The 285,145-nt window shown below is 50.1% G+C and overlaps 4 protein-coding genes across 9 annotated transcripts in view; 1 reads left to right on the top strand and 3 right to left on the bottom strand.

Annotated features, from left to right (window-relative positions):
• WDR87 (WD repeat domain 87) overlaps nucleotides 1-4,170 on the bottom strand; it is an 11,108-nt gene extending 6,938 nt beyond the window's left edge. The window contains exons 1-3 of the mRNA XM_065898330.1: nucleotides 4,096-4,170; nucleotides 2,906-3,076; nucleotides 1-2,535 (exon numbers count right to left, since the gene is read on the bottom strand). The exon at nucleotides 1-2,535 is cut by the window's left edge and continues 338 nt beyond it. Of these exons, the coding sequence (XP_065754402.1) occupies nucleotides 1-2,535; nucleotides 2,906-3,076; nucleotides 4,096-4,170 (2,781 nt within the window). The remainder of the gene's footprint in view (nucleotides 2,536-2,905; nucleotides 3,077-4,095) is intronic.
• Nucleotides 4,171-147,857: 143,687 nt separating this feature from the next.
• Nucleotides 147,858-242,720, top strand: SIPA1L3 (signal induced proliferation associated 1 like 3). Its single transcript, XM_065898587.1, has 20 exons — nucleotides 147,858-149,379; nucleotides 153,238-153,368; nucleotides 161,437-161,625; nucleotides 162,856-163,030; nucleotides 165,096-165,199; nucleotides 167,971-168,128; nucleotides 173,965-174,541; nucleotides 181,124-181,398; nucleotides 188,625-188,876; nucleotides 189,699-189,836; nucleotides 198,342-198,469; nucleotides 203,698-203,816; nucleotides 205,788-206,215; nucleotides 218,514-218,735; nucleotides 230,011-230,176; nucleotides 231,041-231,284; nucleotides 236,209-236,352; nucleotides 239,343-239,478; nucleotides 241,212-241,293; nucleotides 242,577-242,720. The coding sequence occupies exons 1-20, from the start codon at nucleotides 147,858-147,860 to the stop codon at nucleotides 242,718-242,720; spliced, it is 5,334 nt and encodes a 1,777-aa protein (XP_065754659.1).
• A 5,240-nt stretch (nucleotides 242,721-247,960) lies between these two features.
• On the bottom strand, nucleotides 247,961-260,200 carry DPF1 (double PHD fingers 1). Of its 5 annotated transcripts, none has more exons than XM_065898434.1 (12): nucleotides 260,068-260,200; nucleotides 254,363-254,523; nucleotides 254,181-254,288; nucleotides 252,519-252,646; nucleotides 252,148-252,237; nucleotides 251,675-251,753; nucleotides 251,348-251,479; nucleotides 250,396-250,446; nucleotides 250,184-250,303; nucleotides 249,168-249,280; nucleotides 248,535-248,616; nucleotides 247,961-248,399 (listed from the first exon to the last, which is right to left on the bottom strand). In XM_065898434.1, exons 1-12 carry the CDS (start codon nucleotides 260,097-260,099, stop codon nucleotides 248,329-248,331), a joined length of 1,167 nt encoding a protein of 388 aa, XP_065754506.1. In that variant the 5' UTR covers nucleotides 260,100-260,200; the 3' UTR covers nucleotides 247,961-248,328. The 5 variants fall into 5 exon arrangements, with proteins under 5 accessions (XP_065754506.1, XP_065754507.1, XP_065754509.1 ...); XM_065898435.1 differs by lacking the exon at nucleotides 260,068-260,200 and adding an exon at nucleotides 255,955-256,035; XM_065898437.1 differs by having other exon boundaries at nucleotides 248,329-248,399; nucleotides 254,363-254,518; nucleotides 260,068-260,176.
• Nucleotides 260,201-271,961: 11,761 nt separating this feature from the next.
• On the bottom strand, nucleotides 271,962-276,092 carry PPP1R14A (protein phosphatase 1 regulatory inhibitor subunit 14A). Of its 2 annotated transcripts, XM_065899267.1 has the most exons (4): nucleotides 275,697-276,092; nucleotides 273,749-273,829; nucleotides 273,094-273,126; nucleotides 271,962-272,203 (listed from the first exon to the last, which is right to left on the bottom strand). In XM_065899267.1, exons 1-4 carry the CDS (start codon nucleotides 275,895-275,897, stop codon nucleotides 272,075-272,077), a joined length of 444 nt encoding a protein of 147 aa, XP_065755339.1. In that variant the 5' UTR covers nucleotides 275,898-276,092; the 3' UTR covers nucleotides 271,962-272,074. The 2 variants fall into 2 exon arrangements, with proteins under 2 accessions (XP_065755339.1, XP_065755340.1); XM_065899268.1 differs by lacking the exon at nucleotides 273,749-273,829 and having other exon boundaries at nucleotides 272,075-272,203; nucleotides 275,697-275,897.
• Between the last annotated feature and the right edge of the window lie 9,053 nt (nucleotides 276,093-285,145).

Genomic DNA, 285,145 nt, shown 5'->3' with positions numbered 1-285,145 from the left:
CATAATATTGAGAATTGTCTCTATCAGGCTATTGATAGCTATTTCACTCATCTTTCTTCCCAGCCAACTGCCGTTTGCTGAGTCTGTAAGGACACTGTAAGTTATATCCTTTGACGCTCTTATTTCAAGGAAGTCTTCATCCTCCTTTTCACGTGCATATTCTCCTACATCACTTATAGCTCTTGCCCTACCGTGCCAGAAGAATTGTTGAGACTTGTCCCATTCTAGTTCCCGCATGGGTGAGTGCAGGTTGCACTGTAGGTATACTGGGCTGCCCTGTGGCCAAAGACGGGCACGAATCACTGAGTTAGGAATGTAGCAATCAGGAGCCAAGAGCCATTTCTGCCCATGGCCAAAGTAGTATTGCAGTATCTGATAAGGGTTGAGTCCATCCCAGGTAGTCAGCTGTAGCTGGGGAGGAAGAACATAATGGGAATGCGGAGGTTTTTTCACCTGCGTCCAATCAGCTTCCTTATACAAGGAATCATGTCTGAAGGAAGACACTAACACAGGGCTCCCTTGCTCATCTTCTATGACGTGTGGCACATTATGATCAAAGGCGATGGCCCGATTATTGACAAGGTTCTCCAGACCCACTAATTGCTGCTGCCCTTGTCCAAAGTAGATATACTTGGGCACAAACATGGTCTCAAAGGAGAAGAAGAAGCTTGGTATGAAAGGCTTAGGAACTTCTAGTACTTCATCTGTCATACCTATAAGGGAAAGGCGAGCCAGCAGGGCTGGGGGAAGCAGTTTTAAACAGGACACCAGATAAAGACTCTGGTTGAAAGTGACAAGCAGGTCACCCCGGTCATTTGCAAAGCAGAGTGGGCCAAAGTGCAATGATGAGTCCAGCATGGCTATGAGTCTACCATGGAAGTTCCAGATCCAGACAGAGCCATCACTGCCACCCGTGACAAAAAGACTCAAGGATAGGCAGACATCAAAAGATGTGACGGTACACTGGTGTAGTGGCAATGTGTCTATGAACGCTGAGCCTTCCTGTGACCCAGAGGACAGAAAGTCATGGAACTTCCAGAGACACAGGCAGTTAGTCTCCGTGATGGCACTCACAGACTTGGGCAAGAGTATCAAGTGTGTTAGCTGACAGCTGCTGAGAATGCTGGCAAGGGGCTGCAGCTGCACTCGCCCCGCTTCAAGCACAGCTTCTGACAGGTGCACATAGTCATCCATTCCATAGGAACAGAGCAAAGAGTTTTCTCGGCAACCAGAAAGCCCTCCAGGCAGCGTGGAGAGTGCTAATACAGCCCTGAAGTGCATGAGTTTCTCTATCTGGGCACAGCTGTGCTGGGAAAGCACTCTGATCACACCACTCTGGTGTCCAGAGAACATTAGTCCTTCTAGACCCCGACCCAGGTGGAAATGCCCATAAGCCAGGCATCGTACCAAGTCCTGAGAATCTGGTGAGGTGCATATAAGATACTTGGCTGGGCAAGGGCAGCGGGTTGTGTCAAATACCAGCACATCTGAGCTGCCTGTTGCTACAAAGAGCTCCTCTTTATCTGGGTCATAGGCCCAATCCACAGCCTGGTCCAGGATTGAGAAGGGCCAGGTGATAACCAGAAGATTCCCTGTTAGTGGGGACACAAAGCGCAACAAGCCATCCTCAGTAGTGCACAGGATCCGGAACCAGTTATTGCCACAGCGGACCCGACGTATCTGCTGGGGAGCAGAGCCACAGACATTGAAGAGGTTATAGAAGCACGGCAGACTGCGCAAGGAGAAAGAATGGGTAGTCTGGCAGAAGAAAGTAGTGCTATCAATAAACTGGAGTTGATACAGTTCCTCGCCAAGTTCTAGCTGCCGCAGCAGACTCCCTGAAGTCAGGCTCCACTCCTTGATTAAGCCTTCTTGGCCGGCTGTTAGCAGGGTGTGGGCTTCTGGCCGGCTGCGGATACATATCACCGATGACAAATGGGCCTTGAAACTGTGGAGTGCGTGCCCCTGATTGAGGCTCCACACTTGGATTTCCCCAGTCCTGTTTCCAGCATAGAGAAAGCCCTGCTCAAAACAGGTGAAGCAGCAGGTGATTGAGGAGCCACTGGTGGTGGAAGGGAACCTCTTCACCTCTGCCAGCCGGCCGTGGCCCTGGTGCTCAAGGACCCTCACCACAGTCTCACATAGGGCTACAAGGGAGCCATTGGGGCCATTCAACATGATGTTGTGAACAAGCTCATCACCAGGCATGGAAACCATGTGGGCTATTTGGAGACCCTTGCCACTCTGCTCCATGATCCAGGTGACCACTGCCCCCAGGATTCCTGACAGAAGCATCTTCATTTCTGGGTCATAGCAGAGGCAGCTGATGTTAAAGCGGCAGGGCACTATACCTAGGGGTTTGAATGACTGAAAGTGGTCCCCAAAGAGCCGCAGGAGCAGGTCACCACAGTAGACCACGAGGATATGAAAGGAACCTGTGTGAACCATGGACTGGATGGGCGGCAGTCGTTCGGTCATGGAGAATGTTCTCTTCTGCACCATGTCCTCAGTTTTGCTCTTCATCCATACCACAGCCTAGAAGAGAAAAAGATGGGAACTGCCTAGAAAAGATAGTAGAAGAAGAAAGGGCAGAATATTCAGCTATTTTTCTCTTGCTAAGGAGAAACTGGAAGACTCTAGAGTGATTTTACCCCCTGGTTTTGGGAGTTGGAAATATTGTAGAAGCAGGAAACCTAGGACTCTTTCCCTAACCTTGGCCTACTTTAGGAGAACCATAAAATCTGTTCAACACAGAGACTGTAATTGGAGAAAGGATGAACGGGGAATCCTGGATCCAGGTCACTTTCATTCAAGGGGTATATCTTCCTGGGTTAATCTAGGGTCAGAACTTACATGGGCATGGCCCCTGTAGAATGGGCTAAGAAGAAAGGCTGGGTAGTTTTACCTGTATTTCTTTTGTGCTTGTTGTCACCCACGAGAGGGAAGCAAAGAAGTGGGCATCACTGAAGTAATAGCATATAAGTGGCATATTTTGAGGATGGCGAGACTCTTTGAACAGGATCTGGGACCGGTCACTCAACACAACTACATCAGTCTTTGGGTCATCTAAAGTTTTCTGGGGAGAGGCATGGCATAAACTAAGAGACCAGGACACATATGCACTAAATATATTCTCATGCAAGTCATAATTAAAGCAGTTCTCAAAGTTACGCCTCAGCCCCAAGGATCACTCCTGTGGCTCCCACACGTGAACAATTTATCACCTGTGGGACACTGTGCTTCACAAGCATGTGACAAAACCCCCAACACAAAAGCGAACCAAACTGCTATAGGGCCTATATGGGCAAATTTCATGGTGTGAGCACAGGAGAAAACTGATGTTCTTCCCAACATGTCCTCTAACATTCTCCCTCCTGTCTAAAAGGTACATATGTCATAAAAGACACATTTAACAGATTACAAAGGCAAGTGCACTGCCATATGCCCACATGTAAAGTAACACAGTATCCCAAGAGTCAGCACAGCTTTATTAAAGCCTAAAACTGCACTAAGTAAGACTTTTAGGACACCCTATCTGGCCTTGAAGTTTGACAGAGGAAGATTTTTTATGTGTGTGTATATATATATATATATATATATATATATATATATATATATACACACACACACACACACATACACAAACACAAACACATATACATATACACACAATATATAGACACGCACACACTATATGTGTGTGTGTGTGTGTGTGTATTATCCCACTGTGATAGAACATGTGCTATGAAACATGCACCTGGGATCCTTTTACACAGAGCCAGCCATAGCAAAACTGAGGTTGGCAGATGTTCTCTCTGGTGCCTTCTCCATTCTCTTTTAGAAAAATCTCTCTTCCCAGAGGGTTGGTTCTTCTGAAATGCTTCAAAGTGTTAACCTCTCACCATCAAAATGTTCTTGCAAGAGGTCTCTAGACTCATTTGGAAGTTGATGGCCCACTTTCTACTAAGGGGACAGTTGTCTTTATCATCTACCCTGCCTGCTTCCTGCATAGTGGATCTATGCTCCTCTGAAGTGCTCATAACTCTTAAGATAGATAGAGGCCAGTAACATGTTTATGTTCTACATATACATTACCTTGCTTTTATGGATCACATCATTTATAAGGTATTTAAAATCCTTCCACACGGGAATGAGTCTGGGGGAAGTCATCACCTTGATTATCCCCTGGTCCTCCTCAGGACCACTGTTTAAAAACCTGTAGGAATACAAAAGAGGCCAGCTTAGCCACTGGTACTTTTTGAGGAGCTAGAAATCAGAAGTCAAGATCCATGAACTCATGTTTATTGGACACTTTTTGAATGTCAGGAACTATGCATAAGATACCCTCTCATTTAATCCTCACTGCAGCCCAGTGAGGTAGGTATTACCTCATTTGAGAAAACTGAGGCTTGGAGAGGGTAAATAAAGGAGTTGGAAGTTGAATCTTAGCACTGGCTATCATCCAACAGGATATCATGGGGGAGGGAAGCAGAGAAATCTAAGAGGGGCTGGAAAGGAATACTGTCACAGGCAAATAATTGTTCCTTGCTGGTGATGGGCTGTCAAGGGATCTTTTTGCAAGAACTAGTAGTTCCCAAAGTGTGGACCCTGGACCTCCTGTACTGGGATTCCTGGGGGAGAGGTGCATCTTAAAATGCAGATCCTTAGGTACTGAAGCAGAACCATGGTGGTGGGCCCCTGAGCGCTTCACTTGTAACAAGCTCCCTAGGTGATTCTGTGGACCTTGAAGTCTGACTACTGAAACAGGAAATCGAGATAAAGGCTGCCCAGGACAAAGAGTCAGCTCCGTGTAGCCCAGCTGGAGAAAGGATCCAGCCATTGGGCCTTGCAGGCTTTCCCAGGCTTGTGGAATCAAGTAGCTCTCTTGCACGTGATACATCTGCTATTCATCCTCCTCCTCCCCATTCCCTTCTCTTTGGCCTTCATGAGGACAAACCTCTACTTTTCTTAGTTGGATGGTGAATAAATCCTACTTTTAACAAGTTCCCTCTGTCAGGGGGTCTGTCATTACTGATCTGACGATGCGCTTGTTTTCCTCATTTGTAAAATGAAAATGCCAGATCCTTGCAACTTCACAGGATTGTTGCAAGGATCGACTAAGATAATTCCTGTGAATACTTTTTAAAGTATACTCTAAAGCAACAAACAATTATGACTGCTGTTTTTAGGCTGGTTTGGTTCTCAGAGAAGTACTAGTTTTTTCCTTCCAACCTATACTTTGTACTTTTCAGTTGCTCTGGAAACATTACAGCGAAATTTAATAGTCTGGCCAGCAGAGGGCAGTGGAAGCCATCCTTGCGCCTGCCAGATGAAGGAAAACTGATGGACTTTCAGTTTAACGTGGTCCCCAAACTGCGATCCTCAGGACAGCAGCATCAGCATCACCTGGGAACTTGTTAGAAACGCAAATTATCAGGCCCCACCCTAGACCTACTAAATCGGAAACTCCGAGAGTAGGGCCCAAAAATCTGAGTTTTAACAAGCTCTCCAGCTGGTCTTAAAGTCTGAGAAACACTGGTTTGGAGAGCTGTTGGAGTTCCAGATCATTTGGCCTGGGCCTCCTGAGGCGAGGTCAGCAGAACCCACCCTCTGGCACAGCTAAGCCTAGGCCCTGTGTTGCCACAGAGACTTGATGGCTGGATCTGCGGGGGGAAGCAACAGGCAAAACTTATCATCATCTCATGTGTAGGGTGGTTTAGTGCCCACAAAAAAAAGCTTTCACAGGGACTTCCCTGGCGGTCCAGTGGTTAAGACTCTGCGCTTCCACTGTAGGGGGCGCGGGTTGGATCTGTGGTCAGGGGAGTAAGATCCCTCATGTCTCACGGTGCGGCCAAAAAAAAAAAAAAAGCTTTCACATCAATCACTTCATTAGTTCTTGAAAGAATTCTGAGAGGCAGATACCATCGTCTCCATTGTACATATAAGGAATGTGAATTCAGAGAGGAAGAGGGATGTGTTCAAAGCTACACAGGGCAGCTTCAAGACTAAGATCCAACTCACAGTTCAAGATTCTTCTATCATTTGAGAGAAGTAAAAGGTTCTCCCAGCTAATGCTAAGTGAGCTCTCTTTCCCACAAACCCACTAATGGGAACTGGGGACTGGCTTTCAGACATTAGCATCCCCTATGTCTTTCCACTCTCCCCAAGGCTGCATGCTGCCCTCCTGCCATATCTTTTTCCATTCTCTTCTCCTGTAACCCTGCACTTGCTGCTCTTTTGGACCACCTTTCAGGAGCCACTGTGATCAGCTGAAATGGATCGGTGGATGGCCCCACAGCTCAGATTTACCCAACCAGCTCCTTCTTGGGGGCCCAGAGCTGCTGAGAGAGTAGTCATTTGTAGTCAACAAATTTGCAGTCATTGACATCAGTTTCCATTTTTCCTAATTATCTCCTCTGGGTCCAACTTCTCTTGACCAGCCTATAAAAAGCAAGCGGTTGGAACCCTTTGGGGGCATATTCTTTGGAGGTTAAGTGAGAAGGAAGGCCTTCAACCCCCCTACCTATGTTTGTTGTTGTTGTTGCCACTCTCTCCCATCCCATATACCAGTTTCCTTAGAGGAAACCTCTCCTAAAATGCCCCACATTTGATTCCCTAATCCCATTACCTGTCCTTAAAAGCAAGTCCAGAGAGAGCGCCAGATGCCTTAATCCCAATGGTCTTGACTTTTTAATATCTTGATAACCCAAAGATGATCTAAAGGGAGAATTCAAGTCCTGCAGCCAACTTAGAGGAGTCAGAATTGGGGGGCTGAGATATGGTATCTGACTGTAGCTGACTATAGAGACAAACCAGGTCTATGATTGGCTATTGATGCTGGCACCACGTCCTTTTTCTTAGTTGCAGTCCATTCCAAGGTACTGTGTTGGTGGCGGTGGGATGGAAAGCCAGCATCCCATGAGCCCTGCCTTTGTAATACAGAGAATTGGCTCTAGGGGGTACTGCACTCCATGACACTATTGGGCCCCTGTTGAAGGAAAAGAACAAAGTATTGTGAGTACATATAACAAGGAGACCTGACCACTCAAAAGAAGAGTGATGTGTGCTCCACACTTTGAGGTAAAGCCCAGCATGGATCCTACAGCCTTGCAGGTGGCTCTCACGTTTGGGGACAAGGATGCAGAAAGCCCAGCTGGTATCAGTTGACTGTAAAGTCAGAGGGACTGTAAAGCCCGAGGGCAATCTTGGCTTACTCTGTTTTTTTGAATTACTGTTAAGGAGCCCAAGTCTGTCCCCAGGCCTGGGACTGCTACTCTGGCCTTATAAGTGAGTTCACAGCTAGGGCTGGGACTGGAATGCACTTAACTTTACAGAAAGAAACAATTTTCCAGGACACACATATATTACCAGGGTGGGCTAGTTTCTATTGAGTGAAGAATTATCCAGCATGGGAGTAGTGATAGCATCCAGAACTGATTAAGGTTGTAAAGTGGCTGCCAGGCATTTTACATACATTGTTTCATTTAATTCTTATACAATGATTCTATGACTTAGCTATCATCCTCCATTAATGAAACAACTTTTTAAAATGGACATGGTAAAAATACTCAAACATACCAAGGAACATATACTGAAGAGAAAGTCACCTGTCCTGTTCCCCTTCAGAAAGGTAACCCCTGGTTGTGTCTTTCTACAGGTGTTCTGTACACACACAAGCATGTATGTAAAAAATATTATTTTTCTTACACAAATGGTAGTATGCTATATACACTTTTCTCACTTAATAATCTTAAAGATTAACTCATATTAAAACATACAGCTCTGTCTCATTTTTCAACAGCTGTCAGCTGCAGTGTATTCTACTGCGTGGCTGAACTACCATTTATTTATTTAAACTTCTATTAATGGAAATTGGGCCGTTTCCAACCTTTTGCTATAACCCATGCCACAAATGAATCTTTGTTAATGCTTCAGAGTTTTAATTAACTTAAATTTTAAAATTGAAGCAATGTAAATCTTTTCTTCATTAAGCATAACTTATTTTAGGTATACTGGCTTAAATAAATTATTAAAATTAATTTCACCTGTTTCTTTTTAATGTAAATTGCATATTTGGCTTGCATTATATTTCTATTAGATAGTACTGCTTTAAATTATCACCGTCTGGTGGTGGTATGGACTTCACTCCTTGAGAGTAGGAACCCAATTTATCTTGATTTCTCCCGTGTCCTCATTATCACCCAACCTGGCATGAAGTAGGTGCTTAATACATTTTTGTTGAATGAATGAGCAAATGAATGACCCTCTGCCCTCTCTCAGGAAGAAGAAATATATGCTTCCCAGCTCAAGTCTTACTGAGCATCTTCTTGGAAGGAAGATGAGGTGCGAAGGGTATTGACTGGGTTTTCTTGACCAGAGAACCTTGCAATTCTAGCCAGTTCCCTCGGTAACCCCTAGTGGAGTAGCAGTGGCAACATCCATTTTTTGAAAAAAAGAGTCGGATCCTTGATTATGCCAGCAGGTGGACTAAATTTGAACAAAATTTTCCAGGCCGTAAGTACTCAACAAACACTGGTTACCCTAAGAATGTGCTATAAACGAATGAATGGTAGGTAACCGGGCCTCCAGGGCAACCCCCTGGGTGATTGATGGTCATGAGACTCCCGTCGAAGGCAGAGCTCCGGAGCCGCCTAGTACGGGGAGAGGCGACCAGACACGAATCCCAACACATTCGGTCGTCCCAGCTCTCCGCGCCGGAGGGAAGAAGGGCGTGTCCGCCTCTTCAAGACCGGGGCCGCGCCTGTTACCTGCGACGACTGCATTCCCGACTAGGGACGGGCACGGCGTGTGTGGCGGCACTCAGAAGCTACGTGAAGGATCAGACCTAGAATAGGAGGGCCTGACGAGCGACCTTAGGGATGTTGCGAGAACACTCTGCCAACAGGACGGTTAGCTCCCCAGCCCCGCGCCCGGTGGACTGACCGAGGCGAGGGGAGTGAGCGCGCGTGCGCACTGGCGCGCGCCCGACAGGAAAAAGCCCAGCGCGAGGCCCCGCGCGCGCGCGCGTGCGTTTGAAAGGAAAAAAAAAAGTCCTCCCCGTGGGGGCCCGCGGCAATTTAGGCCGGAGTTGGCCGGCGAGCGCGCGTGCGCGAGCGCACATAGACGCCCTTCTCCACGGCTCCCCTCGGTTGGGGGTCTACCGCGCCGCTCCGCTATTCCCGCCTCTCCCGAGGCTCGCGCCCTCGGGGTAAGTATCTCGCGCTTTGCGGAGAGGGAGGAAGAGGGTCCACTGAAGGAAAGGAGGAGGCGGACAGGGCTTGGAAAAAGGGAAAAACCGCCCTCGCCGAGCGAGGAGCGCGGTCAACGGGCTGGAGTCTGCAGAAGACACGCCTCTATCCCTCACGCCCCTCGGGGCTGCGGAAGTACTCTGGAGACTCCAGAGGCACTGAGGCGACAGGTGGACTACAATTCCCAGAAGGCAGCGCGGCCCCGCGCCTACAGCTCCCGGCAGCACCTGGGCACCAGGCCTTTTTCAGCTTGCTGCCGCCCAGGGCGAAACTACAGTTCCCAGGAGGCGTCGCGCGAAGCGGCTTGGAAGTGGGCAGCCTGGAAGTCACTCGGGCCACAGGAGCTGGCGGCGTCTCCAGCAAGCGGCGCGGATCTGGATACCGTGGTCGTGGGGCCCGCTGGGCGGGCAGCTGGGACGCCCAGGTATGTGGCTCCGGGTGCAGGGTCGGCCTCGCGCAAGGGTGGTGGGGAATCGGTGTCCCCTCGGACCCCGAGGGTCAGCGCGGGCGGGCGACTGGGCGGACGGCCGGGTGTGGGGACCGGTTGTTGGGGGCGGCGGCGGCGGCGGCGGGACTCTAGCCCTCCGGACCTGGCCGGTCTCTTGCCCGCATGCTTCAACTTTCCAGACGAGCTACCTGGCGCTGTTGCCGAAGAGCGTGGCATGGGAGTCGGGTAGCAGTGAGTTCGGGTCCTGGCTCTGCCACTCTGGAGGTGCGATATAGGGAAACCGCGCCGAACCTCAGTTTCCCCTTTCAGTCTAACCGGGGAAGAATAGTGTCTGTCTTTTGTTGGGAATTCTGTTGAAATGTTGAGATCTGGTGAATAAAGCATTTGGCACATAGAAGGCACTTATTACGTGTTTGCATTATTGTTAGCTCTCGAGAAATGGTGTGAAGGTATTATCCACCGAATGTGGTAAGTTGAGGGTGAGCCGAGTCCATAGTTAGCCTTCAATGCAGGGTGACTGCTGTTAACTGAAATTATTTTGTTAAGAGCTTTGGTTTGGGAGGCAGAGCCAAGTTCAACCATTAGGTTCTAACATTTACTAGCTGTGTGACCTTGAGCTACAGACTTCACTGCTCTGTGCCTTCGTTTCTCTGTCTATAAAATGGGATTTTAATAGCAGCCACCTCGTAGAGTCGTTTTGAGGATGCAGTGAGAATACCATTTGTGAAGTGCTTAGAGCAGCAGCTGGCACATAGTCAGCATTTAATAAATGGTACCATTTATTCAGCGTTTTCCCAGTTTCTCAGAGACCCCCTGAGGGTGGGACTCTGGCTGTAGTGTTAGTCTTCCAGTGGGCCAGACTCAAAACTGGTCTGGTTGACTTCTCCTGCAGCCTCAGGTTGCATCTATGTAAAATGGGGTAACAATATCAGCCTCAGAGGGTTGTAAGGATTTGCTGAGATTGTATTCCTAGTCCAGAGCCATCTCTCACTAAGTAGCAGCTCTTATATATTATAATTGTTCTTCTTCAGTGTTCTCCATCTGGCCCAGAGACTGCCTGACTATGGTGGGATGTGACATGACAGCTCTGAGCTACCCCACATGTTCACTCCCAGCCTCAGTGTCCCATCTGTGAAATGGTAGTGATAGGACATTTGTGCTAGGGTTGTTTTGATGATCCTAGGAGATAATTCATATTTAGTGTTCAGCACAGGGCCAGGTGCATAGTAAGCACTTAATAAACATGTCTTGTTTTTCTTGATAGGCCTTTGCTGCTTATGTTTATATTTACAGGGCAGAGCAGGGACAAGGTTAATGTCTCTCCCCCCACCGCCCCAATTTTTATTCACCAGAGGTTAAATTGTGGAACATACTGCAGTATAAGGGCCTGAGAAGAAATGGTACCGACTTGCTATCAGCAGCCCCCTGCTCAGCTCTCACACACTCCTCCCCGCAAGCCAACACATTCACTCTAGTGCTTTATGTACTGTACCACTGCTGCCAGCACTAGACTCTGTCTCAAAGCCCTGTTAGCACCCTCAGCTCCAGTTCCAGATGTGGAGCCTGTGCTCCTTGATGTCCTCTGGTGACTGTCCCCTTGGGTACCATGAACTCAAAATGTTCAACCTGAGCTCCTTTTCCTCTCAGACCCAGTAGTCACCATCTTGGCAAATGGGCCAAGCCAGAAACTTGGGAGTTGCTCTTCTCCCCCAGGCTTCCCGGGTCTAATTGATTGTTAAGAAGGATGGAGCTGTCTTATTTCATAGCAACCATTTCATTGGCCCTTCTTGATCTCCCATCTTGTGGGCACTGAAATTCTCCCTTGGCCACTGAATATGGAGTTTTCCAACAAGGTTGAGTTGTTTCTTTCAAATCACCAAGGATTGATGTATGTGAAACCTTGTATTCATCGGGTGCCGAGAAGGCAGTATGGACTTGGCCAGATTGCAATGTCCACAAGTTGGGAGTAAAGCCCTGGCTTTCAGGGTGCCCATTTCTACAGTTTTAGCCTGGCAAAGCTCGGCTGAGTCGCTAAATTTCTTTCTGAAAAGTTACACCGTGTCAGCGGCTTAGAATATCCTCTGTGGGAAGGGCCACCCTGAGCATTTTGGGAGGTAGCATACATACCAGTGAAGAGGCTGGGCAGGGAAATTCATTAGCTCTCCATTTAGGGTGAGTCTGTTGTCAGATCTTTCATTGTAATTTCACTTGGAGATGGGAACCGGTGGTCTCAAATTTGTGCTGACCACTAAATTTGCCTAAGTGCTTTTTATTATTTATTTATTTATTAAGTTAATTAATTAATCATTTATGGCCGCACCACAGGGCTTGCCAGGATCATAGTTCCCCGACCAGGGATCGAACCAGGGCCTGGGCAGTGAAAGCGCCGAGTCCTAACCTGGACTGCCAGGGAATTCCCCCTAAGTGCTTTTTTAAATCTGAGAAAATAAAGCAATGGCTTAAAAAAATCTTGGTCTTAATTGTTAGTGACAACAGCATGTGGGTTTTTTAGTAGTCTGTGTGGAATGGTCAGAGTTAAACATGAGCCTGTTTTTCAGACATTGCAGTTGTTAGGCGGTAAATCAAAAATGGAATTTAGAACGTGCAGTGATTGGTGCCTTTTTTTCCCTGTAAAAAGTATTTTGTGGTTATGTTTCAAACTTCGGTGTAAAAAAATGACACAGGTTATGATAACAGCTTAACCTTGTTATGTGTTTAATTCCCCAAATCTAAATTAAATGTCTGTATGTTTTAATAAAAGAATTGAACAGTCAATTTCCTCTAAAGTAAAGGGTTTGTTTTTAGCCGTTAGGATCAGATGCTATTGGACCAGTTTGTGCATTTGTGCTTTCTTTAAGACTGACACTGCTGTTTCTTAGAACTGCTCTGGTAATGGCTTTAATTTGTGTGTGTGTGTGTGTGTGAATTGGTTGAATTTGGCTTTTAAAAAGTTATGCGGAGATATACATGCTCATAGTAACATGTCAATACAGAGATACGTAAGGAAAACAATAGGTTCCACCCTCCACTCCAAAATCCCATCCCCCGAAGACAACCATTTATTCAGACAATGAGTATTTACTGAGTATCCAGTGTCAGGTTTTGGAGATGTCTGAGAGAACAAAGTAGATTCTCTGCCCTTGGAAATTCGGGTAGATGCTCTCACTTACCTCTTTCTATACTTATATGGATATATGTATGCAAATATTGACTGTTTTCTTCCTTCTCCCTCACCACTCCCCAAAAAAGGAGGGATCAAGACACACATATTTGTAACTTGATTTTTTAAATATTTGATAGGGCCTATCTCTTCAAGTCATTACATACAGATCTGAATCATTCTTTTTTTTTTTTAATATTATTTATTTATTTGGCTGCACCGGGTCTTAGTTGCAGCATGCGGGATCTTTAGTTGCGGCGTGCGGAATCTTTTAGTTGCGACATGAGAACTCTTAGTTGCAGCATGTGGGATCTAGTTCCCCAACCAGGGATTGAACCCGGGCCCCCTGCATTGGGAGTGCAGCGTCTAAGCCACTGGACCGCCAGGGAAGTCCCTGACTCATTCTTTTTAACAGCTAAACACGCATTCTTCAGTGTGGACAGACCACGCTCCACACCACCATCTCTCTATTGCTGGACATTTAAGTTGTTTCTGGGATTTCTCTTACATTCACAAACACACATCCAGTAAGCATTCTGGTACATAGCCAGTATAGTGTAGTGGCTAAAAGCATAAACTCTGGATAGTGAACAAGACAGACAAGATCCTTGCTCTCCTAGGGTTTACATTCTAGCTGAGGGGACACACAGTAAACAAGGAAACTTTAGGTGGTTTTAATTTCAGATGGAGGAAATAACAGGGTCGGGGGTATGGAGAGAGGGGTTGGGGCAGACTGGCGGTGGGGAAGGGATTTTTTTTTTTTTAATGAAGTATGCTTTCCTCTTCAGATTTTTTTAATGTTTATATCTTATTTACTTATTTTTATGGCTGCATCCGGTCTTCGTTGCAGCGCGCGGGCTCTTCGTTGCGGCACACAGACTCCCTAGTTGAGGCACGTGAGCTCAGTAGTTGCAGTGCGCGGGCTTAGTTGCCCCACAGCATGTGGGATCTTAGTTCCCTGACCAGGGATCGAACCCGAGACCCCTGCATTGGAAGGCAGATTCTTTACCATTGGACCACCAGGGAAGTCCCAGGGACGGTTACTTTAGCTTGTGTGGCCCGGGAAGGCCTCCCAGGCCTTTCTGAAGGGGAGTCACGTGAGAAGAGGCACCAGCTGTGCCAGGAGCTGGGTGGAAAGACCATTTCCAGGCGGAGGGAACAGCAAGTGCAAAGGCTCAGATGTGAGAATGAGTTTGCTACAAAAACAGTATCGTGGCTGGAGAAGAGTGAATTCCCATTGTTTGAGTTCACACTACTTTAATTTTTGTAAAATAATAATAATGATGATAATAGCAGCTAACATTTCCTAGTACTTTACTCTGTACTTGGTGTTCTTCTAAGCATTTCACACTTTTCCTCAGTTAATCCTCACAAGAGTCCGGGATAGATAACTCACTTTACAGACGAGGAAGCTGACTCCAGGGTCCAGGCTCTTCCCCATATGCCAAACTCCTCTTCCCAGGCCCTCTTTAGCAGGCTGAGGCAAGTTTAAGAAGTGGATGCAGCATTTCCCTTCCATGTCGTTTGACATGCAAAGCACTGTGGACTATATTTAGTACCTCATTCATGTGGCAGCAGGAGTGGTCTGGGGATGTGGCATCGTTTCCACTGACAGTGAGACACAATGGGGTCAGTTTCTGTTGGGATGTTTAATTGGTTGTTTCAAAACTGAAGGCCCTTGAGCAGAGCCTGTCCTCAAATAAAACAAGGTTGACTGCGTGGCTGCCACACCAGACGCAAGTTAGCAAGAAATGAGGTGTGGTGTCGAAGGAGCATGAACAAGGCGGTGTCCCATTTGGGTGAGCTTTGCAAGAGGACTTGGGCCAGCCAGGGAAAGAGTGTTTCTAAGCACCAGACCAGCTTTATGGACTGTTAAAGTATTAAAATACAGTCCAGTAATTAAGGTGGTGATGCCTGGCCCTGCAGAGGCTCCGGGACCCTGTTCCAGCCACAATGACTATGTCCAGTTTGATTTGGTGTAGCTTTGACCTTAAGGGTTGTGCAGTATTTTGAATGAAGGGCAGGCCTGGTTAGATGTGAGGATGGCAGTGGTTGCTTTTAAGACCAGGAAAAGTATGGAGAGCATCTTTCATCCAGCCATCTGTGAAACATTTTTTTCTACCCAGCCTATGTGCCGGGCACCATGCTAGACACTTGACAGTATGAAGTCAAATAAGAAGACTCTGGTTCTCAAGGGTCTGCACCAGTACTGTCCCTTAGAAATATAATGCGAGCCACCAATGTGAGCCATATACATAATTTAAGGTTTTATGGGGAATCACATTTAAAAGAGTAAAAAGAAACAGGAAATTGATTTTAATAATATATTTTATTTAATCCAAAATAGTATCATTTTGGACTTCCCTGGTGGTCCAGTGGTTAAGACTGTGCTTCCAGTGCAGAGGTCATGGGTTCGATACCTGGTCAGGGAACTAAGATCCGTGTGGCGTGGCCAAAAAAAACAAAAAACCCCATCATTGCAACACGTAGTCAGTATAAAAATTATTGAGATACTTTACATTCTTTTTTTTTCACATTAAGTCTTCAAAATACAATGTGTATTTTATACCTTCAGCATCTCCATTTGTACCGGCCACATTTCAAGTGCTCAGTAACCACAGGTATTGGACAGTGTGGACCTAGGGTATGAGACTCATACCCTAGGTGATAGGCCAAAGATGCCATCCCTGTTTTATCTTGGTGAATAAGGGCAGATGAATGATGAAAAGCATATTTATCATAGGCAGGGGTAGCTAAACTCACAGCTGTCATCATCAAAGGCACCTTCTGGGCCTGGCAGTGTGCTTGGCGTGTGTGACCTGTGTTGTGAGGTGGCAGGGACTCTAATCATCCCCGCTCTACAGATGAAGAAGCTGAGGTCTGGCAACAAGAGGCCACTTGCTCACGGTTAGGAAGTGATGGAGGCAGAATTTGAACTCAGGTGCGTACTCTTAAATCTCTTCAGTCTCTGTTGTATATGTTGTGTTCGTGTTTGTTTGAGGGTTTGAGGGATGGGGTCTGAGCTTTGAGCCACAAAAACCATAGGAAGGACTCATCACACAAAATGCATTCCCAGAGCTTGTCAGCATCGATCCTCGACTTTTATATTGGTGCTGGAGTGCTGGTTTAGACCTGAGTGACTGGCTGATCCCCTCCTTACGATGAGCTCGAGGTTTCCTGGGAATAGGTCTTTGCTTCCCAGGAAGGAGAAGGGTCTTTGGGCACTGAGGACGGTGGGCAGGGTGAGTGAAGGAAACGAGAAAAGGACGCAGCCTACTGAAAGCCCATTCTAAGCAAGCAGCTTGTTTGGGTGTGAAGCCTCTCTTCTCTTTTGTCTGCCTCCTGTGGGAGCTGTGTGGCCTTTTCCTGTGAGCTCAGCGATAGCAGAGTTTACCCAGTGTGTGAATCTTGCCCTTGCTGTGATCCAGAGGCATTGCTGGGTTGGGGGATAGCGGGAAGGGGACTCTTTCATCTATGGGAGTCATTGTTCTAGACCTTTAATTACTCTCTTGGTTCAGGACTCCCCATCTCAGGAGCAAGGAGTGCTTGTTTCTCCTACTCAGACAAGGCAGGTGCTGGAGATTCTGAGTCTGTTCATGTCCTCGGGTGGTTGACCTGGTGCCAGCCCCTGTTTCCAGGTGGTAATTCATGAGAGCTTTAACCTCGTAACCACCCTTATCTCCTACTGCTGGACAGTGCCTGGCATGTAAAAGATGCTCACTAAGTGTCTGTTGGCTGAATTATTAATACGACCCAGCATTCATTGAGCTCTTACTGTGTACAAGGCACTGCTCCGAGTGCTTTTCATGGAATAGCTCACTTAATCCTCAAAACTACTCCATGGTGTAGGTACTCTTATTATTCACATTTCCTACGTAAAGAAACTCAGATCTTGAGAAGTGCAAATCACAAAGCTGGTGAGTGTCAAAGTCAGGATTCAAATCCAAGCCAAGTCCAGGCTCTTAAACGCTCATTCTGCGGTCTCTCCGTGGACGACAGACAACCGAATGGGGTGGTCAAGCAAGACCACACTGACTAGTTGCAGCCTCTCTATTCCACGTGTGGTCTCTGATCTCCTGGTCCTGGTAGCCCCGCAGCAAGTCTCAGGCCCCTTTGGGCCTGGAGACTTGACCATCACTCTGGGTGTGGGGTTTTTCTGTGATTTTGGAACCTGCCCTTCCCCTTTCTTTATTTTTAATTTTTTTTTGGCTGTGTTGCATGACATGTGGGGTCTTAGTTCCCTGACCAGGGATTGAACCTGCACCCCGCTGCCTTGGAAGCACAGAGTCTTAACCCCTGGACTACCAGGGAAGTCACCCTTTTAAATAACAAAAACGCACTGGATATTTGACATTATTAAGGAATTCTTGTTAATTTTTTAGGTGTGATAATGATACTGTGGTTCTGCTTAAGAAAAAGTCCTTATCTTTAAGACTTATATTCTTTTTTTTATAAGTTTATTTATTTTATTTTTGGCTGCGTTGCGTCTTTGTTGTGGTGCACGGGCTTCTCATTGCGGTGGCTTCTCTTGTTGTGGAGCACGAGCTCTAGGTGCACGGGCTTCGGTAGTTGTGGCACACAGGCTCAGTAGTTGTGGCTCGTGGGCTCTAGAGTGCAGGCTCAGTAGTTGTGGTGCACAGGCTTAGTTGCTCTGCAGCATGTGGGATCTTCCCAGACCAGGGCTCGAGCCCGTGTCCCCTGCATTGGCAGGCGGATTCTTAACCACTGCGCCACCAGGGAAGCCAAGACTTACATTCTGAAATACCTATGAACTGTTAAAGACATCTGAGATTTGCTTCAAAATAATATGGATGGGCAGGGAGTGGAGGGGGCCAAGTGTATGGATGAGTAAAGAGATAAAGAAAGATTGGCCATGAGGTGATTCTGTTGAAGCTGGATGGAGGAGGTTTATTATACTCTTCTTTTCACCTTTGTGTGCTTGAAACATCTCACCATGAAAAGTTAGAAGCAAGTATAACAAATTTCACTCAGCATTTGTGTGTTTCAAGCTCGAGTGTAGTGTGGAGGAATTCCCTGCCTCTGCCCAGTTCACTTATATAATAAAAAGGAATTTCGTTTTTTCTTTTCATCATACGAGTCAATACTTGGCTCAAAGCTTTGGAAACCCCTTTGGTAAAGCAGCATCCGGCCACAGCGAGGGCATCAGCGAGCCTGCAGAGGCCACACGCTTCCCCAGCTGCTCTGAGCACTGACCACGAGGGTGCTGGTTCTCTGAGTCAGTTTGCAGAAGTCCCTCTTCCCTGAGATCTGGTTCCCTCCAGCACCTGACCGTGGGGCGCCTCCCACATTTTTTCCAAAGACGTGTTCCAGCAGGAGGCCTCAGATCCTCCTCCCATCCTCCCCTCAGGACAGCCGTGCACAGATCCTTCCTCTGATGTGTCTTTGTCAGGGCCCCACATGGAACCAGAATCCAGCATTTGGTTTGCCTCCAGCCCTGCAGCGGGAGGCAGGGAAAGTGCCCCCTTTCAGTTCTGACTTTTGACTTTTGACAAAGCTGCAAGATGCAGCATGTGCCCGTGCTGCGGACCTGATGATATTTCTCATCAAGACAGCAGATAAAACTCCTTGACAACAAACGTTCACTCCGCCCCGCTTCACATCAAGCAGAGACTCCTGTTGCATTTGTTCTTTTGGGGTCTCTAACTGAACAGCAAGTCAGCGCGGGGCAGAAATCCTTGTGTGAAAGTGGCAGGAAAAGAGGGCACCCTCATTTGGGGGTTCCTGCTCGAGGTTTGCTTGCTAGATGGGGAGCAATGGTTGATGTGAACAGGAGCTCGTCACTGATCCTGCCCGAGGCTGGCGGCATTTGTTCTGATGGTTAGCTCTTTATACCACGCGGGGAGGAAGGCAGGCGGAGTCCTGCAGCCCCTCCGGCTCCCTCAAGCATCTGCCTCCAGCACCTTCATGAGTTCTGCCTTTACTTTTCCTTCACAGGCTCTGAGGTGCGTCCAGCATGGAGAGAACATTAGTATCACTGTCACCAGTTTAGGCAGCTTGCTTTTTCCGGGTTTCCCAGGATAGACCTGGCACATGTTGTATCTGAGGGTGGCAAACCCCAAACACTGACACCGATTCTGAGTTTTTATTTATTTATTTTTATGTTATTTTGGCTGCGTTGGGTCTTTGTCGCGGTGTGCAGGCTCTTCGCTGCGGTGCGTGGGCTCTAGAGCGCCAGGCTCAGTAGTTGCGGCATGTGGGCTTAGTTGCCCCGTGGCATGTAGGATCTTAGTTCCCCGACTAGGGATCGAACCCGTGTCCCCTGCATTGGAAAGCGGATTCTTAACCACTGGACCAGCAGGGAAGTCCCTGACTTTTAAACTTACTCATTCAACAGGTATTCACCCAGCTGAATGCTCTCCTAGGCAGGCAGACATGGCTTCTCCCCTTCCGGGGCGCTCATTCAAGTGGGGAATTCAGACAGTAGACAGATAAACAAGATGTATACTGTGTTAGATGGTAATAAATGCTAAGCAGAAAAAATTAAGAAAGGGGATGTGAGGTATTAGGGTGGAGGGTGTTTAAATTTTAGACAGGGTGGCCAGGGATGGCCTCCCTGGGAGGTGGCTTGAGTTCACGCTTTAAGGAGGTGAGGCAGTGTGAGCAGTGGAGGTTTCTGGGCAGAGGGAGCAGCCAGTGCAAAGGCCCTGAGACAGTGGCTAAGAGCAGAGTGGAGAAGGATAGAGTGGGAGGGCATGAGAGCAGAGAGGTGTCGGGTTTGCATCTAGTGCAGCCTTGTCTTTTCTCTGAGATGGGCCATATTGCAGGGTTGATTGAGTTATCGAGAAAGTTGTGTCAGTTGGTATGCCTTTGGCTGCAAACGATAGTTAACAGTAACATAGTAACAACAGCAGCAGCAAATAGGTCATTTATACAATGTCTGCTGTATGCTAAGCACTGTGCTAGGCGCTCCCCACAAAGTGACTCATTTAAGCCTCCCAACAACGCTGTAAGTTGTTTATTATTCCCCTTTTGCAGATGAGGCAACTAAGTTTAAATAACCTGCCCAACAGCTAGACAGTGGTGGTGACGGGATTTGGATCCCGGGAACCTGAGCTCAAACCTGAGCAGGCTCCGGAGTCCCCTGGAGGGCTTGTTAAAACACATTGCCGGGCCCCACCCAGTGTCTCTGATTCAGTAGGTCTGGCTTGAGAATTTGCATTTCTAACAAGTCCCCCGGGATACTGGTGCTCCTGGGCCTGGGAGCACATTTTGAGAACTGCTGATCTACTATAATTAGGAAGCCCAAGTGAAACTGGCCTGAAATCAGGAGTTTACGATCTGTAACAAGCCCATAGATAGGCAGCACCAGGGTAGAATAATTAAGCAGTTCCACAATGCCTGTAAGAAGCCCAGCCCTCTCTACCATCCTTGGTGTGTCTTCTGTGTCCTCGTGGCCACAGGATGACTGTCACAGCTCCGGTCATCACACCCTGACAAGGCTATATCCAGCAGCAGAAAGAGGGCATCTCTCACTGTGTCTCTCTTAGGAGCATGGAAACCTTTCAAAGACGCCCCGCCTCCCAGATTCCCCTCATATCTCATTGGCGAGCATTGTGACACATGACCATGCTTGGGCAAATCACAGGCGAGGTCCAATCAGGATTTACTGTCCCCGCTGGGGCTAAAACCATCCTCACCTGAAGCACAGGACTGCCGGGAAGAGTGCTGCTACAGGAATAAAACTGGAGTACTATTTAGGAAAAGACTGGGAGAGGGGTATGGATATTGGGTAGGCAAACAATTGGATCTGCTACAGAAGTTAGGGAAACAAAGTGGAAGCATAGTACCTATATGTTTTTGTGTCATTGTCCTTACCAACTTCATTTTGTAATTACCTGATTCAGGACATAGCTTTTTGTTCTCTAATCATTTCTACTTTCAAGAATGTGTATATAGGGCTTCCCTGGTGGCGCAGTGGTTGAGAGTCCACCTGTCGATGCAGGGAACACGGGTTCGTGCCCGGGTCTGGGAGGATCCCACATGCCGCAGAGCGGCTGGGCCCGTGAGCCATGGCCTCTTAGCCTGTGCGTCCGGAGCCTGTGCTCCCCAACAGGAGAGGCCACGACAGTGAGAGGTCTGCGTACCGCAAAAAAAAAAAGAATGTGGCTCCTCTGGGCATATACCCAGAGAAAACCATAATTCAGAAAGACACATCTACCTCAATGTTCATTGCAGCACTGTTTACAATAGCCAGGTCATGGAAGCAACCTAAATGCCCATTGACAGACAAATGGATAAAGATGTGGTAGATATATACAATAGAATATTAGTCAGCCATAAAAAGGAACGAAATTGGGTCATTTGTAGAGACATGGATGAGCCTAGAGACTCTCATACAGAGTGAAGTAAGTCAGAAAGAGAAAAACAGATATTGTATATTAACGCATATATGTGGAATCTAGAAAAATGGTACAGATGAACCAGTTTGCAAGGCAGAAATAGAGACAGATATAGAGAACAAACGTATGGATACTAAGGGGGAAAAGTGGCAGGGGTGGTGGTGGTGATGGGATGAATTGGGAGATTGGGATTGACATATATACACTAATATGTATAAAATAGATAGCTAATAAGAACCTGCTGTATAAAAAGGTAAAATAAAAATTTTTTAAATGGCAAAAAAATTTTTTTTCTTGGAATTAAAAAAAAAGAATGTGGCCCCTGCTATTAACATATTAAATGTGACATTAATTGAACAGTTATAATTTAATAATCCCACCCTCTCCTCCCAACAACACGTGAAAGTGACCGTTCATTTCGCAGACTGACATTTCCTGTGGGTGCCTGTTGCTACTGCGTATGGACCCAGTGTAAAGCCGTTGCCCTGCAGGACTGCCGAGGGACTGAGGAATGAAGCGCAGGTCGTGGAGCCAGACTGCTTGGGCATAAGTCCTGGTTCCATCTCAGGCTCCCATGTGACCTTGGGCAAGCCACTAGCCTTGCAGTGCCTCAGTTTCCATATCTTTAAGGTGGTAATGGTACTGTCCTCCTAGGTTGTTGAGAGAGTTCAGTGCATTCAGGCACGTAAAGCATTTAGAGCACTGCAGCGCCGGGCCCACAGTGACCACTCAGTACACGTGCTGTATCTCTTGTTCTTTCAGTATTTTGTGCCAGTTTACTCACAGGGAACTATTAGCTCCTTGAGGGCAGGGTTTATGTGGTTTTTGTTTATCACTGTGTCCTAGTGCAGGACTCAGAGTAGATGTTTTGTATATTTTTTCTGTGGATGAAAGGAAGGGCAGGAAGGGTTGGTTTTGTTTTTTTTTTCATTCCCTTCAGCTGCCCAGAATTTAAACTCCGTGACTATAATTACCCCGTTTTGAAGATAAAAGCTGAACCTGATTGAATCTGAGGGCAGCATGTGATAACTGCAGCTGGTGTTTATTGAGCATTTTTGTGCGTTAGGGCTAAGCGCTCACTCTAAGCTCTCACTGATACCCCATGCTCACCCCATTTTACAGATGAGGAAACTGAGGTCCAGTTGGGGGGACCTGTCTTTCCTCTTGAGAGGAGATGTAGTGCAGCAGTTAACAACTGGAAACCCAGAGTTGCTCTGCTTGGCTTAACCCTCTGCCCCACCACTTCCTTGCTGGGTGACCTTTAGCCTGTGACTTCTCTGTTCTTGAACTTTCTCTTATGTAAAATAGGAATGCTAATAGTGCTGACTTAGAGGGTGGCTGTGAGGGTTGGGGGAGGTAATTCACGTGAGATGCTCAGAACAGTGTTTGTGCAGAGTGAGCATGGGTGGCAGGGTGCGGGGAGGGGGTTGGGGTTCTGGGGGCTGTTATTGTTAGGCAGAACCGTTCCGTTGTGCTTCCCAAGCTGGCTGGAGGAGTCCAACAGCAGTGCTTAATCCTTAATCGACACTGCCCCTGCGAGCTAGCTCCCCCATCTGCACGGGGAAAGGAGCCCACCTTTGGTTTGTGCGGCTGTGAATGAAGCGGGCAAGCCCTTGGCAGGGGATGCTGTGGGCGCCGATCCAGCCCCGGCTCTGTCAGCGAACAGGTGGCCCGTTCCTGGATCCAAGGTAACCGACCAGCCGCCTTTGTTACCTTGAGCTTTCACTTAAGCCCATTCAGGCTCCTCAGACCACGTGTCTGATGAGTAAGGAGTCCTTTTATTTCCCGCACGCACAGGGACCCTTGGCAAAACAGCCCTCTTTGGGAACTCGCCTGTTCGCAGAGACCAGCCATCTCTCGGGGAACTCCGGTGGCTGGCGTGTTGTCCTTGCGGCTGTTGAGTAAGTCGCTGTTAGAAGCTGGCACGGCAGGTTCCCGCTTCCGCATTCCAGACACCCAGAGCGGGCTTGGGGGAGGCACCACCCACCCAACGAGGAGGCGAGGGCGGGGTGGCCTGCTGAGCGCAGGCAGGTGGCCTTGGCCTGGGTGGGACTGGAGCCGAGAGCCTGGAGCTCCCCTCATAGTCACCTGCCTACTTTGTGATCCAGGCTGTGCTCGGGACATCTTTCAGGTGAGTGGTGGTTGTTAAGTTTGGTAGCGACTTGTAGAGGAGAGGAAGTTAATAGTGTGTTTTCTCCTTTCTGGAATTAGACCCGTGGTTTTTTTGTTTTCTTTTTCCCTCCTCTCCCATGAAATGTTTACCTGTCTGCTGCTAACTGTGAAGAAAGGGTGGGCGGAGCGTTGAGGGAGTGAGAAGGAAATGGGGGACATTTCTCCCTGGAGAAGGCATCGTGAATGTTGAGCTCCTAGGGGATGCAAACTTACATACCAGTGGGGCATCCCAGCCTGGTACAGATGAGCTGTGTGGTCTCAGGAGAGTTCCTTTCCCTCTCAGTTTCCTCATCCGATGAAGTGAGAAGTAGCAGTACCCACTCACCTTTCCAATGGATCACCTATGTAAAGTGCTCACAGCCTGGGCAAAGAGTGGTGCACGGTGTCAGCTATTCCCGCCCCCAGCCCCCCAAATTCCCTGTCTGACCTTGTCTCTGACTCCTCAACTGCTGCTGGCTGTACTCCAGCTACACTGGCCTCCTGCTGTTCCTGCCTCAGGGCCTTTGACCTGGCTGTTCCCTCTGCCTGGAACACTTCCTTGGTATCCCCAAAGCTCCCACCCGCTTCGGATCTCTGCTCAAATGTCACCTACTCAGTGAGGCCTCTCTTCTCGTTAAACAGCACCTTCTCCATCACACTCTGGCCCTTTACTCTGCTTTAGTTTTCTTCATGGCACGACCACTTGACATGTTTATTATCCCCTCCTCCCCCACTGTAGGCTCCAGGAAAGCACAGGTACTTCTGTCTCTCCTTGTAGAACAGTTCCTGGCATGTGGTAGGTGTGGGATAAACTGTTTTATGAGTGAATTTATGATGGTGTCCGAGGAAAGGTGGCTGTTCCTATCTGGGTTTTGAGGAGAATGTCAACATATCCTCAGATCTGCAACCGAGGCTGGGGCGGTGGCGTGCACACACACTCCCCCTTGGTCACCCAGTGGTCCTCTGGCCTCCCTGCGGTGTCCGGCCCTCTGACTTCCCATCTCTCAGCCCTTCCCGTCTGTGCAGCCTGGGCCCTGGCAGTGGCATGGGTGCATGTGGCATGGAACAGACGGCCTTGGCCCTAGTGAGTGCAGAGGATGTGCGCAGGTTAGTTCAGGTGAGGAAGGCTTTACCAAAGACACCACACACACACACACACACCCCCGTGTATATGGAAAGCCGACTTTATTATCAGGCCCTCTTGAGTGTTCCTGCAGTAGTGGGGGTCAGGGAATGCCTTGGAAATAAGAATTAACTGTCCAGGCAGAGTTTATCGGTCTCCCCTGCTTTAAAAGGCAATAATTCTTGCTCTGGGGCTGAACAGGTTTTAACTAAATGGTGAACCTCCAAGAGTCTGTGTAATAGCTGACACCTCCTCATCTGTTTCCTCCTGGTGTCAGCAATCGATTCTGTAAAAATATCTTGGGCAGGGCTTCCCAAAGCTCCACAGAGCGAGCTCAGCAGCCCTCTCGGGTTTCTCCCAACAGCATGAGGGACTGAGGGACTGAGGTGTGTGCTGCCTTCACGCACATCAGCACACCTCAGTGCCTGCTGCTGCTAGAAGAATGTGCAGAGTATGAGGAGCAGCGCCTACAACATCTGACTGTGTCCTTTGAGCTCCAAGTGCAGTGGTTTTGGAGTTGTGTCGGGGACCCTCTTGCACATAATGTTCAAGTCCCAGCACTGCCCGAGCTCTAGGCATAGCACTTATCTTCACTAAACCTCTGTTTCCTTATCTGGAAAATGGGAATACTTAATAGTACCCGCCTTAAATGAGAAGTTAAAAGTGAGATGGGGTGACCTAGTTAGCAGTGCGTCCAGTGCATTGAGCACTCACTAAATGCGGATAATAATTATTTTTATGAATTGGTTTCAAGCCCTTTAAAATTTTTTCCAGTCCCTTTTTTGTGGGCTCCTCTCTACCCCACCCCCATGTCAAGCATCCTCCCACAGTCCTTCACCCATGGGAACAATCAAGTACTGTATGTGTCTTTCCACATAATTTTCCATGGTTATATAATCCTATGGGGGAAATATTATCCTATAAGGGATAATATTGCTGTCAATTTCCCACATTTTGCTTTTCTTACATGGCAGTACTGTGTGGAAATGCCTCCAGGTTCTCAGGGTAATGCTCGAATTTGCTCTTTTTAAGGGCTGTGTAACACATGGAGGTGTGGGTGTACCATAATATATTTGACCTGGCTGTTACTAATGTGTATTCCCTTTGTTTCTAGTTGTTTTTTTCCCTCCAAATTATTATTTTTATTGAAAGCTTTTAAAAATTAGATTGCAGACATCCAGCCTGCTTAGCCACTTTGTTAAGCTCTAAGCCTTTGAGAATGAATAGGAAGTAGCATTAGTATAATGAGGCCTCTTGCCCAGATAGGAGATGTATTTTCTGAGGGTTCTCACCAGGTCCAGCACAATGTTGAACCACATACTTTATTTTTTTATTTTATTTATTTGGTTGCATGGGGTCTTATTTGTGGCAGGCGGGTTCCTTAGTTGCGGCTCACCAGCTCCTTAGTTGTAGCACGTGGGCTACTTAGTTGCAGCTCCAGGGCTCCTTAGTTGTGGCTTGCCAGCTCCTTATTTGCAGCACGTGGGCTCCTTAGTTGCGGCATGCGGGCTCCTTAGTTGTGGCACGTGAACTCTTAGTCGCGGCATGCATGTGGGATCTAGTTCCCTGACCAGGGATCGAACCCGGACCCCCTGCGTTGGGAGTGCGGAGTCTTATCCACTGCGCCACCCGGGAAGTCCCTGAACCATCAACTTTAAATGCTTTTTAATTACAAAAGCGATTAATGTAGATTATGCTCATGCTTAATATAAATTAGTTGTGCTTAATGAGTACTTATTGCCAAATAAGAGAGAGAAAACTTCAAGTTTTTTCCTATTAACAATCTTTGTTGGAAATCGAAACACACGAGAGGAGTTTGTGATCTATTGGCAAGTTTCTTTTTTAGGTGGTACTTTAGTTAAGAAATATATTTGGCTTCCTGGAACTTGTGCAGTGGCATACCCACTTAGAGGTCTGTTTCAGTTCTCTGCTGCTGTATAACAAGCGACCCCAAACTTAATGCCTTAAAATGACAGCAGTTTATTATTTCTCATGAATCTCTGATTGACTGAGGCTCGATGGCTTTTCTGCTGGGGTTTTTTTTTTTTTTTCAGTGTTTATTTATTTATTTGGCTGCCCCAGGTCTTAGTTGCGGCATGTGGGATCTTTAGTTGAGGCGTGCAGGCTTTTCACTTGCGGCATGCGGACTCTCCTAGTTGCGGCATGCATGCGGGATCTAATTCCCCGACCAGGTGATCGAACCTGGACCCCCTGCATTGGGAGTGCGGAGTCTTAGCCACTGGACCACTGGGGAAGTCCCTCTTCTGCTGGTTTTGATTGGGGTCTCTCGTGTGGCTGGAGTCAGAAGATGGATGGGCTGGAATATGCTCAAGATGGTTTTACTCACATGGCACCTTGGAGATGGCTGGACACCCCTCTCTCTAGTCTCAGAACCTCTCCTTCCACATCGTCTCGCCAGCCAGTAGCTGGATTTAGAACATGGCAGCCCAGGGCCTCCTATGCCTTCTTATGGTGTAGGTCCAGAACTGACCCAGCATCAGCCCAGATTCAGTGTGGGAAGGAAAACGCAAGACTTGAATTCTGGAAGGTGGGGCCTATTGGGTCCCCTCTTTGGAGACCACCACAGCCTTTGTTTTCTCACATAAGGAGAAGAGCAGAGGTCATCAGGACCAGGTGGTGCTGCAGTTTAGCATCTCCAGTGCCCCAGGCTCCTGTTTATCTGTGTTGCTGCCCTTAGCCTAGTAGTGATAAGAAGGCGCGCCCATCTCCAGCCCCACATCCTATTACGGGTAGAAAGAAGCAAAGTTCTGAGGAAAAGAAATAGCACCTCTGTCAGGAAACCAAAGCCTTCCCTGAAGTCCTTAGCAGACTTCTGCTTCCGTCTCTTTGGCTAGAACTTTGTGACAAGACCATCCCTTGCCAAAAGGAAGTCTCGGAAATGCAAGTTTTAAGCTGTGCTTATTACCACCCCTGACAGAGGGTCAGTTAAGGAAGCAGCCGGGAGAAAGGACAGGCTGGGTAGGCATCTAGGAGTGGTGTGTTCAGACAGCCAAAGACATGATGGGTAAACGGAGGCAGCGTGCATTCATTTATCAACCGTTTAGTAGGTACCTGGAATGGGCGAGGCACTGGGCTTCTTACAGAGGCTACAAGGATCAGAGAAGTGGACACATTTGGGGCTAAAACTGACCAGGATCATTTGCTGGTCTGGACCAGATACTTGCTTAGCTCTTGTCTCCCATGTAGATGTTTGGAGTTGACTAAATATCATAACAGTAGCCAATCTCATTAAGGGTTTAATTTGTGAAGAGGATCTATGAACCAACTCATTTAATCTAATGGCCCAGTGAAGTAGGCACTGTTATCATCACCCCCTTTTCAGAAGCAGAAACAGGTACAGAGAAATTAAATAACCTGCCATACGGCTAAGGAGTAGTAGAGTCGACATGCAGTCTCTGGTGGTCAGGCTCAAGAGTGTGTACTGAACCACTGCGCTCTACTGCTTTCGTTTGTTTATTACGAGAAACGATTCTTCTTGAAAGAATATGTAAGTGACAGCAGAACAAAACATGAGATAGAAACCATTTACTACTCCATCCCTCACTCCTGCTTCCTGCCTCATTGGTCTTATCTGTCAGTAACCTGGTGTATGTTCTTCTCACCTCTTTGTAAATGCATTCCGTTTTTTAAAGACGGCCTTTGGACACACAGAATCAGATTAATCATAATCCTTGGTGCATGGTACAATGGTGTTTTTAGTCTGTACAAAAATGTCTATTACAATGAATAGCCTTTAACCTACTACCTGCCCAAGAACTAGAACATTACCTACCAATAACTTATATGAAACTGTGTTATTTCCCATTTAATCCCCAGTCTGCTCTCCCAGGGGTGACCACCATCTTGAATTTTTTATCATTCTTTGTCTTAAAATAATTATTTTTGAACTTCTACAAATGATATTGTAGTCTTCTGGGACTTGCATTTTTCAGTTAATACTGTGATTGATCCAGACCATTTGGTATAGCGGTATTTCATTTTTTTACTGCTATGTAATATTCCAGTGGCTGAATATACCACATCTTTGTTTAAGTCATTTCCATGACAGTGCATATTTCAATAGTTTCCAGATTTTTTTGCTATTCATGGGCTACTGTGAATGTTGTTACACACATTCCTGATGTGCACGGACAAGAATTTCTTTGAGGTATGTACTAGGCACAGGATTGGTGGGTGTAGGATATGAACATCTTTAACTTTGCCAAATATCATCAAACTGTTCTCTAAACATTCCCTCCAAGGATGTATAAGAGTTCCTGTTGTTCTGTATCCTGTTTCACTTGGTTTGTAAAAGCTTTTTTTATTTTTGTCAGTCTGATGGATATGAAATGAAATCTCATTGTGGTTTTAATTTGTATTCTTCTGAAGACTAGTAAGGCAGTCTTTTCATTTATGTTTCTTCTTTTGGATGTAGGCTGTTCGTGCTTTTTGCTTCTTTTTCTTTTTCTTATTGGTTTGTAAGTGTTCTTTATATAGTCTGGTTACTCATCCTGGGGCTGCAGCCTATTTAACCTAATGAAAGTTTTATGATTCTCATGTCCCCGTTTCCTTGGTTGTCTCTGCTTGTTCTCTCTCTCCCCAACTCCATGATACCTCTTTGTGTACTCCAGCTCACAGTGATTCTCTCTGGAACAGTTCTCAAATTATGGGCATTTTTATACATTTGTATAGATATATGACTATACTTGTTCCACCCACTGTAACATAGCTTTGTAATTCCAGGTGAATCAGGATTAGGTTCAACTGTATATAATAGAATTATTCATTTATTTCTCTCTCACATAAAGGAGCCCAGTGATAAGGAGGCCAGGGCTGCACTCTAATCAGGGACTCAGGTTCCTTCTCCCTTTTTGCTCTACCGTCCTTGTGGTGTCACCTCATGGTTCAAGATGGCTGCTGAAGCTCCAGCCATTACATCTCAGCAAGCAAGAAAGAAGGGATGAAGATGGGCACCCCTACTTAATGGAAGTTGCACACAACAATTCTGCTTACAGACTCTTGCCCAGAACTTAGTCACAGTACCATATATAGTTATAAAGGAATCTGGGAAATGTGTTTCACATGGCCTTGTTCTTAGTTAAAAATCAGACAATATTACTAACTTAAAAGGGGAGACTAGGGCTTCCCTGGTGGCGCAGTGGTTGAGAGTCCGCCTGCCGATGCAGGGGACACGGGTTCGTGCCCCAGTCCGGGAAGATCCCACATGCCTCGGAGCGGCTGGGCCCGTGAGCCACGGCTGCTGAGCCTGCGCATCCGGAGCCTGTGCTCTGCAACGGGAGAGGCCACAACAGTGAGAGGCCCGCGTACCGCAAAAAAAATAAAAAAGGGGGAGACTAAATACTGGATTAGGCAAACAACACCTTTACTAGTTCTGAAATGTTCCCTAAAAATGGCTCTTAAAGGAGTTGCCAGACACCAGGATAGTACCTCTAGATGATGCACCCACCTTTTTTTTTTAATTTATTATTTTTGGCTGCGTTGGGTCTTCGTTGCTGTGTGCAGGCTTTTTATAGTTGGGGCGAGCAGGGCTACTGTTTGTTGTGTGCGGGATTCTCATCGTGGTGGCTTCTCTTGTTGTGGAGCACGGGCTCTGGGTGCATGGGCTTCAGTAGTTGCAGCACGCGGCTTCAGTAGTTGTGGTGCGTGAGCTCAGTAGTTGTGGTGTCCGGGCTCAGTAGTTGTGGCTCACGGGCTCTGGAGCACAGGCTCAGTAGTTGTGGTGCACGGGCTTAGTTGCTCCACGGCACATGGGATCTTCCCGGGCCAGGGATAGAACCCGTGTCCCCTGCATTGGCAGGTAGATTCATAACCACTGCACCACCAGGGAAGTCCCATAAATATCTTTTTAGAATTGATTTGTTCCAACCAAGACCCAACAAGTTTCACTGTTAGATTTGGTTCACATGCCTATTATGTGTTGTTTAGTCTACAGGTTCCCCCTCCCTCCCTTTTTTTTTTTTCTTTTATAGTTTATTTGTTGAGAGAAGCCATGTCATTTGTCTTGTAGATTTTGTACATCTGTGTCTGGCTGATTGTATACCTGTGGTGGTATTTTAACGAATTCTTCCGTCCCTGTGTTTCCTAGGAATGGGTAGTGGATTCCGAGACCAGATCAGATTCATATTTGAGATGTACACACACACACGTGTGTGTGTTGCTGGTGTGTGTCTATCCATTAGGGTATGTAAAGCCTGTTTTCTCTTTCTGTGCTGTTCTGTAGAGTTAACTGTAAATGACCATTGCCTAGACCCATGCTTTCACTTGGGGTTTGCAAAAATTGCAAACCTCCTCTTCATTTATTAGCTGGAATCTTCCTCTAGAAAGAAACCTCCCTCATCTATTATTCAGTTATCCTGAGGGTACTGACCCTTTTGACTTTTGTTTACATTAGAAATGAGTAGTTAACAATTGGGCTGGTGGTTTCTAATCGGCTGATTTTTCCTTCAGTGATTCCAGTCTTCTGTCTTTGTTTTTGTGTTCATTCATTTGTGATATTTACTGGTTTCTGCTACTGCCCGTGTCCGTCATGGATTTGGGAACAAACAGATGAGCCATGGTCACAGTCATCTCATTGTGTAGGCATGGCTGCCTCAGGCCTTACCTTTGACCAGGTGGAGCCCTATGTGCTTGTCAATGTAACCAGGGAGAGTCGGCTCTAGACTGTTGACATTTTCATTTTTTTCCCCCCTCTCTTTCCTGGCCATGTATTTTCAAACCTACAGCCTCTGGGGAGTTCCTGCTCTGTGCCAGGGGTTTAAACCTTTATGCTTGGGGCAAGAGGTGTTCGAGCGTTTGAATTTATTCTGGTCTGAAACTCCATTCCTAGACAAAAGAACAGTAAAGGGCTGTGCTCCATTGGAAAGGCCAGTCCTTCTAGTAGCCTGGCCAGGGCGAGCTCTGACTCCAGCCACTGTTGTCTGGGTCATAAATTCTTAAGAGCGCAACACGCTTGAAATCATTTGGGTGCCTTGGGATCAGTTACACACTATATACCTGAGGATTTTCTTTCCTTCTGGAGATTACAACACATTTATTCCCTCTGGGTGGGGAGAGAAGATTTGATGTGGAATGATGCAGAATTCCTTCATTCATTCAGTCAGTGACTTGTTCATTTGGCAAATATTTATTGAGTTTCACGTGTTCCAAGTGCTGGGGTCAGAGCCCACGAAGGTCCATACTCTTGGAGTTTATGTTCACGTTGAAGGACACAGATGATAAAGTAGTAAACAAATTGATCCGATATTGTACTTTTGGGTGGGGACGAATAGTGCTCTGAAGTCACTGAAGCAGAATGTGAGAGGACACACCTGGTGGAAGATGGAGGGGGGCTGTGGGAGGCTGGATAGCTGGGGTGCTTGGGGGAGAGCTTTGCCGGGGTAGTGGTATGTCAGCTGAGTCTGGGATGGTACAAAGGTGGCAGCCTTGTGAACGACCTGGGGGAAGAGCCTTCCTGACAGAAGGAGCAGCGAATGAAGAGGTGGGAGTGAGTTTGGCGCGGCAGGGAACAGCAGAGGACACAACATGGCTGGAGCGCAGGAGGATGGGGTTGGGGGATGGACAGGGATGACAGCCTGGTGGAGAATTTGGGTTTGATTCTGAGTGTCATGTCTCTCATTCCCTCTGGCTGCTGTGAGGAGCATAGATGGCAGAGGTGGGGGTGGAAGTGAGGTGATGAGGGTGGTGGAGTGAGCAGAGGGGTGTGGTGCCAGACCTGAATGGTCTCATTGGTGCTGGAGAGAAGCTCACAGCTGGACAGAACTTGCCAGGGGATTGGTCAGAGTGGGCGGTGAGTGGGGTGAAAGCTTTTCCAGGGGCTTTGGGCTTTGGTCTGCAGGTTTGGGTGGCAGTCATAACAGTCCCAGGCCCCCTTTAACGTGGGCTGAGGGTCCTACTCACACATGTCTCGTTTAACCATCATTGCAGTAGACTCTTATTCCCCATTTCACAGATGGGGACACTGAGGCCCAGGGAAGGGAAGCCCTTGATCCTTGTCACCCAGCTGCTTGGGGCTGGGCTTGGGACCTGGCTAGCCCGACCCACAGTCTGACCTTGCTCCCCTTTTCTCTCACTGCATCCACAGCTGTTAATTCATCATGTTGACACAGTCTGTGCCCAGGAGGAGCTGAATGTCAGTGTCCTACATTTATGAAATTGGGGTGGAAGGGATCAAGTCCACATCGGTGGCCCTTCCACCTTCCTGCTAACCTGGACGCTGACACGCCTTTTATTACAGTATTTATTACAGGGCAGAAAACAGGGACTTTCTGGTTGCTGACACAGATGTAACTTGATGTTTGTAACTTGACACTTGGGCCAGATAAGGTGTATATAGGCCCCGGACTTTGAGCTCCCGAGCCTGCTTCACTGATGGGGCAGAAAGTCTCCCCAACCATGAGATCCTTTTTATCTTCTCCTCCAGAGCTCCACGTGTCAAGGGAGCTCACTCCCCGCGAGGTGTGTCCTGTGTGATGCCTCAGCCAGACACATGGCTTTGCTTAGTGTCCTCTAGGGGAGAGGTGTGACCCCCACCTCCCTCTGTGTCGTGGCTCCTGGGAAAGGTGGCGGGGAGTCTGGTCCCGCTCACCACCTACCCTTTAACAGCACTGATAGCTGCTGATCAGCTGCTCCCACCTGCATTTAGGGCAGGTGGCAAAATTTTATATTGATCGGTTTTTAAAAATTCTACTTAAAAAACTCTTTGTTGATTTAAAACTTACAGAAGCCACACACTGGTTGTAAAACAGTTCACAGAGTAGAGCAGCATGTAAAGCGTGGAAGTTCCGCATTCCCATCGTGGCCCCGGCACCTGGCCTTCTCCTCGCCTCCCTCACCTGCCCAGAGGGACGTGAAGTGCACCCTTCCTTGCTGTGTGTACTGTGGATTGTGTGTGCTAAGAGCCCGGGCTCTGGAGCCACAGTGCTTGGGTTCAAATCCCAGTTTTGCCGTGTGCTGACTTGGGCCTTGACTTAATCGCTCTGTGCCTCAGTTTCCCCATCTGTAAAATGGTGGTGATGGTTCTTGGCTAGTAAGGATTCATTGCCTTGAGTATGTAACAGAGTGGCACCTTGCAAGTGACATGCACTTACACGTTAACTATTTTTACTACACACATATATGCATATATTGTTTTACACACATATTTCTTCTGAGTATATTGTTCTGCAGGTTGCACTTTCCTTTAATAGTCTATCTTGGAGAGCCTCCTGGGTCAAGGTCAGCCACATTCTTCCCCCCCTCCCCCGCTTTTAAAATTTATTTTATCTATTTAAATTTATTTATTTATTATTTATTTTTGGCTGCGTTGGGTCTTTGTTGCTACGCACAGGTTTTCTCTAGTTGTGGCGAGCGGGGGCTACTCTTGGTTGCAGTGCACGGGCTTCTCATTGCGGTGGCTTCTCTTGTTGCGGAACACAGGCTCTAGGCACGCAGGCTTCAGTAGTTGTGGCCCGCGGGCTCAGTAGTTGTGGCTTGCGGGCCCTAGAGCTCAGGCTCAGTAGTTGTGGTGCACGGGCTTAGCTGCTCCGCGGCATGTGGGATCTTCCTGGACCAGGGCTCGAACCCCTGTCCCCTGCATTGGTAGGTGGATTCTTAACCACTAAGCCAACCAGGGAAGCCCTGCCATGTTCTTTTTAATAACTTCACAGTGTTCCATCCTGTCAATGCCCTGTTATCAAACACAGTTTGTTTCCAACCTTTATTGTTATAACTCTGAACATCTCACACACAAAAACCTTTGTTTGCTTCTTAGATTTTTCTTAGAACAAAGTCCTGGGGTTGCAATTACTGCAACAAAGTGAATAAATATAGACTTGTGATATTTATTGCCAACTTGTTTTCTGGGATCTGTTTATTAACCATATGTATTCCTTGTTCCTATTTTTCTAGGGTTTTTTTTTTTTCTTACAGATTTGTAGGGGATCTTTACATTGTTGAAGGTATGAATCATTTGTTATATGTTGCAAATTTAATTTTTTTTAATTAAAAAAATTTTTTGGCCATGCCACGCGGCTTACAGGGTCTTAGCTCCCCAGCCAGGGATTGAACCCAGGCCCGGCAGTGAAAGTGCTGAATCCTAACCACTGGACCACCAGGGGATTCCTTATGCTGCAAGTTTATATTCCTACTTAGTTTACTTTTAAATTTTTTTATGTTATTAAACATACTGAGACTTTTTTTTTAAAGCTTTGGCCTTTAATTTAAGATAAATATATTCCTAGTTATTTTATGGCTTCATTTTTTACATCCAATATCTGTAATTTTTTTTTGGCGTTAGGTGTGGGATAAAGATCTTAAACCCACTCTTCCCCCCGCCCCAACCAATAGTTAAGCAGTTATCCCCATCATATGGTCTGAATAATCCATCCTTTCCCACTAACTTGAAAATCTTATTAGCCAGGCCCCAGTCTAAGTGTTTGAACATTTACCTTTCTGTCCCCTGCCATAACTCGGTGAAGCAGGTTGGTAATATCTCCATTCTCAGGGAGGAAACTGAAGCACAAAGAGGTGACCTTGCTTGCTTAATGTCTCACAGCATGGATGAGGCAGAGTCTGGCTTGCAATATTGTGGATTTATTCAGTATTGAGCTTCCTTATTTCTAATATATTTTCAGCAGCTTTTCCTGCAGTTTCTTGGCAGACCTTCCTTTTGTCCACTAGTAAAAGGCATTTCGATTGCTCCTGGGCTCTTCTCTGCCTCGTTGCCCTGGCCAGGACTTTCGTGACAGTGTTAAACACCAATGGGGGTTGCAGACAGGCATGGGTACCTCAAGATGTTTTATCCTGCAGGTCCCCCCTCCATGGGGGCCTAGTTAGGCAGGGACCAGAAAAGTGGCAATGTCAGTACAATGAAGGACTCATCTGTCCCCATGGCTGGGCCAAACCAGGGAAGAAGCTGGCATCAAGGGTCATAACTTGAGTACAAGCGGCAGTGGACAACATTCTGGGGCCTTGATTAATACGAACGGGGGAAAAAAAAAAGGGTCCAGCAGCGAGGATGTGTGGAGCCCAGCAAGGAGCTAGCACAGTGAACCCAAACGTGGAGAGGGCAGCCTCAGAGTTGGCTGCTGGCTCTGTGGAACTGGTTGCCCACCTGGATCTCATGAGGCCTGACATCAGACTACCAGCTTCACACTGCACCCTTGCCTCTTCCAGGCGGGTGGCCTTGGACAAGCATCTTACCGTCTCTGTGCCTCAGCTTCACCTTCTGTAAAATGGAATAATTGGAGCTTTTACCTTAGGTTTTTGTGAGAATTAAATGATCCATGTAAAGTGCTTGGAACTGTGGCTGGCACATAGTAAACACTCAAATAAATGTTAGTCATTATTTCTTCTCTGCTAAGAAGAAAATAGATCAGGGCAAAGGCTGGAGAGTGTCTGAGGCTCCTATTTCAGCAGAGGTGATCAAGGCAGACCTCTGAGTGTTTGGTCAAGACCTCAGAGATAGGGAGCCAGCTATGGAGACATCTGGGAAAGAGCATTCCAGACAGCACGGCAAGTGCAAAGGCCCTGAGGCTGGAGCTTGCAGAGCATGTTCTTAGAAGTACAAAGAGGCCACTGTGGCCAGAGGGCAGTGAGGGAAGGGAAGATAAAGGAGATGAGGTCAGAGAGGATGCCAGCTGGGAAGTTCTTAGCCTAGGTTCTTTTGGTTGAAAATAACAGAAACCCAGGTCAGATCCACTGAAGCCTAAAAGAGTTCTGAAATGCCTCTTGAAACCTGGACTGGTATCATCATCGGCTGGTGTCATGATCAGTAAATAGGCCCAGGGCCCACAGAGTTTTCTCTCGTCCCTTCCCACCTTTGCCTCTTCTTTCTCTTTGCTTCCTTCCCTCTCTGGGTTTCTCCAGGCGTTTGGCTGTTCCGTAGCTCCTTCCTTATATGGTCTCCAGTTCCCAGCCACCAGCAAAGACTCGACTGGCTATCTCCATCCCAGGAAGGGGGCCTGATTGGCCCAGCTTTGGTCAGATGGCTCCCTCTCATCCAGCGAGCTGTGGTGAGGCAATAAGCATGGCACACACACTTCTCATAAAATGAGGGCTTTCGGAAGCCCAGCAGACCCACTCCTTTGCTCTCTTGGCCTAGGGCATCATTGCTCTTCTTACATATGAAACATCATCATGCTGTTAAATATGGACCAGATGGCCTGGATTCAAAGCTCAACCAGTTGCTAGTTCTGTGACCCTGTGTCTATCACTTCACCTCTCAGGGCCTAAGACTCCTTACCTGTAAAATATGGATGATAAAGACTTCTACCTAAAGGGGTGACTAAGAGTATTAAATACACTTATGGAAAGTATTTATCAATAGTTTAAGCCTGATGCACTCTGAGCACTCAGGAAGTGCTCCGGAAGTATTAGTTATCATCACCATCATTATCCTTATTTTTTCTTCCCAAGACTGGATAGTGTGCTATTGTTCAGGCTGGGACTTGGGGATAAAGAATCAGGAATGGATCTCAGCTCCACCACCAACTAGCTCTGTGACCTCGGCCAAGTGAGTAACTTCTGAAGGAGCTTTGGGTTCTTCATCTGCAAAGTAGGGAGAATAACAAGCGGACAGGGCTCATTCCCTGGATGTATGTGTGTTGTTTGAGGTTTGGGGTGACTGTGGAAATTCAGGAGATCCCAGGTGTTTGGGCTCAGTGCAGCCCAGGCTCCTGATCATACACCCCACGAATGTGAGCTGATGGCGAGGGTGGTGTTAGGACCTGCCTCTCCTCCTTCACAGAGGTTTGTGCAGGGCTTTTCTGCACATGGCGTGGCACCATACCTGTTCCCTGGAAGCCCATCTGCTGCCCCTGGACTGTGAGAGGAGCACCACGTCTGAACCAGCCGTTCCCAGTCCCCTGGCATCAGTGCTGAGCGGGAATGCAGGACGCTCATCCTCTTCAGGCTTCTTCTCTGGTGAAAGACAGATCTGGAAAACAGAGTCTCAGGAAATGCTGTGTTTGTGTCTGTTCATACCCATTCCCCAGACAGTGGTGCTTCTGAAACTTGGCTGGGAATTCGCCTCACCTGGGGAATCTTATGAACAGTTGGGCTTATCTGGCTTCACTCCTGGAGCTCCTGTTTGGGCAGGCGTAGAAGATGACCGTCTGCTGGTTTGGCCGCCTGGCAACCATTCACCGTTCTTTTGAGGTTTTCCTCTGGGGAACTGCTTCCTCCATCATCCGATCCATTCATTTACTGAGCCCTACTGTATGTACGATGCCACGTTACTCTAGCACCGGGGCTGGGGCAGTGAATCAGACACTGAAAGCCCTGCCCTTGAAAATGGAATGAGATGACAGTATCTTGTAAGTTATAAATTATCTTATAAGTTAAATATTAAGTAATGATACATTAGATAACAGTCATTTTCTGATTTCATATCACTGTCACTTTCTGATTTCAGTAATTGTACCATGATTGGGCATTTTCTTTGGAAACAACCACTGACTTCTGTAGGGGATAAAGAGAACAAATTCTTAGAAAAAGGAAGGCAAACCAGTATTAGCTGAACGATCATAAATTGACTAAAAATATTTATCTTTTTTCAGTTTGTGGGTATTGTCATGAACACTCAGCCATAACAAAATGCTTTGTTGTACATAATACGTTTCTATTGAAGAAATCAGTGCTCATATGCACAGTTTTGAGTTTAAAGGTTCTAAAAACATTAGTTGGTAGGAAGTTTATAGATTCTTTTCTTTCTTTATACGTCTATGTATTTTTCACATTTTCTAGAAGGAACTTCCGGAAATAGGAGTAAAAAACAGCTTTTAAAAAAAAAAGCCCCTCCCGCTTCGTGGACCAATCTGGTTCTTGTGGTTTGGCTGTGGAACCGCCTCAGGAGCAGGCATGGGCCCTTCCCATCGGTGCGCGCCTCCCATCGGTCCCCACCACAGTGATTGGCTCCCCGCCACAGTTATTGGCTCAGGAAAGGGCTCCCATTAGACCACTCAGAATTAACACGTCTTCTGCTGGAAAGCACCAGGAAAGAGGTGCTTTCTTTCTGCTCGAGTCCTAAGTTGTGGGGCAGAAAACTAATGCCGCTGAGGACCATTTTTCCCAAAGGGTCAGATAGAAGGGACACAGAAATGATTGGTTCCTGATAAATTCTCTGGGTAACTGGGGACTTCCATGATGGCGCAGTGGTTAAGAATCCGCCTGCCAATGCAGGGGGCGTGGGTGCGAGCCCTGGTCCAGGAAGATCCCACATGCCACAGAGCAACTAAACCCGTGCACCACAACTACTGAGCCTGTGCTCTAGAGCCCACGAGCCCCTACTGCTGAGCCCACGTGCTGCAACTACTGAAGCCCGCGCCCTCTAGAGCCCGTGCTCTGCAACAAAGGAAGCTACCACAATGAGAAGCCTGCGCACCGCAAGGAAGAGTGACAAAGTGAGAGTGGCATGGACATATATACACTACCAAACGTAGAATAGATAACTAGTGGGAAGCAGCCGCATAGCACTGGGAGCTCGGTGCTTTGTGACCACCTAGAGGGGTGGGATAGGGAGGGTGAGAGGGAGGGAGACGCAAGAGGGAAGAGATATGGGAACATGTGTATATGTATAGCTGACTCACTTGTTATAAAGCAGAAACTAACACACCATTGTAAAGCAATTATACTCCAATAAAGATGTGAAAAAAAAAAAATGAGTGGCCCCTGCTTGCGGCAACTAGAGAAAGCCCACATGCAACGACAAAGACCCAAAGCAGCCAAAAAATAAAAATAAATAAATTTTAAAAAACCCAAAAAACTCTGTGGGTAACTGCAAGTTGGAATAACCTCTGCACTTGTCAGTATGGTGAGCCAGAAAGTTGCTTTTTTTTTCCCTCGAGCCAGTTTGAGTTGGGTCTTGGCCACTTGCAACCAAAAAAGCCCTGTAAGTAACACAATAATCTTAGTGGGCCCTAGAATCTGTAGCTTAAAAATTTTCCACAAATGATTTGTATGAAGTTTGAGAACCTCTTTGCTAGAGTTTTCTGAGTGGTGGTTCTCAGACTTAAGTGAGCAGCAGACTTGCCTAGGGGGTGGTCTCGTTAAAAATACAGAGCCTCTACTCCAAACTGCTGGAGATTCTGATCTGGAGCCTGGGGCCAAGGGATCTGAGTTTTGAGCAGCATCCTGGGTGATGGGATGCACATCAGAGTTTGAGAACCACTCTGATAAAGGGCGGGGATCACGCCCAGTCTAAGCCTTTACCCGTAGAGGGAGCCCAGGGTCTTTATCAAATGAATGAAAGTAGAATTTGAGTTTAGATCTTCTTTGGAAAATCATTCCTTTCCTGCCTGTTACCCAGCCTTGCACGCTACGTCATGTTTTAAAAAATCTAACCAAAGGAACTATGGTTAGATACGTGAGCTTTATTAATATAATGGTTTAACCAGCGTGGAACCCCTCAAGTAACTTGGAAACAGGTATTGTGTCTGCTGAAATTGTTGCTTCAGTTTCAGAACAAAGTCTGCTCTTGAGGAAAGATTTTGGTAGTAGTGGAAAATGTTAAAGAGGGTAATTACCTACTTAGTCCGAGGTAATTTACGGTGAATGCTTCCCTCATGTGTATGTGTGTGCGCGTGTGCGCGCGCACGCACGCGTGTGTGTACATGTGTACCCATACTTGGAGGTGAAGGAAGGGCCACAGCCCTTTTACTTGGGTGAAAGGGAATCTTTTGAGTTGACCCATTAGGCCAGAAAATCCCTTTTCAAATACTGTCTTGTAGCAGCTTTGCTTTTGAGACCCCTGAGAGCTGGGGGAAAGGGGGTGTGGAGCCTGAATGACATGCCCTGTTGGCCCTAACCCCAGGCACGTGTGACTTTGCCATTGTCTGAAGTATTTTTTCCCCCCAGGCCTTGTACCCCATGCTGAGTTCCTGTAGCTCAGCCATCAGGAATTAGGGTGTGGGTTGGCCAGGATTATGCAAATTTAAACTGATCATCTTCAAATATTTTTGTTTGTGTTCCCTCAAGAGAATTTTATAGTGTACCCCTCCGTGTACATTATAAAGCTAACATCTAAAATAATTTTATGGGAACTTAAGATTTGTGGGAGGAAGAAAAGAGCGCATATTTTGTAAGGCGAGGTAAGATGAAGATTGTAATTGAAATCAGTATTCTAGGATATGATTAGATAAAGTAGGTTTTCACTACCTTATTAAATAACGCACACAGAATCTGAAAGAAATCAGTTTTTTCCCTGGGAATTTTTTCTGGTGGATTTCAAAAAGTTTGGTGGTCCTGCAAAACATTCCATTTAAATGAATTCCAAGGCCACTAACCTATACCGCTTTGACTGTTCTGAATTTAGGAGATCCCAGCATAGGCCAAAATATTATGTTTTTAAAGCCAAGTTTCATATTTAACAGAAATATGTATAAGTCGGGGAAAGACAGGCAAGTCTAGGAGCTTAAGGAGCTTTATTATTCATTAAAGACTACTTCCCTGAAACCAGTATTTTGATGCTTTCTGTTGTTTGGAGTCCTAGAGATTTTATACACCCACCCTGGGCAGCTTTTTGGGAAGAGGTGGGCGGTTGTGCAGTGGGGGATGGACAGCTGAGAAGGCTGATTGCTTCACAGATCAGTTTCAGGAAAGGAAGCTTGTGACAATGGAGGATCTCTTCCCTGAGAGACAGTTGTCCTCTCGGATCCATTGAAAGTCTCTGTAAACCTCTGGGGATAAGCACTTCCAAGCCTGAAGACTCAGCTGAAAGAATCTCACTGTTTCTTATCTCATAGAACAGGAAGTCCAGAGGTAGCTAGGTTACAGAGATGGTTGACTGGTTCACCACCACCACTACCATCATCCTTGCGGATCCAGTTGATCTCATCTCCTGGCCCTACAGACTTCCTCCTCCTGTGTGCCGCCGCAGCGTGGTCCAGGGAGTACTTGCTTGGACAACCTGGCCAGATAGGATAATGTGTAAAGGAGAAGGAAGCCGGCATCTGTCTCCAGAAACCCCAGCCAGTCTCTTCTTGCTTCTCCTTGGCCCCACTGGCTTAGGCCAGCCCATCTCCTACAGATAAGTAACAGACTATCATGTTAGTATGTAAAAGTTCAAAACATCACTTCTTGATCAGTAATCCATATGGTGGCTAAAAAACAGCTGTCACATGCCTTCACACCATTATTCCCCTCCAGTCAACAATGTCTAAATTTGCATCACCTATGTTTGTCTTGATCACCTGTTTCGTGTCCACATACGGTTCTGACCTTCTGATTGTCTTTAAAATGTAACCCCTTGAGTCTTTTTCCGCTCATCATTTTGTTAAAAATGTTGTAATGAGGGACTTCCCTGGTGGCACAGTGGTTAAGAATCCACCTGCCAATGCAGGGGACACGGGTTCGATCCCTGGTCTGGGAAGATCCCACACACCGTGGAGCAACTAAGCCTGTGAGCCACAACTACTGAGCCTGCACTCTAGAACCCGTGAGCCACAACTACTGAGCCCATGTGCCACAGCTATTGGAGCCTGTGCGTACCTAGAGCCTGTACTCCGCAATTAGAGAAGCCACTGCAATGAGAAGCCCGCGCACCGCAAGGAAGAGTAGCCCCCACTCACCGCAACTAGAGAAAGCCCACACGTAGTAATGAAGACCCAATGCAGCCAAAAATAAATAAGTAAATTAATTTTTTAAAAAAGTTATAATGAGTTTTGAGAGCATAAATTTTTCCTACATAAAAATTAGGTGAGAACACATCAAGAACTGTTTACACTCCGTGAAGTTCAAGTATTAAAAACCAAAGAGGCATTTTACTGGGAAAAAAACGTTAACCTGGAAGACACTCTTTGCAGTGGTACCTGCAGTGGTACCTGGCTCATAATAAGCCCTCAATAAATGTTAGTTGTTATTTTTACTGGGAGGGTGTTTGTTAAAATCTGTAATACCCTTCTTCCCCTAAACTAACAGTGTCTAATAAAGTAGCCATTCAGAAAATATTTGTTGAGTGAATTAGGGGGAAGCACAGGGTAGTGATTGAATTGACAGCACTGGAATTAGACCTAAATTCGAATCCCACCTCTGCCATCTTTTAACTGTGTTTTTGAACAGATCATTTAACTTATCTGAGCCTTGGTTAATTTTCTAGTGAGAACAGGATTAACTCAAAGGGTACTGAATCAATAAGGATAGGCTAGTTTATGCTGCTAACAAATAACGCTAGTATCTCAGTGACTTAAAAGACAGGGATCGAGTTCTCATTACTACCCCATGTTCCTCATGGATTGGTAACGTTTCCCCGTTCTGCATCATCCTCATTCAGGCCCCCAGGTTTCACCATCTGGAACAGGTTCACTCATGGAAGAAGGGGAGGATAGGGGATTGTACATTAGCTCTCAGAGGATCCCATGCGGAACCAGCCCACATTGTTTCTACTCATATTTCACTGGCCAGTTCAAGTCTTCAGGGTGGTGGGGAATTGTAGTCCTACTCTGTGCCTGAAAGGTGAATCAGAACTAATACAGTTGCTAATGATGTTTAAGTAAGGTAAAATTGTGAAGCATCATTTTTTTAAAAAATAAATTTATTTAGTTTTGGCTGCGTTGGGTGTCCGTTGCTGTGCGCGGGCTTTTCTCTAGTTGCGGCGAGCGGGGGCTACTCTTCGTTGCGGTGTGCAGACTTCTCACTGCAGTGGCTTCTCATGTTGCAGAGCACGGGCTCTAGGCACGTGGGCTTCAGTAGTTGTGGCATGAAGGCTTCAGTAGTTGTGGCTTGCGGGCTCTAGAGCACAGGCTCAGTAGTTGTGGTGCACAGGCTTAGTTGCTCCGCGGCATGTGGGATCTTCCCAGACCGGGACTCGAACCCATGTCCCCTGCATTGACAGGCAGATTCTTAACCACTGCGCCACCAGGGAAGCCCGAAGCATCATATTTTAAGTAGGAAATGTAAGTGCTATTTTGTTATGGTTGACAATGATGATAGGAGAATAAGTGGTTTTTACATTAATCCTGCAAATTGCAGTGAGGTCTGGTGGGTGAGCTTGGTGACTAAGGTGTTGGCTTGGGTTCCAAAGTCAATTCCCCTACTTGCTAATAACCCTGTCATTGAAGAGTGGTTATAGTAGTGAACTCCTGGGGACGTGGGGATTTGATGTTCATGCATGGAAGGGATCAGTCCAGAGCCTGCGTTAGACACAACCAAAAGTAGATTGTTACTGTTGTTGTCACCTCTTAGCTGGCCCTGAATTATCCTACATAGAGTAAATTTAAAATTACTTACCTTTTCTCTTCTGCTTCTTTCCCCCTATACCGCATTCGCTCCACCCATATCCTACAGGTTTTTATATGTCATTTCTCATGAATCATTCATTTCTACATGATTAGCAATTTTTAATTACCTTTATTGAGGTACAACTTTTTATACCTGGCTTCTGTCACTTAGCAATATGTTTTTTAGGCTCTCCATGTTATAACATGTATCAGTTCACTCCCTTTGTTGCTGAATAGTATCCTATTGTATGGGTATACCACAGTTTGTTTATCCATTCACCAGTTGATAGATATTTGGATTGTTTCCAGTGTCGGGCTGGTATGAGTAATGCTGTTATGAACATTCACGTAGGAGTCTCTGTGTGGACATATGTTTTCACTTCCACCTAGGAGTGGAATTGCCGGGTCATTTGGTAACTTTGTGTTTAACTTCTTAAGAAACTGCCAGATTGTTTTCCAAAGTGACCACACCATTTTAGAGTCCCACCAGCAATGTATTGAGGATTCCAGTTTTTCCGTCTTCTCACCAATACTTGTTATTATAGCCATCCTAGTGGATGTGCAGTGGTATCTCATTGTGGTTTTGATTCATTTCCCTAATGTCTAAGGATGCTGAGCACCTTTTTATGTGCTTCTTGGCCATGTTTATCTCTTCTTCAGTGAAATGTCTCTTCGAGTCTTTTACTCATTCTTATTGGGTTGTGAGACTTCTTTTATGTTGTGGATAACAGTCACTCATCAGATATATAATTTGCGAATAATTTCCCCCAGGCTGGGATTTGTCTTTTCATTTTCTTAATGATGTCTTTTGAAGTGCAGAAGTTTTAAATTTTGGTAAATCAAGTTTATCAACTTGTTCTTTTATGGAACCTGCTTTTGTGTCATGCCTAAGAACTCTGCCTGATCCAGTGTCACAAAGATTTTTTTTCTCATGTTTTCTCCTTGAAGTTTCAGACTTTTAGTGTAATCTTACCTAAAGCTCTGTAAATCCATTTTGACATTGTTTTTGTGCATTATTTGAGGTAAGAGTCTAAATTTATCTTTTTGCATGTGACTATCCAGTTGTCTCAGCACCATTTGTTGAAAAAAGACCATATTACCCCCACTGAATTGTGTTGTGGGCACTTTTGTTGAAAATAAGTTGACTATTCATATAAAGTTATGTTTCTGGACTCTCAGTTTTTCTGTTGTTGTTGCTTTTTTTTTCTGGTTGTGCCTCACGGCTTGTGGGATCTTATTTCCCTGACCAGGAATTGAACCTGGGCCACCACCACAGTGAAAGTGCCGAGTTCTAACCACTGGACTGCCAGGGAATTCCCTGGACTCTCAGTTCTGATCCATTGATCTAAATTTGTGTTTACAGATGTTAAATCAACTTTGCATTCCTGGGATAAATCCCTCTTGGTCATGTTGCTGGATTCAGTTGCTAATATTTGTTGAGGATTTTGGTGTGTATATTCATGAATCATATTGGTATGTAGTTGGTTTGTTTTTTTATGATTTTATCTGACTTTGGTAGCAGGGTAACACTGGTTCCACAGCATGAATTGGAAGTATCCCCTCCTCCTATATAGTTTTTAGAAATTTGTGAAGGATTGGTATTATATCTTCTGTACTCCTTTCATAGAATTAGCCAGTGAAGGCATCTGGGCTGAGCTTTTCTTTGTGGGAAGATTTTAAGTTACTAACTCATTTTCTTGTTAGGTCTACTCAGATTCTTTTCTTTTTTTCTTTTTTTTTTTAATGTAAGTTTTGGTAATTTGCGTCCTTCTAGGAATTTGTCCACTTCATCTAAGTTGACTAATTTCTTGGCATAAAAGTTGTTCTTCATAGTATTCCCTTACATTCCTTTTAATTTCTGTAAGGTTGGGATATTTTTTCATTCATAGAAAAGATATTTTCTATCTTTTCTCTCTCTCTCTCTTTTTTCTTTTTGGTTAGTGTAGCTAAAGATTTGTTCATTTTGTTGATCTTTTCAGCAAGAACCAACTTTTAGTTTAATTGACTTTTCTGTTTTGTCTGTTTTTAATTTTATTGATTTTTTTATTGAAGTATATTGACATATAACATTATATTAGTTTCAGGTTTCAAATCATTACAATATAATATTTTGATATTTGTATGTATTGTGAAGTGAGGACCACAGTAAGTCTAGTTACATCCATTATCATACATAGTTACAAAAATTTTTTCTCGTGATAAGAACTTTTAAGATTTACTCTTAGCAACTTTCAAATATGCAATATAGTATTATTAACTATATTCACCATACTGTATGTTACATCCCCATGACTTATTTATTTTATAAGTGGAAGTTTGTACCTTTTGACCAACTTCATCCATTCTGCCATCCCCACTCCCCACCTCTGGCAGCCCCCAGTTTGTTTTCTGTATCTGTGAAGTTGTTTTCTGTTTGTTTAGGTTCCATGTGTAAGTGAGATCATATGGTATTTGTCTTTTTCTGACTTATTTCACTTAGCATAATGCCTTCAAGGACCATCTGTGTTGTCACCAATGGCAAGATTTTGTTCTTTATAGGGCTGAAAAGTATTCCATTGTATATATTCCACATTTTCTTTATGCATTCATCCATTGAAGGAAAGTTATATTTCCATATCTTGGCTATTGTAAATAATGTCTGCAGTGAACACGAGGGTGCATATATCTTTTTGAATTAGTATTTTTGTTTTCTTTGGATAAACACTGAGAAGTGAAATTGCTGGATCATATGGTAGTTCTATTTTTAATTTTTTGAGGAACTGCCATACTGTCAATTTCATTGATCTCTGCTCTGTCATTTAATATTTTCTTCTTTCTGCTTGCTTTGAGTTTAGTTTGCTTATCTATTTCTAGTTTCTTCAGATGAAAGCTTAAATTATTATTTTTAAAAATTTTATTTATTTATTTTTGCCTTCATTGGGTCTTCGTTGCTGCGTGCAGGCTTTCTCTAGTTGTGACGAGCAGGGGCTCCTCTTTGCTGCGGTGCTCAGGCTTTTCATTGTGGTGGCTTCTCGTTGCAGAGCATGGGCTCTAGGCACGCAGGCTTCAGTAGTTGGGGCACGTGGGCTCAGTAGTTGGGGCTTGCAGGCTCTAGAGCGCAGACTCAGTAGTTGTGGCACACAGGCTTAGTTGCTCCACGGCGTGTGGGATCTTCCCAGAGCACGGATCAAACCCGTGTCCCCTGCAGTGGCGGGAGGACTCTTAACCACTGCACCACCAGGGAAGTCCGAAAGCTTAAATTATTGATTTGAACTCTTTCTTCTTTTCTAATATAGGTATTTAAAGCTATAAATTTCCTTCCAAATACTGCTTTAACTTATATTCCATAAATGTTGATGTGTCGTGTTTTTATTTTATTCAGTTTAAAATATGTTCTAATTTCCCTTGTGATTTCTTCTTTGACTCCTGAGTTATTTAAAAGTATCTTGTTTAATCCAAATATTTGGAGGTTTATCAAATTTCTTTCTGTTGTTGATTTTCAATTTAATTCCATTGTGATGGAATACCATTCTTTGTATCACTTCAGTCCTTTTAAAAAATTATTTTACCTAAAAAAATTTTTAAGTCTCACAAGGAAATATAAAAATACCACAGGTGGAACAAATGGTTATCTACATGCCAAAGAATGAAGTTAGATCCTTACCTCACTCCATATACAAAATTACCTCAAAATAGATCATAGACCTAAATGTAAGAACTAAAACTATAAAGCTCCTAGAAGAAAACATAGGCGTATATCTTCATGACCTTGGGATAGGTAGTGGTTTCTTGGTTATTTATTTATTTATTTATTAAAAATTTTTTTAATTTATATATGTATTTATTTTGGCTGCTCCGGGTCTTAGTTGCGGCATGTGAGGTCTTTGTTGTGACATGCTAGCTCCTTAGTTGTGGCATATGAACTCTTAGTTGTGGCATGCATGCAGGATCTAGTTTCCTGACCAGGGATCAAACCCAGGCCCCCTGCATTGGGAGCTCAGAGTCTTACCCATTGACCCACCAAGGAAGTCCCAGGTAGTGGTTTCTTAGATATGACACTAAAGGTACAAGCAACAAAAGAAAAAAAATAGATATATTGGACTTCATCAAAATAAAAATTTTTTATGTGATTCAAAGGACACATCAAGAATGTAAAAACACAAACCATAGAATGGGAGAAGATATTTGCAAATCATATGTCTCATAAGGGATTTGTGTCCAGAATTTACAAAGAACTCTTGCAACTTGACAATATAAAAACAAATAACCCAATTTAAAAATGGACAAAGGATTTGAATGGATATTTCTCCCCTAAAGATATATAAATGGCCTATAAGCACATGAAAAGATGCTCAATACCATTAGACATTAGGGTAATTCTAATCAAAACCACAATGAGATTCCACTTCACTAGAATGGCTGTAACAAAAAAGATGGACGATAATAAGTGTTGCCAAGGAGGTGGGGAAACTGGAATCCTTATATATGGCCGGTGGGATTGTAAAATGGTGTAGTCACTTTGGAAAATAGTTTGACAGTTCCTTAAAAAGTTACACCAAATTACCATATGACCCAATAATTCCACTCCTAGGTATATACCCAAGAGAAATACAAACATATGTACACATAAAAACCTATACACAAATGTTCATAGCAGCATTATTCATAATAGCCCAGAAGTAGAAACAACCCAAATGTTCATTAACTGGTGATAGGATAAACAAAATACGGCATATACACACAACAATATATTATTCTACCATAGAAAGGAATGAAGTACTGATATATACCACAACGTGGATGAACCTTGAAAACATTATGGCAGATGAAGGAAACCAGACACAAAAGACCACATATTATATGATTCCATTTATATGAAATGTTCAGAGTAAGCAAATCCATAGATAGAAAGTAGATTAGTGTTTGACTAAGCTGGGAATGAATGGTGTGAGGGGTGAATGAGAAGTGATTGCTTTTATCAGTTTATTTTTGGGGTGATGAAAATGTTCTAAGCTTAGGTTATGGTGATGGTTACACAACTTTGAATATACTAAAAACCGGTGAATGAGTGAATTTCATTCATTCACATTTGATGTAATTATGGATATATTTGGATTAACATGTCTTTTTGCTATTTGTTTTCTGTATGTCTCATGTCTTTCTTTTTCCCTCTGTTCCTCCTTTATGGCCTTCTTTCCAATAAGTACATATTTCCTAGTGTTTTAGTTTAATTCCTTTGGGTTTTTAAAAACTCTTTTTCTTATTATTTCCTTAGTGGGTCTCTAGGGATTACAATATGCATCGTAATTTATCACAGTCTACTTCAGATTAATATTAAAACTTAGAGTTAGGGCTTCCCTGGTGGCACAGTGGTTGAGAATCCACCTGCCAACTGTGGACACAGGTTCAAGCCCTGGTCCAGGAAGATCCCACAGGCTGCGGAGCAGCTAAGCCCGTGTACCACAACTACTGAGCCTGCTCTCTAGAACCCACAAGCCACAACTACTGAGCTCATGTGCCACAACTACTGAAGCCCGTGCGCCTAGAGCCTGTGCTCCTCAACAAGAGAAGCCACCGCAATGAGAAGCCCATGCACCGCAACAAAGAGTAGCCTCCGCTCACCACAACTAGAGATAGCCCACATGCAGCAATGAAGACCCAAAGCAGCCAAAAATAAATAAATAAATTTATAAGGAAAAAAACCAACTTAGAGTTAAATATAGAAACTTTGCTCTGATATAGCACCATTTCCTCTTCCCTCTTTTGTGTTATTATTGTCATGTATATTTTTATATGTTATAAGCTTCACAGTAGAGTTTTATAACTGTTTTATGAAATATTACATCTTTTAAATCAGTCAAGAAAGGAAAAGAAAAAATACGCATGCAATCCTTTCTATTTACTACCTATTTACCCTTTCTGGTATTCTTTATTTCTTCTTGTCAGTTTGGAGTTACCATATGGTGTCTTTTTCTTTCACCCTAAAGGACTTCCAGTAGTATTTCTTGCAAATCAAATCTGGTAGCAGTGAATTCTTTGTCTTGGTTTCGTAGTGCCTTGATTTTTGAAGGATAGTTTTGCTGGATATAGAATTTTTGTTCGATAGGATTTTCTTTTTTTCAGCATTTTGAATATGTTATCCTGATGCGTTTTGGCCTTTATTATTTTTGGTGGGAAACGAGCTGTTGATTGCACTGATGCTCCCTGTGCATGATAACCTGTTTCTCTCTTCCTACTTTAAAGATTTTCTCCTTTGTCTTTCAACAACTTATGTGTGGCTAGATGTGGCTGTCTTTTTAGTTATCCTATGTGGAGTTTGTTGGACTTCCTGGACATGTAGACTAATGTTTTTCATTAAATCTGAGATGTTTTGGCCATTAGTTATTCAGATTTTTTTCCTGCCCTTTTCTCTTTCCTCCTCTTCTGGGGCTTCCATTATGCCTATGTTAATGTCCTTGATAGTATCCCATATGTCTCTGAGATTCTATTTATTTTGATTCATTTTTCCCCCTTTTTTGTTGCTGTTTCAGATTTGATAAGTTTTGTTGATCCATCTTTAAGCTCACTGGTTATTTCTTCTGCCATTTGAAATCTGCTGTTGAGCCCCTCAAGTGAATTTTTCATTGCAGTTATTATAATATTCAACTTTAGAAGTTCCTTTTCTTAAAAGTTTCTATTTCTTCATTTCTCTACTTTTAATTCTTTTTTGTTTTTTTAATATTTAGTTAGTTAGCTAGTTAGTTAGTTAGTTATTGGCTGTGTTGGGTCTTTGTTGCTACGCACGGGCTTTCTCTAGTTACAGAGAGCAGGGGCTACTCTTTTTTTTTTTTTTTTTTTTTTGCGGTACGCGGGCCTCTCACTGCTGTGGCCCCTCCCGCTGCAGAGCACAAGCTCTGGACGCGCAGGCTCAGTGGCCATGGCTCATGGGCCCAGCCGCTTCGCGGCATGTGGGGATCCTCCCGGACCAGGGCACGAGCCCATGTCACCTGCATCAGCAGGCGGACTCTCAACCACTGCACCACCAGGGAAGCCCGGGGGGCTACTCTTCATTGCAGTGCATGGGCTTCTCATTGCTGTGGCTTCACTTGTTGTGGAGCACGGACTCTAGGTGCACAGGCTTCAGTAGTTGTGGCACATGGGCCCAGAGTGCGTCGGCTTCAGTAGTTGTGGCACACAGGCTCTAGGGCGTGTGGGCTTCAGTAGTTGTGGTGCGCAGGCTCAGTAGTTGTGGCTCATGGGCTCTAGAGCACAGGCTCAGTAGTTGTGGTGCACGGGCTTAGATGTTCCATGGCGTGTGGGATCTTCCTGGCCCAGGAATCGAACCCATGTCCCCTGCATGGGCAGTTGGATTCTTAACCACTGTGCCACCAAGGAAGTCCTCTACTTTTAATTCTTTAAACATGATTTCCTTTAGTTTGCTTACATATTTGTAGTAGATATTTGAACTCTTTGTTTGCCAAGTCTAACTTCTGAAGCCTCTCAAAGACAGTTTCTATTACCTGCTGCTTTTCCTGAGTATGGGTCACACCTTACTGTTTCTATGTGTCTGTCACAATTTTTTTTGTTGTTGAGAACATTTCAGATCATATATTGTAGCAATTCTGGATTCTGATCCCTCCTTCCACAGGCCATTGTTATTGTTATTTTTTTAAGTTGTTTTGTTCTTTTTGTTCATTTAATGACTTTCATGGCTAATTCTTGGTGTCTCTTTCTCTCTTTCGTGGTAACGAGACTGATAGCTATGCTCTTAAAAGGAAAAAAAAAAAGTCTTACCTTAATTTTAATCTTTAGTTACTAGGGGTTGCCCTTGGTTCAGTATGATTTAGTGGTCAGCTAATGCTTGATCATAGGTTGTGCTGAAAAACCTTGAGCCAGTGGATCTCTGTGTGAGTTGGGGAATATTTTCAAAGTTCAAGCAGTCTATGAATTTGCCCCAGTTACTGCTTTATGCCTGGCCATCTGGTGTCTTCTTTGCACACTCTGAAGGGCTCACGTTCAGCCACGCATATATGGATAGCTAAGGGCCTCTCTAGTCTCTTTGGAGATTGCATACAGCCTTGTATATATGTACATTCTTCCAGACCAGTAGGGATACACAGGAGCTTACCAAGGCCCAGTATGGCTGTCTCATTCTCTGGATCTTCCTGTGAAACTTCTGGTTAGTCTGCAGGTCTGTTGCTTGCTCCAACCAGATTGTAACCACAGTCCAGCTGTGATGGTAGTGTTTCCCATCAGTTTGCCACTGAGACTGCTGCTGTTTCAACAATGCCCAGGGGTGTGGGGTTTTGCCTTGCCCCGCTCCCAATTCAGTCAGCCTCTCCAGCAGTGAAGTTTTCATAGCTTGCTCTGCTTTGGTTAAACTATAGCACAGATGGAGCATGTGATGGAAGTAACCTAAGTTAAATATCACATACTCCCACTGTTCTTACTCAGAGTTCAGCAGTTTTTCTTTAATAAATGCTTCTCAGGTTGTTGTAATGCCTATGGGTGATTTCTAGTTTCCTCAAATATTGTATTTAATAGTTTTATCCATTTTTTCATTGGTTTTTGGGAAAAAGAATTTTCTGAGCTCCTCATTTCACCACTCCAGAAGTTTGGTTGGCTCTTTTGACTTTTGATTTCCTCTTTAAGACGTACCCACAAGTATTTACAAATTTACAGATTTCAATTACGTAACCCTGGCTATACATTTTGATCCATTGGAGAACTTTTAAAATAATTGTTTTTGGTTTTTTACATTTTACTTTCTATTATGAACAATTGCAAACATGTAGAAGTACAGCACATGTAATCTAATCATGACCGATCCTATTAATGTTCTGATTTCGCCTGCCCCCCCGCCATTATTTTGAAACAAGTGTTATACATCATATCCAAACCACAAATATTTCAGTATGTAGTTCTACAAAGAGAAGGGTCACTTTTTAAAAAACATAACCACAATACCATTATTACAACTAAAACAATTAATAGCAATTGCTTAATATCATCAAATAGATTTGGGGAACTTTGAAAAATAAGGTGCCCAGTCCAATGAAATCAGACCCTCTGTGGATGAGCATCAGGATATAGTATTAAGCTCCCCAGGTAATTGTGACATGTCACTGAGGTTGAGAACCATTAAGTTCGATTTCTCTTTATCCTTTTCCAAAATTGTGTTCATTTCTAGTTTAAATGCATTAGGGTCAGTGTATTGTGATAGGAAAATTTCTCTTTGGGGGGAATTTGAGAATTTTCTTAACATAGGATCAGTTTTTATGAATATTCAGTGGGTATTTTATAAAGAATGAATCTCATCTGCTTTCTGGTAGAGTTTTATATCAGCCTTTGAAACCAAGTTGCTACCAACAAGGACCTACTGTGTAGCACAGGGAACTCTGCTCAATATTCTGCAGTGACCTAAATGGGAAAAGAATTTGAAAAAGAATAGATACATGTGTATGTATAACTGAATCACTTTGCTGTACACCTGAAACTAACACAACATTGTTAATCAACTATAATCCAATAGAAAAAAAAAAACATGTTGCTGATTTGTGTTATTCAAATTCTCTCTAGCCTTATTTTTGGTCGATGTATCTGTTGTCACTCTCCTGAAGCATGTGTGTATTTCCCACAGTGATCATGATTCTGTCAGTTCTTATATTTCTAATGGCTTCCGTTTTAAACAGTTAGATTCATATTTCCCTCATAACTTTTTGCCACGAAAAGTTGAGGCAAACAACAGCAGACTGTCTCCTACCCAGCCCCCAGTTCCTTCATTTCCAAATCCTTAATTGTAGTTGGAATGTTCTCTGATGTTGGTGTCATCAAATGTGTTGGGTGACATCAAATGCCATTTCAGTCCTTTTGTAATAGGCCCTGTCAATCCAAGGTTCATCTTAGGGTCCCGGCCTTTGTGCCTCAGTATGTCTGGACATTGCTACCTCCTGCCCACCTCAAAAACACCTGCCGCATTTCTGATCTTCGTGCGTGGTGGGCGCTTTGGGGAAATGTGCACGTTAGAAGCAGCAAGCTGTGATTTAACACCTGATTTTGCGTGGCTCGGGTGTGTGCTGGGCTAGCTCCCCACCCCCTCTGTTGTTACCATTTGGTCCAGACACAGAGTCGTAGGCCCCCCACCCCACTCCCCTGCTGTGTGATCCACAGCTCACTGTTTTTCCCGAAATAAGTGCTAATTGGTTTTCAATTCCACTTGGAGTTTAAAAACTGCCCACTTCAGCCTTGTCCAGAAACACTGATCTGTTTGAAGACATGCTCCTCAGGAGAAGGAATCAGCATTGCGGGGAGCTGGCAGCCTCTGCTCTTCCCAGCTTGCCGCGGTGGCCATGGGCCTCTGCCAGTCACATGTGCCACCTGCTTAGGCTCAGCAAGGGATGTTTTGCAGAGACTTGCTCACAATGGCGAGGACAGGTTTGGACAGAGCTCCTTTTCCTCCATGTGTGGAGAGTGACAGGGCCTTGGTTGGTAGGCGCTGGAGGAATGTCATTCGACCAGCTTGAGATGGTGGGTCGTGGACTCCTGATCTGGGATCCAGGAGCATTCCTGTGTCTTCTGGACGGCTCCTGCAAGAGGCTCACCTCCCTCCGCGTCCCCCATCTGGGGCTGGCTCCGTTCTCCGGTCTGCCGCGGAAGAGGCTGGATCGTGCCGTGCCAGCCATCTGCAGTGGGGAGGTCATTTTGATCTGCCTCCACCCTCCTCTCTAGTGTTTACTTCTGTGCAGAATACTGTCCAGGATTGCCCTGCTTCTGTGCTGTCTCCAGAGGCCTGCACCTCTGCAGCTGTTCTTTCATTCTTCTCATTCATCCGGGCTTTGCGGGGGCGGGGAGGCAGATGTCAGTCGTGCAGATGGAGAACCGGAGTGCCTGGGGCTTTTCTAGACCCCAGGGTGGGGGATGGAGCAGTTCCCACAGGCCAGAGGAGCAGTGCAGTGGTTGGAAACATAGCCTCCCAAGGTAGAAGACCTAGCACCTCCACCGCTGGCTGGGGAATTTGGTGCAGGTGACCATACCCCTCTGGGCCTCAGATTCCTCTTTACAGTATTAGTTTGCTCAAGCTGCCATAACCAAGTACCATGAACTGGGTGGCTTAAACAACTAAAATGTATCATCTCACAGTTCTAGAGGCTAGAAGTCCAAGATTGAGGTGTTGGCAGGGTTAATTGTTTCTGAGGAGCATGAGGAAGAATCTGTGCCACGCCTCACTCCTAGCTCCTGGTGCTTTGCTGGCAGTATTTGGTGTTCCCTGGCTTCTGGTGCATCACTTTGATCTGTCTTCATCTTCTCATGATGTTCTCCCTGAATGTATGTGTGTGTCCAAATTTCTCCTTCTTCTAAGGTCACCAGTCATACTGGATTAGGGGCCCACCCTATTCCAGTATAACTTTATTCTAACTTAACCAGTTGTATCTACAACAACTCTATCTCCAAATAAGGTCACATTCTGAGATACTGTAGATTAGGACTTCACCACATGAATTTTGGAGGGACACAGTTCAAACCATACCAGAAAAAAGCAGCATTAATAATACTACTCATGCACTAGGGTTGTTAGGTTATAAATTAAAGCACTTACTTCCTATTACATAGTAAGTGCTCAGTAAATGTTAGTCTTATTAATGGGCTCTGGTGACCTCATCTCTCAGTGAGACTATTAAAGTAGCCTCCTAATTGGATCACTGCTTCTATTCTTGCTTCCTTGATTCATTCTCCAAATATAGAAATAAAGTCATGTTATACCCCATATGTAAACCTTTCAGTGGTTTCCCATTTCTAGTAGTCAGGAAATCAAGGTCGCAAGTGACAGAAAACCCAATCCAAACTGGCTTAGGGAAATTTAGAAATAATTGGCATGACATAATTGAAGTCCAAGGGGAATCTGCTTTAGGTGCAACTTGATCCAGAGCTCAAATCATGCTATTACCAATACTGAGTTTTTCTCCTTGATCTCTCAGTTGGTTCCTCTGAGCTGTTTTTACTCATAACAGTTCTGACATGAAATGTGTGGGTGTTTCCCTCATACCAACCAATTCTCCAACTCTCTGGACACTAACTGGGTGTCCAACAATTCAGTCGAGTTCTGAAAATAGCTTCCCTGGGGTTGGTGCAGACCCCACAGGTGAAGGGCTCAGTTCCACATCGCTGCCTTCACTTCAGATGCCAGGTGCAAGTCCCAGGTTGCCACCTGTCCTGCTGACCAACCGGCTATAAATTGGGGCTTCCAGTGACCCTTTCCTCAGGTTTGATAATTTTCTAGAACAGCTCACAGAAGTCAGGAAAACACTGTGCTTATATTTACCCGTTTATTATAAAGAATACAACACAGGAAGAGCCAAATGGAAGGGACGCACGGGCCAGCACACGGGAGGAGGGGCGCAGAGCTTCCATGGTTTCTTGGCATCACACTCCCAGCGCCTCCACCTGTTCACCAGCCTGGAAGCTCTCCAGACCCGTTGTTTAGGGTTTTATGGAGAGCTTAGCATGTAGGTACGGTTGATTAAATCATTGGCCTTTGGTGATTATCTCAACCTCCAGCCCCTCTCCCTTCCTGTAGGTCAAGGGGTGAGGCTGACAGTTCCAACCCTTTGATCGTGCCTTGGCCTTTCTAATGACTGACCCCCGTCCTGAAACTCTCCAGGGGCCTCTCTCTCAGTCAAGAGTCACTTTATTAGTGTCAACTCACGTATAGTTACACATAGCACAAGTTGTGTTCCTATCACCCCTGTCATTCAGGAGATTCCAAGGGTTTTAGAAGCTCTGTGTCAGCAACTGGGGACAAAGACCAAATATATATTTATCACAGTTCCAGTCTTAAATTGGTTGTTCTCTGATAGTTATGATTACAACAACTCTAGCCTCAAATTATGAGGCTCAAGTCCAGCGGTAAAAGAGCTTTCTTGAGCCTTTTTTTTTTTTTTTGGTATGTGGGAATTTCTACAAAAGTTCTGAAGCTCACTATGAGCCAGCGTAGGTCATGTGAGCAAGTATTACCATCACCATGACCAGGGGAAGTTGGGACACCTTGATGGGCTTAGTCCTGGGTCAGGGCTAGAGCCCCACTGACATCTTATAGCCTGAAAGTGGGGGCCATCTGGGCTCCAAGTGCAAATAAGGTGCTTTGTGGGAAAAGAGACAGTGGCTTCCAGTGGGGAACAAAGAACAGTTACCTACTAATTTACTTCTGTACTTAAAATAACTTTCAGAAATCCTTATTGTGGCCAGGACTTACCTGGCAGTCCAATGGTTAAGACTCAGCGCTTCCACTGCAGGGGCATGAGTTCAGTCCCTGGTCGGGGAACTAGGATCCTGCATGCCACGTGGTGCGGCAAAAAAGAAAAAAAATTCCTCATCGTGGCCTACAAGGTGCCCCACGATGCAGCCCCTGCTGGCCTCACGGCATACCAGCCAGTCTTTCATTTAGTTTCTCAAACAAGCCAAGCTTTTCTGACCTCAGAGCCTTCGTATGTGCTCTTCCTAGTCCTTGAAATGCTTTTCCTGATGGCTTTTCTCCTAGCCTTCTTTTTCATCTCTTAGACTGCAGCTTAAATGGCAAGGCTTCTAAGAGGCCCTCCTTAGACCATCCTGAACCTAAACCAGGTCCCCTGTTATCCTCGCCTGGCAAACCTTCAGAGCAGTTATCATAATATTTAATTATATGTTATGTTTGCCTTCACATGTTTAATGTCTGTCTTCTCCACTGGGCTGTAAGTCCCAGCAGGTCAAGCCCAGGCCCGTTTTTATTTCTGCCCATTGCATCCCCAGTACATACTAGATGCTTCAAAACAAATCTTTATTAAATGGATATGGTTGAAGTGGAAAGGTTTACTCATTTAAAATTAGGATTAACCTGTTATTGAACTGAGTTCAGTAACAATGAACTGACAGGAACAGGAAAAAATGACTGACCAAAAGTTTTTAAAAGCCTGGCAGTGAAATTTCAAAGTGAAAGTTTTACTAGTAGATTAAATGAAATGCCTGCTTCAGCCATGTTTTTTATAGGCTTCTTGGTATTAATGATGCCCAAAGTGACCTTCCTTTTGGGGTCCTGGGGCCAGCTGAGGTGATATATCTCCTAACAATAAAAGCTTCACCGCCGTTAACTAGGGAAGGATGATTAACACACATTTTTAATTAGCCTGTTAGTCATCTTGTATCTGAGGAGGTCAGGGAGTGGGAAGCTAAGGTCAGGCCTCTTAACACTTGGTTATTCAAATACCTTTAAGGAACTGTCCCATGCTGCTGGCACTGACACCATCCTGAATCTCTGCAGGCCATCAGGGCTCCTGCAGTCAGAAGCCTTTTTCCAGGTGGGTCTGTTCTCTCCTAAAGCCACAGCCAGCCTCTCAGTGCAGAGTGGAGAGGTCACCAAACTGGCATGACAGCCAAGGTGGCTGAACCCTTCTTTTCTGCAGGAGGCAGGGGGTGGGGACACTTGATGTTGGGGGTGTGCATCTCATGGAAGAGTTAGTTTTGGCTAAGAGAGTTAGTCATCGAGTAAAAGCAAAAGTGCTGTAGAGTCAGATCACCTTGGACTTTCTCTTAAGATATCGGGTATTATTGGACAAAACTATAATTCAAAAAGATATATGCCACCCCCATGTTCATAGCAGCACTGTTCACAATAGCCAAAACATGGAAACAATCTAAATGTCCCTCACAGATGAATGGATAAAGAAGATGTACATACATACAATGGAATTCTACTCAGCCATGAAAAAGAACAAAGTAATGCCATTTGCAGCAACATGGATGCAACTAGAGATTATCATACTAAGTGAAATAAGTCAGAAAGAGAACGACAAATACCATATGATATCACTTATGTGTGGGATCTAAAATATGGCGCAAATGAACCTGTCTACAAAACAGAAACAGACTCACAGACATAGAGAACAGACTTGTGGTTGCCAAGGGGGGAAGGGGGAGAGGGATGGACTGGGAGTTTGGGGTTGGTAGATGCAAACTATTACATTTAGAATGGATAAACAACAAGGTCCTAATGTATAGCACAAGGAACTATATTCAATATCCTGTGATAAACCATAATGGAAAAGAAAATTTAAAAAAGAATGTATGTATGTGTATCACTGAGTCACTTTGCTGTACAGCAGAGATTGGTACAACATGGTAAATCAACTCTACTTCAATTAAAAAAAAAAAAAAAAGGTATCGGGTATTAGTTGAATGTAGGTTTGGCTGCTGTAACAGACCCAGAATAGCAGTGGCATCAACGAGAGAGCAATTGATTTCTCTCTCCTGAAACGTTTGACAGTGAGCAGCCCAGGGCCAACAAGGCAGCTCCATAGTCTTGGGGACCCAGGCTCTTGCCATCTTCTTGCTCCCCATTCCTGGAATTTTGCCCTCATCTCCGCGGTCCAGAATGACTCTCCACCATCACCACGTGTACCTTGCAGCCCATGAGAAGGGAAGATGTAAGAGAAGAGGGTGCCTCCCCTTCTTCTTAAAGCAGGAGTTACTTCTGTTTTGAGAGAGAATTCATGTACCGTAAAAGTTACCCTTTTAAAATGTACTGGTTTTTAGTGTATTCACAAGGTTGTGCAGTTATATAATCTGGTTGCACAACGTTTTCATCACCCCCCAAAGAGAAACTCTGACCCCATTTCCCCCTCCTCTCAGCCCCTGGCAACCACTAATCTACTTTGTGTGTCTGTGGATTTACCTTTTCTGAACATTTCATGTAAACTTAATAACGAAGTATATGGCCTTCTGTGTCTTCTCTAACTTAGCATAATGTTTTCAAGTTTCATCCCTGTCGTAGCATGTATCAATACTTCATTCCTTTCTATGCCTGAATAGTATTCCATTGTACAGCTACACCATGTTCTGTTTATCCATTCATCAGTTAATGGACATTTGGGTTGTTTTCACGTTTTGGCTTTTACGAATAAGTAATGCTGCTGTGAATGTTTGTGTGCGAGTTTTTGCGTGAGCGTATTTTTCAGTTTTCTTGGATATATACCTAAAAGTGGAATTGCTGGGTCATGTAGTAACTATGTTTAACTTTTTGAAGAACAGAGCAGAGTTTCTTAACATTTGTGTGCCATGGACTCTGTGACATCGACTTCTCACCATCATGTTTCCAAATTCATAAAATACGTGGGATTACACAGTAAACCAGTTGTGTTGAAATATAATTTTCGAAATAGGAAGATAACAAATTTGTGTTGCAGTATGGCAAAACCCAGTGACAGGCCTAGTAACTACATGATTTCAAAGTACTAAAGGGCATCGATACTATTTTGAGATGGTTGTAAGTACTCTAGTGTGATTTAAAAGAAAACCCTGTATTTCTATTGTTGGTGACAAATTCACAGGTGTGAAAACTACTGTGGTTTGCCTATGTTAATAATGGAAGGAAATGCTGAATTTCAGTTAGAAGCTAGTGAAAAGAAAGAGGTAATTTCACCCCTCTAAATTAATGGAGCTCCTGAATTCTATCACACTTCCAAGGGTTGATCCAGAAGTCGAATATACCTCTTCCACTCTGTCCTGTTGGGCTGAACTTAGTCACATGACCACACCTAGCTGCAAGGGAGGCAGGGAAATGCAGTCTTCATTCACATCAGCCATGTCTGGCTAAAATGTAGGAGTTCAGTTATTAAAGAAAAGAAGGAGAACGTGTATTGAGGGACAACAAAAAATATTACACTACACTCCCTACAGCCAATTTCTTGCCCCGGTTCAGAACATGCATTCTTCTTTCTGATGAGCACCTGCCACAGGAGTTGGTTTGCCTTTAGAGGACATGTTGTATGAAAAGTGTGCATCTTGAAACACCGGAATGCTGCTCAGAGTGGTGAGCTGCTCCATAAGGAAGAGCTGAGCCTGCCTGAGGGAATAGCATATGCTTGACTCCCATCTCACATTCACACCAGAGCAAATGCTCATGCAGTGGAAGGCTGGACATCTGTTCCATCTTAATGATTTGTCCTTTGAAGGGGAGGAGGGGTCACTTGCATCATTAAGTATGTGTGAGGTAAATAAACATCTGATGCAACAACCTCTTGGTACCTCTTGACTGTGCCATAAGATGTGCAGTTGGCTTCTGAAATGGCTGGAAGTTGATTTTATATTGGAACACTTGATTTTAGGTGTCAGAACTCATCTTAGATCACCCAGGGCAGAAGAGGGACTAATTTGTTGGCTCTGAATCCAAGGTCAGCAACAGAGAGTGCGGACAGCTTAGGCATCAAAGGTAGGCGATCACAGGACACGTGCGGCCCATTGGCAAGGTGACCTCCCATTGTCTCGGTCGTAGGGGTAAAGGGCAGTGATGCTGATCATGATAATGGTAACAGGTAGTCTTTACTGAGCGCTTACTGTGTGCCTAGCAGTGTTCATGGGTGAACTAATTTTACAACAACCTTATGAGCTGGATCCTGCTGGATCCCCATTTTCCTGATGCACGGGGGTTAATTGGCCCGTGCAAGATCACATAGTTATTTATTCATGGCAGAGATGGGATTTGAACATAGAAGGTGTGGTTCTGGCCTGTGCTCTTAATTAACCCTGTTGTCGTGAGGACAGAAGGTGAAATGCAGGAGTAGAAAGCTTGAAATTCTGGATGGAGGAGCATGTTTGCTTTCATGCTTTTGTTTCCCCAGTATTTATTTTTATTCTGACTTTTGAGTTTCCATGATGGTGCCATCACAGACTCCCTTCCCTCTGTTCCAGCACCCAGTGGTGCATCCCCACTTCCTCAGCTCCACCACTGAAATGCTCAAGTGACTCTGTTGATCTCTGTCTCCCTCAGTTCTAGGCCAGCCCTTCACCCTGGTTTCAGTTTTAAGAGTCAGTGTTTTGCTGTCCTAGTTTTAAATGTGAATTTTTAAAAAGTGGTTGATTTGTTACTCAGCTTGTATTTCCAGGGGCCAGATCTGGGCCACCAGACACAGGTACATCATTAAGCAAGTCCCTGCCTTCATAGAATTGACAGTCTAGAGGGGAGGCAAAAGACTCAGGCACCCAACAGATTACTTCACCAGCACTGATTGCCGCTGTGACAAATGCCATTAAGGAAAAATACAGGGAGCTCGGAGGGCATATGAACCTGTGGAACGCAGGTCCTGGGTCGGGGGAGGGCGGTAGGAGGGCTTCCTGAGGAGGCGCACGTCTGTCTGTGCCAAGGCCTAAAGCTGATCGGTGGTGAGTGGGCAGCATCCAGGCAGAGGAGAAGCAGACCACCTGCTGGGCGAACTGGAAAGCCCTGGACACTGGTCATAATCCTGGTCCCACTGGACTCTGAGGAGACTGCCTCCAAGCGAGGCCCCCCCACGTACGAGCAAGTCCTGCAGCCTGTCCAGGCCCAGTTTCCTCATCTGTAAGATGTCAGTGACCTTGGTCATGGTGCCCACTTCATTGGTGGCTGTGAGGGTTAAATGAGTTGCTAGATGTAGGACGTTTAGAACAGCTCCTGGCATGTAGCAGGGGCTCTCTCCTTGTTAACAAGTAATGAAAACTTGTGTGTTGTGGGGACTTAAAACAGCTAATAGAAAATCAGAGAACCCAGCCTAAGGCCAGAATCCAAGTTAGGAAAGAGCTGGACAGGGGCTACCAGACCGGTTACTTGGTGTGGGGCTCAGGGCTGCAGCCATTGGAAACCATTCCCAGGAGGCATTCAGCAGTGTGTGGGGTGGTTTTGGTCTCACAGTGAAGTGGCAGCGACACCACAGGAGTTTAGGACCTGGGACCAAGGATGCTAAGTGTCCTACAATGCGGAGGATTGGTCTAGTAAAAAAGGATTGTTCCACCCCAAATGCCAGCAGCAGTCCCTTGGGGAGAGCTCTCCCCTAATGTATCTCCTTGATTCTCCCCTTGCTCTGTTTCCTGTTGGATTCTCCCCCTCCCTTCCCCTCCTTTCTCCCCGCTGTGGAAAGAGGCTGCTCTTGCAGCTGCAGGCTGCCCCCAAATGCCCTGACCACCAACCTCACCTCCTAAAATGTTTATAAGCTGCCCCTGCCCTGAAACACTTGGAAGCATTTTCTGCCCATCTGGCAGAAAGTGTGAAACCAATTCCTGGTTTATCAATCAGGGTTCTTGGGTTGCAAGCAACAGAAACCAGCTTGGGCCACCTGCAGTAAAAGAGAAACCGGGGTCAAGCAGCCCTGGGCCACCTCGAGGTGGGTGTTCAGGGCCAGCCCAGAGGTAGAAGAGCCAGTGGAGGGTAGCAGTGAAAAGCTCTGACTCTGTAGCTGGCCTCCTGGGCATGAGTCCCAACCTCACTACTAATTCATAAGTTCCCCAACCTTTCTGTGCCTCAGTTTGTAAGCTGGGGATAAGAATAGAAGGGTCGGGCTTCCCTGGTGGTGCAGTGGTTAAGAATCCGACTGCCAATGCAGGGGACACGGGTTTGATCCCTGGTCTGGGAAGATCCCACATGCCGCGGAGCAGCTAAGCCCGTGTGCCACAACTACTGAGCCTGCGTTCTAGAGGCCTCATGCCACAACTACTGAAGCCCATGCGCCTAGAGCGTGTGCTCCACAACAAGAGAAGCCGCCGCAATGAGAAGCCCGTGCACCACATCAAAGAGTAGCCCCGCTCGCTGCAACTAGAGAAAGCCCACACGCAGCAACAAAGACCCAACACAACCGAAAATAAATTAAAAAAATAAAATAAAATTTCCATCCTGTTGGGAAGAAGTCTCTTGATTTTCCCCTCAGCTTTAAAAAAAAAAAAAAGCAGCTGATTGGCCTAAGCTTGTATTGTGTGGGTGGGCAGGGTCCCATGATTGACATCCCTCTCCTCCCCAAGCTAGGAGGAACTGTTGTCCTAGGAAAAGTGGGCTGCTGTCACCTGAAGTTGGGGCACAGATAACAGGTAGGCCCAGACCCCAGGTGTCCTCCATGCTCAGTAATTTGACCCAATAAATGTTGTTATTTGCATGCTTTGTACCATGGCCTGTGCTAAGTACAGAGGACAGAGAAGGAACAATGATGTGCAAGCTCTTTTCCTGACAGGTCTCAAAGTTCAGAGGGAAACAGCTGAAAAATGAGGGTCCTGGTTAGGACCAAGAGCTTAGAACAACGCCTGGCTCTTAGGAGGTCAGTATATATTTGTTGAATGAATAAACACACAGAGAAATGCAAGAGGTTTGCAGGAGCACACAACCAATGAGTCTACCCTCCCTCTGGTCTCATCAGTTGTTTTAAAAGAAGCCCATGTTTGCACCTGCAGCCCCTCCAGGGCAGGGTGCAGAGGGGTGTCTACCTGCATATCCTGGCACACTGTAGGCGTTTAATAAATGGGCACTGAGTGATCTCATGGGTGCACGGCCCTGCAGTCCACCCAGTGTGATAGTCAGGGACAGACCCTGGGTTGGGAAGCTGTCTGCTTTCTCTGCTGAACAGGATGTGCAGACGTGGCTCCAGGATGCATCTTTGTGGAATGTGGTTGCTAATACAAATGAGCTTCCTCACGTCACAAGGCATCCATTATGTGGACAGTTGGATGACTCGCTGTGGGACTGGGCGGCTCTTGAGGGGAATTTCATAGCCGCAGTCATGTTTCAGGCTTCCCTTCGGAGAAGAGCTTTCCCCCATGAATGACTCTTAATGAGAAAGATAATAATAGCCGGCACTTTCCAGGTGCCTGACACTGTGCAGAAGGCTTAACCCATGGAATCTCCCAACAGCCCATGAAGCCAATGCTAATATTATCCCCATGTGCTGAGGCTCAGAGAGGGAAAATAACTTGCCTGTTGGGTTCACAGCAAGTGAGGAAAAGTTTGGGATTCTTATTCCAGAGCGTGGGCTCTTAACCCCATACACAGCCTCCTTTCTCATTTAAGTACTAACTTTATTTTATTTATTTATTTATTTATTTTTGGCCGCATCAGGTCTTAGTTGCGGCACGCAGGATCTTTCGTTGCGGCAGGCGGGCTCTTCATTGCAGCATGCAGGCTTCTCTCTGGCTGTGGCGCGTGGGCTCAGTAGTTGTGGCGTGTGGGCTTAGTTGCCCTGCAGCATGTGGGATCGTAATTCCCTGACCAGGGATTGAATCCCCGTCCTCTGCATTGGAAGGCAGATTCTTAACCACTGGATCACCAGCAAGTCCCAGTACTAACTTTAAAGCAATATTTCGTTAACTTGTATGTGGTACATTATTTAAGAATAAAAAAGTGAGCTTCCTTCCCATCTCTGAAGCCTCCATAAAATTAGCCATTGTGACCTAACTCCTTCCAGAAATTCTCTGTGTATATACAACAAACATAAACAAGGTAGCTGTTTACACCAAGGGCAGCAATCTGCAGCCTGTCGGCCATTCGGCCCACCTCCTGTTTTGTTTTGTATTGTTTTTATTTTTTTATTTTATATTGGAGCATAGTTGATTAGCAGTGTTGTGTTAGTTTCAGGTATAGCAAAGTGATTCAGTTATGCATATACATATATCCTTTTTCAAATTCTTTTCCCATTTAGGTTCTTACAGAATATTGAGCAGAGTTCCCTGTGCTATACAATAGGTGTTGTTGGTTATCTATTTCGAATACAGCAGCGTGTACATGTCAGTCCCAAACTCCCAGTCTATTCCCACCCCCCCACACACACCGCCCTCCACTGCCTGTTTTTGTATGGCCCAGGAGCTAAGAATGGTTTTTTACATTTTTTAATGGTTAAAAAAAAAAAAAATCAAAAGAGTATTTTGTGACATGTAAAATTAGATGAACTTGGGGTTTCAGTGCCCATGACTAAAGTCGTGTTGGAACACAGCCGTGCTCATATTGCCAGGGCTGCTTTCACACTGCAGGGCAGAGTTGCATACTTGAAACAGAACCGTGTGGTCCCCCAAAACTTAAAATATTTACTCTCTGGCCATTTACAGGAAAAGGTTTCTGATCCCTGCACGAGGCAGTGTGTCTTCGAGCTCTTTTCTTGTGCAGTAACTGTGTTCCCGTTCCCCTCACCCATTAATTTATTTCACGGAAACAGGCAAGCAGTGGGCTAAGCCCAGGTGTGTGGCTAGAGGTGGGTTGGATGGTGTGTTCACTCCCGCTCACTCGGAGCATTTTTCGGGCACCAGCTGCGTGGGAGGCCCCTGACTGGCAGCCCAAGCATGTCCAGGCTTGACCTCAGGAATCCGCAGGCCACTGGGGGAGTCAGACGTTATCAAGCAGTCCCACAGATGGATGTATTAAGGTCTGCGGTCACAGACCACCTCTGACTGTCTGCCCATCACTCCTGCCTGGTTTTTATTTGTGACAGTTTTAAAAAGGTAGGTCATACGTCTGTATGCTTCAAAAGTTAGTTCTTTGTGTGAGTGCGCATGTGTAGATGTACACACCGAGTGCTCTCTCCTACCCCTTTCCCTGCCCACCTTGTTCTCCACACCTTAAGTAATCATTTGTATTAGTCTCTTGCATATCCTTTTAAGGTTTCCTTATGCAAATACAAATGTCTATTTTTATCTTCCCCTCCTTTCTTATACAAAATGCACCCTACTCCACACCCTGTCCTGCACTTTGCTTTTTTTTTTTTTTTTTTTTTAACTTACCGGCACAACCTGAGATCTCTCGTTATCCAGCCCAGTGGCTAAACACTGAAGGATGGGTAGGAGTTAATTAAGGGAGAGAGAAAGATGTGTACCAGGGCAAGGGGGGCATGAGGAAGAGCATTCTAGGCCACGAGAACAGTGTGTGTCGAGGTCCTGGGGAGTGTGGCTTCCTCCAGAGCAGAGAGGAGGCCTGTGAGGCTACAGCAAGAGGGGAGGGGCCTCCTCTAGCTGCAAGGGCCTGATGGTCAAGGGAGGGACTGTGGCCTTGATTCTAGGAGCACCTGGGTGTGGGGTTCTGCTCTGTTTCCTTTGATGCCCTGCTTTTCTCTGGGGCCAAGTACACGTGGCCTTCATCACACATGGCCAAGGAGAGGCCAAGAATGTCCTTGAGAACAGGTTACTGAGTGTGGTTAATAATGAAAGAAAATGTCTCCTGCCAGCTGTTTCCAAGAGGTGTGATCTGGTGTCTAGGGGTTTACAGTCCTGTACCTCCGACCTCCATGGTCCTTAACAATCAATCATGTGACAGAGGTCAAGTCCAATCACCTCTCAGCTTTTCAGTGGACACGGTCATGGTGCCGAGCACAGGGGCTGTTTGGAGGGTAACACACACTGGGCTTGGTTCTAAGGTTGCCACATAGTAGTAAGTGCTCAGTATGTGGTAGTGATAGCTTCGATTATTTATACAGGGCTGCCTCAGGCTCAAACTTTGTTAGTGTAGCTCACAGTGAAGACTTTTGATTAGGAAGCCTGGTCACCTGGGTTCTAGTAGCCCCTCTACATTTACTATCTATGTTGGGCAGGTTACTTAAACTCTTTGTACTTGATTTTGGTCATCTGTAAATGAAGATGGTAATACCTGCTTTTTGGTCCTGTGCTAAGGATGAAATGAGGTAACATTTGTATTGCACTTAAAATAGTGCACAGCAAGTAGTGACATCAGGGGATGCCAGCTATTATTATCACATTACTGTACACCCTCTGCTTTCCATCAGGGGAACTTGATGTCAGTGATGGCAGTACCACCACCATTTCAGGAGAGCAGTTCCCTTCATTTGCCGTAGCATCTTTTCCAAAGAACATCTGCAAATACCTGGAGAAAAGGAATGTCTGTTTAGTCAGGAATGATAATTCCACCAGACTTCCCTTTATGTTATTGGCCATATAAACTCACGTGACCACTCTTAACTGCAAGGAGGGCTGGGAAATAGTTTCCTAATTGTCTCTCCCAGTAGAATACAAATAACATAATCACAGACATGCTCAGTAAATATTTGCAAGCATATAAACTCATTTACCAATCTAGCCATCATGAGGCATCCCAGCATTTTACACGTGTCCGTGTTGTGGTCAGTTTGCAGAAAGTGACCCGTGGAATGTGGCAAAACAGCTGGTCCCCAATCTAAAGTGCTGGAAGGAAGCTTGTGAGGGACACAGTTTTAAAGCCTCTTGAGTTGTATCTATCTAATCAGGGAAATAATTATACCTCCTAGACCAAAGTCGAGGGGCAGGCTCTGGGAACTGGGCCCAGAGCAGCCAGAGAAAGGCTGCAGAACCGGTTTCTTAAATTTATGGTTGCCAAGGGGGGAAAGCGGGGGAGGGACAAATTGGGAGATTGGGATTGACGTATACACGCTACCGTATATAAAATAGATTACTAATAAGGACCTACTATATAGCACAGGGAACCCTAAATACTCTGAATTTGAAAGAATCTAAAAACGACTGGTATATGTATAACTGATTCACTTTGCTGTACAGCAGAAACTAACACAACATTGTAAATCAACTATACTCCAATTAAAAACAAAAACAAAAACTGGTTTCTTGGGGCAGGTCTGTTTACCTGCTTGTCTGATTCCTAGTGAACAATCCCATTGGCTCCCAGAGGCCTCCCAGATCGGCTCCTCCCTTGGGCTGGACCTCTCTTTGCAGATGACTAAGCCCCCTGGGGCCACGGAGTGCCTACTGTGTGTCTGGTGCTGTCCGAAGTGCTGGAGATAAAATAATAGGTAACATTTATTGGGTGCTCACCATATGCCAGGCATTGCAGGTGCTTAGCTCATTTAATCTTCTCAGTAGCCCCATGAGGTAAGTCTTGTGTTAGGCCCATTACAGATGTGTAAAAAATAAAGTTTGTTTGTTTTTTCCTTTATTAAAGTACAGTTGATTTATGATATTGTGTTAGTTTCAGGTATACAGCAAAGTGATTCAGTTATTTCAGATTCTTTTCCCTTATAGATTATTACAAGATATTGAGTATAGTTTTCTGTGCTATACAGTGGGTCCTTGTTGGTTATCTGTTTTATGTATAGTAGTATGTATATGTTAATCCCAAACTCCTAATTTATCTCTGCCTCCCGTTTCCGCCTTAGGTAACCATACATTTGTTTTCTATGTCTGTGAGTCTATTTCTGTTTTATAAATAAGTTCATTCCTATCATTTTTTTTAGATTAAGTTTGGGGTTTTTTAATTGATATAACATTTTAGTTTTAGTTGATATAACATTTAGTTGATATAAACTAACATTACATTAGTTTCAGATGTACAATGTAGTGATTTGATATTTGTATATATTGCAAAATGATCCTAAAGTCTTTATTTAAAAACCCTTATTTTACATAATGCTCAATGTTATAAAATTATATTTGTTATCTCACAATAACAGAAGCCTTTTCAATGATGGCTTATTTTGTTAGATTGATTTTTTTAAAAATAAACTTTTACTTTTAAAAATTAATTAAATTTTGGCTGCGCTGGGTCTTTGTTGCTTCATGAGGGCTTTCTCTAGTTGCGGCGAGCAGGGGCTACTCTTCGTTGCAGTGCGTGGGCTTCTCATTGCGGTGGCTTCTCTTGTTGCAGAGCACGGGCTCTAGGTACGCGGGCTTCAGTAGTTGTGGCACATGGGCTCAGTAGTTGTGGCGCATGGGCTTAATTGCTCCGCAGCATGTGGGATCTTCCTGGGCCAGGGTTCAGACCCGTGTCCCCTGCATTGGCAGGTAGATTCTTAACCACTGTGCCTCCAGGGAAGCCCCTCTCCTATTTTATCTTCTAAGAGTTTCATAGTTTTTCATTTTACATTTAGGTCTGTGACCCATTTTGAGTTTACTTTTGTGAAAGGTGTAAGCTCTGTGTCTAGACTTTTTTTTTTTTTTTGCATGTGGATGTCCAACTATTCTAACACCATTTGTTGAAAAGATTATCTTTGCTCCATTGTATTGCCTTTGGTCCTTTATCAAAGATCAGTTGACTGTATTTATGTGCGTCTATTTCTGGGCTTTCCATTCTGTTCTGTTTATTTATCTATTCTTCAGCCAATACCACACTGTATTGACTATTGTAGCTTTGTAGGGAGTCTTGAAGTCAGTTAGTGTCAGTCTTCACACTTTGTTCTTTTCCTTCAGTATTGTGTTGGCTCTCCTGGGTCTTTTGCCTCTCCATATAAACTTTTGAATCAGTTTGTCAATATCCATAAAATAATTTGCTGAGATTATGTAGAATCTATAAATCAAGCTAGGAAGGACTGATATCTTGACCATATTGAAGCTTACTGTTTATGAGCATGGAATATCTCTCTCTTTATTTAGTTCTTTGATATCTTTCATCAGAATTTTGTACTTTTCCTCATATAGCGCTCTTTTTTTAAAAAAAATAAATTTATTTATTTATTTTTGGCTGCATTGGGTCTTCGTTGCTTCACGTGGGGTTTCTCTAGTTGCGGCGAGCAGGGGCTAATCTTGGTTGCGGTGTGTGGGCTTCTCATTGCGGTGGCTTCTCTTGTTGCAGAGCATGGGCTCTAGGCACGTGGACTTCAGTAGTTGTGGCACACAGGCTCAGTAGTTGTGGCTCACGGGCTCTAGAGCGCAGGCTCAGTAGTTGTGGCGCACAGGCTTAGTTGCTCCGCAGCATGTGGGATCTTCCTAGACCAGGGCTCGAACCTGTGTCCCCTGCATTGGCAGGCGGATTCTTAACCACTGTGCCACCAGGGAAGCCCTCATATAGCACTCTTATATGTATTTTATTATATCTTTACCTAAGTATTTCATTTTGGGTGGTGCTAATGTAAATGATAATTGTGCTTTTTTTGTTTGTTTGTTCTTTTGGTGCTTTGGGTCTTCGTTGCTGCATGCGGGCTTTCTCTAGTTGTGGTGAGCGGGGGCTACTCTTCATTTTGGTGCATGGGCTTCTCGTGGCAGTGGCTTCTCTTGTTGGGGAGCACGGGCTCTGGGCATGCGGGCTTCAGTAGTTGTGGCACGCAGGCTCAGTAGTTGTGGCTCATGAGCTCTAGAGTACAATCTTGGTAGTTGTGGCACACGGGCTTAGTTGCTCCGTGGCATGTGGGATCTTCCTGGACTGGGTATCGAACCAGTGTCCCCTGCATTGGCAGGAGGACCACTGCACCACCAGGGAAGTCCCGATAATTGTCTTTTTAATTTCAGATTCTACTTGTCAGTTGCTGGTATATAGGAAAGCGATTGACTTTTTTATATTAACTTTATATCCTGCAACCTTGCTATAATCACTTCCAGGAGATCGATTTTTCCCCCCTCAATTCTTTAGGATTTTTGACATATGATCATGTCATCTGCAAACAAAGGCAGTTTTGCTTCTTCCTTCCTAATCTGTATTCTTAAAATTTCCTTTTCTTGTCTTATTACATTAGCTAGGACTGCCAGTACAATGTTGAAAAGCAGTGGTGAGAAGGGACATCCTTGTCTTGTTCCTGATCTTAGTGGCAAAGCTTTGAGTTTCTCACTATTAAGTATGATGTTATGAAATTGACTTTTCTCTCATTTGTCCCCCTAAGCCAAACATTTGGAGGGTGGGGGTGTTGCATCTACTTCCCTTAGCCCAATCCTGACCATGTAATCGGTTTTAAAAACATGTCAATGAATGAGTAAATAAATGACTCTAGTGGTACAACGAACAGCTAAACAGAACTTACTTGCAATATTTTCTGGGCAGATGTCAAATCAGAGTTAGATAGGCAGTGGAGGGTAGTGATTGTCAATAGAGTTTGGAGCCATGGGCTGGTGTTCAAATCTGTAGTTGTGAGGTTTAAATAAATTGGAATTTTAAAGTGTCTGGAAAACAGGCACATGTGTGAGAGTTATCTACTGCTGTTAGGTGTTATGTGGTAGTTTTGACTGTGAAGAGTAGTTGAGTCTTAGCTTCAGGTGTGTAGAGAGACAAGCTCAATTCCAGGGGAAATGAAGTTCAACTCATGAGCCTAAAAACAAGTGATTTCAGCCAAAAATGGCTGCTTGGCACTGATGTGGAATTGTAAATCCAGCCCTGATCAATATGTTTGCTTAGTACAGGTATGATTAGAGTTGGAATTTTTGGAGTTGTGTTCTTTGTGGGAGAAGTTGGGAGAAAGACACAGCCTGGCTGAATCTCCTGAGAACAGTGAGTCACTTTCCCAGATGCCCTGTCGTTCCAGTCTTAGGGAGCACTGCCATACACCCTGTGCAGCATGGGGCAGGGCAGTGGTTAAGGGCTCTGCACTGTGTTCAGTCCTTGCTAAAGTGTGACCTTGGGCAAGTGACATAGCCTTTCCAAGCTTCGGTGTCCGTCTCTGCAAAACAACGAGAAAAACAAGATACTACATCTCAAGCCTATTAATGAACTTTGAACTAGTAAAGCACCTTGCACAGTTTCTGACACGTAGTAAGTACACATTAAATGTTAGCCGCAATACTGTTATTATAATTGTAATTGTTACTATCATGCTTTAAGTTGCTGTGGAACGTGGCTGGTCTGCTTTTCCACAAATATCTCCTGTGCAGGCCACTGTGTAGCAAACCAGAGTGTCGTAGTCTTGGTGAACCCTCAAGAAGATAATAGTTATTTATTCCATTAACCTGAATAGAAATAAAGATTCATGTATTCATTCAACAAATATATATATATATGTATATATACACACACATATATATATATGTATGTATGTGTGTGTGTGTATATATATATATATATATATATATATATGCCTTCTACTCCACGCCAAGCACTGTTGTAAGGTTGTAAGCCCCAAGTACACAGTGGACAAGACAGGCCCAGTCCCTGCCCTCCTGGAGTGCAAGGTCCAGTGGGGGAGACAGACTAGAAATAAACAGTGTATATCAGAGGTGATTGGTAGTGCTAAACTAAACTAAAGCAGGATACTGAGATGTGAGCGGTGGTAGGAGGGCTACCTTGGCGAGTGGGGTCAGGAAGATGTCATTTGATCTGAGACTTGAAGGATAAAAAGGTGCCAGCCGTGCGAAGAGGTGAAGAGAGAAGGTGCCTAGCAGAGAGAACAGCAAGTGCAAAGGCCCTGAGGTGGGAATGAGCTTGGCAAGTTGTAGGAAAAGAAAGGAGGCTGTCCTGGCTTCAGTTAGGTGAACAAGGGTGAGAATGTGTGGGAGGGATTTGTAGGCCCTGAATTTGCTCCCTGAAGCCTGTGCTTTCTTCCATCCCTGGGAGTGTTTAAAGAGAAGGGCTGTGGAGGGCTGACTTCAGCACCTAGAAGGAGGCATGCGGGGACCAGAGGCCTGGCCCCTGCCTCGCTCTTACCAACTTTCTCAAAGCCCTAACCCAGGGATTTCAGGCCGCGAGGAAGAGACCCTTTGCCCCACGACTGAGTTCTCCGACTTCCCAGCCAAGAATGTGGTTTGCATTTTTTTCTTGTCTCAAAGGTGGCCTAGCCGTGTGCTGTTATGCACAGCAAAGCCTCAGTGCTCTGTGCCGGAAGCCCACTTTCTTCTTCCGCAAAAGAGGACAGCTGAAAGCTAGCTGCCCCGGAGAAGTGCCAGGAAGCAACCTGGCCACACCGAGCCTGCTTCCTGGGGGTGTGGGGGATTCTTTGTACCGAAGGTGAGGAAGGTATTAAAGCCCCAGGTCTTGGTGGGAGAGACCAGAGCAGCAGGGAGGAGCCTAGACTCTGGGATTCCCCTCTGGCTTCACCACCTACCAGCTGTGTGACCTTGGGCAAGGAGCTCACCTGTGCCTTGCCTTAGCTTTCTCATCTGTAGAATAGGGAAATAGCTCCTATGCTTAGAAACGCGCACACAGGAAGTGCTGGCTATCATTATCATTACCTTCCGATTTGAAATCACAGTGAGATAAGTTCCTCTTTCTTCTAGTTTCTTGTGAACAGTTAAGACGCTTGGATTTACTCCTGTTTCTCCACATAGGCCTGGTTCTTGCCCAGGAGCTTGGCGTCTGGCAGACAGCCAGGCTCTGGGTGCCAAAAGCACCGCTGCTTCTGGGGGACAGGTTATTCAATGCCAGGAAGCTGAGAGTTGATAGGGTATTTGTCACCAGGGGTCAGGGATTGTGTGGAGCCTCTACATGGTGACTGCTCCTACCTGCCAGGGAGAAAAGACTGCTTCCTCCAGGGCAGTGCTTCTGTGCTTCTCAACCCTGAGATTGAATTGTTATTGAATTGGGAGGGTGGAGCTGGACTATTAAAACCTAACCCGCCCCCCCCCTCAAAAAAAAAACTTCCCCAGGCCTTCTCCCGCCCCCCACCATGTAAAGGGCCTGAGGCTCAAGCAGGGAGAATTTTTTCAGTGCTCCCTAAGGTGCCACCAGGATTTCCAACCACTGAATGTACCTGGGCATCTTTTTAAAATGCAGATTCTGATCCAGCAGGTCTGGGGAGGGGCGAGTGTCTGCATTTCTAAGGCGCTCCCAGGTGTTACTGATGCCGCTGCTCCCTGGACCACAACTTTGAGGTTCAAGGGTCTAGAAGTTGGCGTCACAGACTGCAGAATCTCAGACCCCCACACTGAATCCCAGTCTGCATTTTTACCGACTCCCTTGGTGATTCAACCTTCTTTACAGTTTGAGAGCCTAGACCCAGGGTTGCTCAGCTTCGACACTGTCGACCGTTGAGGGCAGATCATTCTTTGTTGTGGGGCTGTCCTGTGCATCGTGGAACAGTTAGCAGCATCCCTGGCCACTACCCATGAGACGCCAGTAGCAGCCCCCCACCGCCAGCCATGATATTCAAAAATGCAACTGTCCCTGGGGTAGGGGTGGCGAAATTGCCCTCAGAAGTGAACCAGTGGCCTAAAGCCCTCAAGCTTAGCCATGCCTGGGAATCTCTGGGCCAGGTGGGCACACAGGTGTCCAGGCCCCGCAGCAGAGGTCATGGCTGCTTTAGTTCTGGGTGGGGTCAGAATTCATACAAAGAATAAACACACAAACCTCCAAACAAGCCAAATACTTATAAGTGGACCATAATTACTGCTGTCTCACAGCTGGTCAGCAGGAACCAAGAACCCTACCCCAACTCTAGGCTACTGTGCCCTTTGCCACCAGCAGGCCAGTGGGCTCCTTTGAGAGAATCTGCTTTTTTAAAAAATATGTAGCTGGTGGGTAATCACGGCATCTTAGAGGCCGGGTGGAAATCTCTGCCCTTGCAGTGGGTGTGAATGTGCTTAACTGGGCCACTCTTAACTGCAGTAGCAAACACTTATGTAGCTCTTAGCACCAGGCCCTACTCTAAGTGTGTTTTTTTTGGGTTTTTTTTTTTTTTTTCCGGTACGCGGGCCTCTCACTGTCATGACCTCTCCCGCTGTGGAGCACAGGCTCCGGACGCGCAGGCTCAGCGGCCATGGCTCACGGGCCCAGCCGCTCCGCGGCACATGGGATCTTCCCGGACTGGGGCACAAACCCGTATCCCCTGCATCGGCAGGCAGACTCCCAACCACTGCGCCACCAGGGAAGCCCTCTAAGTGTTTTTAAATCCCCACAACAACCCATGACATTGGTACCATCGTTATCCCCTTTTTCCAGATGAGGAACTGAGGCACAGAGAGGGGAGGTAACTCGTCTGAGGTCCCACAGCTAGTAAGTGGCAAAGTTGGGATTTGAACCCAGGCCATCTGGTTTCAGAGTCCTTGCTCTTAAGCACCCTGTGGACGTATCGGGAGGTTGGACAGGACTGAGATTGCTCACTGCTTGATCTCTCTGGGGATATGAGAAAGGCCCTGCCAGTGTAGCAAGGAGCAGTCCCAATTCCAGACCTTCAGGGAAGAAACAGCTCCCCACGTCCCCAGAACAAAGGCCGTGGAGTACACCTGAAACTAGCACAACATTGTTAACTATACTCCAATATAAAATAAAAGTTTTTAAAAAAAGAAAATTAATAGGAAAAAGTCAGGCAAGATTATTCATTAAAAAAGAGAGAAGGCTTAAAGAAAATTAAAAAGCAATAAAGAACACAAGTATAGATGCTGCAGAGATTAAACATATACTGTGAATGACTTTATGCCAATCAAGCTCAGAATTCACAGGAAACAGATCCACTCCTAGAGGTAGAAAACTTACCAAAAATTACTCTGTAGAAATAACAAACTGAATAGTACTAAAATAATTACCAAAAATTAATTAGACACTGATGGTTGTACAACATTGTGAATGTGGTTAATGCCACTGAATTGTATGTTTAAAAGTCATTACACTGCAAATTATATGTTATATATATTTTACTACAATTTAAAAAAACGTAAAAGAATAAAACCCTCAATCTAGAAGACAATAACAACAACAACAAAGGCCATGGAGAAAACCTAAGGGCAGGGCTGGGGAGAGAGCATTGTCGCTGGCCAGTCATCTTCATCCTGGAAAGCCCTAGCCTGGCTCCTGGGCCCCACCTGCACCTGAGTTCAGTGGACTCATTACTGAGAAGGGGGAACAGTGCAGAGCAGCAGTTACCAGGCGGTGTGCAGCTGCCGAGCTGTATCCTGCCCTCGGAATTGACCAGGGCTCCCTGACACTGTGATGCCCTGTAGCAGAGATGACAGTCCACCATGATTTCTTGGAATTAGAGACCGATTTCTCTTAGGGGGCTTGCTGGAAACAGGGTGGAGATTTGGGACGTTTGGAATTTGGGTGTGAGGCTGCAGAGTCTTTCAGCTAATGGCTTTGGAGTCACACTGTAGGCACTAGGCTCTTTGTTTTTATTTATTTTTATTTTTTTATTATTATTTTTTTAATTATTTTTTTGCGGTACGCGGGCCTCTCACTGCTGTGGCCTCTCCCGTTGTGGAGCACAGGCTCCGGACACGCAGGCTCAGCGGCCATGGCTCACCGGCCCAGCCGCTCCACGGCACGTGGGATCCTCCCGGACCGGGGCACGAACCCGTGTCCCCTGCATTGGCAGGCAGACTCTCAACCACTGCACCACCAGGGAAGTCCTATTTTTAAAATATTACTTTATTTCTTTATTTATTTGGCTGTGCCAGGTCTTAGTTGCAGCTTCAGCCTCTATGGAGCCACATTTGTTCATCCTAAAACAAGGATTATGCTAGTCCCTACTTCATAATGATGCTGTGAGCATTCGGTGAGCCAGACCTGTGAGGCAGTTAGCACAGGGCCTGGTGCTCATAGCCCCACAAGCATTAGCTATCATGATTTAATTATCAATTAAGAATGGGCCTGAGGCCTAGCAACCAGGGGAGGAGAAAACCTTGCAGAGAATAATGTTATGAATGTGCCGTTTTTAGAAAACTCCACTTTGGTCAGCCAGCTTCCCTTTAGGCACAAGAGACAGTGACATGAGGCTCTGTCTGGTTGTGTCAGGGACTCTTTTCCTCCTTTGAGAGGAGAGTTGGCCTCTTGGGGCTGAATAACTTGAGCTAAAAGGGGACGTGAGGAAGCCGGGGAGTGGAGGTGCACCAGGGCCTCAGGCCCAAGTTCCACTCCGGTTCCCTTATGTGCTGGCTGCGTGGGCAGTTATGCAGGGCGAGGGTGAGCGTGGGGATTGGCCAGCCTGGATTCCAGCTCCCAGCTGCGCGACTTTAGGCAAATTCCTCAATGTCAGTGTTCAGTCGGCACAGAGCTTGGTCAGCGCTGGCTGTTCTGGGGGCAGCAGGGTAGTGAGGAGGTTAGGAGGGTGGGCCCCTGGGTTAGTCAGCTGGATTCAACCCTGGCTGTGTCACATCCGCGCTGTGGGACCTTGAGCAAGTGACTTAATCCCTTCTGAGCCTCAGTTTCCTCATCTGTGAAATGAGGGTGATATCGCTTTACATGGGGCCATGTGAGGATCATGCGTTTTTCTATATAAAGTCCTTAAAGCAGTACGTAGCGCAGGGAAGGTCTTTATTATTATTACTATTATTAAAAACCCATCCTGGAAGACAATGTAAGTGACAAGTATGAACCATGGATCTATTCCAGGGGGACAGAGCCCGAATGAGGGAGTTTGGGAGAGATCTCAGCCTCCAGAGGGGTTGTTTAGAGCTAGCATTGGAGCTTTTGTGTTTATAGAATGTAAGTGAAAGAATGTGCAAAGGAAAGGGGAGCGGGGTAGGAGCTGCTGACTAGCAATGATGTCCTATTGCCATAGGGACAGGTTTCCCAAAGTCAGATCATTCCACTAGATAATTTGAGGTGGTGCTGTGAATAAACACCTTACACATTTTAATAGTTGTGCTTTTATTTTCATGTGTAACAGGAAAAGAATTTCAATAGCTCGTCAAACCCAGTATCCCATGGCTGTTTCTGCTTTGGGTGAGGCTAATGATGGTATGCAAGCCAAAATAAAAGTGAGTGCAGTTAAAGAAAAATGCAAAGTAAGTCATATTACAGGTGGTCTGAGGGTATGGCAGAAATGGTGCCAGTGCGTACAGATTCTTTTAACCTTGTTTTTCAGCCTTGGAAAGCCTGAGCCTCCCTCGACAGGCTGCTGAGCTTTCAGACCCCTTTGCCTCTCTTCTCCTTGGCTGTCTCCTGCCACTGAAGGAGGGGTTGTGGCTGCCTCAGAGTAGGACAGCAGCCCTGGTGACTGTAGTTCCCTCCGTCAGAGGCAGCAGGACGGGTGCTGAAATGTACCAGGTGTCTGCAGCTGGCACCTGCTCTCTCTGCCATGGGATGTGGAAGCTGTGGTATGGCCTCGAGCAGCTTATTGTGATAATGGTAATGATCTGTAACCAACGTTGACTGAGCGCCAGCAAGCACTCATACTAAGCACTTTACATGCATGATGGCGTTGAAACCCCACTCTGTGAGGTGATGTGTCAGTGAGGACACATGGGGCTGCAAGAAACAAGATGCCTGGTGAATCTTGGTTGAGCGGTAGAGACAAGTGATTCTCTCATTGCAAAGTATGGTTGGCTCCACAGTGGGTACAGAGGTTCAGTGACACCTCCGAGAACTGGGTGCTTTCTCTCCTTCTGTTTCACAGCCCTCTGTGTACATGTGTTTCATCCTGATGTTGCATGGTCATGGGATGGCCACCCCAGCCCTATGATCACATCCTTACGCACAGTATCCCAAGTAGGGAGAAGAGGCAGGGGGAAAGGCTTTCTCTTCCTGTGCCTTTCCTTTCTGAAGGGAATATGTGCCCATAGACACTCCTGACCCCGGCAGACGTCTCTGTCTCTCATTGGTTGTAAAGGAGTCACTGGCTGCCCTTAGCTGCAAGGGAGGCTGGGAGAGTGGATGCCTGTATGGTAGGAGGAAGCACGAGAAGAGGGAGTTGGGAATGGCCATAGGCTATACCACCAACTGTCTGCCGCGGGTGTGTTCTCTTACTACCCCCTCGGAGGATGAGAAAAACCAAGGATCAGAGAGGTGAGAAGATGACTTGCTTGCCCAGGATCTCATAGAGCTTGTGGTGGCAGAGCAGGATTTGAACCCACGTCTTTCCTTCTGCGGAGCCTGCGGTCTTAACCTCTGTATGGTACTGCCTTGCCGGCAGGGGACACCCAGATGGTCGTAATGCAGGGTGTTGAGTGGTGAATCCCAGGTACCGGGAGAACTCAGAGGAAAGAGAAATTCTGCTTGGGTATGGTCAGGGAGAGCGAGCTGTAGAGAAGAGAGAAGAGTGTGTAGAGAATCATGGCCAGTGACTGGGCTGGCCTTTGAAAGGTGCATTGGGGTTCTGCCAGGTGCATAGGGATAATGGCATGAGGAGGGTGGGCCCCAGGCAGAGGGTACAGCATAAACAAAAGTGGGGGGATGGGACAGTGCATGCTGGGTGGGTTAATCAAGGCTCTTTTGATTGTAAGATGAATTTGTCTTCTGTCACTGGGAGGTCTGGAGGGCGGCGCTTCACACCTACCCGGATAAGGGGGCTCTGTCGCTTTTCCTTGCTCTGCTTGGCTTCACTGTACAGACTGGCTGGGTTCAGGTGCAAATTCTCCGGCTTTATCAACCCAGTGAAAAGAGGCTTTCTTGTCCTCAAGGTTCTTTAAATCTGCTCTGACAAAAATACCATAGACTAGGTAACTTACAAACAATAGAAATTTCTTTTTTCACAATTCTAGAGCCTTCGAAGTCCAAGGTCAAGGCGCTGCAGATTTGGTGTCTGGTGAGGATCCACCTCCTGGTTCACAGATGACCGTCTTTTTGCCATGTCCTCACATGGAAGAAGGGGCAGGCGAACTCCCTGGGACCTCCTTTATAAGGATGCTAATCCCATTCATGAGGGCTGTGCCCTCCAGGCCCAGTTACTTCCCAACGGCCCCACCTCTTAATACCATCACAGTGGAGATTAGGTTTCAACATATGAATTTGGTGGGGGGGGCACAGAACATGCAGTTTATAGCAGTAGGTCATGTGCCTATCTCTGAAGGTGGTGTCTAAAGCAGGGTTGAAGGATGAGCGGTGAGCCACAGCCTTGCCAGGATAGAGGAGTGTGACCTTCAGCCTCTGTACTCAGTTTCCTCATGTGAAAAATGGGACTAATATAATTATCCCTACCTCATATGTAGGGTCTGCGGTAGATTCCACATAGAGAGTGTTCACCAGTGCAGGTAGGAAGTGTTCTGTGGAACCTAGAGCAATGGCCTCCCAAGTGTAAGGCCCTGAATGCTACCTTGCCAGGACCCAGTGTTGTCATTTAAACCTTGCTTGCTTGCATACGACTATCAGCTCTGGCACGTAAGAGCTGTGTAACCCTGAGCAGATGACTTTGCCTCTCTGTGCCTCAATTTCCACATCTGTACCAGGGAGAAAAATGCTTAGGACACTGCCAGGCACATCAGTAATTTTTTTTTTTTCTTTTTTTTGGTCTTTTGGTTTGGCCGCACTGCACGGCATGTGGGATCTTAGTTCCCCAACCAGGGATCAAACCCACTCCCCCTGCAGTGGAAGCACAGAGTCTTAACCACTGGACTGCCAGGGAAGTCCCAGTAAATATTTTTTTTTGATGAGTACATAAATAGAAGAGCTGAGTCAGAAGATACATGCAGGTTGTTAAACCTTTTTGGATCCGTATTGCCAAGAGGCCCTGCAGAAAGGCATTACTCCATCATAGAAGCTGAGATGACCCATTTCCCTACTCCTTAGTCAACACTAGGTCATACCTTCTAGGAAAAAATTCATTGTTATTTTGGTCAGTAAAGAAACCAGCTTAATATTGTGGACACATAAGAACGTATCTGTATATTTCAGACCTGCAAACTGAAACATGTAAAGGTGAGATGACGTAATGTCTGGGATTTACTTTTAAAAAAAAAATTATTTATTTGTTTGTTTATTTGTTTAGCTGCGACACAACGGAATCTTCGTTGCCGCGTGCAAGATCTTTGTTGCAGCATGTGGAATCTTTTAGTTGCTGCATGTGGGCTTTTAGTTGTGGCATGCATTGCGGGGTCTAGTTCCACCACTGGGGATGGAACCCAGGCCCCCTGCATTGGCAGTGAGGAGTCTTAACCACTGGACCACCAGGGAAGTCCCTAGGGTTTACTTTAAAGTACTTCAGGCAGAAGAAAAAGGGAAGAAAAGGAATGGATAGGGAGTAGATGAAGCTAATAGGGCGGACTTTTTGATAACTACTGAATCTTCGTTTGAGTACATTGGGAGTTCATTGTTATCTTTCTCTCTCTACTTTTTTAGAATGTTGACAAAATTGAGAAAACCAGCACCCCCAACACACACACACACACACACACACACACACACACACACAGAAAGCCTGAAGATTGAACAGTTGTGAAACATTACTGAGCCCCTGCTGTACACAGGCATTGAAAAGTACCCCGGGGCCCAGGTGGGTGTTGGAAAAATGACAGCCTTATAGCCCTCTGTTACCCCAGCCTTTCTCTGCATGGATCCCCTTTGAGGGGAGATCCTTTTGGCTCAGCACCTGGAAGGATAGTAGCTCTCAGACCCCAAGGCACAACTTCTCATCTCCTTCCCTGATCCAGGCATTCAGTGACCTTTTCCTGAAATGGAGGTTTTCCCTTCCTAGCCTGGAGGGAAGACAAACTCTCTAGTGATTACCTCCTGGGAAAACCCCTCTTGGTGGTGCGTCTGGTTTTGCTGTGGGGTAGAGGGAGTCAGGAGCTGCTTTTCTCCAAAGATCTATGTGACGTTGGGGCAAAAACATAACTGGCTGATCCTCCACAGTGACTAAATATTGACTCTAGCCCTACTAACTTCTGAACATGCAAGAGCAGTCCTTGCCCATCCCTGTCAAATAGCTGTGGTCCCCAAAACTCTCTCCAGATTCACATGTAAATAGGTGGTAGGCTGTGAGTTTTCCAGGCTGTTCTCTATCCCATTGCGAGGTGAAGTTAGGGTGGGGCTTTCACAACCCATCTGGCACTGGGTGGGGTCTCAGTCAGTGGAGGGTGATCCACCCAGTAACTGACCCCTGGCCCCCTCCAGAAAGGTCATCTTTTAAGAATGTTTCTTAGGCAGCTCAGCAGAGACCCACGTGTGCATGTGGTCAGATGTAGCTTCCGGCTGTCTCACTTCTGCTGAATTTCAGCAATTTCTAATTTCCTTTGGGAAACAAAATGAGTCTGGAGAGAAGTATGAATAATCATGATGACAAACTTGGCAATAGGGACGTTGGGAACCTTGCCCTGAAGCTCATAGTCGGTGTCATTGTTACCAGGTTCTTGAGCAGTTGGACCAGGGGAAAGAGGGCACCTGGGGCCAGATGGCCTGGGTTCAAATCCCAGCACCACCACTTAATGGCCATGTGACCTTGGGAAAGTCGCTTAACCTCTCTGCCTCAGTTTCCTCATTTATAAAATGATAATAGTACCTGCCTTATAGGATTGTAAAGATTAAATTAAATACTCTGTAAAATGTTTAAAATGGCGTCTTCTAAAGTAGTTGCTCAGTTAATAGTGGTGGTGGCGATTATTGTATCCTACTGTTACGGTCATGCAGAGTTAGGATTGAGAACCACTGGTCTGTAATAGTGGTTCAGATGGAAACACAAGTTGGAGGATCAGAAGAGGGGAGCGTTCTTCTTTCCCAAGTCTGTAGTTTGGGGAAATAGACTTAATTTCGCCATTTAAAAATATTTTTCATTTGATGTTTAAAATCTAGAAAAGAACAGGTGAAAGACTTAAAGGGGAAAAAATCTTTTCACTTCTCTGTACACGTACCACACACACCAGAAAAAAAAGACCAGAAGGAAATGAGCTAACGTCTTTACAGTGGTCGTTATTTGGTAGGGAGATTATGCATAACTTTATAGTGTTCTTTGCACATTTATTTTTCAAGTTTTTTTATATGTATATATAAGCATATACCACTTTCATAAGCAAGAAGAATATTTAAAAAGGTAAGGAATCATGTGAGCTGTGGCTTTTGGGGAAGTTGGGTGGAATTCTCCCAGAATGGAGCTGTCTGTTTAATGTTTGAGAAGCTTGTGTTCCAGCCTTCCTTGACGAGATGTTCTCCGGCCCTAGAAAATTTCTACTCAGAAAATTCTTGATATCAAAGCTAGTTCCTCAACATCCATCCCTCCACCCGCCCAGCCTTGCTGTAGGTATTCACGCTCTCTCCCATTCTTCTCTTGAGATTAAAGAACTCCAGTTTTTTTGTGGCTCTGACCTTGAGGAGGAGGCTCATTTTTTAAACAGGCCTGACAGTAGTAAGTACCTCATGCATGAGATGTTGTGCATCTCAGCTCACTACCCTGTAGATACAGGTGCTTGCATGTTAGCTGAAGTTATGAATAGCTATAAAATTGGAAACAAAGCAGTTGATTTATTTATTCGATGAACATTGAATTGGTACCTAGTTGAAGACTAGGTACCAGTGAGCAAGGCAGACACAGTCTGCCCCATCACAGAGGGGGAGGACGCAAGAAACACTTGGCCACACTGCTAAGCCCCAGGTTCGGAACATTCAGAAGAAGGATAAGACTTTTTGAGCCATAGAACAGGGGCTTCCCAGAGGCTCTCCAAGTAAGTAAAGTTTAAGTAACATATTCCGGGTGCAAATGGAAAAAATGGACTTGGTGTACATCTCTAGATAAGCTCGCTTCCGAATGTTTCCAGCTGTGGGCAGGGATCTCCAGATGGGCGTTGCTATGGAAGCATCTTCCAGTTCTCACTTCCTGACTGAGTTTATTTCCGACTTTCCTGTGCCCATGCCAGTTCCCAGCTGTAGATACAGACGTGGCAGGGTCCAGTCTTCCTGCTGCCTCATAGCTGTGCGGACAACGGATGTGGCTGGAAGCCAGCCAGGAGCCTCCTCCCGACTGAGTTAGTTGTGGAACCTGCCATGTCGTGGTTTCACTTGCATCCGGGCTCTTTCCTTTGTCCTCTCGTGGGACTGTGCCAGCATGTTCCAGCCTGTGTTTTGAAACTTTAGACCGCAGCTTGTATTTGATGGAGAAATGAGCTCATGAGGGCTTCCTCCGCCACCAGCTACAGGAGAAGTTGAGTCAAATCTCTTTCATTCAGATCCCCCACTGAGGCCAGATTTGCCACCCTCCTGACAGAAACTGGGCTGGCTGTTTGTTCTTTGGGACTGTTTGTGAATAAAGGATTTGATGACCTAAACAAAGGGATAGCAAACAAGATGGGGGAGGGCTGTAGCTAATTGCTTTTTAGGCTTGAGACCTTTCAGCTACCCTTCAATGCTTTAGAGTAATCATTGCTAACCTGTTGAGAATTTACAATGTGCTAGGTATTCTTTAAATCATTTGTAATCCTCTTAACCCAATGAAGTGTTTATTATTATTATCCCCATTTTACAGCTGGGTAAACTGTGGCAGGAGACAAGTTATGTTGTTGGCCAAATTGCTATATTGCTCTCTTAGAGCTCCTTAAGGCCTGCCATTTTAGCAGCTTAGGCAAAACAGGAGGATTTAACTAGAGGGTGCTGGGATGGCCCAGAGAACCAAAGCAAGACCTCAGGAAGGACTGCGTACCAGTTACTTGGTTACAAGTAACAGAAACACCATCTCAAATGGGCATAAACCCTAAGGGAAAGGATTCACTCGCAACCAGAAAGCCCAGAGGTGGGGCAAGCTTCTGGGCTGGTTGGCCAGAGCTCAGGGCCATCACTAGTGACCCACTTTCTTTCTGTCCTTCCATTCTTCCCTCTGCTGTCCACGTCATCCTCAAACCTGGCTCCCTTGGAAGTAGCAGACTGGCTGCCAGCACTGGTCCAGGCTTTTGTCTTCTCATCCTTGGCCTGAGAGATAGAGAGGGTGTCTTGTCCTTCAGCCATAGTGCAAAGCTTCAGAGCTCCTATCTAGTTGGACTAGCACAGGTTATGTGACCCTCCCTGAACCAATCCCTGTGGCAAAGGGGTGGGGCATACTACCAGGCTGGTTGCTCCCACCCAAAACCATTCACGGGGAAGGGTGGAATGGGTGCTGGGAAGCAACCAACCTGTGGATTGGAGCCAGAACACAAATGCCACTAGCAGGATTCTCTTCCTTGTTACTGCCCTGACTCCTTGTCTGCTTTATTCATTCTTTCATATCCATAGTCTCTCTTTCTGCCTTTCCCTCTGCTGGGTGACGACCATCCACAGACTAAGCTGTACACCTTGCAGTACAGGCTCAAAGAGCCCAAAACAACCCAAGGAAAGGAAACTGTCTCCCTTTGGACTCATTAACCAGGGCCAGGGAAGGGGTTCTTGAGACAGGCCAGTTGAGGTCAGGTGCTCTTTCTGGGCCAATCAGCTGTAGGCAGGGTTGGGGTCATTGTTCCCTGTGTCCAACGCCGCCCCCCCTCCCCCCCTGCCCTGTACCTACTGTATCCTTTTCCCAGGACCTCTGGGCTGGGAGTCATTTAAGCAGGACCCCTGAGGGTACCAGTCGGGCTGCACTTCCTGACTGACTGTAGTGACACTAAAACCTCATTTCATTCCCAAGCCCCTGGAGGATGAGGGGTGTCCCTTGTGTTTTCCACATTCCCAGAGCAGTTCTCTGCGGAAAGGCCAACTCTTCACCATAGCCCGGCAGGCCGAGCGTGCTATGGTCCCTGCCGGCTGCCGGTCCCCAGCCTCATCCTGCAGCTCACTCATGGCCCTCCAGCCACCTGGCCATGCTTTCGGTTCCTTCAACGCATGGCGTTTGTTCCCTATCCCTGGAGTGCTTCCTCTTCTCCCTTGTCTTGCTCCCCACACCCCACCCCCATTATGGCCTACCCGTGCCACTCCTCTTTCAGGTCTCACCTGAGACATCTCTGCAAGGGGCCTGCCCTGACCGCACACCCCATTCTTCTGCCCTGAACTACTCAGCTTGCATATTCAGGGCCTTTCATCCTCTCAATGATGTCAGCTCCATAAAGGCAGCGATCAAATCTGTTTGGTTAAAGGTGTAACCCCTTCCGTCAAAGATATGCCTTACTAAGTTTTGCTGAGGGAATGAATGAGGCAATAATAGTAACATAATTAACAGTAGCTGGCTTTTGAGTGGCTGCTTCCTAATAGGCCCTGTACTAAGCTCTTTTACCTACAAAACCTTTAAATGGCTACTCCCATTTAACAGAATATAATGACGATGACAGTCATTGATTGAGCCATGTCAGCCATTGTCCCGAGTCCCTTACCTGTGTCATCTCATTGAATCCTGACAACAGCGCCCTGAGGCCAGTATTGCCATCATCCCAACTTCACAGTCAGGAAATGGTGCACAGTGACCTTGCCCTGATCACTCAGCTAGGAAGTGGCAAAGCTGGGATGCCAGCCCAGACTGTGTACCCACTGTCCAGTCTCCCTGCCACTGATGGTGACACAGTCCTAGAGAGCTCTAGTCACTTGACCAAGACCACACAGGTAGGAGGTGGTAAGAGCCCACGGTTTACCCATCAGCCATTTTTGGTGGGATCGAGTCACACACCAGCGTGCTGTGTATATGTGTAAGGGAAAGACACACTTCTCCTGTGTGTGTCCTTGACTCACACACTATGGCAGCACTACTTCATTTCTGACACCAAAGGGGTGGGGTTTCCACATCAAGCGACTAACTCGATTCTGACACTCTATAACATCAGACCCCACAGGCTAAGGGCTCAGTCCTACCAGGTGTCCCCTCACCCCCAATCTCCTCACCTGTGCTTCTGACCCACCACCTGTACATCGGAGGTTCCCACAACCCCCTCCTTTGGGTTCAGTTAATTTGCTTCAGCGGCTAGCCACAGAACTCAGGAAGACATTCACTTACTAGATTGCGGGTTTGTTAAAAAGGACATAATTCAGGAACAGCCAGGAGAAGATGCACAGGGCGAGTTATGGGAAGGGGCATGGAGCTTCCGGGCCCTCTCGAGGGTGCCACTCTCCCTGCACCTCCATGGGTCTGCCAGCACGGAAGCTCTCCCAACCTCATCCTTTCAGGTTTTTTCTGGAGGCTTCATTACAGAGACATGATTGATTATGGCAGTTGAACTCAATCTCCAGTCCCTCTCCCGTCCTCACAGGTCGAGGGATGGGGCTGAAAGTTCCAACCCACTAATCCAGGTTGGTCCTCCTGGCAGCCAGGCACCACCCCGCATGCCCCTATCCTTAGGTTACCCTAGGGGCCTTTCCATTAATCAACCCCTTCACAAACTCTGGTGTGGTTGAAAGGGGCTTGTTCTGAATTAACAGGACACTCCTTTCACCTTTATCACTCTGAAGCTATTTTAGGAATTTAGGAGAAAAGACCAAATAATGCAAAACAAAAGATTCCCTTTGCTCTTATCACTTAGGAAATTACCAGGGTTTCAGGAGCTCTGCGCCAGAATCAAAGACCAACAATATTTCTTACTATAAATCACAATACCCCAATATGTATTTCTATACATTCTATGTGTGTATTCTATATATATTCAACATGGTATATAATAAGAGAAATGCCAGTTAAAGTCATGCTGAGATAATAGTTTTCACTTCTCCGAAGGGCAGGAGCAACAGGTGAGCTGCTGGCAGTGGTGTGGGGAAGCAGGCAGGCTTGTCCAGTGCTGGGGGTGAAAGCAGGACCGTCACTTTGGAGGGACTTGGGCAGTGTCAGCACGGCCTTTGCACAACCCTCCCTTTGCCACAGCACTCCCACTTTGAGGGATTTTTTTTTTTTTTTTTTTTTTTTTGCCGTACGTGGGCCTCTCACTGTTGTGGCCTCTCCCGTTGCGGAGCACAGGCTCCGGACGCGCAGGCTCAGCGGACCGGGGCACGAACCCGCGTCCCCTGCATCGGCAGGTGGACTCTCAACCACTGCGCCACCAGGGAAGCCCACTTTGAGGAATTTTTGCCTACAGATATTCCTGAGTGTGAGACGTGATGTGTGTCCAAGGTAGTTCATTACAGTACCGTTTGGCAGAGCAGAAGCTGGGCACTGTCCTACATGTCCAGCGCTACAAGGGGACTGGATGAATCAGTGAGGCTCATCTGTACAGTGGAGCACTGTGCAGCTCTGCAGGGGGGTGGGGTCCTGATCAGAGCGCCTTCTGTGTCTGTGGTTCACCGCCAAGTATGAAAAAGGGAAGGAAAAGGAACACCTTTTACCAGTAATCCTCAGTTGGGAAAGGCATGTTGGAACCTGGGGGAAGAGTGTAGGTTTTATGAAGATTCCAATCCCAGGCAGCCCTAGAGCACGCATCACTATCAAACTAGATACCTTAGGTTTCCATAGCAGGGGCTGTGTTCTTGGCTCTATGCATGTGTGTATATTATACAGACAGCCAGCCAGCCATATCCAAGATTATGTGTATGTATGGGTATGTATGTACATATAATTTCGCTACTTTATTCAGGTCTCAGCTTGAATGGCTGAGACGCTACCTCAGAGAGGTCTTCCTGAGCACCCCGTCTAAAACGGTCCCTGCTTTATTTTCCTTCATAGCCCTTGTCACCTTCTGCTGTCATACGTTTGTTTGCTTCCTGCGTCATCCTCCTGAGCTGTGAGGGCAGCGATCATGGTTTCATTCCTTGCTATATCTCAGCATTTAGAGCAGTGTCTGGCCCATAGTGGTTGCTTAATAAGTACGTGCTGAATGAATGTGAACGAGCCTATAGTGAAAATTATCCCCATGGTAGATGCGGACCTGAGGCCCCCAGAGGCCTTGCCCTTCTTGCATGGAACAAGCTATGGACCCACTGCTCTTCTGACTGGGGGAAGAGGCGAGAAGTTGCCCTAGACTGCCGTAAAAGACACGGATGCAGGCCGGGGACTCTTCAGGGGGCCAGGGGGACACTGCCTATGAAGCACTGAAAAACGTGCCTTTACTGTTCTCATTTGATGCCCACTTCCCCGACTCTTTGGGGCCCGACTCTCCTCTCTGGCTTGCGTGATGCTTGTTCCAGGCCACGATGCCATGGAGAATAGGTAGAGGGAGAGAGAAACTTCCGACCTGATGGCCTCTCTCCTCTGGAGGACCCTTCACTTCAGCCCTATGCTTGATATTATCAGAGTCCAGTCTGGCCAAGGGATGTCGTCAGACTTATTATTTCTTCATTGTTTCAGTTATAACAGTTTTGCTGACATCTTTTAGGGCTCCCTCTGTGCCAGGCATTTTTCCAGTCCCTTGATTCCTGTTACCTCATTTAACCCTCCCAACAGGCCTGTTCAGGGGTGGAAATTACCCTCCCCCCCCCTTTACTGGTAAGCAGGCTTGGACTCAGAAAGGTCTAGTAATGAGTAAGGGGTCACCCAGCTGCTAAGAGCCAGAGCTGGGATTTGATTCTGGCTCTCGCTGACCACCATGAAGGCATTCTCACAGCCGCGTGGCCTACTGCTTCCCCATCTGCTTTTGGGATTCTCCCAGTGGCCAGTGGAAGAGGGTCTGATTTCCTACAATGTGATATGGATTGTTAATCATGTTGCAAAGCCCTGCTGGCCAGCATGAGGCCTTGATGGGCTGGAGGAAGTGGGTGGAGAGCCTTCTGCTTGTTTATTTCTCATAGACATTTGCCACACAAATGACCAAACTTCTGTTTCTCTTCGAGATTGGTTTCCATGTTGGGCAGGGGAGCGGGTTAGATAGCATCCAGAGGAACCCTGTTACCACCCAATCAGATCTGTCCCTCCTCTCCTGGGAACCCTCCATGGCTCCCTGTTACCCAGAGTAAAAGCCAAAGTCCTCACCATCCCCAACCAGACCCCACGCGATCTGCGTCCATTACCTCCCACTCCTCTCCTCACTTGCTCTGCTCCTTACATGGCACCAGGGTATGTACCTGCCCCAGGACCCTTGCACTGGCTCTTCCTGCTACTAGGAAGGCTCTTCTCTCATACCCACGTGGTTCACTGCCTTACATCCTTCAAACCTTTGTTCATACATTGTCTTCTCAGGGAGGTCCCTATCTCCCTTCTCTGTTTTTCTCTATAGCACTTACCTAACATGTTATATCTTTTAGTTATTTTGTTTATTGTTCAGCTTCCCTACTAGAATTATCAGCTCCAGTGTCCTGTTCACCTGAATCCCTGGTGCCTAGCACAGTGCCTGGCACCAAATAGACACTCAGTAAACATTTCTTGAAAGAATGAATCGTTGGATCCTGTCATTATGGTGCTGGGTCGGGGGGCGGGTAGGGGATGGGAAGGGGGGTTGGTTTTGCTCATCAAGCCTCAGTGAGACTCTCCCATGTGCCAGGCTGCAGCTCTGGGTTCCAGACACCAAGGTGAATAAGCCCTGGTTCTGCAGGCAAATTTAAGCTGTGGAGGAAGGGTGCATCTGCTGAGGAGAGCCCAGATCCTGTGCCCATGGGCTGGCTGCAAGGAAGGCAGTAAGAGTCAGTTCCCAGCCTTCATAATATTTTACCTTGAGAGGCAGGCCCGTCCTCCTACAAAGGATCATAGGTAAGAAATTCCCAAATCATAGGAAAGATTACGGGCTGCCAAAATGTTTTAATTCTTTAAACTTTTTATTAAACTGTAATATACATCCAGAAAAAGACAAGGGCACATATTAAAAGTGCATGTAGCTAGAAGAACTTTAACAAACGACACACTCATGTAACCAGCTCTACAAGCATTATTTCCAGGCCCCAGAAGTCCCTTTCCTACTCTTTCCGAGTCACTCCTACCTTCCAAGCAAAACCACTTTGAACTTTGTGTAAATGCAGTCATACTTTATGTAGATGCTCCTTTGTGTCTGGCCTTTCTGTTCTACATTACATCTGTGAGATGTCCATGTCGTTGCATGTAGTTAGCGTTCATGTCTACTCATTACTGTCTACAGTCACAGGGAGACCTGACTGGCAGATCTGGAGAATAGCTAGGGCAAAATGTGCAAAGGCCCTGGGGTAGAAATAAGCTTAGATGGCAAAAAAGGCCAGTGTGATGGGAGCATTTGGGTGAGGGATAAAGGAGAAGGGGACGAGCTCCTAGAGGTGTTGAAGAATTTTAAGCAGGAAGGCGATCTGATATGATCCCTGTTTTATTTGATCCCTCTGTGTGTGGAGAGTAGAAGCTAGGAAGGCAAGAGTGGACTCAGGGAGACCAGTGGGGGATGTCATGGAGTTGTCCAGGTGAAAGATGGTGCTGGCAGCTTGGCCTACAAAGAAGGAGAAAGGAAATGGGTTCAGGATCTATTTTGGAGGTAGTGGCAGCAGGACTTGCTCATAGACTTGTCACAGAGGATAAGGGAAGGAGAGACATAAAGGATTCCGTTGTGTGTCTGCATCGCACTTTGTTGGCCCTTCCCTGCTGGTGGTCACTCAGGTCATCTCTCATTCTCCCTGCTCACAGAGGCCTCTCCAGCCAGCACTCATATGCACACATCCTTGATGAGCTGAGTCTCGAAGGATCAAGGGCAAGTGCATTCCAGGTAGTGGGAACCATTAGAACTAAGGCTGGGGCCTCCCCCACACCTGGCTCAGCTCATGCCAGAATGTAGGCTGCAGAACGGTAGCACACGGCCTCAATCCACCACCTGAATCGTGTGGACCCGCTGCTGATTTTGAGACGTTTTTTCATGCTCTCCCATCCCACACCTTCCCCGAGTTGCTTTCTCCTCTGGCCACGTCCAGTCCCCTCCGCGCTGCAGGTTAGTCCAGAGCTCCAGCCAGCGTTGCCGCAGCAGGTGTGTTCAGTTGGCGTTGCTGCCATGCTCGGGGGCCCTGCCTCCCTGCACTGGCTCAGCTTTGTCGTCCTGTTGCGTGAGCCACAGTGGGGCTTAAAAACAGTGGCCGGTGAGGCCTTTGGTTCTGGGCCGGCCCTGGAGGCTGCCGGGCCTGTAGGAAGTGAACAAGAAGACCTCTTGTTTGTCTGAGCTGGATTCTCGCGTGTTCTTCATCCCCCCGTTCCCTCCTGTTTCTCATCTCTGGCCTTGTTCTTGAGAATACAGGGCCTACAGGCAGCAGCTGCTCCTGCCGGCCTCCCTTGCCCTTTCTCAGAGGCTTTGGGCGTTTGGGGGCTCTAGGCCCACTCAGCTCACGAGGCAGCTCAGCCAGCAGGAGTTTAAAACAGCATGACCTGCAAGCACATGAGGAGAGAGCGCCCTGCTTCTGTTTTTGCCATTGGTTCCCTTGGGTCACTGAAGACCGGCTCCCACCCTGGCTTGGGTTTCTCTCTTGTGCTGTTGGGAGGTGCCAGCCAGGCTGACTTGTCAAAATTAATATCTCTGGCAGTTTGCTTTCTGCCTGCCCAAGGGTTGTAGAATTGGACGCATTGTGGCTATCGTGAGCAGGTGAAATTTGACGTTTGAGCTTGCAGTAGGTCAAACAAACAGAGGGTGGGGGGACAACCTTGAAGGAGAAAATATAGGGCATTAATGAGCTCAACTGAGTATTCTCCCAAGTTGCCGGAGGACGTGTGACTCATCGCAACCTTTTTAGAAGACAGCCTAAAAAAGAAATCTTGTTTATTTTTGAATGAGCAGTCCATGCACGTGGTAAAGCAGTCAGATGACACAAAAAACCATGTACAGTGAAAATTAAGTCTCGCTCCCCTGTCCACTGTCACCCAGTTACCCTCCCGTGAGGACACCCATTTCCTCTGTATTCTTCCAGAGATACTCAATACCGAAACAAGCACATATTATACATACGGTTCTATCCTTTGATCTTGGAAGCCATTCTCTAACGTGACTATGTAATACTCCATAAGTAGCCTTTGATGCAGAACCACCACGCCTGAGAACCTACCCTACAGAAAAAAATGGCCCCAGTACAAAAGGTTATTTACCACAGCATTCTTTGCAGTGGCCAAACAAAAAACAAAGTGAAACCCTGGAAGTAAAATGAATGCCCATTTTTCAGGGAATGATTGGTAACATATGGCACCTCCACACTATGGAATATCAGCTGCGGAAAAGAGTGGGTAAGAGCACTACCAGTTGATTTGGAGGCGTTTCTGTGATGCAGCCGAGGGAAAGCAAGATTCCAAGAAGTCAACGTGATGTGATCCTGATTATGTAAAATGCAGTGGCAAAAGTCTGTCAGTTGTGCTGGAGTGGTGGGTATAGTACTCATGCTCTTCTTCATCACACGGCCCAGCACTCTGTCTGGGAGACTTTGCAGTGTCCTCAGTTGTGGTCAAAACAAACTTCACATGTTGGACAACACTAGAGGCCCCCCTGGGAGGGTATCTGGCCCACAGGTGGAGAGCCCATGACGTCGGTGTTGGGAAAGGCTCCCCTGGACCTCTGTCAGCCTAGGAGGGGCTAATGTGGTGCGTAGTGAGAAGTCGCTTCTAACTGACTGTGACAGGCTATTTTGACCTACTTCCCAGGCATTTGGTAGAATGAAATAAGGACAGAGTTTGTCAGCTGTGTGAAGCATGCAGCGCCACCAAGTCTGCCCCTTGTGAGAATAAGGCAGGGGAGTTATAGAAACGCTGAAGTCGAGGCATCAGATCAGGTCCCGATGAAGCTGCACAGGGCAGGCGGCACCCGCAGCCCACCACGCAGAGCCACCCAGTGGGGTGCTTCTCACATCCCGCTCCTAAAACGGACGAGCCCTATTGCTGGGGAGAGTGGATCTGGAAGGAAGGTGTTGGGTGGACACACACCCACAGGACCACTGCGTCTCGCCACTCCTGGGGCTCTGTTTGCGCTGTGGTCTGTCATCGTGGTGGCCCTGGAGTTGTTCTCTGTGAAGCTCGGCTTCCCTTCCCCTTTCCTGCTCCTAGACCCCGGATAAGGATGCATTCCTCCAGGGTTCTGGCGTTCCCCTCAGTATGGATGTGGCTGTCAGTGGGGTAGGGGCTCGTGACCCCTTTGAGTTATAACTTGTCTCCTGCTGGGCTTCACTTGCAGTAGCTGTTCTCAGACTGAGGCTTCTCCCCTCGGCTAGACCACGTTTATTCACAGTGCTTTCTCCCCACTCTTGACCACGTTCCTTACCCTCTCACTACCACCGAAAAGAAAGAACACTTCCTATCTCTGGAGCAGCATCTCTTCCTCTGTTTCCTCTCCTACTGGTCGTTCATCAGAAGTGAGAGCTCAGTTCTCACTGGCTAATCTATTCCTCTGCCCCCCTCAGAGAAGGAAGGACCTGGTTGTTAGTGACTCCAAGGCTTTATCTTGCCTGTGTGTGTGTATGTGTGTGTGTGTGTGTGTGTGTGTGTGTGTGTGTGTGTGTGTATGTATGAATATTCTCAGGTTTCTGGTTTGGGGAGTTGATGGTGTCTAGTGGACCACTATCTACCCGTGGATGGGAGAGAAACAGGTACAATTAAGGATAATACATGGAGAGAGAGAGAGAATATATGTGTGTGTGTGTGTGTGTGTGTGTGTGTGTATATACGCACACACACACACACATGGAGAGAGAGAACTCATATCTTTCTTGAGAATACAAAAATATGCCCTACAGAAAATTAGGCAGTGACCGGTCATTTATTGAAATTCATTTAACAGGCATTTGCTGATCTGCTCTTATTGTGCTGTGTACAGTTTGAATCTGGCAGAAAACCACTTTGGGAAAACTCATAAGACAGCGTGAAGATCACTCTCGAATCTCCCTTTTCTTCCTCACCCACGACGGCCAATCCATCAGCGAGGCTTGTTTGTCCTTGACCTGAAACAGATCTTCACCATCCTCCTCCTTTCCATTCTGTTGCCCTCCCCGCTCCCAGCCACCACCATCTCTCCTTGGGTGTCACAGCAGCCACTTCACTGATCTCCCTGCTTCTTTTCAAGCCCGACAGTCTCTGTGCAACAGCCAGAAGGGTCTTTCAAAAATGTCAGTCAGAACACATCATTCTCCTCCTCCCCGTCATACTTAGAATAAAGAGCATATGGCCGACTGTGGCTCACACAGCCCGCGAGCTTCTGCCACATCTCCTAGCACCCCTCCCTCCCTCTCCACAGCAATCTAGGCAAGAGGGCCTCCTATGAGTTTCTTTAACAGATTTCCTCCATCCTCCTCCATCTCCTGGAATATTCTGTTGTTTTGTTTTTTTTTTAACTTTCATTTGAGACTTTATTACCAATCCAGTAATTCAGTCTGGGTAGCCCTTTGAGTGTCTTTTAATTGCGAAATAATTCACATACCATAAAATCCACCCTTTTAAAGTCTACATTTCAGTGGTTTTTAGTGTTTTCATAAGATTGTGCCGCCATCACCAGTATCTAATTCCGGTACCTTTTCATCAACCCAGAAAGACACCGTGTACCCACTAGCAGTTACTCTCCTCCTGTGTCCCCCTCCTCCAGCCCCTGGCAACCACTACTCTACTTTCTGTCTCTCTGGATTTGCCTATCCTAGACATTGAATATAAATGGAATCCTATAATATGTGGTCTTTTGTGACTGGCCTCTTTCACTCAGCATGATGTTTTCAGTGTTCATCCATGTTGCACACAAATCAGTACTTCATTCTCTTTATAGTTGAATAATATTCCACTGTATGGATGTGCTGTGTGTTGTTTATCCATTCTTCATCTGATGGACATTCTGGGATATTCTTACTTCCGTTCTCCACATGGCTTCCTTCTCCTTTCTCTTCGGTTCTGTGTTGAAACTCACTCTGGTTTCCTACATAGTATTTCTTACCGTTGGTACTAATGAATATATTTGTTTCCCTGTTTGTTTATCTTCTGTCCCCTGTTCTGGACCGTGCATTTTGTAAGGGCGTGGACTCTATCTGCTTTTGTTCACTGTGTCTACCACCCTGCCTTGCACAGTGCCCAGCGCAGGGTACTGCTTAATAGTTGCTGGATGAATGACTCAGTGTATCTCATCTTGTTCTCATTTTACCTCCTCCTAAGGCAAAATGATTGTAACCCTGTTCTGTGGGAAATTCTATATCTAGCTTTCTACTTGCTGTATCTAGCTCTCTACTTTAAATAGTGGCAGGTTGCTGGAAGGATTTCTGCGGTGTAAAACACTGCTCCGTTGGTCGTCTGCTGTGTAAGTCCACGGTATCATTTGAAAGTGCATGTGGCTGCCAGTAGGAGAGATCAGAAGTAACAATGGTGTAAACTCAATGGAAGGTGGTTTCTCTTGTGAGTAAAATGTCCTGAGATCTGCAGTCTGGGGCTGGGCTGGCAGCTCCACAGTCCTCAGGTAAAGCAAGATCCTTCTGTCTTTCTGCTTAACCATTGCTAGCACGAAGCTTTCATCCTTAAGGTGGCTTCATGGTCCACTGTGACTGCCAGAGTCCAGCCAGTGAGTCTGTAGTCCAGGTGGGAATCGGAGTAGGGAATGGGCACAAAAGTGTAGTCCAGCTCTTTGTTCTTGGTGAGGAATTTTCCTTGAAGTCCCACAACAATGTCTGCCTACCTCTTGTTGACCATCCCTAGCTGCAGGGGAGTTTGGGAGATGTAGTCTTAGCTAAGCATCCCGAGAAGAAGGGGGAGAATGGCTACTGGCTGGGCAGCTAGCACCAGCAGGTCTGTTTCCTGCCCCTGGTACCCTGGGCCATGGCAGCCAGCTTCTGCCCATTGGCCTGGGCCTTCAAGCCTCCTCCTTCCCCAAGTGGCCAGAATCAGAGCAGTGACTTTTCCTGTCAGGCTGACCAGAGGGTGAGATTTTGAAGCCACTCAAGGGCCTTCAGTCGAAAAAACTGACCGTGTCACCAGCAATAAGAATGATGGTAGCTCACCTTTGTTGAACCCTTACTACATGCTAAATCCTGCTCTAAACATTTTTCATGGAGTCATTTACTTCATCCTCTTCTCCATTTTACAGATGAGGAAACTGAGGCACAGAGAGGTTAAGTAACCCTAGACATTCTCGCTGTTAATAATGTTGTTTTTGTTCATTCTTCCCTTTCAATATATATAATGAATAAGAGGATTAAAGATAAAGCCTGACCTCTTTTGGTAGATTGACCAGCGTTCTGTGATGAGCTGAGGTCTAGAGAGTGCTTTGTGGAAAAGCACTCGGCAGTTGAAGCCACACTGACAGACTGGTTTTATAGGAGTGCAGGAAGGGGCTTAACTCTTGGCACATCCAGCAAATGCCTGGTGACAGGAGGAAAAAGGATCCACAAGCTATGCAGGATTTCCCCGGCCCCTGAGCCTGCGGCTAGCAGACCACAAAGCAGTTGTGCCAGTGTGCTGGGCTTGGCCTTTAAAATCATGGTCTACCTGACTGCTCTTAGAGGTCTGTGGGGTGAAAGAAGGCTGTCTCCATTTCAGTCCTCTGAGAATTCAGGCACCAAGTCATCTTTCTGGATGCCTCTGATCAGCCATGCTTGGTGGAAATTTTTGATTCCCAAAGTTGACCTCTGAGTTGAGTCTTTTCGAGACACCTTCGGGTCCCTGTTAGTGGCTGTTTGCAGACTCTCTGGGGTGATGGCACAGCACGTGGCTGCTGGAGTCTGGATGTAGCAGGTGTTTCGGTTAGGAGGGCGTTTGGCTGCAAGTATCAGACTACACAGGTGGCATTGTCACTTTAACACATTGGAGGTTGTTTGTGTCTTATAACATCTGGAGGGAGATAACGTGGCTCAGTGGCTTGGCGGAGTGAATGCCAGCGCTGCTCTGACTCTCTTGCCCCCTCATGGCCACAAGACGGCTGCTGCACCCACCTTCCCCAGTGGGCTGGGGGACCCTGAGAATTCAGCCCTTCTATTCTGAGTAGTGTTCTGGGGACAAGAGGGATCCTCTCAAATCCTGGTGTCATGTCCACATTCCAAGCTGGAAAAAGGCAGACTGGCGAAGAGGCAGAGGACTGTGTGGATAAGTCTGACCCTCTTTGTGAAGAGAACAAACACTTTCCCAGATTCCCTGAATGAGAGACCTTCGCTTACCCCAATGTGAAGATATGCTTCTGCATTGTCTAGATACACTCGTATTTTCCTTTTGCATTTAGGTCTTAGATCCATCTGAAAACAATGTCTGAATGTAGAATGAGATGGGGCTCAAGGCTGAGCCTTTCCTCTTAACTCTGTGTTTGGGAGGTGGCATTGTTGGTAGTTCTGGAGCCAGACGCACTGAGTTCGAATCCTTCCTGGCTGTGCCACCTACCTGGCTGTGGGATCTTGGGTAGGCTGCCCCACTCTGCAGCCGTTTTCTGGTCTGTTAAAAGTGGGGAGTGCCGGTAGACCCGACTACACAGGGTTCTTATGATGGTTAAATGAGTTGATAGTTAACTTGACAACAGTGCCTGGCATGTAGCAAAATCAAAGCAAAAACCTCATGCTTCAAGCCAGAATGAGAATTTGCAAGGCCACGTGGGTCTGGGAACTTGGCAGGGAATCCCAGACCCCAGTCAGCTGGGAAGGCGAAGCACGTCACTGAGGTCACCATCTCTTTCTCTTTACAAGAAATTGTAAAACTGTTATGAAGATGTCTGTTCCAGTGTACACTCCCACCTGCAGTGACTTCCCTTATTCCATAACTTCAGTACGTTTGGCGGTGTCAGACTGATGTTTTGGCCAATCTGCTGTGCACGAGATGGTCATGCATTGATGCTTTTCCTGAGCAGTTTCTCTGCAGGGGTCTGTCGTGTGCCACTGTACCGTAGAGTTACTTGGGCTGGGCTGGAGGCAGGGCAGCCATTAGACCCTCCGGCACAGTGAAGTCCTCAGAGCCCCGTGTTCAGAGCCCATTACCATGATGCTTCCCTTGTGGGAGGGGAGGGGCTGGGGAGAGGACAGAAGATGAGGATGTAAGACCCTCGTAGTCAGCAGTACAGCCGTAGTCACATTTGTGGACTGAATCAATCAGTGAAAGAACCAGTGCTGAATCGTTAGTGTATGTTATTAATAGAATATAGGTCATAAGAGAAAACATGATTAATTACAAGATGATCCCAGCAGCTGTCATACAGGATAGTGATTGAGGGCTTAGATTTTCCCAAGGCAAAGTCCTCTCTTCGCAAAGCAACGTTTCTTTGTTGGCAGGTGGGTAGAGGCAGTTAAATGAATGGAGATTTTCCTAAGTCACTATTTCAAAGACAGGATGGGGATGGGTATAATGGGAATCTTCTCTAAATGAAGGACGACTGAACCACTTTATTAGTAGGGGAGTAGGTCCCCGATGCCGCAATGTGAATCTCTGGTAAAGTCTAAAAAGGAGAATGCAACTTGTAGCAGAAGGCCCCTGTGGGCTTGCTTCTCCTTCAGCTCAAATCTGAATGCCTAGATCAGCCACTTAGACACCTGGCCGCCCCCATCACCGCTTGGTCAGGAGGGGTGCATGTGGCTAGGCCCTCTTAGAGGTTGGGTGCCCAGGGTGTGTGTCCTGTTCCGAGACAGAAAGCAGAAGAGAAAGCTGCCGTCTCTGGGCGCAGGGAGAGAAAAGAGCTAGTAGCCCTGGTCCCAGTCTGGGGCTATTAATTCTGTGCACTGGAAAAGCGGGTGCCAGCAACAGTCACAGGCTCTGACCAGTCAGATTAGCCACCCCTTCTTCCTTCCTTGGTCTTCGTGGTGAGGTGCGAATGGATGGTCTTTTCCATGTGAGTTGAGATGAAATACGAGGGAAGAAGTGCAGGAACAGGAAGGCCCAGGTGCACGGGCTGAGTCTGCCTTGGGGTCAGGAGAGCAGCGCCCTGGCTGGCCGGCCCTGCAGAAGCACCGCGCCCGGAGCCATGGCATGCAATAATGCCGGCTTCACAGGATTTCAGCGAGGCTGGAAACCAAGGTCATTAACATGTAAATACTTTGAAATGTGATATAAGCAATTGGTTTTCAGGATGTTGTTTGTGGAGTAATGGAACTTTTGTCAGACACTTCCCTGAAAGCCCATTTTTAAAAACAGAAAAAAGTGGAGCTGCTGTAGGTGAATGGGGGTGCAGAGGCCTGGAGCCTCGCCGGCTACCCCCCTTACCCTCTGCTGTCTCCCCAAGAACCATACTCAGGGGAGTTCAAGGTGAAACCTCCTGGGACTCTAGGGAGACCTGGCTCTGCCTCCAGCTGGCCCTGGGCCCCAAGCAAGTCATCTCAGCATTCTGAACCTCAGTTTTCTTATCTGTCAAGTGGGCAGATCAGACCAGATTGAAGAGTTCCTCACCCATTTCCTATGAACAGAGGCTTCAGAGATCTTTGACATCCTTGAAATAGTTGTGTGTGTGTGTGTGTGTGTGTGTGTGTGTGTATGTGTGTGCGCGTGTGTTTCCTGGAGAGACATGCCATAGTTTTGTTTTGTCAGCTCCTCACAAGGCTTGTATTCACTGGAACAGGAAGGAGCGCTGTATTGATTTCTGAGGTCCCTTCCAGTTCTATCAGTCAGTTATTTCTGTTGTAAATGACAGAATCTCCCCAACTCCAACTGTCTTAAACTGCAAAGGGAAGTTAATGGCTCTGGGATCTGAAATCTCAGAGCTAGCCTGACTGGAGTCTGCACTCAGGTATTCTTGTCAGGAATACACCCTTCACCACTGCTGGATTCTGCTTCTTTCACCTTTGACTTTATTCTTAGGTGTCCATCCCCTCCCTCAGGTGGCAAAGAAGCCTTCAGTAGCCCCTGCCTTACACCTGTTTCTTTCCCCCAGTCATCAAGCAAAATTTCCAGGGCCAACTCTGATTGGCCTTGCTTGGATCATGTGTCTCTCCCAGAGCCAATCACTGTGGCTGAGGGGAGGAACCATCAGGCTACGAGTCAGGCCCGGACCCGCTCTCACTCCCAGGTTCTCTCATCTTGGCTTCTACTTCTTGGTATACACCCTGGGAAGCGAGGTGTGCAGCCCTGTGACTGTGACTTATGTGACAGATGAGCGAGGGCTGTTGCTCTGGTAGGTGCTGGAGTTGCTGAAGCAATTCCAAGGGCATCTTCCCTTCCCAGGTGGTATAAGAGGGGCTCCGGGATGTCCGGGGTCCTGGCTGAATTCCTGGTGCTGTAGCCTGCCTTTGCTGCCATTTCTACAACCCTTCAGCATCTTCTGCGGCCCCTCCTGTGTATCAGGGACCTCAAACTGATGGACATCACAGCTTCCTCCACTTGACAGGGATTAGATTCTCAGCTCAGAGGGACGTGGCAGCGCTGCACGTCACTGCTAATGTGCCTTTAAAGAGCCATGAACATCACTCTAGAGAAAGAAAGGGGGGGAAATGGGTGGCAGAAAAGCAATTTCTGATACAATTTAAAAGGCAGTGATTACAATTTTACAGGAGCTTTATTGCAGGGGCTTCCTGATCATCCCAGGAATTTTTTTAATGGGAAGCCTGGTGATAAAGGAAAATGTTCTGGGTGCTTCTGGTTCCCTCCTGGCCTGCCAAGCATCTTGAAAATCAAAATTGTTAGTGTTTCATAGACCAGCTTTAGGGATTGCAACTACCCAAGATGCTGTTTCTGATCTTTCAAAGAGTGTGTGTTTTTCTGTATTTGCTGATTCTATGTATAGTAACTGTTTCTAATTTTATTTTATGCTTTCCTAAGTGGCTTGGTAGTAAGCTCTGGGAATTGTCAGGAACCGTACTCACTTCTTCCCTCCTATGTTAGTTGAGAGTCATTCGGTTGCGTGAACAAATAGAAATTCAGGTCAGCCTGCATAAGTATAAAAGGAAATGTTTGAACTCGCAGCCTGGAACATTCTATGTGTAATGGCTTCAGGGCTGCCAGGACCCTGTTTTCTTCCATCTCTTGGCTGCAGTCCTTTGTTGGTTTTATGGTCAGATAGGCTCTGAGGCAGCTCCACATATATATGCAACCAATTTAGCAGCCCCAGAGATTTCCCCGTAATCCCAGCACATGTCCTGAGACTGTTTAGTGGACCTAATCAGCCTGGCTTTGGTTCCAGGGCCACCCTGAGCCATGTCTGAGGCCGGGGGCGGGGAAGAGGAGATGCGGTGGCTTTATTGGCCAGGCCTGGGTTTTGTGACACCACTCCCTTCCCTACCAACCCATGGATTGGGTCATTCCCACAGGAATTCCATGGGCTGAGTGAGAAAGATGAGGTTTCGGAGGGCCGACCTGGAAAGGGAAATGGATGCAGGATGAACCAAAACCACCAATGCTCAGGACCCCTTCCCATACGAAACTCACGAGGATCTGAATCTGCCACACACCCCCTAGTTGTTACGTTCCCTGGACACATGCTCCACCTTTACCCTGTCTCGGGGCTAGCATAGGGGTTCTTAATCTCAGGTCCATGGACCCTTGAAGGGTCCTTGGATGGCATTTAGAGGATTGTGAAGCTGACTTGGAAAAAAATTACATCTTTATTTTCTCTACCATCTAACTAAAATTTAGCATTTCCATTCCTTCTGAACAAGGGCCAAAAACCACGTTGTATCAGCAACGCCTGTGACTTTGTCACTGCTAGAGATCAAACCGTTTTCCGTGGGCTTCCCTGGTGGCGTAGTGGTTGAGAGTCCGCCTGCCAATGCAGGGGACACGGGTTTGTGCCCTGGTCCAGAAAGATCCCACATGCCGCAGAGCGGCTGGACCCGTGAGCCATGGCCACTGGGCCTGCGCGTCTGGAGCCTGTGCTCCACAATGGAAGAGGCCACGACAGTGAGAGGCCTGCGTACCGCAAAAAAAAAAAAAAACAGCAACAACAAAACAACGTTTTCCATGTCACATTACAGTTGTTGTAGATATTACAAGGTACTGTTTACACTCATCTCTTTCTAAATTACTATAGTTATTGGACCCACCACTAAGATCTCATAATTTAAAGCATTCGCAAAGAAGCACAAATATTACTGTATCTCAGGTTAGGTTTCGTTTTACAGATATTTTCTTTCGTTTTTTTTTTTTTTTGCAGTACGCAGGCCTCTCACTGTTGTGGCCTCTCCCGTTGCGGAGCACAGGCTCCGGACGCGCAGGCTCAGCAGCCATGGCTCACGAGCCCAGCCGCTCCGCGGCATGTGGGATTTTCCTGGACCGGGGCACGAACCCGTGTCCCCTGCATCGGCAGGCGGACTCTCAACCACTGCGCCACCAGGGAAGCCCTGTTTTACAGATATTTTGATATCTGAATATAATCGATTTCCCTTGTAATCTTGTGTATTGTATTTTGTACATTTGAACACATGATTCTGAGAAGGAGCCCAAACCCTTCTTCACTAGGCTGTCAACGGGGGTCCCTGGCCTGAGAAAGGTAAAGAACTAAGAACCCCTTTTGGCTTCTCCAGAACCCCTAAGGGCAAGATTATTGAAGCTATCCTGATTCCTGGACTCTGGAAAGTAGGCCAGCTGCTTGCTAGGTTTCCTTCCTCTGAGGCCCCCTGGAGAAGCTGGCTGGCATTTGAGGTCGGCCTTGGCATGTGGACGGCATGTGGACATGGCAGCATTGGGGAAAGATGGGAAGAGGGCTTGCCAGCCTGCAGTTAGCCCTGTCTTCATTGACCGCCATGATCACGTGGCCTGGCCAGGTGGTCGGGAGCAGGCACTGGAGGCAGGCTGCCTGGGTTCATCCCACCCGCAGTGTACTTTTGACTGGCTGGGCAGCCTCTAGGGTTACTGGGGCAGCGAAATGAGTCGGCACGTTCTGCTAGGATGGAGCCTGGCACATAGGGCGTGAGAGTCATTGTTTAGCGTATAGGAAGGTTCTAGGTTGTCCTCTCAGATCTCATCTCCCTGGCTTAGTAAGTGCCTGGCCTAAACCAAAATGTGATGGTGAGCAATGCAGACAGTGGCTTCTTGGCCTGGAGACATTCATTCATCCATGAAATACCCACTCAAATATGCACAACCATACTAAATATTCAAAAACATAAATTAATAATACAAAGTTACTGGGGCTTCCCCGGTGGCGCAGTGGTTGAGAGTCCACCTGCCGATGCAGGGGACGCGGGTTGGTGCCCCGGTCCGGGAAGATCCCACATGCCGCAGAGCGGCTGGGCCCATGAGCCATGGCCACTGGGCCTGCGCGTCCGGAGCCTATGCTCCGCAACGGGAGAGGTCACAACAGCGAGAGGCCCGCGTACCGCAAAAAAAAATAATAATAATAATACAAAGTTACAAGCCAGTGCTTTTTCTCTGCCACTCCTCTGCGCACAGTTGTCTGAAAGCAATGTCTTTATAATGGGCTTCCATCTGCCCCGTCACCTCCCTGCCCTCATGTCCCGCTCTCTCTCTCTCTCTCTCTCTCTCTCTCTCTCTCCCCACCCCCCACCTCCCGCCCTCCTGCCTCAGGTCCTGTGCAGTGGCCGTCCCTGTGCCTGGAAGGCTCTTTCCCAGATAGTCACCCAGTTCGTGGTCTCCTGTCTTCAGGTCTCTATCCTCAGGCCTCCTCTGACCTCTGTGAAGCAGCAGCCCGTTGCTCTCCTCAGCCTACTTAGTCTCCATCAAGGCGCCGCCGGTCCCTGGCCGAGGATTACGTTTGTTCAGTGTCTCGCTCCCCTGCTGGAGTGTCTGCCCCCTGAGGACAGCGACTTTGCCTTGGTCACGGGTGTACCCTTGCTGCCTGGCATGCAGCAGGCGTTCGATAAATATTTGTTGAGGGAGTGACTTCGTGAATGACAGGTGGATACTACAGCAGGAAAGGCTCATGCTGGCCAAAGATGTAACCTCGTTTTTTTTCTCTCCGTAGATGCACAGTCTTTGACCTCGGCCCTCCTGGGACCCTCAAGGAGCACTAGTGTCCAGAACATACTAAGGTTGAGTACTGAGATTTGTGTGACTTTCATTTGCTTAAGTTTTACGGCTCATACATGTAAGGGTATTTATTATTTAAAAAATTTTTTATTTGAAAGAGTGCCAAGGGAAAGATGTGTGACTCCTTCCCTGTCCCTCCCAACACCCAGAGTCTGACATCTTCCCTCCGAGGTCATTGCAGTCAGTAGTTGGGTGGGTGTCTGGCTGGACCTTTCTTCCTGCTCATGAACGCTCCTCCTTATCCAAATACACCCTCATTATTTTAATTTCTTACATAGAGAGAAAAGAAGCTGTGCTAGATCAGCATGTCTCCCACTGTCCCCAGTGGTAGTGTATCTTGAAGATCTTTGTTCATAGAGTCCATCAGTGTATCACAGTCTTTTTTTTTTAACTTTTCGATTTCCATTTTAAATTTTACACAGAGTGAAATTCACTTTTTGGTCTGTGGTTCTTAGAGTTTAGGCAAATGCATGCCGTTGTGTGACTGCCACCACAGTTAAGATACAGAATGGCCCCATCACCCCATGTGTGGATGCGCTGTTTATCTATAGGCTAAAAGTATAGTGTAGGTAGTTACACGAAATTAAACTATGTACACACGACAAGTACTTACCTGTAATATAAAGATTTTGAATGTGTTATAATTAGGTTTCTGGGTTTTTTGCTAGTGAGCACCCTCTTTGGTTTCTTTGGCCCCGACCAAGTAAAAGAAGGGGGCCTCAGGGTGTGGGGCAGCCCAGGTGGTAGTGGGGCATTCCTAAACGAGGATGTCAACCCTTGTTGGCAGGATGCCACAAGGGGCTTGGGAGAGGGGGTGCTGTCTGATCCTTGAATCACCAAGAGACCCTAGTAGCGTGGCAAGTGGGAGAACAGAAGATTCTGGCGTCCAGACTCGACGCAGATAGTGGTGTTGGCTGAGTTGCAGGGACCAGTCAGTTGAGTTTGGGAACTGAGTGCATCTAGACAGGGGGACTTCCCCGGCGGTCCAGTGGTTAGGACTCTGCACTCTCACTGCTGAGGGCCTGGGTTCGATCCCTGGTCGGGGAACAAAGATCCCGTAAGCTGTGTGGCGTGGCCAAAAACAAAAGTTAAAAAAAAAAAATCTAGACGGTATCCTCTCCCTTGGCTGTTTCTTAGGTCCCTTCATGTTCCTTCATCCTGGCCTAAGGCTCTGCCCGGGTACCTGGAGCTTGTTTGTGGGACAGTCTCTTGGGGCCAGATTTCCATTAAGGGATGTTTCTTGGCACAATTCTGGTTTTTTCTAACATCTTTATTGGAGTATAATTGCTTTACAATGGTGTGTTAGTTTCTGCTTTATAACAAAGTGAGTCAGCTATACATATACATATATCCCCATATCTCCTCCCTCTTGCGTCTCCCTCCCACTCTCCCTATCCCACCCCTCTAGGTGGTCATAAAGCACTGAGCTGATCTCCCTGTGCTATGCGGCTGCTTCCCACTAGCTATCTGTTTTACATTTGGTAGTGTATATATGTCCATGCCACTCTCTCACTTCGTCCCAGCTTACCCTTCGCCCTTCCCATGTCCTCAAGTCCATTCTCTATGTCTGCATCTTTATTACTGTCCTGCCCCTAGGTTCATCAGAACCTTTTTTTTTTTTTTAAGATTCCATATATATGTGTTAGCATACGGTATTTGTTTTTCTCTTTCTGACTTACTTCACTCTGTATGACAGTCTCTAGGTCCATCCACCTCACTACAAATAACTCAATTTCGTTTCTTTTTATGGCTGAGTAATATTCCATTGTATATATGTGCCACATCTTCTTTATCCATTCATCTGTCGATGGACACTTAGGTTGCTTCCATGTCCTGGCTATTGTAAATAGAGCTGCAGTGAACATTCTGGTACATGACTCTTTTTGAATTATCGTTTTCTCAGGGTATATGCCCAGCAGTGGGATTGCTGGGTCGTATGGTAGTTCTGTTTTTCGTATTTTAAGGAACCTCCATACCGTTCTCCATAGTGGCTGTATCAATTTACATTCCCAGCAACAGTGCAAGAGGGTTCCCTTTTCTCCACACCCTCTCCAGCATTTATTGTTTGTAGACTTTTTGATGATGGCCATACAATTCTGTATTAACTTTTTTATTTTAAAGGAATTTTAGACTTACAAAAAGTGACAAAAATAGTACAGAGAGTTCACATTATCTACCCTTCACCCAGCATCCCCAAATGCTACCATCTTATACAACTGTAGCACAACTATTAAAACTAGGAAATGAACACTGGTCTCATACTATGAACTAAGTTATAGGCTTCAGTCATATTTCAACTAGTGTTTCTACTGATGTCCTTTCTCTTTTCCAAGACCCTATCCAGGATCCTTACTGCATTTAGTTGTCATGTCTCTTTAATCCTCCTCCAATCCACATCGGTTCCTCAGTCTTTCCTTGTCTTTTATGACTGTGACACTCTGGAAGAGAGCTGTCCTGTTATTTTGTGGATTGTCTCAGTTTGGCTTTGTCTGATGTTTCCTCATGACAGGGTTGAGCTTATGCATTATTTGGCAGAGGTGAGGGGCCCGCCTTGGTGCACGGCACCAGCGGGTCCACGTGTCTCATCACTGGTGCTGTTAACCTGGATCACTTCATCCAGGTGCTGTCTGCTGGGTTTCTCCACTGCCCAGTAACTGGTTTTTCCCTTTGCAATTGATAGTTATGTTGGGGGAGGTGCTCTGAGACTACACTTGTTTCTCCTTGAACTTGCACCTGCTCATTTTGGCATGCATTGGTAGGGTGAATCTTGCCTGCAACAGTTATCACTGTGGTATCTCCCTAATGGTGATTTTTGTACGTTCCTCATTTCTTCTACATTTATGAATTGTCCACATAATTGGTTCTGTTAAGGGAGACCTGTCCCTTCTCCCTCATTTATTTCAGTTATTCGGTTATTGACATATATCTGTGTGGCATCATAGATACTCATTTTAATCTAGCTCGTCCCTTTTTAATGCGGTAAAAGGTTCCCGTTTCTGAGTGAATTCCTAGTATTGCCTCTTAAACCGCAGGAGAACCGGCGTCATTCCTACATGGTAACGAGCGCCTTAGGGACTGGAAAGCAGGAGACAGGGTTTCATTTGTTCCTTCCTTCATTTCTTTCCTTCCCTCAACAAATAGGCCTCTGAGCACCTACTGTTATGGTCCAGGCGCTGGGGATTCAGGAATGAACAAAACAAACAAAATCCTTTCCTTGCAGGAACTGACATCCTACTGGAGGATAAAACAATAAGCAGACAAATGAGTAAATGTGGGGATAAGTACTACAGGGATCAGTAAAGCAGGAAAGAGGACTGACTGGGAGCAACAGTGATTTGATTTGATTTGATTTTGATTTTGATTTTTTTTGGCCACACCATGCAGCATGTGGGATCTTAGTTCCCCAACCAGGGATCGAACCTATGCCCCCGGCATTGGGAGCATGGAGTCTTAACCAATGGACCACCAGGGAAGTCCAAGGGGGTGATTTTAGACCAGGTGATCCAGGAAGGCCTCTCTGAGGAGGCCCTGAAGGGAAGGTACAAGGCAGGACCCCGACCTAATTCTTCCATCTGCCAGCCAGGAGAGCTAAACGAATTCTCTCACTTCTGAACAGGGTTTCAGGAATTGTGGCAAACAGGAAAACGTGTTACCTCTCTGAGGGGCAGCCCCTACTGAACTCTAGCCCATTTGTTGCCCTGGGGAAATGCCAAGTCTTGCCAGATCTGCTGATATTTTTTCCCCAATAGAAGACAGAAATGCGGAATTCTTGCTTGTCCATCGAACCCAAATTATGCTACATCAGCTAACTTTCAGAGATATGTGGATGAATATCTTTTGTTCATTTTCACTGTATTTATTTATTTACTTATTTATCTATTTATTTATTTTAAATATTTATTTATTGGGCTGTGCCAGGTCTTAGTTGCGGCACGCACGATCTAGTTCCCCAACGAGGGATCGAACCCAGGCCCCCTGCATTGGAAGTGCGGAGTCTTAGCCACTGGACCACCAGGGAATTCCCTCATTGTATTTATTCATTAAGTTACCTTTGGAACAAAAGATACCAGTTTTTTGTTTTGGTAGGAATGTAGATTTTGTTTTACATATATGTATATATATTCAAGTTTAAAAGTGAGTTGATTTAAAGGAACTATTAAGTAAGTAATTGTACAGCTGGGACATAGATGCAGTTGAAAAGGAAGGGTGAAGCACAGCTAGTGAGGTTTGGTAAACGCTGTCCTGTCTTGACCTTCCACTCTTTCTCCTCTGGATCAGGGGTTCTCAGCCGGGGACCTGAACTGAGGCTGGCAAACGATGACCATGGACATGTGCCCTGAGCCATTTGTGTCATGGTGGGTGTATCAGCCAGGAATGCTTTCAGCGGCAAAAACAGAAAACCCAGCTCACAGCAGCTTAAACAAATGAGGCTCAATTTCTCTCCCATAACAACAAACCCAGAGGTACTTGGCTGCCGATGTCAGTTCAGAGGCTGAGGGACGTCCGGGCTGGGGCCTCCTTGATTCCCTTGGCCTTTCCCTCATGGTTGCAAGGTTGCTGCTTGCAGCTACAACCGGAACAAGGAATGGGGAGAGTCACCTCCAAGCAGTGTGGTTTTCTTTCAGTTCTGAACCACTTCAGCAATCCCAGAATCCCCCTCCCCAGAAGATTCCACTTACATCTCATTGGCCAGAAATGGGTCACATAGCCTCTCCCTATTTCAAGGAAGGTGAGAAATGTTGTTTGGCTTTTCAGCCTCTCCTGAGGAGGAAGCCAGAGAAAAAGGGAACTGAGAGTGTCAGTTGGGTTATCCAGCCAACAGTGTCTGGCTCCACAGGGGAACAAAAACAATAATAATGAACATTAATGGGTGCAGACTCTATGCCGAGCCCTGCTGTAAGCACTTGACGTGCATGATCTCTTCCACCCACCCTATGATGTCACTGCTGTGATCTCCCCATAGTAATGACTTGGAAACTGAGGCAGAGAGTGGTGACGCCCTTTATCAAGCAGAGGAGCCAGGGTGGGAACCTTTGCAGGGTCTCCAGAGCCCTCGCTCTTGGCCATTACACTTTGTCGCTTCGTAAGAGGTCCTGGGGTCCCAGACTGCTAGCTATCTGACCTCAGTTTAAATTCATCTAGGAAGGGAGGGACAGGGCAGCATATTTTGCTTCAGGGAAGTTTTGATCATTAAAGAGCTTCCTCATGAATCACATCCGTTCTGTGTAACTGTCTCTCACTGGTTCTGGTCCAGTCCTGATGAAGGGCACCAGCCACACATCTTCCTCCTGGCAGGCCTTGGTGGCTTGCAGATGGCAGAGTCTTCTCCTGGCCTCCTTTTCCAAACACACTGTACCTGTGCTTTTAACTCTTCCCAGAATGACGCTTCCAGCCTTCTTTCCTTTCTTGGGGTTCTGCTGGTTGATTCAGCACACATTTACTATGCGCCCCCTCGGTGCCCATCCCTGTAGTGTAGTGGTGTGTGTGAGATGGCCTCATGGCTGAGCGGACCCTGTACTTGGGGGGCTCCTCGTCCAGGGAGGGAGCAGGCCCTCAGACAGTGACAGCCCAGGATGGTCAGGGCTGTATGGGGGAACCCCAGGGGCTGTTGAGAGCCCACAGGAAGTGCCCAAGCAAGCCTGGGGGTCAGGGAGGTCTCCTGGAAGCAGCTTTGGGCTTTGAAGGAAGAATAGAGATTTGTCAAGGAGCAATTTCCCCCCTCTTCTCCACCTCCCCTTTCTTCAGTGAAACTCTTTCACTGCAGCTCTCCTTGCTGAATCTCCACCCCCTTCCTCTGTAAGATGAAGGGTTTGGACTTGGATTTCCATCTGTCCATCCAGCAAACATATCCCATTTGAGCACTAGGCTTACAGGGATACCCTCTTGGATAGAGAGTATTTGGGGAAAGCTCTGTTGGTAAACAACCCAGAGTCATGAGAGTCCTAAGAGGGAAAGCCACAGGGCCATGGGAACTCTGAGGAGACACCTGACACTGGCTTGGGGCTTCAGGGCCAGCTTCTTGAAGGCTGCGAAATCAATCACAATGGGCTGACACAATGGCCGAGAGCACAGAGTCCAGCTAACCTGGGGTCTAGTCTTAGCTTGATCACTGACGAGCCCCAAGTAGGGAGCCTAACTCTGGGAGCTTCTGTTTCCTCCTAAGGTTGTTTTGGGAATTACAACGTGACTGTGAATCTCAAGTACTTAGTGCCTGGCCGAAGTAGTCGTATAATAGGTGAGATGACGACGGTGGCCCCTTAGATTCATTAGCCTTTACTGCATGTCAGAAGTTAGGCAGCCTAGTCACCAGCCTGGAAGAGAATAATAAGCGCTCACTGCTGCTGTTAGGATTATTTATTCAGCAAATCTGACTGTTTACCTTGTGCCCAGCCCTGAGCTAGCATGGTGCCTGGATATAGCTGGGCTGTGCTCTGGAAACAGGGCTTATACAGCTGAGGCCTGGGCCAGAAATTTTACGGGAGAAGAGAGGAGTTTCCTTGGTGGGTATTGGAAACCCATAGCCTCCGGTCTCCCAGTCCCCTTTCCAATTAGTCCCCAGGCCTTTCAGCATTGGCCTCCAGCGTGTGGGCTGCCCTTGACCTCTGTGGCCAGAACGCATGGATGCGCTCTCTGCTCAGCCCATCAGCCGAGGCCCAAATTAGACCTGACAGTGTGATTTATTCTCTGGGATGGAGCTGGGAGGGCAGAGCCCCAGTGGGTGATTCCGAGGGAAGGTTGTCAGCCCGAATTAGCCCAGGCCCTTCATGCAGCCTTGCTGTTTCAGCTTCCCCTAACTAATAGGGTTTTCCCAGGGTGTTGCTGGCTTCTGAGCAGCCTCTTCCCGATTCCCAGGGGCTGAGACTTGGCTGTGATCCCTTAGGAGCTGTGTTTGATGAGGACCCCGAGACCTCGGGCTCTGTCTGAAGGGAGTGGGGGCTCTGGGCCCTTTCATCTGCCTCATAAGGCACTGAAAGTGGCGATTCCCCGGGGAGTAGTTACGCAGTCTGCCCCTCTCGCCCTGAGTTCAGGACTGCCAGCTGAAGGCCACCGCCTTGCTCCTCACCTCCCAGTCTGTAATCACAGTTGTCTCTGCCTTCATTCATTCACACAGAATGCCAGTGAGAGGCAAGATTCTGCTGCAGGAGCAAATTAACCCTGAAATCCTAGAGGTTGAACACAGCAAATGTCTATTTCTTACTCATGACCCAGGTCAGCTCAGCTGGGGGCTTTGCCTTGAACCTCAGGGACCCAGGATGGGGCGGGGGGGGGGGGGGGGGGGGGGAGGGGGGCTCCCCTGTCTTGTAGCATCACAACTGGAACACACAGTCTCCAGGGTCACCACGGCAGTACAGGGGCACTAGAGGGTCACACCACAGCACTTAGATGCCAAGGCCAGAGTGACGCAGGCCCCCTCTGCTCACACCCAGAACTAGCCGTGTGGCCTTGCCTAACTAACTGCAAGGGGCTGGGATGTGGGAGCATGTGGGTATTCAGTGAGCAGTAAGTATCCTGGCCACGCTAGGCAAGTGTGGTATTTATTAAGCACCTACTGTGTGCCGGGTTTTCTAAGAGGGCTCTGGAAGTACAGAGGTTCGGTGGAGGAAACAGAACCTCAGTAAGAATTCATAGAAGCCGCTGTGTCCTTACATCTGCACTAAGTGCCCTGATGGAGGAGCCATGACAGCCTATCCGGGGGGACCTGACATGTTTCAAGAGGTCAGGAGATGTCTCTCATAAGGACTGCCGTTTGAGGGGAGGCCTGAAGGATGTGTAGACCTTAATGGATGGGAGCAGCAGTCCCAGTAGAGGGAACAGCATCAGCGGAGTTCTGGAGCTGGGAAGGAGCTTGGTTCTGGGAAGGAACTGGAAGGTGGCCAGCAACACTGTAGGATACGGAGTTGGGGAGAGGAAACTCGGGGCAGACCATGCAGGGTCTGCGTGGCTGTGAGGGGGAGTTTGGTATTTGTTAACACCTACCTTTTGGAGCTGTTGAAAGAATCAAATGAGCTCAATCACTCTTTCAGCAAATGCTGAGTTTCAGCTCTTTGGCAGACAGTGTTTCAGGTCCGAGGGATGTAACTATGGACAAGACGGACAAATGTCCCTGCTCTCACGGAGCTGGCATTCTTGAAGGGGAGACAGATAAGAAACCAGAAAAGAAACAAATAATATAATTTTACTTTGTGAAAAAACTTCTGACCAATGAAATAGGGTCATTTAATAGAGAGCATTTAGTTTGGATTCTTTGGGCTATAAGTAGTAGCAAACCCCATTTGTGCTGACTTAAGCTGTCAGGAAATGTGTGGGCTCCCCAACCCCAAGTCCAAGTGTTTTGGGGGCTGCCTTCTGGGCTGGTGATTCGGCAGCTCAACATGGATGGCGTGGTGGAGAACCCAGGTTCATTCTGCAGCAGCTGGGCTGTCCATGATGCACTTTTACCTTAAGACAGGTCCCTTCCATGATCATTGGGTGGCAGTTGGGACATTGCAGGGAGTCTCAGGGGTGGGAACAGAAGCTTTTTCAAACTCTGTGTGCCCCAAGGATCTCTGTAGTCCACCTTTGTAGGCAGTGAATTTATAGGGCCAGTGGGAGAGCAGGGAGGAGGCTTCTGCCATAGTCCAGACGGGAGACGGGGGAGGACAGAACCAGGATGGGAGGGAGTGGAGGGTGAGGAGGGGGGCAGGTTAGGAGGTAGAATGGCCGGGGCTTGCTAACAGCATGGCTGCTGGAAAGAAAGGATGCTGAGCACACGCACATGTGCGCGCGCGCACACACACACACACACACACACACACACACACACACACACAAAGATATCTATCCACCTTGTACTGGGTCCTCCTCTTGTAAAAGTCTTGGTACACATTTGCATAGTACAGGCTCTGAGAAATCTTGCAGGGAAGAAACCTGCTTCTTTGACTATGGAACCTTTTTATTTTCTGAAAGGCACTTAGTAACATGTTCTGCAGAAAAATTTGAAAATTTTTGCTTTAATGATAATTCTCATCTTTGTGGCATATTAGAGTCACGTGGGGAGCTTTAAGAAACCCCAAGGCCTGGGCCCCACCCCAGAACATTTCACTAGAGTCACCAAGGGTAGGACCAGGCGTGGGATGGGGTTTTTTTTTAAAGCTCCCCAGATGTTTCCAGGGTGCGGCTGAGGGTGGGAACTGTTGCTTTACTGTGCCCTTCGGTGAGCTTCACGTTATAAAGCTGTGTTGTTTATATGCATGTCTGATTATCAAAGTAATACTTGCTTGTTGTTTAAAAATAAAGAAATCAAGGGACCCAGACTCTGCCAAGATAATCAGTTTTTCAAGCCTGGAGTGTTCCTTCCAGATTAAAAAATATATATTTGCACTAAAAAAAAAAATACTGTGTGTATCCCAAGACAAGATGATTCCGCATCTTTCCAAAGAGAAACATTTTTTTTAAGTTTTGGGGTCTGCTTGAAATGTTTAGGGATATTGATGACATAATCAGCTGCCTATCTATATTTTTCAGTTTATTAATTTTGTGACACATTTAGAATCATAACATCAAAAATGTTGAATTCAAAATGTGGCTTAGATCCTCTCACATCATAAAATGTTACACTCTTCACAGGCCTCCTTATCATCATTAGAGCCCCTTTTTTGAGTCATCTACCCATATTTCCAGAATACATCATTTCCACCTCCATCTGAAGTGCTTGTGATGTGGCACTTCTTGAATCTGTGTATTAAGTTGTTGCTGGAAACTGTATCCCAAGTAGTCATATATCATTAGACAATTTTTTTAAATTCCCCTTTTAGTTGTATATTGGTGATCTCTAAAGTGTAGCCAGTAACTTTTACTATGTTACGTTAAAGAAAAAAAACACTTTGTTTTTTTTTAAGACAGTTACTGAAAATGAATAAATGAAAAAATGTGAACATTTAAAAGCAGTTACATAAGCACTCATTTTTGAGTCAATCAGACTAATGATTCCGATATGAATAATAAATGGCAGTTTAGGAAAATTCAGTTTCATCCCACACAGCAGCACTTTGCCTCAAGATAGTTTTCAGTCTTACTTTCCACAGCCTTTTTTCAGTTTTCAAAATTCTAGTTAATTAAATGAATGTTGCTTACAATTATTTGTCCCTATCTTGCTCTCTATCTTTAAAGGGCCTCTTTAAGTGACTTATAACACTTGGAATCGTGAGGTCAAGCCCTCGGGAACAGTTCCTGAGTCTATTATAATATATGCCTCCTTTTTCATTGTTGCCAAAACTAGCATCACTGAAATCTTTAGATGCTAATGTGGCTTTTCCCAAATTGCACTTTGTTCAAAATAAAATAATATGAAAACTTTGAAACACAGCTCTTATTGCTGAGGGTCATTTTTCAGGGGGGAAATCTTGCTTTATATTTGGATAGGTCTTGTATTCAAACTAAATTAAGTAGGTTAAACACATACAGTTAGCTCAGTGGTATTTGATCTTCCTGCCATGAGCAGTAACTTCTTGGAAAGACTGAGTTCTCTCACTTGCCCAGCTTAATCTCATTCATTCATTCAGTATTGATTAATTTCCTGTCAGCTACCCTAAGAACCAGTAAAGAGGACGGTAGTACAAAAGGCCCGTGTTGGAATCCCAGCCTTCCACTTCTACCTGTGCAAGTGTGGCCAAGGCACTTAACCTTCCCATGCCTCAGTTTCCCCATCTATAAACGAGAGATAACACTGCCTGCCTCACAAAGTGGTTGTGGGGATTCAGGGGTTTAATGCAGATCCACAATCCCAGGTGGAATGCTACCCCAATAGACAGATTATCATCACTGCAGAAATATTGATGTGATGGATGCTTCCCTAGACCCTGCTGGGTATAAGCTCTCCATTGCTTTTCTAAAATCAAATCATCCAGAATCCCAGAATTCATTTGGCCTAAGAGGTTTGGAAAGGGCAGCTGTATATATAAAACACTTAGCAGGACTTCCCTGGTGGCGCAGTGGTTGAGAGTCCGCCTGCCGATGCAGGGGACATGGGTTCGTGCCCTGGTCCGGGAAGATCCCACACGCTGCGGAGCGGCTGGGCCCGTGAGCCATGGCCGCTGAGCCTGCGCGTCGGGAGCCTGTGCTCCACAACGGGAGAGGCCACAACAGTGAGAGGCCCGCGTACTGCAAAAAACAAAACAAAACAGAAAAAACACTTAGCATAGTGCCTGGCACATAATAAGTTCTGTGTAAATGGTAACCATTCGTTATTGTTATTATTATTTAAAGTACCTGCCTCACCATCCTTAATCATCATCATGGAAATGCAAGTGCTAACCACAATGACATGCCATTACACACCCACCTCAGTAGGTGAAATAAAGACAACATGGGAGGAGATGAGGTCAGAGAGTTACACGTGAGGCCTTATAGGGACTGAGGCTTTTTCCTGAATGTATAGTGGGACGGTTCCAAGCAGTGGAGGGATATGTTCTGACTCAAGTTAGCAGAGTCCCTCTGGTTGTGTGTGGGACCAGGGGAGGGAGCCAGGAAATCAGGGAGTGAGCTCCCGCTACAGTTCATGGTCCAGGCTGGCGGGGGTGGGAGGTGAAGCAGGGTGAAGCGGGCAGATCCTAACCATGATTTGAAGCTGGAGCCAGTACTAACTATGAATGGACTGAACGTGGGGTTGAGAGAAGGAGGATGGCACTGAGGTTTTGGCCTGAGCACCAGGTGATTAGTGAAGGCGTTGAGTTGAGAGCCAGCAGAGTGGAGATTTGCGAGGAGAAGGTGAAGATGGTGGGCGAATCAAGGATAGAGCTGATGGGAGTGGATTCAAGAGAAACACAGCTTTGCTTTTTTTTTTTTTTTTTTAAGAGCAGTTTTAAAAGGTGTACAGAAGATTGATCATGAAATACAGAGAGTTCCCACGAACTCCCTCTCTGCCCACTCTAAATAAAAGTTTCCCCTTTTATTTACATTCGTATTAGTGTGGTACATTGTTTTAAAAACTGATGAACCAATACTGATACATCGTTGTTAACTAAAGTACATAGTTTACAGTTAGGGTTCATGCTTTGTGTTCTACATGCTATGGGTTTTGACATGTGTGATATGTATCCACTGTTACAGTATCATACAGGGTAGCTTCACAGCCCTGCCTATTTGTTTGCACCCTTCCACCCCCTGCCCCCACCACCACCACCACCACCACAAAACCACTGATCTGTTTACTGCAGAACAGCAGGACTTTGTATCCATCTCCCTGGCAGACATGAGCCTGTGAACGTGTCGTCAGTCATCGTCCCCTCCACACACCGTGGGTATTAGGGGGAAGGAATAATTGAAAGTGTAACCCAGACATCCGTGTGCCCTCTCCCAAACTAACCATTTACTGAGTGCTTGGCCCCGTGAACAGGACTGATAGGGCTTCCCCATCTGTAAATTAGGATAATGAGAGTATTGACCTCATAGAGCTATTGTAAGGGGTCTGTGAGACAATGCTGTAAGACACCTGTAGGTGTTCCATAAACGTGATGAGCTATTAGTCTGACTTCATGGCATTCCCCATCTACTGGGGGGAGATAGATATCAAATAATCACTCAAATAACCACATAATTTAACTGGTAATTAAACTCTAAAAGAAAAGCCCAGAATGCCTTTGAAAGAGAGTAACAGGGCTGGAGGTGGGGTCTTATTCAAGGCTGGAGTGGGGTTGGGAGTGTCTGAGAAGTGACCTGTAAGCCTAGACTTGAAGGATAAGTGGGAACTTGCCTAGGGGCAGGCTGGAGGCTGGTGTTTGGGGGCAGGAAGAAGAGCCTGTACAAAGGCCCTGAGATGTGCTGGAGGAACAGAGGCTGGTGTGGCCTGAGCAGAGGGATGGGGGGACAGGTTAGCAACCTGGGTCATACTGGGCCTGGCGAACCATCCATAATGATTTGGACTTCTTCCCATGGCCCCGAGACCCATGATGCTGGTTTGGTTTGCTTTAGCTTTTTAGCTCCTGTGTGCGCTTTCAAGGCCTGGTGTCCTGACTCCCTCCTCCCCCAGAACAGTTTGTACCAACTGCTGCAAGCCAGGGTCAGGGTCAGAGACTCCAGCCCTCCCCTGTCACCTTGAAGTGCTGTGCTGCCTTCTGGCCCTCAGTCTGCAGTCTACGTAAGGAGAAGGTGCCCTGGTTCCAGACTCATCAATCCTTAGGAAAGAAGCAGCTTGCTGATCCATCCCAGGCCACTGGGAGGCCCGCAAAACAGGTCACTGCAGCATCGCCTCTTCCTCAGAAAGGCTCGGGGCCTCACTGATTCATGATCCCATCCTCTCAGAGCAGGGACCCCAGCCTGCCCCCCTCAAAGATGGCCTTGTTTCCACCTGGGCCTGGAGCTGCCAATAGCTCCACCCCCACCCATTTCCCTATTTCTTTTGTAAGATGCCAACCAATATGCTTCTGTCAGTTCCCTCTTGTGGGCCAGGTCCTGGAGAGAGGTGGGACAGGGTGGAGAGGAGAGTTTCCAGGTTACCTTTGTCTCCTCAGCTCTGCACAGGAAATGGCTATTTTGTGGGCCAAGAGTTTGGGGAGGCCCTGTGCCCCAGCCCCTCAGCAAGGGCTCAGATGAGTCCTCCAGCCTGGGAATGGTGTCAGGTTCCCAGGGTATATGGAGAGGCCCAGGTACCCTGAGCAGTTCCTCTGATCCTGTCCTGGCATCTCCTCTGCTGGAGTGGCCTCTGCCAGTTGCTGGGTAAGTGGAGGGCCTTGCTGTCCCTTCTTCTGTTGTGTCCATGGCCGCCCATTCCCAGAGCGGGGCTCTGACCCTTGCGGGGCGGGGCAGGGGCGGGGGTCTCCCTTCTGAGCACTTGGGTGCATCCTGTCTCGGGAAACCCGCAAAACTTTTAAGTGTGGCTTCTCAGCAATGCGGTAGTTCAGAGGCTCTTATAGAGACTTTTAAACTGATGGAGTCCACATCCAGACCCGAGTGGCTGGCCCCGTGGCACTCAGGATCTTGTTCAGTCCTCCCCACAACCCTAGGAGGTAGGTATTCATAGGAACCAGATGAGGGAACCAGGGCACAGATAGGTCAGGTCACTTGCCTAAGCCCCACAGCTGGGAAGTGGTGGAGTCAGGATGTGAACCCAGGCTGTGTGGCTTCATAACCACTGTGCTGTGCTCCTGCCTGCCCACTCTCCTCATCACATCGCTGTTCGTTTTCTTCTTAGTACTTACTCAGTTTGTTGACTTGTGTTCCGCCTATCTACACCCTTTAGGATGTAAGCTCCTGTTTGATAATGTGGATTATGTGTCTTGTTTGGTGGTGTAAACCCAACATCTAGTACCTGGAACACGGGAGCTGCTCAGTAATATCTGTCGAATGAATGATCCAAAGTTGCCAGTGACAAGGATGTGGAGGAACTGGATCTCTCATACTTGGCTGGTGGGAATGTCAAATGGTACAGCCACTCTGGAAAACAGATTGGCACTTTCTTAAAAACTAAGTGTGCAACTGTCATATGACCCAGCCATTGCACTCTTTTTTTTTTTTAATTCATTTATTTTTGGCTGCGTTGGGTCTTCGTTGCTACACGCGGGCTTTCTCTAGTTGAGGTGAGAGGGGGCTACTCTTCATTGTGGTGCGTGGGCTTCTCATTGCAGTGGCTTCTCTTGTTGCAGAGAACGGGCTTCAGTAGTTGTGGCACGTGGGCTCAGTAGTTACGGCTTGCCGGCTCTAGAGCGCAGGCTCAGTAGTTGTGGTGCACAGGCTTAGTTGCTCTGAAGCATGTGGGATCTCCCCAGACCAGGGCTCGAACCCGTGTCCCCTGCATTGACAGGCAGACTCTCAACCACTGCACCACCAGGGAAGCCCCTATACAACATTTTTAAATGGCCAGATCATACAAATGGAGAACATATTGGTGGTTGTCAGGGGTTAGGGATAGGGGGTTATGAAGGAGTGAGTGTGATTATAAAAGGTAACATGAGGGATCTATCTTTGTGATAATGAAACTGCTCATATCTTGGTTGTGATAGTGGATACACAGACATACACAGGTGATGAAGTGGTATAGAACAGAAGACACACACACAAATGAATACAGGAAGTCTGAATACAGTCTGTAGATTGTTTCATTGTCCATTTCCTGGTTATGATATTGTACTTCATTTTTGCAGAAAGTTACCATTTGCCAAACTGGGTAAAGTGTATATAGTATCTCTCTGTATCATATCTTACAAGTGTACGTGAGTTTACAATTACCTCAGTAAAAATGGATATTAAAAAAAGTTGCCAGTGAGATGGGAAGAGAGAGAAAGGAGGGGGATCTGGATCTGTCTGCAGAGGTGAGGCAGATGGGCAGGGCAGGGCAGAGCATAGGGCCTGTAGGCCAAGGGAGGGGTTGAGGGTTTACCCTGAGGTCAGCCCCCGGAAGGGTTTCAGGCAAGAGAGGGACCTGGTCAGATCTGCATTTTTAAGTGATAACTGTGGCTGCCACACTGAGAGATTGGGGTCAGGGAAACTGGAGGACAGAGCCTACAGCAAGTGAGCCTGAATGCAGATGAAAGCGAACTGGCCAGAGAGCCTTGTAGGTCTTCAACAGACCAGTCTGTGAAGGAGAGGGTCAGGGATGACTCCTGGAACAAGGCGCTCAGTTAATGTGTGTGGTTGGCAGCCTCTACATCTTGTTTGGGGTGTGAGTTACACAGCTGTAGACATGTGTCAGAATTCATCAAACAGGTCCATGTTACTGTATGTAATTATACTTTATTAGATAGATACCATGAGATCATAATGATAATAAAATAGCTCACATTTCTTAAAACTTTTACTCTGTGCCAGGCTCCATACTAAGCACTTTGCATGTGTTAGTCCATTTTATCCGTACAACAGTTCTCTGAGATGGGTACTTCTGTTCTTATTTTATTTTATTTTTTATATTTTTATTAAATTGTTTTTTTCTTTTTGGCCGCACTGCATGGCATGCAGAACTTCCCCAACCAGGGATCGAACTTGTGCCCCCTGCTGTAGAAGTGCAGAGTCTTAACCACTGGACCACCAGGGAAGTCCCTGTTCTTGATTTATAGATGAGGCAGCTCAAATGAAATCACTTGTCAAGGGTCACAATGGCAGAGAGGCCATTGGCACCAGGGCAGGCCAGCTCCAGAGGGCAGGTCTCCTTGACTCCCCTTTCATCTCATTTGGGTCTTTCCCTTGATTCCGATGCAGTAGTGATGCACCTCAGCTGGTGGGGTCTCCTCACTGAAGTCCTCAGGCCGTGTGCCATGTCAGAGAGTCCAGCTGTACTCAGATATCAGGGTACCTACATCCAGACATCCAGCCTTTGATTCAGGAACAGAGTCGCTGCAGGAGAGCCAGGCTGGGCTTCTTGTCCTGTCTCTCATCCTCAGCTCCAGCCAGCTGGGGATTAACCCCCTGCCGTTTTCAGGAGAAATAGAACATAGGAAACTGGCTGCAACTGGGTTCTTGTGAAGAATGAAGGAAACAAAGTAACCCACTTCTGAAGGTTTCCGGACCCCTTGTGTGCCAGGGACAGCGCCACTGCCTGTTTCTGTGGCATCACATGTGTGGTGCTGACCCAACAGGCAGGGGACGTGCAACTTGAGACTTGTAAATGTTCTCTGTACGTTGGGCTTCAGCATCCCTTCCCGTTGGTGTCTCAGCTGCCCCATTTCCCTCTTGGCAGGGACTTTCCTTGTTTAACAGTCGTAAAATGGCTGCCTAGTTTGTGGTTCTCGGTTAGGATGCTTTTAGTTGCAAGTAACAAAAACACTGACATCATCTGGCCAACGGTAAAGACATTTAATATGTCTTGCAAGTCTAGAAGTGAGTGGGCGGCAGGCGAGGTAGGGTCAGCAGCTCAAATGTCTGCCATCAAGGTTCTCAGTGTTAGCTTCATCCTAGAGCTTTCTCTCTCTCTCTCTCTCTCTCTCTCTATATATATATATATATATATATATGTATATATATATGTGCCTCTTGGCCCCAAGATGGCTGCCAGTGACAGGGCCACCTGCTTTCTTGTCCACAGACATCAGGAGAGAGAGAGAAAAAAAAGAGCCCAGTTCTTCATGGGTTATAAATACTTCCCTTTAGTCTAGGATTGGTCCAGCTGAGGTCATGTGTTCTCCTTACCAGGCCAGTCAGCTCCGCAGAGGAATGCCATGTCCTGATTGACCAGTTGGGGTCTATCTTCCAGGGGAAGAGGGGAGTGGGTATTGAGTAGACAACCAGATGCCTGCCACAGCTGAGAAAGGCCTCCAGACTCGGTCCCTGACCGAGGCAAAGTTAACAAATTGTGTCAGGCCCAACAGACCGTGGCATTTGAGAGCAAAGATTTTCTTTTGAAGAAGTGTAGTGATTTGTGTCCAGTTTCTGCCTTCTGCCTCTTCTTCCGCCCTCACGTAACCCGACATTGGAGGGCAAGTCAAGTCCTGCTCCCACAGACTACTTGTCTGTTGGCGGAAACGATGTGTGTGTTGCCTCCCGTGTCACTGGGTAAACTTTTGTTGTTATTTTTTCCTTCTTCATCCTCTAGCCCTCCTTCCATCCCCTCCCCCACTCTGGGGTGATTGTGGTGTGTCTGTAGGTAGGTACATATCCTTGCAAAATATATATTGAGGTTTGAGGAAAGCATCTGCTTCCAGAAATGGTTTTGGGCTCCATATCTAATTCTTTCTTTTTCTTCCGGTTTTCACCAAATGCCATGTTTTTGAGATCTCGTTGCTCTGTGGGCTCCAGTGCTTTACATCTGCCTGCTGAACAGTCATATGTGACGTGCATCCACCACCCTCACATTTCTAGTCCCCTGGTGTTCAAGTCACCCCCAGCTCCACACCACCACGGCCAGTACTTCAGTGAGCACCCACATACCTGTGTCCTTCTGAACCCCTGGGGTTTATGTCCAGGGGTCCCATTGTGGCTGGAGGCAGGCATTCTGTCTTCCCCCAGGGATATCCAGGGTTGCTCTCCGTGCTGCTGCTCTGGCCCACGCTCTCCCCGGCGGGCAGGAGGGTCCAGCCTTCCCATTGGCTCCTCACCACTTGCTGTCATCATCCTGCTTCCTAATCTGCGTCACCCCAATAAAGTGGGGTCTCGGGTTTTAATGCTCTGATTACTAGTCTGGCTGAATGCATCTTCGTGCCTCTTCCAGCACCTCTTACCCTGAGTCAGGCTTCCCTTTCTGTGAGTGGCCCCTTCAGAGCTGAGGCGAGGCAGGAGGGCATGGTCATGAGGGGCAAATTCTGGAGCCAGATGGCCTAGGTTCAAATCCTGACCCTGCCATTTAACCCAGCGAGTGAATTAACCTCTCTGAGCCTCAGAATTTCCTTAAATAGAAAACAGGAATGGTAATAGGATCTATATCCTAAAATATTTTGAGGACTTTACAAGATAATATATATAAAGCACTTAGGACAGGGACTTACCTGGTGGCGCAGTGGTTAAGAATCCGCCTGCCAGTGCAGGGGACACGGGTTCGATCCCTGGTCCAGGAAGATCCCACATGCCGCCGAGCAACTAAGCCCACGTGCCGCAACTACTGAGCCCACCTGCCACAACTCCTGAAGCCCGCGCGCCTAGAGGCCATGCTCTGCAACAAGAGAAGCCACTGCAGTGAGAAGCCTGCACAACGCAACGAAGAATAGTCCCCGCTCGCCGCAACTAGAGAAAGCCCACGCGCAGCAACGGAGACCCAATGCAGCCAAAAAGTTTTAAAAAAGCACTTAGGACAGTATCTAGCATACATATGATATGAAAATATCAGCAATTATTATTATCACTATCATCATCATTATTGGGTGTTTAAAAGTTTCTAGGGAATTCCCTGGCAGCGCAGTGGTTGGGACACGGGCTTTCACTGCCATGGATCCAGGTTCTATCCCTAGTCAGGGAGCTAAGATCCCACAAGCTGCACGGTGCGGCCAAAAAAAAAGGTTTCTAAAGATTCAAATATTTTATCCTCTCTTCTTCTCATTCACATCAGAATGTATGCCTGTGCAGGCACTTCTGGCTTCTCTGTGGTGGCTCCTTAGGAACCATGAGAGACAGTGAAACTTGTAAAAGACAAATCAGGTCTAGATATACTCCTTCCTCCCACATTTGAGTTGGGTGGTATATGTTCATTTCCATGTAACTGGTTTTTAATATTTAAGACTATGATATCTTTTAAGAAATTATAAAGCATTATAAAAGCCTGTGAAGTAAAAATCCGAAGTCTCACTCCTCCTTTCCCTGTACCCCACCCCCAGTCTCACTTTCTGGAGGTAAAACAACCATGGTAAAGGGTTTGCTGTGTCAGCCATGTTGTTAAGGGTATGGGCTCTGGAGCCCTGCCAGCCTGGGCTCAAATCCTGGTTCCAGCACCGACTGGCTGTGTGACCTAGTTATATTAGTTTGCTATTGCTGCCATAACAAAAAAAACACAGACTGGGTGGTTTAAACAACAGTTTTTTTTTCCAGTTCTGGAGGCTAGAAGTCCAGGATCAAGGTGCCAGCAGAGTTGGTTTCCTCCAAGGCCTCTCTCCTCAGCTTGCTGGTAGCCGCCCTGTTGCTGTCTCTCCACATGGTTGTGTCTCTGTGTGTGTAATTACCTCTTTGGCTTTATGTCCAAATACAGTCACATTCTGAGGTACTGGGGGTTAGGACTTCAACATGTATCTTTGACAATTCTGTGCCTCAGTTTCCTTATCTGTAAAATGGAGATAGTAATTGTATCTACCTTATAGGGTTTTCTGAACATGATATGTAACATACATATATATATTTATACATCATATATATATATACATATATATATATATACACACACACACCACACACACACATATATAAAGTGCTGGTACATGGTAAATGCTAGATTCATATTTGTAGATATTATTATTATTACTATTTATCAGACTTTTTCCTCCAGATGTCACATACTTTTATATATATGTATGTATGTATGTATATATGTATGTGTGTATATATGTGATAATACTGTTTCTCCACGGCTTGGTTTGTCCCTTAGCAATGTCTCTTGGGCATTTTACCCTATCAGCATGTTAGATGTGCCCTCATTCTTTTTAATGGCTTCCTGGGGTTGTATTACATGGATTTATCAAAATGCATTTAATCAGTTCTTTAGTGAGGGACTTTCAGGTTGCCTTCATTTTGTTCTGTCTCAAGCAGCTGGGGGGCCTTGTCCAGGCAGCTTTGGGTTCTTGGGCCAGCATTTCTCTTGGTTTTGGAATCACTGGATCCACAGACATGCATGGTTTTAATCTAATTGACAAATTGCCTTCAAAAAAGGTTCTGCCAGTTTGTACCCCCAACAACAGAATAGGGACTGGTTTTCCCTTACGTGTTGGGTTTTTTTTTTTTTAAATAACTTTATTTTATTTATTTTTGGCTGCGTTGGGTCTTCGTTGCTGTGCGCGGGCTTTCTCTAGTTGCGGCAAGCGGGGGCTACTCTTCTTTGCGGTGGGCGGGCTTCTCATTGCAGTGTCTTCTCTTGTTGCGGAGCACGGGCTCTAGGCGCGTGGGCTTCAGTAGTTGTGGCATACGAGCTCAGTAGTTGTGGCTCGCGGGCTCTAGAGCACAGGCTCAGTAGTTGTGGCGCATGGGCTTAGTTGCTCCCTGGCATGTGGGATCTTCCCGGACCAGGGCTCGAACCCGTGTCCCCTGCATTGGCAGGCGGATTCTTAACCAATGCACCACCAGGGAAGCCCGTACGTGTTGGTTTTGATTAATGGAAAATTTCAAACATATACAGCGGTAGTAAGAAGAGTGTACAGAGCCTGTCTCCAAATCCCACAGTTTTCATCACACAATCAAGCTCGCTTCATCCATCCCCCTGTCTCTGGATTACTTTGAAGCAAATCTCAAACATTGTATCATTTCATTTGGGGCATTTTAAGCTCCACACCCTTAACGCGCCTGTACATTATGGAAGAGAGGCGTTTCCATAAGATAATCCTTGCTTTGTGTGGTGCTCTTCACTTTCCAAGTATATCTTCTCCTTTCATTATCAGGTGCTCCTAAAATGTAGTCAAGGCAGGTGTATGTGTCAGGAAAACAAAATCCACTCTAGCTGTTTCAGGCAGAGGGAATTCAACATAGAGAATTTGGTTAAATTAGTGATGGAGGAGCAGAGAAGCCAAACAGGGGCAGAGGGGCAAGCAACCAGAGCTGGAGGGATGCAAGAGGGAGGGATTATTACCAGCTCCCAGGGCTTTGAGGGGAGTGGGGAGGCACGTCCTACCCGAGATGCTGTCCTAGGTGGAGGGACAAGAGGGAGAACCATCCTGGCTTCTCGCCTCCTCCACCATCCAGGTTTCTGCCATCGACGCCCATTGGTGGAACCTAGCCAGAATTCTGGGAAATGTAGTTCCCTGTGATCCGGAGCAGGTCAGGCAATGAGTCAATCAGGGAAGTTTATCCCATTTTATTCATTTATTTATTTATTGACCACGCCGTGTGGCATGCGGGATCTTAGTTTCCCGACCAGGGATCGAACCTGAGTCCCCTGGAGTGGTAGCATGGAGTCTTAACCACTGGACGACCAGGGAGGTCCCTGACCCCATTTTATAGATGAGAAAGCCAGAGGTCTAAATGACCTGGTCAGGGGCACGTCGCTTAGGGATAAGCACCATCTCAGACACTGTGGTCCCTTGGTTGCCAGGGAAAGCTGCAGCAGCTCTGTGGTCACTGCTGCCTGGGACAGGCCTCCCTTGGGAGGCTCCAGCCTGTTTGCCCATGGTTACGGGTTCTTCCTTTGCTGGAGGAATCCTCTCCAAGCTTCCCAATCCCACGCTCAGAGCAGACACTTGCTTTTGTTCCGGGTCAGAGGATCGTGTGCCCTGACATAAGGAAGGCCCTCCTGAGGACACTCTGTGCTCACAAGCAGAGTAGCTCCTCTTGATGGGAGAGTTATGGATGGTGTGGTGTTCTCAGGGAGCCCCTGCGTGAGGTGCCTGTGTCCTGGGCCAGGAGAGAGGCCAGAGGAGTGTCATACCACTGAGCAACGCCAGCGGACATTTAGCGGGCAGCTGCGCACCCAGCTGGGCACTGGGCTTGTGGGAGGGGCAGGGTATGCTGTGCGCCCTCCTGGAGCTGATGGTTCCCTGGAGGTGGGGAGCCTTGGGGGGGAGGGGTCGTGCCAGATCTGCAGACAAGGAAGTTAAACAGCAATGTGAGGGTTAAATACAAGTGTAGAAGGTCAGTCACACAAGAGAGCCCCCACTCAGAAATGATGAGGATCGCTAACATCCACTGGGCCCTTCTTATAAAGCGGGCCTGGTTTCAAGTACGTGACACTTCACGTGGATTAACTTATTTAATTCGCATAATAATCCTATGAAGGAGGTATTACTAGCAGCCCCGTCTTAGGAGAAAAGCAGAGGATTAAGTAACTTGCCCAAGGTCACACATCTAGGAAGTGGTGTCCCAGGAGTCCATATACCAGTAGTGGTAATAGCAGCTAACACTTCTTGGTGGTTACCTGTGCCAGGCGCTGCCCTCAGAGCTTTATCTATTAACTTGCTTAATCTTCAGGTCAGCCCCGTGAGAGAAGTACTTTTGTTATTTCCATTTTACAGATGAGATAACTGAGGCACAAAGAGGTTAAGTGACTTGCCCAAGGTCACACGGCAGAGCTGGGATTCAAACCCAGGCAGCCTGAGTTCACAATCCATGCTCTTAACTGCCACACTGCACTAAGTCAAAGATAAGAATTAATGTTTGCTTGTAGGAAGCTTTATACTGTACTTTTTCAGATTTTATCTCATTAGAGCAGAGACAGATCATGGTAGCCATTTGCCAGGCAAGGAAACTGAGAGGATAAAAGAGGCTGATAGAAGCTACCATGCATCCCTGGCATCACACCAGGTCCTGCGCTAAGTGCTCCACACGTATGGATATTGATGTTTCCTCCGGAAGCCTCACAGATGAGGAAACTAAAGCTCAGAGAGATGAAGTGCCCTGTTTGGAGCTGGAAGGTAGTGTAGTTGGCAATCAGACTGTAGCGCCTGTGCTCCCGACACAGTATACGCTCTCCAGAGACATCATTCAGGATCATTCACCAAGTGTTGCCTGTGTGCCCGCTGTGCCAGGCACTGTGCTGGTGCTGAGACACAGCAGTGCACACCACTGGCATTGATCCCAGCCCTCAAGGAGCTCCCATTCAAGTAATCAGATACAAGCAAGGCTGATGTTCACCAGCCACCACCCGTTCTGATTGCCTGTTGCCTGTGCCATATGGGGTTCTAAATAGTTTATATCTCAACCTGGTATGTAGGTAACACAGACTTAACTCACAGTGGCTTATTCAGCTAGAAAGTCCAGAGAAAAGGCAGTTCTGGGATTGGTTCCACAGCTGCACATTGTCAGGGCCCCAAGTGCGTGCTCCTGAAATCATCTTGACCTTTCCTCATGGTTGCAAGATGGTTGCTGGGGCTCCAGGTAACACAGCCATGAGGCAGAAAGCAGGGAGCCAGCTAGGACCATGGTACTGCTCTTTTATGAGGAAGCATTCATACCTTCTAGCAGACTTCTCAGCTGGAAAAGTGAGTGTCTGGTTTTCAGCCTCAATATTGGCAGGTTAGCAAAGAAGAAGGGGGTTGGAATGCGGAGAGACCGGTTGAGAGTGTTTGTTCTGGCTTAGGGGGAAAATAGTGAGCTTTGCCTTCCACTCAAGCCTGGCCCCAGGTGGCTCTCTTCATGCCGTGGGCATTTGTACATTTATTCATACAACGAGGGAAGAGAGCCTAGAGTTTAAGAGCGTGGACTCTGGAGTCAGTCTTCAGGATTTGAACCCAGCTTTGCCATTAACCAACAGTGTGACCTTGGGCAAGTTACCTCGCTCTATGCCTCAATTTCCTCATGTGTAAAGTAGGGTTGATAACAGCTCCTCTCTCAAAGGATTGTTGTGCCGGGACTTCCCTGGTGGTCCAGTGGGTAAGGCTCTGTGCTCCCAATGCAGGGGGCCCGGCTTCAATCCGTGGTCGGGGAGCTAGATCCCGCATGCACACCGCAACTAAGAGTCCGCACGCCACAACTAAGACCCGGCGCAGCCAAAATGAATTAAATAAATAAATAATTGATTAATTTTTTAAAAAAGGGATTGTTGTGCTGATCAAATGAGCTAATACACATAAGGTGCTTAGAACAATGCCGGGCACGTAATAGGCCCCATATAGACATTAGGCAGCGTGATTATTCATGCTCCTGTTCATTAGATGGACTTGAGCATGTCCTCAAGGTGCCAGCACTCCTGGGAGAGTCGATACAGACCCCAAGACCACAGGAGCTGCTCTTGTGGGGGGGCTGAGGCATGTACATACAGCACCCAACAGGCATGCCAGGCAGTCGGCCTTTCCAGACGCCACATCAGGCAGCGGATGGGCCAGTCAGGGCCCCAGTAACTTTCCTGAGGGGCAGTGCCAGATGGGCTGGGGAACTCAGAGAAGGCCTCACCCAGGAGGCGGCTTGGGAACTGGCCTAAGGAAGAGGAAGGATTGGTGTACACAGCAGTTACTGCAAGCAGAATACAAGGCCAAGGCCAAGGCTGGGAGGTGAGGAGGCTGTTCCCGTTACAGAGCAGCTGGGAATTCGTGGGGAATGCTGTGGGTATTTGGCCTGTGAGTTATAGCTAGTTTGGGTAGAGAAATCATTTTTGTGTCCAAGTTTTAAAAAAGAATCCTCTAGAGATGATGAACCCTTTTGGTCACGAGGAGAGGTCTTTGGAAGAGGAGATCCACGTTATCCACCTGTGATGGTAATAATGGAACCAGTTATTGGGCACTAACTGGACACCATGCCCTGTGCTTTCCGTTCATCCCTCATTGAACCCTCACAGCCTCCTGTGAAGCCAGTGGTGGCGTTCCCATTTTCCAGAAGAGTCACTCCATCTTGCCATGCATTCCAGTCATTGCTCTTTTGGGGGGGGCGGGGTTTGAGCACCGCCACCAGCTCAGCGCTGTTCTAGGTGGCAGAGAGCAAGCGGAGCGAAGGGAGCGCATGCTTCCAGTGAGGGGGAGATGGGCAAACAAACTACTAAATGGAGAAGCGAATTGAAGCCAAGTTTTCTCCAAAGCTAGTATTCTTCAGTAGGATTCAAGGAGCTACTATGAAGTGGTTAGGAATCCAGGCTCACATTCCAGCCTCATCTCTTCCGGGCTCTATGTGACCTTGGGCTAGTGACACTCCCTCGCTCCCCTCGCAGAGCTTCTATTTCCTTATCTGTAAAATGAGGATCTGGGTAGGACCTCTATCAGTCAAGATTGTACTCTGCTACAAGTAACAGAAAGCCAGGGAGCAGTGACATAAATAAGGCAACTAGTCTCTGTTGCACGAGAAGGAAAGGGAGTGTGGGTGGACCAGGGCAGAGCCACTGGCTGGGGGAATGGGCTCCTTCTGAATCCTTGTGCTGCCGTCCTCAGTTCAGCCTCACAATTACAAGATGGCTGCCACACCTCCAGATATGGTATCCACATTCCAGGAAGGAGAATGATGCAAAGGTTGTGCTGCTTTTTATTGGAAAGCAGTAGCTTTACCAGAAGGCCCCTTCGCCCATCCCCAGCCGACTTCGGCTTAACCTCTTGTTGGCCAGAATGGCACACATATTTAGCCATAGCTGCAAGGGAACCTGCAAAAGCAAGCTTTTTGGATGGGCATCCTGCTGCTCCAAACAAATTCAGACTTCTCTCAAGGAAGAAGAGGAGCGTGGGTTTGGATTTGACAACCAGCAGTGGTGTCCACGCAGCCATGAGTAGGAAGCACTCGGTGTCGTGCTTAACACGGGAGCAGGCCCGGGTAGAGGGTCACAGTACTCTCACACTGAAGGCCTGAGTTCTTGTTCTTGTTATCAAGAAGCACAACCACTTTGTGCCCAGTTTCCTCATCTGCCCCTTGGGAGTGATGCTCCTTGCCTTAGGGTCAACTGAGCAGCACACTTGTGGAAGCCTGGCCGGGAAGGATTTTGAAATACACCCCACCTAGTAAGAGGGCGGGGACTGGCTTTTGTTTGGAAAACTGTCAGATTTCTTAAAGCTGAATCCAGCCCTACCAGGTGACTGTCAGCCCAAACACATTGCCCTGTAATGGCTCATTTGTTCATCTGTGTTCCCCTCTGGTCTGAACAGTGTAGGTGTGAGAGCAGGAGGGGTGACCTGCGTCTCTCGGACCTGTACCCACCTGGTACTCCGTTTAGGACTGAATGCCCTGGAGCTCCTCTTCGTGTGAGGAAGCAACCAAATCGTCTCCAGTCTACCTGCTTCTTTATGTCAGCACCACCCCTGTTCTGGGCCAGGCCACTCCGGCGTTTCACAGGGACGGCTACCCCAGCTCCCAGCGGGACTACACTCTGCTGCTCATCGGGTTAATCAGCTACGTGGCAGGCAGATCGGGTCACTGCCTCCTAAACCTGCAACGGAGGGCAACTCCAGACTCCTAAATACTCCAGGGTCTTTGCACTTGCTGTTCGTCTGTACCCCTCACCTGCTACCACCCCTTTCCCTGCTCAACTTCGAATCCATCAGGGCTTAAACACCACTGCTTCTGAGAAGGCTTCCTTGACCAACCACGCCCTGTTCCTGTCCTCCGTCAGTTTATCCTTTCTTTGCATCGTTTATGCTGACATGCGTATTTGGTAAGGGCACTTAATTTATACGCGTCTCCCCCTCCAGCCATAGGGCAGAGAGGGGCTCCCTCATTCGCTGCTTTATTACGTAGTCAGATTTCAGGAAACATTCATCTAACGAATGGAAATCAACTAAATGAATGAAAACTTACTGCTTTTTTCCCCTGATTTTGAAAACAAGTTCATTAAAAGCTAATTTGGGAAAATACAGGAAGGTATAAAGAACATGCTTTCAAAAATTACTGGTAGTCCCAGCACCAAAACGTAACCTCGGTGAACATTTCAGAGTTTTTTTCCAATCTTTTTTCTATGACTGCATCTGCGTATATATATTTTTTTATTTTTATTTTTTATATATATTTTTAATGTCATAAGGATGTGCGGTAATTTATTTAACCATTCTGTTGTTGGATGTTGAGGTTGGACCTTTTTTTCCCCCCCTTTATAACCAATGCCATGAATTTCTTTGGGATCAATTTCCAGAAGCAGCACTGCTGGTTCAGAGGGTAAGAACATTTTTAAAAGCTGTTGCCAGATTGCCTCTAAAAGGTTTCCACCAACTGTGACCATTTAAAAAAAAAAAAAGTTTGTTGTCCTGGAAGTGAGTTGCTGATTTCCTAGTGTCCTGGCTTCCTTTGAGCTCACAGAGAGCCCCCGCCCTAGTCTCCTAAGGGCCTGGTGCCCTCTTCCAGCCTGTCTTCCTCTGCATTGGCTTTGGTCTGAGTACCCATCCTGCGTGCAGTCCTGGGGCAGGATGTTTGATCACAGTGTTGTTCAAACAGAGCTGCAGCCCCTCCCCAACTGTCAGCCAGTCCATGGGCCCGAGAGGAGGCTGGGTACCCAGTCTAGGGTCAGGAGCCCTTCTAGTGCTCAGTGGTATCACTGCAGGGGCAGGGCTGGCATGCATGCTCCTTACGGCAGCCTGGCCCCATAGCCTTATGCCCTGGAAGCCCTCCTGTATTTCTCAGGTGGGTGCCAGTCCCTCCCACTCTGTTCCCTGCTGTCACTTGGTGAGTTGTCCAGAAACTGCTGCTATGAGATAACCCTGCCCTCCCTGCCTGCCCCCTGCCCCCACCTCGGGGCTAGGAGGAAGTACACGTTCCCCCAGCCTGCCCAGGTTGTTTGTGTTCATACAGTCGATGTGGCCCTGCAGGTTCTGGGAAGTGGAAGCCTTTTATAGCAGAGAAAGTGAGCCAGGAGAGTGAGAGTGACTGGGGTGGCTGTGTGTGTGTGTGTGTGTCTGTGTGTCTGTGTGTCTGTGTGTCGTATGTTTGTATGCACTGCACACAAAGGCATGAAACTGATTCTCAGGTCTTCAAAGTGGGTCTGCAAAGATCAAACAACTGAGACTTTTAAATATGTTTACCTGTTTTTTAAAATTACATATATAATACAAGAGTACGATCTCATTTTAAAAACGAATTCATACAATGCAAAAGACGTTTAAAAACTTTGTTACTGGGAAATGTAACACATGCACAGAGAAGTACATCAGATGTAAATATACACTTTAGCAAATAATTACAAGGCAAGCATTCCTGTAATCCCTAGATCAAGAAGAGAATCTTGCCAGAACCCGCAGAAGCCTCTCCCTCCCCCAGAAGCCACTATTCTCAGGACTTCCGTTTGCCATTTCTTTTTCTTTTTTTTTTTTTTTTTTTTTTTTTTGCGGTACGCGGGCCTCTCACTGTTGTGGCCTCTCCCGCTGCAGAGCACAGCCTCCGGACGCACAGGCTCAGTGGCCATGGCTCATGAGCCCAGCCGCTCCGCGGCATGTGGGATCTTCCCGGGCCAGGGCACGAACCCGTGTCCCCTGCATCGGCAGGCCGACTCTCAACCACTGCGCCACCAGGGAAGCCCCGTTTGCCATTTCTTGCTTTCGAAGTTGGGTCACCTGTGTGAACAACCCTGCGTAACATGGTTCCATTTTGCCTGTTCTTGAACTTTATAGAAATGGAATCATAACCCATATTATGTTCCGCGTCTGGCGTTTTTCTTTGCTCAGGATCATGTCTGGGAGCTGCATCCTGGTTTTGATATCAGTGCATTTCTGGTATTAAAGCTCGTTTTCATTGATGTACAGACAAGCCTTACGAATTCTCATGTTTGTGCATTTTGTTTGATGAATATTAGAAAAAAATAATGACTCCAACACTGATATTATTAAGGCTTTAATAAACGAGTTGTTTGAAAGGACCGTCTTAAGTAACTAATAGTACAGGTGGTCTGCGATTGTGTCAGTGGAGGTATGTGACTTCGGGAAGTTTGGGAGCTTCAGGGTCTAGGACAGGATGATCACGTGTACACACACGCCACTCCCCTCCCTGGGGTAACTGCTTACAGCTGGAGCTCAGCCTTTCAGATTTTAGCTCTGTGTTGACCTAGGTGGCTATATAGATATAAAATAGGTAGCTGGGGATTTTTTTTTAATACTTTTTTTTTTTGGTAAGAGGGTGTGCCATTCTTCGAAATTACTTCTTGGGATTTCTGAGTTTGTTCTCTGATTAAAGCAGCCAGTTTCCTTATAAGATTGTATACTTCAGGATGGGGGTGAGACTGGATATATATACATATATATATGGTCTTGGCCAGCAGATGTTGGGAACTTGGAATCTGGAAGGGAGTTAACAGAGGGACCAGGCAGAGGCTGCCAGCCTGGAGCACATGACCAGTGGTGAGTTAACATGGGATTGTGACTCGGGCCTGAGATGTGCATGGCTGTGGTGTGGGCATCTGTGCGTGCACATGCGTGAGAGAGACACACAGAGGAACAAGGGCAGGGACATGGAGAGACGGGAACAGGGACACAGAGAGGTAGAGCAGAGACACGGAAGCATGGGACCAGTTGGCTGGCTAACTTGCTGGGTGGCTGGTTGGTTAGTCGGCTATCTGGCTTGGTGGCTGACTGGTTGGTTTTGGTTTTGGGGTGTTTTTTTTTTTATGGACTCAGGAAATCCAGGACTCCCTGGACTGTGGAGGGCTTCCCCTGATCTCGGCACTGCTGTGAACCTAGGGGTAGAGAGATTAACAGTGGCTGCAGGCATTTGGGTGTCTGATCACCCCTCCCGCCGTGAAGGTACTTTGAGTGCAGCTGCTTTGTCTTCATTATTATTGTGTTCTGTTCTGTTCTGTTTTGTTTTTTTCTTTAATCCTGGATGAGGATGTATGAGTGCTTATTATGTGCCATTACTGTGGGGAGTGGGGCCTTATGGGGATCATCTTGGGCTCCTCCAGCAGTCCAATGAGGTGGCGCTGTTATCCTCTCTGGTCTGCGTTGGGGCCGGGATTTAATCCCAGGAGATCTGACTCCAGAGCAGAAGCCTAACTTCTGCCATAAAATTACCCAGGGACAGAGGGCAGGCACTTATCAAAGACCCACCATGTTCACGGCTCTATCCCTGCTTTTTAGAGATGACAGTAGTTACGATGGCCTTAGAGTCACCCACCTGGGTTCGAGCCCCACCTCTGCCTTTTCCCTCACTGGGTGATCTCAAACAGGTAACTTGCCGCTCTGAGCCTCAGTGTTCCTTTCTGCAATGTGGGGCAGAATGGTAGAGCCTTGCCCCTGGGAGGCTGCATGGGTTGAGTTAGGGCCAGTGCTTCTTAGCGGGGCTGCCATTATTAAGCGTAGCTGAGGGAACGGGACCATGGGAGCAGGCCTCCAGCCTGGGCTCCTGGCTCCTTAAGTGCCAGATTTTGCTCTCACTTTTGACAACTTGGACTCCTGTCCGTGAGTGGTCTCAGGACAGATTCCGGAGTGAGTCAGAGTTCTGAGACCCAGGTTCAGACGCCTGCTTCTCCAACCTTGGGCAAGTAATGTCCCCTCTCAGAACCTTGCTTTCCCCATTCTGAAATGGAGGTGATGAGAACACTGCCTCCACGGGTCACTAGGAAACTTGAATTCAGTGTTTTGTGGCACGTACTCTGCAGGGGGGCCTGGCGCTCTGGATGGGGGAGGGGGCAGTTAGGATGGTTACTGTTGGCAGCTGGGTGCCACCCAGGATAACAAGGCCCAGCTATGTGTGTCCCCCTCCCCCCCCACACCACGGGGAGCCTTCCTGGCTGTGGTGTCCCTGGTGGGCTCCACTGCTCCCTGCCCCTCACCCCAAATTTGTCCTCAGATGAGGACGGGCAGAGCCCAAGACACCTCCGGCCTGGCCCCCCAAGAGCAGGATGGAAAGAACAGGGCTTTAACAGATGTTCTTTGCCAGGGATTCCCTGGCTCTGTTTAATCAAGATTGTCAAATATTGATTTAATCTCTAGACCCAACAGATGTGATCTTAGCAGGTTTCAGTGGCAATTAGCTGGGATTAGTTAGCAAGTCAGGCTCCAAGCTGACAAGACAACCATCTTCTAAAGGAAGTTTGGCCTGGCCACAGGAGTGAGCCCTGCGGGGGAACGTACTGAATATTTAACCACCAGTCCGACCTGGGCAGCAGCAGCCACGAGAGCAGCCTCAGAAGCGGGGTCCTGGAAGCCTTTGTGGGCCCAGCGTTGCCCCACACAGTGGTAGCGGGAACACTCGGGGTTTCGAGGCAGCAGCCGTAGACCAAAAAGCTTCAATATCAAAATAAACGGCACGGGCATACCAGTGCATGTGGCTTGACATTGGGCCTGGCTAGAGCCAGGAGATCCCTTGAGGGATGTCCAGCTCCCTGGAGCAGGGGTTGTGCCCCTGATTAAGTCTTCCCAGAAGGGGCTCCCCTGACCACAGAGGCCCGTAGCCCAGCTCTGTCACTGTATCCCCACTCCACGAGCATGGCTGCAGCTCCTGGGTGGGCCTGGTGCATGTGCCTGTACTTCAGGAAGCATCCTTTTTTTTTTTTGCGGTACGCGGGCCTCTCACTGTTGTGGTCTCTCCCGTTGCGGAGCGGAGGCTCCGGACGCGCAGGCTCAGCGGCCATGGCTCACGGGCCCAACCGCTCCGCGGCACGTGGGATCTTCCCGGACCAGGGCACGAACCCGTGTCCCCTGCACCAGCAGGCGGACTCTCAACCACTGCGCCACCAGGGAAGCCCAGAAGTAACCACTTTTAATGGTTTGGTGGATGTCTTCCTAGACCCTTTCTTGTACATTTTATAGAATTTATGTATATACACACTCACACTAACAAAATCTGTCCCCCTCTTATTTAAACCAAATGGGGTCGTGCTACACAAACTATTCCACAACTTGCTGCTTTTCCTTCCCAAGTGGCAGCGTAGAGTAAAAGAGTATAAGGTAGGAAGCTGGACAGCCTCGGTTCAGATCCCAGTGCTACTGGATTCTAGCTGAGTGACCTTGGGCAAGTTACTCAGCCTCTCTGGACTGAGTTGTATTGGCCTTAAGTGAGCATGGTCCCTCAGGCTTGTCATGAAGCTTAAATGGGTGAATGTGTGTAAGCATTTCACCTGGTGCACAGTAAGCACTCAGTAAGTATGAGCCGTGCTCATTCCCTTCAGGCCGTGTGGACAATCTGCACGCACGACGCATGGCGCGACCTCACTGTTTGTCACAGCTGCGGCACCTTCCATGGAAGAGAGGCACCCAGATTCACTGAATACATCCTCTGCTCGTGGGCATTGGGGCTGTTCCCAGCGCTTCCATATTACAGCAGCGCGGCAGTGTGAGCACCCCTGCGGTTGAACCACCTTGAGTCTGTCTTTCAAGGTGCGAGAAAGACTGGGGTGAATATCCGAGGAAGAGATTCCTAGAAGGGGAATTGCTGGATACAAATAAAAACAGTATGCACACCTACATTTTCAATGCATAATTCCAGTTCATTCTTCCTATTTCCCCAAGGGGAAAAAACCGATACCGATTTAACGCTGACTTGTGTGGGACCCTCACCTGTTTTGAGCGTAATAGCTGTACATGGCTGCCCTTGCCCCTGTGGGGACTGCCCTTGACTCCTAGGTAGGAATGTGGAGCCCTCCTGGATGCCTGGGAAAGTTTAAATTAGAAACGCCCATCCGCTGGGCTCTGACATTAAATATGGAAGTGCAGGTTCTCACAGCGTGATACTGTGATATAATGAGAAAAATATTTTGGTCTTCATTCAGGTTCCTGGCACAAGAGCTTCTAAAACCCTTGGAATTTCCTGAGAGATATGGGTGATACCGTCTTTTGTTATTCAAAATAAGCTCCTTTGAACCGTACCTGAGTTCATGCTAAAGAGGTGACTCTTGGTGGAACCCTGAATATCTTCAGGATGGGGCTGGTTGCCAGAGGAACCAACCACGCGATTAGAGGCTTGGGACTTTCAGCCCCACCCTCCTGACCTCTGGGAAGGGAGAGGGGCTGCAGATTAAATCACTGATAGCCAGTGATTTAATCCATCAGGCCTTCATAACAGAACCTCCATGAAGCCCTAAACAACACAGTTCAGAGAGCTTCTAGGTTGGTGAACGCATGCACATGCTGGGAGGGCGGCACACCCCAAACTCCACAGGAACAGAAGCTTCTACACTCAGGACCCTTCTAGACCTCATCCTGTGTATCTCTTCATCTGACTGTTCATCTGTATCCTTTATAATAAACCAGGAGTAGTAAGTAGTGTTTCCTGAGTTATGTGAGCTGTTATAAGCTAATTATTGAACTTGCGGAGGGGGTCGTGGGAACCTCTGATTTGTAGCCAGGTCAGACAGAAGTGTGAGTAACCTAGGGACCCACTGCTTGCAGTTGGGGTCTGAAGTGGGGACAGTCTTATGGGACCGAGCCCTTTACCTATGGGGTTTGTGCTCACTCTGGGTAGTTAGTGTCAGGATTGAGTTAAATTGTGGGACACCCAGCCCTACGAGAATTGCTTGGTATGGAAAGCCCACACCTTGGGTGTCAGAGTTATTGAGCATACGAAACGTATCACAGTAGTGTATGGCCATGGTCAAGGCCCTGCTCATTGTTCTTTGGGCTGATGGAGCAGTCTCTGCCATGATACTTTCTAATGAGATTTCTGAGATTTCCATCCACCTTGTTTCCTGGGGGAGCTCTCAAGTGGTCCTGTGTATGCTCAGATTTCCAATAAAGTGGGGAAAGATATAGCGGGGAGGAAACAGATTCTTAATCTGAAATCTGCTGAGGTGTTGCTGACATTCCAGAGCTTTGTCCTTATGAATTGATTTCAAAGATACTTGCGTCATTCATGTATTCACACAACACACCCATTGGACCTGCTGTATCTTTTATTTAGAACATAGGTGTGGGAGCCAGACTGTCGAGGTTTGAATCCCAGCTGTGTGACTTGGCCATGTTACCCTTGCCTCATCTGTAACACGGGCATGCTAGGGTCCCTACTTAATAGGGTTATTATGACACACAAGTTAATACACCCCACGAGGGTAGCCCTGCACCTGGCCCATCAGGAGAACTCATAAGTATTAGCCTTATTGTTATAAGCATCACCACCATATCATTCCTCCCCTCTACCTGACCCATGTGGCAAGAACAAACATTAGACCCCAGTCCATGACAAACTTGGAGCTGTTCAAGGTCTAAGGAGAACAAAAGATACTCAGAGGCTTAAAAAGGGGAGGACAAAGGTGATTCTGCCTGGGGTGTGGAGGGGCTGGCGGGAGGCGTGCTGGCCAGCAGCACCGGGGGCGAGGGGCGTGGACAAGGCTCCCTGGAGCAGCAGTCCCCTGAAATACCTCCTGCAGTGGTCACAGTGCCCTTCAGACCAGTAATTGTCACCAAAGGTGACCCTCTCAGCAGCATCCAGCCTGTGAACCACCTGGTCCTCCCCAGACCACACACCCCCTCCAGGGCCTCTCGCACACCTGCCCTCCTGCCCCTCTGCCTGGGCCCGCTGTGGCCAGTGTGCTCACTCCCTCTGACATTTGTGGCCTCTCGAGGCTTGGTGTCAGACGCTCCTCTCTTTGCTCTGTCCATTTCTTCCTCTCTCCTCAGCCCTGGCTGCATGTTGGAATCAGCTGCAGAGCTTTTAAAAGACACTCAGGGGCTTCCCTGGTGGCGCAGTGGTTGAGAGTCCGCCTGCCGATGCAGGGGACACGGGTTCGTGCCCCGGTCCGGGAAGATCCCACATGCCGTGGAGCAGCTGGGCCCGTGAGCCATGGCCACTGAGCCTGCGCTCCGCAATGGAAAAAAAAAAAAAAAAGACACGCAGGCCTGGGCCCCACCCCAAAACAGCTGATTCAGACTCTCTAGGGGTGGGGTGTGAACACCTGTATTTTTATTAAGCTCCCCGGTGCCTCTAATGGACAGCTGGGGGAGAGAACCACCGTCTCAGACAACCCAAGAGAGCCTTGTATATGGGCCGCTCCCAGCTTTCCTGCTCCAGCACGTCAGCCTCGCTCATCAGCACACCTGGGGCACGGCAGGCGCCCTCTCTTGATGCAGACCCCAGGTCAGAGGGCATCCCCTCTCTGAGCCTTCAGGGTGGGACCTCCTCCCAACCTGTCACAGCATTACATTTTATTCCTTTATATGGCTGACTACCCTTTGAAGTTCCCTTGTTTTCTGTCTTTGTTTACTTATTTCTCTGGCTTCCTTCTACTGGAAGTAAGTTCTTAAGGGGTGGGGAGCGTGGTCTGCCCTGCTCAGGGCTGTATCTTCAGCTCCTATAACAGCACATAGTAGATGCTTTAAGAAATTTATTGAATAAATTAATGGATTTTAAGTGCTTAGTGTTTGTGGAATAAATGAATTATACATGCCTAGTAAATGGTGAATAAGTGAATAAGTTTTTAGTGCTTTTTTTGACTGAATGAATTTTTTGGACTGAATGATTTGTAAGAACGTGATAGATGTGGGAATTCCCTGGCGGTCCAGCGGTTAGGGCTCCACGCCTTCACTGCCAAGGGCCCAGGTTTCATCCCTGGTCGGGCAACTAAGATCCCACAAGCCCCGCAGTGCGGCCAAAAAAATAAAAAGAATGTGGTAGGTGTTTGTTATATGAGTGAGTGAATGAATGAATGAGTTTTAAGGACTAACTAGTTCTTTTTTTTTTTTCTTAATTTATTATTTTTGGCTGCGTTGGGTCTTTGTTGCTGCCCGCAGGCTTTCTCTAGTTGTGGCGAGTGGGGGTGACTCTTCGTTGCGGTGCGTGGGCTTCTCACTGCAGTGGCTTCTCTTGTTGCGGAGCACAGGCTCTAGGCGCACAGGCTTCCATAGTTATGGCGCGCAGGCTTCAGTAGCTGTGGCTCGCGGGCTCTAGAGCGCAGGCTTACTAGTTGTAGCGCACTGGCTTAGTTGCTCCGCGGCATGTGGGATCTTCCCGGACCAGGACTCGGACCCATGTCCTCTGCATTGGCAGGCAGATTCTTAACCACTGCACCACCAGGGAAGCCCAAGGACTAACTAGTTCTTACTGGACAAATGAATGACTTGTATGTGTCCCGAAACTGCTGAATCGCCACTGTGTCCCTGGAGGAGTCATTGTTCTCCGTGAGCCTCTGAGAGTAGCCCTCAGACTTGGTGCCACAACGCTGAGCTATCCAGAGCTCACGGGTCCCACTGAGCCCCCATCACAATGACTGGGTCATGTTTCCATAAAGGAGAAACATCTGGAGTAGACCAGGGCAGCCCTGGACACAGAGGCTATATAGGATGGAGGCCCTGGACACCTACTTAGCAACCATCTCATCTAAGGCCTGTGAAGGGGCAGCATACATACACACACACACAGACACTCTCTCTCCCCCCCAACACATTACTTTCAGCTTCTTCCCGGGGGCAGACACACTTGGGCACCAAGCAAGCCCTACCTACCCTCCCGTCATGGACCCCAACTGAGACGGTGCTTCCTGGTCCAGAATGAAGTCATTCATCCACTCATTTATTTAGCAGGTATTTATTAATGGCCTGCTGTGCGTCAGGCTTGTGCCACAGGTGCAGGCAGTGACTCACATTCAGTGCCTCACAAACTTCACATATGGCAAACAATTAATTACGTGGTAAATTACTTACATATATGTATATATTTTTAATATTTATTTATTCATTTTTGTCCGCATTGGGTCTTAGTTGGGGCATGCAAGATCTTCCTTGTGGCATGCGGGCTCTTCATTGTGGCGCGTGGGCTTCTGTCTAGTTGTGGCAGGCGGGCTCCAGAGTGTGTGGGCTCTGTGGTTGAGGCACGCGGGCTCTTTAGTTGAGGCACGTGGGCTCAGTAGTTGCGGCGCGTGGGCTTAGTTGCCCCGCGGCATGTGGGATTTTAGTTCCCCAACCAGGGATCGAACCCATGTCCCCTGCATTGGAAGGCGGATTCTTAACCCTGGACCACCAGGGAGGTCTCTACTTACGTATATTGATGCAGGTACCACCAAAGGGAAATGCAGAGAGCTCAGGTTGGGGATTGAACTGGTTGGTGAGAAACGAAGCTTAGTTGGAGGAAGTGTCATTTGTCCTGAGTCTTGAGAAAGAATTACCTAGGTAAAGGAAGGCGAGCAGGAATGGCATGTACAAAGGTCCTGAGACAGCAGGGAAGATGGGTGTGAGGGGAACTGAAAGAGGGACATTGTGGCCTGGGCTCCAAGAGCAAGGGGAAGAGGAAAGGGAGCCTGGAGGACTGAGAGGAAGGTTTTGAATTTTTTTGTGTGGAAAAGGGCCCTTAGGAGCACGGGAACAGAAGCAGAGACACCAGTGAGGCTGTGGTGTAGTGAACCGGTGAAAGTCACAGCAGCTCAGACCAGAGGGCTGGTGGGAGAGAAAGATGGATTCGGATATGCTGTGGGGAGAGTCAACAGGACGTGGGGAGGTGAATTGGACGTGTGGAGTGAGGGAGAGGAAGTGTGAAGGATGACATGGACGTTTCCAGTTTGAGCCCTTGGGTGGAAGTAAGTGCCTTTTGCTGAGATGCAGAGGAAGCAGATGGCCAGTTGCATTCCTGTTCTGACAGATATTCTGGTGTACCACCCTGTTGACATCTCTTGTCTTGATTTGGCCAATAAAATGTAGTTTGCAGAAGTGACACGTGTCATTCCTGAGCAGGAACTTTAAGGGCCATTGCGTGGTTCAACCATGTCTTTTCCCTCTGAGATTGGCAGGGTCTCAGGTGAAGGGCTACGCCCTCAACTGGGAACAAAGCTGACATGAGCGGGGCCCTTGGCCAACCCATGATGGACATGCAGTATGAACAAGAAACAAACCCTTGTTGTGTAAGCCTCTGAGCACTTGGGGTCCTTTGTTAGTGTAATGTAGCTCAGCCCGTCCTGACTGTCCTGAGAAGGGGCAAGTTTTGTGGTTGGGAGAGGTCAAGAGTCAGGCTGGGAATGTTCAGTCTGCAGTGCATATGAGATACAGACGTGGTGGTGTCAAGTAAGCAGGTAAGTAGCTGAGTTTGGAACTCAGAAGAGCAGTTGTATCTGGAGATAATTTATTGTGTGTCACCACTGAAGAAAATGAGAATCGCGAGGTGCAGGAGTCTGCCTGTGATCACTGGGAGGGCTGGTGCTTGAGCTCAGGACTGCCTCCCTTCAGGAATGAAGCAGCTGGGGTCAGTCCCAACTCTGCCACCTCATAGTCATATAGTCTGGGACACATTCCTTCCTTCCTGTTTCCTCGTGTGTAAGCTGGAGATAATAATGATATCTACCTCATGGAGCTGCTGTGAGGGTTAAGAGAAATAACAAATGTCGGGTGCTTAGACAAGGACCTGGACCACAGAAGGGTCACACGTGGTAGCTGTTGTTACAGACGTTGTTTTGTTGTTGTTTTGCCATGTAACTAAAATGTCCAGAGGTGGGAAGTGGAATCGGGTTGGCTTCAGGTCCAGGCTTGACGTAGAGACTCAAATGATGACTCCAGCCCCCAGATTGTCTGTAACTCTCAGCCCCTTTCACAGATGGGTCTCCCCTCGTGGTCACAAGATGGCTACAGTGATTCCATCTTTCACATCCTCTCCAGCTCGGGATAAAAGGGAAAAGCACAGTCTTCAGCCCCAGCATTTCTAGCAAAGACATCACTAGGTCTCTGGTTCTGATTGGGTTGTGTGATTTGTTCCTGACCTTGAGAAGAAGCCCTCCTCTAGCCCATTGGGTAGAGGTCAGAGCGGGCAGGTTCTCAAAGGGAAATCTGGGCTGTTGTTGGAAAAAGGAGTCACGGAGGCTAGGGGAGCAAACTACAAATGTCTAACACTGGAAGGCTTGTGTTTTTCCCTTTTCCTCTGCTCTGTGAGGTTCCGGCAGATATTGTGACCCCACAGAGCAGGGCCCTTCAGAGCCAGGACACTGGGGCCATGGTGCTGGCCTGTCCGCCTGCTGTTCTAGCCTCCAGGCTTTGGGGGCCTGATAAGGAAGCATCCTCTTAGCTCAGAGTTCCCCAGCTTCTTTACAAATGACAGTCTGGGAGCTCTTACACAGATACACCATTAGTTGCCCGCTCTTCTAACAGACCCTGACGTTTTCTGGGAACCAGTGTGGCCAGCCCCAGGGATGAGTCCTCAGTGGCCCATGGGCAATCAGGATGATCATAGACTCTGGCTGGCTTCACCAGCTTCTCTGGCAACTGGAGTGGCCATAAGGGACCACATCCTGGCCAATGAGACATAAAAGAATGTCTGTGGAGGGAGGGGCAATGTTCTGGCAATGTTCTCCTTCCTGATTAGGGTCAGATCGGTAAGAACACTCTTACATCATCCCTTTCTTTACCCCTCGCCAGTAATTCAGTGAGAGGCATGGCTGTGGCTGCCAGCTTGTGACCACGGGGCCACAAGCCAAAGATGTAAGCCAGCAGCACACTGCGGGACGGCAGTGGGGGAGAAAGAGAAAACGCCTGACATCATTTCCCTGTACCAAGCGTGGAGCTGCCATATCTGGCCTCCTTGTTACATGAGATAATGAAATGTCTTCATTGCCCAAGACACCATTGGGCGGTATCGTTACTTGCAGCCAAATGCCTCCCACCTGACTCACCCACTGTCGCTTGCTTCTCATTGTGCCACTGCCTTGGCCCCATTTGTTCCCCTCCACCATCCACAGCTGCCTTCTTTGCACACAGCACCGTGTCTTAGTCAAGGTCCTCAGATGCTGGCAGCAAAAGCCTTGCTTGACAGTCTTGGGCAGAGGCAGATTTATCAGTGGCTTAACAGAATCAACAGGAGGCCAGAGGAGCAATTGTAGAAAACAGGCAGGAGCCAAGCAACACTGGAAGAAAGGAACGCCAGGGCCCCTAGCAAGTGACATGTAGGAAAAGTCAGATCCACATCCCCCGCTACTGTAGGACACCCTCCAGCCTTTTATGCTCTGCTGAGGTCCTGTGCCCACCCCTGGCTGTGCTTCTGTAATTGCGGGGAAGAACTCCTGCCAAAGATATGCGAAGCAGGGACCATGAGGTAGATGGTATTATCCCCATTTTACGGATTGAAATTGAGTCACAGTTTCAGTAACCAGTCCATGGCACACCAGGATCTGAACCCAGGCAGTCTGGCTCTCATAACAAGAGGTTCCCCATCAGGAAGATCAGAGTGCTTTTAGGAAGAGGGAGTTCGACAGAGACAGCTAGAAAGGGACCAGTGTGCACCGGTCCCTGAATCCCAGAGAGGCTGTGGGTATCATACACTCAGTCTGTGAACGTCACAAAGAGACTCACCTGCACCTGCTCGGGGAAGGGATTTGTGCAGAGACCGGGGCCTCAAGAACATCTGTGTGTTTTCATAGAAGGGAGCAAAGCGAATTGGGGGTTTCCGACTGAGCTGAAACAAAATGCCATCAGCAAAGCCCATCTGTCAGAGGTGTTTGCACAAGCAAGTCAGGGTCGCATCGGGGCCACTGCGTTTCCCAGCCAGCCCAAACATGACCTCAAAGGACTAATCCTCTGATCTCTGCCAGGGTGACCCAAGGGCACAGCTGGGCTGCCAAGCGGCGCCAACAGTGCCCTCATCTCGTCGGGATACCCCAGCCTGGCCTGGGATCCAGGGCCCAGCAGAGTTTGGGGCTGCCCTCAGGCCCTCATCTCTGGTGAAGCTGAAGACCAGTCACCGAAAGTCACAAACCAGCAGCCCCTGCTCAAATCAGGCCCACATACTTACTTTGTTGGCCCTCATTGTGGTGTGTGTTGGTAATTCATCTGTTGACCGAGAATACATGTAAGTAATGCAAATGGTAGCCAGTGGTGTGCGATGAAAAGTAAGGCTCCTTTCTGCCCCTTCTTCCAAAACAGATCCTGGGGATACACAGTAGCTCACATTCTTTTTTTTTCTTTTTTTTTTAACATCTTTATTGGGGTATAATTGCTTTACAATGGTGTGTTAGTTTCTGCTGTATAACAAAGTGAATCAGTTATACAAGCTCACATTCTTATGGGGGGAGGGAGGCCAGGAATAAATCAGAGACATAAGTGATTATAAGTACTAAAGAAAATAAACGAAGCAGGGATGGGGCTGGGAGTGGAGAGGAAAGATACCCAGTTTCCCTCCCCAGGGGCAACCACCATGAGCAGTTTCTTGAAGCTCCTTTTAGAGGTCATCTCTGCATGTTAGTTTGTTGCTGTCGTAGCTGTTGTTTTTGTTTCTCAGGTTGGGAGATGTTGCATACAGTTCTAGATTTCTGGTTTCTCTTGAAAAATCCCATGATCAGGCATCCACATGCCTGCAAGGCTTGGTTGCAGAAGCTGAGGCCCAGCTGCCTCTTCAGAGGACGCCTCTGCTGTCCAGGTCCCCACGGCTTCACCTGGCCTCCATCTCCCCTAACCAGCCCAACCCTGGGTACTCTCCACTTTCCTGCCCCTTCTCTGCCACCTCCCCTGTATGCCTCCCTGTGGTACCTTCAGGAATGCTCATGGGGAACCAGGAAGAGGGCGCTTTGTGCCCCAGCCCCACCTCTCCCCTCACCTGGTTCTCACTTTCTCAGAGGCTATAGGCTCCCCTTCTTTTTTGCTCCATGAATCTGCTTCATGCTTCCCCGGCGGTGGCTCTCTGCCAGCTAACTCCATACCTCTAGGCATGAGTTGTGAAATGCCTCCTACACGTGTACGCGTGCACGTACACACACACACACTCATACCCATGCTCACACAGGAGGCCTTCCACTTACTCAGAAAGCACCAACACTCACTGATTCACATGAGTCAGTCACATCACTCACAATGGCCATGTCCAGTTCCACATTCCAAGGGAAAGTAATTGTTAGTCACCTTGAGTCAGATGCCCAGGCCGACCCAGCACTCTGCTGCCCCGAATAAAATCAGTACTGTTGGCAGGAGACAGAGGCACAGCTGCTGGAACAAGCAGCAGGTTCTGCCGCAGGCCATGATCTACTTTCCCCTTCCTTCCCCACTGAGGGTTTCATCTTCCAGAAGCTCAGGGTAGAGACAAAGGGAAGTGATCCTGCAGAGTACTTTATGTTGCCGGGCAGAAGAAGAATGAACTCCCTTCCCCAGAGGTCCACAAGTCAGGATGCACTAAACACATCAGGTCAGGTGGAGGCTGTCTGTTCGCTCATTCATACACTTGTGAACAAGTGTCCTGGACACTATTCCAGGAGCTGGGGCTACATCAGTGAACAACACAGATAGCCCTGCCATTCTGGAACTGATAATTTAGTGATGGAGATAACCAGTAAATAGCAAACTAATTTCAATTAGTGGTAATCTCTAAGGAAAAAGAAGAAAGCAGAGTGACAGAGAAAGGCTCCTAGAGTGGTTTGGGAAGGCTTCATTAAAGAATGAATATCAAGTTAGGGAACCAGCCTGGTAAAGGACCAAGGAAGGGATACCCACATATCCTGGATGGGGCCTGATAATGTCAGAAGAACAGAAAAGGCGGCCAGTGTGATGGGAGAGGCACATCCCTTAGTTGGGGCTGGGGAGAGGCAACAGGGAGACTGGCCAGTCCTGTGGGGCTCATGAGCCAGCGGAAGGAATTTGGATTTTATTCTAATGCAGTAAGAAGCCACTGGGACCTGTCAGCAAAGAAGCAATAGGAGCTGATCTGCCAGCTCTCACAGTATCAATATTTATTAATCACATAGATTTCTAGAGACATTCCCTCCCCCAAATCCACCAGTGCTCATGGTGACTCCTCCATCTTTTTCACTTCCTTTCTGGCGGGGTGGCTGGTCAGGTGGACTACAAAACAGATGGACAACCGTGCAGCCTCTGTGTACAACCACCAGTAGACAGGACTCATGGGGGGCAGAGGAACATGTGCAATGACACCACAGGGAACAGCCAGCCAGATCCTGAAAGTGAGAAGCGCCACAGGACAAGTGACCTCATTCCTTCCATAAGTAAATAGCATCAAGATGGGGGAGGGGGGGTTGTAGCGTAGTGGAGACTTAAGAAATATATATGCCAAAGCAGGGTACAGATCTTGTTTGGATCCTGATTTGAACAAGTCAACTTTCAAAAGACATCTTTGAGACAATGAGGGGAAATATAATGCAGTTGGGGGTATTACATGACATTAAAGAATTCTTATTTATCTAGATGGGTATGATAAAGGTATCGTGGTTACTTTTTTTTTTTTGAAGGCCTTATATGCTAGAGATACAAGCTAAATTATTTATAGGCAAAATGGCCTGATGTCTGAGATTTATTCTAAAATATTGTGCCAAAAACAAAGTGGAGGAGTAGGGGCACAGATGAAACAGGAATGGCAAATAGTTAATAGTGTTGAAGCTGGTGGGGTGGCTTATCATGTCCTTCTCTCTGCTTTGGGGTATGTTTGAAATTTTCCATAATAAAACGGTTTTTGTGGTTGGTTTGTTTTTAAATGAGTAAAGCTGTCAAAAACAAAAGGTCATTCTCTGGGAGCAGTATAACATCACATCTCACCTTTGCCTTTTCTCCCTTTTCAGCATGGCAGGGAAGGCACCCCTGCAGCCTGCCAGCCCTCGCGCACACCTGCTGCTTGCTCGGCCCTGCTGAGCCACTCAGTCTGGAGGCCCCGGGACAGCACCTGCCTCGTGAGGTTGTCCTGGCTCAGTTGTCCACAGCGATGGTGGAGAACTGGACTCCACAGGCTCACAACCTTCCCGAAAGGCTTCAGGGGCCAGAATCCTTCATCCTGGGACTGGTGGCCCTGAACAATGGCTGAGGGCCAGGGGACCCCATAAAGTTAGTCTATAGCTTTCAGGGGCCAGTAGCACTCCAGTGCCCGTGGACTATGGCCACCTATCGGCCCATTCCCAACGATGGTGTGGACCTGGCCGTCAGCTGTGGGACCAGGGCAGCCGATGTCCTCCCCGGCTCGCACACAGGGGACTACGCTCCCATGGGATTCTGGGTCCAGAACGGCAGCATGCCCCAGCCTGTGGGTGAGAGCGCGGCCAGTGCCACCACCCGCCCCAGTCCCACCACCCCCGCGGTGCCCAAGATGGGCGTGCGGGCAAGAGTGGCCGACTGGCCACCCAAGCGGGAGGCTCTGAGAGAACAGAACAACCCCAGCCCCTCACAGGACACAGATGGCACAAAGGCCACAAAGGTGGCCCATTCCATGAGAAGCGTACAGAACGGACAGACCCCCACCAGCACCCCGGCTTCCTCAGGGTCCAAAGCCTTCCACCGACTCTCCAGGAGAAGGTCTAAGGATGTGGAGTTCCAGGACGGGTGGCCCCGGTCCCCCGGCAGGGCCTTCCTCCCGCTGCGGCACCGCAGCAGCAGCGAGATCACCCTCAGCGAGTGCGACCTGGAGGACGCGGCGGAGCCCCGGGGCGCCCGGCACACGGGGGCGCTGCCGCTGTTCCGCGAGTATGGGAGCACGTCCTCCATCGACGTGCAGGGCGTGCCCGAGCAGAGCTTCTTCGACATCCTCAATGAGTTCCGCAGCGAGCAGCCCGAGGCCCGGGGTGCCCCGAGCCTCACTGAGCTCCTGCGGGCCGATCCCGGCCGACACGTCGCGGGGGGTGGCAGTGGAGCCAAGGGGGACGCCCGCAACGGGCAGCCCGCCAAGGACGGCCTGTTGCCACTGCAGCCCATGAAGGAGAAGGAGAAGGCCCGGAAGAAGTCCACGCGGGGCCTGGGCGGTGGGGATGCGGTGGACTCGTCCATCTTCCGGAAGCTGCGGAGCAGTAAAGCCGATGGCGAAGCGGCCCGGTGCCCCGGGGAGGCCGAGGACGGCCGGAGCCCCCCGGAGGCCAGCAGGCCGTGGGTCTGCCAGAAGAGCTTCGCCCATTTCGACGTGCAGAGTATGCTGTTCGACCTCAACGAGGCGGCCGCCAACCGGGCGTCCACGGCCCAGCGGCGGAACACGACCACCGGGGCCTCGGCCGCCTCGGCCATGGCATCCCTCACGGTGTCGCGGGCCCACAGCCTCGGCGGCCTGGACCCCGCCTTCACCAGCACGGAGGACTTGAACTGCAAGGAGAACCTGGAGCAGGACCTCGGCGACGACAACAGCAACGACCTGCTGCTCAGCTGCCCGCACTTCCGCAACGAGATCGGCGGTGAGTGCGAGCGCAACGTGAGCTTCTCCCGGGCGGCCGCGGGCTCCACGGGCAGCAGCGGTGGGGGCGGCGGAGAGGGCCGCCCTCCGGAGCCCGCCCTGAGCGCCTACCGCACCAACGCCAGCATCTCGGTGCTGGAGGTGCCCAAGGAACAGCAGAGGACGCAGAGTCGCCCACGGCAGTACAGCATCGAGCACGTGGACCTGGGCGCCCGCTACTACCAGGACTACTTCGTGGGCAAAGGTGAGGTGGGGGCTGACAGGTGGGCAGCACCTGGTCTCTGAGACTGTCACTGCTCATTCATTCGCTGCCAGGCCCTTCCCTGGGCACCGAGGGTGCAGAAGGACACAAGAACTCCCTCAGAGAGGGGCTGTGAGGATGCAGGGAGTCCAGCCTCATGACACATGGGTAGCACTTTAAAACCTTGAGCTACATGAAACAGTAGATATGCATTAACTTAGCAAATATGTGCTTGGGTCAGCTATGTGCCAGGGCACTTTCTAGAGCTGGGGGATACAGTATTGACCAGCTTGAAACAAAAACCTTGTCTTCCTAGTGTCTTAGTGGGGTAAGACAAACAATAAAACTAGATAAAGATGTAAACTATCTAAGGTGTGGTGAGTGGTAAGTGTGGTGGAGAAAAGTAAAGCAGGGAAGAGGGAAACAGTGTCAGTGCTGGGAGTTGCATTTTCAGTAGGGAATGGTCAGGGAGGGCCTCCTAGTGAGTGCCCTTTGAGTACTGAGGTGAAGGAGGTGAGGGAGGGAGGCTTGTGGAGATTGAGGACAGTGTTCCTGACACGGGAAACAAGTGCAATAGTCCTGGAACACTGGAGGAATAGGATGGAGGCCAGTGTTGCTGGGACAGAGTGACTGAGGGAGAGTGGAAGGAGCTGAGACAGGTGACAGGGGCAGATCATGTGGGACTTTGTGAGCCACAGTGAGGACTCTCACTTTTACCTTGAGTGAGATGGGGCCGCAGGGAAGTTCTAAGCAGGAGAGGGCCTTGATCTGACTCAGGTATTCTCAGCCTCCCTCTAGAGAACAGGCTGTGGGGGCAGGGGGAGCTGGGAGACCGAGGAGGAGGCTGCTGCAATGGTCCAGGCAGGAGGTGATGATAGGGAGGTCTAGGGGAGCCTAGGAGGGGGGAAGAAGCTGGCAGGTTCTGGATTCCCTTTGACGGCGGAGCTGTTGATGTTTGGAGGGTGTTAACACAGGCATCACACATGGTTAAGTTCATTAGTGATGAGGCAATCCTAGGAGGCAGCAAAGCATAGTGCGGAGACCACAAACCCAGGCAGCCTCGGGGACCAGTTAGGAGACAATAGAGGGAAGCAAACCAGGTAGGGGCTGCACAAAGGGCAGCTCCTGCTCAGCTCCAGCTCACTGTTGTCATCAGGAAGTATAGACAAGCTCAGTGTTGCCAGCCTTTCCAATTTTTCTAGATTCTCCTGAAATTCAGATTTTTTTAGTATGGATTCTCCTATATCAATTCAGAATTGAATTGATATAGTAACAGGCTTAAAACAACATAGAAGTTTATTTGTCTCACATAAAGAAGTCTGGAGATGTGTAGCCCAGGACTGGTATGGTTACTCCTCAGAAACAGTGGAATGCCAGCCTTAGTGCATGGCCTCTGAGCCCTCAGGGTGGTCTCCTGGTCCAAGATGGCTGCTGGAGTTCCAGCCATCCCATCCATGTTTCCAGGCAAAGAAAAGGAGGAAAGGATTCGGGCAAAATGTCAAGTCAGCACCCCTACCTTTTTTTTTTTTTTTCAAGTCAGCCCCTTGTAAAGAACATTTTCAGAAGTCCCAGCCAACTGCTTCTGGTTATTGGCCACACCTGTCTGCAAGGCAGGCTGGGAAATGTTAGTTTTTAGGTAGACATAACCCCTCTCTTTTCTTCCTCCAAGAACAGAGGGTTTCTCTTAAAATGAAAGAAGGGAAGAATAGGTAATGGATAGGCAGCCAGTAGTCCACAGCAACTAGTTAAAAAAAATTTTTAAAGCAGTATCCTAGTCAAATACAACAAATGTCAACTAGATCGTCCAGAGTACAGTCTCTGGAGGTCCACCAGTGTTGGAGTCCGACAGCCCTGCGTTTGGGCTGTCTTTTTCATAGCTTATTAGCTACGTGACACATTTTACCCCTTGGACTCCATGTCCTCATGTGAGGAACAGAGATGATTGTAGCAGCATCACACGCCCAGAAACAAAATGACACAGAGACTGAAAATTAAGGGATGAATAAAGAAGTTCAGACAGTCACTAACCAAGAGAAAACTGGTGAGGTGGCATCAGTATCACACAAAATAGATTTCAAGACTAAAAGCTTTGTTAGAAGAACCAAAAGGGCCATTTCTTATTGACCTTTTAAAAATTTACCAAGAAACTGTAATAGTTGTGAACCTTTGTATACCTGGCAACCTGTTTGAGGGGTATATAAATAAAAAACTAATACAGCGACAGGGAGACGTGAACACATCCACAACCCATGGGAGAAGTTGACAGGGTCGCTCTTTGAAATTGACGAATCTAGTAGCCAGAAAGTAAGGCTGAGAGGATTTGAAACCTGGTTTTGCATTTATATTATATTAATTTTCTACCTAACCAACAGAGAACACGTTCTTTTCAACTTGCACGTAGGAGTACCTACACGGAAGGACTGTGGTTAGGATCAAATAAGATTGTACATCAAAACAGTTCTTCATCAGGCAGATAGTGAGTACTTATCATGGAGCATTAAAAAGAAGCTTTTCTTTAAAAAAATGATTTCTTTGTAGCCCTGGAAACTCATAAATAAGTTAGTCATTGGTCAGTGTTTATCGATTGCCTATTCTAGGCTAAGACCGCAAGGTACTGGGTATGCATTGGCGGAAAACAAAACAGATCCTGCAGCTGTTTCAGGAATGAACTGATATCTGTGGAGCACACTTATTCTGTTCTCTGACCAGCTGGGGAGATTGTTTAAGCCACTGCAGGTGCTGTTCTTATTGGGACCATTAATTAACACACATTTGAGCCTTAGATAAGCCTTTGATTCACCAAGAGCATCTTATGAGAATAGGAACCAACATTTAAATGTTGAGAGCGCTGGGGTGGGAAGGAGTTTCTGGCAGTGCGTAGCTGCTGACTTCATGGACTTAAGACAGACTGCTGGTAGGCATCTACCACAAGCAGGAGATACTTGGGTTATATATCAGTTAGAACTGTTTGCCTGGAAGGATTATAAGACAGCAGCATGTTTTTTTAAAAAGGGGAGACAGCTGTCATTTTGGGGAGAGAACAGGAGACTTCCTCCATGACTTGGTAAAGTCTCTGTCACCATAAGGAGAAAGAGAGTAGTGTTTAAGTTTCCTACGTCTATAGAAATATGGTTAGATAAAGGTGACGCTTGGGGACTGGAATCATGGTCCTTTTCTGTGACAAACATCATGCCCTGGGGGTAGTACTAGCCAACACATCTCATGTGCTTACTCTGTGCCCGGCCCTGTGCTGAGTGCTCCATGCTTATTAACCTATTTAGTCCTTACAAGCGGCTGAGAGAGGGGTCCATCCTTCCTGACACCGTTGTACAGATGAGAATGCCATCAAGCGACTTGGGCCACACATCTAATGAGTCCAGGGCCCGATTTCAGCCGGGCAAAAGCCTCTCTAGACTAGAATCTAACCACTTCACGAGGGCTAATTGGCAGCTAAGCTACTGAACATTTGCAAATATGGGATAATCACAGTGAAGCTAGGTTTATGACATGGCACGCGCTGCACTAAGCGTTTTTGGTTCGTAGCCTCGTTTCACTCTCACATCGGCTCTATGAATCATGGGTAGCGTGAGGGCCCCCCATTTCCCAGATGAGAGCGCTGAGACTCAGGAAATTTCTGTGGGGTATAGGAAGGTGGGCTTTAACCTCTTAACGGTCTCTGCATTGAGTGTGATCGTGACCAGCCGTGAGGTTTGTGTGACCAGGATCCCAAGAGCCTGCACAAGAGCTCTTTACGGGTTGCACAAGAGCCTTCCCCGGCTGTCCTCTCAGCAGGCCCGCCGTGGGACGTCACCCCTCCTTCCCAGAGAGCTGACTCTGAGCTCACCTGCTCTTCCCTCTCAGAGCATGCCAATTACTTTGGCGTGGACGAGAAGCTGGGACCAGTGGCCGTGAGCATCAAGCGGGAGAAGCTGGAGGACCACAAGGACCACGGGCCTCAGTACCAGTACAGGATCATCTTCCGGACCCGCGAGGTAGGTCCCGTTGCTATTGTTATTATTACATAAATCACAGCCACTCACATCTACGAGCCCTTACTCTGTGCCAGGTTCTGTGGGTAAGTGCTTCCCCTGTTTCAACTCATAATCCTTCCAACAGCCTCAGGAGAACAATCCTGTCAGTCTCCCCATTTTACAGAAGGGAAGACTGAGACTCAGAAACATGTCTGAAATCAGTGACTAAGTGGCCAGGATTGGAATCCAGTGTGTCTGACTGCAGAGCCCAAGATTCTGACATTTGCAAAAGATTAACTGTGATGAGTATAAAAAATAAAGGGAGAGATATAGGGGATTCTTTCAGGATTGTGAGATGCCCTGCAGAGTGGAAAGGAGAACTAAGGCAGCAAGTCTCGGGCAGGGCAGGAATTGGGGAATCTCAGCAGCAGGCACTGCCGTTGATGTTGATCAGCTCAAAACAGGCCCAGCCTGCCTACTTTCATTCAGAATAGAGGATCCCGTTGTCGTGGCTTGGTCAGAGGTCTTCCCTTGGAATAAATGTCAGCTGTGGCTAGGGAACAAGGCCTATTGGGGGCACCCTGCTCGATTAGGACTCTTAAGTTGTAAGTGGCAGAAATCTACTTCTATCTGGTTTAAGCCAGAAGTAGAACTCATTGGTTTATATAACTGCAGATCCAGGGGTAGGAATGGCTTCAGGCATAGCTGGACCCAGGCACTCAAATGATGTCACCAGAACTCTGCCTCCTTATCTCTCCTGCTCAGCTGGCTCTGCTGCTTTTTGCATTGTGAATGTCATCCTCTCCTGCTACCAACAAGCTCTCTCCATGTCATGGGAAAATGGGGACCGGCTGCTCAAATCTTTTCCATCTTTATACTTTCTCCTCCACGTTCTTATCTGCTGAATCTCTGGGAAGGACTCTGATTGGCTCTGCTTGGATCACAAGCCTGGGCCAGTCACTGTTCTCAGGGATGATAGAGGACTCTGTCTAGATCTAGGACATGTGCTCCACCCTGGGTCCAGGGGCCGGGCTGGGCACTGTGATCGACAGCTCTGTCAGAGCCACCCACAGGTGGTGGTAGGGGGGCGGTTCCTTAGCAAAAGGTGGGGAGCTAGGCCAGTAGAAATGATAGAGACTTCCAAAAGACCTCCGAGGAAGACCTTTTCAGAAAAGGAGCAATCATCAGCTGGGCAGGCCCCCCAAATGGATCTCCCTCACCCCTGCATCACCCCATCCCCCTTGGGCCTGGGCTTTTGCACAGACATGGGAGCCCAACAGGCAGGCACTGCCAGGGAGTTTGGATGTGGGGCCGGCCGATCCTGGACCTCATCCAGGCCGGCAGATGCTGCACCAAGGGCCGTAGCCGCATCCCCTCGCGAAGACCTTCCCGCTGAGGGGGAATGAGATGACACAGATGGCAGCGTAGGGGAGGCAGCCCCAAAAACTTTGTGCCCCAGATCACAGGTGGTCACCGGCCCCTGAGTCTCCCCAGCACCCTCCTCCTTCCCTCTCCTCACCTTTCTGGCCGGATGAACACCAGGGCAGAATGTGAGGTGACAGCTCACACTGTATCCAAGTGTTGTATGACATGTGGGGAGCTGCCAGGTGAAATGATAACAGCCATCATATACTAATCAATAATATTACAGCTGCTGTTACATTGCAGATTTATTCAACACTGTGTGTCAGGCATTTTCTACACCGATTATGTATATTCACTCACTTTGCTGTGGTTCCTATTCAGTAGGTTGGAAACTGGCTTGGTGCCATTCCTGGCTCGTTCCTGCTTCCGTTCACTTCCCACGCCCAGCGCCCACACACTAGCCTCTGATCCACCCCAGGCTGGGCACAGGGCCTTCGCAGCTCAGGGGCACAGGCCTGGGGTTCATCCACTCCACGGAGATTCACTCAGCACCACCACCGGCCAACACTGTGCTGGACGCTGAGGAAACAGTGTAAATAAGGCAGCAGAGATGCTCATGGGACTGCATTTTTGCTGGGGAGGCAGACAATACGTAGATACTCTTGTAAATTATACTACGTGGTACATGATGACAAGGTGGAAAGTAAAGCAAGGAGAGAGATAAGTGCAGGGGTGGTAAGATTTTTAGACAGGATTGTCAAGGGAGGTGTCACTCGGAAGGGAACATTTGAGTAAAAGACCTGAAGAAGATGAGAGGAGCCATGTGGACATCTGGAAGAGTGTTCCAGACCCAGGGAACATACAGTGCAAAGGTCCTGAGGCAGGACCAGGTCTGGCACGGTCACTCAGCAGCTGTGAAACCTTGGGCACGTGGCTTCTTCTCTCAGAGCCTCTGTTTCCCCCATGGGAATCCCACTCTCACAGGACCATAGTGTGGGCTTGGTGAGGTTGCCCATATAAAATAGGCAGTGCTGGGCCTGGCACTTGGGGAGAGCCCAGTGAGGATAGCCGTTGGGAGAGGTCTCAGTTTCCTGTCCCCTTGTCACATTCAGTCAGCCCTGTTGACTTTTGGCCCACCGTGAGGTTCATGGCCACAAGCAGGCCTTTCTCTGCCCCTCGCACACATGCAGGCCACACGTGTACTCAGTCCTGGCCCCAGCCCCTTGCAGAGCCGCCTGTTGGGCACTAAGGCCTGAGGACCTCGTCATCCTGTCATCTGGAGGTAGGGGCAGTGGCCAACAAGGTTTGCCTTGCCCCTTTCTAAGGCCCTTCCTGCCATGGAGGCAGAGAGTCACATAACCCAAAAGTAGTAATGACAGTAGTAATAAGAATAGCTAACACTTTTAGCACATATTCCTGCCAGGCACTCTTCCGAGTGTTTTATATGCATTGACCCTTCAGATTCTCTCAGTAGTCCCATGATGTGGGTCCCATTCCCCCCATTCTACAGATGAGGACTCTTGAGGCCTAGGGCTGTCACTCGTGAGGGTCCCCCAGTGGCAGAGCCAGGATATGAACCCAGACTGCCTGTGTCCCCAGCCCGTGCTCTTAACCACTCACCACTCCCTGTGGGGCTGAGTTTGTATTCTGGCTCTGGGAACAGACAGCTTGGGGTTTGGTTGGGCTCTGCCACTCACCAGCCTTGTGAGCTTAGGCAGATGGCTTTACCCCTGGATGCCTCAGTTTCTTCATCTGTAAAGTAGACTTCGTACCGTTTGTTCCTTGTGTCCTGGAAAGGCGGGAAGGTTCTCCTGGACCGGCACGCACGAGGTGGTATAGCACAAGGCTGCAGGGTGGTGAGTGCTCTGAGTGGCAGATACTGTGATGACGCTGCTGTCGTGTTGTCACTGTTTCCCGAAAGGTCAGAGGGCCTTTCTGGGGAGTGAAGGTTCAGCTTATGGTCAGAGTTCTGCCCTTCTCCTGTCGACACACACATCTCGGGCTCCGGTTAACCAAGGCATGGGGGCCAGAGCGAAGGGCCCAGGCTGTTTTCCAAGCCAGCCGGCTGGCCTGCCCCAGATGGCCGCCCCCGGCCGCCAAGCAGACCGAGTGGGCTCACATCTCCCAGCAGATGGAATGGGAGTGTTGGCAGCTCTGAGCCTCCCGCTGGGGCGGGAACAGACTGGAGCTGGGCTTCAGGACCACACGCCGAAACATCAGCCCCACCCACCCTGAGCCTGGACAGGACAAACTCCAGGCCAGGGCTGCCCTGTCCTGAGCCCCTGGCCGGCAGAACACAAGGAATGCCAACTAGCCGGGGATTCTTTGGCCCAGCAGGCTCGGTGGGTTCCCTTTGGCCCCAGATATGAGTTTTTGACAAGCCTTAGTTTTGTGAGGGTTAGAGGTTTAGATTTTTTTTTTCTTTCTTTATTGAAAAAGTAACAGTCACTCATTAAGAATTTAAACAGTATATATGTATACAAAGCAGAAAAGGAAGAATCTTGTATTAAGCGTAAAAAGCAAGTGTAGTAGCGAACCTCATTTGGGACCTCACTTGTGTTCAGTAGGCACCGATGATGGTGTGATGTAATCTCCAAAGCATACTGTTAAGTGGGGGGAGAAACAAACTGTAGCTTCCTATTAAGGTTAACTTTTCTTTAAATTTTTAACTACACATATGGCTTTGTGTAAAAACATCCGACGTGTGTAATGTGATAATGGCTAACACATACATTGAGTGCTCGCTGTATGCCAGATACAGTGGTGGAAAAGCACCGTACATGGATTATCTTCTTGAATCTTTATAACCCTTTGTGACAGGCACCGTTATTCCCCATTTTATAGATAAGGGAAGAGGCACAGAGAAATTCAGCAGCTTGCCCAGAAGTCACACAGCTAGAGAAGGGGGAGAGCTGGGATTTGAACCGAGGCAGACTGACTCCCAAGTGACCTCCCAGGAAGAGCTCTTGGAGGGTGGACGCAGCACAGGGGAAGGCAGGGATGCATCTGAGTCGGTAGCTGGTGGAGAACAACCTGTGCCGATGGGAACCTCCTTGCTGATGTGGCCCTGAATCCCTTTCACAGCTCAGTGAGATGATGCCAGATGTCATCAAGGGTCAGAGCACACAGGGTCTCGCAGCCTGAGCAGCGAGTGTAGTTTTATTTGGTTTTGTTTTAAGGCAAGGGTTTTTTTTTTTTTTTAATTTTTCTTTTGGCCATGTCGGGTTTTAGTTGCAGCACGCGGGATGTTCGTTGAGGCATGCAGGATCTTTCAATGCGACGTGCGGGCTTTTCTCTTCTCTAGTTGTGTGTGGGTTCTAGGGCACATGGGCTCTGTAGTTGTGGCGCACAGGCTCCAGAGCACGTGGGCTCTGTAGTTTGCGGCAGGCGGGCTCTCTGGTTGAGGCATGCAAGCTCAGTAGTTGTGGCATGTGGGCTTAGTTGCCCCGTGGCATGTGGGATCTTAGTTCCCTGACCAGGGATCGAACCCACGTCCCCTGCATTGTAAGGTGGATTCTTTACCACTGGACCACCAGGGAAGTCCTGCGAGTGTAGATTTTATTGGGAGAGAGATGGAACGCTGTCGGCAGGTTCTGCACAGAGGAGAGACACCATCTGACTCAAGCTGCTGCGGGAAGAATGGACCGGCGTGGGGTGGTGGCGGGGCAGGTGCAAGGAGACCGGGAAAAGGCTGCTGTCACAGTCCAGGTAGGACATGATGGTGGACAGGACCAGGTGGAGAGCAGAGGTGGCCACACGTTGCAGCCTGCCAGTGCCCTACTTATTATCGCCAGCAGAGAAGGAAAAGCTGGGAGCTTTTCAAGTAGTGGCTTTTGGTCAAGTCTTCAGAGCCAAAAATGTGACGGTAGGCCACCTGTCTCGAGTGTTGGAAGAGGATGAGGATTTCTGGTCCACGCTGTCTCTTGGCCCCAGCAGAGGGCACTGTGGGGCAGTGTCAGCAGGATAGAAAGGCGCTGATCCCGTTGGTGCATTCATCGAAGTTCACAATCCCAGGGCCACCCAGATTGGCAGGGCAGAGCATCCACATCACAGTTTTTTGTGATGTATTTCAAGAGTATCCAGCTTATCCTAAGAGAGGTTTGTTTATTAATTCCCAAAGCCAGAACTGGGAACTCCCAGCCATGAGATCATTCGTTCCTAACACGCATGCCTCTTGCCCAGGTCCTGTTCGGCAGGGTTAGGCCGTCTGCTTAGAGGCAGTGTCGTGACACGTCATTTTTGCCACCTCTTGCATCTGTTGACTTTTCGGGGTGAGCGTGTTTTTCCAGTTAACGCTGATCCTCCCTAGTCTTTAAACCATAGCCCCAAGTGTATTTTGGGTGCTGACAGCAATCCCCTTGGGGGAGGATTTTTTTCCCTGTTCTACTGCAGACTAGGGAGTCATCTTGCTGTGGTGCTGGAGCTGCCGTGCCTCACCCAGAGCACAGCGGAGCCTGGCGGCCGGCAGCACAGCGTAGATGGAAGCCTGCGCTAGTGATAGTGAGGACGGGAAGCAGCAGGGGCTCTCAGACGGGGCTGGCGGGGTGTAAATTGGTACAGCCACTTGGAAAACGATTTGGCAGTTCAGTAAAATTGAAGATTAACATGCCTGGTGACTCAGCAATTTCTCTCCTAGGTATAAACCCAGACGAAAATGTGTCCATGTGCACTAGGAGATGCTTCCGTGAATGTTCCTAACAGCACTGCTCACAGTTGTCAAACGCTGGAAGCAGTTTCCGTGCTCGTCAGCAGTAGGATGGATTAAATCCATTGGGGTAAAAACGTCAGCCTCTTACTGCAGCATGGTCGTATCTCACATCCATAGCATTGAGAGAAGGAAGCCAGATAGAAAAGAATACAAGCGACATGAAGCTCAGAAGCAGGCAGAAATAAATTCTGGTGTGAAAAGTCAGGATAGGGTTGCCATTAGGGAGGTGGGAAGGGGCACAAAAGTGTTTCCGGAGTCTAGTAATGTGTTTCTTGGTCTGGGTGGTGATACCTAGGTATTCACTCTGTGATCATTCCTTGAGCTGTACTTATATGTGTTGTATACTTTTCTGTATATGAATTATATTTCACAGTTAAAAAAATATTTCAAAGAGAAAAATCATGAGCTTTGGAGACGTCAGACCTGGGTTGGAATCCTGGTTCAGCCACTTAGCTGTGGTGACCTTGGCTAAGGCACCTAACCTCTTAGAGCTTCAGTCTTCTTATCTGTAAAATGGAGATAGTAAAATCCCCCCTGAACAGACCTATACCTAGATAGCTGCTATCATTCCTGGGATACAGTGCAGTGAACCATGCCTTCATAAATGTGACTCGTCATTAAGATGTATCTGTTAGAAGTTGCGTTGTCTGCAAAGTAACAGAAAACATGACTAACAATAGCTAAAACAAATACGGGGTTATTTTCATTATCTAACAAGAAGTCTGGGGGTAGGCAGTGGCAGGACATGACTTCTGTGTAATTTTTGTTGTTGTCTCTTTACTTACGATCACAAGATGGCTTCCACAGCTCCAAACATCTTATCCTTATACCAGTGTCCTTAGAAAAAATGGGCAGGTGGAAAGGGGCTTTCCTTTTACCAGGGAAGAAAATCTGCCCTAGACGTCCTCCCCAAGCTGAATTCCATCCCATCTCATTGCCTGGAACTAGTCATGTAGCCAACTATAGGAAAAACTTGGAAAGCAACATCTGCGTAAGAGGAACGAGATGGTCATGATTGGCTTGACTCAGGTTTTCAACCCTGGCTTCACATCAGAATCACCTGAGTAGTATTAAAAGAGACAGAGAGGGGCTTCCCTGGTGGCACAGTGTTTGGGAGTCCGCCTGCCGATGCAGGAGACACGGGTTTGTGTCCCGGTCCGGGAAGATCCCACATGCCGCTGAGCGGCTGGGCTCGTGAGCCATGGCCGCTGGGCCTGCGCGTCTGGAGCCTGTGCTCCGCAACTGGAGAGGCCACAACGGTGAGAGGCCCGCATACCACAAAAAAAATAAAAGAAAAACAAAGAGAGACAGAGAGAGAGAGTGAGTGAGTGTGTGTGTGTGTGTAAGTATACAAATATACAAGTATGTAAGTGTGTGTATACGTACATACGTGTGTGTATACATATATACGTGCGTGTATACATACATGTCTGGGCCCCACCACAGACCAGCCGAATCAGAACCACTGGTGGTGATTTTATTAGGAAACCAGGTTGAAAACCAGTGTCACAATTCAAGATCCAAGATGGTACCAGTGTCCAGGGCAGGCAGGTGTTTTACATAAGAGCTTATGGTAATAAGTGTACACATAATATTATTTCTGATAATGACAGTAAGAGTGTTTGTTTGAGTGTCTACATTGTGGAGCTTGTTTTATCCATTATACCTCTTATTACCTGACATAATCCATCTCCTCACCCGCACGTCAGCTCCAGGAAGACAGGGGTCTTTCTTCTTTCATCATTCGTTGAACAAATGAAGGATGTTCCATCCACCATCTCATTTAGTTCTCCCAACAGTCCTTGGAAGCTGAGGCTCACAGATAGGCAGTCACTTGGTCAAGAACACACAGCCAGGAGGCAGCAAGTTCAAGTTGGTCCAGACCTAGTGCTTTCTGGCAGAGCCCAGGCTACTAACCATCCCACATGTCGCTTTGAGAACAGGACACCCGCATGTGCTCTCATCCCTTCCCGAGTCCTGAGAGCCTCCTAACCTTCCCTCCTCTTCCTCGAGCAGCTCACCACCCTGCGTGGCTCCATCCTGGAGGACGCCACACCCACAGCTATGAAGCATGGGACAGGGCGGGGCCTGCCCCTGAAGGACGCCCTGGAATATGTCATCCCCGAGCTCAACATCCACTGCCTGCGGCTGGCTCTCAACACTCCCAAGGTGACGGAGCAGCTGCTGAAGCTCGACGAGCAAGGGGTGAGCCGGGGCCCAGGGAGGGGGGTGGGGGCACACTGGGGCAGCAGCCTGCAGCCCCACTCCCGGTACCTCCTTCTGTCTCGGTCACTCGTTTTTTTCTCCAAAGAACAGAAACCCAGTCAGGTTAGTTCCAGTAAAAGGAGTGGTCTCCTATCAAATTCTAGGGGTGCCAAGAGCCGGAATGTGACTGGGTCTTAGGAGGGAAATAGTCTAGGAACAAAACAGCCACCAGGTTCCCGTGTGTGTGTGCGTGCTCCATCTCCCTCCCTGCACACTGCCTCCCTCTGCTTCTCTGGCCCTCCCACAGCTCACAGAATTACTGTTAGGATTGTAGGCACATGCAGGCCCCAGTTAGCTGACTCTCAGCCCCAGTAGAGCCTCTGACTGGCCCACACTTAGGTCACATGACTGTCGATGGTCCAGTCACCAGTGAACAGAGGAATCAGGGATACATAAAAAAAACATGGAGGACTTTCCTGGTGGCACAATGATAAGAATCTGCCTGCCAACGCAGGGGACACGGGTTCGAGCTCTGGTCCGGGAGGATCCCACATGCCGCGGAGCAACTAAGCCCATGCGCCACAACTACTGAGCCTGCACTGTAGAGCCCTTGAGCCACAACTACTGAGCCCACGAGCCACAACTACTGAAGCCCACGCTCCTAGAGCCTGTGCTGTGCAAAGAGAGAAGCCACCACAGTGAGAAGCCCACGCACCGCAACAAAGAGTAGCCCCCGCTCGCCGCAACTAGAGAAAGTCCGCGCACAGCAACGAAGACCCAACGCACCAAAAATAAATAAATAAAATTAATTAATTAAAAAAAGAAAAAACATGGTTATCAAGGGCTCACCCCCTAAAAAACAATGTCGACTAGACTGAGTCCTCCAGAATTTCCTTTTGCAGAACCTTAGCCAGGTCCGGTCCACCTACTGTGGGAAGCCGGCCAAGGTCTTTCCCTTGAAAGAATGGCGTCGCCAGCCGCCCTCGGCCCTCTTGTAGAAAGCATGAGAATGGCGGCACCAGCACCTTGTTGTGCCTCCCTGGAATGGCAGGGTGGGAGAGGGACAACTGGGACGTGCCCCCATGCCTTTTTTCTTCTCCGGCTGTAGCACTGAATTCCTGTGTGACCCCGGCAGCTCCCTGGGCTCCGCGCCCGAGAGAGCCTGCTTTGTTCCATGCCCCCCTCCATTCTGCCTGGCCTGCCTCGCTGATGCCGCTCTCGCCTCCGCAGCTCTGCCGGAAACACAAAGTGGGCATCCTCTACTGCAAGGCTGGCCAGAGCTCGGAGGAGGAGATGTACAACAACGAGGAGGCCGGGCCGGCCTTTGAGGAGTTCCTCTCCCTCATCGGAGAGAAGGTCTGCCTGAAGGGCTTCACCAAGTACGCCGCCCAGCTGGACGTCAAGAGTAAGTGGCAGTGGCGGGTGGCCTTGCGGGGGGGGAGCAGGGTGAGTCCCAACCGCACCCTCATCCCGTGAGCTAAGGCCCAAAGGCCTGGTGATACCCAGGTGAGGACTCCGGGCAGCGGGAGCTCGAGGACTCCATTGGTGGGAGTGCGGGCAGTGCAGCCACTCTGGACAGCAGTACCTCATGTTCTGGTAGAGTCTGAAGACTCACTTGCTTTGTGTGTCAGCCCTTGCGCTCCTAGACACGTCCTCTGAGATCCTGTGCACATGTGCGCTGGGAGACGTCCTGAGGGGTCATAGCCACAGACACCTGCATGGTGCCCAGTGTGCACAAGGACCCCAGGGAATACGGTGCTCCTGGCCAGTGTCCCCAACTAACAGGCAGGGCTGCCTTGGCCTCACAGCCACCTGGAGGTCACCTGGCTCTGGCACTGGCCAACCAAGGCTTCAGTGACCTCACCTGTCACAGCTTCTCCCCTAGAATGGAAGCCCACAAGAATAGGGATTCCTCGGTCTGTTTTACTGCTGTTTCCCCTGCACCTACAGTTAAATAAAGCTGGTGGACCTCAGTGCTCAAGAAGGCCAAGGAGTAGGCTTCCAGGGGTGAGTGTGACACCCTGGAGTTACTTGTAGTGCGGTTTGTGGGTTCACTCACGCATCCAGCAAAAACAACCCCCTGGCTGTCCTCCCTGGGCAGGAAGGAGCAGTTCAAGATGATACGAGCAAATATGGGGAACCCAGCCTCATGTGGGGGCTGGGCCTCAAGAACATGGCATGTGACCTGAGAGGGATGGGTTGGAATAAAATAGGCAGAGAGGGAGCAGGAAGTGCGTTCCAGGGAGAAAGAACAGCACGTGCAAAAGCCCTGAGGTCTAAAGGCTGTTGTTCAGGGAATTAATGTGAAGGAGGAAGTGAGGGAGGCAGGCGGGGGCCTTACCATGCAGGACCTTTAGGGCTAAAGATTAGGGATTTTGGTCTGTTTCCTATGAGAATTTTGAAACTCATAAGAGGCAGCCTTGAATACTGTTAAGGAAACACTCTGGAGTCAGATAGCCTGAGTTCCAGTCCAGACGCCACCACTGACTGAAGTGTGTGTGACCTTGGGCAAGTCCCTCCCTCCCTGTGCCTCAGTTTCCCCCATTAGAGCCCCTAATCAGGTGTTTCTCCCTGGTCATAACTCCCCCCCATTAGAGATGAACAGTATTCTGACTCGTACGATTATCATTTCCTTCTTTTCGTCATAGTTTTGCCATCTTCGTATGCATCTCTAAATAATATAATTCACTTTGCCTGTTTGACAACATAATGTGAATGGAATCATACGGTGTGTGCTCCTTTGTGTCTGGCCATTGTATTCGTGGGATTTGCCCATGTGGTGGCTGTGACTCATTTCTTTTCACGGCCGTGTACTTTTCCACATTATGAACTGTTTATCTATTCCTTGGACTAACATTTGGAGGATACTTGTACCCGTATTCCGGGGCATCTGTGTACAATTTCTCTAGGCTGTGATCCTAGGAGATGAAGTGCTGGGTCATCAATTAAGCCTATCTGCAGGTTCAGTCGATCTTACTAAAGAGTTTTCCAAAGTGGTTGTACCACCTGACCAGCCACACAGAAGGTTCCAGTTGCCCCACATCCCCACCAACCCTTGGCACTGTCAGACTCTTAAATGTTTACCAGTCTGGTGGGTGCTTAATGTATGGCTTCCTTTTTATCTAAATTTACTGGATTTTAAAGGGTGGAGTTAAGTGAAAACATCGAGTTAAAAACTAACACAGGGCTTCCCTGGTGGTGCAGTGGTTGAGAGTCCGCCTGCTGATGCAGGGGACACGGGTTCGTGCCCCGGTCCGGGAAGATCCCACATGCCGCGGAGCGGCTGGGCCCGTGAGCCATGGCCGCTGAGCCTGCGCGTCTGGAGCCTCTGCTCCGCAACGGGAGAGGCCACAACAGTGAGAGGCCCGCGTACCGCAAAAAAAAAAAAAAACTAACACAGATGGCATGTGGGATATGGCAGGAGCCCAGGGGTTTTGGAGGCGTGGTGCTAACTGGTGTTTCTGTTTCAGCTGACTCCACGGGAACCCACTCCCTCTACACGACGTACCAGGACTATGAGATCATGTTCCATGTCTCCACCCTGCTCCCTTACACCCCCAACAACAGGCAGCAGGTCAGTGGGGCCCAGGGTGGGGGCCCCAAGTGACTTCCAGTGGGTGCACAGCTGAAGCCGTGGTGCTCTCCCTCCCCACAGCTGTTAGCTGGCTGCCTGCCCGGCACTGGCTCCCCTGGCACCATCCTGTGCAGCACGTGGAGGCCTTTGGCCCTGGAGACCCTCTGCATCACGGTCTTATCACCTGGGGCTTGGCGACTAGGTCAGGTGTCATTCACTGTCAGTTTTCTTCTGTTTCCTTGGCCATCCTTCTACCCCAACTCCCCTCAAGAGTCTCTTGAGTCATCAGGGATCCTATGGAAAAAAAAAAAGTGAATCAGTCAACATTATTTCGACTGCAAGTGATAGAAGCACAAATCAAACTGGCAAAAGCGAAAAATGGGATTTACTAGGTTAGGTAATTCTCAAGTACTGGGAGAGGGCTGGCTTCAGGTATGGCTGGATCCAGGAGCTCAAAGAATGTTAGGAATTCTTTGCATTTCTCGCCTCTGCTTTTCTTCGTAGTGGCCTTATTCACAGATCTTCCCAAGTAGTGCAGAGTCGCCCCCCAGCAGCCCTCGCCTTACATCCCACCAGCTTTGCTACCACGGGAGAAAGAGAGCTGTGCCTTGCAGAAGTCCCAGAAACGTTTCAGGAATGAATCTCATTGGACCACTCACTTGCCAGGCCCAGGGCAGGGATGGAATGGGCTGACTGGCCAAGCCTGAAGGACATGCCCACCCCTAGAGAGGGCGAGTGAGGTCAGCTCAGCTTGAAACGTTGACAGAGATCAGGGAGGTGCTTTCCCAAAGGGGATGGACACGGCTGCCAGAAGGAAGAGGAGGAGGTGCTAGGTGGGTGCAACAGCTGACGCCCACCACCAGGAGCCTCCTCACCTGGACACGCCATGCATGCTCTGTCCGGGAGCAGTTTCTAATGAACAGAAACCCCACAGACTTATGGTTTAGTGTATATATTTTTTTCCATTGGTACAGGTGATGTTGTAGATTTTACTGGCCGAAAATGGTCAAATATCGGTGATTTCAGAAGGTTCACCTAATAGCAGCTGTAAGAGCATTGCTGTCATTAGGCCTGGGTTGGAGTTCTTTCTCTGCCACTTCCTAGCTGTGTAATCTCACCTCCCTGAGCCTCAGATCCCTCCTCTGTAAAATGGGCGGAATGGTAGCACCCATGTCTCAGGGTCATTAGGAGAGGACCCTGTACTCATGCATGAAACTGGGGCTTGAGTTAGGGCCCGACATGAGAGGCGCACAGGAAGCAGACAGAAACCTACTCCTGGACGTCTGGGAGGCATGGTGGGCAAAGCTTGGGTTGTGGAGTCCAGCAGAAGCGGGTTCAAATCCTGGCTGTTTCCCTCCATGACTGTGTGACTTAGGGCAAGACGTTTAACCCCCGGGAACCTAACTTTTCTCATCGGTAAAAGGAGGTAGGATGAGTTAATGACTCACAGCCTTGTTGTAAAGATGAAACGAGGACTTCCCTGGTGGCGCGGTTGTTAAGAATCCGCCTGCCAATGCAGGGGACACGGGTTCTATCCCTGGTCCGGGAGGATCCCACATGCCGTGGAGCAGCTAAGCCCGTGCACCACAACTACTGAGCCTGCGCTCGAGAGCCGGCGAGCCACAACTACTGAGCCCGCATGCAGCAAAGAAGACCCAGTGCAGCCCCAAAATAAATAAATAAAAATTTAAAAAGATGAAACGAGATTGCAGCTTTCAGTTGTGGATGTAAAATGCCTAGTACAGGGCCGGCCACAGTAAATGGGTACTTTATCTAGCAATTTAATTTAATCCAGTGCAAAACACACACAAAGAGCTAAGAGTTCAACAGTGTGAGTTGTGCCACTCTGTGTGACTGGATTTCACACCACGGGCAACCTCATGTAGAGCTACATGTGTCTCCCATCTGCGGACCTCACGTGGCCAATGGGGATTCCTAACAGTTACATGAAGACTAAACTTGTACAAATAAGAACAATATAATTTCAGCAAACAAGTAAAATGTCGTGAGTACATCATCGCCTACAAAGATGACAGAGTTTTTCTCAGAGACCGTGACAGGCAGGGGAGAAAGGACACGGCTCCTGTGGGCTGGTCTGAAGCTGCTGCCCCAGCCTTCTCAACTCAGGTGTCCGAGAAGGGGCGGCAGCAGGGATGGGCCCTGCCAGTGGTCTCGGGTCTGACTCTGCCATCGTCTGTGAGCATGGCCTTGAGCAAGTCGAAAGCCGCCAGCCCATGCTCTTCTCCAAGAGATGTTTCTTGAGCAGCTGCTGTGTGCCAGGCTCTGCTCTAGGCACTGAGGATACAGCAGGGGGCAGCAAACAAAGCAGACAAAACCCTTGTTCTCACGGAGCTGATATGGTAGTGGGAAAAGACAGACAAGAAACAAAAGGAAGAGGGGAAGCCGCTCTACGCTAAGTGTCAACGAGTGTTAAGTAATAAAGGCAGAAAAGCAGAGGGGGTGACATCATGGATAAGACAGTCAGCAAAGGCCTTGTGGGAGGGTGACATTTCAGCCAAGACCTGAAAGGAGGGAGGGCGGGAGTGAGCCATGTGGGGATCTGGGGGAAGAACGTTCCAGGCAGCGGGAAGAGTCAGGGCAGGGGCCTTGAGGAGGAAATGTCTCTGGAGTGTTTGAGGGGCAGCAGGAGGCCAGTGTGGCTGGAGCAGAGTGAGCGAGGGGGAGCACTGAAGGAGACGGCAGGGAGGTGACAGGGTGGATTGTGAGCCTTGAGCCGACCATGACGTTTTCCTCTCCCCGCCGTTTACCAGCTACTAAGGAAGAGGCACATAGGAAACGACATCGTGACGATCATCTTCCAGGAGCCCGGGGCGCTGCCTTTCACCCCCAAGAACATCCGCTCCCACTTTCAGCACGTCTTCATCATTGTCCGAGTCCACAAGCCCTGCACCGATAGCGTCTGCTACAGGTATGCGCCTGCACCCTACCCCTGCATGCACCGGAGACCACAAAAGCTGGTTTCCAACATCCGGGCAGCGTGCGGCAGAGAGAGAGAGAGTGGGGACAGCTTGCGGCAGAGAGAGAGTGGGGGGACAGCTGGCCCAGGTGGGCTGCCTCCTGCGTTTCTTGTTTGTGCTTCAGTAGGGGAGCTCTGTTCACACCTTCCCACACCTTCTGAGAGAGTGATTCTTAACCAGAAAGGGGCATGTCACCCCAGTTTCGATAAGCAAACCATCAGGGATTTGTATTTGCCTGGAATCTTTTGCTTGCAAGTGACAGAAAACCCACCTCAAAAAGGCAGTTATGTACGTTGGTTCTCATAAATGACACGTTCAGGCCTAGCCGGATGTGCTCCACTTCCCTGTTACTTCGTTTGCTGGCAGCTCCAAGCTTAACATCTTCCCAGCTGCAAATCCAGCAAAAAGACAGCTTTCCTTTCCCGGGAAAAGAAGCCCCAGGATTGAGGCTCATTGACCTGCTTGGGGTCACGTGCCCATCCTAGAGTAAGACCACCAGCTGTGCCTGGGCACAGGGCGCATGGGCTGAGAGGCACAGGAAGATCGGAATACGGAAGGATGGAGACAGGGCAGGCAGGGGCCCCCCTCGGGAGGCAGAGCTGAGGCTTCTCTTAGTTCGCAGATCAAGAAGTGACACAAGCCTCAGACCCATTCAGCCTCCTCCCAAAGCACCAGTTCTCACCTGGGGGCGTGGCTGGCCCCCAAAGGACAAATGGAAAGCTCTCTGGCCTCTCACCTCTGACCCCCAACCACCCTGTTGCCTGTCACAGAGGCAACTACTATCAGCTATTTCTCACGTATCCTGATACCTTCGGGCCATACGGGCAAATGCTTACAAGTATTCCTTTTCCACCTTTTAACACACATGGTACCGTATCCCACACACTGTTCTGCATCCTGTATTTCTTCACTCAACAGCCTTTGAGAACTTTGCACACCAGTCCTTAAAGTGCCTCTTCCTTCTCTATGACTGCATATTAGCCCATCACGTGGATGCCTGAGAACCTCCCCCCATCCCTTATCAATGGGCGTTTGGGTTGTTTCCTGTTGCCTGCTGTTACACTCCCCCCCTGCAGTGCATAACCTAGTTTTGTGGGGGAGTTTTGTTTTTTGTTTTTGTGTTTTGGCCATGCTGTGCTGCTTGTGGGATCTTAGTTCCCTGACCAGGGATTGAACCCGGGCCCTCAGCAGTGAAAGCACTGAGTCCTAACCACTGGACTGCCAGAGAAGTCTCCATAACCTAGTTTAGACTGTCATCGCACACGCGTCCAAGTACACAGCTGGGATAGATAAAGTCCCGAGCATGGAGTTACTGGGCCAAAGGGTATGTGCGTAGGTACACTGGGTGGTCTCAGTGGAATTGCCAGAATCTACCAGTTTCTTCTTGGCCAAATGTGTGAGAGAAGGGAGGTGGATTCCAATATGCAGGATGTGCTGTTTGACCACCAGGCTAGATGTGTTGCCCAGTGGCCGCTGGGAGCCAGTACACCGCATGGCAGGGCCTTCACATGGCCCAGGTCCAGGCCTGCAGCCCCCCTCCCTCACCCCCACCCATTTGTTCCCAGGATGGAGCAGCAGCTACGAGGCCCTGCACCTCCAGGCTCCATGTGGGCCTGAGGTTACGTAGATGCTGGCGATGTTCCTCAGCAGCTCAAAGGTAGCCCTGGTGAGCAAAGATGGAGTTGTTCTCGAGCTCACACACACATACACACAGACGCAGAAGGACACAGCCCTCCTGTAGCACATCAGAAGCAGGGGGCTGCTGGGTGGGCCTTTCTCCCCTTTCTCCTAACTGTGAGCTCCCCTCTCCTACCTGGATTATCGCAGGAGCCTGCGGCTGACCTCCTGCCTTTCCAGGCCGGCCTTCACGTGGTTTCCAGAATGATCTCTTTTTTTCTGACGCTCGAAGCTTTCTTGTTTTTTTTTTCAGTTTAATTTGAAATATTTTTATTATGTAATGTTTTAAACATTCTGAAAAGTACAGAGGATAATATAACAGACACCCATGTGCCTACCACCAAATCTAACAGATGTTAACATTTTGCCATATTTGCTTCAGCTCTCCCTTTATTTCTGAAGAAAGAAAATGTTAGAGATACAACCAAAGCTGCCCCTCCTGCAACCCCTTTCTTCCCCTCCTCTCCTTCCCCACACACAGCGGCTCTCTAGACTGACCTTCCCCTGTCCCCCCCGCCCCGGTGTCTCCAAACACGTTTCTGTCTCAGCATTCATCACCCCGTAGGAACAAACTGTTGATGTGACTCTCGCCTCCTTCGAGGGTAACCCCACGTCATACTCACCTTCATACGTCTATGCTGGCCCGGCGCTTGCCATGTAGAGGACCGCAAAGACGCCTTTGCCAGCTAGACACATGCCTGGCCCAAACATTGTAGGCCCTGAGAAGATAGTTGTTGAATAAATAATTGTGAGTGTTCTAGAAATACTGAGCTACAGCGACCAGGTGACCTGGTGGTCGCACCATCTCCTGGCTGCATAAGGAGGTGCCGCCCTTTCCCGCTCGCTTCAAGTGCGTACTTTCTGCGTAGCGCACCAGCATCCCTGCAGCCTGTGGGCTGGGGAAACCCCATCCCTCCTGCTGGGGAAGTGAGGGACCAGCTGTTCTGATTGTCCAGAAACCTTCGGCAGCTTGCAGTTTCATAATTCTTAAAATCATGAATCAGGACTATGGGAAGAGCCCAAATCTGTCACTATAAGCAGCCACGTCCTGAATGAAGAAGTTGCAGAGCCATTCACATCTGTAAAGCACAGTCTGAACACGGCTTTAATGAGAGTAGAGAGACTGGCGAGGTTGTCTTATCCATCCACCTGCCTGGAGGCAAGGCCACGCCCACAGGGTTTCCCACAGAGGAAAAGCTGCCTGGTTTGTGTGGCCTTTGAAGAACCTCTCCACCAGGAAATGCCTTTTTCTGTCAAACCTACCCATTGGTAGGAATCTGTTTCTTCTTGGTCTGTCTGTTCAAGTTTAAATCATTACTTGAATCGGTATTGAACACCTGTGCTGGCTCTGGGGCATCAGCTGAGCCCAAGTGGGTGGCACCCGCCCACACACTTTCCCGGGATGTAGAGAAGGTTTCACTGCCCAGTGAACCGTGGAGGTGGAGAGCAAGGGGTCTGGCCTGACCCACCTGAGTCTGCAGTAGCTCCCTCCATGGTCTCCTGCACATTCTCTGGTCCCGCCCATCCCTTTCTTCATGGGGCGGCCACGGTGATCCTTACAGATTGTCAGCCTGGCACCTGCATTCATCAGGGACCCGCAAGAAGCAGGTGCCCCCCACTCTGGGTTTTAACTGAGGGATTAATGAACAGACTAATAGGTGTGGGTATGTTAAGGGAACCAATACAGGAAAATGAGACATCCAGGGACCAGCAACAGCAGGGAGCCATTACCCCACCCCCAGGGATGAGGTCAGAAGGGGATGGGAGAAGTTTCTGGAAACTAGGGAGAACTACGGCTTTGGGAGAGGGGCTGCACAGCAGAAGCTGTGGCTGTTGAGTAAAGGGCCCAGGACTACAGCCACTGCCGCCGTCCGAGCCCAGCAGGGAGGCAGTGAAGGGAAATAAATACTCCACCCTCTCTCCTCTCACCTTCCCGTAGCCTGGCCAGGGGAACCCAGTGAAGGTCGCACAGCCTGTAGAAACCCACCTTCCAGGGCAGAAAATGGCAGAGGCTGCGTCTGGGGGCACAGGTGGTGAATAGCCAGCCCAGATGGTAAAATGGTTGCTTGTTTCGGGATGAAAAGCGCTAACTCGCCATCAAGGCCCTGCCTGGCCTGGTCCCTGGTGACCTCATCAGCCTTCCCCCCTTCACTGCCTGGGCTCCGGGCACCCCGGCCTCACCTCGCCCTGCACGTGCTCTTTCCTGTCGGGCCTTGTTCCTCCCATGCCCACTGCCTGCACGGCCCTTCCCTTAGCTCTTCCTCTGTCTCCTACTCAGCGGCAGATCCCAGTGTAACTTCTCTTCCTCACAGCGGCCTTCCCAGAACACTAAATCCCCAGGGCCCAAGAGGGGGCGCGTCCCAGAAGCGCTGGTCAAACAAATGCATGAATGTCACCCTGTCCTCTTGTCAAGTTGGGTGGGGGCTTGGGTGTCGAAACCTGAACAAGCCTTTCATTGTGATTGGGTTTCACAAAACAGGTTTTAATCAAGAATCTCATTATTTTAAAAACTGTCTTATGGTATGAAATCTCTCCCAACACCGTAATCACAAGCTGACATTTTTATAGAAGGTGAATGCAGTACTCTCTAAGAAAAACCTCATTTTCAGCACCTCATACTGTTTTTTAATCGTCATTATGTAAACAGCACAACTCATGGTGTCTCTGGAGCCCCTTTAAATGTCTTTCCTTGAGAGTTATCTTCCCCTGCACCCTGGGTGTTCACTCTGGCAGGTGCTATAGCCTTTCTGCCTAATACTAGAAATCGTCTAACTTGTAGCCAGCCACTGAGTCTCGAATGTCACACACGAGGTTCATCAAGTCTAAACTTGACTTATCAGCAAATCTCCTGCCTCCCAGCTCAGGATTGCCTCTGCCTGGGAACCTCGGTGGATGGGGAGCCTGCTTCCCTGTCCTCTGTTTCTCTGCCTTGCACTTCCCCTCCCCCAGGCCTGCTCACTGCCAGTTTCTGACCTGTCCAGGGTTGGAGCACAAGGAGAAAACGAGAGACAGGGAAATGTCACTGGGGCTCTGGTCACAGCTGGCTGCGTGCTCTCTGGGCTCTGCGGGGGCTCCCTGCCCACCTTCTAGATCTCCCAGGCAGGAGCAGACCCAAGTCTCCTCCTAAATATAAGGGTCACCTAGGGACAGCCCCTATTCATGGGGCCACTTTCTCCAAAGATTTTCCTCCCAATGAGATCCTCCCTCTCTAATTTGCGTAGTGGGTGAGAAGGTTATTTGGGGGAACAGGTTTTAGATCATTTCCTTTTTACTTTCTCACTCAGTTGCTATCTGATTTCGATCATAATAGCATCTCAGTCAACACTGAAGTAGGAAGAGCCCCATCCTAATTTCCCCATACAATGAATTTTCAGAACAGCCTTTGTAGAGATGATTTACAAAGTGTGTTAGTCTTACACAAGTGTCTGAAAGGAGTAAATCACAGAACGTTCCATGCCATTCAGGTGTTCCTACAATAATGCTCCTTAACAAACCACCCCAAAGCCCAGTGGCTCACAAACATTATCATTTCTTCTTGGCTCACACATCTGCAGGTCAGCTGAGGTCTGGCTGGCCCTGGCTGCAGGTGTGCTCCAGGTGTCCTCATCCTCCTGGACCAGTAGGCCCCGGGGCATGTTCACGTCATGGCGAGGGCAGGTGCATAGGAGGCAGGCCTGGCCCGCACACACATTTGTGCCTTTGCTCGAAAGCCATTGTCCACATCAAGTCACATGACCAGGCTCAGGCTCAGTGGGGTGGGGATGTACCTGCCCACAAAGGTAGAGAGGAAAGGGTGAGTTTTTGCCAAACTATAATTTACCGCAAGCCTGTATGTATGTAAAACAAGATTAACTGAAGTTGAACAATGCTAGGAAAATTATCCTTTGAATATCAGTGGATGTTCTAACATCTGTTGTATAGGAAGTAAAAATGCATGCATGTGCCCTAAGACTTTCTCCAGTTTCCAGTCTAGTCGGCTGACAACTTACTAGTTAGACGTAGACTTCCGTTCTTAGAAAGGAAACTCCTCCTTCTGGTCATGTATTGTCTTTCTAAAGGAACTCTCAAGTGCCTGTCTTTCTACCATCTAAATAATTTCTCCCTCCTCAGTATGGCTGTGACCCGATCCAAAGACGCTCCTCCTTTCGGACCCCCCATCCCCAGTGGAACCACATTCCGCAAATCTGATGTCTTCAGAGACTTCTTGCTGGCCAAGGTGATTAATGCTGAGAATGCCGCGCACAAGTCCGACAAGTTCCACACCATGGCCACCAGGACCCGCCAGGAGTACCTCAAGGACCTGGCTGAAAACTGTGTCTCCAACACACCCATTGACTCCACCGGCAAGTTCAACCTCATCTCCCTGACCTCCAAGAAGAAGGAGAAGACAAAAGCCCGGGCAGGCGCTGAGCAGCACAGCGCTGGGGCCATCGCCTGGAGGGTGGCGGCTGAGGACTTCGCCCAGGGGGTAGAAATCGACTGCATTTTGGGAATTTCCAACGAGTTTGTGGTGCTCCTGGATCTACGCACCAAGGAGGTGGTGTTCAACTGCTACTGCGGGGATGTCATCGGCTGGACCCCAGACTCCTCGACGCTCAAAATCTTCTACGGGCGAGGGGACCACATCTTCCTAAAGGCCTCTGAGGGTTCTGTGGAGGACATAAGGGAAATTGTCCAGAGGCTGAAGGTAAGGGAGAGAGCTTCTCAAGGGTGCTGCAGTTCTGTGGTCTGGCAGAGGCCTTAGGAACCACCAAAATGCCTCCCTGAGCCCAGTCAGTTAGGCCAGGACACTCATCGGCCCCAAGAGAATCAGAATTGTCACTTACACACCAGGGGTCTAGTGGGTCCCACAGCCTGGGTTCTTTCTGGGGAAGGTGTCCGAGGCTCTCCGTGCCATCACCTTGGGAGGACAAAAGGCATATTTACTCACTGAAGATGTTGATAGGAAAGATAAGTTTAAACTCGTGTTCAAAATGTAAGGATACTTTCCAGAAGAATTAAAACAGAATGAAAGGTTTCCAGACTGTTAAAATATAGGACAGAAACAGGATGTTGCGGTGGGGAGTATACAAAAGCATAATAAAAGAAACAAAACAAACAGAAAATTATATGGCAGGAATAATTCCACATCAGTAATCACAATAAACGTGAGTGGTTTAACATCTCCTGTTAAAAAACAAAGACTCACAGTCTGGATAAAAATCTTAACCCTAAGCTCTCGGTAGCTCAGGCTCAGACCGTTGCCAAACCAAGGGTAGCAGATTGGTTTCAAGTCACATGACAACTTAGTTGGTAATGGCCGTTTGAAGCATTGGGCTAAGAAGTACTAAGGCCACATCTGAGCCCCGTGTGAAGGAATGCTGTGGTCGGTGATTGGCTCTCAGTGGGTTTAGCAGAATGGCATGTCACGCGTGGAATAGAGAAGGCAGTGTATCACGAGAGTTAACACAGGTTCTTGAATCGGAAGGCCTGGCTTCAACTCCCGGCACTGCCACTTACCAGCTGTGTAACCTCACCCTGTTACTTAACTGCTGGGTGACTCAGTTTCCCCATCTGAAAAATGGGAACAGTAATCATCCTACATCATGTAAAAGTTTTAAGGATTGAATGAGTTATGTGGCCCAGGCAAGCTGGCCTGACTTGGGAGACCGTGACCTCCAGAGGCCACTGTGACAGCTGGCTGTCCTCACCCTTCTAGGCCTTTGCACTTGCCCTTTGAGTTCAGTTGGATTGGTAAAGCCCTGCTCTCAGCTTCCCTGACTCCAAAATTCATGCCCCGCCTTAGACTACCACAGTAGCTTGTGTGTAGATTTCCCATTAGGATGTGAGGTCCGTGAACGAGGGCCTCTGACTGTTTTGCTCACTTGCTTATCTCATATGCACAGATCAGAGCTGGCACGTAGTAGGTGGTCAGTAAATGCTGATTAGTTGGTTAGTTGAATGAGATGACTGAACCCTGACTCTGTGCTAATGAGCCATTTACGTGCATGACCTCACAGTTCTTCACCCACCCCGTGGAATGTAGGCACTGTTTTTATCCCCACTTGACAGATGAGAAATGCAAGGTTCAGAGAGGTATAGATACTCACAGAAGGTCATACAGTAGGTGGCAGACTGGGATCTGAATCCAGATTTTTCTGACTCCAAAACCTGTTTGTGCCCAGACTTGAGGCTGATAACTGCTTGCCCGGTGTCTCCACTCGACCTTGAAACTTAACATGTCTAAGAGCAAGCTCCGGGCTTCCCAGGTGGTGCAGTAGTTGAGAGTCCGCCTGCCGATGCAGGGGACACGGGTTCGTGCCCCGGTCCGGGAAGATCCCACATGCCGCGGAGCGGCTGGGCCCGTGAGCCATGGCCGCTGAGCCTGTGCGTCCGGAGCCTGTGCTCCGCAGCTGGAGAGGCCACAGCGGTGAGGGGCCTATGTACCGCAAAAGAAAAAAAAAAATCTGATTTAAGAGCAAGCTCCTAGTTTCCTATCCCCATGCCTCCCAGGGTTCTCCTGTGTCAGCAGAGGACAAGCCCATCACTTATTTGTGGGATCAGAGGCCTCAGCATCAGCCTCACTCCTCTTTCTCTCACACCCACATCCAATCTGTCAGCTCCATCTCCAGTAGGCAGGCTACACTACTTCTCCCCCTTCCATAGCCCCTCCTGGCCTATCCGGTAGCCTCCTCGCTGGTCTCCTTTGCATCAACACTTGCTTCCCTGTGTTCTCTTCTCAGTAAGGTCGTCAGAGGGATCCGATCATGTCACTGCTCTGCTCAAACCCCTCAGCTCACTCTGGGTAAAGGCCCAATTCCTTACGGTGGCCCCTGAGGCCCTGCGTGGCCTCTCTGTCAGCCTCTCTGGTCTTGGCCCCCCTTGCTCTCTCTGCTCCAGGCACACAGACCTCTGCTGTTTCCCGAGTGTGCTCATCAGGCATCCAGCCTCAGGGCCTTTGCACTGACCGTGCCCTCTTGCTGGAACACTCCCTCATCCCCACATGGCTCCCTCCCCTTGTATATGCCTTTAGTCAGATGTCACCTGTCAGTGAGGCCTCATTATCCAAAATTGCAAACTCCCCTCCCCAACTCGGCCCTGAGCGTATTCCACCCACTTTCCCCGCTTTAATTTTCTCGATAGCCCCTACCACCACCTGACGTGTATGTTTACGTATTTGTTGTTTGCCGCTGTGTCCTCAGCACCTAGGCCAGCGTCTGGTGTGCAGCAGGCACTCAGTGACCGTGGACTGAATAGTCGCCTGCGTGCTACCCTGTAGTAATAGCAAAAGTGGCCATTCATGGGGGGCCGACTGTCTGACTGCTTGCAGCCTTGCACAACCTTGCATTTCTTCTTCCCAAAAGCCCAGTGAGGGAGATACTGTTATCACCCCCGATTCACAGATGAGGAAGCTGAGGTCCAGAGAGGTAAAGGGACTTGCCCAGGGCCCAGAGAGAGTGAAGGGCCTGGGTTCTTAAACATGAGAGGTCTTCCTCCCAAAATCCTGACGGCAGCTTGCGTTTCTTGAGCAGTGACCGTGCCAGGCACTGTGCCAGGCTACGTGGTTTACCCACATCCTTTCTGTCCCACGCCCACCCCCGTGCCTACTGTTGGTGCAGTGCTTTTAGAGCACATTTCCACAGCCCCCCTCACAATCTCAATGCCCCAAAGCCCGCTGAGAAACCGGGCAGCCAGGAAGTGATGACATAAGCCATCTTCTGTGAAGCGACAGGGCCATCTTAAATGGCTCACAAGGTGAGTCTTTCTTTATGAAGTCCTCCAGGGTGAGGGGTCCACACCCTCCCCTGGCACAGCTGGGATTCAGACATCCTTTGTTAAGTCGACAGGTTTTATTATGTGCCGGGCCCTGGGCCAGGCAGTGCTGGGACTCAGCAGTGACCATGGTGGGCCCAGGCTCCCATCCGAGGCAGACACTGAACAGGAATCACAAGTGCCAAGAGGCTAAAAGGCAGAGTGTTGAGGATGCCAGGGCAGCCTGTCATGGTGGGCGGTCTCAAACCCACAGATGGGATGCAGCCCCCAGACATATTTAATTAGTTACCAGTGCTTAACTTTCCGAGGATTTCGTATGAACCTAGCTTTCTGGCTTCTCTTGAAAAACTGGGGGATCTGGCTATCCAGGGCCTATGTTTATACTGGTCAGGAGTCAGCTGAAGCAGGGTGTTGGGTGCCCCCTTTACACAGGGTGTGAGTGCACCATTTGACCATGGTTGTCACCAGCCTGCATCTCCCATTACCCACCAAGCACCCCAGCTTGTGAGCCTTGGCCTGGGGTAGAGCGAGGCTTCCCTGAGGAAATGACTTAAACTGAAACTAGAGTAGTAAGTAGGAATCATCCTGGTGAAGAATGAGGGGGAAAATAAATAAAAGAGAAAAAAAAAAAAAAAGGCAGGGGAAGCAGCACAGGGGCTAAAAGATAGAGTTAAGGAGTCAGATCTGCTTTATGACCTTGGGCCACTGACATGCCTCAGATTCTCCAGCTGTAAAACAAGCAAATTATTGTATGTACGTCATAAGTGAGATGTTAGAGAAATTGGGCATTGAAAGGACTTAACCAATGCCTGGCACACAAAGATCGGTCCCCAAGAAAATTAGCTTTAAAGGGGGCAGGGTGGCCGCATGACACAGCAGAGGTTCCTCTGAACTCACTGTGTGTTTGGTCTCATAAGGTGTTCCGTGTGCCATGGAGCCTCTCTGGAAGCTTGTGAACATCGGGAATGGTGTTCTTCTTTGGGTGGGGCTGCCTCCGGATTGTAAACAAAAGCAAATGGCACAGAAGTTTCAGGACACTAAGCCAGAGCAGCCCGAGTTCCCCTACTGGCTCTCTCCCCCATCCAGAATGACCCAAAGCAGCCATACTGGGTAGTTGCAGGCTGAGCTGCTAAAAGAAAGAGAGAGAGAGACTGAGAAATCCAGTGGCTGAAATAAGATGGGAGTTTATTTTTTTTGTAGTTAGCGCTCAGGCTGCTCAAAGCTGGCAGAGACAGCTCAGGGACTCACGTCCCTTCCACCTGTGGCTCCTTCTTTCCCTTCGATATTGTACTTTTCAGCATGGTCAACGTGGAGTCACTCCATATCCATGTTCCTGTCTGCAGGAAGGGAGAAAGTGTGAGCGTGGAGGACAAGCAATTTTATTTTTAAACACACTGTGCCATCACTGCCCAAAACCAAGACATGTCCACACCCAGCTGCAAGGGAAGCTGAGAAATGTGGTCCCTAACCAGGTGGCCATGCCCCCATCAAAACTCTTGATTTGCGGTGGGCAGGGGGGTCTCATTACTCAAAGGAAGAAGGGGAGGATGGAGAGTAGAAGGCACTTAGCAGTCCTCCTGCACAGCAGTGCCTGAGCCGTCGGGGCCTCTGCGGGGGGCTGGCTCTCGGAACAGCCCGGGACTCCCAGGGCTGGTGCTGCCTAATCGGGCACAGGCACGGACACACAGGACTCTCCTGTGAATCACCCACAGCCAAATTCTTTGGACACAAGGGTGACGGCTTCAAAGGGAAGAGGAATTTTGACTCCCAAAGCAGAAGTAGTGGTCTAGGATGGAGCCGCCCACAACTTTCTCTTTTGAGGCACTGAACAGTAGACTCCTTTCCAACCAACTTTTTTAAACTTATTAATCGTGGAAATTTTCAAACATACGGAAAAGTAAAGAGACTCACCTAGTGAATTTGTAGCTCCATCACCAGTTTCCATAGTTATCAGCCCGTGGCCTGTCTTGATTTTCCCTTCCCTCCCTTCTCTTCCCCTGATTCTTTTGAAACAAATCCTAGACATCCTATCATTTCATCAGTAAACATCTCAACATTTATCTCTAGAACATATGGACTCTGTAAAAATAACTATTTTGTCATTATCATACATAAAAAATTAACAGTAACTCCTTATTGTCACGTAAACAAGTTGGGTTATGAAATCAATTACTGGGTCTCAATCAACAATTCTCAAAGATAGCGTAGAAAAGATTGAAACGTATCCAAGTGGATCCCAGTGGGGAAGGACTTGGTTTCGTGGAGCTTTGTTCCAGTGTTACATGTTTCCTCACTTCCAAATTCTCACTGTCCAGACCAGGAACAAATGTGTTTACATTTTCAGGCAAGTCTTTTGCCATCCAAACTCATTTCTCGCTACCCACACTCGGGAATGTCAGTGTGGATTGCAAGGAATATTTTTGTATATATGGATATGTGCGTAAATGTGTGAATGCATAGCGTGGCTTGTGACATAAAATTCTTAATTACTGTGCTACTCTAATAGGTACATCAGGTAGCCTTCTAGCCAGGGAATGACTTCTCACAGGAAACGTGAACCATTACACGAACGCTTTCCTTAATGCAGTTTTAGGATAGGGCAGACAAATCCTGATGTAACTTTTTTAACAGCTACGGCTTGTTAAGTTAATCTTTTTGTCCCAGGAAGAGGAGGGAATCCCTCAGGACCTGCTGAAGAACCAGGGGTTCTGTTCAGTGGCTTCTCATATCTATGGTAATCATGACAAAAGTCTCATACAAATGAAGCAGGGAGTAAATTGGAGGCATGGCCCTGTGTGGTCTGGTCGGCTCCAGGATGGGGGACGGTCTGGGAAGGAGATTGGGAAGGGGTTTGTACCTCTAAGAATGATGTCATGAAGTAAAAAATATGGCCCAAGCCCCCAACCTAGAAAAGGTCGCAGGATCTCTGGTCTGTTGCCTCTCTGGCTTTTACTCTGGTCACAGTCACCATATTGGTCAGGATGCATTATTAGTGGCTTCAGATAACAAAAGTTTATGTCACTCCCGCCACGAATCCATCTTAGGTTCAGCTGGTGCCTGTGCTCCACGTTATTCTAACTTCGGGACCCTAGCTGACCAAACAACCACTCTCCGGAATAATCCTAGAGGCTGTGGCTGAGGGGAAAGGCCTGCAAAGGGTCTTGAATTGGCAGTGAAATGCCCCAGCCCAGACAGTATGCCATTTCCATTCCACACTTCATTGGCCAGAACAAGTCCCAGAGACCACCACCAGTGGGGCGGGGGGTGGGGGGAGGGCATTTGGAGATCACAGCTCATGACCGCCACCTCTGTGTGAGGTATCCACGTTTCTCCACAAGTCAGGAACCCCGGGCTGGGACTAGGTGGGTGTTTGCACTCCTGTACCCCGACATCACCTGGGAGGGTAGACGGGGGTCAGCAGGGTCTTTGGCCTCAAAGGGCAGAATCTGACCAGGAATCTCCCACAAGAGCTGACCCCGAGCAGCTTGTGAGGCTAGACCCCACGTGTTGCCTGCAGGTGATGACCAATGGCTGGGAGACGGTGGACATGACCCTGCGGCGGAACGGGCTCGGGCAGCTGGGCTTCCACGTGAAGTACGACGGGACCGTGGCCGAGGTGGAGGACTACGGGTTTGCCTGGCAGGCCGGCCTCCGGCAGGGCAGCCGCCTGGTGGAGATCTGCAAGGTGGCCGTGGTCACGCTGACCCACGACCAGATGATCGACCTGCTGCGCACCTCCGTCACCGTCAAGGTGGTCATCATCCCGCCTTTCGACGACGGCACACCTCGGAGGTAAGTCTGTCCACCCTGAAAGGTCGGCAGCTCCCCAGGTGCTGGCACTTGAAGCCCTCCCTCGGTAGGAAAAGTGATAGTGGTGACGGGGTCAGAGCTAATATCTGTGGAACCCCTCCTGCAAGCCAGTCGCAGTCGAAGCTCTCCACGTGTGTGCTGTCCCATCCAGCCTCCACAACAGCCCTGTGAGGCGGGCGACCTCCTTGGTCACACACAGCGTTAAAAGTCCTTGACTGAGGGCACATGGCACTTCACTCATTTGTTCAGCACATATGTATTGAGCCCTTACTGTGTGCACGCTCCATTTGAAGTGCTCAGGATACAGCGATGAACGAAATAAAGTTCCCTTGGAGTTTGTGTCCTGAGGGAAGGACAGGCAATCATCAAATAGCTGTATAATACAGGACCTGGCAGTGATGAGGTCTGAGAAGAGAAAGTGGGGTCGTTGAAGGGTTTGCAGCGTGGCGGGAGAGTGGCTTACGGGGTGGTCAGGGAAGGCTCCCGGGTGGAGGCCACCATGTAGTTTTCCGGGCTAGCGGGTCCGAGACAGGAACAAGCCAGGACAGGGTCTCCAAAGTGTCAGTGTGTGTGGTGTATTCCTGAAGCACAGGGAGGCCGGTGTGGCTGGAGCACAGAGAGCAAGGCTGCGAGATGGGAGAGACGGACAGACTGGGGGGCCTTTCTGGACACGGTGATGAGCTTGGGTTTTGTTCACTAGGAAGCCAGTGCAGTGTTTGTTTCTTTTCATTTTGTTTTCTTTTGTTTTAATGGAACATTTCAAACATATGAAAAGTATGCTGAGCCCCTTTTTTCAACATTTATCAACATGTGGCCAGTTCTTGTTTTGTTTTTTGTTTGCTTTTTAAATATTTATTTATTTGGTTGCGCTGGGTGTTAGTTGCAGCAGGCGGGCTCCTTAGTTGCAGCTCATCAGCTCCTTAGTTGCAGCACACAGGCTCTTTAGTTGTGGTTTGCCGGCTCCTCAGTTGTGGCATGCAAACTCTTAGTTACAGCATGCATGTGGGATCTAGTTCCCTGACCAGGAATTGAACCTGGGCCCCCTGCATTGGGAGCACGGAGTTGTATCCACTGTGCCACCGGGGAAGTCCAAGTTTTTGGGTTTTTTTTTAATTCCATACCTCCCCACCTTGGATTATTTGAAGCAATCCCAACTCCTTGGAATGTATCTCTACCCAGTCAGGACCTTTAAAAAATTATTATTACACTTAAAAAATTTAGCAGAAAGTCAGCCTCAACTGCCCAGTCTATCTTTAACTTCTTTTGTATCAGAGAGAGATTTTTTTAAAAACAGTTGTTTTGTTACTCAGGCTCCTCCTGTGGCATTTGGTTGATGTGCCTCTTCAGGCTTTTCTAATCTGTAAGTTTCCCCTCCCTCTTATTTTTTTCTTACAGCTTACTTTGGGAGGAAACCGGGTCACTTGTCCTTTAGAGTTTCCCACGTCCTGGCTTTAGCTGCTTGGACACCACCCCTCTGGTGTCCTTTAACCTGTTTTTCTAGCATGTGTATTTCCTATAAACTGAAGTTCAGCATAGAAGCTTGATCAGATTCTGGTTGAATTTCTTTTGGTAACGGCACTTCCCAGGTGTGCATACATTAGGAGGCATCAAATGTCTGGTTGTCCCTGTGTGAGTGATACCAAGGGCGCTCAGAGGGTTCAGATGGTGGCAACCTGACCCTTGACCATACGTTTCCCTTCAGCTCTCAGCAGTCATTCGTGATCATTGCCTGGATCCCCTGTGTCATTACAGGTCACATTGAAGTGATGTCCTCATTTCTGTCATTCCTGTGTTATTTATTGGCTGGAATTCTTCCCTTTTTTTTTTTTAATCTTTATTTTATTTTTTGGCCGTCCCGTGATATGCGGGATCTTAGTTCCCCGACCAGGGATCGAACCTGTGCCCCCTGCGTTGGAAGCCCAGAGTCTTAACCACTGGACTGCCAGGGACGCCCCTGGAATTCTTCTAAAAACAACTATCCTTGGGCTTCCCTGGTGGCACAGTGGTTGAGAGTCCGCCTGCCGATGCAGGGGACACGGTTCATGCCCCAGTCCGGGAAGATCCCACATGCCGCGGAGTGGCTGGGCCCGTGAGCTATGGCCGCTAGAATCACTACATTCCAAGTGTCGGAAACACAGCTGCACAGAGGAGAGTCAAGGCCTGGGCCCTCACAGCCCTGCTAAATGGATCGGGGGAAACAAGCAGTAAACAAGTAAGCAAGTGAGATGGTTCATATAGCCAAAGGGGGAGGCAGCTGAGCGTAGTGGGAAGGCAGGCTCTGCAGGGATCTTGCCTACGTTTGACTCCAAGCTCCTCCTCCTATTAACTGTGACCCTGGGCAAGTGGCCTCACCACTCTCTGCCTGTTTCCTCATTTGTAAAATAGGGACAAGAATAGATCTTTCCCTACAGGTGGTTGTGAGGTCGGGGGAGGTAAGGCCTATAGAGCACACGGAACAGGACTTGGCCTGTAGGAGGCACTCTGAAGACACCAGCTGTGAGATCCTGTGTGTGAGGATCACACATAGGGTGTGACCCGACATCGGGTAAGGGCTCGGGGAAGGCCTGGAGACACGAAGGAGCCAGGGGAGGGGCCTTGCGGGCAGGGAGTAGCCATCACAAAGGTGAGGACAGAGGCCCTTGGCTTGTTGATGGAGCAGAAAGAGGGTCATGTGGCTGGAGCTGAGCGAGCCACGAGAGAGGCACGAGATGAGGTGACACTGAGTGCTTATATACATGACCTCGCAGGGCTGGTATGATCCCCGATTTACCAGTGAGAAGACTGACGCCCAGAGTGGCCCAGTGTCTTGTGCAGAGTTGTACGGCTACTGAGTGGCGAGCAAAACTCAGTCCAGCTTCCGTGTCCAGATCCTCAGCTGCCTCTGAAAGCGATTGAGAGCTGTGGGCGTGTGCGTTCTGGCTGTACCAGCCCCATCTTCTTGAGTCTTTTTGCTCTGACCTTGGTGGGGGCTGGTTCTGGGCAGGCTTAAACCCTGCTGCAACCAAGGACTTAGCCACTCACACCCCAGCCCACCGGCCTCGGGACTCCGGTCAGGCCCCAGGCGTCCCCTCTTCCCAGCCCTCTTCCGGGGCCTCCTCCACCCCTGCACAGAGCCGAGGCCTGGCCACACCTGCTCTGAGCTCTGCAGGGACAAGTCAAGCTGAGGTAACCCCACAGGCGAGCACACACACACACGCACCACACGCACATCACACGCACATCACACACACACACACACACACACACACACACACACACACGAAATACCCTACCTTCAAAACTTGGGAGCACCAAAGGCTACAAAGGCATCCTTGGACCAACAGGTAGGGACCAGCTGAAGCAAAAGGAAATGTCTGCAGGCTCCCTTCTCCAGCTCTGGGGAGATGGGGCCAGGAGGGTGGCTCCGCTCCCTGCCCTATTTAGGAGAAAAACTATCATCTGGCTCCCTTTACAAGGCGGCCACCGAAACAGGATCTCCTGTTTACAGAGGCGGGTGTGGGTTGGGACTTGCGTGGGTTTTGTTGTTCTTCAAGTGCAGAGGCGTCTGGCTGGCCTCATTTGCAGAGCTGATAACCCCAGCGCTGGGGTCCCTCCAGCATCTTGCTGCAACCCTGGCCTCCTGGCTCAAATGTCACGATAAGCTCTGAGGGGAAACACACCAGGATGAGCAGAGGGTTCTCCCTGCCTCCAGCCAGGCTCTGTATGGCGTGTGTCTGGACCCCATGTTCTTCAGACACCTGGCAGAATACAGGGGATCGTCCTCACACCCCCCAGGCCACAAGGCTGGGGTTCTCAAGTGAGCCCTGCACTGCCAGGCTGGGCAGTTACCAGGTGGGGCCAGGTCGCCGGGAGGACACTCCAGAGCCCCCAGTGAGGTGTGTTGTCATGACCTTGGGTGCTTGCACAGGCTCAGAAGGGATGTTCTCTTGCCGTCTCTCGCTGCCTGACGGGGAAGGCGATCTGGGATGCTTTTGTCCTCTTCAGTTGGACTTAGACGTCTGAAGGGCGAGGGGGTAGAAACTCCTCCCTGAGAAGGGAACTTGAAACCCCACAAGTCAGTGAGTAGTAGAGATAAGAAAGGAGTCCCCATGGCCCCCAGAAACTAGGCTGTCAGGAATCAAGGACAAGGAGGCAGAGAGGAAAAGTGGTCTGCAAACCAGGGGCATCCGCCCTCAGCTGTCTCCCGCACGTAGCTGAGGGCAGCGTTGTTGGTCAAGCAAAACACTAGAAGAAACCTCAATATCCAGCCGCAGGGGACTGGCTGAGTAGATCCCAGGTCATCCACGTGATGGAACAGTGACGGGTTGTTTATAAAGAAAATGCAGTGAGGCTCTTTGTGCTGAGAGTTCAGAAATGCCGAACTCTCTGGTGAGAAATGTCGTTAATTGGGAAGAATAAAAAAAAGCAAGATGGGATCTGGAGTTAAGTGTAATATTCCTTTTATTTCTATTTTAAATCATCTTTACGTATGTGCATAGGCTATTTCTGTAAGAATATGTAAAAACCTGGCAGCTGTGGGTGCTCCTGGTGGGTGTGACTGGGGGGCGGAGACGGGGACAGGGATGCCCTTTCATACCGCTTTAATTTTTAAGAACAATTCAAAAACGAAATAAGTGAAATGGGCTTCGTAAACTTTTTCTCACGTCAGCGTCATCCGTGGCAGCTTGGTAAAATGCAGCTTCCTGGACCCCACCTCAAAGAGGACTCTGCTTCAGAGGAGCTGAGATGGGGCCCAGGAATCTGTGTTCCTTTACTGAGCGCTCAGGGTAATTTAGATGCTGACGGATCTCAGATCACTGGGAAGGAGTTTGTTCCAGAGCCCCCAGGTGGGTGTGGTTGGACTTCAGAAGGCAGAAGGGAGACTTTCACTTCTGAGCGTATGGGAATGGCAGGTAGACAGTCCACAGAATCGGCTGGGGAAGGCGACAACAGCAAGAGCTCCTGTTTGTTAAGCACTTGGCACGCGCCAGACTTTCTGCTAATGCTCGCAGCCATCTTACAGGTTAGGAAACTGAAGCTCTGAGGAGGAAAATCCCTCACCCGAGGCCACACAGGCCGTAAGTGGCAGAGCTGGGATCCGAACCAGCCGTCTGGCCTCAGAGCCCTGGCTCTCCATCGCTCTGTGCTACCTTCAAGATGACTGTTTCCCTCTTTGACGTCATGCCCAGGGACTCTTGACCAAAGATGCAGCTGTCAGTAACTGGGGCAGAAGGGACCCAAAAAATCTACTCACTGGTTCCCAAACCACTGTTCAGTGGGCCAGTGTATATGGTGGTTAAAGCTGTGGGCTTTCAAGTCAGCTTACTGTCCAGTTTCCGGGAATTCCCTTGCAGTCCAGTGGTTAGGACTCCGCACTTTCACTGCCAAGGGTGTGGGTTCGATCCCTGGTTGGGGAACTAAGATCCCACAAGCCATGTGGCATGGCCAAAAAAAGAAAAAAGAATAGATAGATACATACATACATACGTACGTACATGGGTACATAGATAAGTACATGGATACATAGATAAATCCAGTTTCCACCTCTTACTGGCTGTGTGACCTTGGATAGATTACTTAACTTCTCTGTGCCTCGATTTACTTCTCTCTTCAGTGTATCTACTGATTAGAATTCTGGTTACCAGCAACAGAGGTGAAGCAAAAGAGAGACTTTACTAGCTAATGCACCTGATAAGACTAAGAGATGGGGCAAGATTTAAGTGTGGCTTTATGCAGGGACATCTTCATCAGGAATCTTTATCACCTGTCTCCTTTTGTGCGTTGCTGTCATTCTCAAGCCATCTCCCACTTCACGGGGACAAAGATGACCTCTCCCTCCTCACAGCTCCAGCTTAGGTCTCCCCAGCTCAGCAGCCCAGGGAAATAGATCTTTTCCCGGCAGTTCCAGAGCTGATGCTCGCTGTCTCTGATTGGCTCAGCTTGGGGCACATGACAGTCCTGTGCCTGTCATTGTGTCCAGAGAGAGAAGAGTTTCTGACCAGCAGGCCTGGGTCACGTGCTCATACCTGGAGCCAAGAAGTGGGGTCAGCTCCACCTAGAGCACACCCTGTTCTCAGGAGAAGGGGTGTAGAAGCTGAGCAGGCAGGAGTAGCAGGTGTGTACTGCCTGGGGCCCCGATGGTACCCCCTCCGCCTCTGCTCAGGCCTGGCGTGTCTGTGGGTTCTGGTAGACATTTGTATGTTGTCATTCCTCACCTGGTACCTTGTGAGGCACGGGCACCTGCTAATCCAGAGAGTCTGCTGGAAGGAGCTACTGAACGTCAGCTCAGCTCCGACTCTAGTGCTACTGAGCGGCACTGTGTGTCTGACCCAGGTGCCAGAACACATCCTCAGGTCACCTTTTAATGACTCCTTAGCAGACGTGACCTGGGCCCATAGGCGCCCAGCCACCAAGTCCACCAGATCTTTTGCTGGATGCCCTGAAAGTTCCCCAGGCTCCAGGGGACACAGGAGAACCACAGAGGATCGGCTCAGTGTGGGCAGGAGAACTTCCAGGCCAAGGGCTCCTCTGAGCTCAGCTCCCACAGCTGCTGGGAGGTGGATTTTGTGAGCACGGCCCCCGTCCTCGGGCTCAGAGCCCCCTTCCGTGCTGCACTGCAGCAGTGGCGGAGATGCCAGCCCAGCCTGTGGATCTCCGCAGCTAGAGCCAGGAACGCTGTGGTGCGTGTGTGCCAGCCTGGTCTGGGGGAATTCACGGGCCGTTCTGCATCTATTTCAAGGTTCTGGATTCCGTGGCTTTTTTTTTTTTTTTTTTTAACCACCCTGCAAAGTAGGTCACCTGCTCCTCTTCCAGCTGCCTTTGAGCTTCTTTGGAACAAGGCAGATACTGTCCTTTGATTCTGAGGGCATCCGCCTTCCTGGCCCCGAGAACCACCAAGGGGGGCCGAGCCAGCCCATGGAGGACTCTGGCCGACCCAAGGCCTGGGTCAGGGAGAAGGGAGAGGAAGGGAGACGAGAGAGGAAGAGGAGGGGAGAGGAGATGAGGTAGAGAGCGCCAAGCGTTGGAGCCACATTGTTGGGCCCTGTCCCGGTTGAGGCCTCCACGCTGCTACATGTCAGACCAGTTTAAAGGGTACCTACTGGGCCTTTAAAATGGACCGTGTCCGTTCAGATTGGGTGGGAAAGCCCAGCCCGTGCTGGTGCCATGCTCAGCAGGCGTGCGCGCTGGTGGGCCGGGGCCTGTCTGAGTAATGCAGTTTTTCTTCCCAGGGGGTGGCCAGAGACCTACGACATGAATACCTCGGAGCCCAAGACGGAGCTGGAGAGCCTGGTCGCGGGGGGCCGGCCCCCCTACCGCAGCAACGCTCCCTGGCAGTGGAGCGGGCCCGCGTCCCACAACTCTCTCCCAGCCTCCAAGTGGGCCACTCCCACCGCCCCCGGGCACGCCCAGTCCCTGAGCCGGCCCCCGAAGCAGACCCCCATGGTCCCCTTCCGGGAGTCCCAGCCCCTGCACAGCAAGAGGTAAGGACTCTCCCCGCACCCCACCCGGGGCACCAGCCCAGCCCGCACCTCCCTCCTGTCTGCGGCCGCCCTTTGCCCTTTTCTCTCTCCTTCCCCTGCTGTCCAGTCTCTTCTTCTCCTCAGTCTTCCTCCTTTTCTTCTCGTGCTTATATGCCCCCCACTTCCTCCTTCCCTTAAGCTTGCCTTATGAGCCTCTTGTGTGAGGGCCCAGGGCTGGGGAGCTCAGGATCTGAGGTTGGAAATCCACCCTAATGTATATGATTAAAACTATATATTATTTTAAAAAGGTCAAAGGACTGATAAGCACAAAATTTAGGACAGTGATTCCTTCTGGCAGAGAGGTGGGAAGGGGAGGAGCCCACCAGTGGGCAGGCATTGCCACCACCCTAGCCCTTGGGTTGGGTGGTAGCTTCAGGGAGTTTGTTTTATTATGATGGCATATACCTTAAAGATAAATGCTTTTGAATATATTACATATTAAAAGATAAAGAAAATTTTCCAAGTAATGAAGGAATCCACCTTGCAAAGGAGCGTCTTGTCCCAGGCGTGGGCGGGAATGGTCTTCGCAGCCCCATCAGAGCCCCATCAGGCCACAGAAGCTGAGGGGCAGGCTCAGCCGCAGTGGGAAGGCAGGCAGGGGGTGCCCTGGCTTCCTGCTGCCCTTTGCTCAGCAGCCCTCTCTCTGTCCCCATGGGACGATAGCAGGTGAATCAGATGGGATGTGGTTGGGCCTAGGGAGAGGTCTGGCTGTCGCTCCTCAGAGGGCAGGGGTATCCTCCCCGCTCACCCCCACTGCCTTCCTCCCTCCTATCTCTGTTCCAGGCCCGTCAGCTTCCCAGAAACCCCTTACACAGCATCACCAGCAGGGGTCGACAAAGTCCCTCCCTACCGACAGCCTTCTGGGAGCTTCTCCACCCCCGGCTCTGCCACCTACGCAAGATACAAGCCATCCCCAGAAAGGTCAGAGTCTCTTCGCTCTTTTCAGTTAAGGAAGCTGGTGAAAGCCAGAATCCTTCTTCCTCAGGAAATGCACTTACCCCACAAGTTTATTTGCCATTTTATGGGGCTTCTGGATCCCTGAAGGTCATCAGAGGACCTCCAGGAGGGTGGGCTGTGTGTGTTAAGATGCAGGGCCAAGCCGGCCTGGGCAGGACTTGCTGTGCCTGTCCTTGCAGCAGCATTTCGGTTGCCGTTTTCCTGACACCTGAATCACTTGTCTGAGCCACAGCAGGCGCCCTCCAGAACAACCATTCATCTGACTCCAGCCTGTGTGCCCCAGGACCAGGCCACCAGCATCACCCAGTTTTCATGGCCTGTCGGGCTTCAGTCCTGTCCCCTTCTCCAGTCTGGCAGCCTGAGGGATCTTCCCAGCTCCTCCCTGGCTCCCCAGCACCCTCGGGATACACCCAAGCTCTCTAGCTTGCTCTCCAGCAGCCTTCAGCCCTGGTGCCCTATAACCTTCCTCCTCCAGGGTCCCTGTCTGAAGGGCAGCCCCACCACTGCCCTGTCTTCAGGCCAGAGCCGTGCACCTCATCCTGGATGTGTCCCTTCCCCCCCTGCCCTCTACTGCGGTCCACCCCTTCAACCTCCTGAGCATCTCCGCCCCCTCCTCCTTTCCCCAGTGCCCCACCCTGGCCACCTCCCTGAGCCCCCAGCCTCTGTGCCACCTCCTCTGGTCCACCCCCCACTCAGTAACTGGGAGGTCTTTGCATATCTGGCCATGTCTGTCCCCTACTCCAAACCCTCCTTGTGTCCCAGAGCCCTCAGGACACAGCCTCCATGCCTCACTCTGGCCACTGGGACGCACCCGCCTCTCCAGCCTTGTGCAGTGCCCTGCACATGAGCCGCCCTGGCCGCTTCTGATTTCCTAGGCAGGCTGTGTGCATTTCAGGATCCTCCCCATGGAAATTCTTCATGAGCTTCACCCCCACCCACTCCACAGACACCAGTGTGGGTGCTGCTCCTCCTCCTCCAGGAAGGCTTCCCTGCACCTCCCCCCACACTAGGTGACGCGCTGCCCCTGTGCCCTTGGCTTCACGTGTATTTCCTGACCATGGCCTTGAGCGCTCTCCGTTCTGTTAGCCCAGTTAAGCGTGTGTGCACACACACATGTGCATGCATACTCACGTATGTGTGCACGAACAAGCCTGCTCTCCAAGATACGATACCTTTCCAGGTCGTTTTGTATAATATTATTCCCATCACACAGCACAGGGTCTGGCACGTGGTAGATCCTTGGTATATATTTGATGAAAATGGATTGAGTGAGTGAGTTGGTTTAAATAGTGAGCTTCAGAATCACCCGGAGGGAGGGCTTGTTAAAGTACAGATTACTGGTCTTACCCCTGAGTTTCCAGCTTGGTAGGACTGGGGTAGAGCATGCGATACCAAGGCTGCTGGTCCAGGGAACACACTTTGAGAGCCACCACACTAAACATCGTTTGATTCTAAGCCTCTGTTGTAAAACTGGGGGAAACATACTCAGTCTTTCATCTTCTAGTGGCCACCATTTAGCTTTCATCAGCAAAGGATCCCCAGAGCCTTCCATGTGCCAGGTGTCAGAAGAAATATTTGAGATACTCACTTACCCCAGGGGTTCCTGTTGTCAGTGCTGCTCTGGCGGAGAGAGGATCTTAGAAGGGTTGTACACTCTGATGAGAGCTCTAATAGACTCAGGCCTCAGAGGAGGGAGCTCAGCCCAGCGTCAGGTCTAGGCTGGCTGCCAGGAGGAAGTGGCATTTGAATAAGGCTTTGAGAAATTAATAGGAGTTTGCCGCAGAGAAGAGGGAGAAGGTCATTCCAGACAGCAAAGGCTACAGATGTGAGTAAGCAGAATGGTGTGGAATGCAGGAGGAAAACAAAAGTTGAACTCAAAGAAACAGAGTAGAATGGTGGCTGCCTGGGGGTGGGGGAAATGGAGCGATGTTGGTCAAAGGGCACAAACTTTGGGTTATGAGATGAATAAGTTCTGAGGATTTAATGTGTAGCATGGTGGCTGTAGTTAATAACTCTGTACTGTACACTTAAAATCTGCTAAAAGAGTAGATCTTAAGCATTCTCACCCAAAACTAAGATAACTATGTGAGATGATAGATGTGTTAATTAACTCAATTGTGGTAATCATTTCACAATGTATACATAATTCATTACTCTGTACACTTTAAATATATTGCAGTTTTATTTGTCAGTTATACCTCAGTAAAGCTCCGGGACGTGGGCGAGAGATGTTTCTAAGAGTGCTATTTACTCAGGGAGTTGAGAACATTGTTATTTCTGTGAAGGGGTATGCTGACCATTCTGTATTATGTGTAGAGAAGTGTTTAGGAAGAAAAGAGAATACAATTGCTTACTTTGTGATAAGTCCATTTTTAGTTTTAAAAAGAGCTGCCAAACTATTTTCCAGAGTGGTTGTACCATTGTCCATTCCCACTGGCAAGGTATGAGTCATCCAGTTTCTCCACATCCTTGTCGCTCTCTGGTGTCATCACCGTTTTTCGTTTCAGCTATTCTCATAAGTGTGTGATGGTATCTCATTGTGGGGTTTTTTTGTTCGTTTTGTTTTTGGCTGCGACGGATCTTCATTGCTGAGTGTGGGCTTTCTGTAGTTGCAGTGAGCGGGGGCTACTCTTCGTTGCGGTGTACGGGCTGCTCATTGCATTGGCTTCTCTCGTTGCGGAGCACGGGCTCTAGGCGCACAGGCTTCAGTAGTTGTGGCACGCGGGCTCAGTAGTTGCGGCTCGCGGGCTCTAGAGCGCACTCAGTAGTTGTGGCGCATGGGCTTAGTTGCTTCGCAGCATGTGGCATCTTCCCGGACCCGGGCTCGAACCCGTGTCCCCTGCATTGGCAGGCAGATTTCTTAACCACTGTGCCACCTGGGAAGCCCTCATTGTGGTTTTAATTTGCATTTCTCTAACGGCTAATGATGTTGAACATCTTTGTTTTTCAATGTTTATATATTCTAGATACAAGTCCTTTGTTAGCTTTGTGGTTTGCAAAAATTTTCTCCCAGTCATTAGTTTGTCTTTTCATCTTCATAACAGGGTCTTTCACAAAAGTTTTTAATTTTGACAAGCTCCAAATTATCATTGTTTTCCTTTTATGGATCATATGCTTCTGGTGTTAAATCTTAGAGCTCTGCCTAGTCCTGAGTCCTGAAGATTTTTTTTTCCTAGAAGTTTTTCCTTTTTTTTTTTGCCATGCTGTGCAGCATGCGGGATCTTAGTTCCCCGACCAGGGATCAAACCCGTGCCCCCTGCAATGGAAGCGCGGAATCCCAACCACTGGACCGCCAGGGAATTCCCTTCCTAGAAGTTTTAATTGTTTTCTATTTTACATTTAAGTTCATGATCCACTTTGAGTTTTTCAAAGCTAGTTTTTGCCTAAGGTGAAAGGTTTCGGTTGAGGTTCCTTTTTTTGCCTGCCGATGTCCAGTACCATTTATGGAAAAGGCTCTCCCTCCTCCAGTGTATTGCTTTTGCTTCTTAAAGCAAAAATTCATTGGAAGGGGAAATTAATTGGGCACATTTGTGTGAGTCTATTTCTGTAATCTCTAGACTGTTCCACTGAGCTATACGCATGATCCCAACGCGTGCTTCCAGCAATTCTATGAGGTGGGTAGCGTGTCCCATTTTACAGAGGGAAAGGGAAAACTGAGGCTCAACAAGGTGAATCCACTTGGCCAAGGTTGGCCAAGATCACTTTTCCAGGAACCCAGGCCTATGTGATTCCAAGGGACCGACTCTGACCCAGAGCTGTCCTGCCTGCCCACGAGACTCTGAGCGCATCCTCCAAATCAGGGTGACGTGCATGGTCCTTACTGGAGTCCCCACCCCACAGTGACACTTGATGGCTGTGATTTTGTGTTTCAGACTTTCTGGCATTGGCAAGTGAAAAACTCTCACTTTTCCCTTGGATTCCAGCTCTTCCCAGCCCACCCCTCTCTTCGCAGGGCACCAATGGAGCCTGACTCGGCTCTCTGTGGCCTAGGTCTCAGCAATTTTTATCTCTGTCAACAGCTAGGTTCCAAATTTTGCCAACCATTCCTAGCACACCTCAGCCCCTAAACCCCCAAAAGTGTGTCTCATGGCCAGTCACCAGCCGGCGATAAGAGGCCCGGGAACGAGTCAGGCTGCCCCAGTGGCCTTTGGCCTCAGCTCCTTTCCCCTTTTCCTGCCGCACAGTTGACATCTTGGAGCCTGCGTGACCCAAGCCAGACATTCCAGCCCAGCCGCGGAAATTCCCCCCTCAGGACTCCTGTGTCTCCTGCTGTCTTCTCCAGTGGGACTGCAACTTGCCAAATTCATCAGGCTTTTTGGAGCTCGAAGGCCCTCATAGACAGAACCTGTCCTGTGGCCCATTTTAGATTTACTGAGACAGCAGGAGGGCAAGATGGCCTGCACCTCATCAGCCATGTGAGAGTGGGCTTCACCTCTCTGCCTCTCAGTTTGCTCACATGTAAAACGTCTGCCCTTGGTGGTCCAATGGTTAGGGCTCTGCACTTCCACTGCAGGGGGCACAAGTTCCATTCCTGGTCAGGGAACTAGGATCCCTCACGCCACACAGCAAGGCCCAAAAAAAAAGAAAAGAAAAATTAGCTGTTAAAAAAAAAAAGTCTGCCTCTGAGCAGTGTTGAGGACATTCTAGGAGGGAATCTCTCTCGAGCACTTAGGACTGAGCCCGGCACACAGTAAGTGCTCTGTGAGGTTTCTGACTGTTACTGCTGCATGCAGGGCTGTGCCGGAAGCTGCAGATGCGGTCCCCATCCTCAGGAGTTTGCCACTCTCGTGTGCAACATGAGCAAACCTCCAAACTCAGTACAGAGCGCTAAGACAGAATTGTGTACCCAGCTCAGCACCCTGCGGGGCTGGCGTGGACCCCAGACATTTGCTCATTAGGCCACCTGGCTCGCTTTTTTTTTTTTTTTTCCCTTTGTTTTTCTCTGCCACTTCCATAAAGAGTGGTATATCAGTTAGGCGGCATTTGACTTCAGACAAAATACCTAACTCAAGAAGGCGTGAGCATCAGGGGGATTTATCATCATCACGTAATAAGTCCAGAGGTGGGGTGGGTCTAGGGCTGGTTAATTGTACAGGGTCACCCTCAGGGACCTGGCTCCGTTCATGACCCACGAGGGCTACTGTGGCCCCAAGCAAAACCGGTGCCCTGCAGAAAAAGAAGGAAGAGCTTCTCTCTGTTTCTAACAGTGAAGGAACTCGGTCACTTGCCCACCCCTGAACTAACCCCTGGCAAGGTCACGTTGGACCCCCATGACTGTCTTAAACCATCAGGATTTACACAAGTCGCGTGTCAGAGGGATGGCCGCCAGAGCAGAATCTGGACTCCACCAGTAGAGGCAAAGAAGATGATGCTGACTGGGGTGGCAGCCAGCAGTGGCTGCATCGTCCGTCCACCCTTTACCCAGTCCTCCTGTAATGCACCCATCCACTCTTCCATCCAGGCCTGGAGCCCTGCCCTCAGGAGTTCAATTCCATCTTGGTACTTTCCTATATGGCAGAGTAGGAAGTTCAAAGCCAAGATCCTGGCAGCCCAAACCTGCTTCTGGGAAGTTTTGCCCAGAGCTATGCATGGTGAGATTCTGGAATGTTCCACTTTCCAATCAGCTTGACCAGGATGTGGTAATGATAGAAATGGCCCCAAATAGGACATATTCAGCACCTAAAGAATGGTCAACATAGGTCAGTCAGTTTGCATTGGGATAATAAGAAGGCTTTTTAGTGAGAGAATTACAAAAATGGACAAAGTACAGGTTGTCTCGACTGGGGACAGTTAGCTGAGAGGTTAAGCTGGTAACATATATCCAGCTAAAGACAGTCCATCAGGGGACTTCTCCGGCAGTCCAGTGGTTAGGATGCGGCGCTTTCACTGCCGGGGCCCAGGTTCAATCCCTGGTCGGGGAACTAAGATCCCGTAAGCCACGCAGTGCAGCCAAAAAAAAAAAAAAAAAAGTTGGGATTGGGTTTGGCTGCTCCTCCTCGCCCGACGTTCTGTCACCCTTGGCCTGTGGCCTACTGGTCTTAAGGTGGCTGCTCAGCCTTAAGGAGATAATGAGGTAAAGGCACCAACCGCACACTTCCAGAGATTGCCTGGGAGTCACGTGCAGTACTCTTATCTCATTGGCCAGGACTGCAAGGGAGCCTGGGAAATGTAGTTTGTTAGCCGATCACATTGCTGCCCCCAGTACAGTTGGCATTCCATTATCAAGGTGGAAGCAGAGAGTAGACACTGAGGGAGCAGCCTGCAGCATCTACCACTTGGACCTCCCGCTTTCCTTTAGCTGATCCCAGCCACTGCCGTCTTCCTTGAGTACTCAGAGTTCGATATGGACATTTTGAGACAATGGAATAAACACATCAACACTGCAGTTTCCAGCTGTGCTGGAGCCACATTTTACCAGGAGGTTGGCTGGCTGCTAAGCTGAAGACAGCCTATGCTTTTTTATTGTTTTGACTCTTTTTTTCCTGGAGGCATTAGAGTTCAAGGTCTGGAGAAGCGGGGATACTATGTATTTTCTTGGCAGGTGAGTCAAGATGAGATATCAGGAAGTCCAGTGCACCTCTGCAGCACCCCTCTGCTGCCCTGGAGGCGTGGAAGCCAGGGGTTTAGCGTTGGTCTCTACAGAGACAGCCCTGGCTGAGGGCTGGCAGGGTGACCCTGGAGAAGTCAGTTAACTCCTCTTTTGGATTTTGGGGGGTCCTGGTTTATCATCCTTTCAAGTTGCAAGTATAGGCACAGGAGCCAAATGGGGAATCACAATATCAGCTTGATTAATGGAGGCTCAGTGACTCCTGCAAAGTCCAGGGCTTATGTCAATGGAATGTTTCTGGTGGCAAGTAGCCAAAACTTGGCTGACTCAAAATGCTGTAGGAATGTGTTATGTCACAGCAAAGAAGGTTCAGAGGCAGAGCAGGCTCCAGGGAGGGTTAATCCAGCATCTCGACAACATCATCAAGGGCCCGGTGCCTACTCCCTCCCACGCTCAGCATTGGCCTTGTTCTCAGGCTGGTTGGGAGAGGGTGACAGCGGCTCTGAGCCCAGCAACACCTGGTGAAGAAGAGAGGCCATCTTTCCATGTCAGCTCCCTTCGGAGCAAGGAGACTTTTCCCCAAAGCTCCTCAGCAGACTTCCCCCATTTCAGTCAGGTTATGCTGGGTGACAGATGCCTGAAAATTGCAGTGACCAAAGTCAGCGAAGGTTTATTTTGCACCCACACTGCAGGTCCAGCACTGGTTGGACCTCTAAGGATGCAGGCTGCCTCACAGCTCACTGGCGAGAACTAGTCTCACAGTCCCAGCCGGCCGTCTCAAGGGGCAAGGAAGTGTGGTCCTGCCATGTGCTTGCCAGGTGAAGAGCCAGAAGTATTTCATGGGAGTCTTAATAACTCACATCCTCTCATATCTCATGTGCCTGTCCCTAACCAACCCCAGGCAGGGAGAAGGTTTCCGCCATGACTGGCTCTGATCTGAGGTGGAATGGACGTTGGGAGGCACCCACAGGATTCACTCCGGGTTCATAGAGAATGTCTGTGGGACCTGAGGCCACAGAGAACCTTTTGCCAATCCCTCTGTTAAATCTCAGCCCTTGCCTGCGGGCGTGCAGGGCCAGCCTCCAAGAGAATTTCTGTCTAGGAGACAACTTTGTTATTTCATTCCTCCACGACCCTGTGAAGCAGAAAGTGTCATTTTTCAGACAGGAAAACGGCAGCTTAAACTGATGAGCGCTTGCCCAACCAAGGTCACGCAGCTAGTAAGGGATGGAGCTGGGGTTGAGCCCAGACCTGCCTTGTTCTGAAGCCTGAGCCCACAGCTTCTCCTCTGCAGCTCTTTCCTCCACCAGAGAGACATACACAGTTCCGGCCTGTCAGCCTCAGGCTAAGCTCTGGACACACAGGACGACATTCAGTCCTGCAAGGAAGGACCTACTGCAGTTGCCTCTTAACAACTAGGGAAACTGAGGCTCAGGGCAAGGGAGTGACTGTACCTGGCTGGGCAAGAGGCCGAGGGGAGGTTTGATCACCAGGCCGCCAGGTTCCAGGCCTCCTGTACCTACAAACGCAGCCTTATCCTGCCCTCCTCCACCAGAGATAAAGGGAGCCCAAGACAGGCCTGGGGGCGGGGGCTGCTGATGACAGCTTACCCCGTTTCGCAGCCAAGAAACGGGACCCCGGAGGAGCCTCTGGGTAGGGCTGTTGCCCAGGTGGCTTCTGCCCCCTCCTTCCTTGAGGACCCCACCTGGCCCCACACGCCCTGCCACCACCGGCTCCCTGACATGCTTCCCGTGCAGAACTCACTCCTGACCCTCAGTTAATAGCACGTTTCCAGGCTTCCTCACCTAGCCTCCCTTCTGCACGGGGCCTCCCGTGTATTTAAAACCCCACATCAAGGAAGTCTCAGTGGTTTTGGCACACCAGCCCTTCACCCTGTGTTTGGTCCTCTTACTCCTCTGCAGGTACACAGCCGCCCCACACCCACTGCTGTCTTTTGATCCCCACTTCAGCCACGACGGGACGTCCAGCGGCGAGTCCTCCTCAGGCGGCCTGACCAGCCAGGAGAGCACCATGGAGCGCCAGAAGCCGGGTAAGGTCTCCCCAGGCCAGCTGTGCCCCTGGCCTCACCCTGCACAACCTCTTAGTCACAGCGTGACAGGTGACACCCCTCCTCCTGTCAGTGATGGATAAAACACAAAAGAAAGCTGTAAGTGCCACACATAAGATTAGAGAGGTCACCCGGGAGAGCGGCAGGGGCCAGCGAGCCAGATCCATCTCCACCCGGGCAGGGCATCAGCAGACGGGGTCTGCCGACACTGTCGGTCAGGAGCCAGGGCACAGATGTGTGTGCGACTTGGAGGTGGAGACCACCAGGGGAAGTCGTTGAAAAGGGCTGGAAGTGGTGCTCTCAGGGGAGCCGAGCCGGCAGTGTTCTGAGGCTGCTCATTACATAAAGCTTCCAGCGTTGCGTCTCAACTGCTGTGCTGAGAAACGAGCCCAAATCTGGAGCATCTAGTGTGATAACGTATCACAAAGTGAACATGCCCATGTTCCACACCCAGGGCAAGAGACAGACGTGGCCAGCCTCCTGGAAGGCCCCAGCCCCTCCCAATCAGTATCCCCAAAGGCCACCCCTGTCTTGCTTCCCACGACCAGACTTAATCTTGCCTGGTTTTGAACTTCACGCGTATGGAATGTAGACTCCCACTGGATGCACTGTGTGTGTGTGTGTGTGTGTGTGTGTGTGTGTGTGTGTGTGTGTGTGTCTTCTGTTGTTCAGTACTGTTGTGTTGGTAAGGGTCGGCCACGAGGTTGTGTGTAGCCACGCCATTTCTGAGTAGCATATCCATTGTCTGAATGAGCCACAATTTCTTACTTGAGTCTAACGTTGAAGGACATTTGGGTTGTTTCCAGTTAGGGGCTGCTTAGAATAGCGCTGCCAGGAATATCCTCATACCTGTCTTTTGATGAACACATACTCACATTTCTGCAGGGAGTATACCTAGGAGTGGAATTGCTGGGTCATGCGTTTAACTTTATAAGAGACTGCCAAACCATTTACACCACTCCCACCAATGACAGAGAGAGAGTTCTATTTGCTCCGTCCTCACCAGCCTTTTCATTTCAGCCTGTCTAGTGGGCACGTAGTAGTATCACGTTGTGTTTTTAATTTGCATTTTTCTGATGCCTGATGAGACTGAGCATCTTCTCATCTGTCTGTTCTTCTGTGTATAAGTATCAATCATGGGCATGTACTACTTAGAAGAATATCTTAAACATGATTCCTCATAACAAAGTTGTAGCCCCTTTGAAGCGTAAGAACCAGCAGATGGTGGGTGGGTTCAAAAGAAAGACAATCAGTGAAGTCTCAGAGAGTGCTGACATCAGAGGGGCAGGAGATGGAGATGTCCACGCAGCGGGTGTTCGAGAGTATCCAGGCAGCTCTCGGCGGGGAGGACCATGGCAGCACATCACCGGCTCCCCCGGGCACTGTGGGGCAGGGGAGAGGTTGCCTGCCCCAGGATTAGCGGTCTGGAGAATTCCTCAGCACCCCCGCCCCATAGTTCTCTTAAACCAGGGACAACGGTTGGACTGCAGGCAAGCAGATCGCCCCAACCCCTAACTGTCCGCCACTGCTGCTGCCTCCGGGACCTGCAGACACGGGTTCGCTCCTCTCCTCAGCATGCTTGATCCCGCCCGCAGTCTGTGATCTTTGCTCCAGCACAGGCAGATTTGCATCCTTTTCCCCCCACCCCACCCAGTTGAGAAGAGAAACGCGTTGCTTGGCGATGTCATTACACCAAAGTGTAGAATAAGAAGGAAAATTTTCCAGCATTCACCATGGGCCCCAAATAAGGAGTCACAGAAGCTCACCATGGTCCCTCCTTTCTTTCCTCTTCTGTCCCCTAGAGCTCATCTCCCCTCTCACTTCCTTGAGACCTTGTTATAAGTTGACTAACCCCTCCCTGCACACACACACATCAGGGCAGTCTGTGTCTAGGAGCTGTCATAAAGTTTAGAATGTATTCAAGACCAGGGTGGGGGAATCAGGTGCCACGATGGATGTGGGGCTGTGCCCAGCCCTGGTCAGATGACCGTGATTGCAGTGACAGCAGTACGGTTTCCGGTGCCGTACACTCCCTCCTGTTTAATCATCTCAGGAACACGACAGATTGGGTGCCGTGACTGCCCTGTTTTAGAAACGAGGAAGATGAGGCACAGAAAGGTTGTCCCTTGTCAGAGGTCCCTGCTGGTGAGTAGTATCATTGAGATTTGGACCAAGACCTGTTGGTTCTAGAACCCTCCTTAACCCTCATCACCCACAGACACCACCACAGTCCCTCACCCACAGAGTGAGTGTTTCTCAAGCCTCAGCGCACCCAGGTTAGGAAGGTGGCCCCAGAGCCACCAGCTGCCCCAGCCCCGTGCCTGGCCGTGTTTTCAGCACATCTCTCACAGCCACGTCCATGTCTGTCACCCACCCAGGTGTGTCAAGAGTGAAGCAGGAGCGCCAGAAGGTCACTGGGGCCCAGTTCAGAGGGCCAGTGAAGGGCCCAGGATCAGGGCCTGCTAAGGGCAGGGCTAGGGGCACAGGGGACACTGGGGCGGCCAAGGAGAGGCAGGAACCTAGCCCTTCGCCGTCCATTCATTCAACACGTCACCAGTGATGTGCGCCAGGCTGGGTGCCAGGGGTACAGTGTGAGCCAGACAGGCGTGTCCCCTGCCTTCTTGGTGCTGACAGTTGGTGGGAGAGCCGGGCAATAGCAGGAGCACCGAGTAATAAGTACTCACTAATAATGCTAAGTATTAAGTGGAAACAAACACAGTGCCTAGAGAGCTTGGTAGGGTCTGGGGGTGAGGGTGTCTCTGAGCAAATCACATTTCAGGCGAGGCTAGAAGAATGCAGAGGAGCCAACTGGGAGGAGAACATTCCAGGGAAAGGGAGCTGGTGGAAGACCCTGAGGTAGCAGGGGGTGTGGTGTTGGTTGAACAGCAAAGAGGCCGAGTGGCTGGAGAAGTGAGAGATGAGGCCAGGGAGGTGACGGGGAGAGCATGGTGGGGACTCCGTCCTTCACTCAGAACCACGGGACTCAGTTCTTCTGAGCACAGGAGGGATGGGATCTGACTCGGGTGTTCACAGGGTCCCTCTAGCTACAGATTCTTGCAGGGTGGGGCCAGTGCAGAGGGAGAGATGGGCAGGTTCTGGATATGGTCCTTTGGAGGTAAAGTTAGAATTCCCTGATGCTCAAGGATGATAACCAGTTTCTGACCCGAGCAGCTGAAAGGATGGAGATGATGAGAGATGCAGGTTTGGGGGCAGATAAGGAGTTGGCTTTGGCCGTGTCCAGTGGGAAGTGCCCAGCAGACACTCAGTGGAGGCGTGTGAGGGAGCCATATATACAAGTCTGAAGTTATGGGGAGAGGTCCAGCCAGAGACAGAAGTGTGGGAGCCACTGGTGTCATAGGTGGTAGAGAAGGCTGGGTGTGAATGCCATGGGCTTGGCTCTCTGCAGAAATGCGGTCTCCTGGCATGGTCTGCCCACTTCCCAGGGCACCAGAGCCTCCTGGGCGTGTCGGATGCTTCCAGGGAGGAAAAGCGTTTGTAGAGGTAAAGTAGGTGGACAAAGCGGCCAGCCTGCCCCCTCTCATGACCATGGTTCCCAAATGAAAGCCACATGGGCAGTGACACCCTCGGCAATGTCCAGCCAAGCTGCTCTCTGCCGTGTCCCTGAGTGCTGTGCCTGGCCCTCCAGGCCCACCTTCCCCAGCAGGAACATGGGCCCAGAGCCCTCTGCGGCTGCACTGGGGGCAGCAGTGTGTATGGTTGTGAGCTCAGCCTCCGACAGGCCTGGTGAGAAGTTCTGAGTTGGCTGTGTGACCTTGGCGGTGACCTCATCTCTCCCAGCCTCAGGTCCCTCTGCTGTGGCGGACACCCTAAGTGTCTTTCCTTGCGGGGTGCTTTCGGGGTCCAGTGAGATCACACCTGCCCAGCCCTCGGCACAGGACCCAGCCCATCACGAAGGGAATGACGGCTTCTGCTTCTCGAGCACTCACTCTGCACTGTCACTCGAGTTGTCATTATTGGGGAAGCACAGAGAGGGTACAGGGGTTGAGAGCACAGGTCTGAAACTCTTTCTTACTTTGTGACCTTGGACCAGTTACTTAACCTCTCTGAGTCTTAATGTTCTCCTTCATCTATTAAACTGGTACTAATATCCACCTCGCAGTATCACTGAGAGGATGCAGCAAGGTAATGCCTGCAAAGCACTTGTAGTAGTACCTGATACAGACGTGTGCTTGATAATAATTATCGTTACGATTATTCAGCACTGATCAAAGTTGTGGGCTCCGGTGTTAGACCGCCTGGGTTTGGGTCCTCTGTTAGTGCATTTGCAAGTTTGATAGATATTAACTAGCCCTCCACCGGGGTTGTGTGTTTTTTTAAGATCCGATGCTCCATTCAGGCACATTGGCTAGCCTTGGGAATTTAGACTAATTTACACCCACACCAGCCATCGTGATTTTAAACCTGTTTCACCTTTGAACTAGAGAATTCTGTCCCAAACATACTTCCACACTTGCTCAAAGTCGGGTATAGAGGGAAGGCCACCAGAACATTAAGAAAAATCGAAAATAACCGGAATGTCCAATCAGCAGGAAACTGGTTAAATAATTGATGTCCATTCACATGATGGAATACTGTGCAGCTATTAAAAATAAGGTAACTTCATGTTCAGTTGACTTATGTGAAGATGTATTATGAAGATACAGAGCAAAAAGCAAGTGTAAGTGTTATTTATTTGTAAAGTAAGAAATCAAGTTGTGAGACAATGCTTATTGTGATACCACTTCAATTTAACCAAAAAAAGCTACGCACGTTGAAGCAACAAAGGAATGCGACCTCGGTTATATAAAGAATCTTATTCACCAAAAGACAGTCAGTCTCGTAGAAAAATGGGTAAAGGATATGAGCAAGTAATTTACAAGATAGGAAATGCAAATGGCCAGTAAGGATGAAAAGGTGCTCAAGCTCCTTTGTGGGTGGAGGACTGTTGGAGGGCTTCGCGAACTTAACGCATGTCAAGCGCTAGAATGGTGCCTGGCACACGGTACGTGCTCAGTAAACATTCTGTTACCGAGTGTTGTTAGACCCCAAGACCTGAGTTGATGAGGGTCGTGGCTGTGTGTGAGCTGAGCAGACAAGCTGGCAGAGGGGTGGGACCATCCAACCACATTAAGGACCAGATTCTTTGGGTGAAACTTGGGCCGGAGCCTGAGTCATCTCTGACCACTGGTGTGTCTCCTGTCTTAATGCAGAGCCTTTGTGGCATGTGCCCGCCCAGGCCCGGCTCTCGGCCATGACTGGAAGCAGCGGGAGCAGGCACACCTCCAGGCAGGACACAGCAGGCAAAGATTCCCCCAACAGGCATTCCAAGGTGAGTCTGGGCCCCACCTGCCAACCCCGGGGGCCGCCTTACCCGCCCTGACTGCTTCACCTGGGTGTGGGCCTCTGAGCAGCACACGTGAGCACATGCTCCACCTCTGCCCCCTTCCGCTCCAGCAGAGGGGCGAGATGCCTGGTCTGGAGTTAGACCCAGCCAGGCGCACATCCTGGCTCCAGCCCCTGCCATCCACGTCATCTTGAGCAAAGACCTTCAGCCCCTGAAGCCACAGTTTCCTCATTACCTCAGCTGTGGTAGGTGTCTTCACCAGCTCGGGCTGCTGTAAGAAAAATGCCACAGACTGGGTGGCTGATGAGCAACAGAAATTTATGTCTTATAGTTCTGGAGGCTGGGAAGTCCAAGGTCAAGGCGCAGGGAGATTGAGCGTCTGGTGAGAACCTGCCTCCTGGTTCACAGACGGCCTTCCCTCCACCTCATGTGTGAAGGGAGCTCTCTGTGCTCCCTTTTATAAGGATATAAATACATATATGGATTTTATAACCCCATCCATGAGGAATATATAAACATATATAGGATAAATATGTGAAAATATATAGCGGTTTTATAATCCCATTCATGAGGGCTCTACCCTCATAACCACCTAATCACTTCCCAAAGGCCCTCCATCCTAATACCATCCCACTGGAGATTCAGCCTATGAATATTGGGGGAACACAGACTATTCAATCTACAGCAATAGGTTAACTGCTGTAACAGACAGCCCCCAGATCTCAGTGACCTCACACAATAGAAGTTTATTCCCCTTTCAAATAACAATTCAGTGTGGTGTTTGATGGGCCCGTACAATGTGCCAGGCATTGGGACCACAGTGTTGAAGAGGGCAGATGCTCACAAAGTTGGCATCCCAGCGGGGGCAACAAGCAGTAAGCAAAGAACCAGATTTCATTATATAATGGTAAGAACCAATTCTTGCTGTGAAAGAAAAACAAAGTACAGTTAAGGGAAAAGAGTATCAAGCACAGCTACTTTAGGATGAGGTGGTCAGAGAAGGCCTTCGAGGAGGTAACCTTTAAGCAAAATCTTGAATGAAGTAAGGAGCAACCCATGAAAATATCTGAGGGAAGAGCATTGTAGACAGAGGGAACAGCAAGTACAAAGGCCCTGAGGGGGCAGTGTGCCTGGCATACTCAAAGAACAGCCAGAAGGCCAGTGTGGCTCGAGGAGAGTGATCAAGAGGGAGGCGGGAGATAAAGTTAGAGACCGGAACCTGGAACCAGATCACACAGGGCCTCAGAGGCCATGGTGAGGACTCTTGCTTTTCCCCTGAGTGAGCAGGGAGAGGACATGAACTGACGCAAGTGTTCACAGCCTGTCTCTGGCTGCGCGTAGGGAACAGATTGGGGGCCAGGGGTGAGGGGAGACAGGGACAGGGAGTTGGGAGACCAGGGAGGAGGCTCCTGCCATGGTCCAGCAGGAGGCAGTGGTGGACAGGACCAGGGGGGAGCCACAGAGGGAGGAGAAGTGGCAGGTTTGGATCTGTTCCAAAGATTCAGGCGACAGGATTTGCTGTTGGATTAGATACGGGTGTGAGAGCAAAAGCAGCGTCGAGTGACTCCACGGCTCTTGGGTGGAGCAGCTGAAAGGACGGAGGTGCCATTGTGAGACAGGCAAGAGGTGAATTCAGGAGGGAAGGCCAGGAGCTCAGTTTCAGATGTGTTCAGCTTAAGCTGTGGGCAGCATGTTGCGTATGTGCTGTCATTTATCCCCCTGCTCAACCTCATGGGGCAGGGTTATTATCAACCCATTTTACAGATGTGGAAACTGAGGCACAGGGTAGTTCAATCAGTTGCCCAAGATAGGAAGGCCAGTAAGTGGGGGAGCCAGAGTTCGAAGCTGTCCGGCTCCAGGGTTCACACTTAGGGGTAGGGAGGACCCAGAGAAGGAAGTTTGCTCCCCGCCCCCCCACCCCGAGTCTAGGAATGACACACTTCTCCTGCCTTCCAGGGAGAGCCTCAGTACTCCAGTCATTCCAGCAGCAATACCCTCTCCAGCAACGCGTCCAGCAGCCACAGCGATGATCGCTGGTTCGACCCCCTGGACCCACTGGAGCCAGAGCAAGACCCTCTCTCCAAGGGCGGCTCCAGTGACAGTGGCATTGACACCACCCTCTACACCTCTAGCCCCAGCTGCTTGTCCCTGGCCAAGACGTCTCGGCCAGCCAAGCCACACAAGCCCCCGGGAAGTATGGGCCTCTGTGGAGGCGGGCGCGAGGCTGCCGGGCGGTCCCACCATACAGACCGGCGTCGGGAGGTCTCGCCCGCCCCTGGGGTCACTGGCCAGAACAAGGGCTACCGACCGAAGCTGTACTCCTCAGGCTCCAGCACCCCTACAGGCCTGGCTGGGGGCAGCCGCGACCCACCGAGGCAGTCCAGGTAAGACGCTGAATCTAGTCCAAGTCCTTCAGGGGGACCCTGACCACCACCTGCATCCCTCACCGTCCTGACAGTGGTGTTCCCCTCCCCAGAAACATGCTCACAGATGGGAATGCTCGCACCTTAGTTTGCTTACAGAGTTGGGAGACTCGTGGACCACCCCCTGCTGCCATCCATTGGCCTTTAAGGATGCCGGTAGAGGGAGGTAAATCCCTGGCTGTCTGTCTCATCTGTCTCTGGTTCAGTCTGACCCTCAGTCTCTTTCCTTTTCTCTCTCCTGAGACTAGTAGTTTTTACACTTTCTGAGAGCCACAGACTGTTTCTGTTAGGAGTGCATTTGTCTGCAGGTAATAGGAAACCTGACCCACAGTGGCTTAAACAGAGGTTTAATAGTCCCCATTTGGGAAGTCCAGAGAGGGCAGAGCTGGGCTGGTGCAGCAGCGGCTCAGGGAGGGCCTCAAGGCCTAGCAGCCTGTGTCTTCCTGCTCCATCACCCTCCTCATGCTGGCTGTGACTTCCTGGTCTCCAGATGGCTGTGGTGCCCCTGGGGGACATGGGGACAGAAAACAGAGGAAAGACGGCAGCGTCTGTGTAGCTCCATGTCTGTGGAGAAAGCAAAAGCTTTCCCAGAACCCCCTTCGACAGGCAGTGTCACATGGCCATCTCAGCTACAAGGAAGTCTGGGAGGTTACGGGTTAGCCTTCCAGCCTTCATAGTAAAGGGCAGTGTGGTCTCCAGACAGTCCACTGGAGGGCTGTTCAACACAGATTCCCCTGACCTACTGGGTGGGGCCTGAGAGTATGCGTTTTTACAAAGTTCCGTGTAGATGCTAATGTTGCTGGTCCCGGGACCATGCTTTGAGAACTGCTGGTAGAGAGGCAGACAGGGTAATAAGTGAGAACGAACAGGCATTGACTCACCAACAACCTGGAGTCTGGACCACACACACTTTGCGAATGTGATGAAAGCCACGAACTGCCTCCTGGAAAAGTTCTGCCGTCACAGGACTCAGCCCGGTCCAGGGGCCCCCTCAGAGGTCTGCGGCCCCAGGCAGGGATTACTGTGCTGCAGTCCCCAGTGTGCACCCCTGAGGCCACCACCTCCTTTCTCCTCCCTGACCACACCTGAGCAGGGGCCAGCCCGTGTCCAGGAACCCCATTAGGGACCTTCATCTCCCTTGGCTTCCTGACACCTTGGCCCGTCCCCAGACCTGCGCCTCTCTCCACACAGGACACGTGCACCCAGGCGGTGGCCTCAGACCTCCTTGACCACAACCCACAGTGGACCTGGGTCTTTGACTATACAGAAATATCTATATATTTTAAAAAGGTGAAGCAAAAATCTCCCTAGCAGTTCCTAGCCTGGCCGTGCAAAGCCCTTTAATCCAGTCTGGTCTGTTGAGAATGTTTGAGCGCTGCTCCCTACCTCCTGAAGGGACCTCATGACCGAGCGGCGGTTCTGTTGTTACCAAAGTCAGGTTCTGCTGCTCGACACTCGAAAGCCGGTATTGGGGAGACAGGTGTTGATCGGAAAGGAAAATATGCAGGAGCGTAAGGGAGTGTAGCTGTTGTAGAAATTAAAGTATTTAACTAGATTCTAAAACCAAGGGGCTGCTTACACCCTGACAGACTTGGAAACCACGGTATTTGAGAGTGTCCGTCTGTCAGTGCTTTCCCTCACTGTGGCCCTGGTCCCCCTGGACTCAGGAGCCAGGAGAAGGGTGAGGGTGGAGAGAAAGGGTGCCCCAGGGAGTTAGGTCTCTGTCTGAGCCAGCCTCCCTAGACAGATAGATGTTAATCATTTGAACTCACGGACTCTTGAACAGCTCCTTCATTCATTTATCTATCCATTCATTTCATTCACAAATATTTCTCAGGGATTTGTTGTGTCCCGGGGACTACGCCGAGAGCTAAGGAGAAGTAACGAGCAAATTCAGACGAGGCCCCCAGCCCTCACCTCACCCACCATCTGTTGAGGGAGACAGAGTAGAATCAGGTCATCACTGAGACGGATGTCAAAGTGTGCCCACCGAGAGGGCCTCGGAGCTATGGGGGTCCCAGGTCCCGGCTGTGGTAGCCCGTGTGTTGGGCACAGGCCCATGTCAGTAAAGCTCAGTAGCTGTAGGGTTTTGGAGTCTGTGATATAAAGGCAGCGGTGCTGGGGAGTAGACTATGTCTGAGGCAGGGGGGTGGGTATAAAATTACTCTGTGTCTGAGAGAAGGATTTGCTGAACCCAGAAATGAAGGGAATAAAATGGGAGAGGAACCTGCTACAAAAGAGGGCCCTGCGGTTGGGAGCTTTAATTTGCATACAGACAATTGATGCTAATTGCAAATCATTCTTATCTACTCATTAAAGCTGCTTCCTGAAGTTTTCTCCTAGGCAACCAGGCTTTAGTGTGAAGCAGCATTTCCCAAAATGGGGTGCTTGAGGTGATTTGGGGTGGTGTGGGGAGGAGAATGTTTTATTTTAAATGGATATTAGGAAAAGTGTTATCAACCCATCCCCTGATTTTACAGATATTGCCTTGGACAAATTAAGGAAAATTAAATGAGTTGATTTCAAGAAACAAATGTGTTCATGGTAGATGAGAGCGTGGACTCCAGAGTCAGCCCACTGGGGTTTGAGCGCCACCCCACACCACCTTGTCTTGGCTGTGTGGCCTTGGGCAAATTACTGGACCTCTCTGGGCCTGTTTCCTCATCTGTGAAATGGAGGCCCTGTCACTGTCCCTAACTAAGGCCATGTCGATGTCCCTAGCTAAGGCCCTGACACTGTCCCTAACAGCCTGAGCTGTCCCTAACTAAAACTCTGACGCTGTCCGTAAGAAAGGCCCTGACTCTGTCATTAAGGCCTTGACGCTGTCCCTAACTAAGGGCCTGATGCTTTTCCCAACCAAGGCCCTGAATCTATCCCTAACTAAGATGCTGAATCTGTCCCTAACTAAGGCTGTGACGCTGTCCCTAACTAAAGCCTGACTCTGTCTTACCTAAGAACCTGAGCATCAGCACTTTATTTAGGGACAGCGCCAGGGCCTTAGTGAGGCTCAAAGTCAAGGGAGAGACATACCCATCCCCAGACAGTGACAGCCCATAGCGGTCAGGGCCGGGGTGAGGGAAGCGTTCAGGGTGTGGGAGCCCGAAGGAGGGGCCTGACCCAGTATGGGAGGTGCTTTCCTAAAGGAAAGAGGGTAAGCTACTGGGAACTAGGAGGGCAGTGTTCTAGGCAGAGAAGATGTGCAAGTCCCACCTCACCCTGCCAGTCCTCCCAGAATCTTCCCATCTCAGTAGGTACAAGTTCCCAGCAGGTCGCTGAGCACCTGTGCTCGAGGGGCCCACACGTGCCTCTGCCTGCCGCTAGCCACACTGCCCCTTGCTCAGGGCAGCCCAGCAGCCCTGTGCATCTGCTGTCATCCGTCCATTCCCTGGGGCCGAGCCGGAGTGACAACCTGCTGCCCAGCCTTGGCTCCCCAAAGAGAGGCACAAGCGCTCCATAGCTGCCCTTGTGTCTACTTCCAGGCCCTTTGTAGCCCAGCACTTTGCGTTCATTCATACAGCAGGCGCCTACTGTATGCTCAGCCCTCTGCCGCAGAGGACCCCGGCCGTCCTGGCACTGACAGGGTGCCAGGGGATACAGCAAGCAAATAATTACAAAAGCAATGAATCACTTATGCTAGGGGAAAGCCTTCAAGGGAGACCTCCTGGGATCTGAGAGTGGATGTGGTGCAGGGGCTGGAGGGGGTGTCTAATCTAGGCAGGGGGTTGGGGGGCTGGGGTAATTCCCCTGAGGAGGTGTCATTTCTGCCACAGATGAGAGGGATAAGGAGGAGGGAGCAGGTGAAGTGGTTTCAGGGGGACCGATGATATACTCTTGATGCAGTTATGTGGGTGTTTGCTTTGTAAGTGTTTGTTAAATTGTACATACATGTTTTGTACACTTTGTTCTATGTGGGCTATTTTACAATTTTTTCTTTAAAAGAGAAAAAGGAAAGATGATGTGTGGAGAAGGCATCCCTGTGATAGGGAGTAGCATGTGCAAAGGCCCTGGGGTGGGGAGGAGGGTGGGTGCCATCAGGTCACTGAATACAGGCCCCTTGGCTCAAGTATAGAAATTGAGGGGGGCAGCTGATGGGAGGTTGGCAGGGACCAGATCACGCAAGGCGCTGTCAGCCACATTACAGAGTTTGGATTTGATCCTAAGAGCTGTGGGCAGCAAGGAAAGTCTTCAGCAGAAAGGATAATGCAGGGAGATAGATGTTTTGAAAGATGGTGCTGGAGGCGCAATTGCAGAAGTCTCAGGGACGGGTCTGAGGCCGAGATGTGAGTGAGAAGGAAGGGGACCTTGCGAGAGGACAGAGCAACTGTGAATGTGTCAGCAGGTGGCACCACCAGGACCTAAGGAGGGAGGGAGGCAAAAGTCCAGGACAGTGTCTGCTGCAGATGGGGAATGTTGAGATTCTTGAGAGAGGAGAGGAGAGCAGGGCTGGGCAGGCCTGAGAGGAATGTTATTCTCACATTTCCTGACACCAAAGCACCCACTGTGTGCCGGGTACCGTTCCAAACACGGCGATACAGAAGGGGGCAAAGTCGAGCCCTCTTTTGTGGAGCTGATGTTCTCCTGGAGAGAGAGTGAGGCAGACAGACAACTGAGCAACCGTGTAATATTAATATGCCAGGTGGAGATAAGGTCTGGGGAGAAAACCAAACCGGGCAGAGGTCCCAGAAGGCCTCTAGGAGGAGGTGATATTTTGCAGGAAGCATGGAAGTGATCCAGGCAGGGAAAATAGCAAATGCTGAGGCCCTGAAGGTAAACTCGTTTGCAGTGCTCTGGAAATGCTCTGGTGGCCAGACAGGCCAAAGGAAGGCAAGAGGTCTGATTTGCAACGTGGGCAGGGGCCCAGCTCTGGCAGGCTCACCAACCACGGGCGGATGCTGGGATTTGATTCTGAGGAACGTGGGAGCCATGGGAGCACATAATCTGACTTATGTTTTAAGTAGATCACCCTGGGCTACTCGGGGGAAAGTGGACTGTTTCAGATGTGGGCGGGGATTGAGTTCACCGGCATAGTGCGAGGACTGCCAGGAAAGGGATGGGCCCTGCCATGCCCAAACCCCCTACCCACTCCCTCCCTGCGCTGCAGCCCTCTCCGTGGAAGCCACCGCAGCCTGTAGCAGCTTGTGCCCGTGGATGATTCCACTGACTTCACAGACTCTCCCCCGAGGCGTTTGTCACGGGAGCCCGGCTTCCAGGCACAGTGCCAGGCGCCAGTGCCTGCTGTGGGCATCGCGATGGGCTGAGTGATCCCAGGCGGGCAGCCACCTGCCCCACCCCCCACCCCCCGCCCTCTCTCGAGGCAGCATACACTCCAAAGCTTCCTGGGCTTCCTGAGCAGTTTGTCAAGAGCTGTTTAGAGGCACTGAGAGGCTCTCCGCCCCGTGTGGAGCCGACATCGCCGGGTGTTCCCAGGCAGGCAGGAAGCACGTGGCCTTGCTTCCGCGGGTGGGGCTGCAGCCTCCGGGATACCCTTCTGGGCGCATAGCCCTGAAAGGTGATGTGAGGGCCTTGGCATCGACTGGGGCCAACCCCACCTCTGTTGGCTAGGAAGCCGGGGTCACACAACAGACCTACTCGGAGAGTCGCAGTCAGCTTGGGAAGAGGAACGCAGGCCATCTCCAGGAACTCAAGGGAAGGAGGGAACCTTGCAGAGATCTTGGGGCTGGGGCAGGGAGGAGTGCAAAGGCCCTGAGGTGGGAAGGTTTCTGGTGTGTTTGGGGAACAGCTTCCATGTGGCCAGAGCAGTGTGAGCAAGAGGCAGAGTGGGAGGATCTGAGGGCAGAGACGGGTCGGCACAGATGGTGTGGGGCCTTGTGGACCAGGGGAGAGTTCTGACTCACGCTGAGCAGAGGAGGGCGGTGGTTGCACTCAGGCGTTCACAGCCTCCCTCTGGCTGTGTTTGGGGGCGAGGGCAGGAGGAGGCCGCTGTGACGATACAGGTGCACAGTGGTTGGTGGAGGTGGCCAGTGGTGGTTGGATTCCGCATCGATTTTGTGCCAGTGAGTTTTTCTCCCTTGTCATCTCTGCTTCCACCTCCTGAAGACCTACTGTTTTTGCTCACAGGCCGCAGGGCAGGATGTTGCTGCATATGGCTCCTACACTGAGCCTGATAATTCCAGCCACGTGCAGGGACTGAGTCAACTCTCAAGCCCCTGCCAGACACCTGGGAGAGAGGGTGAGATCAGTCCAGCAGTTAAGGCCCCACAGGGGCCCACCTGGGGTTACCTGGGTGAGCAGTGTGATTTCCCAGGCTCTGGCCTCTGGCTGCCTGTGTCCAGGTCACAGCTCCACCACTCACCAACTGTGTGATCTCCACCAGGCTCCTTAGTTCCTCTGAGGTTCAGTTTCCTCATCTGTAAAATGGGGGTGAAGATGCGCTCTGTGGTCCGAGGCTGCGAAGATGAACCTACACCACGTGTTTAAAGTAGTTAGCACAGGGCCTGAGACATGGCTGGTCCAAATATATCAGCTGCTGCTTGGTTTTATTTTCATGTATTATGTATTTATCATGACTACCGTTGTCATTGGAAGTACAGGTTGGTGGTTAAACACAGTGTCTCTTGAGCCACACTGCCTGGCTTTGTATCCTGGCTCTATCCCTGGCCAGCTATGTTATTTGGGGCAAGTTATTTAATCTCTCTGGGCCTCGTGGCCAGAGAGATTTCCCCACGTGGAACTTGCGGGGGAGTGGCAGCTCCTGCCTCGTGGGGTTGCTGGGGCAGCTAGATGAAGTGATGCCTATGAGATGCTTAGAACAGGGCCTGGCCGTGTTCACAGGCTCAGCGCGGTCACCACCATCACTACCACCTGCTCCGTCACTGCTCTTCCTCCTAAAGGCAAGGGCACAGCTCCCTTTGTGCCTTTTGCCCACCCTGGGCCCACCCATCAGCGTCCACGGGGGTGAATAGACCAAAGCATCACACACGCCCAGGCAGCTGTGCGGTTTCTCCATCCAGCCTACAGTTTTTCAGCTTTTTTTTGTAAGCCACAGAACATTTTACTCCAACAAAATCTTAACTGCTCCCCTGAGATACAACACAGATAAACGCACAGCCTCTCTGGGTGAGGGTGGGGTCGGAGCAGGATGCCCCCCGCCCCCTCCAGTCCTGGCTGAGCCCAGAGCCCAGGCATTTAGCCCCTGGACGCACCCCTTTCCTGTATATCTGCAGCTCGGGGAGCACGCCCTGGTGCCCGGGCCAGTGCTGAGCACCGTGCACATAACGATCTTGTGAGGCAGGTGCTGTCATTGCCTCAATTCTCAGAGGAGGAAACCGAGGCTCACTGAGGGGAAGGGGCTCGAGCAAAGAGCACAGTGTGTCAGGGGAGCAGCATGGCCCATGTTCTCATCCACCACGAGGTGCTGCTTCGTTTTTCAAGCTGAGGCCCGGGGAGGGCACCTGGCCTCACCGGTGCTTCAGAAGGAAAGTGATTGGCAGGTGGGGTAAGAACTCCACCCTGTACTCGTGGTCCAAGGGATGTGTGAGAAGGGGCGCCCACCTCAGAGGGCCGGGTCAAGATGCACAGCATATTCAGAATAGTTTTTTGTTGCCCTACTGTGTGGGGGGCACCATCCGTTCCTGAGGTTGGTAGAGGTTGAAAACAGGGCAAGTCACGGGAATGCCTTTGCCTCCAAGCAACAAGAAATCCCAGCTCAATTGGAGGAAGTCTGCTATCTCTCGAAACGTGAAGGCACAAGGTAGGAAGGGCCCCACAACTGGGTAATTTATTGACTCGAGGACCCCTATAGACTGGCTCCCCTCACAGTCTCAAAGTGGCTGTCATTCAACCAGATAGTCACAGTGTCCAGTGGAAGAACAGGTGACATTTGCTGCAAGTGGTCTGTGTTAGTTTTCTAGTGAAGAAATCTTCCCCAGAAGTCCCCTAGCGCACAGTCCACACTCACACACCTGATGTCTCACTGGCCAGAAGTAGGTCGCAGACCTACCCCAGACCCATTGCAGACAAGTGGCATCAGCCATTCAGGATTTGTGCCCTGGGCTGGGCGCCAGCCAGGTCACCTTCTTTAAGGGTGAGTACAGTCAGCCTTCATTTACAGGGCAATGGGATTAGCATGACACCCAGTGCCTGCCACAGGCCTGAGGAGGGAGCGAACCCCTCCCAAAAGAGGCAGTGGCTGGAGCCAGCTGGCAGACACAGAGGCAAAGGGTGTTCATCTTATTCCCTTCCTCTTTTTTTCAATCATCTCTTGTTTTTTTCAGCTCGTAAAAGCTGAACATGCCTGATGACAAGGTAGAGAAATATGTACCGTAGAAAGTAAAAGTTAGGGTTAAAATCAATTAGGATATATTCGTAGAGTGGGCCCTCTGCAGCTATTGAAGGGAGAGGGGCTTGTGTGGACTGACACGGAGAAGTCTCCAGAGCACCGTGTTAAGGTTAAAGCCAGGTGCAGAACAAGCTCAGGATAGGCTGCCATTTATGTTACAAAGGAAGGTTGTGCTTGTGTGTACTAGGCTCTCTGTTGAAAAAGAAGAAAGGGGGAGGGGCAAGGTTGCCTCGAAGGAGACTGAGGTGTCAGATGGCACTTCCTTTCTACCCTGCACCTTTTATATGGTTTCATTTCCCCCATCATTACTATTTCCAGAGGTAATCAGTTAGTGTACACTCCCCCAGAGAGTTTTCTCCAAACCTATACCAGCCCAGATCTTTCACATATTTTTGGCCATTACCCAAAACAGAAAAAGCATTTTATACTACAATCCAGCATGGACATCCAGAATAAGGTTTCACAAAACCACTTATCCGTACCTCACAAGAGGTACACTGAAGTTTTTCATTCTAGTCTATTTCTTTCTTATTTTCCTCTTAGTAACAGTCAAGATCCACTAAGTTGATTTCATGACCCACAGTTGGGGAAAAAAGTGTACCTTTCCTTTTCATAAAAAGATCCCCCCAAAAAAAGCCCAGTAATCATATAGTATACATACATTCTTTTAAAAATAAATTTATTTATTTATTTTTGGCTGTGTTGGGTCTTTGTTGCTGCCTGCAGGCTTTCTCTAGTTGCGGCGAGCGGGGGGGGGGGGGGGGGGGGGCGGGGGGCTGTTCTTTGTTGCCATGCGCGGGCTTCTCTTGTTGCGGAGCACAGGCTCTAGGCGCGCAGGCTTCAGTAGTTGTGGCACTTGGGCTCAGTAGTGTGGCGCACAGGCTTAGTTGCTCCATGACATGTAGGGTCTTCCTGGACCGGGGCTCGAACCCGTGTCCCCTACATTGGCAGGCGGATTCTTAACCACTGTGCCACCTGGGAAGCCCCCTATATATACATTTTAAGAGAAGAAAAAGCATGCTTTACACAATGGCTTTTTTCCACTTACTGTAGCTCAGACATCTGTCCTCACCCATAAACAGAAATTGACCTCATTCTTCGCACTGGCTGCATAGATTTTGATCATATGTATGTGCTTGGAACAATCTGTTAATCCCCAGTTAAAAGACATTCAGTCCATGTCCACGTTTTCTTGATTACACACAGCACTGCAGTGACAATCCTTGGGCTTTTCTGTGGTGTGGATTTCTGGGAGGTCAGATCTGTTAGACTAAGGCTGTATCTCCTTCAGGTCTCAGCTCAGACACCATTGCCTCATTGGGGAAGCCCCTGACCACCCCAGACAAAGTCCAATCCCGATGTTACATGCTCCATGGCTCCCTGGACATCCCTCCACCAATGTGCAACCTTGGGCCTGTTAGTAGATGTTGCTGAATTATAGAAAGTATATATAAGTCAGTCAGAGCTTGCTTTTTTAAATCCAGTCTGACAACCTGCCTTAGAATTGGGGTGTTTCAGCATTCACGTTTAATGAAGTTACTGATAATGATTGGATTTATTTTTGCCGTTTTCCATATGTTTACTGTTTTTCTTGCTCCTCTTTTCTTCCTTTACTGCTGCCTTTTGTGTTAAATAAATGCATTTTAATGCACCATTTGGATTCCTCTTGATTTGGGGGACTATTTTTTTTTTAGTTGTTATAGTATGTGCCTTTTCAGTGTAATTCAGATGAATACTAACTTAATTCCAATAAAGTATGGAGACTTTTTTTCCAGTATAGCCCCATTCCATTTCCCCTCCTTTGTGCTATTTCTGTCATCTATATTATTACATCCATACGTGTTATTAACCCAACGGTATAGTGTTGCTGTTATTGCCTTATACAGTCTTATGTTTAAGGAAGTTAAAGAAGAAATAAGGAAACATAAATCTATAGAGCTTTTTATTCTAATCCACAAATTTACCATCTTGGATCCTTCATTTCTCCGAATGGATTCAGGTCACCATCTGCAGTCATTTCCTTTCGGCCCAAGGACTTATTTTATTATTTATTAGGCAGATGTGCTAGCAACGAATTCTCTGAGTCTCTGTTTATCTGGGGGCATCTTTACTTTGCCTTCCTTTGTGAAGGATACTTCTGCTGGACATAAAAGTCTTGGTTGACAGTTCTTTCTGTCAGCACTTTGAAAATATCATTCCGTTCCATTGTTTCAAATGACAGGTCGGCACTTAATTGTATTGTGCTCCTCTGTATGTGATGAATCCTTTTCTCTTGGTGCTTTCAGGGGTTTTGTCTTAATGTTTGACTTCCACCTGTTTTTCTGGATGATGTCTTTATATTGATCCTGGTGGGGATTTGTTGAGTTTCTTAGATGTGTAGATGAATGTTTTTTTGTCCTGTTTGAGGAGTTTTCAGCCATTATTTCTTCAAACCTTTCTTCTGCCCCTTTCTCTCTTCTCCTTCTGAAACTCTCAGTGAGCATGTTTCGATATGCTTGATGCAGCCCCAGAGGTTCCACTGCGGCAGAACCTGCCTGTTCACTGAGCTGGGCAGAGCCCCCAGGCCACAGTGTCAGATTCCCTCTGTTCTTACCTGAAGTTCAGTTTTTCAAGCATAAAGGATACTTGGATTCTTGCATGCCCTTGGTCAGTTTCCAGAGTGCTGAAATGATTGTTTTTGTCGATTTTGTGCTTTGGGGGAAAGAATTTGCCAATCTCCTCATTCTGCCATAGTCAGAATCCCACCCCTTCAATATTGCTAAATTGACCTTCAATAAGGATTTATTGACTTGCACTCCAAGGACGTTAATTTTCCCATTAAAGACCTCTTACTTGAAGTGGAATTGGAATTTTATTTAAAAGTTTTAAAAGCTGATTCGCCTCAGTGGGTTCAGCAGTTGGGCCCCCACGAGTCGGGTCCTAGTTAACAGCGTGAGGTTCACTGTAGCATTAACTTCACAGGAATCCAGCATTTGGGATATCGAGCTGTGGTTTTAGATTAGATCAGCTGGAGTGGTGTCCGTCGTGTAGCAGCGCGCAAAAAATATTTGAATGAAGAGGCGTAGCAAGGTATAAGTTAAAAAAACAAGAAACCCATAAGTTACAGAGCAAGTTATTAGCACAATCCCAGTTATATATAAAAACAATTCTCCCACCCCTCAAAAAAAAGCTCCTGTTTTCTGGTTATATGCACTTTGTTTTTGTGTTTATTTGGTTTTGGCTGCAACATGCAGCTCATGGGATCTTAGTTCCCCGACCAGGGATCTAACCCAGGACCCCCGGCGGTGAAAGTGCTGCGTCCTAAACCGTTGGACGACCGGGGAATTCCCAACACGTGTGTTTTCGTTTTTGCGGTACGCGGGCCTCTCACTGTCGTGGCCTCTCCCGTTGCGGAGCACAGGCTGCGGACGCGCAGGCTCAGCGGCCATGGCTCATGGGCCCAGCCGCTCCGCCGCATGTGGGATCTTCCTGGACTGGGGCACGAACCCGTGTCCTCTGCATCGTCAGGCGGACTCTCAACCACTGCGCCACCAGGGAAGCCCCACGTGTGTTTTTAATCATAAGAAAGGGTTAAGAAGGAAATAGAGCAAGCCGTAAACCACGGTCACATCCAGAGACAGGCAGGTGGGACCCCCCACCTTCAGCTGTGTAGGTTGTGCCTAGGAGACAGGGAATCTCTGGGGCGGGGTGGGAGCATCCACCCATGGGGGGTGACTTTTTAGATTCACATAGAGGTACCAACTGTGCTAGAAGGGCATCCCTGGGGTGGGATCGGGACTATGAAGGCAGCTTTACGTTTTCTCCACGTAGACATCTATGTATTGGAATTTTCCACAGCAGTAAAGTACTTGTATCTCTCCTGGGTGAATGAAGTTTTGTTTCCCAAGAGGAAATTTAAACAGATCGGTTTTTCAAAAAGTGGGATGGAATTGGCTTATTTCTCTCATTTTCACATTGCAGCGACATGAGCTCGAGGGCCGGCTACCCCACTCAGGTTCACAAGACGGCCAGTGCAGAGACCCCGCGGCCCTCACAGCTGGCCCAGCCCAGCGCCTTCCAGCTCTCCGCCTCCGTCCCCAAGTCCTTCTTCTCCAAGCAGCCCGTGCGCAACAAGCACCCAACAGGGTGGAAGAGAACAGACGAGCCCCCGCCACGGCCGCTCCCCTTCACTGACCCAAAGAAGTAAGTGCCTGGACGCCCGGTGAGACCCCAAGCTCGGGCGTCTCGGGGTGGGGAGGAGGGTGACACCTCGCTCCCTCATTCCTCAGGACACCGTGCCAGTCTACACACTGGGAATATAGCTGTGAACAGGCGGACAGGGATCCCTGTCAGCTCGGGGAGCTGACAATGCCTGTTGGGGAGGCGGACAGCAAATAGGGTAACTAAGGAAAGCATGCAGCAGGTCAGGTGGTGGCTAGCACTGTATGGCATGTAAATGAAGGCTGTTCCGGGCAGAGGGAATAGCAGCTGCACAGACCCTGAGGCAGGAGCACGCTTGGTCTGCTGGAGGAAGGCCAGTGTGGCTGGGATCATGTGAGCACGTGAGGTCAGAGAGGCGATGGACACAGACCGGGAGGGTCTTGTGGGCCCCACATAAGGGCCTGGGCGTCTGCTGTGAGTGAGGGGGAGCCGCGGGAGGATCTGGAACAGAGGAGGGGCGTGACCTAAATTGGGTGTCCACAGGGTCCCTGTGGCTGCGTGCGGAGCACGGCCTGCGTGGGGCAGGGAGACCAGCGAGGCGCTGCTGCGATGGTCCAGGCAGGAGACGAGGGGCCTGGAGCAGGATGGAGGCCAGGGAGGGTCAAGAGGGCGGTTTCGGGAAAGATTCTCTGACGTGGGAGCAGGCAGGCTTTGCTGGCAGATTGGCTGTGGTGTGAGAGAAAACGAGGTTGAACATGATCCCAGGTCTCGCAGCCTGAAGGATGGATGGACTCTCCTCGGGCTGAGACGGGGACTGAGTGGGGAGCAGGCTCAGGGGAGCTCAGAGCTGAGTCCTGGACAGGTTAAGTTTGCAACTAGAAGACGTGGAGGAGGCAGTCGGGTAAGGAGTCTGGAGCTCGGGGGAGAGGTCAGGCTGGAGAGAGAAATCTGGGCGTCATCAGCATAAAGGCACGAGGCTGGAGAGGAAGGGAGGTGTAGGACTCAGCCTGAGACCCCTCAGTGTTCATACGAGGAGGAGCCCGGGGTGACAACTGTGAGCCGTCAGCGGGACGAGCCCGGTTGAGCCTCACAGAGGGGACTGCAGGGTGCGGGAGAGAAGGCAGGGCAGCATAGGAGGCAGCTGGTTTGCGGCATTTTGCTGTGAAGCGAGAGAGAGAGCAGAGGAGTCATCAGTGAAGACAGGGTTTTTGTGTTTCCAAGTTAGAACGTGATGATACCGAACATTTATCGAGTACTCACTTGTGCCAGTCTTGGTTCCGAGCTCTCGTCCGGGAATTTGTTCACCGAATCCTCCTCAACAACAGCTCCGGGAGGTGGACCTGTTATTCGTCCAGTTTTACCCATGAGGCACCTGAGGCCCAGAGGCTCCGAGCTGGGAAGGGACGGAGCTTGGATCAGAGCCTAGGAAGCTCGGGCCAAGGCTCCTCTTCAGTTGGGTTGGGGGGGGTCTGCCCTCCCCCATCCTGTTCTCAGTGATGTCCTCTTTCATGACCTGGTTGGGGCCATTCAGATGTGTGCTGGCACAGAGCTCCTAAGGAGAGAGGTGTCAGGAGACAGAAACGGGATCCCTGGAGATGTGGGCAGGGAAGCAAGCTGAGAATCCAGTTCACGCACCTCACTAACAGCTGGGGGCACCCGGAAAACTAGATTTGGATCCTTCGCTCCCCTGATTAAAACCTCCAGTGGCTTGCCCCACTCCCAGGATTAATGGTGAAGGCTCACACTTACAGAGCACATATATCGTACCAGGCACTAGGGCACTGTGTGCTTTGCCTAAAATCCCACCTGGACCCTGCATGACCCGCCCCGTCACCCCTCTGCCCTCATCCCCTCCCACTCTCGCCTGCACTCACTCCACTCCAGCCACCTGGCCTCTTCCCACTCCTCAGACTTGCCAAGTACAGGCTGACCTCAGGGCCATTGCACTGGCTCTCTCTGGTCCCTGGAATACTCTTCCCCCACATCTTGTGGCCGTCTCGGGGAGGGGAGGGGTTTGGTCCAATGCCACCTCCTCAGACGGGCCTTCCCAGCCTTCTGTAGCCCCTGCCGTCATTCTATCACTGGCTTCTGTTCCACTGCTGATTTCTTCCACTGGAAAACAGGTGACTCTGTCTTGACTTGTAGCCACCTGGCACTGTGTGGGTGCTCCCTCAGTGAATGGAAGGTATGAGCCTTGTATCTCACTTCATTCTCACTGTAACCCCAAAAATACAGTAAGGCTCCCACTTTTCGGGGTGGCCGGAGGGTCAGGCCCTGTTGACCCCACTGTGCTCCTCCACGAGGGCAGCTCCCCTGGCCTTCCCTGGCGTGTATGCTGTTCCTCCTGCCCAGGTCCCCCCCAGCCCCACCTGGCTCACTCCTGCCCATCTGTAGTTTGCTAGGGCTGCCATAAAAAAGTACCGCAGGGCTTCCCTGGTGGCGCAGTGGTTGAGAGTCCGCCTGCCGATGCAGGGAACACAGGTTCGTGCCCCGGTCCAGGAGGATCCCACATGCCGTGGAGCGGCTGGGCCCGTGAGCCATGGCCGCTGAGCCTGTGCGTCCGGAGGCTGTGCTCCGCAACGGGAGAGGCCACAACAGTGAGAGGCCCGTGTACCGCAAAAAAAAAAAAAAAATAGTATCGCAGACCAAGTGGCTCAACAGCAGAAATGTATTTTCCCAGAGTTCTGGAGGCTGGAAGTCGGAGTCAGGGTGTCAGCAGGGTTGGTTCCCTCTGTGGGCTGTGAGGAAGGCTCTGTTCCACGCCTCTCTCCCAGCTTCTGGTTGACTTGCTGGCAATCTGGGGGATTTCTAGGCGTGTAGGTGCATCACCCCAATCCCTGCCTTCGTCTTCATGTGGCCTTCTCCCTGTGTGCGTGTCTCTGTGTTCACATCTCCTCTTTTTGTAAGGACACCAGTCTTTAGATTAGGGTCGATCCTAATTGCCTCATTTCGCCTTGATGACCTCTGTAAAGACCCTATTTCCAAATCAGGTCACCTTCTGAGACACTAGGGGTTAGGACTTCAACATCTCTTTTGCTTGGGGGACCCGTAACACCACCCCTCAGGTCTCAACACAGACACACTGTCCTCGGAGAAGCTCTCCCATCCCCCACACCAGGCTTATCCCTCCCCCTGACCCCACGCTTCTTCCCTTCCTCAGCCTCTGTCCCAGGGCACATCAGGCAGTCGTTTCCTAGAGACTTGCTCCCTCCCTGTCAGCCCACCAGACTGAGGGTTCTGGGAGAGCAGAGACACCCAAGCCCCATCCAGGGCCCAGCACATACACAGCAGGTACTCAGAAAACATACCTGGATACATGACAGCTGTAAACAAACAGCAGCCCCCCCTTTCCCAACATAAAATCCAAAGAAGGCTTTTTACATATGTATGTGTGTTGTATAAACATGTAAACTAAATATATAAAATACTGGGGGGACACAAAATAGTTTCATGGTTTCTTATGTTTATTAATTTAGTTACAGATACATTTTAAAAATCATATGCATAAAATAACATGTTAATTTAGAATTCATGCTTTTGTCCACACGCTCCCATTTCGGAAAGCTGTTTTATTCAAACTCTCCCTGAGCATTTTGGAGACAATATCTTTGTCATTTAAAGACACTTCTGAGTCACCTAACCTAGTTTTCCAGAAAACATTGTCTTTACTTCCAGCTAAATTATTTGAGGCTAAAAGGTTTTTTTTTTTTTTAATCTGTAATTCTGTTGCTGAAATTTTATCCCAAGGCAAAAGAACTCATTTGCATAACTTATTTACCTACATTTTCTGATACCTCCCCTGCCAAGTACTGTCATAAGCCCTGTACCTACTTTAACCCATTTAATCTTCACTACAGAACAATGAGGTATAGGTACTTTGTATCCCATTTTCCAGATAAGAAGAATCGAGGTACAGAACGGTTAAGTCACTTGCCCAAATTCACTCAGTTAGTTAAGGTCAACAACTGCAAATATTATGGTTGTTGGTTTTATAATCTGTCGCTACAGGTCACCACATATTATGAGATTATCCCCAAAGGAGTAATTACCAAATCTGCCTCCTTTCTCATTGATTCTGGTCAGGGACCTAATGCATCCCCAGAGGAATGGAAAATGGCTGCGGCCGACACGGGGGCGCTGCCTTTCAGCCAGGCTGCTGGCTAGGGCTGTACAACCTGGCCGCATTGATCCTCCCGGCCACTTCCAGAGGAAGAGGCCGAGGCACAGCCAGAAGTGCGTAGCCCAGGTCACCCAGCTGCAAGTGGCAGAACCAGGATTCATGCCCAGAAAGATATCTACCAGAGCATCTCATCTTAGGAGAGACTCAGGGAAGACTTGCTTGCATCCAAGGCAGTGACGTGCGTTTTCTGAAGACTGACTTCTTGGATTTGGGCACGTGGTCTGTTAAACGAAAGACAGAATGAGCTGGTGAAGGACAGAGGGGATACTGAGGGGATCGAGAGCACCTGCCACGGAAGGTCCCTCACCTCGGCCCCTCTGCTGCAGGCCCTGGTCAACTCTGGGGGACAGGCCAGCAGCTCTCCCTCGGGAGATGGCTGGACAGCCCCGTTTTGACCGCTTTGTCCCAAGACACTGAATTTACTGGACTGCCTTCTCCCAACCAGGAGAGGAGCAGAACAGCACGGGGGTCGGGGTGGGACTCGGCTGCTTACCCGCTCCTAAACCCCTCAGCTCCCCTCTCTTTAAACTCGCCGGACAGTCCTCCCTACCTCCCAGCTGTGAGGATTTCCTGAGTTAACCCACGTGAGGACCCAGCGCCGAGCTTGAGCTGCTCAGGGCTTAGCGGTGAGGGACGACTAGGCCGATGGGTTGCCAGGCTGGAGCCCGCAGAGCAGGAGGCAGAACCAGTGGCCCTGCGTCCTCAGCCGTCCTGGGCACCTCCTCCCCGCCAGGGTGGTCTCAGCCCAACCGAAAGGCTGGCGTGTTGCTGCCCTGCTGGCCCCCATCCCTGCTGGCAGGCCCAGTGAGGAGGGGGCAGGCCCTAGGGAACAGCCTGTTTGTTGCCTTAAGGTGGAGTGGCGGTTGGGAGGCCAACCCCCAGGTCACGCCTGAGGACCCAGGCCCTGAACGTCCTCGTTCTTAAGAAGGGCAGCCCTAGGGCTTCCCTGATGACGCAGTGGTTAAGAATCCGCCAGCCAGTGCAGGGGACACGGGTTTGATCTCTGGTCCAGGAAGATCCCACATGCCACGGAGCAGCTAAGCCCGTGTGCCGCAACTACTGAGCCTGCACTCTAGAGCCCGTGAGCCACAACTACTGAACCCGCATGCCACAACTCGTGAAGCCTGCGTGCCTAGGGCCCATGCTCTGCAACAAGAGAAGCCACCGCAATGAGAAGCCCGCGCACCACAGCGAAGAGTAGCCCCCGCTGGCCACAACTAGAGAAAGCCCGTGCGCAGCAACGAAGACCCAACGCAGCCAAAAATAAATTAATTAATTAATTTTAAAAACAAGGGCAGCCCTGCCTCATGTAGGGCCACTGAGGGGATGAGATGAAATGATGTGTGTGAAGGGCAGCCTGGGGCCTGAGAGAGGGTGAGCGCTCAGGAGGTGAGCTTTGCTGCTGCTGCAGTTACCACCCCTGCAGTCAAGAGCAGTCCCCCGAGTCAAGCCCACAATCCCACTCTGCTGTCACCGTTTCAGAACGTTGCTCTCAGAGCATCAGTGCTCCCACCGGTAGAGCGATGGAGGTGATGGAAGTGATGGCCGTGAGAAAGGAGAGTAGCCCCGTGGGACACACCAGCCCCAGAGCGAGGCCCCACATCCCCCAGAGCCGCCGTCACCATGTTCCACGCACACTGAGCACCGTGTTCACCGTGAGCACATCTCGGGCTGCTCAGCGCATCAGGCAGACGTGGGTTCTGCGTGTCCTCCACTCACTGCGCCTCGGTCCCCCAGCCTCAAAAGGGGAAGACGGGAGTGCCTACCTCCCAGAGGTGGCGTGAGGATGCAGTGAGGCATAGGGAAGTGCCCGGTCAGCCTCGGCTGGGCTGACAGGCACTGGCATCTAGTGGTTGACACCTGGCTTTTGGGCTCCCTCCTTCCTCGAGTTTAGGGGCCCTGGGGCCAGCTCAGTGCAGCCACGGAAGGAGCAGCATCCCCACCCCACGGCAGGGTGGTCCCCCACTCCCGCCGGCCTCTTCCAGCCATCCTTCCAGGAAAATCCACCTGCTGCCTGAGATGCAGACCTGGTGAGTGTCCTCACCAGCGAGGTTGGCAGAACCCCCAGCTCGGGCTGGCTGACAGTGGTGCTAATTAGCTTAATTAACCCGGCCCCGAGGGAGCCGCTCCAGTTGGAGGCCAGAGCTCCAAGTCAGCTGGGATCGGGCCCAGACAAGTCGGAGCCATTGGTCGCCTTCCACTCCTGGCCCTTCTGTCACGAGAGAAAGAAGTTGCTGTTGTCCGGGTCCTAACTGCAGAGCCTTCTTTGTAGGTTTTGTCTTCCTTTTTCTTTTCTAATGTGAGTGGTTTAATTCCGCAGTGTGGCAGATGCAAGTTCAGACGACGTGAGCAAATTAGAGGCTCTGTCCAATGCTGTCAGTCAGAACCTTGAGAGAGGGTACCTCCTCCTGGATGTTTTTTTGCATTTGTGTTTTAGAAGGTAAAACATGCACAGGATAAAAACCAAACTAGTGCAAAAGGGTTTGCAGTGAAAACCAGGCCTCTCTCCCTTCCCTGGCCCCCTGCCATCCAGCTCCCCTCCCCAGAAGCAACCATTGTTTCATTTATTCTGCATCCTTACAGAAATGTTCCGAACATGACTGAGCACACGTGATTGAGTGTGCTTCCTTTACGCCCCTTTTTATTTATCCATGTGGTCACCTCCTGTCTGTGCTCCAGCCTTTTTCACTTACTCTTAGCTCAGGGACAGTTCCGTATTAGTACATAGAAGTTGATCTCATTCTTTTTAGCAGTCAGAGAATAGTCCATTTTATCCTCAGAGGTCATTAGGTTTAAGCATTTACGGAGACCAGAGATCTTGAGAAGAAGGAAAAAGATCAGAGATGCACAAGCCCAGTTTGGTGTTTTGTGTTTTTTTTAACCTGGAATTAATGCCATTATAAATTATTGCTTAAAATTTTCTATTTAGAAAATACATTGGGGGACTTCCCCGGTGGTGCAGTGGTTAAGAATCCACCTGCCAACGCAGGGGACACGGGTTTGATCCCTGGTCTAGGAAGATCCCACATGCCGCAGAGCGACTAAGCCTGTGCCCCACAACTAGTGAGCCTGTGCTCTAGAGCCCGCAAGCCACAACTACTGAGCCAACACGCCACAACTACTGAAGCCCGCATGCCCTAGAGCCCACATGCTGCAACTACTGAAGCCTGCATGCTCTGGGGCCCACGCACCACAACAAAGAGTAGCCCCCACTCACCACAGCTAGAGAAAGCCTGCGTGCAGCAACGAAGACCCAACGTAGCCAAAAATAAATTAAAAAAAAAAAAAGAAAATACATTGGAAAATTCTTTCAGAAGAAAGCGAATAAGGGCAAAAATGATCAGTTTGACTCTCCAAACTGAATTTTATCATACTTTTTCTCTTTAGACATGTCCCAGCAGCCCACTAACGGTGTCAGCCATGTGGAACTTGCGGTGGATAGATAGGTACGGAGTTGAGGGTCAGGGGAGAAGGTTCTAGCAGGATTTCTTCCCGCGAGCCAGCCTTCCACTGTAGAACTAGGAGTCCTGGAGGTCCTGGGAGCTGGGAAGGCAATTTAGCAAATGAACCCAAACAGAGCAGGGAAGGAATAGTTATGTTCTTTTGGCTTGACTTTTTAAAGTATAGAGAGTAAAGTATCTCTATACTTTTTCCTGTTTTGTAAAAGTCATTTAAGCTTGTTGGAAAAAGAAAGGAGAGAGTAAGGAAGGTTAGAAGGAAGGAAGAAGATGGGTAGGGAGGTTGGCTGGTTGGTTGGAAGGAAGGTTGGTCCCATGTGATACACATTTAACAACTAATTTGGAGTGCCTGCAATGTGGCAGGCCTTGTTCCCAACACTGGACATAGAACACAGAAGGCTCTGAGTCAGGTGGGAGGAGTGGAACCACAAACACAAGCACACAGAACAAATCATCGTGAGGTGGATACAGTGAAGAAGTGGCACAGGACTGCGTGTTGGAACTCACCTGGGCTGGGAGGGAGCTCCAGAAGGTCAAGTGGCCAGGGGAGGTGAGAAGGTGACAGTTGAGCCAAGCTGGATGGATGAGAAGCTGCCATTCACGGGGAATGCTGGGGAGGGCGCTCTAGGCAGACAGAGCAGCCAGTGCAAAGGCCCTGAGGCAGGAACATGCCTGGCATGTTTAAGGAACCTTGGGAAGCCTGTGTGGGAGGAGATGAGGGCTGAGACCGGGCAGGACAGATTGTTTCGGACCTCGTGGGCTGTGGTGAGGAACATTTTTAGAAAGTGAATCCCCACATATCCACCTTTGGAGCTGAGACTTTGGTAAACTTCAGTATACCAAGCTAAGCTGTGTGTGAGTTTTGTTTTCTAAAAATGATTTCGCACCATAAATGCCACTTCTTTATTCCCATGTCATGTGGACCAACTCCACTTCTCTTCAGCAGCTAGATAGTATTATTCTGTGATGCCACTGTCCCTCCCTGTGGGGCCTCGCCCTTCCCCTGCTGGCCAATTCTGTTTGCTCCAGAGACAGGACCCCATGAAGTGTCCCCACACACCAGGCACACATGGGTCCCCTTAACACCTGGCACATTAAAGGCCACACTCCCAGATGTAGAACTCCCAGGGTAGAGAAAGTGCACGTTTTAAAGTTTTCAGCAGGTCATTTTACACCCCTCGCAGAGGGGAGCCTCGGGGACAGCGCCGGTTTATTGCGGTGGATGAGCTGGAGGCCCGGCCCGCTGCCTCACCAGGTTGATGGGCTCAGGCGCGCCCTGCACTGATTCACATACTCTCCTTGTGCAGAGGATTCTGGGAAATGGCAAAATCAAAAGGGAAGAGGGAGGGGTGAATCCCCTTCCAGCTCCCAAGGGAGCAACATGTACTCTGGGGTATATACGTCTCTTTCTCTCTTTGTATCTCTATTTCTCTCTTTTGGATAGAATGCTTTTCCTTTGCCCAAAGAGCATACTTCCCTAATAATGACAGAGCCAGAATTACCCTAGACCTGGAATTCTCATTTGAGAAGGAATACGACCTAACAAGAAAAAACTTACTACCTTTTCTTCCTTCCTTTGTTAAAATCCCAAGGCTGGCAGCTGAGAAAATGAGAAAAAACGTAGACTTCAATCCCCTCAAGAGCCCAAGATATCTTATTTCTTCCTGGGTTCAAAGATTCTTTCTCTTTCTTGAGTTACAAAATGATGACGTCTAGGTGCCAGCTCTAGTTTTTATATTATTATTGTTATAACACATGATTATAGCAAAATAAATTCAGACAGTTCAGAAGGGTGTCGGTATCAGATGAAAAGTAAAAATCTCATTTTTCCACCTCCTAATAAGACTCCTACTTCCCAGAGGTAATCGTTCATAATTTCTTCCAGAATTTTTTTTCAGCATATTATTAAACCAAATGTGATTATATTCCACATACTGTACAGCTCTCATATGCCATCTCTATGGTACAAACGTGCCCGCCAAGTGTGATCGTGACACCGTGGGCTCTGAGGCCTGGTGGCCTTGGCTGGCATCCTGGCTTCTCCATTCATAGGCTGTGTGACTTTGGACAGTTACTTTCTCTCTCTGTGCCTCAGTTTCCCACCTGTGAAATGGAGATGCTAGTAATAGTGGCTCCCAGGGAGGGCTGCTGTGCAGATTTCACAGGTTAGCTCACATGGAGCCCTCGGGCTGGTGGATCATGCCTGGTGCTGTGCTCCGCTTAGCTGTCGTTATCTCTTTCCTGGGGAGTGGCAACACCTCAGGGGAGGGATCTGATTTTCACTGGGGAAGTAAAACCTGATCCCAAAGGCTGGGCCGGAATCAGAAGGCAAGAGGAGATCTCAGGGGAGGTCCCAGGAGTGGAGGACACAGAGCCCCCAGGAGCCAGCCTTGGCCAGGAGAGGGCCAGGGAGCCGGGGATGACGGCCTGCGGAGCCAGCGGAGGGGATGGGAGCAGCAGGAGAGGACTGTGTGCAGCTTGGGGTGCCGGGCAGCCTCAGGTAGACACTTATAAGAGCAGCTCTCATTTCCCCATTGTCTGTTCTGTGAGGTGCTGGCCAAGCGCTTTGCAGCAAACCCCAAAATGCTGTGAGGTCAGCGTGTTTTCCAGATGAGCAAACCAAGGATCAGAGAGGTGGTGTGACTTGCCCAGGGTCCCACAGCAGGAACAGGTGCAGGTACCTCACGTCTAGATCCTCCCAGCCACCCCGTGATGTGTGAGCTGTCTTACCCCACGTGGTGGATGAGGAAACCAAAGTTAGGGAGATCTGGTGCCAGGCCCTGGAACACTCAGCCCAGGGGTCTGCTGCCTTTGGCCCTGCACTTGCCCAAAGGGACTGGTCCCTTTGGGGGATTCTCCCTCTGTGGGACCCCATCCCTCTTCTGTGGTTGGAACCCCTGGTCCAGGCCACCTCAGTCTCCCACCTGAATGACTGCCTCCCTTCTTCACTGCCTCCCTGCTTCCATGAGGGTCACTTTTCTGTCTGAGACCCTTCTAAAATACACATCAGGACCTAGCACTCACCACATCAGAGGCTCCCTAGATGCAACCCCAAGTCCCCTCTGTGGCTCATGAGTTCCAGCACATCTGCCCCAGCGCCTCCCAGGCCTCACCTCCTCCCCCTCAGCTACTCATCCCCACCGCTCCGCAAGCTCACCGAGCCTGTTCCCACCTCACAGCCCAACACTTGCTGTTCCCTCTGCCCTGTGTCCTCTTCTACATACCAGGTGGATTCCTGCCTTCCTCTCCAAGTTTCTGGTCCGATGTCATCCCCTCAGAAAAGCCAGCCTCCATCCCCAGCGATCCCTATCCATTTACCCAGCTTTATTTCTCTTCACAATACTTCTCTCTACCTCACATTATGGGGTCTCTGTCTTTGTTCATTTATTCATTGTCAGTCTCTCTGACTGGAGTCAGCTTCACGTTCACCGCTGTATCCCCCCCCTCCCCCCGCCGAGAACACGCATGGCACAGGGTAGGTTCCCAGGCAACATCTGTGGGATGGGCGAGTAGAGAGAATAAACCAAGCCTCTCCTGTGTCCCACTTTCACCAGATGTTGTGGAGAAGCTGCGGTCCCTCGCCCAGTGGCGGCCAGCCTTCCCGGGTCAGGACAACCTTGAGAAGCAGCTTGAGCCTCCCGAGACCCCTCTGACCTTGACCATGACCCTCTCATTACAGGCAGGTGGACAGCAACACCAAAAACGTCTTTGGGCAGCCGCGGTTGAGGGCCTCCCTCCGAGACCTCCGCTCTCCCCGGAAGAACTACAAGTCCACCATCGAGGACGACCTGAAGAAACTCATCATCATGGACAACCTGGCACCCGAGCAGGAGAGAGACGCCAGAGTACGTAGAGGCTGCCCCGCCCCTGCCCCCCTACACACACACACAATCAGACAGGCTGGTGGGGGGAGGAGGACTGCCTCTGCCTGCCCACCGCCTCTGCCCGCGGCACCTGCCGGCCTGTTTGGGTGTGTGGCTCCGCAGCCAGGAGTCAGGACGTCGAGCTGGTCAGGGGCAGGATCACAGCGTGAGCCAGCCTGGCAGGCTTGCAGGGGATTTATCTCCACCGTAGCTCACGCGACTGGACCGGGATGCTCTTACTGGCTCTCACGTCCTTCTCGTGGAGCCCAGGGTGGAAGCAACCCCCACCCCCCCCCACCCCCGGACCACAGGACCAGGAGTGCAGGAGTGGGGCCCAGGGGGCATTTAGGCTCTTGTGACCCAGGGGTGGGGGGGCCAAAACAGCAGGCGTCCTCAGTCCCTTCACACACGCCCTGCTTCTTTTCCCTCTTGTCCCTGCCTCCCTCTTGTTGGCTGCGAGCTCTCTTGTGGGGACCTGGGTGGCAGCAGTCTCTCCAGGGTTCCCTCCCACCAGCCTGAGCTCTGGGGGAAGCCAGCACTCTGTCCCGCGTGGTCCCCACCAATGACTGGCTCTCAAGCTCCAGCTCGGGTCACCCTGCCTTCCCTGACCTCACCTGGAGCTGGAGGGTGGGTCGGCCCTCCAGAATAAGGTGGGCTGCAGAGGGGGTAGGAGGGATCCCCAGGATAAAATTGGAGTACGTTGACCAAAAAGGGAGCAGAAATGGTTGGTGGTTGGGTAAAGACCGCAGACGTCCAGGACGGGAAGAAGCCCCTGAGGACGGCGACCCTGGCTGGGCCTGGCCGTGACCACGCCTGGCGTCCCGCCTCCCATCCCTGTCTTGGCAGCAGTCGCCACAGAAGAGCCTGCAGCGGACGCTGTCGGACGAGAGCCTGTGCAGCGGGCGTCGGGAGCCCAGCTTTGCCAACCCTGCCGGCCTGGAGCCGGGCCTGCCCAGCGACGTGCTCTTCACCAGCACCTGCGCCTTCCCCTCCAGCACGCTGCCCGCCCGCCGCCAGCACCAGCACGCCCACCCGCCCGGCGGCCCCAGCACCATCCCTGCCACCGGCAACGGCTTCCCGGAGAAGAAATGTGAGCCCGGGCACCCAGGAGCTGGTTGAGGGTGAGGGGGTGGGAAGCAGGGGGCACGAGCACACAGGTCACCTAGAGATCAAAGGTTAGAGATCAAAGGCTGGGGGTCGTCAGTGTCACAGCTGACGGAGGGAACCGAAGTGCACGGGAGCTTCGGGGGGCCCTGATGACTGAGCACCGGCTGTCACCCACAGAACAAGGGGTTGTTGGCCAAGCATCAGGGGTCTCCTGGGGGTCACCTAGGAATGGGGGCACCCAAGGACTGGGGTCATCTGAGACCAGAGAGAGGGTGTTAGTCTCTCTAGGTGTCTCCAGACTGGAGAGCTCATCACTAGGGTCCTGACCCCGCTTCCCCAGCCCCGTGTTCCAGCACCAAGCAGATCGCCTCGTGAATATTTATTTACGTAAGTGACGTCCCCCAGGCCTGCCAGCTCTGGAAGGGAAGGGGGTACAGGGGTGTGACCAGCATCAGCAAATAATTACTGAAGGGGGCGCTGTGCACACGGCCTCCATCAAAAAGCTGTGCGCTGGCTGGGGTTGGCCGTACCTTCAGCCCACCCTGTAATCCCTTATCCACAGCCCCAAAGGCTCTGAAACTGAAAGGCCAAGCAGAAGTTTGGGCCAAGCTCACTGGGCAGCAGTGCTCGACCTGAGTGGATGTGAGGCTGTTTATGGTCCTCCTTCACCCCACTTGGTGTGAACGATCAGTTGCTTCGTTGAGGAGCGCTAGTGTGTTGAATAGGGGTACTGCCGCCCTTTCTGGGTGTGTATGTATGTATAGCGCATCATACTTTATCAAATCCCAACGAATCTTGACTTCAGAGATGTGTCCACCCCAAGGGTTTCAGCTGAGGACCTGTGGCCCTGTAGCATCTAGATGGAACCCTTTTGTACATTGCAGGGGATGGGTTGGAGGAGGCTCTGGGACTTTTTTGAGGGGCTCTATCTCCCCCCTTAAAATTCTTCCATGGCTCCCCATTAACCTAGTATCTGGGTCCATGCTCCTTGCCTGGTGTTTTGCCCCATGGGGGGAGCCCCACCTCAGTCCCTCCACTTCACAGCACCCTCCCTTAGATCCTTCTGTCCCCCACTCTCTCGCCTCAGGGCATTCCACGTGGCTGGTCCCTCTGTTGGCCACGCTCTTCCCCTAACCCTGTTCTCGATAACTAACTCCTGCTTCTCCTTCAGGGCTTTGCTCAGTTATTGCTCTGGAGGCCTCCCTTAAGCTCCAGCCTGCGTCATCCCTCCCGTCTTAAACTCCAGAGCACCCAGCCTGCCCCTCCGTTGCCTTCGTTCCACGGATGTTTCTTGAGCACCTGCTCTGGGCCGGGCTCTGCTCTAGGCACGAGGCACACAGCGGGAGCGCGTCAGAGCAGCCCTGCCCTTGTGGGGCTGAGCTTCTTGGCAGTTCCTCTTGCAGCTTCACTCTGTGTCTCCTTCATTTGCATCTTGCCTATACTGCCCTGTCCGTGCTGCAGGCAGGGCCCAGCACATAGTAGGCATTTGACACACCATGAGGAGAAGGCAAGAGGGGCCAGGGCAGGGATGATGTGCACAAAGATCACAGACCCACACAGGGCAGACAGAATGCCCCTGAGTAGCTCTGCTGCATCCTTTCAGTCTCACCTAAGATGCCACTGCCAGGACGTTCCTGGCAGTCCAGTGGTTAAGACTTCGCCTTCTAGTGCAAGGGGTGCGGGTTCGATCCCTGGTCGGGGAGCTAAGATCCCACATGCCTTTGGGCCAAAAAAATAAAATAAAATAAAACAGAGGCAATACTGTGACAAATTCAACAAAGACTTTAAAAATGGTCTGCATCAGAGACTTCCCTGGTAGCGCAGTGATTAAGAATCCACCTGCCAGGGCTTCCCTGGTGGCGCAGTGGTTGAGAGTCCGCCTGCCGATGCAGGGGACACGGGTTCGTGCCCCGGTCTGGGAGGATCCCACATGCCGCGGAGCGGCTGGGCCCGTGAGCCATGGCCACTGAGCCTGCGCGTCCGGAGCCTGTCCTCCGCAACGGGAGAGGCCACAACAGTGAGAGGCCCGCGTAACGCATAAAAAAAAAAAAAAAAAAAAAAAAAAAAGAATCCACCTGCCAGTGCAGGGGACACGGGTTCAACCCCTGGTCCAGGAAGATCCCACATGTCACGGAGCAACTAAGCCTGTGCATCACAACTACTGAGTCTGCACTCTAGAGCCCGTGAGCCACAACTACTGAGCCTGCGTGCCATAACTCCTGAAGCCCGTGTGCCTAGAGCCTGTGCTCCACAACGAGAAGCCACCGCAGTGAGAAGCCCGTGCACAACGAACAGTAGCCCCCGCTCGCCGCAACTAGAGAACGCCCACATGCAGCAACAAAGACCCAACACAGCCAAAAATAAATTAATTAATTAATTTTTTAAAAAATGGCCCACATCAAAAAAAAAAAAAAATAGATGCTGCTGCCTCCAGGAAATCCTCCTTCCCCAGCCAGGCTGCCAGGCTGAGTCAGACGCCTCCTCTGGGCCCCCACAGCCCCCTGGCTTGCTCCCATCCCATCCTGCTCACTCTGCCTTATGTTTTCCCATCACAGCCCCACTCACTCCGGGCTGTCACTGTGTGGGAATGAGTCTGTCTCCCCTGTTGGACTCGGGGCTCCCTAAGAGCCGGGTCCAGGTTGTCTGGGTCCCTACGGGGACCACAGCCCAGGGCCCTCTGTCTCATGAAGCACACACATATACCTCTCTTTGCCCGTCTGACTCCCCTGTCCCCCTGAACCACAGAGAGTCCCATCTGGCCTCAGTGTGGCCGGGGGCCCTGGGCCTGTCCACCTCTCCGTGCCTGCTCGAGAGCCCTTCCCAAGCCACGTCGGGGCTGAAGAGATGCCATCAGCCAAGGCCTGGGCTTCACGGATGAAGGGCTCTCCATGCCAAGGAGCCTCTCACAGCAGCGCCCGCTGATAGCTTGCTTGGCTGTGGCAGCTGCTCCCGCAACCCTCACCCGCTCGGTAGTGAGATGCTAGGAGGCTGGAGATGGAGAGCATGGAGGTCAAGGGCTCGGCATCCTTCCTGCCCTCATTCATTCCCCTGAGCTTTCATTCACTGGGCAACACTTACTAGCACCGCACGTCCTGAGAGCTGGATGGCCCAAGTTTGTAGCCCAGGTCCTGAAGTTACAGTGGTAACCTCTCTGTGCCTGTAAAAACGGGGGCAAAAACAGTGCCCACTTCACTGGGTTAATCTGAGAATCCAACAAGTTCTTCATGGAAAACACTAAGCTCAATGCCTGATATGCAGTAATCGCTGAAAGAAAAAACAGTAGCTGTTCACGTATTTTTCTGTTAGTGTGCCGTCACCAGGAGCGAGTGTTCTAATCTGTCATCAGTCAGGTTTGTGCCTCTGGACTGGAGAGCAGCGTTAAAATAGGATATTAACAGGGCCCCTCTGAACACCAGAGCCGTGTGGGGTTGGGCTTAGAGCAGGGTCAGTGTCAGACCCCCACGCGTCACACCCAAGTGCCACCACTGGCGAGCGTGAGTCTGCATGCAAGGGAGCTTCCCGCTCGGAGCGTAGGCTGCCCCCTCTGCCTCACAGGGTCATAGCAGCACTTCCCTCCCGGCTAATTGGAGGTGGGACTGTGAGATGATCCCTGTAACACCCAGCATGGTGCCCGCAGAGAGGACACGCTCCTCGGGGACATGGCTCTTCCTGCCTGAATCACCTCCTGACCTCTGTGCTTCGCTGTCCTCCTCTCTCCCCTTCCCTTTAGGGGCTGTGAGGCCTCGGTGAGCTGAGGCCGGGGGCCTAAGCCCGGCGCGGGGGACTCGCTCTGTCTCTGCAGCAAATGCAGCTGTTGCTGCGGTGCTTGTGCCATCTGTCACTTCCAGCACCCTGAGACTCTTTCTCTGCCCAACGTGGCATACCTGAACCGACCAGGTCTCCCCACGGTGACCCTGCCACGTCTAAACATCATCCATACGCTGAAGCGCCCCACATTGTATCTGCAGCCTGGCACTCGCTCCTCCACTCCAAAACTCACGCGGCCAGCGCCCCACGGGTGTCTGAGGCATCTCATACGCCCCCAGAAACTAACTTTCGATCCCACCCCCAGCCTTCCCCGTCTCGGTGCCAGCTGCAAGATCTTGAAGTCATCCTGGACACTTCTCTGCCTCACGCCCACATCTACTCTCGGGAAATACTATTGACTCCACCTATAAAATAGACCCAGGATCCGTCCACTTGTCCCTGCAGCCCCACCTGGTCCTGTCCGCCCTCATCTCACTCCCTGGACCATCGCAGGGGCCTCCCCTCTGCCTCCCTGCTCCCCGCTCCCCCCGCCTACCGTCTGTCCCCCACACGAAGCCAGAGGGACCCTCTGGACACCTGTGACAGGTCACACCCCTCCCTGCTCAGGGCCCACCTGTGGCTCCATGTCACCCAGGCGAAGAGAGAAAGTTCTCATCATGGCCCACAGGGCCTCACACAGTCCAGCACTGTCACCTGTGACTTCACCTCCCACTGCTCTCTGCGTCTCCTTCTGTCCCAGCCACGCGGGCCCCCTCAATGTTTCTGAAACCTCGAGGCATGTTCCTGCCTCAGGGCTTTTTCAGCTGCCCAGAATGCTCTCCCCCCAGGTGCCCCCGCCCCGCCCCCCTCCCTTCCTTCAGAGCTTTGTGCAAAGGCCATCTTCTCAGCGAGGCCTCCCCCAGCACCCTAAAATCGTACCTACGTAAACATCCAACGCTCCTACCCCCTTACCCTGCTGGGTGTTTTCCCTGGCATTTATCATCTAATAAATATAATGTACTGGTTTAATTATACATTAACAGGTATAACAGTTACATAATGTTACATAATTGTATATGAAGTGTAACATAATGTGTTCATTTCTTTGTTTCTCACGCGTTGTCACTCACCCATCTCCCCTCTCCGCTGTCCCCACCCAGCCACCATCTCAGCCTCCGAGCTCTCACTGGCCGATGGGCGGGACCGGCCCCTGCGGCGCCTGGACCCAGGGATGATGCCGCTGCCCGACACGGCTGCTGGCCTTGAGTGGTCCAGCCTCGTGAACGCAGCCAAGGCGTACGAAGGTAGGCACCTTCCACCCAGGCCCGCCAGATCCCTACTCCCTTCTCTCTGCTGGAAGGATCCACGGAGGGTCTTGGGGCTTTGAAGGGGGACACACTCGGGTTCCAGAATGAGGGGGAGCAGGGTTCACATCCTGCCCTGTCCCTTGGTCACTGTGCAGTCCTGGGCAAATGTCTTCATCTGTCTGATTCCCCCAGTTACCTTGTCTACAAAACTGGGATGAGACTGCACCCACTGCCTGGAGCCGCGGGGAGGAGTCTGTGTGTGAAACGTGTCGGGCGCAGAACACGCTCTCAGCAGACAGTACTTTCTGTTATTATTACAGGGTGCAGAATTGTCATAATCCAAATTGTACTTAGACATACTTTGGCTGCAAATGGCAGAAAATCCAAATTAACAATGACTTAAACAAACAAGATTCTATGCAGCAAAGATTCCTGGGGTGGGCAGTCTGGGACTGGTATGGCACTTCCACAAACGCATTACAGCTCAAGCCCCTTCTGCGCCTGCTCCGCCATTCCTGGGGTGCCTCACCCTCACAGTCAGGCCACTAGAGCTCTGGCCATGATGTCCAACTCTGACCAGCAGGGGAGACATCCCCTCCCTTTGAGGACGTTTCCCAAAGCCTGATACTCCTCCTACACTTGCTTCCCATTGGTCAGAGTGTCACGGCCACACCTTGTTCCAGGGCCAGGGCAAGCTGGGGTGTGAGGCCACGTGCAAGGCTGAAATTGGTGATGTGTTGTTACCGAGAAGGGGAAGGAAAAACCATGAGGGACAGCTGGTAGTCTCTGCCACTTCTCTCCCGTGCGACTTTGGGCAAGCGGCTTTACCTTTCTAAGCCTCAGTTCCCTCATCTGTGAAACCCTGACAGACAAGAACATATTCTTCTGGCTCATTTTTCATCTTTTAGGCCACAGCTTTGCTGTGCCTCCTCCAGGAAGCCTTCCCTGATATCCCTTAGTCTGGATCAGGCACCTCCTCTGGGCTCCTATAGCCCTGACCCGTCTGCCTGTGCCCTTGCTTTCTAATGATGGCAAGACCCGGGGCTGTCTCAGTCACCACTGGGTGCCCAGCATGGGTCTGGCACAGAGCAGGATCTGTTAAACCAGACCTATACGATATGCATCCTTCTTATTTCCACGTGTGAGCCAGCCCGCATCTGACAGGTGGCCCTGGAGGAAGCTCCTCCCTCTTTGCTTCCATTCATTGCTTCCATCCTGTCCTGCAGCCTCTCCCCAAGCCACGGGATGAAGGCAGTCAGGCCTCTGGGGTGGGGAGGGCGTGGTAGGAGGGAGAGCAACGGAGAATACAGGGCCCGGCCTCAGGGATACCCCAGCTTCACACTCCAGAACCACTGGGGAGTGGCTGCCAGGCAGTGGCCCAGTGCTGCTGTCCAGAGGCCTGATGAGCTCGGGGGTGGGGGGCACTTCCTGAAGGAGGTAACTCTGCAGCCACAGTGACATTACGGAGCATCTCCTCAGCCGGCACGTTAGCACTTTACAAACATCATCTCTTCTGCGCTTCAGTCTGAGGGATGTATTAGGATCCCATTTACAGGTGAGGCGACTGAAGCTCGGCTGCCACCGTCACCGGGCCAGATTGTACACTTTTCAGCGTGCGCAGTTGGTTGTATGTTGGTTAAACCACAATAAGCTGTTTTGAAAACGTAAAGGAGAAGAGTGATCAGGGGGATAAAAAAACCAAAGAGAGTGCAGGGGGGGAGGGAACCAGAGTATGTTGAAAAGTGTTGAAACTGGCGATGGGTTCATGAGGACCCGTGATGCTCTTTTCTCTGCTTTGGGGCCTGTTTGAAACTGTTTATAGAAAAGTATTTTCGAAGAGAAGAAATATTGTATCCAAGACAGAAAACCACAGCTATAAAGGATGTTATTTAGAGAATTGGAGAAATTTCAAGATGACTATCTATTAGACAGTAATACCATATAAATGTTAAATTTCCTGAGTACAATGTCGTTTCATGATTACATAGGAGCATGTCTTTACATTTTGGAGATGGGTGGTGAAGTACACAGAGATGAAGTACCAGGATGTCGGCAGTTTACTCTCAAATGGTTAGGGAATAAAATACACACACACACACACACACGCAGAAAGTAAGTGTGGCAAAGTAAGTGTGGCAAACCGTTAACAGTGGGTGGGTCTTGGGGAAGGGTATTTGGGTTTTCACTGTGCTGTTCTTTGAGCACAGAGATATAAAGAGCACAGAGATGTAAAGGAGCCCGCCTTTGCCAGGAAGCGGTGCCCTCTCTCCACGGGGCAACACGTGGCCCCGCCTCTGGTTGTCCACTCCCTGCACATGCCATCGTCTGGCTGTCCTAGGGCTCACTCAGCCATGCATCAGGACTGTCACCAGTTCTTGCCATTATAGAAGGATCACCTAATGGTCCCATCGGAAAATGCAGGTGCTCGGGCCCCTCCCCCAGAGCCAGTCACGTGTCTGGGGTGGGACCCGGGAATCTTTGCTTTAACAGGCAGCCCCCTGAGATTTTTTCCTCTCTTCCATATACCTGATACTCTCTGTTTCGCTTTCCTTTTTGCTTTTGAAGCTTTACATTCTCAGAACTAGGATGATGAATCCCCACATCCTCATCACCCGGCGTCAACCCCATCCACTTCTGGCCACTTTTCCCCCTACCATTTATTTACTGACGATACCAGGTCACTTCTGCCCAATTTGGGTGGTCACTTCCCCACACCGCAACTTAATTTCTTTCTCTGTCCCTTGTATTTTGTATAAGCTGGTCATCGGGTCTGGAGGCTTGCTCAGAATCAGGACGGGTTATTGTTGTTTGTGTCCTGATTTGGTTTGGTATTTCGGCAAGAATCCATCCTACGTGCCTGTGTGATCTCACCGGGGTGTGATTGGCAGTGTCCTGGAGTTTCCAGGGAGGGCTTGGTCACTGGGGGAGGGGGTGGGGTGAGGAGGAGCCGGGAGCCCTGCCGACCACCGCCCCCATCTGCCCGGCAGTGCAAAGAGCCGTCTCGCTCTTCTCTCTCAACGACCCAGCTCTGAGCCCGGACATCCCGCCAGCGCACAGTCCTGTCCACAGCCACCTGAGCCTGGAGAGGGGGCCCCCGACCCCCAGGACTACCCCTACCATGAGGTGAGGTTCCTTCCCCAGCGCTGGGTGAGAGGCCGCCGGGCAGGTCACCCCACCACCCCCTTGGCAGTAGCTGCAGGAGCAACCGCCCCTCTCACCTGACAGACTTTGGACTAACCCACGTGCGGGGGCCCAGCAGGGACCAAGTCGGGGTCAGCCCTGTGGTCAGCACTCAGGATTGTTTCACTGCCAACTTGCAAAATCGCTAAGTAGTGCCCCCCGGTCTCCCCCGCCGCCCCCGGGCCTCTCGTCTGCCCCCTCTGTCTGCCCGCTCCCGGCCTTCAGCCTCCAGTCTGTCTGCTCCCAGGTCTCCTCCTCTGCAGGTTCCTAAATTACGCGTGTGTTCCCCTGACATTTACCTCTCACTCTTCCCCGGCAGGCCCCGTGCTGGGCTGTCTGGGGACACAGCGGTGATGGAGGCGCAAGCCCTGCCCTCACGAGGCTTCCGGGGGAGGAAGGAGGACGGGGAGGCGGGCATCTCACATGTAGTCAGCAGATTCATCCGCGCCAGCTTGGCAGAAAATAGAACTACAAAGCGGGAGCGAGGAGGGCAATGGCATGTTTACACGTCCGTGGGTTTCAGTAGTGCACCTCGCACTCACCACACCTCAGCGTGCAGGGCTCCGCATACAGCAGTCGTGCACTGCGCTTTATCGGCAGCTGAAGCGATTTCCGAGGGTGGTTTTGACTCTCCTTGTTTTTTGCTGCATACAGTGGCTTTAGAACTCAACCTCCACCACAGATTGGCCCCACTCTAATAGCAGAGCTGGGTGGGCACAGATGGGGCACCGCGGCAGGGGTAGGAGCAGGGTCGCTGTGGAGATGGCGGGACCTCTGGGCACGCTCCCGGACGCCTTTCGCCCTGAACTGATGACCTCCCTCCCCCTGCCTCCTGTCTCCACTTGTGGCTGCGGCTCCCCAAGATGCAGCACCAGCAGGGAGGAAAGGGTGGGAGAGGCGGGAGGGCCGAGTCCTCTCCCCTACTTGGGCAGAGACACACACACCCCCCCCCCCCCGTCTCCCTCTCGTCTGCTGCAGCCCACGCACCTCCCCGACCCCGGCATCCCTACCGGGTGTGTGCGTTCCCACAGCTCCCAGTGGAGCCTTCTCGGCTGCCTGCCCTCCTCTGCAGGGGCCAGGCGGGTCCAGCCCTGGGGAATCTGCACAGAGGGGGAGCCACAGGCTGGGGTCCTGTGTGCAGAGCCCCCACCTGAGCCTGGATTTCCCCTCTGTCCAGTGGGGAAACCACCGTCTGCCCTGTTAGGTGAAACCTCACACAGTACAGGGTGGGCTCTCAGTAGCGGGGGGCTGTTATTGTCCGTATCGTTACTGGTCCTGTCCATCAGTCAGGCTCTCCCATCCGTTTGCCCACTTACATGCCCCATGTGCCGGAGCGATGCTCGGGCCTGCCGGGGGCTCAGTGGATGGGCGTGGGGGGGTGTTCTTTGTACTGTGCCACCTGAGGTGGTCATACGTGGGGGGAGTTTCTCCCAAAAGCACACGCATGGTCCATCCTCTGGAGGAATGCACACACAGCAGGCCTGGTGCTCCCACGACCCACATCCACATCCACAGACGTGCCCTTGCCAGGTGGAGCGTGGCCTTCTCCTCCAGGCATCCCTTGGGACTCCAGCAAGAAAAGGACTCCCCAGAGCCTCAGGGACAAGAGGGAGCCTGTATCCCGGGCTCCTCCCAGCCGTGGGCCAAGAGCCTGACCCTGCCCCCTGTCCTTCCAGTGAGGAGCCACCCCTGGATCTGACAGGCAAGGTGTACCAACTGGAAGTGATGCTGAAACAGCTGCACACGGACCTTCAGAAGGTAAGGCTGCCAAGCGGCCGCTTCACGTGGCACGCACCTCCCCATTGCACTTCCAGGCCCCCCCGGAGGGTGGCGGGGGACAGCGAGGCTGAGGCACCCGTCCCCACCCACACCCCATCTATTCTAGGGGAGGCCACCCAGCTTTGAATGTAGTCATGAGTGAAGAGTAAAAAGTGACAGTAGGGAACGCTGGTAAAGCACACAGAGAAACCCTCATACCCTCTTGGCGGGGGAGTAAATTGGCCCAGCCGTCTTGGAGGGCAGTCGGACAATATTTGTCAAAACTGTAATTGCGTACCTTGTCGACCCAGCAGTTTCACTGTGGGAACTTGTCCAACAGAATTTCGAGCACGGGCACGAAGAGACCCGTGAGCAAGGATGTTCGCTGCTGCACCACTGGCGATAAAAAATTGGAGCCAGTGCAGCTGTCCGTCGACAGGAGAATGGTTACATAAATGACAGGACACCCGTGCCGCGGGGCGGTCTGCAGCTGGTTAAAGTAGTCACAGAAACCTACGTATTTACTAACGTACAAAAGAAGTCCCGTAACTCAAGCAGGAAATGAAGCAAGTTGCAAGGGTTTCCTAGAGCATCATCACACTTAAAAAACGTTGAAGAGCTGTGGGTCAGAGGGATATCTAGAAGGCGACATTCCAGATTGTTCCTTGTACTTATCTCCAGGGTGTGGAAGAGTGAGGGGAAATCAGAGTGGAAGAGACTTTCACTTGTCGTTTTATATGTGTTTGGGTAAAAAGCCAAAAGGTGGCCGAGTCGAACATGGGAGTCTCAAGCACAGGGGTCATAGGGGCCCAGGTTCACATCCCACCCGACCACTTAATGCTGTGTGACCTTGCACAAGTCACTGCCTGAGCATCTTACACCGTCCTGGAAGGGCAGCCCTGCGTCCACATCCCAGCCCCCTACTTGCTGTGTGAGGTCTGGTCTCCTCTTCCAGGAAAATGGGGGTAACAACAGGCCCCAGCCCTTGGGTGGCTGTGAGTGTGGAATGAGGTGCCCCTAATTACAGTGATGTTTGTCAGTTACTGCACGTCAGGCTGTGTTCTAAGAGCTCAACATATGTGACCTCAGGGAGACCTCTCAACTGCCCCTTTTAGAGCGGAGGAAACTGGGGCCGAAACTTGCCCGAGGTGGCTCAGCTGTTGAGAAGCAGAGCCGGGATTTGAACCCTGGCAGCCTGGCTCTAAACCACAGCCTAGCGGGGCTCGCAGGCCCCGGGGAGCCATTCAAGGTGCGCCCGCTGATGCCAGCCCCCGCCCCCGCAGGAGAAGCAAGACAAGGCGGTGCTGCAGTCGGAGGTGGCCAGCCTGAGGCAGAACAACCAGCGGCTGCAGGAGGAGTCCCAGGCCGCCAGCGAGCAGCTCCGCAAGTTCGCCGAGATCTTCTGCAGGGAAAAGAAGGAACTCTGAGGTGGAGAGGCTGCCACCTGCCCCCCTCCGCCTGGGCAGACCGGGGGCTCCCGCTGTCCTCTCCTTCAGCCCGGCTTCTGGTTGCAGGTGTGACCGAGCTATGCAGCCAGGGCCCCACCGCCCTCCCGTGGACACGGACACTCGGGGTGGCAGTGGGACCTGAGGGAGGCCTCACGGGGCTGTGAGCTGGGGTCCACTCCTGGCCCTCGAGCCCCAGAGGGCGACGTGGTCTCCCTCTGAGCCGCCATCTGAGGTTCCTGGGGGCTGGGCCACGCCCACACTGCCCCCAGGGTCCCATCCTGCCATCCACATCCAGCCTCTTCCTAGGACCAAGCCACTGGAAGCTGTAGGAAGGGGGTGGAGGGCAGGAGTGAGTCTCCAAACCCCACAGCTCCAGGAATCCCCGAACCGGGTTTCTTCACCACGTACAGCAGCGTCTGGGCTTACGGGGCCAAGACCCCTGCCTGAGAAATCACAGCGGGAAACCATCCCGCTCTCCCCTCACGCCCGGAGAGGTGCAGGCCGGTGTGGAAGTGGGCCAGGGCTCTTGGTCCCTGGTGTGCACTGGCTCCAGAAAGCATGGACATTGCCCCCTCCCTACCCTATCCTCCAAAAAGCAACCAGGAGCACTTTCTTAGAGTTTCATTTATTGTCTTGGGAGGTCCCAGGGTGGAGCGAGGAAACCCCAGCATCCAGAGTTAACTTCTATGAGGGGGAAGGTATTTGCACGCTCGGGACCATTTCTCCAGCCTTTGTCTACCAGTCCCTTGACTGCCAGAGGCCACGGCACCTGGGCCCCTCCGCCTGCGAGCTGCTGACCCGGCCAGGCCCAGCGGCGGAGCCGGCACAGCCCACCCCTCCTCCTCTCCAGCTCCGTCAGCCCCGGCCCCTCCCGGGCACCAGGAGGGGCTCCACGGAGCCGTCAGGTCCGGGCCGGAGGGAGGCAGCCTCCCTCTCCTCTCCGCTTTTGTTTCCCTTTGCAAAGCCCCTCGGCCCATCTCGTAGGCCCCGCAGTAGCAGCAGCAACGTCGGACACCGTCACTGTGCTCCCCGGGGAGCGCCTTGCTGTGCTAACCCCACAAGACGCTGGTTCTCTCGAGGCAATAAGGGGCAGCTGGCCAGGCAGCCAGGCCGGTGTGGTACTACGCTGTTCACCCAGGAAACAGTTTCTTTTTTTCCTTTAAAAACAAACAAACAAAAAAATATATATATATATATTTATTTTTTCATGTGGAGTTGCGCCAGAACAAGTCTGTACGGCCACAGTCTGTGGATTCCCCCAACCTCAAGCTGAGGATCGAGGCGCGTCCCCCGTGGGCTGGGGACGAAAGCAGGGTGGGCAGGCAGGCCGGGGGGCCCAGCTGAGAGCAGCACGCTCCAGCGGGGGGCCAGCACCGGGCGGTCCAGTCCCGTCCGGAGACCCCGCCGCCTCCTCTCTGGGGCCGGAAACCTCAGGGAAGGAGGCTCTGGGGACCGACCACACAGGACACAGACGTTGAAGGAGCAAGAGAAAAGGACCCTCGTCGTGCCTCCCTGCCATCAACCTCTGGCCCCTCGGCAGCACTGCAGTCGCGCGAGAAAGGCCCTCAGGTCTGCCATCTCCTCTCCCTCACCTGTGGTTTGCGAGGGGCGCCTGCCGGGTCCTCAGCCCTGGCCAGCTACTGTGATGTCTCTGCCCCTCTTCCCGGGTCCCTTTTGGGGAGGGTTCTCCAGGACCACTTACCACCCCACCCTTTCCTCAGACCCTAACCTGGGGCTCACCCCTCCCCCACCCGTTTTTGTTTTTTTAAGTTGTCTCCTCACATCTTCAGATCATTTGAATCATTTTGGGGACCTAATCATGTACATCGACAAGTGTAAATTATGATTTGGGGTTTTGTTGTCTGTTATTTCTAAAGGATCTCTGCAAAGCACATTTAATTTGAGTTTGGTGTTCTATCTGATGGCTGAAGATAGCAGCAGGGTTTTTTTTTTTTATGTTGATTTGTTTCATTTGGATTTTTTTATTCTTTATTATCTCCCCCCACCCCCCAGCCCCATCCCCGTCTTGAGATTTTCTGGCATGTTTCTGGAGGTTTTAAAGGAAATAAATGTTTCATAGAAGTGGCTTGTGTGTTCGCTAGCTGAGCAGCTGCCTGGACTCCCTGAGAAGCGGGTGTGATCCAGCGTCAGCCCCCTCCTCCTGTCCCCCTTGTCCCAAACGCCGTCACCCCCCTCCCCCCGATGTACGCACACACCCCTAAGAAGCAGGGAGCACCATTCTCTTTTTCTTGAAACCCAAATGACAGAAATCCAACACTCAGAATGTAAGAAATTTAGTGAGAGCACGGAGTCCTAACCACTGCACCGCCGGGGAGTTCCCCCGAATGTAAGAAATTCTTAAGTTAAAAAGAGGAAGGTTTTACCTCAGAATTCATATACTGGAGGCCTAAAAGCCAGACCCGGCCCATGGAGTTGTGTTGGTTTTAAAATTAATGGTCAGCTTTTTAAAATCTGGAGATGGTACAGAAAGAAAGCTGGATTTCGAGCTTGGTAACTCTGTCCTCCGCAGCAAGACTCGGGACTGAGGGGCCCCTGCCTCCTTGAGCGGGGCTGTCGCCCCAGGCCACACCCTGCCGGGTGCTAGCTCATTGGCACCACACCCGCCCTGGGTGGGAGTAGGCCTCCCTCTGCCAGTCAGCTAGTCGGTGGTTTGGAGTGAAGAGCAGCCCCTGCTTCCAGGCCCCGGGGGCTCGGGGAGAGGTGGAGGTGTCTTGGAAAGATACCGACACAGCCGGGGACCTCAGCCCCGGGCCTAGGGGCTCTCCTAGCTGGGAGCGGTCTTAAACTCCTGGGCCCAGATCTGCAGCTGCCCTGGCGAAACACTTTCGCAGTTTGACCCGGGGATCAGGGTCAAACTTATTTTCCAGACCTCGAAATTTCATGTGAGAATCCCAAGGTCCGGCTTCTGGTGGGAAGTCTAGGTCCAGCTCCACCTGGATCTGAGAAGCAGCCCCTTCTCTTGACGGGGCTGGCCCCACAGCTGGGGCTTTCTGGCCCACCTAGACATTTACCTGTGATGGAGTTTACTGTTTCCGTGCTCAAACCTGATGCTTCTGTAACCTAGACTCTCCCGCACACACACACCCGCCCCCCACACACACAACAAATCTTTTTCCAAAACGGTTATATATCCTTTTTCCAGAGGAGGTGGACCAGCTATTTCCACATCTCCTAAAAATTCTAGAGTGTTCCAGACACTCTCCCCGTCTCCGCCCTCCCTGAGGCCCCATCCTCAACCCATGCTGCCCTCCCCCCTCCAGCACGGAAACGGCGGAACAAGCTGTTCTCACATCCTCTCCTGGCGCCTGTGACACACACCAACTTCCAACACCCCACAACTCGCACACGCCAGCCTGCGCTCTCGCCTGAACTGTGCCCTGCTCGTCCCTTCCCCATCTTGCCCCAGTTTTCCACTTCCTCTGCCTGTCCCCCTCTGGCGGGCCCGGGCGCCCTCCTCGACCCTCCCCCAGTCTCCTCTGCCTCCCACCCCGCCTCTGGCTCTCCCCTCACCCAGGCTCTGAATCCCTTCCTGCCCTTGGCTCTCTCCAGATTTTTCTATTGTCTCCCTAAATTCTTTGTGTCCTCTCCCCTGAAATCTCATCTCTGTGGCATTGTCCTAGGACTTCGCCTGTGCTGGGTCCTAACTTCATCTCTCTCCCCAAATGTGCCTCCCCGCTCTTAGTCTCTCTTCCGCTCTCCTATTTTACGTGCCCTGGTTCCCTGCCTCCCCACATGGAATCTCTTCTGCTTCTCTCTCCAGATCCCTGTACTTCCTCCTCTGTCTCTCCCCATGTGTCTGCTGGTTTTTATTACTATTATTGCCTCTCTCCCACTAAATCATCTCTTCTGTCCTCTTCCACCATAATTCCTCTGGCCCTCTTCATCTACATCTCTCTCCAGGTCTACGTCTTCCCTCTCCTGCTCTTTTTCTCATTCTCTATAAATGTGTGACTCCTATCTGTCTCTCTCCTGACTGTTCTTGTGTCCTGGTTCTCACTCCTCACCTCACCTCACCCAAATCTGTCTTCCTCCTAATGTCCCTGGATCTATATCCCATCGCCCATTCCCCTCTGTTCTTTGCCCCACATCGGGATAGGGAGCTCCAGGTGATGTCTGGGTGTAGGGTGAGGCACCCCTGATCCCTACCAACGGCCCCGAGGGGAGGGGCCAGCCCCCAGTCTTCATCTTTCCATCCCTTCCCTTCCCTTCCCCCAGTCCCCAGCTTCCCGCCTCCCTCCTCACTGCTTCCCCGTTGCAGCTGCAGCAGTCCGTTGCCAGGGCAACCACAGCTGGCTGGGTGGGAGCCCCCCTCCACCCCACCCCCCCCTTCTCCTTTCCAGCGAGGCAGGGAGGAGCTGGGACAAAGCCAGAGAAAGGCGGGGTGCAGAGGGGAGCTGGAGGGAGATGGACGTAGGGCCAGCTCCAGCTGTTAACCTCGGTTGCTTCTCCCCCAGTGAGGCCCCATCTCCCCTTCTTGGTGATGCCCCAAACCAGCCTGGAGAACGAGGCAGACGACGTGGGCAGAGGGGTCAGGCCCAGTTTAATACACGGAACAAGTTAATTCACAGCAGAGGCAGGCAATAAAGGAGACTCGTTTACAAGGGGGGACACGCCTGGATTGGGGGAGACCCCCCCAAACCCACCACCTCCCCCACTTGCAGTCTCAATTTCCCTTTTTTTTTTAAACCCGAACAACAAACACACACAACCACAAGAAACAACCACGCCCCCTCGCGACCCGAAAATGGCCAGCGAGGGTGGCAGGGGGCAGCCCGGCCTGGCCGGTAGGGAATCGGGGCGGGGGGGAGGAGGAAAATCTAGTCTGTTGCAGAGTCTGTGCTTCTCATTCCAGCAGGCGCTGGGCAGGGGCCCGCCTTGCCAAGGCGGGCACGGAGTGGGCTCGGGGCGGGGCTCTCGGGGAGGGAGCAGGAACGGAGTTCAAAACCGTGGTTCACATCATGCAGTATCCACAGTGGGCACCAAGAGAGGGCGGGGGTGGACACCACACCCACCTGCCCTGGGCACAGGGGGGAATGGTGCCCACCTTGGGTGGGGAGGTGGGAGAGCTGCAACTCCAGGGACTTGGGGGGAGGAGCCGCCAGGCAGGAAACGCGTAGACTGGTGCCCAGTAGATGCGCTCAGCAGTGCCCCCTCCACCCAGCCAGACCTTATAGGACTCTTTGTTATATATTAATTTCTTTTTTTTTTTAACTTTTTGACTTTTTCTTTAGAAAAAGGCTTTGTCCGTGCCCCCAGCTGGCATCCACCACCCCTCGTGCCCGCCCAGAGGCGGGGTATGGCTTTGAGGGGAGCAGAAGCCCCTGGTGCCCATTTGCGAAGGGGTGAGGCAGGAGGGAGGAAGGGAGAGGACCCTGCTGGGCCCACCAACCCACAGGGCAAACATTCCACTTGCACAGAGGGGAGGGGTGACCCAGCCCCCTCTCAGGCTCCCCCCACCCCCGGCCCCTTCCACTGTGGGGCATTAAGGATGGGGAGAGACTGGAGGAGCTCCAAGAGGCAGGTAGGCAAGCATCACCCCAGAGGTCCAGGTGAGCCAGAGCCAGGCCTAGGTGAGGGTGATGTAGGCAGAGGCCTTCTCTTTCAGATGCCGAAGACAGAGGTGACAACTCCAGCTCCCTGCGGCGCGGCCGGAGGACAGGGAGTTAGGCCCAGGTCTGGGCAGGGCTGCCCCGACCCCCTCCCACCCAGCGGACAGCAGGACAACCACTGTCCAACACCCCACCCCCGTGTCCGGCCCTCCTCTTCTCTCACCTTCCGGGGGCTCCGCCATGGGGGGACTCAGGCAGTACATGTGGTAACCCCGATCGCAGTCGTCACAAAACAGCAGCTGGTCCTGGGAGGTGAGACCCGCCCAGCTGGCACCCTGGGGGCACGGGCACCAGAAACCGGGGTGGGGGGCGGGGGCAGGGGCCAGGTCAAAGGGGCTGGGGGAGGCGGTCCCTTGCAAGACAAAGGGCTCTGAGCAGGTCATCTTTGCAAAACCCTACTGGGCGACGAGCGAAACACCCCTGAGGACTGTCAGTTTGCAGTTTGTAGTTTAGGTTTTATAGGACTCTGTGGAACACTTAAAATGACACGGAGATGGTCTGGAAGTCATGGACGTGGGTTCAGGTCCCAGCCGTACCATTTTCCTGGCTGGGTGACCTTGGGCAAGTCTAGTCCCCTCTCTGAGCTCGGTTTCTTCTCTGTGAAGTGGGAACGAGATCACCTACCTCAGGGCAGTTGGAAGGAGTCAGAGAGTGAAGAGTATTAAGTGCCGGGCTCAATTAATGGACACTAACAGTAATCATAATACAGGTTACTGGTGTTCACCAGGGAGGGGGCTCCAGGGGAAGGAGGCCGCCTGGGGGCATGTCCCGGGGAAGGGGGCACATGGGCACTCACGTCGTTCTCCGAGGTGCCACACAGGCTGCAGGACTTGCACTCGATGCACTGCCAGCGGTAGGTCCGCACAGCCGCCGTCATGTTCACCGTGAACTGTAAACACGAGGGGTGTCCTGGGGGCCGAGGGGCAGGGATGCAGTTAGGGGTCATCGTGCCCCTGGTGGCTGCTGACCCCCCAGGGAAGCAATGGCTCAGCCCCCATCCCTAGCTCACAAGGCCCACAGCCCGACCCCAGCCAGCCCACGGTGCCCAGACCCTGTCCCGCAGGCAGTGCTGCCCTGGCCACCAGTCTCCTCCCCAGGGCACCATGGCAACCGTATCCGTTACCCACGGTGCTGTGGCAACCGCTACCACCCACAGCACCGGGGCAGCCACATTCTGTTAACCACCGTGCTGAGGCAGCCGCGTTCCATTACCCACGTGACTGTGCAGGGTGCTCACCCACTGGTCAACCCACCGCCCCAGTACAGATGCGCAGCCACTACCCCAGGCCACGACAACCACCTTCCACTACACCCAATCGCCATGACAACCATATGTCACTACCCATAATACCACGACGACCACAATTCATCAGCCACCGTGCTGAGGCAACCACCGTCTCTTACCCACAAGTCCACCTTGGGAAACCACAGTCTATTAACCACAACTCCATGGCAATGGCAAGCGCCCTCTGTGATCCACAGCACCCAGGCAGTGGCAATCCATTACTCGCGATCACAGCCCCACTACCCACGATGTTTTGGCAACCACCTTTCACTGTTCCCCACGCCAGATAAGCACATGCCGGTACCCACAATGCCATGACTACCACATCCCATTGTTCCCAGAGCCTTCCCTGACCCCACTCAGTTTCCCACAATCCTCAGCAGTTGAGTCGGCTGTTTATCCTCAGTGCCCCTGGGATGCTCTGCATCCCCCCCAGTCCTCTCACTCCTCTGCCTTCTCTCCTCCAGATCTGGACTCCTGGAGTCCTCTCCACCACGGCCCCCAGAAACCTCAGGTGGGGGCATCACCTGATCGCCCACAGTCGGCACAGGAGATAAGGTCCTCGGGACACCCCGTCTTCTTGGAGCCACCCAGGCAGAAGTCACAGTAGCCATTGGGGATGACAGTGCCATCAGGCGCCTTCTTGGCTGAAAGAGAGCAGGCAAGGGTTGGCATGGGCAGGCAGGGACACTCAGTCCAAGGCTGCTGCAGAAGTAGGGGCAGAGGGAGGCGTCCCTACCTGTGTGTTTCCTCTGTGCCTCAGGGACCCAGGCCAATTCTTTGTAAAACTCTGGGGATGGGGGGACAGAAAAAGGGGCTCTCACCATAGGCAAAGCTCCACCCTGCCCCCAGCCTCAGCCAAAGGGGTGGACCCCTTCTCCAGGCATGGAGGAGGTAGGGGGAGGGAGCAGCTACCCCAAGCTGTGGCCAGTAGCAAAAGAGAGTTGGGGAAGCCCAAATAATTCTCATCAGGACCCCCCCAACTCTTTGAGGACAACTGATACGTCCTCTTTATTAGGTAAAAACTTGGCAGATGCAGCTTTAGGAAGAGACCTCTGCTTCCCCGCCCATACACACTTCTACCAGACAGCCCCCCCCACAACTAAGCCCCGACTAAATAACAATTAGGTGGACACCACTGGCTGAGATCTGGTGTGGAAACAGACATTCGGAAGGAAAATTCTCAACACAGGGGTGCCTCGGTGTGTGGTGGGGATGGGATGAAGAGACTGCCCTCTCCCACCGAGGGGGTGGGTGGAAAGATGGTTTTTCCACTGGCAGAGCCTCCCCCCAAGCCTTCCCCCATCCCTCAGCTGTCAGGGTTGGCACCGGATTGGCATGGGCGATCGCCAAGGGTTCCCAGGCCACGGACCCTGCCCCTCGGCCAAAGCTTAGCAGAGAAGGGAGAAAGGGAGGCAGGGAGGGAGGGGAGTCATCTATCACCCCCCCCTCCCCAAGCTCTAATTGAAACAATAAATCAGACCCAGAAATATTACGCCCGGCCAGGAGCGAGGGAGAGATGGTTGGTTGCCATGGCAACCTCAGAGCCAGCATCCCCCATGGTTGGTGGGGGGAGGGGACCGCTGAGCTGGAGATTCTCCAGAAATGTCTAATGTGCCCCCTCCCTCCCAGGCTCCTTAGCCCCCACTCCCAGGGCCCCTCACCACCCCACGCCCTGCCCGCCTGCTCACGTTTATGGTTGTTTTTCCGGTGGAAGGGCAGGGCGTGGCGTTCGGCGTTCTCCTCCCCCTCCTCCTCAGCCAGGTGGGTGTGGGTGTAGTGGTAGCTGAGCCCTGGCCGGTTCTTATACCGTTTCCCACAGACTGGAGAGTGAGCAGGAAGGGCCGGTCAGCCCTCCCAGCCCGCCTCTGCCCTGGCCTCCAGGATCACACCTCCACCCTCTGCCAGAGGCCTGAACATCCCCCAACCAGGGTCCAGAACAGAAGGGAGGGGGCCAGGAGGGGAGAGGTCTCTGGGCCCCACTCTCTCTCTCTTCCCCCCTCTTCAGAAAGACTCACTATCACAGACATACGGCTTGTCTCGGTCCTCCAGGGAAGCGGTGTCCTGGCGTTTCCGGAGACCCCCGATGCCATATGCCTAGGGGAAAAGTCATGAGTGAGGGGCCAAGAAAGGGAGGGAACTAAGAGAATTTTCATCATTTGGGCCTGAAAGTCAAATCTCAGCTCTGCCACTTCCTAGCTGTGGGCCTTGAGTAACTCCCTTGATCTCTCCAAGGTTCAGTTTCCTCATCCGTGACACAGGTATGAAGCTAGTTCTAACCCACCGTACAATCTCTGTTCTGCAAATGGTTTAATAGACCCAAGCCTCAATTTCCTCATCTGTAAAATGGGTATAAAAATCCCCTATCCCTTCAGGCTGCTCTGGGGATTAAATGAGGTCAAATTGGGGCAGGGTCTGAACATTGTACATACTCAGTAAATGGGATCTGCACTGAGCGGAGGAGTGATGGAGAGAAACTCTGGAGCAATACCTTTCCTTTGGCCCTGTTCTTCCTCCTGGGAATGTCATCCTCCAAGTCTTCCACTTCAAGATCATGTGGAAACTCCAGCAGCTGCTGTTTCTGGGCACCAGGAGAAGGGAGATTGGGGTTAAGAAAATGGGGTATTGTTCTGCTTTGCCGGGGGGGGGGGGTGGCTCTGGGCGGACCGGAGACCGGGGGTATCAGGGCAAGTCAGGAGGTCTTCCAAAAAAGAGATGACGTGTGGAAGAACAGAGACTTAGGACGCCCAAAGGCCCTAGGGAGCCAGGGGAGATTTCAGAGCAGGAACAGGATGGGCCGGGGCAGGAGACAGGGGTGAGAGGGCAGCTGTGGCCCCTGGCGGGGGGGTGGGGGGATCCTACCTGGCAGTCCATAATGGTCTCCTCCTCCTTCAGCTCTATCTTCTTCTCCCCTGTCTCAGCACACAGTAGAGCCTCAAGGACCGGCCCTTCTGGGAGGCCGCCCTCCTTCTTCAATGGCGCCTCACAGTCTGGGGACAAGGGAGGAGGGTGTCAAGTGGAGGACTTGTTCCTGGAGGACTCCTCAAACTGCCCAGATTGGAGATCATGCTCTTTGCTAGAGGGAAGAGGCTTTCCCACACTCAACCAGCAATAGACTCAAAGGTTCAACCATACACCCTTCCAACAAGAGGCTTTCCCACACTCAACCAGCAATAGACTCAAAGGTTCAACCATACACCCTTCCAACAAGAGGCTTTCCCACACTCAACCAGCAATAGACTCAAAGGTTCAACCATACACCCTTCCAACAATACTTCCATACATCCTTTCCAAGGATGCTCAGACCCTGGGGAAGACACAGCCAGACCCTCAGAGCCACTTGGACACACTCAAGGGGAGACATGCCCAGACCCTCCTGTATAACTACATACATACCTGTAGGAGACCCCACCCAGACCCTCACACCTGGAGAGAGCAGACACTCAAACAGGACACACATGGACATACACAGGGGAGATACATACAGGTCATCTGAGACAGCCAGACACACAAAGGAAGAGATACACCCAGACACTCAGATATACCCAGACACATGGAGGAGACATATCCAGACCCTTGGGTATACTGGCACACCCAGCTACACTACAAAAGAGAACATCAGACCACCAGATATACCCAGACCACATGGGGAAGACACGGCCAGACCCTAGCAAACACCTGAACATACTTAGGGGAGATAGAGACACACCTAGAGAGAGTCACTCAGGTGGATACACATACACACAGGAGATAGAGACAGTCCCTCCAATACACCTGGACCCACACAGATCCTTGGATATACCTGGACAGGGGGAGAGAAACAGCCAGTGACTCTAATAGTACTGGACACATTCAAGAAGTGATAAAACCAGACACTCATGGGGCAGCGCACGTGCAGAAATACATCTAATACACCAGACAGACACTCAGGGAAGAGATTCTCCCAGACATTCCAAAGCATCTGGCGCTCAAAGGAAGAGAGAGCCGGACCCCCTGACACACTCACATCAGGAACCGCTGGACACTCTGATAGACCAGCCACACACAAGAGGAAACAAACCTTCTAATACACTTGGGAACACCTGAAAAAAGACACAGACACTGAGATACACTCTATTACAAAGGGAAAGAGTTACAACCTGACACTCTGATACATCCAGACACACTCAGACATCCACAGGAAGCAATACAGTCAGATACTCTGATACATCCCAGCTCACAAGGGAAGAGATACAAAGACTGGATACACCTGGACACACATAACAGATACCACTCTGTCCTGAAATACGCCTGGGCCCAAGTAGGATAAGATACAGTCCAAAGCTCAGTCACTCAGGGAAAACTGGAGAACCTCTGGACGACACCCAGACACACAACGGCAGACACAGCCAGCCACGCAGACAGTGGCTAGGAGGGAAGTAAAGGCGAATGCTCAGACGCACACCGGCATCACCACACACTTATCAGCGTGCGCTGTGGGCACCCACTGGGGCCACCGAAGGCACAGGACGGAGCTCCACCCACCAATCTTGTACTCGCAGGGCCGGAGTCTGGGGTCTTCCAGGATGTTGAGTCTCCGTTTCTTTCTCCAACAGCGGGCGGGGTACGTGTAAATCTGTCCCGGGGCCAAACCTGGAGTGAGAAGGGCGGTGAGAACGCGGCCGCGAAGCCACCGCCCCGCCCCACCCCCAACCTCCCAGCCGTACCCGGGCCGCGGTGGGTCTTCTCCATCCAGATGTAGCAGTTGTTCTGGGCCACGCCGGTCTGCGAGTCGAGGAACGGCAGGCGCAGGCTGCGCTCGGCGCACAGGCGCGCGTTGTAGCTGCGGCAGTGCTCGATGGCTTCTCGGTAGAAGTCCTCGCCTAGGCTGCGAGGGGCGGGTGGGCGGGCGGGCGGCTGTCAGCAAGGGCAGGCGCACCGGGTCGCCCGGCACCCCTCCCCCAGCCCGCCCGTGGGGAATGGGTGGGCCGACTCCTCCAACCTCACCTCTCCCCCGCTGTCGTCGCTCCTGGACCCAGGAGCCCCCAACCCGGACTCAAGCAGGCCTTGAGCCAAGGAGTGGATACACACAGTATAGAAACAGATAAAAATACACCGGGACCCATCCATACAGGCACATATCCAAATACACAACACAAACCAATCGCACATAGTCACACAGGGTTCGCACACAAAGAGAGACATATCCCAAGACTCACAAAGGAGAAACAGACACATCTCACATATGTGCTCACACATATATCTACTGAAAAACACAAGTATCTCAAGTCCCATAGTGTAGAAGCAGACAGATCACACACATATACATGCACAAATATATATCACATATCCAAAGACACACAACATAAACAATCACCCACACAAAGACACACAACACGCAAACAGATGACACACCACACACAGACACATCCACTTACTCATCCATCCGAAGACACACACAGATACACAAATGTTAAAAAAGAAAAAACGTTAAAAACAAACTACCCACATATGCACTTACACACATAGCCAAAGACACAACACAAATCTCACACACACACACACACACAATCCAGATACACTATACAAAGAAATCACACAGATTCACACAGGATACACACACACATTCACGAAGATACACAATATAGAAACCAACATCTAAAATACCACAACATCAAACACACAAAGATACACGCATACACAACATAGAAACAGACAAATCCACCCATAGTCACACAAAAATTTGCACATAAATACATGCATACCTACATATCCAAAGACACAGAACATAAATGATGCAGAGTTTCAAAGGATATGTACACACACTCAAAGACCAAAATATCCAAAGACACCTAGTGTAGAATGTGAAAGAAATTAAATACATATCCACACACATATCCAAAAAAAACCCAGAACCCGAACAAGTGACACACACTCCACAACCCAAGACAAAGGTAGTGTGGGCTTCACTCAAGTTTACCAAGGCCCCCGGGCCCCCAGGCCATTTCACCCTCTCCCCAACTCCGGGGGTCGCAGGGCGGGACATGACCCCCTTTCCCGAAGAGGGCGCCAATAGGGCTCCGAGTTCCCCATACTCCGCGCTCTTCCAGGAGCAGCGCGTCGGACACGGTTCTTGCCAGAGACCCACAGTCACACACATTCGCAACCCCGCGCAGCCCGGCCCACGGTGACAGCCCCCCAGACACCCCATCGGCCCCACCCCCAGCCGCCGCACACACACACACACACACACACACACACACACGCCCGCGCAGACCCGCTCGAGCGCCCTCCCCTGCCTCCCGCCGGCCCGCAGCACCTCAGGGGGCCGGGGATGACCGTGGCCATCTTGCTCCCAGGGTCCTGCCCCCAGCAGGTCCCCGCCGGGCCGGTCCTCCCAGCGCTCGGGCGGGCGCTGAGGCCGCCCATCCATTCATTCCCGGGGGGCGGGAGCACCGGGACCACAGCCAATCAGGGTGGCGGGGTGGGCCCACCCGGGCCATGCCGGGAGTGGTAGTTCTCCCCGCCCGGGGCTGGCGGGACCCCGCAGAGAAGCGGGTCAGAGGTGCGGCCGGAGGCACGCACAGCCACTCCCGCGCGCTCACTCATGCACACCTCTTGAGTCTCACACATGGGCCTACACTCACCGATGCACACCTGGACTCGCACACACCCACACGCGGCAGCTTACACACACATTCACACGTATACTCACAGCGTCCCACGCAGACTCACGCACACTCCCTCTCCCACACCTTCGCACAGACTCACATACATTTACACTCACACAAACACTTCAGTGCCAGGAGATTTAGAGACACCTTACAGGTGCCCACACGAACGTCCCACCAACGCGTGGCTCACTGACACCTCCCCCTCCCCCTAGTCCCTCCTAGCTCGGGAGAATCCTCTCCGGTCCCCCTCGGAGCTGCCTCTCTCACAAGGACCCCGCCCTACTCAACCCCTTCCCAGGCCTGACAGCTGCTGTGCTAGTTAGGAGATATAGCCTGGCTCTGCCACTTGGTGGCCATGTGACCTTGGGCAAATGACTTAACCTTTCTGGCCTCAGTTTCCTCATCTGTAAAATGCAGATGATGGCTCATTGGATTATTGTGAGGATTAAATGAGTAAGCATGGGTAAAGTGTTTTAAAAGGTACCTGGCAAGTAGTAGGTGTTCAGTAAACTCATTCATTCCACAAAGAGGACCTGATATGTACTAAGATGTAAAATGGTGATAGCTAACCATTATTAGAAAGAATAATGCTGGGCACATAATAGATGCTTAATAAATATTTGTTGAATAGAAATATACTGAGTAGCCACCATGTGCCAGGCACAGTTCTTTAACAGAGATTAACTCACTTGATCCTCATCCTGACCCTCTGGGGTGATATTATCACTACCCCCATTTTCCAGATGAGGAGGTGAAGTCACATGCCCTCAGCTCCTGGTGGCTGTTTGAAGGTGGGACTAAGAAGGATTCACTCACCCAGATGTCTGTACCCAAGTGGTCACCTCCTTTCTCCCACTGTCACCCACACTGACTCTACCCTAAGGGATGCTCAGAGAGGGAGCTGACCTACAGAGTCACAACAATCACCAAGTCCCATGCACACACACCTGGAACACACCCCGGCCCCCATCCAAAGTTCGTGTTCAAGTTTGAGCCCTTGCAGTGGATGAAAACGCCCACCAATGTACTTGTCCACCAGGGGGCTCTCCAGCAGACAGAAGAGGCATAAGAGCCTTCACCTCCTCTTTTGTCACTCGACACCCCCACCTACACCCTGGTGAGAGAGACCCCCTCAGGGTCTTCCACACTCATGGTCAGTTCTGGACACACACACAGACACACACACACACACACACACACCTCTAGTCTTAGACCCCTTCTACAGGCTCTTCCCCATCTCCCCCAGGTAAGGCCTTGACCTCCCCCTTCCCGAACTCAAACAGCAGGGAGTGGGTCTCTGCTTCACATCTGGCCTAGAGCAGATGGCAAGGGGAGTAAGTCCTCACACTCACTCTGGCCTCCAGGTCCCTACAGTGGCCACCCCGTATGTCAGCCACGGTAAGCCCTGCCCCATTCCTCCCAACAGGCCAGCCCAGCTCAGAGTGCCCTTGCCACCTTCATCTCTCACCTTCCACCACCCTCACAGATCTTCCAATATGCCCTTACACTTTCTCCCCACACCTCTAGCCTCAGACACCCCGCTCACTCCTGCCCCACCCCAGAACCTTTGCATCAGTTTTGGTCAGCTTGGAGCCTGAGTGTAGAACACTCCATCACTTCCCTGGACGCCCTTGTCCACCAGCACAATTTGACCCACAGCTGACATTTGGAGAGGGGTCTCCCTTCCCTTCCTTAGCCCTAGTCACCTTCAGAGACCCCTCTCCCACACTTGAGCTCCCCTGCCCAAACAATCCTCCTGTCCCCATCCCCCAGTGCCCTGTGTGGAAACTGGACCACAAATGGAATCAGTATTGATACTACCAATAATAATCACTGCATTCAGCCAGTGTCAGGCTCAGTACCAAGCGCTTTACAAACATCACAGAAGCACCATGAGGTAATAAGAGCTGTTATGATTCCCCAATTCACAGGTGGTAACACTGAGGCTCGGGGCGGGTGGGGAGGGCAGGAAATTAGTGCTCAAGATGGGGTTTGAATGATGCAGGCAGTCAGAACTGAGAGCTGCACCCTCCACCTCCCACTCCCAAGGGGACTTGACTCGCATTCTCTCAGGAACCAGTCCCTGCCCTCACCCCTGCAGACCCCTAGGAAGGTGAGAGCAAAGAAGGGTGCTGGCGCTCCCACCCCCAAGCTTACTCTATCCTTCATGTCCCTGCAATGGCTGCCCCATACCTCCTCCAAGAGGTCTGGGCCAGGGTCAGAGTGAGGATGTCTGGATACCTACAGATCCACCAACCTGCACAGGAACCCCGTCCCAGCCACTTTGAGGGTGTCCCTCATAGGGGAGACAAGTGTGTGTGGAAGACTTAGAGTGAGAGGGAAACAGAAGTGTTGTCACCGTTACACACCATTTCACACTGACCCCAGCCCCGTACACGCCCTCCAAGCCCCCTTTGCCCACCGCAAAGCCACACTTGTAGGCGCGTGCCTGTAAGGTCTGGCCCCCTCCTCTCCCGACTCCCCCCCCCCACCTGAAACTAGAAGCTACTGGGCGCCTTCGGTCCGGCCACCTGGCACAGCCTTTCTGGAGGGCGGGGGCGGGGGATGGGGAGCGCCCCCGGGCCCCTCCCCCCCCTCCACCACCACCCCCCGCACAAGTTGCTCAAGGTCAAGGTGGCGGGTGCCAGGGGTTGGGGGAAGGGTGAGGGAGGTCGCCCAGGCCCCTTTGTGCGGCGCCGCGGGCGTTCGCCCTCCTCCTCCTCCCCACCAGGCCGGGGAGGAGGGGGAGGGGAGTGCCGCGCACGCCAACCCGGGAGGGAGAGCGGGAGCGGCCGCGCGCCTGTCACTCCCAGTCCGCCGTCACCGCCTGGGGAAGGGGGGTGGGGAGCGCTGGGACCCAGGAGTTCGGGATCCCGAGGAGGGAGCGAGAGAGATGGAAAGAGAGGGAAGAAGAGAGGTAGAGAGAGCGAGGGATGTCTAGGAGAGGAGAGGGCTGGAAGAGAGCTAGGTTTGAACCCAGGCGTCCAGGATCCCAGCCACTGGGCCCGGGAGGAAGCTAACACTCGGAGGAGGGACGCGGACAGGGAGAAAGGGAGGGAATCCCCGGAGGCTGAGGGCGCTCCCAGCACCCTCTCCCGAGGCATCTAGTCCCCAAGGAGATGAGAGATGCTCTCGTTAGATGTGTACGGGAGGAGAGAGGGAGGGATCCCACGGTCTAAGCTGAACGGGGCGTCGGGGCTTTAGGTCCTGAAGACCCGGGAAGGGAAACAGCAGGGATCTAATCGGGGACCCCCGACGTCTAAGCTCCCACCCTGCGGTCGCGCGGACCGAGGTCCCCGAGATAGAGGGGGGGGGAAGAGAGAAAGATGCTTTGATGAGGGGAAAGGATGGTGGAGACCCCGGAGACTGAGGTCTGGACTTAGGCGTACGTACTCCCAGCCCCATGCAGGGGCAGGCCCGGCGCCCCCAGAGACTCGGAGGAGGAGAGAGGGAGGAGGAGGAGAGGGAAGCCCCTACCCCCACTCTGGGTGGGGAAACGGCCTCCGCCACCCCCCAGCTCGCGCCACATTCCTTCACTGACAGCGACAAAGAAGAGGCGCCCCCGCGACCCCCGAGGGGCTCCCGCCCCCAGCCCCAGGGGGCGACAGGGGGTGGCGGGCCCGCCCAGGGGAGGGGGCGCAAGCTGGGGGCCCACATTCAACTGCCATCCGCCCACGGCGTCCCCCTCCCCAGCGAGGGCGGGGGAAGGGTTCGGGTAGGGGGCGGGATGGAGGGACGTGGACGGCGGGGACACTCACGACTTGAGCGGGTTCTGAATGGCGGTGGCCATGGCCCGCTCGGCTGGGCCGCCTCCGGCCCGGGGCGCCGCTGCCGCCGCGCGCGGGCCCAGCCCGGCCTGCGCCGCCCGCTCTGCCGCCCAGCGCGCTACGATTTCATTCATTCTTGGGGCTGCGGCGCGAGCGGAGCGGGGCGGGCAGGGGGCGGGGCTCGGCCAATCCCCTCACCTCCCGGCGCACGACGGGACGTGGAGTCTAGGGGCGCTCGGCGGCGCCCGAGGGCGCCCCTGTCCGGACTACACGTCCCAGGGGGCGTCGGGAGGACCGCACGCCCATTGGCTACTGGGGATACAGGGCGGGGCTGGGATCGCCCCAAGGCATCCTTTCCCCTCCCTGGGGGTGCTCCATCCCCAGCTCGGGTTCTCCATCCTCCAGGCACCGCGTGCGCGCAGGAGAAGGTAGTCCCTGGCTTCTGGGTCTCCCCTGGGTGTGTGGATGACCCCAGGGTCTGTCGTGTATTCTTGCCTTTGCCTACTTGTCTGGGTGCCTCTTCTGTGTAAGCCAGTCTGTAAACAAGCACAGGGGTTAATCAATGCCTTTGTTCATTTATTAAGTGCCTGCTATGTGTCAGGCACTCTTCTAGACACTGGGGATACCGCGTGACCAACAGGCAAAGTTGCTGCCCTCAAGGAGCTGACCTTTTAGTGGAGGAAAAAAGATGATAAACGAGCAAATAAACTGATCATTTTAGAGAGTGATAAGTATTATAAAGAAAGTGGCTGCTCTGAGGAGGTGACATTTGAGCTGAGACCTGAGAAGCTGCCACCGTGCAATGGGAGGGGAAGGAGGAAAAGCTTGGCAAGTTCAAAGATCAGTGGGAAAGCTAGTGTAATGAGCAGAGTGAGTCGGGGGAGGCGGGGAGGGAGACAATATTAGGGAGACAGCAAGGATCCAGATCGTGTAGGGCCTTGTGGGCCATTATAAAGAAAACGGATTTTGTTCTAAGTGCAATCGGTCATCCTTGACTCTTCATTTTCACACACACCCCAGACCCATCAGCAAATGCTGTTACCTCCACATTCACAAAATAGATCCAGAATCCACCCACTCTTCTCCCTTCACAGCCTCCATCCTGGTACTGCTCCCCTTTTGCTCCCCCCCCCCCCGCCCCCACAGTCCATTTCTGTTCTCTCCAGGGCAGCCAGAGTGAGCTGCTTGAAACAGCTGGCATCACAATGCGCTCTGGCTCAAAACCTCCAGTGGCTTCTTTCACACTTTTTAAAGAAATATTTATTGATTTATTTGGTCGCTCTGGTTCTTAGTTGCAGCAGGCGGGCTGCTTAGTTGCAGCTCGAGGGCTCTTCAGTGGTGACATGAGAATTCTTAGTTGAGGCATACATGGGAGATCTGGTTCCCTGACCAGGGATCAAACCCGGGTCCCCTGCATTGGGAGCACAGAGTCTTAACCACTGCAGCACCAGAGAAGTCCCTTCTTTCACACTTAGAAAAAAATTCAAAGTCTTTACTATGCCCTCTAGGCCCTACTCAAACCCGTTTCCAACCCCCATCACACTTCTGATCTCACCGCCCTTCTTCCTTCCCTTGTCTAACTTTACTCCAGCCGCACTGGCCTCCTCCCTGTTCCTGGAACGTTCCAGTCCCACTTCAGCCACAGGACCTTTGCACTTGCTGTTCTCACTGCCCAGAATGCTCCTCCCCCAGACACCTGCATGGCTCCAACTCTCACTTTATTCAGGTTTCTGAATGTCACCTTCTCAGAGACAACCTCAGCTAAGATGGCATCCCCCAGAATCTCTCTGTCCTCTTAAAAGCTTTCTCCTTCTCCCAACACTTACCATAACTCATCATGTTGTAGGCCTATTTAGTTACTTGATTGAGTGTCTGTCTCCACTCCTTGGACTACCAGCTCTATGAGGCAGGGATTGTTGTTCATTCCACTGCTGTCTCCCCAGTGCTTAGAACAGGGCCTGAAAAATAGCAGGTGCTCAACAATTATTTGTTGAATAAATAAATGAATCAATTAGTCATTACCCTCCACGTCTCTCCCCATTGTCTGGCTCTGCAGAGTGCAAGCAGCAGGGAGAGAGAGTCATGTGGGCTCCAGGCTGTGCCCTCCCACACACTAGGACCATCTGAAGGGGACTTGGTGGGGGGGGGCGGGGGGCGGGGAGGGGTTGTATTAAGGAAACCTTCCCAGCAGAGGGTCTGGAGCTAAAGCTTCAAGGCAAAGAGAAGGGAGAGGTCAAGAGGCACATTCACTCATTTCTATAGAGTATCACTGTCCCCAGCCCTGTGTGGGCATGCTGGGGACACAGCAATGATGTGTCTGATGGCCCTGCCCCAGGCAAAGCCGTAAGCTCACAGTCCAGTGGGGTAAAAGACCCACCACCACACGATGACAGCCAAGGGTGCGGGAAGCCAGGGCAGACGGCAGGGCTGGGATAGAGGAGGTACTCGGGGCTATGGGAGCCCAGAGGAGTCTCCTAACCCAGCCTGGGGGTCAGGGAGGGCTCCTTGAAGGAAGTTCCAGGAGAGTCTTTTCAAGTCCTGACCCCCTGACCTCTCCATACACAGGGAAAGTCCCTGTTCTGACCTCTTGGGGCTCTGGGGTCTACCTATCACCCAAGTCTTGGGAACAAACAATTGCCCACGTTTGTTCTCGTCTCCTAACCTGGAATGCAAAGGTTTGGCCACCAGAGGGCACTGTGGCCTCAGTCTTTGTCCAGACAGACTGTTCGTGAAGCCTCGGATCCTGGAGGGACACTGTGGGGCCAGTGGGACCAGCCAGTGGAGACACTGGCGCCCCCGCTATGAGCTTCAGACCCTGCCCAGGACCTGGTCACCACGGTCTGAGTCCCTCCCGCCAGAGGCTCCTGTGGAATCAATAGACCTTCTCTGTCCCAGACCCCTGAGGGCCCAGCTTGGGCCTCCGAGAGAGACACTTGCTAAGGCCCCCTGATCCCTCTCTTCCCCGCTATTCTTCAGAGAGTACAGCCCTCCCCTAAGCTGCCCTTGGGGTGTTCAGACATGACCCTCAGAAGTCTCCTACCCAGATGAGGATACTGAGGTACAGAGGACGTGAGGTTGGGGGGAGGTGGTCACCAATACCAGGGCAATAACAATTAATAATAATAACAACAATACATAAGGTCCCATTGACTTAGCTCCTCCTGTGTGTCAAGATGGCTCCTGAGCTTTTTACAGGTCTTATGTCACTATCATACAGACCGCACTTAGGAAGCAGGACTCTCCACCTCAGAGTCAGACAAGGCAACTTGGGCTCATATAGACAATACCCTCACCAAAGGTCCCCACCTATCAAGGTGGGGAGAGCTGGGGCTTGAACCCCTGTCTCACTCAGAAGCTAAACCACAGGCCACCTCCCTGTGCTACTCTGAAGGGGGTTGCTGACTTCCTGTGTCAGAATCTGCTCAGGCCCTCCATGAAAACGCCATCCCTACCCACCCTCCCGCCCCCCAGTCCCGGGGATCCAGCTTCCCTGAAGGCAGATTCCAGAATCTCAGGTCTCAGGAGGCAGCCCCCAAGTCTTTCTAATGACTGTAAAGCCCTGAGAATCATGGTTTGTATTTCGGCACAAAGGCAGAAAGAAGAAACAAAATGCAATTGAAGGGATGGTTCTCAAGCTCTCAGGTGGGGAGGGGTGAGGGTATGGGTTTGCAACAGAGGCCCTAGAGTCGATGGTGGAGTGTGGGCTCCGCAGACCACCTTCCTGTTTCCCCAGTAGCTCTTCTGGAACTTTTTGGTACTTTGGTCTTCTCATCTGCAAAATGGGAGTAATGGTTCCAACCTCACAGGTTCGTGGTGAGGATGCTTTGGGTCCATGTAGAGCCCTTAGCGCTTGGCACATTTTAGCACACAATAAATATTATCTGTGATCCTCACATCATCGTTTCCTGTGGCTGAACACCTACTGTGTCCCACTCCCAGGCTGAGGGTTTTACATACATAATCTCAACAGCCCAGAGACGTGTGGTCCCTGCCTGGAGATCACAAGGAAATCACAAAGTCTGGACTTGGACTCAGGTTTGCTGACCCAAAGCACCCTCTGTGCTGCCCTGATGGGCACTCTTACCTCTGCTGGGCCCTGCACTAACGTGTACACTCACGTGACCCTCGCAACAATCCCGAGACCGGGGATAAGGTGAGACCATGTCAGGTAGGACCATAAAACCTAGGGTAAGGAGTTTGGGTTTGATTCTGAGGGTACGGGGGAGACAGTGGATCGTTTTCAGCATGATCTCCTTCTGTTTTTTGTTTTAAAATATTTATTTGTTTGGCTGCGTTGGGTCTTCGTTACAGCATGTGGTGTGCGGGCTTCTCTCTAGGTGTGGCACGTGGGCTTAGTTGTCCCGTGGCACGTGGGACCAGGGATCGAACCTGTGTCCCCTGCATTGGAAGACAAATCCTTAACCGCTGAACCACCAGGGAAGTCCCCATCTCCTTCTGTTTTAGAAAGATCCTCATGGCTGCAAGTGTGGACCAGACTGTGGGGACAAGGTAGGAGGCGGGAGACCTGGGAGGGGGCTGAGATGGCTGGGGTGGGAGGATGGGGCCAGGGTCAGGGCAAGAAGGTGATGAGAGGCAACAGAATGCGGCTGCTGTAACAAATGACCATGAACTTGTCAGCTTAAAACAACAGAAATTCGACAGAGGCATGGATAAAGAAGATGTGGTACATGTATACAATGAAATATTACTCAGCCATAAAAAAGAACGATAGAATGTCATTTGCAGCAACGTGGATGGACTTAAAGATTGCCATACTGAGTGAAGTCAGAGAGAGAAAAACAAATATCATATGATATCACTTATATGTGGAATAAAAAAAATGGTACAAATGAACAAATTTACAAAACAGAAATAGAGTTACAGATGTAGAAAAAAAGCTTATGTTTAGCAGGGGGAAAAGGGGGGGAGGGAAAAATTGGGAGATTGGGATTGACATATACACACTACTATATATAAAATAGATAACTAATAAGGACCTACTGCACAGCGCAGGGAACTCTACTCAGTACTCTCAATGGCCTATACGGGAAAAGAACCTAAAAAGGAGTAGATACATGTGTGTGTATAACTGATTCACTTTGCTGTACAGTAGAAACTAACACAACATTTTAAATCAACTATACTCCAATAAAAATTTAAAAACAAAACAAAAAGCACCCAGAAATTTATGCTCTCACAGTTCTGGAGGCCAGCAGTCAGAAATCAGTATCACTGAGTTGAAATCAAGGTGTCAGCAGGGCCACACTCCCTCTGGAGGCCGTAAGGGAACATCCATTCTTTGCCTCTTCCAGCTTCTGGTGGCTGTTGATGCTCCTGGGCTTGCGGCCTCATCACTCCAGTCTTCAAGGTTCCATCTTCACATCACCTCCTCCTCTGTGTGTGTGCTTCTCACCCTCTGCTTTTGTCCTATAAGGATACTTATAAGTGATGGTATTTAGGGCCCACCTGGATAATCCAAGATATTCTTCCCATCTCAAGATCCTTAACTTCGTCACACCTGCAAAGACACTTTTCCCTATAAGGGATTAGAACCGGTAGCTTTGGGGCGCCATTTTTCTGCCTACTACAGCAGAGTGGGCAGAATTTGCAGATGGATAATTTATGGGGCGCATGGGAAAGAGTCCGTGGAGTGTCAAGGAGGATGCGAAGGCCCGTGGCCTGAGCAGCTGGAGGGATGGAGGCGCCAGCACCGAGATGGGGCTGGAGCCAGAGGGGCAGGTTTGGGAGAGCCCAGGAGCTCAGCTTCAGAAGCAGAAGCCTTGAGTTTGAGATGTACGTCAGGCATCAAAGAGGGGCTGCTGGGTAAGTCCGGACTTTGGGTTAAAGAGAGAAATTTGGGTGCATAAAGTGAGACTGGATGAGCTCTCCAGGGAGAGAGGAGGACCAAGGTGGAGACCTAGAGTTGACCATCAGTACCAGATCCAGAAGGTAAGGAGGAGCCAGTGGGGGTGCTGACAAGGAGCTGGCAGGGAGGCTAGAGAGGATCGGGAGAGGATGGCCGGTGTCTCAGGAGCAAAGGAGACAGGGAAGGATGACGGCTGATGGGTCAAGTAAGACGGCAACTAAAATGTGACTTGGATTACCACCAGGGGGACCCTGACAAGAGCACTTCCATGGAGCAGGGGATGATGGACAAGTAGAATGTGAACATTTGATTGGAAAGAGTGCAGAAGAGAACTGGAGCCATCTCTGGGGAGAAATTTTGCTGTAAAGGGGAGCCAAGAAACAGGGCTGTGGCTGGAGGAGGTCAAAGAGTTTTGTCTTCTGTTTTGTTTTAAGATGGGAGGAGTTACAATACATCTGTATGCCAGCGGGAATGATCAGGAAGGTGACGATGCAGGGGAGAGGGGAGCATTGCTGGAGCAGTGATGGAGACAAGAGGAAGCAAGCGAGTCCCCAAGTGGAGGGTCAGCCTTAGTGAGGCTTGATCCGTATCAGGAGGAGGAGGAGACGTGTGGAGCAGACGCCAGGAGGTGGGAGACTGAGGACATTCTCTCCTATGGCTTCAGTGAAATGAGCTGGGAGCAGAGATGGGGGAAAAGAGAGAGGATGCACAGAAGGCCCCTTGAGGGGCCAGTCAGGAACTCAAAGTTTTGAGCTCTTAGAAGAGGACAGAGGCGTGGAGTAGAGGCCAAGTTTGATTTAGCCAGATTGGGGGTTTCCCAAGTGAGAATAATAAAGAGAGGGAGTTGAGGGGGGATACAAGGGAGCCACTTTGGTGAGTGACCACAGACTTGCAAGGCTGAAGGACAGTGAGAGGGGAGGGGGATCGATGGGGCTGTAGGTCCTGTCAGGGCTGGGGGACTGAAGGGAGGGAGTTGAGAGAGAGGAGAAGGTGGATAGAGAGCGAGAAGCATGAAACTGAGATTGGAGGGGCTGTGTTTATCGGGCATGGGCATGACGAGGGCCAAGGTGGCTGGAGGGGCCGGGGTTGGGCAGAGGACCAGATCCCTGGCAGAGAGGTGGTGGGGGCATGGGGAGGCTGGGGGAGGTCGAAGGAGCATCTACCTGGATGTGAGGATTGTGTTAGGAGTGAGTGGTGAGCCAGGTGGAAAATGTAAGAGACCGTGATCCCCACGGCCATAGTGACCCCAGCACCCTCAGGAGGCATCCCTAACTGGAAAAGGGGACTTGGGTTCTACTGGATGGGCGGTCAGCTCTGGGAACGACATCTGCAGCTCCAGCTCCATCAAAGACCCGCACGTGAAAGGTAAATCTATTAAGTTTATAGAAGAAAGTGTGGGTGACTTCCCTGGTGGCGCAGTGGTTAAGAATCCACCTGCCAGTACAGGGGACACGGGTTCGAGCCCTGGTCCAGGAAGATCCCACAAGCCACGGAGCAACTAAACCCGTGCGCCACAACTACTGAGCCTGCGCTCTAGAGCCCGCGCTCCACAACTACTGAAGCCCGCGTGCCTAGAGCCCGTGCTCCACAGCACAGCAAGAGAGGCCACCGCAGTGAGAAGACCATGCACCACAACAAAGAGTAGTCCCCGCTCGCATGCACAGCAACGAAAACCCAATGCGCCAAAAAAAAAAAAAAAAGAATAGACACCAGAGAACTTGTTCTCTCTCTTTCTGCCATGTGAGGATTCAGCAGAAAGGCAGCGGTCTGCACGCTAGGAAGACAGCCCTCACCAGAACCCAACCATGCCGGCACCCTGATCTCGGACTTCCCAGCCTCCCAAACTGTGAGAGAATGAATTTCTGATGTTTAAACCACCTAGTCTATAGTATTTCATTATGGCAGCCTGAGCAGACGAATACACTCAACACCACTTCCATCACATTTTGTTTGTGAGAAGTGAATCCCTGAGGCTGGTCTGTTTTTAAGACAAGGGCAATGAGACACCACCTTTTGATGGAAAGTATAGCAAAAAATGTGTGGACATGTCACAGTGATATTATTCTTCATTTTCTTGTATTAACTCCATAGTTTTATTCTTTACATTTAGGTCTTTATTTCATCTGGAGTCTACCTGTGAGTCTGTTCTGTTCCTTTGCTGTATTCATCTGTTCTTCATCAATACCACACTTTTTTTTTTGCAGTACGCGGGCCTCTCTCTGTTGTGGCCTCTCCCGTTGTGGAGCACAGGCTCCGGACGCGCAGGCTCAGCGGCCATGGCTCACGGGCCCAGCTGCTCCACGGCATGTGGGATCCTCCTGGACCGGGGCACAAACCCGTGTCCCCTGCATCGGCGGGCGGACTCTCAACCATTGTGCCACCAGGGAAGCCCAATACCATACTTTTTATTCCTATGGCTTAATATTTGGTAGAGCAAGACTTCCTCACTTTCTTTTTTAATGTTGGCTTGGTTATTTGTACATATTATGTACAACTGTGGTTCTTCCTCCATACAAATTTTAGAATAGACTTTACCAAGTATCTCAAAAAATCCACCCAGAATTCTGATTGAGATTGCTTTGACTTTATTGGCTAACTTGGAGAGAGCTTACATGTGGATAATATTAAGATATCTTATGCAAAGGCATGGATGGTCTCATTTTTCCAAATTATCTTCTATATCCTTTATTGGCATATTAACGTTTTTTCAATCAAGGCCTTATATACCTTTAAGTTGTTAGATAAACTATAGTTTTTGTAGCTATTGAGAACTGCACAAGTTTTTTGTTTGTTTTGTTTTTTGCTTTTGTTTTTTGGTGCTGAAGCCTGGGAACAAGCTTTTAAAATTATGTTTTAATTGGCTGTTACGGTATTAGTGAAATGATATGGATACTCATAGGCTTATATCAACCATGATACACCCTTCGTGAAGAGCCTTCCTGCCCCCTTTATTTATTGTGAAGAATTTCTAAAACGTTTTAGCCAGTTGTGAATACCAATCATATCATCAGTGCGACGCCGTTTCCAATGTTTATCATTCTGATTAGCCGAGTCTCTGGTGTTGATCTAAGACGGGCGAGTGCTTTGCTCTAGCTACTTCTGGAGCCAGCTCTTAAACAAATGCCGGCGACCAGCCCTGGAGTAGCTGACCGTTGGGGGTGTAGTTTGTTTAAAACAACCCGCATAGCCGCGAGAGGACGCTAAGGCTTCACTTCTAGTCGAAGAGGGTTACCGTGCGCGGAGAATGCGACCCTGTTACTGGGCAAGCACCCGCTGTGTGCCAGGCGCTGCTCCGGACGTTAGGAATACAGCCGTGCCTAAGGAGCTAATATTCTGAAGGTGGGGGGAGGGTAGACCGACAATAAAGTAAACTAATGCATAATTTCAGGGTGTAATAAATTCGTGGAGAAAATCAATTATTGTGACAGGATAGTGACAGAGAGTGGCTTCTTACATAAGGGGCTCAAGGACACCTGTCTGGAATTACATCTAAATGATGATCCCTCACTTGGGCGGAGTACTCCGGGCAGAGAAACGTCCAAGCGTCCAGGAGGGGAAGAGTCTCGTGGGAGTGAGGGGGGTTGGCGGGGAGTGCAGGTGAGGGAGAGGAGAGGGATGAAGGATGACAGGTGGGCGGGGGGGGGGGGGGGGGGGGGCGGGGGCGGGTGGAGCGTGTAGCGGGAGACTTTGGTTTCTCATCTGAAGCCAAAGGAAGCCCGTGGAGGGAGCAGGGTGGATGGAGACAAAAGTGAGAGGGCCTTCCCTGGCGGTCTAGTGGTGAGTGCTCTGCGCTTTCACTGCAGGGGCCGTGGGTTCGACCCCTGGTTGGGGGAACTAAGATCCTGCAAGCCATGCAGCACAGCCAAAAAGTAGATAAATAAAAAGTAAAGTGAGTGAGAAAAAGCATTATTTGGCTGCTAAGTGGGAAACAAGATCACAGGCCCTGGGAGGCAGCGTGAGGAGGTGAGTGTGGCAATTATGCAAGGGTGGTGGCTCAGGTACACCGTGTCCTTTGTGGCTTTTCCTTAGCAGAGCGCCTGTGATTCAGTGTTCCTAAGGGACATCTTGCTGGCCAGGGATGGCGGCTGTAAGGGGCTAATGGTCCAGCCCCTCCCTACAATGATAAGGTTGATGGTAACGCTTACTTTGTGCCCGGCACTAGTCTACAAGCTATGTATTTAAACCTCACAACCACCCTGGGAAGTAGGTACAATTATAATCATTTTCCAGATATGGAAACTTGAGGCACAGAGAGGTTAAGTGACTTGCTCAAGACCACACAGCTAGGAAGTAAGACAGATGGCATTTGAATCCAAGCACTAACCCCGGAGTCCATGCTCTTACCCACCATGGTATGCTGCTTCCCGATCCTTTTGTTGTAGCCTTGTTCTCAGGCAAATTGTATTGCCCTTTAGACAGGCTACCTCAGAGAGCTGTCAGCAGTCACTAACACCTTAGTATGAATTAGTCCACCTCTTCTTGCCACTGAAGAATTGCAATGTATGCTAAAGCTGTGGCTTATAGGGGCACTGTAGTGTAGAAATATTTGGGTTCTGGAGTCATAATGCCTGTGATTAAAACCCACTGCCACTTCCCAGCTGAGTGATTTTGGGCAAGTGTCATCACTAATCTGGGCCTCAGTTTCATCTTCTGTGAAGTCCCCATTTTCCAGATGAGGAAACTGAGAGGCTCAACACACGGCACACCCAAGACTTTGCTTGGATGCAAGGAGGAGGGATTCCTCCATTACACTCTCTATCCAGTTGTGTGGAGGGCAGGGGGCACTGGAAGCCTGAGGTCTGTCTGTACAGGGACAGCAAGGTCACCTGAAGGGCTCGACACAGCAGGTGCTCCTCGATACCCCTCTTCTTCAGGGTCGGCTTCTCTTCCTGCCAGATTAGAGCTGGAACCCCTGGGATGGGTGTCTGATCCTGGCAGGGCTGCTGGGCAGCACTGCATGGGCATGGGGGTCGGGGCCCCAATTTTAGGCAGTAGAGGTGAGACGGGAGGTGTGCTATGATCTTGGGGGAAGATTCCCCAGTTCCAGTCTGGCCCCAGTCCTAAGCACAGCCACAATCCCACCCCATCTCCTGACTGTACACAGCTGGGACTACTATTGTTGAAATAATGAAACACTTCCACAGTCTTTAGTAAATAACCACTACCCACTCCTGATACCCTTGCCCTTCCCCTGAGACCCTTCAGGGCCCTCCATTCCCCAGCATGAGCATGCCCCAGCCCAGGGGGCTTCCCTGATCCAGCTCTGAGGGACTTGCCCATCCTGACTGGTAGATGGGCCTGTCAATATTTGGTATCTTCCCTGGCTCAGCCCCAATATCAATCCCTCCTCCCACCAGTTCAGAGTCCTCTGATATGGGTATCCATTTCACACAAACTCCTATGCATCCTTCAAAGCCCTGCCTAAATGTCACTTTCTTCAGGAAGCACTCCTAGATTTCTTCACCACCCCAAGAGTGAACAGCTCCTCCTACTCCGTGGGCTCCCAAGTATCTTGGACCATGCAGCACACTTTGCTCGAATCCCCTGCCCACAGGCCCTTCTTCCCCACCACTGTGTGAGCACCTTGATGCCAGAGACTATCTTCTGCTATCTTTGTGTCCTCAATACTAATGGCCAGGGTAATCATACAATAGATGCCCAATAAAATCTATGGAGAGGATGAATGGCTTGTTCCCAGTGCACTGTGGCCACATCAGGCACATTCAGTCCTGTGCATCTCCTGTGGCCCAGGGACCCACGGGTGGTCCTCCCTACAGGAGCCCCCCTGTGCCACCCACACACTGAGGCCCTGCTGCCTGGGACTGGGCCAAGGCTGGGGGAGGTGAGGCGAGGATGTGAGTCCCAGGCGTGCAAGGTCAGCAGGGCCTGTTCTCATGCTCCCTGGCTGAGGAGTGATTCTCCATCTGCCCGGGCCAGCTGAGGGTGCTGGGACATGAGGAGATGCAGCAGGAGAGAGGGAGGTGCGGGGAGGAGCTCAGGGAAGCCCACAGTAACCAGGGAGAAGAAAACAGGCACGCAGTGTTATTGTTAGAGAACCATTAAATACAACTTATAAACAAGCCAGGACGGCGCTGGGGGAAGATGGAGGGGAGTCACAGAGGCCAGAGAGGGTCAGGGCCGCGCAGTCCGGGCTCGGTCCTGGAGGGGGCTCAGGCTGCCGTCACCGGAGGGGCTGGGCTGGCGGAGGCCTGGCTGCTTGTGGAGGCCTCGCAGCTTCACCAGCAGCTCCTGGACGAAGTCCTGAGGACAAGGCGAGGGTGCTGAGAACAAGGGAGGGGTGGGGGCACGCCCTGCCCAGCCCAGCCCTTCTGACCTGGGCCCCTCTATTTCCTGCTTCCTGGTCAGTGAGAGGGGGAAGGAGGTGGAGTTAAGGAGGGGTAGAGGCTACAGATGGAGAAGAACATGGTGGGGGGTGGGGGGAACAGGGAGAGAGAGATGGAGAGAGACAGAGACCCGTAGACAGAAACCAAGACATAGATGCAGAGACAGAGAGAGATGCAGAGATAGAGAGAAATGAAGGGATAGGGAGAAACGAAGGGACAGAGCCACAGAGAGACATGGAGATATTTCTCGAGCCAAGAGATTATCAAGAGCGTCCCCAGGGACAGAGGCCTAAGCTGGCTCCAGGGCAGACAGACACACAATGACGTTTGTCGCTCAGGCAGCCCAGAGCTGGTTAGAGAAACATGAATATTTTTCCCTTTTAAAGCAGGGAAGGAAGTGGGAGGGGCTAGGCCGCTCAGGGCTTGGAAGGATAGGGGGGCCCCTGAGAGGTGGGGAAGGGAGCCCCAGGGCGGTGGAGGCAGTAACAAGGGAGAGAGGCAGAGAGAGGTGAGCGGGCAGACAGAGCGCAGCAGTGGCAGAAATAGGAGACAGATGGGGCAGCATGTCAGCAGGGAGGCGATAATGGAGCCCCGGGGGCAGATGGGAAGAGAGGGGACAGGAGTGAGGAAGACAAAAGACGCCACTGGAGATGAGGAAAGGCCATGGGAGAGGCAGGGCTCCCAGAGTTCCCTCTGCTGGTCCTGGGCACAGCCAGCTTCTTCCCTCCTCCCCGGAGACCGCCCCCCAGCCCCCAGTCAAGGTGCAGGGGGCACAACAGGGCCTGGAATGGGGGATGGAAAACTCACCTCTGTGGGGTTTGTACACGACTTTAGGAGTCCCTAAACAACCCCCCACAAAAAAAGAAAAGAAAAGAAAAGAAAATAGTAAATGACTAAAACATATGCCCCGCCAGCCCCTTCCATTTCCCGACAAAGCCCCAAGGTAGCAAGACAAATGGTAGTCAGACTCCAGGTGGACTGGCCCTTGTGGCTTCAGGGGAGGAACAAGGCCCCAGCATCTTATAGAGCAACTGGGGGCAGAGTTGAGTCAAGAAACTCAGCACCAAGACCAGCGCTAGATCCAGAGAGGGCCCGAAGGGCACACAGCATTTCCTGGCCTCTAGGAGAGCACAGGCCGAAGAGCAAGCACACTGCGTCCAGGCTGCCTGGCTCTGACTCCCAGATATGTGCTTTCTGAGCTATGGGACCCTGGGCAAGTGATGAGATCTCGCTGGGCCTCATTTGCCTCAAGTGGAAAGCAGCGATAATAATAGTGATAATAGTGAGACGGAGATAATAAACCCTTCAGAGGGTTTTGTGAAGATTAAATGAGTTACTAAGGGTAAAGCAATTGAAACAGCGCCTGGCACTTAGGAAGTGCTCAAGAAACATGTTAACTATTGATATGATTTGTAGGGAGGTGCAGGGTAGGGGGCCGGGGGCGGCTTTCCCCTCCAGCTACCTGGATTTTCCGGCTTCTCTCCTCTTCACTCTCTAATTCCAACAATTCATCGATGTTGACCTCATCGGGCATGTCTGCCTCCTAAAAGGCGGAGAGGGAGGGGCGTCAGGGTCCCTTTCCCCTCCCTCCCCCGCCTTTGTCCAGGTCCCTGGAGGAGCCCCAAAGGCCCCGGGGCCCAGCTGGCGGGTTCTGGAGCAATAATGTGGCAGTCAGGGACAGCACCGCCAAGGCAGGACATCTGGGTGTTGGGGGGAGGGGTGACAGATGGGTTGACAGAGGCCCGGGAGCCTGTACCATCTCGGATGCTGGCCCCTGGGCCTCGGGAGTCTTGGGCCTGGCACGGGTCTCTTGCCTTGGCCCTTATTCCCACAGCGGGAAACAGGCCTGGTGGAGTCTTGGAATGTCAGATTCTGGGATTCAGGAGAGGGGTTGGCTTTGCCCTTTCAAGGAAAAGTTTAAGCGCTAGGTGCAGGGGAGGGAAGCTGGCAGGCTAGAGCCTGCTGGGGGTGGCCCCTTGCCCCAGGGCACCCAAGCGGAGAGGGCTTGGGTCAGTCCCCAGGGCCAAAGCGCAACCCTCAAGTCCAGGAAGCCCCCCAAGGTGGGTGGGAGAGATAAGCCACAAGCCCGACTTTGAGCAACCAAGAGGGGGACCCTGGGATGGCCTCTTGGGGCAAAGGGCAAATGCAGGCTGGCTCAGTAACCCTGTGGGGGGCAGAACCCATCTGTCTGAGCAAAGAGATCCCAGAGGCTACAGAGTTTTGCCTCCCCTACGCAAAGTTTTGCTGACTCCATTGTGGGTTTCAGGCCTGGGTGGTCAGGGGATTGTGTGTGGCATGGAGTGTCTGTAAGTGTGTTACCTGCCTGTGTGAGTCTCTGTGTGTGAGCCAGAGCCTGATGCCAAGGTGCCAGGGCCGGCACGAGGGTGCAGAGGTGTGTGACGTCATGCACGGCCTGTGCAGGGGCCTGTGGTCCTACGGGTGGGCAGTGGGCGACTCCGGCTTAGCTGTATTTGTCTCACCGTCATGCGTCACTGTAGCATATGCTGAGCAGTAAGTGACCATAGCTTGTGCCCTGTGTGTCCACCGGCAGCTGCAGTTTCCGCCACTGTGTGTCTGGAGGTGCCCATAGCTCACGTGGTTTTCTGTCTGGGCGTAGCTATAATTTCTGTTATTTTATGTCTGCACGTGGCTGCAGCATCTATCATTGCGTTTGTACGTGATGATCGTGTTTTGCCTTTAGGAGATGATGGATGGTCGTTAACTTGAATCACTGGGCGTCCGGGCGTAGCTGTTGTAACTTGTACCGTCTGCGAGCCGCTACAGCCTGTGCTGTGTGTATCTATGAACAGCTGTAACTGGAGTCCTTTTGTGTGGGTGTAGTTGTGTTGTGTCTGCATATGGCTGTGACCTGTGCTGCTGTGACTGAGAGCCTGCGGCTGTAGCATAGGTTGATCCGTAAGCGACCCCAGCTTGTGTCCTTGAGAGTCTGTGCGTGGCTGCTGCTTCTGTCACTGTGTCTGCGAGTGGCCATAGCTCGTCACTGTGCACGTCTGTGAATGCTGATGCTTCCTTTGCTGTGCAGCTCCGTGTGGTTGTATCTCCCCTGCCACCATGTATATGTTTGGCTTTAAGACATCCCCCTCCCCCCACCCTTTCTCCAGATATGGCCACTCCAGCTCCCCAAGTTTGCCTCCTCACCTCCCATACGCTAAACCCCTGGTGCTCCCCTGGTGTTTGGACCCAAGTGTCTGTGTGCACAAGCAGAGTGCCATGGAGGGTGGACGGTGAGGCCCATGAGTCCAGGAGCGTGCGTCCTAACGTGCGAACGAGGCTGCACCAGCGCGCACCAGCGAGCACAAGCAACCAGAGGCCCTCAAGGCGTAGGGAGTCCGGGCTCAGGGTCTATCGGTCCGGGACTCCCCCTGCAACCCCACCTCTCCCCGTCTCACCCTGCCGCAATAGAGCTCCTCCAAGCGCCCGTCGATCCACTTCTCCACGTCCAGCCGCCGCTGCAGCTCCCGCCGGTCATACTTGACGGTGACACGCGCGTGTCGCTTCTGCAGCCCCCCGGGGCTGCCTCCCGGTCCCCGGGCCCGCGATGGAGCCTGCAGCTTGCTCAGCACCCGCTTGCCCAGCCGCTGAGCTGCCATCGTGGTTCTGGCCCCGGCCCCGGCTCCGCGCTGTGAGCTTTCGCCTGGCGGCCAGGGGGCCTCTTACGGGCCGGGGCGGGGCCGACCGGGGGCGGGGGCTCGGACTCGCAGGGGGGCCGGCCCCGCCCCGGCTGCCCCGGGCCTCAGTTTCCCTGCCTGCAAAGCGAGGACTGACCGCTGCGCCGGCGTGAAGCCCGCGGCCGTGCCTGGCTCAGGTATGGGCGGGATCCGGGAGCCCCCGGCCCGATCGAGCAACAGGGGCTCCCGGGGCCTGGATCCGGGGGGGCGGGTCCGGGATGGGCTCTAGGGAACCCGGCCTGTCTGCGCCCTCTGGCGGTTGCCAGGGACAGTGCACGAGCCCCTGTGCTACCTACTCTCTTTGCAAGGGAAGGTTAAGCCATAGTACTTAACGGTGCATCATTTGTTCCTTCTTTCATTTATTCACTCATCCATGCATTCATTCGTTCATATTCACTCACTCTACTCAACAAATATTCATTTGACATCATGACATCTGGTCTGTAACTGCCCCCCCCCATATCAGACTCCTCATGCCAGATAGCATCCAGGGGTTCTCTGTGCCTTTGGTTATCACCAGGCTCCCCGTCCTGAACTTCCCTAGGCACTGGAGATAGAGCAGTGAACCAAACAGACAAGTCCTCATGGAGCCGGCGGCATTCTTGCGGTGGAGGCAGGCAGTGACATAATAAGTAAGTACAGTATATTATACAATTTATTAGAATATGATATGAAGCAGAAAATGAGAAATAGAGTGAGGGTGGGGTTACAGTTTTAGCCAGGGTAACCAGAGAAATCTCTTAGCTCGCAAGTCTTCCCACTTTAATTGAAAGCAGCAAGAATAACACTTCAAAACTTAAATGAAACTTAAATTTGGCCATGTCCCTCCCCTGCTTAAGACTATCCATAACTAGGCAATGGTTTCTTAAATATGACATCAAAACCAAAGCAACAAAAGAAAAAAAATAGGAAAATTGGATATCATCAAAATTTTAAACTTTCATTTTAAAGAACATCATCAAGAAAGTGAAGAGACAACCCACAGAATGAGAGAAAAAATTACAAATCATATATCTGAAAAGGTACTTGTAACTAAAATAAATAGTTGTGTAATTCAATAATAAGATGATCCAATTTAAAAACAGACAAAGGATCTGAATAGACATTTCTCTAAAAAAGATATACAAAAGCCAATAAGTACATGAAAAGATGCCCAACATCATTAGTTATCAGGAAGTTGCAAATCAAAATGACAATGAAATACCACTTCACACCCAGTAGGATGGCTATAATTTTTTTTTAATGGAAAATATCAAGTGAGTGTTGGCAAGCATGTGGAGGAAGCAGAACCCTCATACATCGATGGTGGGAATGTAAAATGGCGTAGCCACTTTGGAAAAGTCTGGCGGTTCCTTAAAAGGTTAAACTTAGAGTTACCATATGATCAAGTAATTCCATTCTTAGGTACATACCAGAGAATTGAAAGCAATGCTCACACAAAAATTTGTACATGAATGTTCATAGCAGCCAATAGGTGGAAACAACCCAGCTCATCAACTGAAGAATGGATAAATAAAATGTGATATATCCATATGATGAAGTGTTATTTGGCAATAAAAAGAAATTAGGTACTTATATATGCTACAACATGGATAAACCTGGAAAACATGCTAAGTCAGTGAAACGAGACACAAAAGGCCACATGTCACATGATTCTATTTACATGACATGTTCAGGGTAGGCAAATCCATAGAGACAGAAAATAGATTGGTGGTTGCCTGTGGCTGAGAAGATTGGGGGAAGTGGAGTGACTGCTAGAGAGTCAAGGGTTTCTTTTGAGGATGATGCAATTTTCTAAAATTGATCATGATGATATGAATATCATGAATATACTATGAATATGAATAGTATGAATAGCTCTATGAATATACTAAAAACCATTGAATTGTACACAATAAAAGGGTGAGTTGTATGGTATGTGAGTTATATCTCAATAAAGCTGTTATATTAAAAACAAATGCCCAGAGCTCCCCATTGTTCTGGGGCAATCAAAGCTCTGCCAAACACAGTCCCATGCCAGCACCTCTGCACTCTGTCTAGGAAAGCTCTTCCCTAGAATGTCAACAGGGCTCACTCCTTCATCTCCCTCAAATGTCACCTGTACAGTGAGTTCTTCTCTGACCACCCTATTTCATATTGCAACTCCCATGCCCCTTACCTGGCTCTATGTTTTAACCATAATGCTCACTGCCTTTCCACATTGTATATAATTTACTTGTTTTATTTACCGTCTGTTTTCCAACTAGTAGTGTACCAAAGGGAGGGCAATAGGAGTGGTCCACCTTGGGTACAGGAAAAAAGGGGTGCACTGTCTGTGGAGAATTTAAAAATAATAATAAAATTGATCAAATTTGGCCAAGCTTTTATTATGCCATGTGACAAATTCTAAACAGTATCAGTGATAAAATAATGCTTCCACCCCCAGGAAAAAATTGTCTGATGGTCTACTGACTGAATTGATGCAATACTGTTGAGTTTTAATAATATATATGTAAGCTTCAAATTATTTTTATTACTCTATCCTTTAGTAAACATTGTATTTGTATTAGTTTTTTATTGCTGTGTAATAAATTAGCACAAACTTAGCATCTAAAACAGCACATGTTTATTATCTCATAGTTTCTGTGGATCCAGTCCAGTCATGGCTTAGCTGGGCCCTCTGCTCCAGGGCCTCACCAGGCTGCAATCCATGGGTCAGCCAGGGCTGCTCTCTCATCAGAGACTCAACTGAAAAAAGATCTGTTTTCATCTGTTGAGGCTGTGGGGATGAGGTCTTCATTTTCTTGCTGGCTATCAGTGGGGTTTGCTCCTGGCTCCTAGAGGCCACCTACATTTCCTTGCCATGTGGTCTTCTCCATAGATCTTCTCATAATGTGGCAATTTATATCTTTCAAAGCTAGCAACGGAGAATCTTTCTTTTCAGTCCACGAAGACAGAGTCTTACATAATATAATGTAAACCTCCTTTGCCATATTTAATCGGTAAGAAGCAAATCCCAGGTCGTGCTCACACTTGAGGGGATTATACAGGCCATGAACATGGGGACTGTCCAACATCTGTTTACCACAATATTCTACAGTAGCGGGTCCCAACTTTTTTGGCACCAGGGACCGGTTTTATGGAAGATAATTTTTCCACGGACCAGGGGGCAGGGGGGGATGGTTTCGGGATGACTGAAGCACATTACATTTATTGTGTACTTTATTTCTATTATTATTACATTGTAATATATAATGAAATAATTATACAACTCACCATAATGCTGACAGAAGGCAGAGCTCGGGCTCAGGTGGTAATGCGAGTGATGGGGAATAGCTGTACCTACAGATGAAGCTTCACTTGCTCGCCCGCCCTCCGCTCACCTCCTGCTGTGTGGTGTGGTTCCTAACAGGCCACGGACCGGTACCAGTCCGTGGCCCAGGGGCTGGGGACTCCTGTTCTATAGGGAAGTCAATATAGAGAACTCTCAGGTATACAGTTGACCTCTGACATATGAAGACTCAGCTCTGTGTGTTCATTTTGAAAATAAGTTCATAACAATTTGGAATCATTTGGGCTTGTTTCAGGCATTTCTGTGATTCTACATATTCTTGCATTTAAATAATAGGTTAGAAATTTAAATGATAGCACACTGATTGTAAAGATGAAGAAACTATTCTGTCATTCTACACATCCTTTGGAGTTTTGGGGTTTAAAAATTTAAAAGACTGAATCAGGGTATGAACTGTGAGGTATAATATTTTTATTTGGTAAGTACAAATTTTCATCCACACATGAAATATTTCACTGAATTTGAGTAATATCTTTAAAATGGAAATTTATTCATTTTCAATTATTAATTTTAAAATTAAAGAACAAATAAAATAATGATTCTTACATGATTATTATCGAAAATAATTTCCTGGTAGAGAGGAGGTATAAAAAAATGATCCACCTCAGGTGTTGTTACAGAACTGAATGTGGGTTTGCTCGCCTGCCACACAAAACCAATTTACTGACACTGGGTTGTGGTAAAGGAAAGTACAGCATTTATTTGCAGGATGCCAAACAAGGAGGAGGGGCAGCTTGTGCTCAAAAGATGGGATCTCCCCGATGGCTTTCAAGGAAGGGGTTTTAAAAGCAACATTTGGGGTGAGGGTTGTAGCTCGTGGCCTTTCCTCTGATTGGTTGGTGGTGAGGTAACAGGGTGATGTTTTGGGAATCTTAATCATCAACCTTCTGGTTCCAACCAGTCTGGGGTCTAGATGCTTGTGGTCAGCATTTAGTCACCATCCTCCACCTGAGTAGGGGTCTTAGTCTCTGCAAACCAAACTCAAAGATATGTGTCAGATTGTTATGTATATCTCTTGAGGAGGAACGGACTCTGTTTTATCACTGAACTATTGTTTCTTGCCCCTTTCCTTTGTTTCTGCGTTCCTTTACTTCCTCAACTAGTAACTGTTGAGTCTGCTCTTTGGAACTCAAGGAAGGCCTAAGAGACCAAAGCCTTTTTCTACAAACAAGAAACAAAGGGCTTTTGTACCTGGGAGGGCCCCACAGGGTCCTGCTTGGTTTCAATCCCCCTTTTCTTTGATACTCCTCAATCCTGAAGGGCACAGGGGCAGGACAAGAAACAGAATAAAATTTTGGATCGAGAGGTTAATCATAAACTTGGTAGGTCCTCATTGCAAGATTAAAGAAGATGGCAGGCATAAAATCTTAATTGTTTAAGGTAAACACCACTTTGATAACCCAGTTAAGGCTCTTCACATATTATTATGTCTGCAGGGAGGCCAAGTAGTGGGTGTGGCCCTGGCTCCTGTAACACACTGACGTCTTTCTTGCTTCAGGACTTTTGCATTTGCTGTTTGCTTAGAATGTTTATTCATCAGCCTTTCTTATCCTTCAGGGTTCATATCAAAACCGCCTCCTACACCACCTGTTCTCTGTTAATCCCAGCCCTTAATTCATCTCCTTCATAGCACTGTTAGGTGTTTTAAATAATAATATACTTATTTTAATTATCCTGTTGGCTACTCCTATGCCTGCCCTACTCCATCCTCTTTTCGAGATTCAGCTCATATATCCCTCTTCCAGGAAGTCCCACCTGGCCCGGAAGCTGGTCAGATGCCTCCTCTGGGTTTTCCTCCTTTCAGGTCTGATTACTCTGCCTGTGCTTCCCCATCACAGCCCTGACACCTATCCTTCTCTGGTCAATTATCTGTCTTCATCTAAGTACTAGGAACTGTGGAGGCAGGGTCTGGGGCTCTTGTTCATTCATGGGTCTACGACCTCCTCTGGGAGCCCTCCGTGGCCCTCTCTCAGGCTGAATGGGAACTTGTCGGGGCTCCCAGGTCTTCCACCACGCAGCCTCCGATCACTTAGCCTGTGCTTGTGCTGTCTCATTCATAATCACTCTGCCCTATGCTTCTGTCATCACTGCGCTGGGCTGTTCCTGTCTGGTGATGAAAAGGACCACTCTGGCGTGGTCACCTCTGGGTAGGCGCTCAGTGAACTTTGGAATTTAGGAAGAATAAACCCCTCGCCCTCAACGGAAGGTTGAAGCAAGATGGGCAAAAAACACAGGTTTCCAGTATGAGCACGTCTGCGACCTCTCCTCCCACCCAGAGGCCCAATCCAAGAGGGAAGGTGCTCGGACGTGGTCAACAAGCCCACGCGCAAGGGCAACCGGAGCCCCGAGGTTCAACCTGCGAGCGCCGGCCCCTGGTCTAAGTCCCACCGGGGCGAGGCCGACGCAAGTTCCGCCCCTTTACCCCAGTGCCAGGGGCGGACCCAGGTGCGCCCAGGGAGGAGGACGGCCGCTCAGGTGCCTGCTCCCTGCGCCTGCGCTCTAACGCGTCCCGCCTCGCCAGGTGCGCCCCGCCCCTTCCCTGGCCTTCCACCTTCGGCAGCAGCTTCGAGGCAGCCGCCATTATCTCTGGCAACCGCGGAGTGTCTGGGGGGTGTGGCGGGGTTCTGAAGGGTGGGGGGTGTCCGGGGCAAGCGAGGAGCGAACTAAAGCATCGTGGGCGCAGGAGGCAGAGTGTCCGCACACCAAAGGACCGAGAAAGGTGCTTCCCGGAGACTCCTGTGTGACGAGGGGACGCGCACACCTGAACGCAGCGCGCTCCAGTGCGCGTGCGCGGCAAGGGTCTTCCCGCACCTGATCGCGAGACCCCAACGGCGAGCAGCTCGAGGCCTCGCCTGGGCGGACCGGTGGAGCCAGTCATGGCGCAGCTCTGTGGGCTGAGGCGGTACTGGGCGCTCCTCGCCCTGCTGGCATCGCTGCTCCTCTCCGGGGCTGAGGCGGCCGACGAAGAACGTGGCGCCCACGGTGAGGGCCCGGGCGGGTCTCCTGGGAGCTGTGGAGGGCTGAGAGGCCGAAGGCGGGGCGTTAGGGGCAGGGTCGAGGGGGTAAGTGGGGGTCTGAGGAGGCCCTGGGCAGGGTCTGAGCGGGGAGAATTGGCGGGGGAGGAAGTTGGGGCGACTTGGTGAAGCTCAGGGTGTGTAGCAAGACCGAACCTTGGGAAAGAGGTTTGGGAGCCCTTGGGAGTGAGGACAGGCGGAGGAGCCCGGCCTGGGAAAAGTTTCCTGTGAATGAGGGAGGAGACTAGCGCTGTTGACCAAGAAGAGTGGCAGTGCCCCTTCCTGTGGCAGGAAGGAGGTGAGGGGCCGAACAGAAGACCAGCCTCTTCCTGGCAGAGAAAAGTTCCAAGAAAGTCCAGGGAGGCCAGCCGCAGCGGGTGGGGCTTGGATTCGGGGACCTGGTGGCCGTTTTAGCCTCAGGAAAGAAGCCCTCACCCCCACCTTTTTGCATATTGGACGGCAGCCTCCTGGGAAACCTTTCTGGTTCAGCTGCAGCAGAATGCCTCCAAGAAGAAGGGGGTTTCTCAGTGGTATCCAAAGGAAGGAAAAGAAAAGCAAAAGTGTTGGGGGGAAAAAACTTCGTCAGGGTGCAAGGGGGGGAGCCTCTTGGTATAAGAAGAATATTGGCATTGAGAAGCTGGGCTTGGATTCCTTGGCCTGGTCCTTAGAGGTTGGCGGAGGGGAAGGCTCAGTTTAAACCTCTCAATTCTGTGCAAGTTTGGCCTGAAAGGTCTTTTTGAACAGGTGTCGGTCTAACCTTACTGCTTCAGACAGCCACAAGGAGGCTTTGAAAATAGATCTCTTGAAAGAAAAATTCGTTGGTTCAGCAAAATTTATTGAGCCTCTGTTACGTGTCAGGGGCAGTGGTGGCAGCAGTGATAACAGTTGGGACTCAGACAAGCCAGGTCCCTGCACTTAGAGAGCTTATATTCTAGTGGGATAGACAGAGACAGGGAGTAAACATTCAAATAAAGAGCATTCACCACAGTATTAATTACTAAGACGTAATTGAGCGGGGTGAAGGAGACAAACAGGGATGATGTAAGACGATGGGCGCCGCTTTAGCTCTGGTTGTCAGGGGAGGTCTCAGGACAGTGGCGGCTGAGGGCCAACGTGAAGAGCAAGTGGCAGCGACACAGAGGCTTCAGGATCCAACTGGAAGCAGTGGAGTTCAGAGGCCTTGAGGCTGGAGCAAGCTTGGTGGTATTGGAGGAAAAGAGATGACAGTGTGACAAGAGCAGGAGTGTGTTGGGCGGGAGAGGTGGGGGATTGGAGGAGGATGCCAAGTGGGGAAAATAGGCAGGAGCCAGGTAGCTTTACAGGCCAGCGTTTTGGATGGAAAGAAAGAAAGCAGGATGTATGTGCACCAAGTCATCACCTGTGGTGTCTTCTGAGGACTGTTAATTTCCCTATGCCTGAGGCAGAGAGGAAAAATTGAGTTGTGGGGTGGGGAGTAGTGTTAAGAGCCAGTGGGGAGAGACTCAGCTCCAGGGAATTAGGAACGCAGGCGTTGATCATTCTTGTGGTCTGAACTAGAATTTGTCAGCCCTTCCGGACTTTTTTAGGGGAATTAATTATGTTAGGATATACTTTCCAGTTACCTGGCCTGGGACTTTATCAAAACTGAGTTTGGGGCTAACATCTATTGCTTACTTTGAGCCCTTGTGCATCACTTAATCCTTGAAACAACCTGGCGGTGGTGGTGAAGTTACAGATCTTGCCTGAGGTCACACACTAGTAATTGACAAAGCCAGGTCGGGCTGCAGAGGCCTTTTCTGTTTGTTCCCAGTGGCTTCCCCAGCTGTTGCAGCTGGCTGGACCTACTGACCTTTCAGAAGTACTCCTATCTGGCTGGGTGAACTAATGCCCTTGCTTATCTGAAGTTCTATTTGTATGAAAGGTTTCAACAGCTTAATTTGAGGCAGGAGGTAGTTTTTATCCCTCCACCCCGTCTGATTGCTTTGATTCTTCTCAGGAAGCAAGGTCATCCATTAAGAGGGAGGTGTTTCTCCAGCCACACACAGCTGCAGATGAGTTTGGTGGAGGGGAGGAAGTGTGTAGTGAATGTGTATAGCGGGGTGATCATAATGATCTGTGTGAAGACATGAGGGGGCTGAGGGGTAGTGGAAAGGTGGTAGGGCCAGTGGATTGTTGGAGTTGAGATTTTGAAGAGACTGAACTAGGAAGCTAGGATACAATGGGCAGTGAGGGAGAGGCATGAAACTGAGGTTCTGAAGAGGCTGCAATTATTGAGACAAGGTCTAGGTGTGACCATGGGAGGGAGCGGCTGCAGGGAGGGCAAGATCACTGAAGGAGAAGAGGTCTAGGAACCAAGAGGCCAGGGTGGTTGGAGGATCGCCTATCTGGATGTGGAAGTCACCAAGAATGATGATAGGAGCAGCAGCGGGAGTGACAGTGAGCCAGGAGCTAAAATCATGGAGAAGTGAGGAGTAGTGACCTGGATCAGCAAATGACCCACAAGGTGGGATACGATTTACTCTGATGATGAAATTCATAACTGGGTGTTGAGGGTGGAGGGAGAATGGTGTAGAAGCAGTGCCCACTTGGAAGGGCACGAGAGAAGCTATATCTTCAGGGGAGAGCTGGGTTCAGTTAGAGTAAGAAAGTGACAAGAATGTTCAGAGAAGAGATTGAAGAAATGAGAGATTTTGCTTAAGATAGGCCATGGGTATCAGAGGTTCCAGGAGTTGGGGGAAGGGAGATGCTGACAAAGCAGGGTGATGAAGGGTAACTGGAGTCTGGGGCTGATGTGGTGATAAGCAAGTGATAGGAGTGTCACATGGTCTCGAGACTGACAATGTTGG

Source organism: Phocoena phocoena, chromosome 20 (assembly GCF_963924675.1).
Source record: "Phocoena phocoena chromosome 20, mPhoPho1.1, whole genome shotgun sequence".
In the NCBI taxonomy this organism is placed as follows: domain Eukaryota; kingdom Metazoa; phylum Chordata; class Mammalia; order Artiodactyla; family Phocoenidae; genus Phocoena; species Phocoena phocoena.
Note: the sequence above shows the minus strand (reverse complement) of the source record. Positions and strands in the feature narration are given on the sequence as shown.

Excerpts from the sequence above, each read along its gene's own strand:
- PPP1R14A (XM_065899267.1), bottom strand. The coding sequence starts at position 275,897 with ATGGCAGCTCAGCGGCTGGGCAAGCGGGTGCTGAGCAAGCTGCAGGCT. Across the intron at positions 273,830-275,696 it reads AGGAGCTCTATTGCGGCAGG|GAGGCAGACATGCCCGATGA; the intron begins GTGAGACGGGGA and ends TCCGCCTTTTAG. Across the intron at positions 272,204-273,093 it reads CGTGTACAAACCCCACAGAG|GACTTCGTCCAGGAGCTGCT; the intron begins GTGAGTTTTCCA and ends CCTTGTCCTCAG.
- SIPA1L3 (XM_065898587.1), top strand. The coding sequence starts at position 147,858 with ATGGCCACCTATCGGCCCATTCCCAACGATGGTGTGGACCTGGCCGTC. Across the intron at positions 161,626-162,855 it reads TGAAGCTCGACGAGCAAGGG|CTCTGCCGGAAACACAAAGT; the intron begins GTGAGCCGGGGC and ends TCGCCTCCGCAG. Across the intron at positions 203,817-205,787 it reads CCCCCAACAGGCATTCCAAG|GGAGAGCCTCAGTACTCCAG; the intron begins GTGAGTCTGGGC and ends CCTGCCTTCCAG.
- DPF1 (XM_065898433.1), bottom strand. The coding sequence starts at position 255,983 with ATGGCCACGGTCATCCCCGGCCCCCTGAG. Across the intron at positions 251,754-252,147 it reads AGAACAGGGCCAAAGGAAAG|GCATATGGCATCGGGGGTCT; the intron begins GTATTGCTCCAG and ends CTTTTCCCCTAG. Across the intron at positions 248,400-248,534 it reads CATGGCGGAGCCCCCGGAAG|GGAGCTGGAGTTGTCACCTC; the intron begins GTGAGAGAAGAG and ends GCCGCGCCGCAG.